Source organism: Catharus ustulatus, chromosome 13 (genome assembly GCF_009819885.2).
Source record: "Catharus ustulatus isolate bCatUst1 chromosome 13, bCatUst1.pri.v2, whole genome shotgun sequence".
NCBI lineage: Eukaryota > Metazoa > Chordata > Aves > Passeriformes > Turdidae > Catharus > Catharus ustulatus.
The window spans coordinates 14,669,404-14,944,627 of NC_046233.1; the positions used below are offsets into that span (position 1 = coordinate 14,669,404).

General features: G+C 50.2%; 19 protein-coding genes across 26 annotated transcripts in view; 10 read left to right on the forward strand and 9 right to left on the reverse strand.

Annotated features, from left to right (window-relative positions):
* The first annotated feature begins 359 nt into the window (after nt 1-359).
* On the forward strand, nt 360-22,334 carry TKT (transketolase). The gene is made up of 14 exons (XM_033072011.1): nt 360-613; nt 5,242-5,359; nt 6,702-6,815; nt 7,460-7,557; nt 9,185-9,376; nt 10,182-10,300; nt 11,159-11,352; nt 11,889-12,053; nt 12,663-12,819; nt 17,241-17,371; nt 18,392-18,475; nt 18,649-18,742; nt 20,316-20,438; nt 22,040-22,334. The coding sequence occupies exons 1-14, from the start codon at nt 507-509 to the stop codon at nt 22,225-22,227; spliced, it is 1,884 nt and encodes a 627-aa protein (XP_032927902.1). The 5' UTR covers nt 360-506; the 3' UTR covers nt 22,228-22,334.
* TMEM40 (transmembrane protein 40) lies at nt 19,894-41,740 on the reverse strand. Of its 2 annotated transcripts, none has more exons than XR_004419331.1 (14): nt 37,020-37,352; nt 33,632-33,691; nt 32,905-33,044; nt 32,196-32,349; nt 30,751-30,858; nt 29,337-29,390; nt 28,475-28,510; nt 27,398-27,430; nt 26,026-26,091; nt 25,672-25,743; nt 25,517-25,591; nt 24,811-24,873; nt 24,269-24,360; nt 19,894-20,087 (listed from the first exon to the last, which is right to left on the reverse strand). XR_004419331.1 is itself a non-coding variant. In XM_033072012.2 (14 exons), the coding sequence occupies exons 3-14, from the start codon at nt 33,678-33,680 to the stop codon at nt 24,341-24,343; spliced, it is 870 nt and encodes a 289-aa protein (XP_032927903.1). In that variant the 5' UTR covers nt 33,681-33,691; nt 37,020-37,069; nt 37,359-41,740; the 3' UTR covers nt 24,168-24,340. The 2 variants fall into 2 exon arrangements, 1 of the variants encoding a protein (XP_032927903.1); XM_033072012.2 differs by lacking the exon at nt 19,894-20,087 and adding an exon at nt 37,359-41,740 and having other exon boundaries at nt 24,168-24,360; nt 37,020-37,069.
* Nucleotides 41,741-41,827: 87 nt separating this feature from the next.
* Nucleotides 41,828-44,227, reverse strand: BRK1 (BRICK1 subunit of SCAR/WAVE actin nucleating complex). Its single transcript, XM_033072013.1, has 3 exons — nt 44,073-44,227; nt 43,897-43,979; nt 41,828-43,819 (listed from the first exon to the last, which is right to left on the reverse strand). The coding sequence occupies exons 1-3, from the start codon at nt 44,188-44,190 to the stop codon at nt 43,793-43,795; spliced, it is 228 nt and encodes a 75-aa protein (XP_032927904.1). The 5' UTR covers nt 44,191-44,227; the 3' UTR covers nt 41,828-43,792.
* Nucleotides 44,228-44,245: 18 nt separating this feature from the next.
* Nucleotides 44,246-80,213, reverse strand: FANCD2 (FA complementation group D2). Its single transcript, XM_033072014.1, has 44 exons — nt 80,100-80,213; nt 78,864-78,953; nt 78,571-78,705; nt 77,909-77,976; nt 77,089-77,192; nt 76,517-76,580; nt 75,681-75,733; nt 74,689-74,767; nt 73,891-74,015; nt 71,774-71,861; nt 70,720-70,824; nt 69,979-70,079; nt 69,407-69,515; nt 68,791-68,826; nt 68,266-68,409; nt 67,887-68,021; nt 67,448-67,579; nt 66,225-66,332; nt 64,281-64,390; nt 63,703-63,763; nt 62,957-63,082; nt 62,083-62,156; nt 61,841-61,981; nt 60,939-61,039; nt 60,578-60,693; nt 59,773-59,881; nt 59,148-59,246; nt 58,073-58,182; nt 57,726-57,872; nt 56,513-56,629; nt 55,557-55,685; nt 55,248-55,363; nt 53,901-54,014; nt 53,207-53,334; nt 51,804-51,903; nt 51,051-51,173; nt 49,797-49,890; nt 49,173-49,244; nt 48,276-48,314; nt 47,756-47,830; nt 47,483-47,557; nt 44,942-45,088; nt 44,411-44,494; nt 44,246-44,323 (listed from the first exon to the last, which is right to left on the reverse strand). Exons 2-44 carry the CDS (start codon nt 78,928-78,930, stop codon nt 44,246-44,248), a joined length of 4,338 nt encoding a protein of 1,445 aa, XP_032927905.1. The 5' UTR covers nt 78,931-78,953; nt 80,100-80,213.
* Nucleotides 80,214-80,288: 75 nt separating this feature from the next.
* EMC3 (ER membrane protein complex subunit 3) lies at nt 80,289-84,843 on the forward strand. Its single transcript, XM_033071986.2, has 8 exons — nt 80,289-80,530; nt 80,604-80,661; nt 81,433-81,526; nt 82,132-82,236; nt 82,935-83,016; nt 83,165-83,244; nt 83,841-83,923; nt 84,596-84,843. The coding sequence occupies exons 1-8, from the start codon at nt 80,376-80,378 to the stop codon at nt 84,722-84,724; spliced, it is 786 nt and encodes a 261-aa protein (XP_032927877.1). The 5' UTR covers nt 80,289-80,375; the 3' UTR covers nt 84,725-84,843.
* A 1,171-nt stretch (nt 84,844-86,014) lies between these two features.
* USP4 (ubiquitin specific peptidase 4) lies at nt 86,015-119,313 on the reverse strand. 2 transcript variants are annotated; one of them, XM_033071731.1, is made up of 22 exons: nt 119,198-119,313; nt 118,918-119,075; nt 118,544-118,674; nt 114,999-115,125; nt 113,047-113,192; nt 112,812-112,873; nt 107,872-108,015; nt 107,128-107,245; nt 105,925-106,098; nt 105,177-105,335; nt 104,180-104,404; nt 102,550-102,633; nt 102,099-102,193; nt 93,120-93,311; nt 92,506-92,594; nt 91,427-91,642; nt 91,283-91,353; nt 90,815-90,930; nt 90,188-90,337; nt 89,433-89,536; nt 88,483-88,571; nt 86,015-88,361 (listed from the first exon to the last, which is right to left on the reverse strand). In XM_033071731.1, the coding sequence occupies exons 1-22, from the start codon at nt 119,311-119,313 to the stop codon at nt 88,260-88,262; spliced, it is 2,868 nt and encodes a 955-aa protein (XP_032927622.1). In that variant the 3' UTR covers nt 86,015-88,259. The 2 variants fall into 2 exon arrangements, with proteins under 2 accessions (XP_032927622.1, XP_032927623.1); XM_033071732.1 differs by lacking the exon at nt 107,872-108,015 and having other exon boundaries at nt 119,198-119,279.
* Nucleotides 119,314-123,629: 4,316 nt separating this feature from the next.
* Nucleotides 123,630-124,609, reverse strand: GPX1 (glutathione peroxidase 1). The gene is made up of 2 exons (XM_033071733.2): nt 124,320-124,609; nt 123,630-124,221 (listed from the first exon to the last, which is right to left on the reverse strand). Exons 1-2 carry the CDS (start codon nt 124,557-124,559, stop codon nt 123,871-123,873), a joined length of 591 nt encoding a protein of 196 aa, XP_032927624.1. The 5' UTR covers nt 124,560-124,609; the 3' UTR covers nt 123,630-123,870.
* A 3,624-nt stretch (nt 124,610-128,233) lies between these two features.
* On the reverse strand, nt 128,234-150,872 carry RHOA (ras homolog family member A). 2 transcript variants are annotated; one of them, XM_033071735.1, is made up of 6 exons: nt 150,761-150,855; nt 143,777-143,906; nt 133,983-134,140; nt 131,524-131,644; nt 130,200-130,330; nt 128,234-129,498 (listed from the first exon to the last, which is right to left on the reverse strand). In XM_033071735.1, exons 3-6 carry the CDS (start codon nt 134,136-134,138, stop codon nt 129,325-129,327), a joined length of 582 nt encoding a protein of 193 aa, XP_032927626.1. In that variant the 5' UTR covers nt 134,139-134,140; nt 143,777-143,906; nt 150,761-150,855; the 3' UTR covers nt 128,234-129,324. The 2 variants fall into 2 exon arrangements, with proteins under 2 accessions (XP_032927626.1, XP_032927625.1); XM_033071734.1 differs by lacking the exon at nt 143,777-143,906 and having other exon boundaries at nt 150,761-150,872.
* Nucleotides 150,873-160,392: 9,520 nt separating this feature from the next.
* TEX264 (testis expressed 264, ER-phagy receptor) lies at nt 160,393-202,834 on the forward strand. Of its 2 annotated transcripts, none has more exons than XM_033072005.1 (6): nt 160,393-160,417; nt 164,693-164,760; nt 165,903-166,194; nt 171,415-171,636; nt 195,038-195,209; nt 201,991-202,834. In XM_033072005.1, the coding sequence occupies exons 3-6, from the start codon at nt 165,937-165,939 to the stop codon at nt 202,302-202,304; spliced, it is 966 nt and encodes a 321-aa protein (XP_032927896.1). In that variant the 5' UTR covers nt 160,393-160,417; nt 164,693-164,760; nt 165,903-165,936; the 3' UTR covers nt 202,305-202,834. The 2 variants fall into 2 exon arrangements, with proteins under 2 accessions (XP_032927896.1, XP_032927895.1); XM_033072004.1 differs by lacking the exon at nt 160,393-160,417 and adding an exon at nt 163,663-163,719.
* A 2,343-nt stretch (nt 202,835-205,177) lies between these two features.
* On the forward strand, nt 205,178-215,591 carry GRM2 (glutamate metabotropic receptor 2). The gene is made up of 6 exons (XM_033072003.2): nt 205,178-205,281; nt 208,027-208,647; nt 210,381-211,218; nt 211,917-212,980; nt 213,878-214,052; nt 214,496-215,591. The coding sequence occupies exons 2-6, from the start codon at nt 208,189-208,191 to the stop codon at nt 214,567-214,569; spliced, it is 2,610 nt and encodes an 869-aa protein (XP_032927894.1). The 5' UTR covers nt 205,178-205,281; nt 208,027-208,188; the 3' UTR covers nt 214,570-215,591.
* Nucleotides 215,592-215,692: 101 nt separating this feature from the next.
* On the reverse strand, nt 215,693-219,146 carry RRP9 (ribosomal RNA processing 9, U3 small nucleolar RNA binding protein). Its single transcript, XM_033071851.2, has 15 exons — nt 219,072-219,146; nt 218,850-218,932; nt 218,547-218,659; nt 218,394-218,467; nt 218,237-218,278; nt 217,922-218,048; nt 217,605-217,729; nt 217,293-217,385; nt 217,096-217,196; nt 216,849-216,983; nt 216,604-216,666; nt 216,381-216,526; nt 216,206-216,285; nt 216,008-216,081; nt 215,693-215,911 (listed from the first exon to the last, which is right to left on the reverse strand). Exons 1-15 carry the CDS (start codon nt 219,144-219,146, stop codon nt 215,806-215,808), a joined length of 1,437 nt encoding a protein of 478 aa, XP_032927742.1. The 3' UTR covers nt 215,693-215,805.
* Nucleotides 219,147-219,990: 844 nt separating this feature from the next.
* Nucleotides 219,991-223,010, forward strand: NAA80 (N-alpha-acetyltransferase 80, NatH catalytic subunit). The gene is given in 4 exon segments (XM_033071852.2): nt 219,991-220,500; nt 220,503-220,637; nt 220,640-220,732; nt 222,225-223,010. Coding segments are annotated over 4 exon segments (1,113 nt in total). The 5' UTR covers nt 219,991-220,361; the 3' UTR covers nt 222,971-223,010.
* Nucleotides 223,004-225,815, forward strand: HYAL3 (hyaluronidase 3). The gene is made up of 3 exons (XM_033071693.2): nt 223,004-225,050; nt 225,158-225,247; nt 225,379-225,815. Exons 1-3 carry the CDS (start codon nt 224,154-224,156, stop codon nt 225,730-225,732), a joined length of 1,341 nt encoding a protein of 446 aa, XP_032927584.1. The 5' UTR covers nt 223,004-224,153; the 3' UTR covers nt 225,733-225,815.
* Nucleotides 225,816-225,954: 139 nt separating this feature from the next.
* LSMEM2 (leucine rich single-pass membrane protein 2) lies at nt 225,955-228,221 on the forward strand. Its single transcript, XM_033071695.2, has 4 exons — nt 225,955-226,253; nt 227,426-227,566; nt 227,648-227,857; nt 227,946-228,221. The coding sequence occupies exons 1-4, from the start codon at nt 226,232-226,234 to the stop codon at nt 228,080-228,082; spliced, it is 510 nt and encodes a 169-aa protein (XP_032927586.1). The 5' UTR covers nt 225,955-226,231; the 3' UTR covers nt 228,083-228,221.
* Nucleotides 228,222-228,301: 80 nt separating this feature from the next.
* IFRD2 (interferon related developmental regulator 2) lies at nt 228,302-231,971 on the reverse strand. Its single transcript, XM_033071694.1, has 12 exons — nt 231,944-231,971; nt 231,721-231,837; nt 231,541-231,625; nt 231,285-231,409; nt 231,055-231,212; nt 230,772-230,822; nt 230,268-230,437; nt 230,049-230,154; nt 229,689-229,826; nt 229,420-229,548; nt 229,250-229,345; nt 228,302-229,104 (listed from the first exon to the last, which is right to left on the reverse strand). The coding sequence occupies exons 1-12, from the start codon at nt 231,969-231,971 to the stop codon at nt 229,024-229,026; spliced, it is 1,284 nt and encodes a 427-aa protein (XP_032927585.1). The 3' UTR covers nt 228,302-229,023.
* A 3,025-nt stretch (nt 231,972-234,996) lies between these two features.
* Nucleotides 234,997-237,266, forward strand: LOC117002474 (2'-5'-oligoadenylate synthase 1-like). The gene is made up of 6 exons (XM_033071633.2): nt 234,997-235,325; nt 235,495-235,789; nt 235,869-236,044; nt 236,125-236,366; nt 236,454-236,589; nt 236,673-237,266. The coding sequence occupies exons 1-6, from the start codon at nt 235,062-235,064 to the stop codon at nt 237,165-237,167; spliced, it is 1,608 nt and encodes a 535-aa protein (XP_032927524.1). The 5' UTR covers nt 234,997-235,061; the 3' UTR covers nt 237,168-237,266.
* A 1,187-nt stretch (nt 237,267-238,453) lies between these two features.
* On the reverse strand, nt 238,454-249,845 carry SEMA3B (semaphorin 3B). Of its 2 annotated transcripts, none has more exons than XM_033072020.2 (18): nt 249,399-249,845; nt 243,113-243,240; nt 242,108-242,265; nt 241,965-242,027; nt 241,757-241,876; nt 241,589-241,682; nt 241,381-241,500; nt 240,917-241,062; nt 240,710-240,824; nt 240,563-240,632; nt 240,333-240,477; nt 240,025-240,244; nt 239,844-239,935; nt 239,629-239,670; nt 239,372-239,529; nt 239,205-239,260; nt 238,988-239,127; nt 238,454-238,894 (listed from the first exon to the last, which is right to left on the reverse strand). In XM_033072020.2, exons 2-18 carry the CDS (start codon nt 243,210-243,212, stop codon nt 238,454-238,456), a joined length of 2,280 nt encoding a protein of 759 aa, XP_032927911.1. In that variant the 5' UTR covers nt 243,213-243,240; nt 249,399-249,845. The 2 variants fall into 2 exon arrangements, with proteins under 2 accessions (XP_032927911.1, XP_032927912.1); XM_033072021.1 differs by lacking the exon at nt 249,399-249,845 and adding an exon at nt 244,819-244,843.
* A 7,742-nt stretch (nt 249,846-257,587) lies between these two features.
* SLC38A3 (solute carrier family 38 member 3) lies at nt 257,588-271,558 on the forward strand. 3 transcript variants are annotated; one of them, XM_033071957.1, is made up of 16 exons: nt 257,588-257,747; nt 264,973-265,124; nt 265,249-265,333; nt 265,426-265,541; nt 265,992-266,065; nt 266,145-266,237; nt 266,330-266,411; nt 266,953-267,035; nt 267,192-267,250; nt 267,704-267,877; nt 268,015-268,094; nt 268,646-268,746; nt 268,838-268,962; nt 269,313-269,457; nt 269,960-270,063; nt 270,170-271,558. In XM_033071957.1, exons 2-16 carry the CDS (start codon nt 265,015-265,017, stop codon nt 270,272-270,274), a joined length of 1,536 nt encoding a protein of 511 aa, XP_032927848.1. In that variant the 5' UTR covers nt 257,588-257,747; nt 264,973-265,014; the 3' UTR covers nt 270,275-271,558. The 3 variants fall into 3 exon arrangements, with proteins under 3 accessions (XP_032927848.1, XP_032927849.1, XP_032927847.1); XM_033071958.1 differs by lacking the exon at nt 257,588-257,747 and adding an exon at nt 264,372-264,450; XM_033071956.1 differs by lacking the exon at nt 257,588-257,747 and adding an exon at nt 264,481-264,628.
* Nucleotides 271,559-273,383: 1,825 nt separating this feature from the next.
* The window catches only part of GNAI2 (G protein subunit alpha i2), a 14,888-nt gene continuing 13,047 nt past the window's right edge, over nt 273,384-275,224 (forward strand). Inside the window, exon 1 of the mRNA XM_033071269.1 lies at nt 273,384-273,553. Coding sequence (XP_032927160.1) covers nt 273,436-273,553 — 118 coding nt within the window. The 5' untranslated portion in view covers nt 273,384-273,435. The remainder of the gene's footprint in view (nt 273,554-275,224) is intronic.

Below are 275,224 nucleotides of genomic sequence, written 5' to 3' on the forward strand. Positions count from 1 at the left end.
GTGGCAGAGCCCTGGAGCAGGTGCCGAGGGAAGCGCGGAGCCTCGCTCCCTGCACACCCACCCGGACCCGTCGCTGTGTCACCGGCTCTGGGTGACCCTGGCTCGGCAGGGGCTGGACTGGGGGATCTCCAGAGCTCCCTTCCAAGCCCTACCACTGCTGAGATTCCCCGAGCAGAGCTGAGAGAGGAGCGCGGCTGCCTCGCCCTCAGCGCTGCCTCACGCGCGCCACAGCAATGGCGCCGGCGGGAGGAGCCAGGCCCGCCGCGCCCAGAGCGCCCGGCTCGGCCCGCCCGCGGGAGGGAGGATGCATGGAGGATGGATGCAGGGAGCTGGCCGCTCCTCTCTCCGCCTCCTCTCTCCACTCCCCTCCCCCGCGCTCCTCTCTCCGCCCCAGCGCTCGGCCCCGGTGAGCCGCGCCGCCGCAGCCCTCCGAAGCCCATCCTCAGAGCAGGTCCAGCCGCCGCCGCCCGAGACCCGCACCGCCGCGGCCCTCTCACGTCGCCCACATGGAGGATTACCACAAGCCCGACCAGCAGACGCTGCAGGCGCTGAAGGACACGGCCAACCGGCTCCGCATCAGTTCCATCAAGGCCACGACCGCGGCCGGCTCCGGGTGAGTGAGGGAGGCGGGCGTGCAGCGCCCCAGCCCCGGCCGCACACCGGAGCCACGCTCCCGCACCTCGGGGCTGCATGGTGCTGGAAGGGCTGTGCGCGGCTCCCGCTGCCCGGAGACTCTCGGGTGCGCCGGGAGCAGAGCCCCGGTGGCTCGGTCCGCTTCCCGGCCGGGAGCGCGGGGATGGGGAGCGGGCAGGGCGGGCCCGCCAGCCCCGGCACCCGCGGATGCGGAGCTGGCACATGGGGAAATGGCGGCCGGGGGCTCCGCGGGCACAGCCCGCCCCGGCCGGGCCACGGCGGTCGCGGTCCCGGCGGGTGTTGTGACTGGGAGAGAGGCCGGGAATGCTAAGTTGGTGCAGGACTGGAAACCAAAGAATTTGTGCCCGAGGCGCAAGCGGCTTCTTTTTCATTGCGTGCCCGTCAGTTGGAACTAATTCTGCACAGAATTTCAAGTGAGCCCAAGTGGGATTATCTGTGCAATGCCCGCGGTCTCCAATGGGCAGTTTATTCAGGCCTCTGGACAGGATTTAGTGTGGGCTCTGATGTGTGCAGATTCCAGGGTTATCCTTTCTTTGATCGTGCTTTACCTATGGAAAAAAATCTCTGCAAACAATCCGCTTTTAGCCATGTAAAATTAAAGCCATTTTTTTCTGCTTGAAAAATATATGAATGCTTTCATATTAAGTGCTTGGCTTTTTTTTTATATATATCCTGTCTTGTTGCAATTTCCTCCTTTGGGCCTCTTTGAAACTCGCTGCAGTGTTTAAAAAAATCTGAAGGAATCCCTCGGATGCTGAGGTTTGTGAGAAGGAGGGTGATGTGTAAAATATTATAAAGCTTCTTTGAATTGCCTTGCAGTCCCCGCCCTGTGCCTGGCATGAGCTGCCTCACATGGCTGTCGAAGCTGAACTTTACTCGTTCTGTTTGCAGGCAGCAAATGAAAGTGCTGCTGTGGTTCTTCCTGTGAAATGGGGTGTTGGACGCGGGAAACCTCTCAGCAAGTCAGAGCAGTGCCTTTTTACAAATCTGTGTTTTGTTGGGTCCAGTCTGGAGAGAGAAGTATGGGATAGCCAACAATTGCCCTTTTAGTTTTTCGTTTGTTTCAGAGCTGCAGTGTACAGTATTACACACAAGTCTGTGTAAAAGTGTAATTGAAAAATTGTGCTTTGTAGTGCTTGGGCTTCTTGTATTCAGCTTCCAGTATGCATTTTAAGTAGGCCAAAGGGATATATGTTATCAGTTGTCTTATTAATAGATAAAATTATTTCTCTGTTTTGTCTAATGTGCTGTTAGAGAATAAGGATCAGCCTCTGTTTCTCTTCTGCAGTCCATGAAATTCACAGTAAAACCATGCTCACCATACTGATGAAAAAACAGTAAAAGGAGTTTTACTCATGCTTTTTATTCCCTGGTTCATGTGTGCTACAATACTGAGTCCTTTTAGCACAAAGGCATTTCATTAATCCCTCTGGTTTATTCTGCCACTGGAGTTGTGCAGTCTGAAATTATTACACAACCTGATAACAAGCAGATTATGAAAGACGGGCTCTTGAGGGAAGATTCTGTTGACAAGTAATATATTTTCTTAATAAGATTTGGTTGCCAAGTTGATGGTGTAGTAATGTGCTCAAAAAACATACAGTCTGTTGTGGAGTTAGGCAAAGCATGTACATTTCCATAGAGGCTGTGCATTATAATAAATATATTTTCCAAAAACTGAGACAGTGTGCTTTGCTTAAATTGCTGGTGTGCACTGAGGATGGGAAAAGATGTCTGAATGCAAGTTAAGTTTACATAGAAACTTAGAGTTAATTAAAAATGTGAATTGTCATGATGGTTTTGAATTTATTAAGGAAATAGCTGCTTGTTAAAGGTGTAGTTTGTAAAAACTGAAGGAAATACTTGCAATAAAAGCACTTCAGAGAAAACAGGACCTGCCTACTACTTTCAAGGAAGTAATTTCTGTGAACTGTGGCAGGTATTGCAACACAAGTGGTAGTGTGGTAGATATGTCACACCAGTTCTTGCAGTCTATTTTTTTACCTTCTGCTGAAGAAAGTACGGCCTTTGCCTGGACAAGAGCTATGTCAGTCTGATCCTGAAGTTGCTCAAACACATCACTTTGAGTATTTCATCAGCTGGAGTGGAAAAATTCAGTGAACTGGAAAAAAAAATTCATGTTCAAAATTACTTATGTGGGGAAAAAAATTGATTAAGTTAGTTGTAAAGATTGAATATACTTGCTTTGGGGCGTGGAAGAGCTTTGTCTTTTAGATAAGTAGTGCACACATTTCTGTTGATATGGGTAGAGTCTCTGCTGTAGCTGATGATAAATTTCTGCAGTTTGGAAACAGCGTCTTGGCTTCCTAGAGCAGGATGGATACATTCTTAAAAGTGGAAGTTGCAAGAGTTTCTTAAGAGGCAGTTAAGTTTCATAATATGTAGTGTGATCACTTGTTGCAGATTATTTTTTCTTCAGTTTTTTTGGTTTTGACTCAGTGTTCCATTTCAGCTGTCTACCACTATCTTTTCTAGTTGAAATGTGTGGACACATGTAGATGAAACAAATATCAGCTGATGCACAGTAATAGAAAACCCCCACAAAACTGACTCGGGGCAATCATTTTACCCTTGTGTTGTGTGGATCCAGGATCTTGGTGTTCTAGTGCACTTTGGTTTGGTTTCCTACTGAAGGATTGTATTTCAAAGTTAAGGGATTTTTTGTTATTTCTGATAGTAGGAATTCATTTAATTAACCTGTAGTTTTAACAAGACTTTTTTTTTCCAATTTTCAGGTAATTTATTAAATTTTTCTACTCTTTTTATTTCCACATGCTACCATTTCAGGTGGTTTAAAACTTTTTTAATCAAGACCAGGAGTTCATAGAAGTATGGTTAAGTATAAAGTTAATAAAATTAAAGGAATGAAGGCTTTAAACAAGCATGTAAGGCTTATTGATTAACTCAAATACATAAATATTTACTAATATGTTTGAACCATGGTTTAAAGCTAATTCTCTTGGTTCCCTGTGTGTGAATACTTACTAAGGGATGGACACTAACCATAATTTGTATTTTGCTAGTGTTTTGCATGTTTTTATTCTCTCATTGCAGTTATGTTGGGCGGGAAGGTTTGTTACTATCAAAAGAAATATTCTGACTAAAGTTCTAGTGAAAGTGTTGTCTAATGCTAACATGCATGGTAAATGTGCATGTAGGAAACAGAAGTGACACTTTCATAGTCAGTTTGTCCTGTTTTACAAGTAGAATCAAATATTCAAAGAATAGCCTGCTAAAGATGAAAAGGAGATGTTGGTAGAAGAGGAAGTGAGATGAAACTGCATTTTCAACCTCCTTACTATTCATCATCCACTTTTCTGTACTTCAGTAGCAATGGTTGATGTCAAAAATGATGCTGTTTACACCAGTAAAATCTGAAAAATGCTATTTTCCACACTCAATAAAGGTTTTTAAAGAGCCTCCTTATGCCTTTTAAGCTTTATGGCAAGTGAGAAGGCAAGGCTGGTACTCCCAAGGGGTCAAGTAGTGCCACCCATTCCAGATGCATAGGAACTACAGTGATCATTACATAAATTACAGTAATGTAGATAAATAGAAGTAATTCTGTGTCCTTCTATTGCACTTTGAATGAAATATATACCTTGTCATAGAAAAACTCCATATTTGCTACTTGCATAACCTCTTCACATAACTTTATATTCACTTGTTGGTACTTTATGGCACAGTTGCCTGTGAAATGGGCCTGTGTATTCCTAAGGCAAGTTATAGTTGAAGTGTGAATTCATGCTGCTGTTATCCCAGACAGTTCAATGGGAGAGACTGTACCAGATACTTAAAAAATGTTTGATAAAACAACTCATATAATATTTCAAAGATGTAGATGTAGAAAGTGTTAGTTCCCCTCTTAACCAAAGATTAAGCAATTTAGTGTTTTACAATGTGCATCTGGGTGTTTACTGGAGACAGTAAATTTCCATATCCATTTTCAGTAGAAGATGCAAACAAGAATTGCATTATTTAATGTCCTCTTTAGAAATCAGAAATATTATTGTCAGCTCTAATGTGGTACGATGAAATGGTCCCTAAGTTATACAATTATAAATGTTCCAGAACTTTCTGCAGAAGTTAATCTTGCATTACCAATCCCTGCATGTGCATCAGAGCCTGAACAAGTCCTGATGCCATGCTTTTAATTTCTCCACTCAGCAAGTGGCTCCATTCTGTGGAAAGCTGTCCTTGTTTCCTCTGCGTTGGTGTGAATTTCTGAGACCAGCAATCAGTGGAGTGTGATTTCAGGCCCAGGCTGACTGTCCTGTGCTTCAGCCACCCCTTCAGGTGGTGGTCCTTGGCAAAGGGAAAAAGGGAGAGCTCTAAAAGACAAATCCTGGAGCTGTCAGCAGGGTCTAGATTGAACATCCACTGCAACCAGATCAGAGGCTCCCTTTGTCTCAAAGTACAACTGATTGGCCCTGGGGGAACAGCACAGGGGTGGATTATCAAACACTTCAGATTTGTGTATTTTAATGCTGAGGAGTTGGGGTCTGATAAAGTGATATTTTAGAGATAATAACGTAAGTGGTAATTTTGGGTCTTCTTGACTTGTAGACACCCTACATCATGTTGCAGTGCAGCAGAGATTATGTCTGTGCTGTTTTTCCATACCATGAGGTACAAAGTGCAAGACCCCAGAAACGCCAGCAATGACCGCTTTGTTCTTTCAAAGGTAAATAAATAATTACTAGTTTGCTGTTCTTTTGCAGTCTGCTAGAAAAGAGCTGTCTGTCTGTAGATTAAATTGACTTGTCTCTGAGTTGTGCTTACATACATTTACAGCTGCACAGAAGTCTGTTGGAAATATTTGAGAGCCTGGAATTTACTTCAGAAAGAAAGAAGCTGGCTGACTTAAGTTGCAGCATAATTTAAAAACAGTTAAAAAAGGAAAGGGTCTTTGTAATGTGTCTTGATAAGTCTTAGCTACATTATGTTAAGTTGTTTTAATGTTAAATAATAAGTATTATATTGTCTGTATATTCTATCAGGATGCAATAAGGTCTGTTTTATTTTTCTAACGAGGCAATTGCAGTTGGCTTTTGTGCTGTCTTGTTAAATGCAGCCCTGCTGTTCTGCCTGCAGCCACGTCACAGTGGGCACTAATTCCTGCCAGCTTCTCAGGGAGCATTACACAAAACAGGGCAGGTTAGTGAGTAGTTTGTAGTTTGCATTCCTACTGTGCCAGTATGGTAGTGCCAGTAAAGTCACTGTTACATCTGCAGCCACTGTGGGTCAGAAAACACCTAAACCCCAATCTGTGCTGGTTGTTAGTGTTTCTGTTCTCTTTTTCATTGTGCCCTTGCAAATCATGGGGATATATTGTTCATATGATGTAAAGGCAGGTGAGGGGCCTTCAGAAAACACAAAACATGGCAAATGATGTAAAACATGGCAGATGAAGTGCTCCAGGGATGCACATTCCATCTTGGAGTCAATGCCTCAAGTGGTGGCACACAGTAGTGCTCTGTAGCCCATGGTGAATGTCCTTGTGTTGGATGAAACTGTTGCCATTTCTGCTGGTCACTCTGAAAGAAGGAATTGAGTGAGAAGCAAGCAGTCGATGCTGAGGTGAAGCACTGAGAGAGTCACTTCCTCGGGTTTACTTTAGCTCTCTAATTAATCAGTGTTTCTGTCCAGAGTTGCTAAATGGCTTCAAACCTCTGTGTGCTCTTTTGACTCCTGATGACTCCAGGAGTGGAAGATGACTGCTCCACAAATGTCTGAGTGTACAAAGCTTAAAACTTTGCCTATTGTTACTCATTGCATTCAACCTTGAGTACATTCATGGTGAAGAAGTTGTAGTGAGATAACACTGCTCATCCTGCTGGGGTGGTGTAAGCATGGGCACGGGGAACTTGGAAACAAGTATCAGTGTGGATGTGTAAATTGTAAAACTGTTTAAAAACTCCTGATTAAGAACCTGATTTCAGGATTTGTCAGCTTTGTAGAGTTTTGTCCTGATAGTCGGGAATTGTGAAACTTGTGTTTTGTTTACAATGTCTGTTTCTCTCTAGGGTCATGCAGCACCAATTTTATATTCTGTTTGGGCAGAGGCTGGTTTTCTACAAGAAGCAGAATTATTGAACTTGAGGAAAATTGATTCTGTCCTAGAAGGACATCCAGTGCCAGTGAGTGCTCATAATCTTTGATACAGAAGTATGTTTTCTGTAAAACAACTGCATGTATTTCACAGGAATTTTGGTTGTCAGATACAGGAAAGAGAAAGACTTCTAGGAAGGATGATGGCATTTATGGGTTCACAACTGAATTTGAATTTGAACTGTGTTTGAATGAGCATGTAAAAATGACCTTTATTGTTGTAGTAAAGTTCCCCTACAGCCCTGCATGGCAGTATTTTCCATTTTATAAATGTTTAGGTAAAGTTCCATCCAGGCTTCACTTGTCCTTTAAGCAGCTTTGAGGTATTTCAAGAGTTTACACCCAGTTTGGCCACTCATTGGTCTTTCCATTCCCAGCCAGTTGTTTCAATTGATTCTTTTTCACACAAAATGATCAATTCTTAACTGTTGCAATCCAAAGCATAGCTGAGAAATTCCTTTCCCTCTCAGAGAGCCCAGTTAGCTTGTGACAGTAATCATGAAGGAAACCTGCACAGCAGGGAAATCAGGGCTTCAAGGCAAGATTTAGAGGGACTTGCACATTGTTATGGCTGAGAAGCTGCTTGCTGATGTATGTTGAACCATCTTCTAGCACTGGAAATTACTTCCTCTATTTAATAACTGTAAAATAATTGTTAACTTTTTATTCTCAGAGACAAGCCTTCACTGATGTGGCTACTGGATCCCTTGGGCAGGGTCTTGGTGCTGCTTGTGGAATGGCATACACTGGCAAATTCTTTGACAGAGCCAGGTAATTTCATTTTCATACTTCATGATTACAGGCATAATTACAGGCATTTAATGGGAAAATTTTGTTACAATAAATTAGATACATTAATTTTCCTTTATTCCATCCTCCATGCCCAGATCTGATTTCAAATTCAGGTTTTAAATGATAGATAATTACAAAGCTGTTGCCAGTGAAACTACCAAGGGCTTAAAGATTAGCAACAATTAGTGCATAAGTGTGTTTCTTTTGTAATCTGACAGCATTGCAAGCTGATGTTCCTGAACAGAGAAGACAGGGAGTTGTTGGAAGAGCCTCTAACTTCCAGAGAGTAATGATACCCATTTTGAGACTGGATGTGTCCCTTTAGAAGGAAAGTGCAAGCTAGAGATGTCTGTTCAAAGTCAGATGGCAAATAATGGAGAACGTTGGCTAAGGAACTATTATGGTAAATAATAGCATAATTGAATCATAAAGTAGGGCTCCAAAATGTTATCAGAAAGGCACTCAACTCCACAGAGAAAAAAAATGACTGCTCCTGCCATTTGTTTTGTGCACAAGAAAAGAAGATGTCTAAAGGCAAATCTGTATGAGGAGGAAAATAGCCTGATGTGGTTGATAAATTTTATTTGACAGTTCTAGTACATCTGAGCATAGGCTGCCCAGTTAATGTGTCCTACACTTCACTAGCTTGAAATCATTTCTGTGAAAGATGACTTGCTGATTTTAATTGAGTTTAGCAGATGCTACGTGTGGAAAAAATCTAACTAGTGCTTACATGACAAAAGGAAAAGGTGGTCTTGCGTGCAGCACTGGGGAGCAACCTAAGTGCAAGGAGTTCACATTTAGCTGAAGGCAGGTAGGAATCAGATCAAAAGTTTGTTATAGCTTCATTTTAAGTTAAAAAAAAACACTGACAGCCATCTCAATTATTTTGTTTTAAAGTTATATATTTGAAGGCTAATTTACTATTCTTTTTTTTTTTTAATTTTAGTCTGTAATAAATATTTACAAAAGTTTTGTCATCCAGAAGAAGAATGGTAGTAAAAGACAAATGCTGTGGCTGAATTTGGTAGAGATGAGGCAGTATTCCTGCTGAGTTTTACCTAAATAAAATGCTTCAGTGGTTGGAGAAATAGTCTAGAAAATCATATCATGTTGGTTATCTTTTTCCTGAACTCTGAATTTGTTATGCAGCATACTTTAATCCATAGCTGAGCTCATCCACAATTTAGAGTTTCCTGAAATTAATTTCTGTTGGTTGTTCTTCCAGAGGGTATATAGGAGGAAGCAGAGGTAACTGTCCCTGCATTGTTCAGGCTCTTGCTGAGTCACAGTGACAGTGTTCAATGGGCCTGTTCAGTCAAGCCTTGCAGTGGGAGGCTTAAGACTTGATTTTTTTGAGACAAAGGTTTGGAAAGGAGTACAGTATTTCTCATCTTATTTTTCTAACGTGTAACAGCTCAGAACTATTTTAATTTGATTTGTCTGAGGTTACGTAACTTTAGCTGAGGTGAATGCAATGAACAATGGGAATTGAGTTGGGGATAGAAAAATGAAATGAATTCTTACTATGAATTATAGGAGGAGTTTTGATTTAACAGTGCTTACACATCAAACCTAATTTATTTTCATTTTTAATTTCTTCTAGCTATCGAGTGTACTGTCTGCTTGGAGATGGAGAGTTATCTGAAGGCTCTGTTTGGGAGGCAATGGCCTTTGCTGGCTTTTACAAGCTTGATAATCTTGTTGCTATATTTGATATTAATCGTCTTGGACAAAGTGACCCTGCTCCTCTGCAGCATCACGTTGAAATCTACCAGAAACGCTGCGAGGCCTTTGGGTATGTGAGTGGGAGAAGCTCAGGATAATCTCTCATTTGAAAATGTGTGTTTTATTTGCTTCTCAGAATTGTTCAAATGAGCTTTCAGATCTAAAGGATTCCATCAGCAAGGAAAATCATCTTTCATGATGTCCAATATTGTCGATTTTATGGCTGCAGCAGGAGTATTAAAAGTGGCAGATTTGTTGGTTTTGAGGAAAAATAAGGACTAGTTGCACAGATAAATCTGTTAGGGGTCTTAAAACTGTTTTTAACACATTAAATTCAGATTTTATAACTGTGACTCCATGTCCAATCATAGCAAGTAGATCAAAAAAACCAGCATGGAAAGTGAGAGAGTTCTTTGTGTATTGGCTTTCATTTAGTTTCATATTTCTATGCAGATGCAAAGTGCATGCTAAAAAATTGGCAGATACAATAGAAACCAAATTATACCAGAGTGTTCTGGGTTTTTTAATCAACATCTATTGTCAGTGTTCATCTTATTTCTAGATGTTTGATTTGCTCTTGTGATTAAAAATGGCCATTATGTCTGAAGAAATGTAGGATAACTTAGTTATCTGTGAGCTGTGAATTTGCTCATAGCTGTTGAACCCCCTGTGACTCATTTTGCATTATAAAAAAGCAGCTGTACTATTTTTTATGGTCTCAAATAAATGCTAGTTCGTGTTTCTGGCATACTTTGGGTCTCTTAAAAAGACACTGCACTGGAATTAAGTTAGTATTTGTTATTGTTATTGCTGACTACCAGAGAGTGTCACATGCTAAAACCCTTTAGAAACAGTTGATCTGTTTGTGTTCTTAGCTGGCATGCCATCATCGTGGATGGACACAGTGTGGAGGAGCTTTGCAAAGCCTTTGGCCAGGCCAAACATCAGCCAACAGCCATCATTGCAAAGACTTTTAAAGGCAAAGGCATATCAGGTAATAAAACAATCATTTTTTTGCATACACAGGCGGATATGATGCGTACCTAGTGCTGCAGTAAAGGTAGCTGCACATCTGAGCAACAGCATGCAGAAGGTCTTTCACCCTCTGTACCTCCCAGCAACATTATTGCTGAGAAAATTGGTTTGGTCCTATCAAGTGAGACATGCTAGCTATGGAGTGTTCTGTTCATGGGATGGAGCAAATGCACACTCGGTGTGTCAAGGGTTGCCATGATTCCCTTTAGACACAGCTTTTAGCAGCACTCAGTGATCTTGCCTTTCTGACCAGATAAATATTAATAACAGCAGTGAATATCTTCATTCCTTTTCATTGAGTAAGCAAGCAAAGTTCATTATTTGCAGTGACTGAGGTGTATCAGCCAGAGAGGTGATTTGGCTGTTAGTTCCGGGTGCACAGATAAGAGTCATCAGAAACTATTGAAATAAAGCTGTAAAACATCAGATCTTGTTTGAATTGGACACCTTGGTTAACTGTTGTTTCAAACTTATCTGAGCTTGTTTACATAGAACTAACTGTTGAAATTTCATAGGAAATGTTCACATTGATTTACTGGTTGCTTCCTGCTGCACTTCAGTCTGTTAGGAGATGCTGGGATTTTGTCACAAGTTTGGAATGTATGTAATTTGATTATGTAAAATTCCTCCTATTTGTTTAAATATGTCTGTCTTAATGCAGTTGAATACTACTGTAATTGCTCAAGGAATTTCTTCCTTGGAAGACAATGCTGGACTGTCATACTCCACTGCACTTTTATCTGGGTAAAATCTGCAGCTAAAAACTTAAATTGTTTTTACACTTTTCTTACTTGTAATCTGATGTTTAAATATACAGGTGTTGAAGATAAGGAAAGCTGGCATGGAAAGCCCCTTCCAAAAAATATGGCTGAACAGGTCATTCAGGAAATAGATGACAGAATCCAAAACAAGAAAAAGCTTTCTCCAGCCCTTCCTGAAGAAGATGCACCTATAGTAAATATTAGAAACATTAAGATGCCATCTCCACCAACTTACAAAGTGGGAGAAAAGGTATTCCCTTCTTTTTCACTGATGGTCAGGTATTTCAGTGTGAGACTGTTTAACTGAATGGCAGGAGGTTTTGTGTTATCCTTTGCCACAATTGCAGCTACCCACCACTCCTCAGTAGGCAGACACCTATTTCTGTGGTGTGACACAGACAATCAACTTTTTGGGTATCAAAGGGATGAATAAATATATTAAAATATTGAGATTCAAATCACTCTTTTTCATTTAATGATCATTATCAATTTTTTAAACTACTTTATGTGCCTTTGAAATTGAAGGAACTCCTTGAGGTTCAGTGAAATTCCATGATTGGAAAGCAAGGTTTTAAACATTTCCTATCAGGATTGGTGGAGACTTGCCAATTTCAGCACAGATGCATTTTTTAATGCTTCACTGTGGGTTTGTTTACTCTTCTGTGTGTCACCGTTCTCATATGTACTTTTGATAGCGCTATCATTTGAAAGCAAAAAAACAGGAACAAAAAAAAACCTCTAGAAAGCAGCAAGTTACAGCAGCTCTGGTGTGTTTTCCTTTTGCAGTGGGCCACCCGCAAGGCTTACGGGGTTGCGCTTGCAAAACTGGGCCACGCCAACGATCGAGTGATTGCTCTGGATGGTGACACAAAGAACTCCACCTTCTCAGAGCTCTTCAAGAAGGAACATCCCAGTCGCTACATTGAGTGCTACATTGCTGAGCAGAACATGGTAACTGTTCCCTTGGGTTCACTTAATGTTCAGTGTGACCATTCAGTGTGAGTCACCTTAGAGCAGGGGTCTAATACCTGCTTTTCGAATAAATGTGAGGTAATTGCTGCAAAAACCAATTTAGGAACCTAGTTCTAATTTCCATTTTGCTAAAGAGGGGCCCTTTTAGTAAACAGCAGTCCAAATAACACAGGTAAATCCATTCCCTCTTACTGATGATGATTTTTGTCTGCTGGAGATAGCAAGACCATATTGGACTGAGAACATAAGCCTTAGATCCAGGAGGAGAAAGAGGGGCATAAGTCTTAAAAATCTTTGTATGGCTGCTTTAAGCAGATAAAGAAGAGAAGCTGCCAGTAAGAGTGAACAGTAACAGCTGGCAGTTGAAGCATAGAGCAGAGGAGATTCAGGAGAATAGATACTGTGAGGGTGAGTTGCCTCCTTTCCTTTCTGGAAACACCAGCAATTAGAAGCAGGACTAAACAGAGATTTTTAATCTGCGTTGAGAGCTTCTTGCTAATTTTTAGGGCAAGAAGTCTCACAGATAATGTTCTGGAAACCACTGATAAATGAGGAATTCACTGTTCTTGTCCAATGTCCCTCTTCCAGGTGAGCATTGCAGTTGGTTGTGCCACTCGTGACAGGACCATTGCTTTTGCCAGCACTTTTGCCACCTTCTTCACGCGGGCGTTTGACCAGATCCGCATGGCTGCCATCTCCGACAGCAACATCAACCTCTGCGGCTCCCACTGCGGGGTTTCCATCGGTAAGGGCACCCATGGCATCCTACAGCAGTCCCCATCCCTCAGGGATGGTGTCTGGCAGTCACATGGATCCTGCTCTGTGCAGCCAAGCTGGGGTGGTGTAACAGTGGCAGCGGTGATAGGAGGAAGTTGTATTTGCAAATCCACTTTTGTGTATTTAGAAAGAATGAGAAAAATTTTAAGCTGTCATCAGTTTGTTTTTCCTCCTTGGCCTGATGAAAATAGGACTTTTCCCTACAAGCTTTTCTACTGTACAAGTAAAGACTGACATAAAGGGATTGGACTGAAACAGAGGAGTTTAGGTTCCATTTCATCTTTGCAGTTTATGTCTTCTGTGCAGAGAATAGTCATGTGTTTACTGTATCATTGTTTCCCAGTCTCTTAAATGAGAAACTAATAATACTGGTCTTGCACAGGTGCTCTTGTCCATCAATCTCAAAAACACTTCAGAGATCACACATTTGAAATAACTACTTCAACTTATCCCAGTATTTTTTACTACTGAAACTGTTAATACGGTGCTTTAAAAAATCCAAAACCTCTTACATACTGATGAAACAGTATGTTACATAATTCAGAAAATTGAATCATAACAATTTTTGGGTTGGAAGGGATCTTAAAGATCATCTTCCAACATATCCCACTAGACCAGCTTGCTCAAAGCCAGGCAGGACTTACCCTTGGCTGTCTTGAATCACCTCCCTCTTGCCCTGGGCCTTAGTACAGCTTCTAGGAGGATCTGTTCCAGGATCTTCCCAGGCACAAAGTGGTAGTTGGTAGTTTCCAGGATTCTCTCTTCCCTTTTTTAAAAATGGGTGCAGTGTTTACCTTTTTCCAGTCACTGGCGACTCCACCTGGTACTGATGTGACTTTTCATGGGGAGTGTCTTGACAGCTACATCAGCCAATTCCCTTGGGACTCTGGGATGTTCCTGGTCAGCTCCCATGGACTCCTGTATGTTCAGATTCCTCAGGAGGGCATGAGCCTGATCTGTGTCTGATTCCTGTTGCTGGACACCAAGTACCACCCAGCCACTCACACACTCCCTGTCCTTACAGTGGCATTGGGAGGAGAATCAGAAAAAAACTTTTGAGTTAAGGACAGTTTAATAAATGAAACAAAGTAAAATATACTAATAATAATAATAATTGTAATTATAAAAATAAATCTGAAAAACAAACACAATACAATTTTTCATTACCCACTGACCAGTGCTCAGCCTGTCCCTGAGCTGTGATCAGCCCCTTCCAGCCAACTCCCCCCCAGTTTATATGCTGAGCATGGCATTCTGTGGTATGGAATGCCCCTGTGGCCAGCTTGGGTCAGCTGTCTGGGCCATGATCCCTCCCAGATTTTTGTCCATCTCCTCACTGGCAGAGCATGAGGACTGAAAAGTCCTTGATTTAGGATAACACCACACAGAACAACCAAAACATTGGTGTGTTATCAACAGCATTCTCATCCTAAATCCAGAACACACCACTGTACCAGCTAAGAAAAAAATGAACTATCCCAGCCAAACCCAGTATATCTTACAGCAGAAGGAACTTTGCTAGGCCAGGCCCTGCCCTGCAGTCCATCCACCTGAGAGGTGTGGGGAAAGGGTTAGCTAGTGGAGACCAAGGCAACAGAGCCAGCACATTTCAGACCAACTGGCTGAGGGCCCTCACCAGCAGAGCCTTCTCTGGTCTTGGCTTCCCACTGTAACTGTTTGAAACATGTCAGATCATATTGGGCTTGGCTTTGGTTTGAAGGAGGAAGAGAGTTGGTTTTTTTTTAAATCTGAAATGCATAGACATGACCCATGAAAACAGGAACAGACTTGCATACCAGGAAGAAAAATACAAGTAGACATTCATGCTTGAAAAACTAGTAGGTATTTCTAGGGAAAGCTAAAGAGAGGGAGAGCTGACAGGGGTAGTAAATTAAGGCTTTCTGCATACATCAGTTTTTCAGTTGATTTAATAGTTTTGGCTGGCAGTAGGGTTTGGAGGAGAGTTGGAAATTTTTTTAATATTTAAAACAAAATAGTTAATCTGATGTATAATATTGGTAGAGATATGAAAATGCTTCATAAACACATGTAACCTCATCCCAAACCTCTAACTTAACTTGTAGCAGTATAGTTCCCTGAACAAAGACTGTATGTAGTGTGTGTCAGATTATGGCTTCTGTATGTAGTTAAGGAAGAGATTCTATTACAAGCCTTTTACTAAAATCAGTCCTTTCACCTTCAGACTTTTAGCAAGTGGGGGTTGGTGGAAAAGCCAATTAGGTTTGGTCTTTGCTGATTTAAGAAGATAAAACCCCTTTGGGTTACCTGAATTGTCGCCTAGAACTGCACTTCCAAGTTTCAATTTTCAGCACATGAAATGTTCTGCTGGGAGCTGTGACTGTGAAGTGCAGACTTGGATTTATAAAGTTGTTTGAGGTATAAATCTCATTCAAGCCTCAACTTGATTTTCAAAAAAGAATTTCAACCCAAAGTTTTGCAACTTTTTATATAAAGAGTTATATAATGTTAATATAAGTTTTGCAAGTTATATGAAGAGTTACAAAGTTATTCAGAGAAATGCCTTAGCAGTTTAAAAATTCAATTTTAAATGAAAGGGTATGAATGAAATGTACTTCCTATTAGAACTTTGGGCCTGCATGGAATTCAGAATCCCATCCGGGTCTGTGGTGAAAATTGAAGTTTTATGTATGCAGTTCTAGGTAGACCTGGGCTTCTGCTGCACTGAAATTTGAACTCATTACATTTATGAGAAATAGCTATCACAATGATCTTCTGAACTTGTACTAAGTTCACTCCTAGACCAATAGTTGCTGATAAATAAGCTGCATTAAATAAGTTTTAAGGTCAGAAGAGAATAATGGAAAAATGCATGTTTTTCAAACTGAACATACAGGAAAAGAAATCATAGTGTACATGTGTCAGAAGTAGAAGTATCAATTGTTTAGACTGTTTCATATCCTGGACATATATTGATATTGTTAATATTAAACACTTCTTTTATTAAGCTAGAAATGTACGTTTTGCACATGTAATTGAGAATTATACTCTCATTTGATCTGTGGTATTCCAAAACCATATAAACTGGGACTTTGATACAGACTTGGGCCAGACTCAACTTGGTGCTAGTCTGTAAGTTCCTTTGAATTGAATTGAGAAGCTTAGAATGTTGGTGGTATTGGCACCACTGTAGCAAAAGCAGGACAAGTATAAGTAACTTCCTACCTTGAATAAGATTCAGATTCAGGATATTCAAATTATCACCTGATAATTTTGTTCTTCATAATTTCATTTTCCTTCTATGTCTTCATTGTGTGGGTGTATTTTAGGAAAGGAAAATGCCCACTGGATCCCTCTCATTCAGAGTACACACATTTAGAAACTGGGATGTTGAGAGAGTTTTTTGTCATGATTGAAAGCCGAGACACTTCCTGGTCTGTGCTTACTTCATTAGTAACGTGCAGTGGCAGAGTTCAATGATTGATCTCTTTAACGTGTTTAAAGTTCTTCACAATTCTGTGCTGCTCTTAGGAAAATATTCTCCTCCTTCCTGTGAACTCGTCCTTCTTGAATAACAGGTAGAGGGTGCATGTGGGAAGGCTCTTTGCCCTGCTGCTGCAGGCTGTGACATGAGTGGATTCAGAGCTCTGTGCATGGTTGGTTTGGGGCAGTGCCATTCCCAAAGCTCCGTTACATAAGGTCACAGGGGGCGGGGGGTGTTGTGGTGGTTGTTTCTTTAACCATGGGAAATCATGGCACCCAGCACATGTCCTGCCTAACGATTCTTCTTCATAGATCTGCAGTTTGTGCCATGAGGTGCTCGAGTTGTTCAATTAACACAGGTGCCCTATTGCTCCTTAAAAGACCTTTTTACAGTATTAAAAAATACATACATACCCTTCATTTAATTTTGAAATCAGCCTAAGAATTTGAGCGTAGTTGTACCAATTGCACTCTCCATTTCTGATGGGACACATACAATTCTCCTTTTACATTTCTAGCAGTTTAAATCTGGAGGAACTCTTATTGACAAGTATAAATTTTGCCTCAGTACATGTAAATCGAAGATGTTCAGATATCTTGTGACCCTCTTTCTGTATCTGTACCCTTCCTATTTGGTTGTATTCCTTTTGGTTCATTTTATTGTTGTACTTTGTTTCCTATTTTTTCTTTTTAATCCCAGTTCTCTTTCTTTTTAGTCTCTTTCTATCCTTATTTACTGTTTAGATGGTTCCAAGTTTAAGGAGAAGATGATTCTTTTCTCAAGCAGGTAGACTTGCATGTCGTGTGTGTGCCTGATTTTATCCTTTTCTCCTTTTTTGCCTGGTTTACATTGAACCTCAGTTCTGTATTGAGTGATTGTCAAAAATGTGCACTTGCTCTTTTGTAACCCTGCTTTAATTCTTTCAGGTGAGGATGGGCCATCTCAGATGGGACTGGAGGATCTGTGCATGTTCCGGGCTATTCCCAACTCCACTGTGTTCTACCCCAGTGATGCTGTAGCCACTGAAAAAGCCGTGGAAATAGCTGCCAACACCAAGGTTTGCATCACAGTATTTTGGAGCCAGAGAATACTTCTGTCTTTTGTACTGCTCTTGTTGCTGCTGGCATGTTTCTTGCATGTCTCTACCCACGTAAATTCTTCCCGAGGCTCCAGCAGGGCAGTGGGGTGTTTTCTTTTCAAGGAAAGGTTGCAGACATTCTGTCCAGGCTAGTGCAGAATGAACAGTCTGGAATGCTGTGGGCCAGATTTGGGGGGATGTAAATGATTACACAAGTACAGTTTGAATCTGTATCGAATTACAGTAAGTGTAACTCCCTTAGGTCTTTAACAAACCTAAAAGTGCTCTCCTAGTACCTTATCTCTGGGGCCAAACTTGAAGCAGGATATGGAAAGATAAATTTCTGTACTGAGGATTTTGATCATCTCCATGATCGGTATTTTCCTTGGCTGCCACAGAAGTTTTTCTTGAGACATGAGCAAATGATCTGAAAGAATTCAATTTTGCTACTACAGGTTTTCATTGAAGGAGTGTGGAAATGTGGTGTGTAACAAATGTGATGAGTGGTTTGTGGGGAAAAAAGATGGAAGATGGAGAAAAGAGTGGGAAGAAGAGATTAAAGTACAAGTTTGCTGCTTCTTCTCGAACTTTACCTGACAGAAAGCCTTTTTCCTTGCTTTCAACCTGCATTTTCTCTAATTTAAAATTGACAGAGTATAAATTGTACATGTATGGTAAAAGAGTTTAATTAATTCAATTGGGATCCTCCATTTCCACAAGTATTAAGTATCTTGGAATCAGAAAGGAAATTTTAAGTTATCAGTGTGCTTTAAGAGGAGGTGAAGTGTTTTGTACTGTTTGAAGCAACCAGCTGCCACAAAGGACTAATGGGAATTGGTGGGGCAGAGTTTACTTACAAGAACCAAAGGCAAAATAGGAAGGTGAATATCAGACAAATAGAAAAAGTCATTTTGCTGTATTTTTTTCATAGGATTTATCAACTACAATGTCAACACTTTTCTGTTTTCCTAACTTCTAACATTTTTACTTTGGAAACAGGGCATTTGTTTCATCAGAACCAGTCGTCCTGAAAACCCTGTCATTTACAACAACAATGAGGACTTCCATATTGGACAGGCAAAGGTAAATACTGCACAGATAAAGAGAATGAGAAAAAATATGCAGTGTACCTTTTGTAAAAGTCCTTTTTTCTCTAAAGTATTGCAAATAGTTGATCTTTTCATTAAAATCTCCAGAAATGTTAAAAAACTGAGTTAGATTAAGTGTTAAAAACACATGGGTGTGTTTTCTTGCAGGTGATTTTGAAGAGTAAGGATGACCAAGTGACTGTGATTGGAGCAGGAGTCACTCTGCATGAAGCACTGACTGCAGCAGAGCAGCTGAGAAAAGGTGAGGCTTCTTTCCTTTTTGTCATGTAACACAGAAAAAAAATCAATACCAGTCAGCCTAACTGCTCACCCTTTGTACTGGTAAATATAAATTGCACTGTTCAGACAGCTAGTCAGGCATCTGTTAGCTGAAACAGTACAACACAGCATGCACTGCCAGTCTTCCCTAGTGGAGGTTTTAGTTGGCTTAGCAGCACTAGTAGCCATGAAAATTGACAACAGACCACAGCCAAGTCTCCTTAGAATTGCTGATCTGTGATAGTGCCCTATGGGCAGAGGGACACTGGGTGAGAAGCAGGAGTGGCACCTGGAATGGCTGGGCTGGGTACTGCACAATTGGCTGCAAACAGACTGGGGGCAGGTCCCACAGCACAGCTTGTCACCTGTGTGTGCCCATGGGCACCTGGCCCTGGGCTGGGCTCACTGCTGACCTGGCTTCTTTTGAATGAAACAGCTCTGAACTAGTGTGGGAGGGGCACAAATCTGTGGCAGTGCTCAAGTCTATGACATCTCACAGCAATGGTAATCCTTCAATGAAATATGAGAAAGAAACCATCAAAAACCCATCTGTGAGTCAGAGGCCTCTGCCCAGGAAGAGATTACAAACAGCAGGAGATAATACAGTAATGCTGCTTGTGGCTTATGGGGAGCTTTGTGTGCAGCATCTGGGTGGACTGATACTTTGTCATGACCTTGAGTCACCAAGCTGAGGACATTTTGAAAGTTGTCTTTTCAGAACCATTGTTATTTTTCTACATTTACCATGCTTTGCAATGCTCTGCTGATCTTGAAGTCTGAGTAGTCACCTCTAGAGAGATAATCCTATAGTGCAGAGGCAGAGTCTATACCCAAAATATATTGGCCACTAAAGTGCCTTCAGTCACAAAACCGACAATAGGGCCTCTTCATGTGTAGGAGTCAGCCACTGTTCAGCCAGCCAGGATTAGAGACAACCTCCCATAATTGCTATTCTTTATAAACAATTGCCATTTGTGTGCAGCTTTAATGAGCCATTGGGGCCTGCCTTATGAGGGCAGGGCAGATCTGGGTTTGGTGCCAACCAACCTTAAGGGTGCCCTGATAGGGCTGGGCAGCACACCTGAGAGGTGGCAGCCTGAAGTGAAGAAAGAATTCAGAATGCCTACACACCAATCAAGTGTTGCACTTGGCTTGACAATAAAGGTAAAATAAAGGTCTGGGAAAAAATTACAATTTACAGTCTGAGTAGGGAGGATTTTCTGGTGACTGGATTCTCTCTTACCTGGGGAAAGCCAGTTAGATGACTGTTTTGCTGATGGGTGCTCCTGGTAACCTTGAGTCACTCATCCAAGCCTCCTCCATCATGTCTGTGAATAAATGGATATCACTGTTCCAATAGGTGCATGGAGAAAGAATATATATGAAATTATGCTTGGCTGGGTTCTGTGGTAGATGAGCCATAGGCACAGGTACCTGGGAGTTCATGTGGGCAATTCTCAAAATGGTCTAGGAGATCACAACCATTGCCTCTGCCACTGGCATTGTCTTGCATGTTGCAATTCATTGTTGTAAATCATTTTCATTTATTTATGCAGAAAAAATCTACATCCGTGTGATTGATCCCTTCACTATAAAGCCCCTGGATAAGAAGACAATACTTGAAAGTGCAAGAGCAACCAAGGGCAGAATCATCACTGTTGAGGACCACTACCATGAAGGTGAGCAGGGTCTGGGAGGTCACAGCCCTCAGAGGCTGGAAGCTTCTGACCTGACAGAGAAGTATGAGACCTGATGCTGTCATCCCATTAAAGCAGAAGAGAGATTTCAGCTTTTTTTTGGTGCTGCTAGGATTATAAAATGGCACTGAGGGTTGAAAGGTTCCTAAGATGTAAGGGGTAATCAGGGCTGCCTTTCTGATTAACTTGGCCTTGTGTGCCCTTTGTGTGCTTGGTCTGAGTGAAGTCTGGATTCATTTGTGCCCAGTGAAACTGTAAACTCCTGCTGTGCTGCAGGGGTTCTGCTCAGAGTGTTCTCTGAAAGGCTGTACAGCAGCTGCTCTGCAGGTGTGAAATTGCAAGAGAGACCGTTGCTGTGAAGGTTTAAGTATTCATGAGTCCAAAAGCTTGGCTCCAGGTTGTTTGAAATCAGATGGTTTGGGCAGTTTCCACAGATCTTCCACAGTTATTCTGGGATCAGTGCCTTCCTTTTTCTTCTCCATCATCATAGATACCTACTAACAGAAATTAATCTACTAACAGAGATTAGTAGGTATAGTTATGGGAATATTATCTTAATTTAAGGTGAGCATCACTCTTGCCAGGTACCTGAAGTGAGCTGGTTCTGCTGTAAGTGCTGGATACACTATGCTTTTGTCCCAGACTATGCATGGTGATAGATCACTGAACATCATCATTTTCTAGCTTAGTGCTCTACTCTAGACAAGTATTTTACTGCAGGTTTGCAAGACAGCAGTCTTAACTGTGAGGTGCTGAAGAGGGGCTTTGTGCAGGCAGTGCTCTGTGGTACAGGCAGGGCAAGTGTCTGTGGATCAGAACATTGCAGACCACATCACACTGATCTCACCTCTTACATCCACAGAGGTGCCTCTGGCTTCAGGCTCTGTTTAAATCCCACCATGCCTGGAGCTGTGGGCAGCCCTGTGGTCTTGGTTTCACTCTGGCTGAAGGGTAGCACTAAGGAGCCTCTTCTACCAGGTCTCTCAGCACATGCTTTTGACATAAATCCTGTTTTCTTCTTCCCTAGTACTTCTGCTTCCAGTGCCTCTCCTGCCTCCCTGCAGTTCCTGTTGTGTCCTTTGTCCCTGTGACAGATAGTGAGTCAGAGCTGAGCTCTGAGCAAAGGTTGTGAATACATTACATAACCCAGAGGTGCCCAGCAGCACGTACAGGCACTGTGAAAAGATGGAGCTCTGAAGTGCTGCTGAGATTGGTTAGAATTTCAGCACGTTAAGTACACTTGTAAATGCTCTTCAGTCAAAGTGTGTTTTTAAATCTGGTTCCTGGTGGCTGGTGCTGAGGTGGTGAGAGCTTGCTGACAGTCCTGTGCCCTTGAGGGGCAGGTGTATCCTGCTGCTGATGGCTGAGTACCTACGAAATGGCAGCCTGCTTGTCCTCAGAATGCCTTTGGTACAGGACAAGGTTTTCATTTTGCAGTTGGCCCACTCAGACATGTGATAGGTGCTTTCCTGAGGCTGGCAATGGAGGTTGGGACTTGCCAGCCCCTTTGCTCAGACACACACCCAGTGTGAATGTTCCTGCTGGGACACTCCATCAGTGCCATGTCTGCCCTCTCTCCACAGGTGGCATTGGAGAAGCCGTGTGTGCCGCTGTCGTGGGCGAGCCCGGTGTCACCGTCACTCGCCTGGCCGTGTCCCACGTGCCCCGCAGCGGGAAGCCAGCTGAGCTGCTGAGGATGTTTGGCATTGACAAGGATGCCATCATGCAGGCAGTGAGGGCAGCCGTGTCCAAATCCAGGAACGCCGAGTAGTGCGAAGCATTTCGTGCTGTGTAACGGAAGAGCTGCGTTTGGAGAGGTTAAGGCAGGCAAAGGTGCTTTATGTAGAGAGTTCTAATAAAAATACCAGCTTAAAAAACCTTCTGGGGTTTAATCTCTTCTTTTCTCTGGGGTTTGGTGTTGTGAGGCAATACCTGCATGTTCAGAGTCTCTCCTCTCTGCACTGCCCTCAGCCATTTAAAACCAAAGGCAAGGAGGAAGGACCCAGTGTGCTGGGTGGTCCTGAAGTGGAATGAGATGTTCCAGGTTCTGGGAACCAACGGGAAGGTGGAGCCCAGCAGAGCCCTGGGCAAAACATACTGAATGGTAGTGCAGACAGCACAAGTGAAGGAAGTTGAAACTTTTCATAAGAACTTGTAGTTTTCAGTGCTTGGCTGATGCTGCAGCAAGGGTGATGCTGAGAAGGACTAAAGGATCTGGAAGAAGAGCAGGAAATTCTCAGGTACTCAAGAGGATGCAGCTCAATGTGTAAGTTCTTCTCTTTATTTTTTGAGAACTGACTTTTCTCATGGGACCTGCTCTAAGTGGCTGAACTGTTCATCTTGCATGGTGGAATGCACTTGATGACATTTAAAATGTTTTGGTGTTTTTAAATGTTTTGCTTATTTTACCCTTAAGCAGTTTCTGTTAAAATTAAAAATTTATGTTTACTGCAGAGTACCAAATTTAAAACATTAAGTATTGAAACATGTTTCTCATCCTAACTGTTGCACAAATTGCCTTTCAGAAAGACATTAGACAGCAGAGGACACTAAAAAAGCCCTTTTCAGCACAGCAGTGTGCCTCTGCGTAGTTTTCAGTTCACCCAAAAGCCATCTGCCACCAGCATGGCTGCAGTGGTCTGAGTAAGACTTTATTTGCAGACTAACACAAAATATACAGTAGTTTGGGATGGTGGAATATTTCTACAGAGACATGTAAATGAGAATATAAATACTTTGAAATAACTTGTATTCATCCTTCCTGCACAATTTAGCCCTTGAGGCATTGGGTGGCAGCTGTGCTGTGTTGGTGCAGGCCTGACTGCATTTGTTGGTGTTCCTGGCAGTGCAGCTGGAACTGCAGGCAAGAGTGACTGACACTGGTGCTTCAAATTACATACAACAAAAAGTAACCTTTCTGTTCTTCTGAGCAAGGCTTGAAATTGTCCCTGTCAAACGCTGAGCTCTTTGGATTTACAGCTTTCAGATTTACATTTCCTTAAAAGTCCATGGTTAAGGCTTTTTCTGTTTAACTGGTTGCCTTCATCATTCTGTGGGTATGAAGGATCTTACATTTTTACTAAAAATTTAAAGATTTTTGTTGCAGTCTTACTATGATTGCAGTAGCCCTGTGTTCTTGCAATGTGAAACACATTCTATAAAATGAAAGGAACGTCAAAGTTCCGTGTTTATTTTACTCAAAGAAAGAAAAAGGTTGGAGATGAGTCAAATCAAGCACTTTGTTTTTTCCCCTGAGAAAAGATGAAATCTGCTGTTGTTAATAATCTCATTACTGCAGCACTCTGTCAGTGCCTGTAACATCTCCCCAGCTGTCCTCGGGTGAAACCAGTGCCCGCCCCCTGCTCCGAGTTCTGCCACAATCAATTCATCAGCCCCAGTGCCAGCACTGCCGGGGCTCGGCAGGGAGAGCAGCGCTGGCCTCTGCCTGCTCTGGGCAGCACCGGGGGGAGGAGGAAGCCAAAATTCCTACACAAACAGCCAGAGCCTAAGCCAGAACCAGCACAGGACATTGGTCTGTTGATTTTGGTACAGCACAGGCAGACTGGCGTGAGTTGTTAGGAATGAGAGATGCAGCACCACACGGCTGCCTGGGGGAGGGGAGGTGAATGTGTTTATATTTAAATGGAATTGAACACAAAGCTACAGCTCCATCGTCTTCCAAGCTCTGCTGAGCCCCAAACCGCTTGGGAATCCAGAGTGGGGCCCTGTACCACAGTTTCAGGTTTATTTTGGAGGGAAAGAAGTGATGTTTTTTAGAGGTTTCACATTGGCAATTTGGTTGTTAGATTCACCTCATAAAGCAGTTCCTTTAGTACTGGAAATTTGGACAGCCAGGTTTGGGGAATTCTCTTGAAATACTCCTCTTAGGCAGCTTTCCTCATGCCTGTGGGATGAAGAGAAAGACAGCTGTCAGGACTGCTGTGTTCAGATTGTGCTGTATCCATGCAGCTTTTCAGTATTATTCGTGTTTTCTGTCCATGAACATGAACATGGATAAACACGAACCAGGAGTCTGAAGACACAACAAGTGAAGCCTCCCTCTACCCCCTGAGTTTTTATTTAAGCTACAGAATTCTTAGGGAGATGCTGCCAGGAAATAGTACCCCATACAGGGTGGAGTATTGAAAATGCAAAAACATTCTGCCACAGGAAAAGAGTCAAGACTAATTAATTTTCAAACCCAAGCAGCTGTAATGAATTGTAGTAAAATATTCCTTTTTTTTTTTTTAAGGCAGTAAGATTGGAAATTGTCATTTAAATGAGTGTGTCTTAATTCTTGACCAAACCAAAGTCCAGGGAAGACAGATGCTGTCAGTAAAAAGAGCAGTGTTACCTCCTGGCCTGAATCTGTCAATCAGAGGAACAAAGCTATCAAGGACGCTCCGAATTCGGTACACTGGGTGTGAAAAGAAACGTATAAGATATGCAGCATAAAACATAGAAAAATGGCAAAACCCAAACACTGATACTTGTTTAAACAAGCATACCTGCAATATCATTAATAACAAAGATCAGGCTGAGTCATGAGAGAACCATCCACAACCTCCCACCATGTTAATGAGATTACAGAGGAGACAAGTTCTTGGTTGGGGATCTGTAACTTGCTGCTGGTGGCAGCTCTCCTATACCATCCCTAAGGATTGCCAAAATGCCCAGGTTTGAATATTTCCAGTAGCTGCTGCCATCCAAGTCCTGCCCTGAGCTCGTCCTCAGTCCCAGGGGAGTGCATGGCAGCCAGGATGCACAGCATCATATCCAGTGGATCTGGGGAGACAGGCCTTGCTGCTAAAATTACGCGTTGTCATGGCAACGCAGCATTCGGCCATTGCTGCAGAAAGAGGTGACTCAGGGTCTTGTGAGCACTGAGAAGGAAAAATGAGTCAACCTCTCCCTTCAGTAGCATTAAGGCTGCTTGTCTGCACATCCCTGTAATTGGGAGATGTTGGGAGTTACATGTTGAGTTACAGAATCTTGACCCCCGGTGGGTTTATGGGTTTGTGGCAACTGCGTAACCTTGTCCTTAGTGCAGGGACACTTACCTAGACCAAAGTATATCCCAGTGGTTTCCAGGGAAGCAAAGGTGATTAAACCAATCCCAAGAGAAATTGTCCAATCTAAGGCACAAAATAAATGTTAGTTTTGTTCATTTTTTCTACAGTGCAAGAATATATCCTTCTATTGAATCTTGCCTTACCTTTGTGGTAGTAGTAGCAAACTAGTAAAGCTCCAATTGCAAAGCAAAGAATGACAAAATGAAAGAATTCATCTGAAATTGAGAGGGAAGATAAGGTCACAACTGCAGCCATTTAATCCAAATTCACCTTTAGGTACAGAGTATCACTCACAGAATGAAATCAATTTCCCTGACATTTCTCAGGCACTTGGCTCAACGTTTATGAGAAGCCTTGATGATTTTCATCATGAAGCCTTGATGCACTTATACAAAGCAGTCATGTTGGAAAAATAAAGGTTTTTTTCAACCAGAAATCCTATTCTTGGACTAAGGTTCAACAGGTTTGCCATCAGTTTGATTTAATAAATCAATTACCATCCTTCCGTATGCCCATCCACCGCACTGTCCACTGAGGGGGGCGAGTGCTCTCCTTCTCATATGCTACAAAAAAGAGAAGTCTTTTATTGCCATGGAACTGTGAAATTAAGGAGTTTAAAGCTTATTTCCCATTTTGTATCTGACATAAACTGTCAGAGCAGAATATATGTAAAACTGTTTGCTGGTCTGCAAGCCTTTCAGAAAGATCAAATTAGCAATTTTAAAATCACTCCAAAGAGCATGGTTTTAAAAATGAATTTTAAACCAGATGGCTGCATTAACAATACTGAATTGTTTTAAAGCACTCTGGGTCTTCTCTGCCTCTTCTGGGACAAGCCACAGTCTCAGAATTACAGTGGGGGAGTAAAACCATAGTACAAGGGCGCTTCAGTCTGATTCCTGGGTGCTTTGCACAACCACACCTACAGCAGAAAGATCCCCTTCCTTACTGAGGGTGTGAGAACCATCCCTCTACTGACAACTGACATCAAGTACTACTGCACCTCCCAAAATAAGACCTGCTGCTGAAATGAATCTCCTGCAGCTACATTGGCATAGAGAAAAAAACAATGTAAGAACAAATGAGGTATTTCAGAGGTTTAAACACAGAGCAGTTTGCTCTTTGTCATGAGCAGACATGTCATGCCAAATTCTCTTTTTTCTCCAACTGTATTGCCAGAAAGATCTGAGTATTTTACAATCTCTCCAACAACAGGTTCAAAGAAGCAGTTTTTTTCCTTTTCTCTTTGTTGGTGGTTTGAGCAGCCCCTGAGGCAGCTGCTGCATGCAAGCCTTTGGGAGTTGATTCAGCACAAGTTTCAGATGCTGATTTCCCCTACACTGGGCAACCCCTGCCTGCCAGTGAATTTTCTCTAAGGATGTAACAGGTGACTACTGGAGCTGTAGACTTTTGCTGTGGTGCTTTTGAACCACAGAGCAACTAGACCTTGCCAAGGAATTCTGTTCTGGGTCATCTGATACAGGCATCACATTTTTGCCTCTTTCAGCAGTCTGGATTGATCGCATTCTGGTTTGGGGGAAAACTCAGTTATTTTCTTATTAACAACACAGTATGACATTATTCTGACTCACAGATACAGCTCTGTGCAGTTGTATGAATGATCTATAGATAAAGAATTTAGCAGAACATCAATTCACACTTGGCAAGTATCTGTCCTGTATTACTCTACTCCCTAAATGCAACAGTCCCACTGTAACTTGGCATCATGGAATGACTTGCACAGTATTCCTTCTGCCTGTTTTCAACCTTCTATGGCATAGAGGAGCTGGTATTGCCCTCACCACTAAGCAAAACTCAGTCCTCAAAGGCATTCACAAAATAAACTTCTGTTTGCATGTTTGTACTCACCATCTATATCTGAATCTTCTCTTCTGGCAATCTCTGAAAAGCAATATAGTTTTGTTACTTCTGATGGATAAATACAGATATGGAGCTTTCCACCAAACTCAGCACCAAAAAGCACAGTGAGTAATCACCTATGTTCAACAAAACTGGAGTGAGTGGTAGAGAGGCCAGACCAATGGAAAAGTACCATGACCCTTTCTGCACCTGGTAGTGTGGGGAGAACATGGCACTGCAATGAATCCCTCTGCTCTGGTGTTCCATGTGGCCCCTTGGGGAGAGGTAACTCAAAAACCTCCCCAAAGGATTATGCTGCAATTTCCCCACTGCACAGAACAGAAATGGAGCAGATCCTCTCCAAAGGCTGCTCCACTGGGCTGTTTGCCTCTCTTAACTCATCCTGTAGCCCTGGCCTGGGCACAGGAGGGATGAGCTCAGTAAGGCAATTAAGCCGTTGGCAATTTCCTGCTACTTACAGGACTTTTTGAAAACATTCTGGGGCTGTGCAGCAGTGTCTGGTGGGAGGAAGTCTGCTTTCAGATGCCTGTCTGTGCAAGCCTCTTGGCTGGCACTGTTGCTCTGTTGCCTGACATCTGGCTTTCACCTGGCACCTCCTGCTGGGAATGGTGTGAAGTAAGGCAGGAATGCATTTGGAGCCAAGCATCATTGCTTGCAGAAACCAGGTTCCAGGTCCCTCCAGCCTTCACCCCTGTTCAGCAGGAGATAGAGGGCTTCAGGGAATGCTAAAAACTGCTTCTAGCTTTTTTTGACTAAGACTGAACAGTTGCCCAACAGAACTGCTGGGTTTTCCCTTAAAGAATGACTGCTATGATCTGATCTTGTGAAAACCTGGCAGGCATACAAAAATGGGTTAATCTGCCAGAACACTTTGTACAAACCACTCACTGTCAGCCAGTCACAACCACAGCCTTGCAACAGAACGTCTGCACCATGCCCAGGTCCAACACCAGGCTAACTGGAAACCAAGGGATTTACAGCCAGAGAGTTATTTTTTAATGTCTCAGCAGCTCAGAGAGAAGTTATAGTTATTCCAGCAGGATGAGGGGACCTGGGAGTGCTTACCTGAATCTCTGTAGGGAACAACCTCTGCTGGTATTCCTAAAACATGACAGAGATGAGGTAGGTGAATACCTGCAGTGTCTGGTGCCAGTGCCAGCCCATCAGCTCCCTGAAGTCAGTGTGGGTGTGTAACAGACGCAAGGAAGAGACCAATTCTAACTCCTTAAAGAGGGTGGCTCTGCTGGAGATTATGCAGTCAAAGAGTGGGAAATTACTGAATTCTTAATAACCCCCCCTCAACACCCATATTCCATCTCTCCAAGTATCTGGAGTCAGGTAGAATCAGACTCCTGTGAAACACGTTAGATCTCTGTTTGGGTTGAGCTCAGTTTAAGACACCAATTAAAATATTAATGCTTTATATTTTTACATCCATAGTTCCATAAGTATTTCTGTGTATTGACATAGTATATTTTCTTCATCTGCATTGTACTTATTTCCCACTTTTCCTTTGGTAGGAAAGGAAAAGCCTCAGGAACAAGGTGCTGATATCTCCAGTCAGTGCTGTGGGCTGACTGCAGTCCCTGTAAGCAGTGGCTGTGACAGATGTTTTCAAAACCCTCCTGCTGCATTTCAGTGGCAGCTGTGCACTCAGGCAGCAGGAGTCCTCCCAAAACAGCAGATTTTGCTGCTTTTCTGGTTCAACTCTGAGCACAGGGCATGGCTGAGTGTCAGCATTAGCTGAGCTTCATCTTGTAGGAAATGTCTTTCCTACAGCCAAATTCTGACTTGTCTTTCTTTTATATTTATACATGTTAATATACCTTTGCTCAACAGACAAATCAAAGAATGCAAAAAATAATCCTTTTTTGATTTATACTGGTTACCTCCAGTAAAAGCCAATGCTGTTATCACTTTGTCCTACCTCCAAGTAACTGGCCTTCAGTCTTCTGTCTTCCTAAATCTTCCTCATCACTGTCTGGATAAAACAAAGTGATTCTTCATCAGAGTAAAGAAAAATGTGCTAGCACCATCAGAAACAAGAGCACTGTAGTTGTTTGCTCATAATATAACCATGTGAAGGTAAAAATCAAGGCTTTCAAATGCAAGGATCACTATGGCTGCTTTTGCCTTACAGCGCCCTGTTCATAGCTGGCTGAATAGGTGAAACTCAGCAGAACTTGAAGTTGGATTACAGTAATTTCACGAATACAAGCCGCAGCAATTTGACAAAAATTTTGGTGGAAACCCGGAAGTGCGGCTAATAGTCGGGGGCGGCTAATATGTGAATAATTTTCTGACATTTACAACCCCAGACGTGCCAGCCAGGGCGCCGAGCCAAGCACCTGCCAGTAAAAGCCGGCATTCCGCGATTGTTACAGTGTTACTGTGTTGCCCTGGCTCCCTGCAGGCAGCACGGGGGGTGGGGAGAGAGGCGGGAGAGCTCTCTTCTTCCCTCCTCTGCCGCAGCCCAGGGGAGGACGGGTGGGGGGGGCACCGCCATTGCCGCGGTTCGGGGAGAACGGGGTGGGGGGGGGGCTGCGCCGCCATTGCCGCGGCCCGGGGAGCCGACAGGGGCCCTGCATCACCATTGCTGTGGCCCGGGGAGGCGGGTGGAAGCGCACGCCGTCATTGCTGCGTCTCGAGGAGGAGGCGGGGTGCTTTGTCCGCGCCCGCCGCCGGCGCCACGGGCGCGGGAAAGCTCCGTCCCCGCCCGCCGCCACTGCCATAGGAGCGGGGGAAGTTCCGTCCCTGCCTGCCACCGCGGGGCAGCGCCGATCCGGGGTGACCGAGCCCAGGGGCAGCGGCGGCCGGCCCTGAGCGGCAGCACCGGGCTGGGCCACCTGGCCCCGTCAGCGGCCCCTAGCGGGCCAAGCCTGCACAGCCTTAGCTCAGCCAGTAAACCCCGCCCTGCCGCGGTTCTGTTACTAATTGCACGCGGGTCCTCGCTGCGAACGACAGAGCGGCTTATATTCGGGTGCGGCTTATCTATGGACAAAAACCGAAATATTTGCCAACACCCAGAGATGCGGCTTATACTCAGTGCGGCTTGTATTCGTGAATTTACTGTACTTTGTATAAAGGGCTGTAGAGAAAAGTTAGGATCTTTTATTTGGTGAAAGAATCTTGCAGCAGATTTCTGTGTTTCTGAAACTAACTTCCACAAGACTGAGTGGCAGCCACTATTTTGCTGATTATGAACTGATGATTTTCTATGTTCTCTCTTTTGCACAATTTCTTACTTTATTCAAAGCTCTACAGAATTGCCACATCTCCTATGTCAAACGTGCAGTCAGACTAAGCTACATATCAGGGAAAATAAAATAAATCTTCTTTACCTTGTGTATCTTCATCCAAGGACTCATGGGATGAGTTTTCAGACTTTTTGTCCTCTTCTGAATATACAAAATTCCTTTCCAATCTCTTCAGGAGTTTCAATTTTTCATCTTTTTTATAAAGAGAAAAAAACCACATTATCAGTGATTAAATTTTCTATTTTACAATTACAGATCTCACAAAGCTTTATTAAAAGTTGCCTGGCAGGAAATCAGACCCTTTTTTTAATTTCAGCTGTGATTTTTGCACACAAAGGGTAGTAAAAATGAAAGCATCATACACAATACAGTTTAGACTTTCTTAAATGGTTGTGGTAGACACCTAAAGTTTCATATTCTGGCATTTAATTATTCATAATGTTACCCCTGTGCAAATTCCCACTCCCTGAAGCAGCAGCAGCTGCAGATTAAGGATGCTTCAGCAGGAGAGGAGTGGCTCACCCTGCCCTGGGCTACTTCTGCCCGGGTTCCCTGTGTGGACGCTTGGGCTCCAGCTCCCTCTCGTGGCACAGCCCTCTCAGCCAGGCCACACCAGGATCCCAGCTGCTCCTGGCTCCTGTGGCCAGGGCTGACTCTGAACAGCTTCACATCCAGCTCAGTGCTCAGGGCTGGGGTTCTGAGCATCTCCTCATCAGGAGGCGCAGGATTTGGGCACAGACAGGGATGGGATTCCTTCTCCTCCAGCTCCTCGAGGCTGCTCACAGCCCAAGGGTCTTGTTACCAACGTTCCTGCTCTGAGACATGCCCAAAGCTGGGCTGTGCTCCCAGTTGGGAGGTCTCTCCCCTTCAGGAACATGTTTAATCAAGGCAGAAGCAGGAATAGTATGTCCTTGAGGGTCCCCAGTTAAATTTAGGGTCATCTTAAGTGAGTGATCCTCTGTCATCTATTAAAGACAATTAATGACTATGGACCCTGTGAAACTGCCCTTAGTTTCTTACTGCTCAACCAGGCAAATAAATACCTTTTATTTTGTTGCCAGGTTCAGCACCCTGTGTGCTATCCCCTGTCCATTCCTTCTAGTTTTACATGTGCTGCTAGGGACAGATTTGTAAAATTATTTTCACTGGCTCATCTCTGGTTTCTTACCACTGTGAGTGCTCAGAGGGGTCCTGGCTAGCTGGATAACAATCTGTGCAAAAAAGTCAGGGAAAACTTTCTCAAGTCAGAGACACTTCTTTGGAAGCATCATCCCAGGACATGCTCTCTCCCTAAACACAGTGGGTTTTCTTCCCCAGAAGCAGCCAAGTCTAACTGCAGTAAAATACTAATTTTGGCTGCCATTACCACCACACCTAACTGTCTTTCCTGAGCAGTACTTTCAGACAGTTCAGTTGTTCACTAATAATCACTTCCAAGCATATAACAGAGTGTTCAAGCTGCTGTCAAGTGCCACTGGTCCTGCAGTAATTTTAACAAAACAGGTGACAGGAAGACAGGTAGGACTCACCCTTTCCCTTGGAGCTGGGCAGCTGCCTGTACCCAGATGGGTTGGAAGTCTTCAGTAAAAGGTAAAGAAGAGCCATTGCCCTGACTCCTTTCTTCTCTATGGCCTTCAGGCAGGCAGCACAGCCTCCAGGGAGGACATCACAGCTGTTAAGGAGCTGGAAAGAAGGTAAGTAAATAGCAAGTGGTCCTTGCAATAAAACACAGCCTGTAGAAGCACACGCTGATGGGCAAATGAGTGTATTTCACTCTATGGGAAATGTAACCCCCTGATCCTACTATAAAAGGGGAAACTGGGGACAAAGAGTAATGCCAAAGATGGAAAGAATGTAAACTCCCCTCAGTGACTTCTTCAGGAGCACAGCCATCAACTGTGAAAAACAGCATGATGGGCAATAGTTAACTATTCAGAGAGCTGGAGAAATACAGCTATAGGGTCTGAAAATGGCCATGCAATTGCTGCAATATGTTACAGCAAAATGTCACTAACAATGGTCCTGTTTAGAACATAATGACCAGAAGTGATCCTGAAGAATTTATACAGAGCCAGTTATTTCTGCACGGACAGCAGTGAAGTAACCTCATTTATCTAAGTGCCCTGTTACACCTATTAATATATTTCAGCATATCAGATAGTGGGACGGTATGTTCTCTCTCCCCAGAGTATAGTAGAAGAGTAGAATAACAAAGATAAGTTTTCTTTGGTAACTTACATTGTTCTTTTCTTCAGTATTCAGGATAGGTGGGTCAGTAGCGGCCAGGCGTTTTACAAGTGATTCCCAGAAGGACTGGTTCATTTTCTCATGATTCTCCAAGTACTTGGCATCAGCAGCAAATACTTTCTGAAAAACGTCTGTAAGCAAAACAAACCTGTCACTGTGCAGGAGTAGAGGGGTGTTGCATGGCAGCTCAGTGCAGGTGTGGAGACAGACACCAGGCTCTAACACATTGCCCAATACCAGGAAATACACAGGAGAGTGGTGCTGTACTGTATAAAGCATCTCAGTCTGCCACAAAACAGTGGACAAATGTCAAGAGTCCATACAAATGGCTGATGTCTCTGTGATGCTATTGCCTCAGTTAGAGAAGCATGGCAAGTATTCCTGAGTATCCCTAGCTATTTAATGTGCTTATGCTGTTTTACAGACAGGCACAAAGACCCCAAGGACTGGATACCAAGGGACTGAGATTGCTCACCAGGCATTTAATGTACAGTAAAATCTCCTTCGTGTATTTAAATTCCCACTTGCATGTCCACAAAGCCTAACATGAGCCTTTGGAAAAGCTGGGAATTGAATGCTGGTGTCTCTTTTACAAGCAAGGAGATGGACAGGGTGTGTTTTCAGAGGAAACAGATTTCATTGACTCATGCCCACCCTGGTAAACACTGCTGTGCAGTGTGCATGAGCCAAAGCTCTGATCTTTGTGTGCTTCCCTCACCTTGCTGCTCCTCAGTAAGATCTGGGATTGGGACATCCAAATTCTCCATTATTGTGCCTGCTTGAAAGGAGAGAAAAAGCACATTTAGAATCAGGTCACTAACCTTCCTGGTTTTCTGTCTCTGATTTTCTGCAAACACAATGTGTCTCTCTGAGCCTTTCAGTTTTGAAATCACTTCTCTGTTTCACATCATGATTCACATCCCTCCTGGGACCCAATTCTTGACTCCTCCGAGTGAGCCCTACTGGGCTTTCGTTATTAGGAAAGAACAAAAGTCTGATCATCATGAGTAAAACAAAAAGAAGTCAGACTTGATTATTCACATTGTTGTTTTGTAAAGCCACCAAGATGTCTAATTAAATATTTACCACAGAAGTGAGTAACCTAATAGGCCAGGTTCCATCCTGAAACAGAACATTATCCTCTACCTTTGACATTCTAATACTTAAAATGTACTGGCCAGGAAAAATAGCACAAATAGTTCCTAGAAAAGCCCAACAAGACTCTGAATTCCTGTCTCACAGAAAACTTTGACACTTCAACATCTGTTCTTCCCAAGTTGTCATGAAAAGGAAATTTCCATTAACTTTAGTTTTATGAATTACAAATTTTTAAGTGTTGACCCCAGATTAATTACTGGTATTTACCACAGAAACAAATGTTCTGACATTCCCAAAATTCAGCTTTTCCTTTTGGTTAAGATAAACTTGCCACAGAAGTTTTGGGTTGAGGCTGGAATATTCTGATGGTGCACATTTTGTGGTGGCTGTGGCTCTGAACTGTTGCCTCTGCCTAGTGTGGCCTAGGCATTCTGCACTGATGCATCTCCCCTCATGCAACACTGCAACTAACCCATAGTTGTACTGAGAGATGCAAAAGGAGATTTCTGGGGAGCCTGAAGCACAGTTTCCACTACGCAGGATGCAATAGGAAAACAGTTTATATGTCCACACTTTTTCTTACAATATGACTTTTGGATCCATTCAACAAAACACTTTCAGTCAAGCAGTTTGAAAACTAAGTATATCCTTCAATTTTTTCTGAGGAAAACCTGTTTCTTTTCCTACTGGCACTTTCCATTCTCTAAAGACCATCATATCAGTCCAAAAAACATTCTAATACAAAATCCAAAACAGGTTAGTTAGTATCTTCAGAAGGACACTGTAACACATAAGCAAACACTCCAACAGAACAACTTTCTAGGGTATCAGTTCTTAGACAGAGGAAATTAGACACAAACAGACTTCAAAAGACTTCTGGGAAAATTACATAACCACTTTCAAAGAAAGTGCTCAGAAAACCTGGCTTACCTGCTTCCAAAGTATATTCTGAGAAAACATATTTTAACAACATTTTGAAATTATTTCCAGTGATGAATCTATGCCAAAGGCTTACAGATCTTCCCCTTTCCCTAACTTACATCCAGCCTTGGCTGCTGTAGCTGTGGCAGCAGCCCTGTGGGAGCTGTGAGCACTCGATAGGGAATGCAGGAAATGCATCTGTCCCCTCTGTGGGTAAGAACCAGCTGATGTAGAAGTGTAGGAACTCAGCACACCACACCCTGGACAGACTCGTTCTTGGCCACTCCATCAAGAATGTCAGTTCATAGGCACTTACATATCTTCAGCTATGGTTTTCTGCCTTTTGCAGTCTCTTTCTTGCCTTCCTATTTGCTCAACCTAGACCCTGCAACAGTTGCTTGTTTAAGCTAAATCCTTTAGGCCTCTCTCTGGACTGCACAGTCAAAATACAAGACCTAAAGGAACAAAAGTACTTTAAATATAAACATTTTACTCCAACTGATTGCAAAAAATAATTTATAAGTACCCTGATATTTTACTGTTGAGTGAAACTCAGGAGGTTTATCTTTGGGGTTCCTAATACCTAGTGAAGGCCACTTCCTGTGGCATTTTAAAGCAGGTTGCTGTTCCCCTGACAGGAACCTGTCACAGCAGCTGCCCTATCCCAGCTTTGCTTCATTCCAAAGACAAAGTGAGCAGGTGGGCACTACCTGACCTGTCCTGCCACGCACACAGAACAGATTCAACACTGAAGGCAGGGCAGACACTGTCAACATCATCTTCATCTGCTATCAGACTGATTTATTTCAAAACTGCTAATTTACTGGCCCAAAGGAGCAGACTGTTCAGCTGTTCCAGCAGCAGAAACACAGTTGCCTAATGCACTTCTGCATCCAGCTGTGGTAAGACCTGGATGCCACAAGAGGATCCAGGAGTAACCAGCATCTGCTCCCATCTCCCTTTCTGTGCCTCCAGCACAGCTCAGCCCAGTCAGTCACCAAGGTTTACATTAGCCAAGGAAGTTGGACACCTAATTTGCCTTAGACTATGCACAATTAATTCTCCTGTGGCTCTTCTGGAAAGAAAATCAGATCTAAACAAAGGATAAGTATAGGTGCTTAATTATTGTATGTTTTAAAAGCAACTTAGTTGATTATACCTCATAATGATGATATATAGGCATTTCAGCCTGGCCATGAGCTCACTGGGGAATGACATGAACAACAGACTTCACCTTGCTTTCCTCACAGTAAATCAGAATTTAATTGCAGTGAGGTCTTTTAATATGTTAGAATAAAATTTGTGTGCAGAGTCAGATTTAGAAAATGAGGTTAGCAACTTCCAAACACGAGGTTTTGCTTAGATGATAAAATATATTTGAGGGAAATTGCTCAATGGGATAACAAAAAAAAAGCCTATAAAATAAAATAAGGTTATTTTAACACCAAGATAAAAATCAGACAATCCCAAACCTTTTCCCTTCAAAATTACTTTTACTTTTCATTTTAAGTTATATGCTGATGCCTAAACTTGCTACATTTTATTTTTAAGTTCCTCAATACCCTTCTCTCAAACCAAATCAACTTCTTAAAGCACACCTGCAAGTATTAGGTTGGTCCTAGCAGCTGGTTCCACGGGAAGATGGCTGTGGTGTGGTGAAAGTTGTTTCTTCCTGTGAGACAACAAAAACTGATCCACACCAGCTCAGTTTGAAACCCTTCCTGTTCCAGTCTCCTCTGGCTGTGGTAATAATTCTGCTACCCTTCCTGTTGTCAAATGCAGCTGAAATGTGACACAGAAGTAACAAAACTCAGACTTTTCACTCTCCTTGAACATAGGCATGTAGAGACCCAGCAAGTGCATGTCACCTCAGCAAGGGCAGCTCCCAGTCACTCTGACCAGCCCCATAGGGGTGACCAAGGAGCAGGCACAGCACATCCACTCCTTGCAGCTCCAGCATTTCCTTCCTCCCCTGGTTTCACAGCAAGCCCAGACAAGGTGGCTGCACTGCTGCCAGCCCCACACCTGTAAGCCCTGCGGGGTTTGCTGCCTGTTTTCCAGCATTGACGTGCAACATTTGAAATTACCTGGTTTGTGTTTCTTTCACGCCGTGTGCCTCTGTGGTTGCTGCAAAGCTCTGAAGGAAGAGTATTAGTTCATCAGAAGCCAGAAATGTTAACGCTTGTAGTCTGAGTAAAATTATGGCAAACAAATCTTTCTGCACAGTGTTGGGCTTGCTATGAGGATCTTAGAGGAAAAAAAACTCTTTAAAAGATGGGGAAGTTGAGTCAAGATGAGAGGTTATAGGGAAGTCCAGTAACCCCCACAGCGCCAGAACCCTTTTCCTGTAGCAAGAAGCAGCAGGCAGCCCCCAGCCCCACTCAGGCTGGACCCGAGAAGCTGCAGAGCCCCTCCCCAGCACTCACCTGCACGGCTGTGCGGCGGCTCAGGATCCTGGGCCGGATGGCAGCCCAGCCCTGCCTTGTGCCAGTGACGGGTGGGAAGGCGTCAGGGCCGGGCCCTCACGTGGCCTGCCCTGACTCATGGGGCGAGCTCCGGCTCCTCTGGCTGCAGAGCTCACCCTCCAGCTGTGTGATCCCTGTCCCTGAGCTCTGGGGAAGGTGAGCAAGGACCAATCCTGCCTGATGGAGAGAGGAGCTGTGCAGCTCCCAGCCTGCCCCAGGCACTAAGGACCCTCAGTAGCCCTGAGCAGGCAGGACCCCTCACTCCTGCCCCTGGCTGCTCCAGCACAGCCCCTACTCGGGCTGGAGACCCAGGCCCGCTTGTCTGGCCTCCGTGCCCATCAGGGGATACAGAAACCACTCTATGGGGAGAGGTCCTGGGTTCTGCTAAAGCTAAGCAGGGTCACCATGATGAGGGTTGGAAACCCAGGCACGATGCTCAGGGCATCCCAGGGAGGCACAGGTGGAATGTCTGTGCAGCTGAGCCAGTGACAGTGAAGGGAAATATGCCCTCCACCCCACTTGTCCCCAACAGCCACAGACGGTGCTGACAACACAAAGCCTCTGGCTCTGCTCATCCTATGCCTGCTGTAAGGCCATTGGGGCTCCCCTCCAGCCCTTCTCACCACCTCTGACACCCATCTCTTCAGCACAAGTTATCTGGAGCCACCCCAGGGCTACTTGCTGCTCAGGGCAGCTACTGCTTTGTGAGCCAGCCAGCCTCCTCCACAGGGAAACCAGAGTAGGACAGGAGGGGAGATTCCTGCAGTGCACCACAGTTGAAGATGGCAGATGTTTACTCACCTGAAGATTGACAGCCACTGTCAAAGCAGATGCCTTGGGACAGTCCAATAGCACAGTGGCTATTGATTACACAAGGTGTGGTCATGCAAGTCATTTGTCAAATTCAGCTAATGGTTTGACCCTGGTGCAGCAGGTACCCCAGGAAGGATTGTACTCTCTCCCTCTGCTCTCCTCACTTCTTCATCTCCTGCTGCTTCTGGAGAGACTGAGACACAGGTAAATTAAGTTCTACTTCCTATAGTAGGTGTGCATTTCTTTTTCTTTTCCAGTTTGTTCAGCTGTTTGCTGTGGTTTTCTGGTTTTTTTTAGAGGGGCAAAAGATTGGGGTTTGTGTTTCTTTAAGCAATATATTCCACTGCTTTTCTACAGATGCCTATTCAAGTGCCTTGTCTCACCTCCTACGACATTTTTAAGCATCTGTACCATTGAACACTTAAAGCAGCTAATACCCTGCATCTACTGCTGGGAAGATTATCTAATGCATTAGAATGCTTTATCATGTAATATATGTGTTTACTTGGCCCTTATTTGGGAACCATCCTCTGAGAGATTTAGAAAGGTGATTTATTCTTTGTATGCTGGGAAAATTGCTTCCAGGAGGGGTTTAGAGAGGTGAGACACAGGCAGAACAGCTCTTATGCTTGACACTAATTGGGTGCAGTGTGTGTGCAGATTTGTCACAGAGGCAGGTTGCATGAGAAATGTAGAAATACTCCTAAGTGAGTGTAGGAGGGGCCCAGTGATGGTACACAGAGTAGTTACTGCTCGTTAAGTCATCACATTTCTGACAGATTTCAACATTCCCATGACTCCTCTTGCCCTACCCTGACTTTCATCCAATGGGTTGGTTAAATTACTCCCTCCTGTACATTTACTTAGTTTGCTACTTATTTTCCTTTAAATAAAGTCTCTTTCAACAATTGTTGTGAGCCTGTGAAGCACAGGTAAGTGCAGGGGGATTATGCCTCACTGCCAGCTGCACTTTGCAGGCTACAGATAGCTTACAGCTTCCTTTCTGCTTTTTAAACTATGAGACTTTGAGAGAGAAGAAAAAAGCAACAAGCAGTGAATACAACTTGCTTCCTAACCTTCCTTCCAGACCATCACTGAAAGAGTAACACCCTGTTCTGCTGAAACCATGTGAAAGATGTTTGCTTTTGGCTGGGACAAAGCCTGAGGTTTAGCCATGAAAGCTTTTGTGGAATCATATGAGTAGATCATGTAGTACCTTACTAGGATATTTTGGAAAATTTTTTCTCATTCTGTACCCTTCTGTGGAATTACTTGCCATAATAAATAATTCATTGTATTAGTATTTTAAATTAACACAGTAAATTTTTTGCTAAAGCCCATTAAATTTAAGAACTAGGCCTATTTGAGCAGGCTAAATCAAAGGCCAGGATGTATCACTCACTTCCTGGAGCATTACTGACCTCCTCAGGTGCTGCTATCAACAGCTCATGAGGCAGAAGAGTGAGAGATTCCAGTACTGACAAGCACAAGATCCTCCCCTTAGTGGCTACAGGTAATGATAGAAATCTTCCCTCATTGTGGGACCTCTCCTTTATGATGGTCAGCACATTACAGGCTCACAAATGGCCTCTGAGGGATGAGAGGGAGGGGATTGTCTGGCCCCTGGCCTGGCTGAGCTAAGTGCTGCAGCAAGCACAGGGATAAACCTGTGGTCTAAGGATACTCTCCCTATCCACTGCCCTCACTGGAGAACTGCTTCCATGAGCGACCTGCAAAAAAATCTTCTCCAGTATCTGCTCCTCTTCTCTCCCTTGCTCTCCCAGTTCACTGGGCTCCCTTTCCATCCCCAGTTTTCTGGTCTAGCAATAGGGCTGAAAGTGCCTCATGGAAGCATAGCCAAGGGCAGGGGAGCACAGATGCTCCCTGGGAAGCACCAGGAGCCCAAGGGACAATTTCCAGCTTCAGCTGATCCACCCTCTTGATAAAGCCCTTTTCCTCAGCACTTTTAAACACACAGGCAACGTCAAGGATTTTGATATTTAATCCTGATGTTTTGTGGAATGGGTTTAGTCCTGGAATCCATTATGTAACCCTGTCAGTAAGGCAGGCTGAGACCTGTCCCCCACCACTTTGTCAGCAATGTACCTGCCAGGAGATGGCAAGGCCAGGAAGCAAAACAGCCTACAAAGGTAAGGAGGCACAGGTTGGTTACCTGGTGGGGTTACCTGTTGGCACAGGGCAGCACAGAGCCAGGATGGGGCTGGGCCAGCAGCTCTGTGCAACACTGACCAAACTGGCTGGGGCATCCCCCAGCCAAGGTGAACCTCAGACCTCCCCCAGGGCCAAGTCTGAAGTCAGCAGGACTCAGAGTTTGATCTATCCATTATTTCCCCAGGATATTATTCTCAAACTTCTGCTTCAGGACATACCCAACAATAATCCTCTCCAAGAAGAGGATTGTGTCAACTACTGGCTTCACACTCCTGTGGTATAAACACACAGGCTGTCAGACTGCACAGGGAGAGAGGGATGGGGAAGGTGAGTGGAAAGGCGAGCTCATGGTACAGGCACCCTAAAGCTTTTAAACTCTAAGGCCAAGTTCCCAGGTCCCAGGACCTGCAGAGCTCAGAGCAGTACCGCTGGCAGTTTTTGGAAATTGGACACCAAGTCTCAGTGAATCTGGAGACCTCCCATACTCCTGCAACCTTCCCATCTCACTGACCTGGGGAGCAGCAGCAATCCCAGGCTGGCAGGGCCAATCTTCTCTTAGTAAGACAACTATTCCAGTGACATCCACTGCTGTCGGTGCCTTGGCACCAGGATGCAAGCAGCCATCATCTTCTGCAATCTTTAAAATTCAGCCTTGCAAAGCTCTTAGGATCAAAGTGCAGCTCTCCCTCAACAACTCAGCTGTGTCCTAAAACATTCCTTTCTTGAGATCACTTCAGCTCACTGAATTATGAGGTTCAATCACCTGCAACATAAAGGGGATGAAGGTACATTTGACTTTAAAACTGTTTCCTAAAATCAAGGGTCTGCTCACAGGAGGCACTGAGAGAACCCAAAGGGTATTTACTAAAAGCTGCAACTATTTAAGAAGTCTGGTCCAATTTATTTATCTTAAAAGATGTACTCTGGATTTGGGCAATGCAAAGCTTGAATCAAGCTCTAGATCCCTGTTCTGCTGACACCACACAAAGGGTGACGCCAATATACCTTGTCCTCCACCCAGATCAAAACACTGCAGCCTATTCCCAACCCTCAGAGCCTCTAATGAGGGCTGTTGGACTGCTCCAATTACTCCATGAGGCCTGGTTGCCTGTCCAGCAGGCAGTGAGCATCACAAGTCCACTCTCTGTCATTTGAGTGCAAACCTTTCTCATGCTGCAGATTGGCACAGGATCTCTAGGTCAATTCTGGTGCCTTCGTAACAGGTTTCAAACCAGCTTCTCTGCAGTTCAGGCTCTGGGAGGTCTCAGACCACCAACAGGTCTCTGCTGATCATAAGTAGAAAACCCAGCCCTCTCAGGAGATGAGGACAGCATGATGTGAGGACACAGAGGACACTGCCATCTCCTGCCACATTAATGTGTGGTGGGAAGAACAGCACCACTAACACGCCACATAAATCAGTCATCTAAATTAGAATACACAAATCCACTCCAGAAAAGTTTAATGTAGGTTCCTGGGGCATCATATTCTGGGGAAAAAAAAAAAACCGAACCCCCAAAAACCAAAATACAGTACAAAGAAAAAAGGCAAACAGAATTCCCCAGTATTTAAAATAATGAAATGTATCAAAGCTCCATCTATTACAAGGCTGCTGGAGGAAGCAGTATCAGCCTGAGGACCATGAGGCTTCACCTCCCAGAGATAGCCTGGAATAAGCAGCACCCAACCAGAAAACCTGGGTCCTTAGGGAGCTAGCAAGACTCCTTGAAAGGGTAGAACTCTCTGCTGCAGTGAGCTGCCCAACATCCCTGCTGGGAGATGAACCAGACAGGCTGATCCCACAGTGCTGAAGCCCTGAGTGCACATATCCTGGGAGTGGTGGTACCTTCCAGCAGATCCCACCATGTCGCAAAACCTACTCCTCTGAGAAATCCTGGTATCAGAGGAAAAAACTATTACAACAGCCAGTCAGGAGACCAGGAAGGGATCTGAGACACACCATGCTACTAGCTGGGAACAGAAACAAGCAATGGATCTTGAGTTAAGTGGTCACCCCAGTACAGACCCAGTCCCAGGGATGTGTGTGGTGCTGTGTGTGTCTCTCATTCAGTCTTTGGATTGAAGAATCTTAGCATAATTTAGACAAGAACCTCTGTTGGTCTCTGCCTCAACCCCATGCCACTCAAAGCTGAGCCAACTTCAACATCCAATTAGTTCAGGGCCTTCTCCAGATAAACACTGAGTTATGTCCAGTGATGGAGATCTCAGGACTCCAGCACATCCACAGTAAGCAACGCATGGGCCATGGCAGTACTTCTGATGTACTTGGGCTATGGAGCAGCCACCCTGGAGCCAAGAGAGCTGCTTTCCTTCCATCTAACAATCTTCACATGACAATAGTCTAATTTATTATAGTCCCTACACCTAAGTGCAGTGACCCATGGCTGTTTCACTCCACTGCAGGGCTGCTACAAAGCACTCATTTCCAGAGGTACTATGGTCAAAAAGCAGCCAAGCCTCTCTGATGTGCAGCCCAACCTGACAGTAACCATGAGAGCTGAGGGAAAAGCTGGAGGAGCACTTATTCAAACAATGGAAAACAGAGATTCCCATGGAGAACAAAACTGTGAGCTCAGAGGCAACAAGGAACCAGCTGATGTCAGACAGCCTCAAAAATATAACAGACATTAAGCAACCCAGGTGCTCAGTAAACACTGCAGGCATGAAAGTGCCATCATGAAAATTCTAAGATTACAGATGAAGAATATACCAAGACATATAAAGCCTGAAAAAAAAACCTTTGCTGACACAAATTCCATGGAGTCCCCAACAAATGCTAAATATGAGCAGTGAATCTGCAGATCTAGATGCCCACAGAAAAACTGAGATAAACAGAGGAGTGGTCTGAAGGGCTGAGAGACTTCCTTCTCCTTGCCACTTGCCTCGAAGAGAGGAGAAACACCTCTTCCCATGTGCTGGCAAAGGGCCCTCTCCTGTGGCATGTGCACCATGCCAGGTGAGCCTGCTGTCCCCAAACCGCCCTGACATGTGCACATGTGAAGGCTGAGACACCCTCCAGACCATAGGGATCACATTTTCTGCTGTGATCCCAGCAGGAGCACAAAGCACCCTAAAAGCCGGTCAGGTGCCTCCAGGAGCTGACAACAGCCTGGCCCGCGGCTCCTGCGGCACAGCCCCCACGCGTGGGGAGGAATGTGTGCCCAAACCCCGTGGGTCAGGTGGATGGAAGGGCAGGCTTTGGACATCCAGGAGGTGGCAGGGAGCCGGGCATCCCGCGGCCCGGCCCCAGGCAGGCACGCAGAGAGCAGGCAGGGCAGGAGCACAGCGGTTTATTGGCAACACGAGCAGAGGCGGCGGCGGTGGCGGCGTGCCCCGAGCGGGGTGCGGGGCGGCGGTGCTCCGGCGGCGGGGCCGGGGCCGCCCCGGGCCTATGTCAGCGTCTCCCCCTTGGTGACCTACGGGAAAAGGAAAAGCCTCAAGCAGGGCCGGCCCGGGCCCGGGCTGAACCCAGCCCCACAGCCCCGCTGCTCACCCGGGCCTCGATGTATTCAATCCTCCGCTCCAGCGCCGTCAGCTTCTCGTTCAGGGTGGCCAGTCGGGACCGGCACGACATGTCTGCGGGAAGGCGGCAGTGAGACACCGCGGGCCGCACGGCCCGGCCCGGCCCGGCCAGCCCGCCCGCCCGCAGCCCCCGCCCCGCGCCCTCACCGAAGGAGTTGAGGAAGTCCGCGATCTTCTTGATGGAGCTGGTGATCACCTCGATGTACTCCCGGTTGGCCCAGTCCTGGTGGATCTCCCGCTGCACCGGGTCCTCCTGCACCGACATGGCCGCCGCCGCCGCGCCTGCGCGGGAGCCGCGCCCCGCCCGCTCCTGGCCGCCCTCAGGGCCGCGCTGCCGAGGGGCCGGGCCCGGCCCCGCCGCGCTCCTCGCTGCCGTCCGTGTCGCTGCCGCACGGCTCCTGCGGGACGCGCCGCCGTCAGCGCCGGGGCTGCACCGCCCCCCTCCCCGGCCTTGGAGAGGCCCAGCCCGGCCGCCCCCGCAGTACCTCCTCAGCCGGGCTCTCTGCCGAGTCCTGCGAGTCCTCATCCGAGTCCTTCTCCTCAGAGGCCTGAGTCAAAATCTCTTCTCCCTAAGTTGAACACAAATCTGTACTGAGTATTATGTGAAGCGGCCAGTCTTCTTAAATAAAAAGCTTTAGAGTTAAAAAAAAAAATCAGGTTTTGTTCCCTTGTCCTGCTTCTACAGTGAAAGATGAAAAGCCAGAATGGCTTCTTTTAAAGCCACACACGAAAGTGTGCAAAGGTGTTCAAGTGATCTTTATCTCTTCCTTCTTGTGCATGTACAGCCAAAAAAAATCCCCTGTTCATTACAATCAAATCTGACCCCTCAGTTCAAGAGCCTAGAGATGCAGACTCTTAATCTTGAAATAAAATGCTTCATTCTCCTTCACTAGACATGACTGTACTACAGTCACGCTGAATTTGGTCTTTTAGCTGTACCCACACAAAGGGAGAGTTAGAGTTGTCTGGACAGCATGAGCATTGTCCTCTACCAGATTTTAATCCCAGATTCTCACCTGAAGATCCCGATTTTTGAGGATGCCAACCCAGAAGGCCTCCTGGCAGTGGTTGAATGCCAGCATTGCCTTCACTCTGTACACAAATTGTTCCAGGGACTTCTTCAGCAAAGGCACATGGTTGGTCAGTCCAATGTCTTGGTGAATCTACACAACAGTAAAATGTGATGAGGATTGATTCTTGCCTAAGTGTTCTGGCTGTTTAAAATCCATTGGTTATCAGGTGGGATGAACATGACCCTCACAAAGCTTGCCCAGATGACATCAATTTTTGGCCAAATTATAGCTATTATTAAAAAATAAAGCTCAGATCAGGATTTTGTCTAAACTGATCCCTTACAACAATCCAAATATCCACATTCACCTGGATTAAAATAAAAGAAATCTGGTTTTGTCAAACTGTGGAGAGAAGCTAGTAACACTTATGCTGGATTTCCAAGCTCAGAAAATAAAAAATGAGAAAGCTGTTAAATACACCACTTCTATCACAACCTTTTCCTGCTCAGTGCCTCATGCAATTCCTTTACATGGAATGTGTGTGCACTATAATCCCCAAAGACAGCTTCTCTGGAGCAAAGCAGCACTGGCTTTTGGAGAACTAGGACAGGAGGAACAGATGGAGTTGTGTGTGTAAAAACCACCAGAGGAAGGGCAGCTATGCCAGGTATCCTAAGAGATGTAGCTCTGGGAGCATCTCCTCCTGCTAGGCTTCAATCTGCAGTACAGAACAGTCATTGCTAAACCTGAAAGCCTGTCAACCTGGCAAAACCTGCACAATTATTTTGTACAGAAGTATCTTCCTCTTTCATGAGAATACTTTGTAATCTTCTGGGATTAAGACGCTCTCATTAGCTGTACTCTGAATTTAGGTCACCTGCATTTCTTGGAAGAGTTCAACATGCCTGGGCAGAGTGACACTGCTTTGCTTCAAGGGAATGGGTAACTGATTACCAACAGCAAGCTGTTTTCTAGTCTATGGAACAGGCAGGAGCTAGCAATCATCAGCTAATCAGAACCAAATCAGCAGAACCCTTGCTAATGACACAATCAACACTCACAGTGCTCCCTGGCCCTGGAACCTGCCCAACTGTGTACAGGCAGTTTGGAGACTCAACAAAGCACAGCATTGGCAAAAATCTGCCTCCACAAACTGTCCACCTGCCCAGGGTCAGATATGCAAACAGAAAAGAGGCTTGGTGTGAAAGAGGAAATGACAAATACTTAGGAAATGATAGGTGAAACTGATTGCCACTGCCTGCTGTGTAATGGTCTTTAAGGACACTTACTCAGGGAGAGTGACAAATCCTAGGTTACATTGCACCACGGATAGAGAGCATCCCTGAGGTTTGTACAAAAGCGAAATCAAGGTTGGTTTAACAAATGTTGGTGTCAACTCTTCTTCAAACAAGCATGGAGCATTCATTGCATACATTTACTTGCCCCAGATTCACTTTCTGCCTTCTCATTCTAGTAGAATGATTTGGCACACAGAGAAGTGATAGAACACAGATGCTCATTAATTGCAGCTCTGTGCTAACAGGGACCATGGAACACAGCACTTAAAAATGCTGGTCAAGTGCAAAGACGACCATAACATGGAATGCTGCAATGCTGTTATCCTGCTTACAAGGTGAATTGTGACTTTAAAGTAGGAATGAGGATTTCACTTTCAAACGTGAGAAGGACTTTTTAGCATTGTCAGGGTTTGTGCCAGCTTCCAGTTCTCACCCTGTGCTGAAAGCTGCAACAGCATGTTCTGATCTTCAGCTAAATATCTATGTGCCTGAAACCAGCTCTGGCCTAAATGGGTAGCAAATCTGGCTTGGGAGCCATGCTGGTAGTTGGCTTTCTTCCTTCAACTACTTTGGCAAAGCTCCCTTCTTGGACAAGTGTTCATGAACATTTCAGGAGTAGGAACAAAGCAGCATACATGAAGTTCTTTCTGTCTCCTCTTGTGTGTTTCTCTCTTGCAACAAAGACTGTCTCTCCATACTGTGAGCAAAGTTCTAATCCTCTCCTTCCTTCCTGCCCCAAGTCTCCAACAGAGACAGACAGACTGTTACCACCATCCTCCTTCTCCCTTTGCCCTCTCCAACATAACAGCCATCTCAAGAGGACTTTGAGCAGGGCTTTTCCCCATCCACTTCCTGTTGCTGATTCTTCTGACTCATAGGGCTGTTCATCTTTGGCAAAGCTCCTCTCCTCAATCTGGTATCTGTACTTTGTTCAAGGTCTCCAAGGTCCTAGCTTGTATCTTCAGAAACAACCCCTTACAGATGCCAACAACCAAAGATGTCCAGAACTTCAGTGCTAAAAAATATGCCAATCTGACCTAACATCCAAGTCAGCCACTTGCAGAATAAATGCTTCAACTTTTGGGCCATTAAACAAGACTGTTTCACCTTCTCTCAGAATTTTTGCTTGCACAGATACTGCTGGAAGAATGCAAGTAGAACCTGCCAATGCCGCGGAAAAGCAGTGGAAGGGAAATAACACCATCCTTAGGACAGGAGTTTGTGCTGCAATTGGAACTTATCTTACCTTGGAATGGCCACACATGTGATGAAGTTGTCTGGTGCTCAGCTGCAAGGTTTTCAGCAAACTCTGCACATCATCCTGCAATAAAAAAGCAGACCAGGAAAAAAAAAAATCTCAAAGGACTTTTCCATGGGGGAAACAAGAAGACTGAAACAGCCTTAGTCCCAGCAATCCTTTCAAAGGGTTATGGGATAGAGGTAAGATGCATGTATCAGTATCAGCAAGTATCAGTCTTAACTCCCAACTGGTTGCAGCCAGTTCTGTCCCCAGCATTACCGTGTGCTTTTTAAAGCTGTGGTCCAGGAGAGGCATGGCAAGCTTCAGAAACGCTTCTACAAAGAGGCGGCCATACTATAAAAGAGAGATAAATATATCAGAAAGCAAATTTAAACTCCTTCTCAAAGAACCATCACAAAGTCAGATGAGATAATGATACAATCTTCCAAGCCACCCCAGAGACTGTTCTTGCTTAGAAAAGGATTGCATTCATGTGAAGGCTGCACTGGAATATACAGGATCTGTAAAGGGTCCCACTTTGATCACTGCAAAGAGAGGCTAGAAGGACAAGGTCTCATCATTGTACACATCCACCAGGCATCTGGGAATAAAACTGAACTAAATGCAAAATATTAGAATCACTATACATATATATATAGCAAAGTGTAAGGAGCACAGAATCTGCTTCTTCCAGAGAATCCAGTACCACTCTACTGCACTAGAGGCAATGATTCAAGAAAGTTGGTACTTAAACTGCTACTTAAACTGCTGTCTTCAGTTATCTTGAACTTTTGCTTACCTTCAGGCAGATGTTGAGTACAGGCCTGCTGTCAAATACCTACATGGACAAGAGGAAAAAAAGAGTCAGATCAGTCCACACACTTAAAGAAAACCATGTAAGCACAGGACCCAATTAGAAACTACTCTTCATGTGTCTCACCCCTGTCAATGTGTGAACTATGCTCTAAGGTAACATCACTTCTCAAGTTTCAGCAGGACCACCACATAAGTAATGAACTGAAGTGGCTCTCAGGCGGAAGCCCTTGGCAGGATTGCTGTTCAGAGATCTAAGGTGCACCTTTTGCAGATGGCACAAAATTATGTCAATGAATCTAAAATTCTTAACAGTTTGGGACCCAAGAAACCTAAGCCCAGATGATGGGCAAATAATCACATAATAGACAAAGCACAACTGAGATGGGAAAAATAATGTGAAGGTAACCCTGGTGCTGCTATGGACTAAACTGAACTATGGACAAAACTGAACTAAGTGGTCCAGCTCTATCCTTTATGCTCTCCAGAGGCATCTGGAACTCAGGTAGGGCTCCAGTGAATGCTCCTGTATAGAAAAATATGGACTTGAAAAACCTGGGTTTGCCAATTACCACATCAGATATGTAAAAATAAACAGTAATGATCAATCTAAGTAAGGAGAAAAGTGGAGCTGTACCTATCACCTCCTAGCCCAAACAGCATCACACTCAGGGACACTGAGTGAACCAGCTCCAAAACTGACAGAAGGGGATATTTCATCCAGTGGGACTGGGCACAGATCATAACTGGCTTTAATTATCACCTCCAAGTTGTTCCACTGGTCAGTCACACTTCATGTTTTTCCCAAGTGCTCATGAGCCTGGGAACACCAGGCCTTACTGGGAATTTGGAGGTAAAGGCAGAAAAACAACCAGAACCTCACCTTGACCAAGTTAATGAGGATGTGAAAGTTCCGCACGGTGATGTTCCAGCGAAGCAGCTTCTCCAGTTGCACCTATGGGAGGCAAGGGGACAATAACCCAAGAGGATGCATTTCTTCTCACCTTGCTGGATGTGTTTTCAGCATTTGCTGAACCCAAAGCACTGTAGTTGTTGAAGGTAAAGGAACAAAGCTTCACCACAAGCATATTTATCACAGCAGAAACACTCCAAGAAAATTCCAGCCTGATCACTGGTTTTAAGTGCTAAGAGTTAACTCACTTCCTTGCTCTCAGAGCAGCTTTTGGTTGTAAAATAATGTTGTGGTCCCACACAGGTGTGCAGATCACCTGCACAGTTCAGTGCTTTGCTGATTAACGCCTATTTTCTGCTTGCAGCTTCTGCTGGATTTACTAGATTTTTGACATGGTGCAAATTAGGAAAAAAAGATGCTACTTATATGTTACATATCAATGTTGAGATACATTGATGAATGAAAGTGTCTGACTGCATTTCCTAGACAAAGTTCAGAAGTAAATTCCTTTCCAATTTATACATCTTTATTGTACTGTCCAGTTTAGCTTAAGTTTTCTTGCCCTAACTGAGTCCAGTGTATTCATTTTCCTACCTCACTTGAGTCTGACTGTTTTCCAGCTGGGATGCTTTTCGCTGAACTCTCCAGCTGAGCCATCATTACTCTGAAGAAAACTGGGAATGTCTGCCTATGGAGAAAATGAAAAAACTGAAAGTCAGCTCTGAGCATTTTGATAGGCTGTTTGTCACCAGAATGATGCGGAAAACTCAAAGGTTTCTCAGTAGGAGATCACAGGAGATTTGCCCTAGGACTCATAAACAGGTCTAGTCCAGCCCAGACAGATGGAGAACCCTGGGAAGTCACTAGCACTTCCCCAGTGTGAATGACACTTCCTTGTAGCTGTAGTGATGTCTGGAAAGGCTGACCTGGAGCAGAGACTAGAGAGAACAAAAGGAGTAAAATAGGTATTTACTGAGAGGATACTTGGGTAGTGCAAAAGCCTGGCTGTGGGCTAAACCCAAGTCAAATCTAAGATGGATGCCAGTCATGAGTCTACACTTTTGTAAGTTTTGCTTCATCTACATTGTGAATTGTAGACAAATGGGTCAATTATCTAACCACAGCCCCAGATTATAAAGTCTCAACCCTCTAGCTTGCCCCCTTTCCTTCCCTGCTGTTTGTGCTTTTTGGGTACCAGCTGTCCTTGATTCTCTAGCTGGGAAGGGATTGTTTTGTCCAACTACCCTGTGAAGAGAAATTACTAACACCTAATATGAAGTTTCAGAGTTACACACTAAGCAGCAGAGAATCTGAAAAATGTAAAAGCTAAAACCCAAGGCATCAGTAGGAGTGCACAGTGAAAGGCTTGCAGCTCTCAGCATAAGATGATTTTGGAAGTTTCGGAGTGCAGGAACTTTCTTCATCCCTGCTTCCAAATTCCTGTGCCAGGGCAGAAACACCCTGAGTGTGTTTGTGCACACTGCATAGCAGCCCAGATTGCCTACAGCCACCCCAGACCTATGAGGCTGACTTTTAGAGTGCTTTACACCACCACAGCAGAACACAGACAACACACCTGATGACAGACAGCAGTTCATTCTCCAGTTATATTGGCTCTCAGCAACCAACTCAACATCCTGTTAAGCACAGGGCATTCCACTTTGGCATAAAGCTACCACATGCTACCTGTTGCATAGTGCCAAAACAATGTTTTCAAGTGTCCAGAGCAGCCACTGCAGTACCAACATGAAATCACAATAGACCACAAAATAAGAAAACTAAATATTTAAAAGGAGAAATTGTTATTATGCATATCATACAATTCAAAGTTTCTATTGCTGTAATTACCTGTTTAAGGTAGGATAAGTAGAAGAACATCCATCTTTGGCAGAGTTCATCAGTTCAGGAACACCAACACTGGAGATTTCCTCTATGGCTTTCAGGATGTTATCTGTGTGCTCCATGTAGACACTAAATCCAAAACCAACATAGCTGATCAGTAGATACTATGCAGAATGACACAACAAGGCCTTGAACATTGCCTTAACTAAAACTGTCAAGCTCTTCCCTGACAAAGGCAATCACATGCAGGAAACCCAAAGCACTACTTAGAACTGCACAGTGATGTCATTAAAAGCTACCATGATCTGAAACATACATGGATTCAGTGTTCCTCATTCTGGTATTTAGGAAGGACAGGCTGGGAAGAGGATGAGATGGAATTTATGGGAGAGAACAAGCCAACAAAGACAGCCAGGAGAACCCCCATGTTGCAGGCCCTGGTGTTCATGGCAGACTAAGCACTGTGACACCTGCTGGAAGGACAGCCCAGCAAGGCATAAGCAATGCAGGAGTCCCCTGGAGGGCACTGATGAGAACTGCCTGACACAAGTGACAGGACCTGATGAGGAAAGGTGCTCAGCTGGACCTCACACTTCAAACCAAGAAAGAAACTGTGCTTTAGAAACAGTGTAGAAACAGGGGCTTAGGCCAAGCTGTGCAAGTGTGAGGGTTATGATTCAAAGGGGCCATTCCTCTGCAGCAACAGTAATCATTAAAAAAAGTGTCTTGGTGTTCCTACAGGCATGGCTTGAGCCTTACCAGAGCAGGGTGTGCAGGGCACTGTTGAACTGGCTGCCCTTCTCTCGGTCTCCACTGGGCTTCACCCAGGACTGGCAGAGGAACTGCTTTGCTAGAGAAGCTGGGAAACATAAGGGATAACTTAGTGAAAGAAAAATTAAAAAAAAAAAAGATTCCTTCTTCCATATAAAAGCAGTGTGTTCAAATGTTTTTTTGAAAGATCACAATATCACTACCCCTCATGTACCTCAACTTTCTAAGTCAGAATGCATTTTCCCTAAAAAGCTGCAAGGCACGAGGATGTATATCATGATAACACAGTATCTGCACATCCAGCATGTTCCTGGTGTGGAATATCAGAACCATGATCCACCTCTGGCCACTTCTGACAAATTTAAATTAAACCTTATTTGTTTGGTAGCTCCAACTGTGTGCCATCGATTTGCTTTTAATGAGGCCATAATGTTACCCTTAGGGTAGCCATTTCTAGAAATGGAATTACAATAACAAGTGACTTGGGCCACAGCACTGTAATAATAAATGTGAACAGACAAGTTTAAAGTCTATAGATTTCTGAAATCAAAACTGCTAACAAACCTCCTTGTCTCTTGAAGAAATGTTTAAAACCAGGAAATGATCAGTTAAAATATGTTATTGCCTGCCACATTCAGTTGTTCTCCCAGTGTGGGACTGTTTAAAATAGTAAAGTTGTCTTTAAGGAGTGAACTTACAATTCTGTGTGGCTGTGGGGATTGGAGAAGGATAAATTCTAGAGGTGTCTTAGTATGAAAAGGAATGGCTGAGAGAGGTAGCAGTCTGGAATCTTTATTTCAGTGTGTGCTGAAGTGGATATCAAGTAGTTCTTTTGTATATTCCCTGCAACCTGTCCTTTGTCTGCTGTTTATATTATTTATCTTAATGGATCCTAATCTGAGAGAAGCTTTCTTAACCGAAAACATTTTTTGCATAGGGTTAAGAATTTACAGGTTTTCCTCTCTCTGCCCTGGAGTAACAGCTGTATTGGCAGCTCAATTCCATAAATTTTGGAAGCTGTCACACACATCTGTACTTAGAGTAGGAAGTTACATCAGATCAAGTCTATGATCACTCACCTCCATAACCAGTGATTAAACTGGCACCAACACTGAACAGCAGGTTCATGCTTAGAACTCCTTAAAGTTGTGAAGCTCTGATTTTAAAAAACACCAACTGAAAGAGCTGGAACCTGCCTGTCTGCATGTGTGACTGAGGCACAGCAGGACAAATACCAAAGAGGGTCCAATATATTTACTGCTCTTCCCTTTATTACTGGCTGGGGTTGTTCTCCCAGTAAGATTACCAGGATGTGAAAGGAAGATCTCTCCCTTGAAAGGCAAAAGACCACACAAAAACTCATCTGAGATAAGTGACTCTTCACACATTACCCATTTTTTCCTTCTTCCAGCCAGACATGGGTTTCTCAGCAATGGCAATCAGGAGCTGAGTGAGGATATAAGCACAGTAGAAACTGGGAACACTCTGCTGGAAATTCAGGAGATACTGAAAACTCTCACTGGGGATGACAGGAAAGGGAAAAGGTAAAAACAAAGTGTAAAAAAAGGTGTAAAAAAAAGTGCAGACAGGGTAATATTCAGACACATCAATAAAAAGGAAGCATTAGACCATCTCAGATCCAAGGTCCCCATATCTCAGTGTTTTGTCTCTGGCAGTGTCCTTCTGAAGAAGGGATGATAAACCTCTAATACACAGGGATTCAGTCACTGAGAAAATTCTCTCAAGCCCCAGCCACTCTGGGGCTTTATATACTGTTTTTGCCTAGTGTACCTGTAAGCATTTTAATTCTCCAGAACAGTCATTCCTTCTCTGAATCCTACTAATTTCATTGGCTCAAATAGCATACAAAAAAATAAGATCCACATATTCATGCAGATTTTACATTTTTTACTCCTTTAATGAGGTTTGACTACACTGCCATTCAGTTAAATACAAAGCTCTGTTTGGAGTGAGTGTAGTCTCTGTGAGAGTTCCCAAACATACATTTACCCATAATGCCCACACAAAACAGAGAAAAATCCCTGAAATTTGTTCATTTCAAACATTGTGAAATATAGATTCTACCTTATCAGTTCCTCAAGAGGAAGAAACTCTGTCTCTCCTGGCTTTAGCCTGTCTGCAAGCACCTGGAGAGCTGACCTCAGCAAGTCAGTATTTTCATGCTGAGAAAAACCATTCCTGAGGGGAAAAAAAAAAACCAGTTCATCATCAGATTAGAAGAGGTATCAGATGCAAATGCATATCTAAGCCTATTTGGCAAGATGAAAAACACAGAAGTTGGATACTCAAGACAAGTCCTGCAATATCAAAGTTATAAAGGGACACAAAAAATTGAAAACTCAATGGTGATGGAAAGCATTGAGTACAAAAATATTAACTTTTCAGTTAGACTGCAGATCTAGCTTGGTGATGAGAGACCATTTCCCATAAGGAGAGGTCCATACACACTAAGCCAATGCTATGTAGACCTAAAACAAAGGATGTATAATGACACTTGCTGTGCAAATAAAATATCATGGGTGGTCACCTCCTGAACAACAAGTAGGAACCTAAGCAGGAACCTAACCTGGTAATGTAAGAGGCCTTGAATAAACAAATGTAAAGAGAGCTGTAATTTGGCTGTTGAATTTTAGTGCCTGGGCAGCTCACCTCAGTATATGGGGTTCTGACCTACAGCAGAACAGATTTTACACTGGACAGCACAACTGATCTTGAGTTGTCTGGTACAAACCTGACCAGGTTCTTTGATTTACAAGATAGGTGGACTCAGGAACAACCAACATTCACACTGGCTAAAGAGGAAATGACAAATCTGGGAATAGTCAGCAGTTGATCAGGGACCCTGAGGCTCCAGCAGAGGACAACACGAGGCAGATCTCAGACCTCCCTTTTTATGCAGTTACTACTGCTTATGAAGTACAACAAAGGTAAAATGCTTTCCACATACAAATCTAAATTAGGGTATAGAAAGAAACTTTTATGATACTGTCCTGGATTATATTAGCAGATGCAGAAGTCTGCAGGCAGCACAAGCATTTCTGAGTTGGACATTTATGAATCCAGCTTGAATGCATCTACAGCATTAGCTTTTTGCCAGTGAAATACACAATCATCCTTTCCCACTGGCAAAATAAATTCTTCCAATATTTAGGATTCAGGCAGTGACAATTTAGCAAAGGATGAAGGGAAAGAAATGGGAAAGGTTGGGTAAGAAATTCCAAGATCCCTAGGCAGGCTGGAAATTGCACAGGTAGGTGTGCCAGTACACCTCTTATGCTGACCTTGACCCAAAAGCCCATTGATTGAATTCTACTCAGCTGATAGGTCTTTGGCAGGGTGCAAACTCTTTAAAGAAAAGAAACAAGAAGCAGTAGCAATAAATACTTCTATGGACTTTTCTTTTAAACTCACCAAGCAAATAAAGAGCGCAAAGTCAGTAACAGCAGTTGGTAGCAAGAGGACATCAGCTGGTGCTCCTGGATGTTCACTCCTGGTTCATCTTCTACACCATGATTTTGTACAGCTGCCTTTAATACAGAACAAATAATTCATTAAACACTATTCCAAGCAAAGACAATGATACAAGAATCCATTTCCATAAACTCCATGTTTAGAAAACCTGAAGAAAACAATGACTTTTTCCCCTCAGACAAAATGAAAAGTATCTTTACAGTAGACAAAATTTGAGGGGTTTTTTGGTCAAAATTGCTGTCCACTGACCTGAAAGTAGTTATGCATGTTCTCCATGTGCTTACACAATGGCTTGAGTAGATCAACCACACACATAGCAACTTCCTTGGGAGATCTCTGACACAGATGGGAAAAGCCAATATCCTTGTTGCCTCTTTCCTGCGGCAAACCCAAAAGATTAAAGCTGCTTCATTAGTCTCTCTTGAAAATAACTTCAATTGCTACATCTTAGACTGCTGCCAAGCAGTGCAATTCCTGATTCCATATACAGGGTCAGGAAGGGTCACAGGGTAGGAAAGTTGGCTTCTGCTGAACAAACACCACCAATTTAGACAACTGGATAACATTTGACTAACATTTGATGTGACTCAGAGCTCTCTTATAGGATCATTTAGGTTGGAAAAAACCTTTAAGATGAGAGAATCCAACAACTTACTCAAATACAAAAACAGTCTCTGCATGTGGGAGTTAAAGATAGGTAGAAAGACAAGGAGAAATAACGAGTATGAGGAGTCCATCCAGTGCATTTCTCAGTTTAATACAGTGGGACATGCATTTACTTTCCTCCTGAAGGCATCAGCAAGGAGTCCCTGCACTCAGGGAGGTTTCTGATGTAGAAAAAGCAGAAACATGGATGCAGCAGCTCCTGCTGGCTGCTGCAGCCATCTGGCCTGGCTAACTTTGAACAGCACAGCCAGTCTCCCCAGGGAGGGCCAGGAAAAGGGTCACTTGAGTTTTGAGGCTACAAGACTCCCTCAGTTAAATACCCTCTCCTGAGACATGCAGAGAACCAGATACTGCAAACACTTCAGGAAGAGCAGGGTACACAAGTCTTTTGAAAGAGCAAGTGCTACTGTGGCACACAGCTGGGTGTCACACTTCCATTTAAATAACAAGTGAAAATAATTCTGAAAAACATTTCTCAGGAAAGGCCTGGAAAACCCCTGAAGTGCTCTGCCTCAGCCCAGGCCTGCTGCTGTTCTTGCCTTTGCAAAGGGCACCCTCCTTGTGGAACCTGAGGGCAGCACATGCTCCAGCTTCCAGCACAGGTCATCCAGAAGGAAGCAAAGCTCAGCAGGCCCCAGCTGCACAACTTCACGAGCCTGCAATTAAAAGAACAGTCAATCCCAGGACCCAGATGTAGCTGTAGTGCCTTGAAGCCCAAGTTTACCCTCTCTGTTTCCAGTTATGACTCCTGGACTAGCTAACCTCAGGAGAGACTTATTTGGTAGATGGTTTTATGGCTCCCCCATGGCAGGTATGGGTCATTGGTTCTGGTTACTCAAAGCATGCAGCCATCCTGATGCTCTAAACAGCTGAGGCAATGTCAGTACAACTTAACAACTGAGAAAGGACAGATTTATATACATTAACATTGAAAATAAGCTCCTAAAGATAAAAAGAGGTTTAAGCCCACAGAGTCACAAAAATTCACCAACTGAGTAACAGCCAAGAAGTATTTTGAAATAATGTCACATAGCCCAAGAGACTTGTCAAACAGCCTTCCAGTTGGCCTGTGACCTGCATGCCCAGAGACAGCTGTCTGCAAGGGCAGACCAGGCTGTGCTCCAGCCTGCCATGGCCTTTTTACATTTTTTGCATTTACTGTGGCCTGACAAATGAGACTCCAGATGGAGTCAGCCTGCCCACAAACAGGGTAACAAAATCAAGCACTTATATTTTCCACAGCTGTAGCAATGCAGTTTTCACAAGCTCTCAGACAATACACAGCACTCTGCTCACTGAGAGCACCTCCATGACCCCAGTCCCACATTTGTGCTTGTGTTTATGAACTCCTGATGCCTTGAGACACTTGAGATTTTGCTATAAAGGCCTTACTTTATGTCATAGTTTCTTTGACAGGCAATACTCAGTGTATTACCACCCTATATCTTACCTGTACTCAATATTAAGCTCTTTTCTTTCCATTAGGTCTATACAGTATCTGTCACCTTTTATACAATATTTGCATTACTTTGTTTTTAACATTACTGTATGACATGTCTCCTCAGCAAAGTCCTCTTTTTCTCAGTGCCTTGAATGCTCTCCTGGGACAAATATTCTCCTGGTCCCAGCTCACAGCCTGGACCAACACATCTCAACACCAACCTCTTGTGCACTTCAGTGGAACAGAAAGGGCCAGGGCCTCTGAGAGAGGCCATTACACCATCAGTGTGGGTTTCAGGCTGTTCCCCTCACCTCTGTGTGCATCTCTGTGTCCAGGACAGACTTTGTGAGCAGCCCACAGTGCAGCACAGTGAACACCTCGAGGTCCAGCTCTCGGAAGTACGGGCGATAGCTCTGCAGCTGTGCCAGAGGATTTCCTGCCTCTCTGTCAGCAGCAGTCTGAAAAGGAAATTGCAGAAGAGTGGTCTCTGCAGGGACAATTTACAAAATTCTGATGGGAGGCAGGTGCCAGGAAGCAGAACTGAACCACTGTGATTAACTTTGGAATGAACAACCTCTCTCTCAAAGCTTTTGTTTATGCTTCTATGGCATCTTCCCTGTTCTGCCTTCCTTGGTAGTCCCCAGGGCTGTACACCTACCTTGTCCAGCTCAGAGAGCTCAGTATCAGGCTGGTTTCCCTCAGAACTGTCATCTGCTTGAGAACGATCTGCAGAGCCAGCTTTGCTGCCATCAGCCTTCTTTTTCCTTCCTTAAACAGAAAAGCAACTTCAGAATCAAAGGCTACACCACTGTGCTCAGCACTAGAGGCAGCACTTGCAGCCAGCACAGGTTGGCCTTTAATCAGCACTAAGAAAACATGGAGCACAGGTCCACAGATGAAGTGCTCCTTCAAAATAGAGTGTCTAAAGTGATGGATCCTCCACTTTCTGCAGAACAGTCAAAACTTTCCTCCTGTCTCCAACACACTCCCACATGATGAGCCCAGCCCCTGCACAGTGGGTTTGGCACAGGAGGGAAAGACATTCTGATCTGTGGCCTCCTCCAGTTTTTCTCATTGAAGGGAATGTAAATTTTTGTCCACTTTGGCTTAAGACAGATATGTTCCCAGGAAATGCTAATGTAAACTAGAAATAAGTCTAAGCTAGAAACAGAACCAGAGACATGAAGAACAAAGCAAATCTGATTCAGCTTGAAAACTGAGAGGCAAGTTCTGTGTCTTCTCTATGGGAGCTAGCAATGGGAAAGGATGAAGGAAAGATTTCCTTGTGAAGCAGAGCCATGACAAGGTTCCTAGGACCTTGGTTAGCTACAACCTAAACCTCAGGGGTTTGCAACACAGCTCAAGCCATTTGATTCAAGCCAGATTCAGAACCAGATGCCACAAACCCATCAGACAGAACTTACTGATGCAGAAAGTACTTTGGCAGGTGAAAGCAACTGTTGAAAGCAACCAATGAAAGCCTTAGATCCTCACTGTTACATGCTATGCATCAGCTTTCCCAAGGAGACAGACTATCCAACACCTGTTTGGTGCAGGATATTCTCCCATCTCCACTTGAGTTGCAACAGGAGTTGATGAGGTAAAATTTCCCACTAGATAGACTTTGCCAAGAATTTAGTGCTTTAGGCACATACAAGTGCAAAGGCTGCAGTGTGATCTGCCAGTCAACCTCCACCACATCTGTTTGATTAAGCATTTTAAATTTTCCTTACCGCTCCTTTTTCTGGTTGGACCAGTAGCATTAATGGATGGTATGGCCTCCAGGGCCTCAGAGTCAAAAGTAGCTGGTGGTGGGACATAGCCAGGGGTTGCTGGAAGAGACAAAATGTAGAAATAGGGTCAATTCAGCTCCTGAATGACAACACACAGGCCAGATACATATCTAAAGGAAGTATCATAAATTTCACTGTGCTGGTGAAAGTGTGGAGTCCGTGAGATAAGTGTCAGAGGATGTGTATCTGCTGATGAGCAATGAGCTGGAATAGCAGTGAGCAGGGGAGCAATGGAGCAGATTAGAGTCTCTGGGATCTGGGCAAGCTACTGGGAGATGGACAAATGTGTGTGTAAATACTTGGGGGATCTGCAAAAGTTTGTGTGCTTGTGACTCTAGAGTGTGTAATTTGTGTGCTCCTCACTGAGGAAGTGATTAAGAAGAGCAGTTTGGATTTGGACAAATTGATAATTATAGCTGTCCACACATAAATTTTTAAAACTATAAAACTGCCACTGTAAAATTGCAGTGTGTTTTACCTTTTGCTTCTTCCATTGATATTTGAGGCAACAACTTTCACTTCACAGCTGGTACAGGCCCAGAATGTACAAATATTTCATACTCACCTGCCAAGCATTTTCCCAGCACATTCTGCAGCTCTGTGATGTTCTGTAATCTAGTTAAAACTTTCCCCTTCATCTCAGGATCCTGTTGCTGGCAGAAGGCATTTACAACCTAGAGATACAAACCAAGCTCACTGAATTAGAGACATTTGTACCCACTTTGCTACTTTTTCTTTTCTGAATAATATTCTCAAGAATAAATACACACACAGCACAAGGGGCTGGTGTGACCAGGTTCAGAGTGCATGAACAAAGGTCTTTAGAAGTCCACAAGAATATGGATACAACTGGTGCAATCTATAAAAAGCAATAGGACAACACCTATAGATAAAATATTAATTGAACAAGAGGACTTAGCTGACAGCACATTGTCAGGTTCTGTCCTACCTGTAGTTCTGAAGACCCCTTGCCCAGATCTGCCAGGAAAGAGGCAGTCCTGGGAGAAGAGTAGGAGGACTGAGAGGGAATGTGGAATTGCACCAAATCTGCCATTCTCATGTTATCAGAATAACCCCAGCAGGAAAAAAATCCCACTGACCATTGATGTTAGGCAATACATTTTCCAAATCTGCTTTTCTGTTAGCTCACAGAGGTATAGAACAGAGAGTACAGAGCATCCCCCAAGAAAGGAAATTCTACAGCCAATCTGAAAGTGGAGCACAATCTTTCCTGTTAGGTAACAAAGACTACAGTAAAAGACCACAGTATTTCATCCCCTCCAGCTTCCTCTCTCTTACTGACCAACCTCTACTCTCCTAGGCTTCCCTCATCCCTCCACTCCAGAACCTGCAGACAAAGCTCTACTCACTTCACGAAACCAGTTGAGAGCATAGAACAGGAGTGAGCACAGAAATTCACGCTCCTGCTTGGATAGAGAATCCAGCTTGCCTTCAACCTCCAGGTCAGTCAGGTACAGGGGACAACCTGGCACAGAGCAAGGAAAGTATAGGTTGGACTGTGTGCCACCTATGCTTTGGTCTTTGCATAGACCAAAAGCCTCAGTTCCAGTGGCTGTTTGGAGAAAGGCCCATCAGCCACTCCATCCCCACACAGAGCACCTCAGCCTCCTCACAAAATGCACAACTCCTCCTGCAGCTGGAGGAAATCTGGGCAGATCTGGCACAGGAGCAAGGCAGGAACAGGCTCTATAAAAAGTCCATTTCCCATACCTAGTAAGGCATCAATCTCCTCCAGGCTTCCACTGTTTTGCTCTGCAGTGTAGAGCCTCAGCAACCGGAAACAGGGGGACAGACACATGGGTGACACTGCCCTGGGGAAAAAAGAAATGGAGTAGCTCTTATGTTTTATATATCTCCAGAATGCCCATCACTTTTCCATTATGTCCTATGTCCTTCCCAGGCCACCTTGCCTATGCCTTCTATTTTGCCTCTTGTAAGTCTCAGCAACACAAAGCAGAAAAGCACCATGTGTGTTAGAAACAAACTCCCACAAATTAATAAATGGTAATTACCAGTTTTCTGGAAAAGCATGTAAGGGCAGAAAAAGGAACAAAAGGGTTGCAATGAACAAAAAATGGGGTCAAATTTACTTCTGATGGAAATCAAAGTTGAGTAATTCATAAGGTACTGCAAGAAATTGTGCACAACAGTTATAAGCAGTGAAGATACCTCCTTCAGTGTTTCACAGTGTGCCACTGCTCCAATTCTGAGTAATGAAAATTAACATTTTTCCACAGAGGCATGCAAAGTAGCTCTATCTTCTCTCATTTTAAAATGATCGTGTTGTTTTTAAAGAACAACTAAAATCTCAACAAAATCTCATGACAATAAATTACAAACAATGTGAAGGTGCAAATAAAAAAGAGAGCCTTTTATAACCTTAGCAAGTCTATGGCTCTTATGATTCTTTTAACTTTCGTGTCCTCCTTTTTACTTAGAGTTTTTTATATCTTACAGGCTTCCTGTTCTATTTGCCAAAGGCAATGCCCTGATTTTTCAGTTGAATTTCATTTTTGGGTGCATGTTTGTGGGTTTAGCACTGAATACCATCATGACTCACCCAAGATCACCTAAACAGATCACCTTTCCCTTTACAGCCATCCCACAAATACCTTTTACTTTGGTTACTCGCTCCAGTGGTGACACTGCCAAGCTCACTCTGTGACATCAGTGGCAAGAGGTTAATGGCAATTGCTTCCTGACTTTGATCTTCATCCAGATTGTACAAGGACTTCACTGGGAACAAGAATGAACTGCAAGGAAAGACAGACAAGGTCCTGTTGGCAATCTCAGTTCTCAGTGACAGAAACATCACCAATGCTTTATTTGTGATTAGCACTTTATTTGTGATTACCCATGCACTGTGGGGCTGAGATCCACCACGAAGTCACTGGGAAAATCCTCCACCAAACTCTTCCCAAACTCGTCCTATAAAGAGAAAAAAAACTTGTTCAGCAAAGGGGCTCAATGAAGAAAGCTCCAGCAGCAGCAGTGGAAGATGCAGAAGATAAGGCCAAGCAAAAGTATCCTGGAACTGTCATAGTAATGAAACCCCATGGCCTGCAAGGACAGTCAAGGGCTGCCTTTAGAGACACAGCCAGGAAACATTGCTAAGTGTGCACAACCAATTTCTTCCCTGCTCTTTGGATGTGGACTTGACTGTAAGTTCCAGAGATGCAGAGAGGCAGAGCAGGTCTCTGGAAGAGGAAAGCAGCTCACATGTAAAAGGAGTTCCCAGCAGGAAGAAAGAGCTGTCCAGCAGCCTTCACAAACCTCTTCCTATCACCATAAATACCATTTATTTATTTATTACCATTAATGACTGTGGCTCTTCCAAGATCTTAGGGATCAGATAGTCTTAACAGTCTGACCCAGAAACCAATTTCAATACCAAGTTTGAAGTTCTTTCAGATTCTACTTTTGTCTATGAATAGGAACAGCATGCTCTGAAATGTCACTTAATTTCCTTTAAAAGGTTTCACCATTGCCATGTAGAATTTCACAAAAAATTAAGTTGTTAAAGCACAATGAGGAATCTGCCACAATCAAAAAAAGCCAAGAGAGCTGAATGGGAATTTTGCACATAACCAATCTCTCACAGAACAAAACAAGTTCCCAGACTGGAGTGAAATCCTCAAATTGACTCTATCTTGCCAATGTTTGAAAAACATCATTTTTTTCAGAAGAATTCATGTAAGTGATTAAGTTCAAATTGCTCTGCAACATACCAGGAGGTGTAAGTCCAAATTGCCCTTCTGCTTCTCAATCAAACTGGCAAATTCATCGTAGTACAGAGCCAAGACCTCTGGTGTTTGCTCACAGCAAAAGCCCACAAGGTCCAGCAGGGTAGACAGCTGAAAGGAGAGAAAACATGGATCCAATTCAAGCTTTTACCTTCAGTCTTTTTTATATTAATTTATTGTGAGGCATATTCAAAGCTTCATCACTAGAGTAACAACCCATAGTGAATATTCTTGAAAGACACAGATTTAAGAAGGAACATGGGCCTTTTAGTGTCCTCTGCCATGAAATAACACACAATCACCCTTAAACAGAACGCCAGAGAAAAGTGCTCTTTAACAGAAACCAAGGAAAAAGGCTGCTAGGCCAATCCTGTGCAGCAGAAATATTTTCTCTGGATGGCCTGAAAGGCACAGCTGCCAAAGCTGAGAGAATGGCCATGGTCACCACTGGCTCACTGAAGGAGATTGTCCTGCTTCTTTCCTTTGTATTTCAATAACAACTGGACAGAAGACTTTCACTAAATGGCTGTAGTGCTGCTTGCTCTGATGTAGCAGAGGCAACACCAGCAGGCACCTTTGTTTCTCCAAAACCATTTTTTAATGAATCTCAGGCTCAGGAAATCTAACTCCCAGACTCACACAGTACTTCAGTTAAGACTGCATTTCCAGTCACCCCTCCTTGCTGACCATATCCTCCCTGTGTCCTGCACTGCCCCATTCTTGGTACTCACCTGCCCCTCACACTCACTGTTCAGCTCTGGTCTCTCCTGTGAAGCAGCATCTCCTTCATTCCTGGAAGCAATTGATAACCTTGCTGTTGCGGCACAAGACTGAAGAGACAGCAAAACCCAACACATACAAGGTTCTCTCTCCAGAAATCAGAGAATTACACATGAAAAAGATTTCTTTGGAACACATTAGGAAAAGACATGGTGCTGTTTGGGACTTCTCTTTTAGATTTCCCTGGATTCAAACACAGGGCACCTCAGGTTATTTAGCCTAGAGTCAGAAGCTATCTAATCAGTCCACCAGTGATCAATTTTTTTCCAAGCAACAGGTCATGTGGTGTGGTCAAGGGATCACAAACAGGTACTAACAAGGAATTTGGGATGCTTTTGAGACCAGTAGCAGGTGAGCAGCACTGCACTGGCTGGAATACTAAACACCACAGCATGCAGAAGAGAGTTTTAAGTTCCTGGATTTGCCCAAGATGTGCATGAACTCAAAGGCAGTGCCCTCCTGTCTTTGTTCCACTCCAGGCCTGAACAGAAAGCCATGTTAAATTCATCTTTGCTACGTTTTCTCTCACCTTTTTAATGCCACACTGCCTATCATGGAAACAGCACCAATAATCCCCATTTGTTTGTGGTTGGGAACCGTGCTGGAGAGCCATTTCCTGATCACCATGTGCATATCATCCTGAAAAGAGACACAGACCATGTCACCACAGAGGTACTTGTGTGCCCCACTCACAGCTCTATTGGCATCTTCACTTAATGTCATCTCCAAGGGCTACAGAGGGATGGTTTATTAGGATTAGAGCTTTGCTTTAGGAATTCTGATGTTTCATTTGTTATGAAAATACTGGTCCCAACTCCAAGTAAGATCGTAAACAGCCTTAAAAGTGATTTGGCTTGAATTTGCTCTAACTACTACACAGAACATGTGGTTGGTCCAGGTTTCAACTATAATTAATAGAAGAGTATGTTAAAAAATCAGCAGATGGTTTTGTAGCCTGTCACACCCAAACAGCAGCTGCAGAGCTGCACTTCAAAACATTGCCAACTTCAGGAGGCTGAGGGACAGAGCAGTTTGTGGTGAAGGTCCAAAGACAAACTGTGCAGTGCAAGGAAAAATGCCTGATCTACCTGCAGAGATCTTCATGCTTAGAGGCATCTGATTAGAAGAACACTTAGAGAAGGCAAAGAGGAAGCTGGCTCTCAGGATAGTGATTTCTTTGCTGACCTACTCTTGGAGTCTTTGGTATCAGTGAGGATAAAAGTCAAACTGCCAACCTTGGATCTCTACAGTTACAAACTCTCAGCTCAAAATAAATTTAGACACTCCTCCCCTTCTTTTCACAATTTCTGAGGGTGACAGGCAGAACATTCTGATGGAATGTCCTCCAGGGCTGCAAAGTCACATTGTGTGTTGCCAAGGCAATTTTCACAAGTCACATGCAAGACTCAGGGTGGGAGGTGGGGAAATCTCTGAGGAAACTAGTTCAGAAAGGAGCTAAGCCTGCCATACAACTGGGAATTTTGGCAGTGAAGAACTCCAATTTAACATGGTGAGTGGGAAGGACAAAATTACTATAGACATGCCACAGACCAATCAGGAGGAGAGGAAGAGCAGTTTTCCTTTATAGTCTCAAGTTAGCATGTGCAAACATATCTACAACTACAAACTACACAGGGACTCAAAGAAAGACATAGTCCTAATTTCTAAGAGCTGAACTTTAGGAATGGGAAAATTTTAAACCCTGACATCTCTGTTGTGAAATAAATATCTCTGAATTATTTCTTTATCTGCTCTGCTCAAGGATTCAGAAATCCAGACAAAGGTATCCAATGCCACTACTGTTATGCTGCAACTGAGTCACACAAAGTATCCTGTGCAAGACGAAGCTGGATTTACACAAATCAAGTTTGGCAGCTTCTCATGTTTTAACCAGAGGTACAAGAGGTATGAAGTCTACCACTTCACAGCAGAGTACTCTGCTCTGTTAAATTCAGTTCTTCTAATAAGAGATTCTTTCTTGTCTCTGATGTGCAGAATTTAAGTGGTTGAATCAATACAAATATCTCAGGGAAGAAGCTGAACTGTACTTTCTGAAGGCTTCCAAGTGATAGAGAAACAGAGCTGCTCAAGGAGGCTGCTGAATTTACACTTCTGCAAGCCTTCAAGGCTCAGCTCGACAAAGCAGCAATCAACATGACACCATGCTGGTGACAGTCCCACTTTGACTATCATCAGTACCCTTCCAACAACAAATAACAACTAACAGAGTCTAACAACTCTGCCTTTCTTAGATGTGCAGAAGGGGACCTTTCTGGGAAAAATGACAAGCACAATCACTGTGATAAACCCTTGATATCAGGATGGAAAGTCAGACCCACAAGCTGACACTTGGGGAGAAGAGAATTTTAAGTTCAAGGATATCCTGACATCAATAGATGATGCCAGTATTTAGTTAACCTAGCAGAATAACCAAGGCACAGCCTGAACAACTTTCTGTTGTGTCTCTGCTTACCTGAATGTAGCTCCCTTCTTGCTTCTGGCTGAATGCTAAAGTGCTGAGGATGTAGAAAAGCTTCCGGATCTGGCATGGATTCAGTTTCTGTGTAGAGTCCAAAATGGTCTGTAAGAGAAGCCACAAACTAGTTCAGAATACCAAGAATCCCTTTCCATATTCTCAAAAACACACTAATCATCAACCTCAGGGAAGATAATTAACTTTACCTTTTTTGCAAAAGCATGAAAAAACTACACTCAAATTAAACAAACACAAGTGCCAGACTATTGCTGTGCCCTCAATTATGGGAATTCATTTTATCAGAGGTTGAACAGGAAGAATAATTTTGCTACCATAAGCATTTTGGGAGTGCTCAGGACAAGTGACAGCTGTCTATTTTTTATCACAGGTTTGGTCACAGGATTCAAAGTATTTGACAAAGAAGTAATTAAGTAGGTAATTTTCATTTAACAATCAACAAACAAAACAGCAAAAAGTATACAGCTTTCCCACAATGTATAATTAAATCACAGGGAGCACCAAAATATCAGAGAGGTGCAGGAATACCCACATCCACCATCTTCAAGGGCTCTTAAATACAAGCTGTCCTTAAGCTACAAACCACCACAGATGAGGGGTGTTCAAGGCAAGGTACATGCCTATTACATGCTTGCCTTGCTGTTTAGCTCTTCCCTCAATCTCCACTTTTACTACTTTTGGAAACAGGCAACTGGGCAGGTCTGATCCTGCTTACTCTTAGAACTCAGTAGTCCATTTTTTAATCCCCACTGAGTACTTTCTTCTTTTAAATTTTAGGATATGTTCTTTTCTCATCTCAGCAAGCAATTTTGTATTACCATTCAAACACTGGCTAAAACTACTGTCAGCCTTTCAATAGACAGAATGTGCAAAGGGGCAGGTTTTTGCCAAGTTTTGAAATAGCTCATGTAAATAAAGACAGCATTTTCCTTCCATTGTAGGCACGATTCCATGCCTGCAATTTAAGCATTTTCCAGCCAAAGGGAATTGTCTATCTCAAGTTCCCCCATCAAAAAAACATACAGTCCTATCTTACAGCTCACACTTTGACAGCAGCCTGACCACTGCCTTTCTCCAGACAGAAAAGCTTTACAGGTACACATTTTTCCAATACCTCTATTTTGGAGAGGTACTGGCCTGTTCTTGACCTGAGGCAAAGTGGTGTAAGGGACCCAAAATCTCTACTATAAACCCATAAATACCTTCACAAAGGTGGCATAGCGCATCAGTTGGGATGTGTGCAGCACCACCAAATCCGTGAGCACGTCCAGAGAAATGTCCAGTTCTGAATCACTTCCACTGCACACATGAGTCACCAAAGCAGTCACAACCTCCTGAGGAAAAAGCCACCAAAAGAATCACAGTGAAATATCAACAGAAAAATGTCTGCCTCGCTCTGCTCATATGAACTATATTTATATTGATCAAGTACAGATAATCACAGCAGTCTTGGTGCTTGAAGTCATTTGCTACCAGTCTTGCTGTGATTGCTCTCCATCTTCTCCTTGGCTACTCTTTGGCACAGAACTCTCTCCAAAGGCTTCCAACTGCCTGAAATCATGTTCCCCTAAAGGATCACGATATACACTCCAGAACAAAGTGCAAACCCAAATAAAACAGCTGCCATCCATCACACCGTACCTGCTGGCAGTAGGAGTCGAAGGCTGCAAAAGCCTGTTTGTACATGCAGCAGCCAAAGGAGACCACAGCTGGGTGTGCTGAGTGCAGAAATGTCTGAGCAAGGGCTAGGATTGAAGGGAAGAAATCTTTGATAACCTGAAATACAGACACCATGAAAGAAATTACTGCTGCTTGTCTTCAACATATCCAATGCTGAGGAAAACTCAACTCCAAAAAACCAGTTCCAATAGAGGACATGTGTCTTGGGACACTGATCTGGACTAAAAAGCACATGAACATTACTGGAAAGGTATAAATAATGCAGCACAGGGCTAAATCATCATCTGACAAGATCTTTGAGAGATAAAAGAGAGGGTCCCAAAGCAGGATCAGCACTGACCGTTGAATGGTTTTGGAAGGCATTCTGCATCAGCTGTTCTGGCATGCAGCCCAATCGGATTTTGCTCCTCAAGACCTTCTCCGTTTGCTTCCTGTTCCTGGTGTTTGTAGAATGGATTAGGAGCAAAACTATCAGATCCAGAACCTTTCAGAGGAAATAATCATGACTCATTATGCTGAAATATTAAACAGTCCAGATAACTCCAAGTCAAAACTTGAAGTCTAAACTGAGAAGAAAAAAGGAATTCAAAAAGTCCCAGGAGTAACAAACTAAATAAAATCTTATGAGTCAAACAGGACAGAATTAAAGCAGGATAACTCTGTCCCTAAACATTAGGAAGGGATGAACCAAGAGTTACAAAGAAAATGGATGGTTGTTATACTTGGACAAGTTCAATACCAGAAAGAACCACCCATGAAACATCACTGGCAAGTTTCTACTCCAACTACAAAAATCTCTTAATCAACAACCATGAAGAAAGCCCTTGAGAAACCAGGAGAAGAACTTACAGAGCAGAACTATTACCTTATGGTCAGACACAGATGTGCTGTTCTCAATAGCCTGAGAGAAAAAGCCAAGCAAGCTGTTAGGCTACAGGACAATACTGTATTCCAAAATCAAATCAAAAAAGGTAGACATCAAAAGTCTGTGACACCCTGCTCACAGATTTCTCTCCTCTACAGCAGAATACCTATCACAGTCAGCAAACTGGATCTTGCCAACAACAGAGAATTCAGAAGGCATTAAAAAAAAAGCTGAAAACTGGATTTGAACAAGGACATTGTCAAACATCAGGCTTGAGAAAGGAACTGAGCTACTGAGTAATGAGGACAAGAAACAGCCTCATGTTTTACACTGCAAATTTAAAATTAGATTTAGCACTGCAGTTTAAAATTAGATTTAGCCTAATACCAGCTGATACTGATTTCTAGCAGCACATTTTCAAGCACCTTAAGGCTACACATAGCTCAGACCCAATATAAGGGTATAAATTTTGCCTCTCTTGCAGAATGAAATCTGTATCAGTAAAATGAAGGGCTAACATTTGCCTTTTATTACCACATTTGATTACAAGAAAGGCTTGGGCTCAACCAAGGAGCCCAGATAAGTGAGGAAACCAGGACTGAAGCATGTAGCTTACCTTAATCCATGCTTCAGAGACATCTTTCTGAAATCTCACAGCTAACTTGATCACATCAAAAAGTAGTTTCACACAATTCTGGCTGGTGGTTACTTGGCTCAGGGAAGAACTGCAAATCATGAGAAAGGAGGAGACTCAGTCCCTGCAAATACTGTCACAGAAGGAGCAAGGCAGTCCAGCACTCACAGCAGTTACTTAAAGCAGCCACTGTCCAGAGGGAATGCTCTGGAAAGGATAGGGAGTTTCACAAGAGGGTGGAAACAGAGGTTGCAGAATCAATGGAAAACATACTGGAGGGAACTTAAAACAGATAAACTGGTACCAACATTATTGTAAATGAAGTTGCTTATCCCCATGCAGACATGGAGACAGATGGCTCAAAAGGAACTACATCCATGGCAGAGGAAGCTGGTTCAGCAAGGAGTGACAAATGTACTGCATTAGTACCAAGCAGGAAGGAAGAAAGGTGTCCGTGCCTTTCCACAGCGTAGCCAACTGTGCCAGAGACCAGAAGAGGAACAGCTGAAGTTTTATTGTCTCATTCTACCCTTGGAGAATCAGGTAAACCATACCTGGCCTGGACTTGGCTTTTAATCTTCTTCTGGGAACTGTGAATCTGCAGGGGCAGAACACAAGATGACAGATCCAAGCTCTTACGAAGATCAGAAATCACCTGTAAAGTACAAATCCATGCACAAATCACTGTGACAAATGAGGGAAGAACAGAAAAAGCTGAGGAAAATAAAACTTCCCATAATAACCCTAACATTACAAATCAAAACTCATATTTGTAAAAATTCGCAAGCATTTAATCTTGTCCAAATTACATTTTTTTAACTTAGACTATGAACTAGCAAAACTTTTCACCTGTATGTCATTCAAAAGACCTACTCTCTGAAATTCTCACCTATATATTTACATTGCTGTGAACTGTTTTTATTCTGTTTAGCAGCTGAGCAAGATACATGACAGCCTCAGGAATTCTGGGACATGCAAGTTTACCAACCTGACTGCTGCTCAAATGCAGTGTACCAGCACAGACTGGCATCCATGTCATAGGCACACTTTTTTATAGGGGCCTCCCTGAAGGGTTTGGACAGATCACAAACCTCATTTGGCTTAGGCTGAGGCTTCCTCAACATATGAAACAAAGTGTGTTTGATAGTTCAGCAAGGCTGGCTTTGATCCCTGGCAATAATAAAATTTAACTTGAAAACATTGAAAACCTACAGCTCTGTGTGTGAAACAACTTCCCTCTGTTAGAACCCACACTAGTGGGGAAAACTCACACTTCATTATGAGAAATACTGTACCTCTACTGCATCTGCTGCCTTGACATTTTGGAGGATGAATTTTACTACTACAGGCAAATCTTCCAGTTTTACAGAAGGCACAATGGTCATGGCAGACTGTCGTACCTGAGGAGAGAGCAACACTCCATCAGAAGACAAAACTTCCCAGAAACATGGCTATGCTAGTGGGAAGGAGCCTTTGGAGACTTTCAGTCCAGCCTTCTGCTCAGAGCAGGAATATTGTCAGTACTAGATCAGATTCACTTGGTTCTGCTGAGTCTTGAAGGATGGAGAAAACCTCCAATCCCTGGCACCTCTTTGATAATTTATGTCACTGCTGCAGACCCTAGTTTGTTTTTCCAAATGTCCAACCCAAGCCTCCTGTTGTGGCCACTGCCCCTTATTACTCTACAACAAGAAGAGCTTGGGTCCATCATATTTTAATTGGTTTTCAAAAGGGAAAAGCATGGATGTATAAGGGATGTAGAGGCTGCTATGCAGCACCAGCCTTTTGGGACTATGCAAAACACTATTTATACACTCAAATGAACTGATTTTATTTTATTCATAAGAAGCACAACTCCAAAAAGTGCAGCAATGCAACATATCCAAAAGGCACAAGGCACATCATCATCTCTTCTCCTTTATCAGCACTCTTCAGAGAAAACCTATTTAATTATTTAATCACCAATCTGCCTTTCCTTAGAATATAACAGTCTAGTCTGGTCACTGTACTTAAAAATGAAATATTGACAATAAGAAGATTTAAGACAGGCAGTAAAAACATATTGCAGCAGGATAAAGTACTTCTGCATTTGCTGAAACAGCTGTAATTGAAATTCCAGGCTGTTACAGTATGCCTTCAGAAAACTTCTCCCTGCTCTTAGATGAACCCCTCACACGTTTCAAAATTCAGCTTTAGCTTCTGAACTCTTTCCAACTTCAGGAGCTCAGGACTTTTGAAGGCCTACAGGAGTCAGATTTAGCAAAATACTTAGCGTGAAGAAACAGTTCCAGCTCTCGTGTTGCTAAGCAGAGATTGGGGTCTGCTGAAGTGCTCAGTAAAAGCTCTCACCTCAGCCACAAGTTGTGCATCAAGATCCAGACGAGAAAGGGCATCCAGGATTGGCACTGTCAGCCGCCTGCCCTGCTTCAGCAAGCAGCTGATACACGGGGAAAAGAAAACAAATGGTCCTCTTAACAAAACCAAGAATGTATCTTTAGTGTATTGTATGATTCCAGGAGTTCTTGTGGCCAATGCAAAAAAAAAATCTCAAACTGACAACAACATATCCCACTGGCATTATGGAAAATTTGTTCCCTAAATAATTACTCCTCACGGTAACAGCCTCATGAACTTTCCCAAAATTCATGTAATCATTCTTGGCTGACATCTCAGTTTCTTACAGACTTTCTCTACAAAAAGATGTACAGTAATTTCACGACTATAAGGCGCACCCTTTTGACTAAAATTTTCCCTGGAACCCGGAAGTGCGCCTTATAGTCCGGTGCGCCTTATCTGATGGACAAAGTTCCAAAAAATTGCCTACCCGGAAGTGCGAGCTGCGAGCCACGGGGGGAGCCGGCAGGGCCATGGCTGCCAGGTGGAGGTGGGGCGGAGCAGGGGCGGGCACGCCCCGGCCCTGTGGAGGTGGAGCCGCCCCTCCAGAGGCACGCCCGGGCCCCGTGCAGGCGGAGCCACCCCTACACAGGCACGCCCCAGCCCCGTGCAGGCGGAGCCGTCCCTCCAGAGGCACACCCCGGCCCCGTGCAGGCAGCACGGAGGGGCGGCGGCCATAGCCCGGCCCCGGAGAGGCAGCACAGAGGGGTAGCGGCCATAGCCCAGCCCCGGAGAGGCAGCACGGAGGGGTGGCGGCCATAGCCCGGCCCCGCCGGATGCAGGCGGGCCTGGGGCCCCGCGGCACCGCCCCTGCCAGGTACAGGCGGGCCCGGGGGCCAATGGCTGCCGGGTTGAGGCGGGGCCTCGGCCAGCAACCGCGCGGAGGGAGCTGGGGGCGGAGCCTCGCTGCAAAAAAAAAGTGCGCCCTATAGTCCGGTGCGCCTTATCTGATCTACAAAGTTGCGAATTTTGCCAACTCCCGGCGGGTGCGCCTTATAGTCCGGTGCGCCTTATGGTCGTGAAATTACTGTACTTAAATTTTGTTAGTTGAAAAACACCTCATCTGCAGCACCCTGGTAACTGTGCTCCCTAATTCATTTGAAGTAATGAGTTGTTTCCTGCATCAGAAATGGGTAGAGGCTGTTGAGTATATGGAAATAAGCCTGCCTTGCTGATACTATTTGGATCTCAGCTTTCAGAATGCACAGAGATAAGAGAAGTCTGAGGAATCTGATAAGCATAGGAAAAATGTGGAGGTTTTTTTTAATCTAGAAGCTGAGGCAATAAACTGAGAATGAAAATAAAGTCACAGTTTGAAAGGGTACAAGGAACAGGATGCACTGCTTGCAGTAATAATCTGCAGGTTTGAAAAGGTAATTAACACCAGCATAAATGTAAGTGATCTGTGCAATAACAAGCATTACAAACATTTAGACTACTCAGATGATTGTGCAAAATGAATACATTATCAAAGAAGACAGATGTAAAGACTAGACTATGGTAGTGCTCCCTGGGAGGATAACTCTTGATATTAGGACCCCCAGTTGTTTTGATCAGCAAACATGCTTGAGAAAAGTATACAAAATAGCCAGACATTCTGTCTCATGCACACATTTACTGTGTTGTGGGTCTGGGTTTTTTTAATTAACAAAAACCATGTTAACCCTTACCACAGCAGAATCCAAGACAAGTCAGAAGCTGTCAGTAGTAATATCCCAGTGACTGATCATAGATTATCCAGCAGAAGCAATGAGTACTTAACTGGATGCTACCTGTGCTCTCTCCAGGCAGTCAAAAGTTTAATTCAGATAAAAGCAGTTTTGGAGCATTGTCTAAATGCAATGCTGTTTGCTGGATTGCCTGTGCTCTCTTTAAGAGCATAACAGTACAAAGGGAATGTCCTAAGACAGTGGTAGGGCTCCCCAAATGTTGCAGGTAACAGGAACACAGTACTGCCCTAATATTTCAGTCAGCCCCAGAACAACCTGAATTAATGCTTCTTGTCCTTTTCTGCTAAGGGCAAGGGGGGAAAAATAAAACAAAACAAACCCTGCCAACCAAATCATCCATACCTGAGCTCTCTGGCAACCTCACTTTGCTGGGAATCCTCCAGGATCTCAGGTAAACTGGTGATAATGTCATGCTGGATTGGTACTGGGGAGACACTAATCATGTGCATTAACTTCTTGACCAGATCCTGCAGACAAGAGGAGCACTGGTGAAATGCACAAATCTCTCAGCACAACAACAATATTATGCATCTAAGGTCCCCCAGTGCAACATCTGCCTGAGTTTATGCCAACTGTCCTTTAACTCATTGTCCTGCTGACATCATGAAGCAGAGCATAGACTTTTGTGGAACAACAGTATTTTACAGCTAGGATATAATGATCTTGGTGAGCAGAGGAAACTGGGAAACACAAGTTTCCCAGTGTTTAGTACTTCAGTAGAGAGTAACCCACAGAGACTCACTGACTTAGGGAAAAAGGAAAAGAACTACCAGAGCAGGAATTAATTCCCACACACTTGCAAGTATCCAGTACATTGTTAAAATTAAACAAGAGGGGATTGTAACTTCCTGCCAGCAACAGCTTTAAAATGGGGTCATCTGTCTGAATACATGTGCACAGATATAAATTTATGTAAAAGACAACTTAGAGCAAGGAAAGAAGAAAAATTGTAAAAGATGTTCAGAAGTCACTCAAGGCAACCATAACACAACAGAAAAAAACCAAATCTCTCCTTCAGCATGTGAATACAAAAACAACATCAGTTCTCATCAGCACAATAATTCAATCTAATCCCATCTGAGAGGCATTCCAGAAGCTGTTTGGAAAAAGCCTCCATGAGATTGCACCTCTGGTACCCACCTGGCTGTCAAGGAGCTTGTCAAGCCACTTAAACTGATTGACGATGAGCCGGGGGAAATTTGTTCCAAAGGTGCCCACACTAGAACAGCAGAACAGGACACACAATCACACCTACAGACTCAAAAGCTCTGCTGCTGGTCAGCAAGACCAACTAACCCCATTCTTAACTGGTCATTAATATATACAACGAACTTCACTCTTCTTACAGTTTAATAGGAGACAAGTGGAACAACATCCATTTTTACGAACGTCCAAAAGATTCACAGCACAATTCACAGCACAATTAACAGCTTATCACTTTACGTCTGAGATCCTTTAGAATTCTTGGGTGAGAACAGCTCAGACCTTTTGACTAAGTTAAACCCTCTCAAACAAGACTTCAGTCAGACAATTCCTTGAACTACACCCCTGTGGCAGCATTTGTATTCTGTACTTCAGCACTGGAACAAAAACTGCAGCAGGAACAGCCTCAGCTTCTTTCTGCCCCTTGGCCTGGCCCACTAACTCTGTAGTGGGCACCCAGGGCACAGGAAGAAGAGATGAAGTGGTCAAGTCTTGCCTGTGTTACATCTTGAGATCTTTCACTCCACTGTGGTGTTCTGTGTTCCAAAACCAAGATGCGCTTTCAATTTCCCTTGTTTGAACACAACTTGCAATTTTAAAAGGAGATCTGTTTGCATCTCCCAGCCTCCTAAAACTCTGCCAGCAGCCACTTCTATCTTTCACCTTCTAGAAATTTGTCTTCTGCTTTATGGACTCACAAATTCAAGGTCATGATAACTCACAGATTATTTTACACAGGTACAAAAAAAACCCCCAAAAAAACCAACCAAACAAAAAAAAAACCCAACCAAAAGAAACCACATCAGTGCAAATTGCCATTCAAGTAACTTTGAAGTAACAGTTAAAGTCAAACAACTTTAGTCAAACTATTTGGTGATTGTCCAAAAAAAATTTCATTTCAAGGCAGAGAGAAGCCAGTTTGTACTCACATGTCAAAAAAGAATTCGGGGATCTTTTCTAACAACAGTGTTATTACAGCAGGCTAAAAAAAAAGGAAAAAGACAGCGTTAGGGTGATTTACTGATTGTGCTGTGGTATTGCCACCTTTCAGAAAAGATGAAATATACACAGAGAATAAAATACTTGAAAGGCTGAATAAAAGTATTTCCTGTTTAAGAAATCTCTTGCCTAATGTCAGAAATGAGGCACACAGCCTAAGAAGTGAAAACCACTTTTCAGAGGGTGGCACAAACTACCCACATAACCCAACAGAATCAGAGCATATGGGCAGGATGTACAATTCCTCTGGGCCAATGAACCTTTCTCAGACCCTGAGCTGCTCTTCATCACACAGAAAACTAAAGCATCGTTTTTGGATAAGTTTGAAAACAGTGCCCAGCTCTAGCACTTGAAAAAACATTCTCCACAGTGGAAGTGGTTATATCTTACCAGAATTTCCCATGGGTGACCTGAGCCATCACCTCTCATTCTGCCCCTGTTCACCTTTGAGAAGAGTCTGGCTCTGTGCTCCCTACACCTTGCTACCAGGTATTTGAAGACCATGAAATTTCCCTTAATCTTTTAAAACTGAACAAACCCAGTTCCCTCTGTCTCTGCTTGTCTGCCATGTGTCTCAGGCCCTAAGCATCTCTGTGTCCCTACAATAACAAATTGGACACTATTTCAGATGCAGCCCCACTGCCTCTATTCTAGTTCTATTAATCTGCCTAGACTGCCTCTCTAGTTCTATTAATCCTTTACTTAAGTAAGCAAAATATTCCCTACAATCAAAACCATTGTAAAGAGCAAGCTAAGGTGCCCATACCTGTAAGATCTTAATCCCAAGAAGCAGTTTAATGAGGCTTTCACAATATGAGTGCACCAGATTCCTGCAAGATGAAAGATTCCACCAGAAGTTGTGTCAAAAACATGCTGGGAGAACAAGCTGTAGCTCTTCCTATGATTGTTTTTTTAAAAAACTACATACAGTGACTTAAGGTAACACAAGGTAATCACAGACACAACACAAAAAGATTTAAAACTGCACTTTAGCTCTGAACCAGCTTACTCTCTACAAGACTAGAAATGTGAAAGTATCTCCTGTAAAAAAAAAAAATCTCGAAAAGGAATTGACCTTCACCAGCTCTGGCAAATTTTTTTCACAGTATTTGGCTGATGCCATAAAATGCCGTGGAATCCAATGTGTGCCATGGGCAGACAGTAAATTCTGTGATTTAACACTCTAAACTCCCTGCTGTTAAACAGCAATGGACTACACCAGCCATCCTGCCTTGGTGTGCCCCAGTTGGAGCCTTTAGCTGCACTCTGGTCAATGTTCCAGAACATAACTAGAGACTGGCTCTGACTGAAAGGAAAGGCAAAATACATTTTCTCTACCTCGACCCCTCAGTCCGTACAGGAGCGCAAGGCAAGAGGCAGTTCTTGAACTGGTTCCTGTCCTTGATGTGAGATTCCAGGCCACTGATGAACTCCTTCACAACCTGCAAAGCAGAGAGAAGTTATCCACCCTGAAGGGACACCCCAGTCAACTGCTGTCCTTTAGGATGCATTTTGCAAGGATGATGAGAACCAGGAAGAGCTAACCAGGGAAGTGCAGACAGAAACTGTGATGGAAGGAATGCTGGATAATAAATAATGCTAATCTAGACCATTTCCAAAGGAAACACTGATTGTTCTGCAAAGTAACTCTAAAGCAAGTGTCTCACATTTTACTTTGGCTTTGCCTTTCTTCCTTTTCAGCTGAGATAGCAACATTTAATGTGATGAGGGCTGGACCCAAAAAACATTTGCAGTCAAATCACTGGCCTCAAGACTTTCACCTGGGCTTGCTGTCTGGGGAGGAGCACCACACTGTGATAGTGTTAATGCTGCCAGCTCCCACCCAACACAAAACCAAACCCAGCTTCCACCAGAAAGCCATGTAAATGATTTATCTGCTGTAAGAGTCTTTGTTATTGAATAGTATAATAATAATAATAATAATAATAATGCCAATGAAAATTACTTTGACGGTCAGAAAAACAGTGGGACTAAAAGGCTGGGATAGCAACACTGAGAGAACTGGAAAATCTGAACCATAGAAATCCAAGACAAGCTACTGTGTTGCACACTTTTGTATGGGACTAGCAGGGAGAGGCACCTGCATTTTTCCTACACAGCAACAGATTTAAAGGTGGCTCCTGCCAAAAATACTTACAGCTGGGTAAGTAGGGTGCTTCTCCAGGGCCAGGCAGAGCTTCTTCTGGAAAGTTATTTGATCAACAGCTAAGGACACAGTTTAGAAAGGAAATAAAGAATGAGACAGTCTGTCCATACAACATCACAACAGCTACACCAAGTACAAGCTCTCAAGCCCATTCACCAACATTTCTGCATTTGCTCTATTGAGAAGTCCAGCTGGCAAAAGCCTGACTGGAATCAGCACTTGTGCTTTCTCTAATCAGGGCTGAGAGTAGCACTGAAAACACTGAATATAGGAGTTCCTGAAGGCCTTGTCTGAAATGGAAGGCTACAATGCCACATTTGCTTTCCCATTTCAGAGCTCCTGCCTCTGCAATTCAGTACTGTAATCACAGATTCAGTCTTATATTTTTCTATATACCTCCAATAATCTTTCAGAAATCTTTAGACTTAGCAGGTATACACTCAAAGAGGTGGTAAAAAGTGTTTAGGTGATGCACTGAATTCAGCAGGAGCAAGAGGTATGCAACAAATAAAAGACAAATGAAGGTTTGCTTGAATTTTGAAACAAGCTAGCTCAAGAACTTTTGTGCTGCAACTAAAACACATCATTACTTTGTACTAGGTATCCTTGCAGGTTTTGATGTAAATCAGAAAGAGCAAATGTTAAACTCATACCTATTTCATTCTGTCCCTCCCCAGCCTTCAGCACAATTCCTGATGTCCTGAGGAGCTCTTCAAAGACTCCCTCATTCTCCAATCCACAGAAGGCAGAGGCATTTTCCTTATTAGAAATCCGTGACTTCTTAGTTTCTGAGAAAACAAGACATGTTGCATCAAATATATAAAAAATCAACAGTGTCATTAACAATCTGCACTATCAAAACTGCCATTTGGCCTTGTCCCTGCTTGGGAGCTGTTGCCTCTGTTAATGGGTCTCCAACCCACTAAGATGATACCCAAGCACCTACTTGGCAAGTCTGTGTTGCAGCTCTCTTCAGAAGCATCAACTTTCCATGATTTCCTTTTTGAAACCATGGTAACAAAACCTTTGTTGTTGCCTAAAAAATTCAGAAAAAAGACAAGTGTTTAATTCATCTCTTTTTTAAGCAGACCTAGAATGTACTAGTGAATAGTAAAAGGGAACGTGACAGAAATTGAGAGTGCTCAAACAAAGGCAGATTGCCTGGGTAACCAATATCACACATTTTTCTGCTGTGCAGGTTGAAATTTTAGAGCTTGTCATATTTAAATAGCACAATACATAACTTTTTCTGAAATTCAGTTCCTCTTAAAACAAGGCTTAGCTTTTCATTCTGACACCAGGCAAATTAAATGGCAAATTAAAGTGAGCAACTGTGAGGAGTCAGATTGCATCCACTGAGCTGAACTCCAGATCCTCGCCACATGCCTGGACAAAGCAACACAGGATTCACAGATGAGTATGAACCTCACATGAGCCCAACCACATTCATTCCCCTAACCACAAATCATAGCCAGTGAGCTCTGTCAGCACAGACCTCCATTTAACCCATCCTCTTTTTGGGGGGGTTGCAACGATTAGAAAGAAAAAAAACCCACTTGACTCACCTTTAAAACTTAAAGGTTATTACAAAAAAGATGTGTGTGGATCTCATGCTAAATTTCAACTCCTGAGCAGAGGCTAGAAAAATAAGTTACTTAAAATATCACCATAGAAGTGGAACAGTTAAAACACAAAAGTGCAATGAGCCTTTCACAGCTGTTTCAGGTGTATAAATATCCGAAAGACAGCTGCCAAGAGAAAGGTGCTGGACTCTCTTCAGTGGTGCCCAGTGACGGGATAAGGAGCAATGGCCAAAAGTAAAACACAAGAAGCTTCACTTCGACATGAGCAAAATCTGCTTCAGTGTGCGGGTGGCAGAGCCCTAGAGCAGGTGCCGAGGGAAGGCGCGGAGCCTCGCTCCCTGCACACCCAGCCGGAGCTGTGGCTGTCACCGGCTCGGGGTGACCCTGCCTCGGCAGGGGCTGCACTGGGGCATCTCCCGAGCTCCCTCCCAGCCCCACCGCTGCTGAGATTCTGTTCTGGGTGCGAGGTGCATCCCCACAGCCCAGCCAGGCGTCACGCTGGCACCTCTCCATCGCACCCACTGCCAAAGGCCGGGCGGTGCCTCAGGGGCCGTTTCACCTCAGCTCAGCTCTCACCACCTCACCCGAGCCCACCTCACCTGAGCTGAGCCGAGCTCACCTCCCGTCCTCTCCTGTTCCCTCCGGGCAGGACAGGGCAGGACCGGGGAGGGTAAGACAGGACACCTCACTGTCCCCTCGCTGTCCCCTCACGCCGCTCCCGCCACTGCCGCTCGAGTTTCCCGCCAGCGGCGCGCGCTGACGCCATTCCGGCGGCGGCGGAAGGGCCGGGCCCGGCAGCGGAAGCGGAAGCGGAAGCGGGCGTGCGGCGGCGGCCCGGTGTCGGCCGGAGCCGGGCCCGAGGCGGCACCGCCGCGATGAGCGAGCCCGAGCTGCTGCTGGACTCCAACATCCGGCTATGGGTGGTGCTGCCCATCGTCTTCATCACCTTCTTTGTGGGCATGATCCGGCACTACGTGTCCATCCTGCTCCAGAGCGACAAGCGCCTCACGCAGGAGCAGGTGTCCGACAGGTCAGGGCCCGCCCGCCCCCGCCCGCCCCGCTCCCCCCGCCCGGCCCGCTAACGCTGCGTGTCTCTCTTCCAGCCAAGTCCTGATCCGGAGCAGAGTCCTTCGGGAAAATGGAAAATACATTCCAAAGCAGGTACGGAGCTGCGCGGTCGGGCTTTCCAAAGGGAATGGCTGGGAAGGGAGCACAAAGCGCGGGGCTCTGTCCGGGCAGTGCCGCGGGAGGAGCAGCGCCCACAAGGGGCCCGCGGGGTCGGACAATGCCGGTTCACCCCTGGGCCAGGGCAGTGTCCGGGAGTGCACATTCGTAGGAATCTTGGACACAGCGGCGCTATATATGTCTTTTTCCTTGATATGTATGTTAGCTGTCACTGCTCGATGTTTTAACTGCATGCTGACATGAGATGTGCCTCCAAACTGTCGTGTTTAATATGTGCCAGCAAGCACACAGGGATGTAATGCAAGCATGGGATAACGAGGTGGTCATACAATGTCAGCTGAAATGTTTGCTAAACTAATAATGCATCGCTCATGTTGGCTCTGTTGGTACCAAATGTGTATTTTGTGAAATCCAGGGGTCAGTTGGGCAGGTGAAAATGTTCCATGTGTCAGTATTGCTGCTCCACCAGCAGAAAGAATTTGTACAAAACACCAAAAGGTTTTTAATTAACATGGGTTTCTCTTCAGAGAATTCTTATAATTACTTTAAGTATTAAAAAAAGCCAGAGATCTGCTGCTCTGGATGCAGAAAAGCATGAGGAGCTTTAGAACACATGGGCAGTGAGGCACCTATCCCAGGAAGGTATGTTGTGAAAGAACTCATGAGATGTCTGAATGTCTGAGCCAGAACTAATGCTTCTGTTCTTTTACTTCTTATAGTGTTGGCATTGTCTTTCTCTGTTTTCAGTCTTTCTTGTCCCGGAAATATTTTTTTAATAACCCCGAGGATGGATTTTTTAAGAAAACAAAAAGAAAGGTAGTGCCTCCTTCACCAATGACAGGTATGTTAAGGTACCCTAACTGCAGCCAGATGAAAAACCTGTCAGTGTCTGCTGAGGGTGGAAGGTGAATCAGCTTTGCAGGGAGCTCAGGCAGTGTGAGGGAGGGGGTGGGAGTGAAATCCCTCTCTTGGATCATAAAACATTAGATTGCTTCATGTTGCTCAACTTCAGCCTTGAGCTGCTTGCAGCATCTCAGGAGACCTGACCTCAGGGTAGCCAGGAGCGGGTCCTGCTCTTGTCTCCTTTTGCCAGTGTTTTGCTCCAGCTCCTGCAGGGTTTTCAGGGTTTTAATTCAACTATTGTATGCAGCAAAATAGGAGCTTGTTGTCGTCTTCTATCCAGGTCAGCTCACAGAGGTCAGGCAAGTTCAGAGATCAGGGGTGAGGGAGGGGTCATCCATGGCACAGAATACAACACCTCTGTGGCAGCAGCCACCACCACACTGGCTGCTCATCTCATTTAGCAAAGTCTTGTCAGCACTGGGAAATTATAGGTACTGGATAGGACTGTTGTCTCATGCAGTTTCTTAATTAAATTAGCTAACATGCAATGACCTCTCTTTATTGAGATATGCTGCTGCCTCACATCCCATCTATCATTTGCAGATCCTACCATGCTGACAGATATGATGAAAGGGAATGTAACCAATGTTCTGCCTATGATCCTCATTGGTGGTTGGATCAACATGACATTTTCAGGATTTGTCACAAGTAAGTGTCTAGAATAACATGGGGTTGGTTGTGTTCCTGAAGATGACCTTGAGGGTCTGAGCTGCATCAGAGATTTTCTCCTTGACCTGAAAGCAGTCAATTAGAAGCAGCACACATTTGGCTTGTGGCACTGATGCTTTTCACTCCATGACCTGCACTAATTTGCTTGTCCCATTGAAAAGGATTGAAATTGTTTTGTGATTATTAGTCATAGTCTTAAAGAAAATAAATCATGTACTTGGGAACAACTGTAGTGACAAAACCACTGTTTTATTAAAACTGCCTAAACTTCAGGCTGATACAGTGGATTTTCCTCTGAACCTGTCCAGAGAATTGGTTACTGTGTGGAGTGTACACATCAAAATACTTAAATTCATAATTCTGGGGTTTTTTTCTATACTGTTAAACGTGCTGTTTCTTTAACAAGGGATATTCCCTTTCACAGTCACTGAAGTAATATCTGTGAGGGTTTGGTCATCTGATTAAGTTTCAGAAAATCTTTTCATATTAAAATGAATACAGAACCGCAGCTTTTTCAAAAATCCCAGTTAACTTTTTATTGTGTATATTTGTATTGTGTATGTTGCACTACATCAGATGTAATAAAAGAACTACCAGCTCACTTTACCCTGTGCTTTGCAATTGTGCAGTGTCACTTTGTGAAACTGGGCTTTTTTTTTTCCCCCTTTATCCTACAGCAAAGGTCCCATTTCCTCTGACGCTGCGTTTTAAGCCAATGCTGCAGCAGGGAATTGAGCTGCTCACTTTAGATGCATCCTGGTAAGCCCCCATCCTCAAGCAAGGTCCAATTTCCACTTGGAAAATGTTGAATGTGTAAATAGCCCTTGGATGGTCTGTGTGTGCTGCTGGAATGAGGTCATGAGCCAGCTTTGAACTGACAACAACTGTGCTTGTTTTGATTTGCCAGGGTGAGCTCTGCTTCCTGGTACTTCTTGAATGTGTTTGGACTCAGAAGCATTTATACTCTCATCCTGGGCCAAGATAATGGTAAGGCACTTGTCATTTTTGGGAACTGGCTGCCCTTTCCATGGGATGTTGTCTGAGGGAGGCTGGGGAAAAGACTTCTAAGTTTCCAGCCAAAAAGCTCTTGAATTTCTCTCTCATTTTTGTGGTTACTTACTGTCCATGGGCCAGGTTTGACATCACCTGCAGCAAGTACCCAAATCTGCTGCACTAGCCACTGGCTCATAAACTTCTATAGTTGTTAGCCCAGGCTTTCTTTCCCATCAAATCAGTGTGCAAAAGTTTTGCGCTCAGATTTGTTTTATTTCTAGCAAGTATTGGTTTTAAGGAAAATTGCAAACATTTCTTAATGTTAGATGTGGGGCAGGACAGATGTGCATTAGGAACATGGAAAACTGTTTTCCTCAATTTTCCTGCATGTTTTATGTACATCTGGCTAAGATGGAGCAGGTGGGAGCAAGATGTCTTGAGAGGACTCCTTCTGACACAGCAGCATTGCACTCTGCCTGTTGCTGCAATCATCTATTCTCATCTATTGATAAAAACCTCCCCACTGGCACCATGCTCCAGGGAATGCTGTTCAGTAACACAGAAATCAACCTCTCATTTCTTATTTGTAGCTGCAGATCAGTCCAGGGTGATGCAAGAACAAATGACAGGGGCAGCAATGGCCATGCCAGCAGATACTAACAAAGCATTTAAGGTACAGTATGTGTTCCTGTTCGTGTGAGCTTGCACGAATCTCCCTCTCTGGAGTAAGGGAATTGCTCTGGATTCCTGTTCCTGAAATTAGAGCTGGCAGCTTATGAAGTCTGTGGGAGTTACTCTGGATCTGGCAAAGCCCAAATCCCTGAAGTAAACCTGACAGATCAGTCGTCGCTGGTACAAAAGCTGAATTTATGTCCCACCTTCTGCTTTTGCTAAGGAAAGTTGGGGTTTTTTCACCTTGAGGTGTAGCTACAAAGCAGAAACTGGCTCTGCAAAAGTTGTGTTAATAATGCAGCTGAGCATGAGTCCAGCAGGAACCTGTGGAACTTGGGTGAGAAAATCAAGTGAGCGAGTCAGTTCAGTGGAAAATCCATCAGGATTTTACTGTCTTGAAGTTCTCCTAAAGCACTTTCCATAGGCACTTGTTAGACTTGCCTCTGCCTTTCACAGCCCAGGTTTATACACAAAATTTCTGATTTTGTGTACTGTAGAAGAGATTTAGGCACACATAACCTGCTGCATGGGAAGTTGGGATGGTCTGCTCCTGCAGTTTTTAACAGAAATCAGCAGTTGTTGCAGTTTTAAAGCAAGCACTGCTTTGTGGAGTTCTTGTCTAACTAATCCTTTGTTGCTTTTCCCTCTCTATTTGTGTTCACTGTCAATGCAGACGGAATGGGAAGCCTTAGAATTGACAGATCATCAGTGGGCCTTAGAAGATGTAGAAGAAGAGCTCATGGCAAAAGACCTCCATTTTGAAGGCATGTTTAAGGAAGAACTTCAGACCTCCATCTTCTGAATTTGAGAGTATGCTTTTGTCTCTTCTTGTAAAAGTTATTTGAAAAGAATTCTGTTATCTAAAACTATATAATGTATTTTAGCAAGGCTGAGAATAAAAGAAAAACATCATGTTCAGAACTGCAGTGCCCTCACTTTGATTTGAGCCCAAGGACATGCATACACCCTATTTTCCAATTAATTTAATCCTTCCCAAATGCATTTGTAAGCACCTGAGTGCCCACACAGCCCCTCCCACCTGCAAGCAGGGTGTTGCCAGAGTGCTTGGCTGTTATTTACTGGGCCAGGTGAGGATAATCAATGCTGTAAGCTGCCCACCTTGCACTGTAGAGAACAGGGAGCAACTGTTCCTGGCTTATCCCTCTGTAGGAACTCAGACCTCTTCCCCAGGGAGAACAGTCCCAGCCTGGAGAAATGCTTTGTAAAAAGAAGCTCTTCCATACTCTGGCTGTTATTTTTTTTTCCCCCCTTCTTTATTCTGAGCACCTTTTTCTCAGGGTGAAACTGTAAATCCTTTTAAAAGCAGGAGCTGAGCCAGGACTGTGACACTGATTTTCTCACCAGATCATCTTCCCAGTGAACAGGGAAGCTGCCCCTTTGTTTTCCCTTCTTCCCATTATGGGTGTCACCATATTTTGGAGGTCAGCCCTTCACAGCAAAGCGCTCAGCAGCTGCTGTTCTATATTAAGGCTCATGAACCCTCAGGAGCTCCAGCTGAAATCAACCTCCTCTGCTCTTACACTGTAATTTTGGCATGAAGACTTCAAACTTTCTCACAAGGGTTTCACAGCCCACCTTGACCTGCAGGACTGAGACTCACACACATCCCATTGCACTTCCTCAGCTTTTTCCAGCCTGCTCTTACAAGTGCATACAGGTGGCCTTGAGGAGGAAATTAGAGACTGTAGGACCTCTACCTCAGTGGTACAGTCACAGGCAGCCCTGATACCCCTGGAGAAAATGGAAAGAATGAAGACTAGGACCTCTCAGGGATCTGCACAGGAAGAAGGATGAAACCATACCTGAGGCTGCCCAGTGCCACAGAAAGCAAGGACAGCTTTGCTAGAGCACCAGGTACCAGGAACCCAGCACTGCAGGGAGAAAAGGCAACCTTGGAGCAAAGTGAACCCTCAGCTCTGCAGAGCTGTGCTATCAACAGCTGATTTTCTCCCATGTCCCCACTGGCTCTGCAGGACTTGCCCTCCCCCAGCCCAAATTACTCCTAGAGCACCAGTCATCCCCACAACCAGCAGTTTTAGGTAATGAAAGCTGAAAATACAACAGAACCCAGTTTCAGTGCAAACCACTCTTTAATTTTCCTCTTTGTACAACAGAGCCAGCCACTTACAAAGTGCTAGTCTAAAAAAACAGTCTGGTATTACAGCACACACACACCAGCCAAAGCCCAGCACTCAGGCAGAGAAAGCAGAGCTGGGCCGCTTGTTCTGCAGTACAACAGTCTGTTCAGCATCTGAGATTGAGCTCCACAGATGGATTTCTCAGTGTCAGCACAGGTAGGGAGGCAAAGAGGAGAACAAAGGCTATTTCAGATTGATTTCTCTTTTAAAAACGTCTTTTATTGTCCTCCCTTTCCTCTATTCCCCATTTTGGAATGCCCACATGATTTACTTTCAGGGTAAAACAAACAAATGCTCATTAGAGTAATTTCAGTGCAGTGCTACAGCTTAAAAATTGCTTTTTGCATGCTCCCCTCAGTAATAAGGGAAAAAAATACAATATTGAGTTGCAAAAATAAAAATAAAATGGAACGGCAGAAGCAACTAAGCAATTGTAATCTCAAAATTCAAATTTTAATGCTTTAAAAGCAAAATACCACAAAGGAAAGTCACATCAGTAGCATTCTGGCTAGAGGCAATGCCCCCTCCTCCTCCCCACCACTTCCCAGTGCCCTGGCAAAGGGCTGTCTGGTGCTGCCCTCCCAGGGTGCACGGACAGGCACACTGCAATTTCCTACAGGGCCTGTTGCCCAGAGCTGCAGAAAGGTGGGGCTGAGCTGGCAAGTTTGGAGTTAAATGGACGAGCACTGCTGACCACCACAACAGAAGGTGATGGCCAGCACTGAAGCCATAGCAGCTGCAAGAACATATTCTAGGGGGAAAAAAAGCACACATATAGCCAGTCTCAGCCTTTCATTCTGCCAAAACACTTGGATCCAAGAAGGAAAAACCCTCCTGTTTGGTTCACTACCTTGAACTAGATGTTTCTCTAAAAAAATACAGGCTAAGGTTCTGGAATTTTTCCCATTTTTCACGTGGAAGACCAGTTCTCCACTGAGACTCACAGGGGTCTCTTCAAGAAAGCTGGACTTGAGTCTTAAAAAACAACAAACAGCAAAGGAGGCCAGAGGGAAGAACATTTGCCAGTTGTGACAAAATGGTGGAAAAGAACCATTGAACAGCAGAGGCAAACAGGACGTGGGATGGGACTGTCACACCTGCAGCCCCACAGGTCAGGTGAGGATATAAAAGGCAGCACTTAAGGGTGGAGGAGGGCTGAAAGAGAAGTCCAAAAAAACCAAAGTTGCAAGAGAAAAGGCTGAAAATTCATGCAGTCCATTGCATTGGGCTGTCACCTATACAGGTGACAGCTCTGGGAACAGTGCTGAGCTTGGCTGAAGACATAAATGAGCAAAAAAGGATAAAAATGCTGTCACTGCACAAACCATAGGAGAAATGCTGGCAGCAGAAAAGTGCTTACAGAACAGCCTGGAAGTCAGGGGTGTAGGAGATGGAAAAGAAATCAAAGTTATGGATGGTATTTTCTTTGCAGAAGAACTGGAGCCAGAGCAGCTGTATCCTGCATCTCCATGGGGATCAGCCTGCACATATGCCACACCACAGGCAGGTATGATTCACTTCTGGCCAAGATTCCTGCATCACTGGGTTCACTGTTCACATGAAAAATGCTGAGTCCAAACTGCCCAGGAGAGCCTCAAATGCATCAGTGAAAGGATGCAAGCAAAATAAACGTTTGTTGCTTTGCATGGGGACCTAGGTACAATGGCAGAGACTGCAACAGACCAGACGTACAAAGATCTGAACTGAGCTCCAGAAAAGGTGCAGGACGCCTCCCTGCCACAGGCAGGGCCCAACAGCAACACCAGAGAGGTGACAGGAAGCGCCAGTGCCGATTCATAGAATCGTACCCACCATTCTCCTCCATGGGCCCCTGCAAGGCTCAGCTGTGCCTGGCCTCCAGCTCAGGCTGTCCTCTCCCAACCCCAGCTACAGCCCTCAGCCCAAGAACCACAGCCCCAACCCCTGCCTCTAGCCACACAGCTCAGCCAGATTTTAAAAAGAACTTTATTGAAGCTCCAATATATATTATTTTTGGCCTCTAAATACCCAAGTGTCAGCACCTATTCCTGGCTCTTCAGTGCTATTTTGCAACCCCCAGCACTGAAACTTTCAGTGCTTCATTTTCTGCTTGACCTCTACAGAAGGAAGAAAAAGCGCCTCAGGCATTGTTTTACAAGAGCAACCACTGCCATGGTGGCTGAGTGCTGGAGGTGGTGCTCAGTTGGTGTCCATGCCATCACACTCTTCTTGGGGAGCAGAGGGGGCAGAATGTTCCTCGCTGTTTCGGCGCTGATAGAACAGCACATATGCAGCTTTTGTCTACCAAACAAAAAGAAAACCCATCTGAAACCATCTACACAGCTTGGCTGCAATGTCACACCCAAAGCAGGGAACCACACTCTCAGCACAGACCTGGAACAGCCTCAAGCCAAATACTCACCACTATTTGGTCTTCTGAAGCCACCGAGACGCTGCTGTCGTCGAAGTAGTACCACTTGTCATTCACCTTGTTCTTTGCGTAGGCAGTGTCTGTCAGGGTGAGAAACTGCAGCTCAGCACTCTGGGGAAGGCCAGCAGGGAACACACACCTGGGACACTGGGACTCCAACCATGTGTGCTTTGCTCACTGCCCTTTAGTTAGAGCCTTCCCAAACACACATAGTTTAAGACTCTGCATTTTCACTTGCAAGAAAAGTTTTCTGCTGCTAATGGATCTGATTTGGTTCTTACAATCCTCACTCACAAATGAAGTCAGAAGTCCCTCAATGTCTCTTCCAGCCAAGATTTCTGTGACTGTGATCATGCACCCCCTTCAGCTACAGGAGCTCATCATTCTCTCATGGTAAATTGCTTCTGGGTGGTTTTACAAGTGTCATCTACAGCATGGATCTGCATGGACACCTGATACAGGTAACTCACCTACAGACACTTTTCATCTATGCTGCAGCAACACCAGTGACAGAAAACACAGTCTCATCACGTACCAAACTTGTATATAAGTGGGTTTTTCTCCTGATGAAATTACATTTTCCTATGTCAGTCCTTATCAGTGCAAAGGTGGAGACATTCTACTGTCAGCCAGTGTCACAATTTCAGGTTCAGCATTGAAAAATTTTGACTCCACTCCTAAATTGGGGAACATCACACAAACTAATGACAACTAACTAGGGTTCCACAGGCATCAGTCAGGACTCAGGCCAAAGTGCTGCTACCTATCTGCCCTGCATATCCTAAGAGGATGCCAACATGATACTCTCCTGCACACAGACTCAGATAAGTTTTGGACCAGACACCTTAGGTGAGGGCTATTGCAGATGTCCCAGCAGAGCCCTCCCATGTCCCCTCTGCTCATGTTTCCTTGCACACAAAGGACAAACAGCAGTTACTCACAGTGGCCCACTCCCATGGCTCCATAGTGATTGGAAACTGCAATGAGATCATACACATATGAGCCTGCTCTTGGGTCGCAGACAAACTCGGACATGTTCAAACCTCTGGAAGGAAACACAAAACTATCAGTACACCAGTAGCCATCACTTTTTTAGGAACTGAAGCCAGCACCAGTGCTGCTCTGCTGCTCAGGGGCCAGGTGCTTTTAGTGTGAAGACCAGACCTGTTACCCCTCCCACACAAGGCAGGTCCTGACAAACACACTGCCAGAAGGTTTAGAGGGAGGTGTTGAATAAAACACAGTTTGGAGTGTCCCTGTGTAGGCACAGAGACAGGAATACTAAGGGATATGCTTCATCCCACAGCAGGATGCTAGCAAGCAGAAGCAGAGGGGAAAGGCAGGCTTTCATCTTGTAATTGTGCAATACTCAGCATTACAAGTGCAGCACCGCCCAAAAAAATTGCTACAGAAGTTCTCTTGGTTGAATCACATGCATGTAACTGAATTTCAGAAGAAGCAATACCTGCTAGTAACTAATGTTCTTTGACATGCATAAAGCTGAATAGCATTAATAAAAACCACCCCCCAAAAAACTAACTCTTTCAACTTATGTCTGCTGCCCAGCCATTCAAACCCAGAAAACACCTGCTCCAGTTACAGCCTTTACAACGAGCCCACCCAACAGAAACATCAGAAGTACATCTTTCTTGACAAAGTTCTTCAAGCTCTTCCTAGCTTGAGGGAAGAATCCTACCTGATGGGGAATTCCACAACAGTGTCAAGTTTATCCCTCCAGTATCTGCTGTACGAGAAGCGTTTTAAATGTACCACCAAAATCCTGGGCAAAGACCACAAGTCAAACTTCTTCGTGGCCTGTTGATGTTTCTTACAGTTAGGGCAGTACCTAAGGAAGGAGTAACAAACAAGGAAATTAATGACTGCATCAAAAGAAAAGCTTCTGGCCTTTCATTCAAGATGCCTCACCAGCACAAGTACAGTCCCTGCCTTACAGAAGGCATACTGCCTGTGGAATATGCAGGTGAACACACTATCTCAGAGAATTCCAAACTCCAACTTGCTTTCACTTTATGGTCCTATGGCAAGTATGTTAACTGCACATTGTACAAAAAATAACTTTTAAAAATAGCCTGGTTGTTGGAAGCTACATTCCCACTGACACTTTCTTTTCCTAAATACAGGCAGGAAACAAATACTTTTATTAACCCACATTCACAGCCTACTGAGTCAATGACTTAATACAGATCTGAGAGACTTCTCAAAGATGAGAACAAAAAGACAGACCTGGGAAATTATACAAGAATCACATGAAAAATCATATGAACTCAGTTATGGTATTCTACAGACAGGCAGAGGTTCTTACCACGGGTCATGTTCACCAAGGGTTTCCATAGTAGTGAAGAGCTCTATGCAGTCTCTGAGGGCTACTACAGCCTTCTTCTTCTGTGGTTGTAGCATGCTTCCATGTTTTTCAAATGCCTAGTGAAAGAGACGGGTGCATTATTCAATTTCATGTACTCTGTAATCCCTGACATCAAGAAATTACACGCTCACTTTCCCAACACTGCCTATTTCTGCACCTCCTTCCCCACCCAGACAATTATCTCCAGCTTTCAGACACTCCTTTCTTATGCAAAATAAATCCATAAGAGAAAATATACATCCTCACTTGGGTTTAAAGCTTTCATCCAGACAGTAAAAACTGTCTTACTCTGTTACAAAAATCCAGTTTATTCTGTTACAAAAGATAACCCAGCAGAACACTGTTTACTGTCACCTTTTAAATACCATGCAAATTTACAGATTACTTATGAAAAGAGCATATTACAACCTGTGCCTCCTGTTCATCATAAAGTAGCCTCCGTGTCTCAGAATCCCAGTCAATGGCAACTGCAGAAAAAGCTACAAGAAAGAAGAATTATTTATTGCACAGGTGGAAAAAGAAGGGGAAAAAATACAGCAAGAAAATAATTACCATTCAGTTTTAAAATTTTTCCTTCAACAATGGAGTTTATCTCCGAGGTCCCAGAGGAATTCACAAGGCTAAAAGTGAAATACTTTTTCTTGCAAGGCTGCAGGTCTCTTGCTGACTCCACTTGCATACAGCCCTCAGAGTGGCAGGGATCAACTTCTGTCAGTTTTTCCTTGCCTTCCTCTCCGTCATCCTGATGCTCCATCTCTTCAATGTCACCTGGAAAAAAATTTCAAACAAGGACAATATTATAGGGCTTCAGTGAAAGTTTAGCCTGACACCTCCCATGGACAGCTTTCTGCATCAGACTGTACAACACACCCATTAAGTGGAAAGCAATGTAAAAGCATACAAAGAAACCTCTGCTTGCTAACCACTCCATCCAAAGCTGTATTTTCTCTTTTAGCAGATGCCAGTTTAGGAGAGCGCTCAGTGTGCAGGTTAACAGTGACTCCTCCTGACAGCACACCCTAAGAAGCATCTCCAAGAGAGAATCAGCAAGGGTGTCTTCACAGAAAGGAGTATGTAAGTCACCAAGAAAGTTATTTCCATTCTTTAGAGAAAATGGGCAGGTTTTTTCCCCATTTAACTTATTCTAGCTGTTACCCTCAGGGCTACACTAGTGAATCAAACAGGGAAGGGAAACCTCATAAAAGCTGCCTACTGAGCATGAGACCTAGGAATGAGACTGTTGATTCTATGTCCTCCAACAGACAAATTTCTCCACAATCTTTGTCACCTAACAGGCCAGTTTTCACCATCAAAAGGCATATCAGGAAAGGTTGCTTCTGGAGGGAGGCATCTGGACACCTCAATTAAGCAAGGATTTCCCTAGCACTGGTCAGGATGAATGCACATCCACACCTTGTTCTCCAGCTGCTGCACATCTGATCTCCCCAGGAAGAAAATGGTCTACAAGATTCTCCCTATACCAAGCAGATGTCCAGCACAACAGCATGGTTTAATCATGGTGGAGAAAACAACCTGTAAGAGCTTAAGCCAGATACATACACTACCAAACAAATGCTGTTAGAAAGCTTAGAGTCCTGAAAAGCTTCCAGCAGATTTTGAAAGGGCTTTACCTTCAACCACACCATTGGAGCCATTGCAGGTTCCTCTGTCTGGGCAGGGTGGGGAGTATTCTTCTGCCAGAGGGAGTTTCACACAGCGGCTGAGGAGAAGGGATACATTTATTACCCAGCCATAGTGCTGTTGTGCACCAGAACAGCAGCACCCTCCTCTATCATCAGCTCCTGCTGCCCAATTCCCTCCAGCAAACCACAACCCACCCTGTACAGCACCATTTACATTTATATGACAGCACCAAGAGCCCTCAGAATGAGTTAAACAATTCCCTAAATCTCTGCTCTCACTGCTTGTTCCATGTTTCACTGGCTGTATATTGCAAGAGCAAAAGTAAGTTATGGTGGCCCCATCTGTGAGCCCTGAAAATATGCCAAGCTCTGCTCCCGACTCCTTTTGTGAGGCTGAGCCAGCAATATCTGTTACAAAGCCCAAAAAAACAGGACCTTGAAATGTCCCTGGGGCCTCCAGACACTAATGCAATGCAAATCCTGGTTTACACAACCCACACAAATCAAAGAAAATTCTCCCTGTTAACAAGGATTCAGTAATCCTATTACAATGTAATTGAATCGAGCTTGGCATAGGATTCAAAGGTACAGCCATGACTTACCTGATCTGCTCCAAAACCACACTGTACAGGTGATCCACAGTGAGCTTGTGTTTGGGCACAGATATTAACAGTGGCTGCCCAAAGAGCACAGTCCCTGTAGTATTGCTGGATTGCCTCATTGTCTTTTCCCGAAAATAAATGGAGAGAGTAACATACTCCGAGCCATCCTCACTTGGCTTGCACACTTCATACCTGTTTGAAAGACAGGTATTTCCATGGGTTATTTCCAATATGAACTCAGTTCAGCAAATCTCTCCAACAGTACAAGAGGGCTGTGCTGTCCTCATGCTACAGAGCAGTTTCCTGAATACTCCCCATGGCTCAGTGGAAGAGGACACACCTGCAAACAACTCAGGTGCCACCTTTCCTGTGTCTTTAATCCTAATTCATACCTCTATTACCAATCACCACCCAAGACACTAGCCTGACAACTCCAAAGTGCTTCAACCAGTGAAAAATACTAAATGTACTTTGAAATCACTCTGACAACGCTTGTTCCCCCTAGAGAAAGAAATCTTCTTGATACCTTGGGTCTTGCATTCTCCCAACCTCTCAATCAGTTTTATGGCCTGAGCTCACATCACTGAACAGCTAATGTTTCATAAAACCAAGAGTCTGGAAACATCTGCTTCATAGAAAAATCCAAGGACAGTAAACAAACAAGAAAAAATCTGGAAGACAACAAACAGCCTGGGAGAACAGTGAGGAGACTGTGACGCAGTTTGTGCCCTGGGTGAAACAGCAAATGAGGTATTTGCAGCTGTCAGAGCAAAGGCAAAAGTAACCACGTTGTCCAACACTATCACACTGTTTGCTTCAGGCCTATTCACTACAAAAGATTCATTTTCAGGAATGCCAAGTTGCACTGCTCTTTAATGAGTCACCTGTCCCAGATTTATCTTAAAACTGCAAGAAAGATTTAATGAAAGAGGTGATTACACAATGACTGAGACCACAATCACATATCTGAATGCCTCAAACTCCTAACAATTCTTTTACATTAGACAAGCCCCTTCCCCTTCTCTCAAGAGCTGAGAAACATTTTTTATTCCTGTGTTCAGGGCAGAGAGAACAAATTTCAGAGGTGTAATTCTGCTTCATTCTACTGACAAGAAAGTATCCCAGCTTGGGACTTGGACTGAGTCAGTAGACTACATGAAGGAAAACATCCTTCCAGGGAGTCCCAGCCCACCAAGAACACAAGAGCTCAGAGTCAGCATAAGAGTCCAATGCCAGCAGCTGTTGAGGTTTTCTAGGCTGTCAATGCTATTCCACTGAACACCAGCACTGCATACAGTCCACACCAAAAGTTGCCTGAGAAACAGCACCACAAAGAGGTGAATTATTTCGCTTAGTACTGTTTAAACCACAAAAGGCCATACTCAGTCCCAGAATATAATCTGGGATTAACACCAGGTCCTATGAGACCCTTAGCCTGGACTCTATAACACAGCTCAGTGCATGACACTCCTGTGACTCCTCTCACACAACTTACACTTGCTCTGCGAGCAGCAGTTAATGAAGCCCCATTTACACTCCACCCTCACCATCTGAATGAAGCCCAGCCCATGAGAAGGAACAGATGGGACAGAAATAAAAGACTATTCCCACAGGTAGAGGTCATCCATCACAAACAGCCAGCATGCAGCACACTACAGCACTCTGCAGAAAGCATCTCACACACTTTTCACCACAGCATAACAGATCTGGTTACTTAAGTGCCCTTTTCTTCCCATTCTATCTCAGAACATACTTTACATACTAGTATAAAAGCAGACATACCAGAATCAAGATCTGTCATTTTTATGAGCTCCTGAGCAACAGCTATCCCTTGAAAAAAAGAACCAAAACCAAAGTACTTTATGTACAGTGTAAGGAAGGCTGTAGAGCTGATACTGGGAATTGTTGGACAATACTCCATAATTCTGTATGTTACAACTTAATTGAAATAATAGAATATGAAGGTGATGCTACTCCAGACACAACATGGTTTCAGAAGTCAGAAACATTAGCTCAGCTACTACCACACTGCTAGATACTGGCTAATTGCCTCTACAACTCATGACAACTCAGGAAAGTGTCTGAAAACTGCTAAGCAATGGGGTAGGACTTGACCAGTCTTTACCAGCACTATGGAGGTTCAGGTCTGTGGTTTCAATTCACAAAGGAGGCAGTAAGCAATGAGGTAACTTTGTTCTGTTGCACAATTAAGGTAAGCAAGGGCACAAAAGGATGGAAAGCTATGAAGGAATAGAGGTACATGAAAGGACACCAGAAGCAAAAAATACTCTGAGCTAAACAGCACGCTAATATATAGGTTGTATGTTACTGAAACATTCCCTCACAGGTGCTGGGATCTATGATATTAATCCCAGCTGCAAAACACTATGTGGACCACAAGTCAATCTACAGCAATAACCAAGAAGTCTATTCTGAAAGACAATGGAGAGGGCAGGAAAAAATGCTGCTAGAGAAGCTGCCAAACAGATCTGCCTGAAGGGGGTTTCTACTGCACACCAATCCAGAGGTGCTGCTGAGAAGCCACAACAGGGTCAAAAACTAGAAGTAAGAATAAACACAGGACTGGAAAAAAATGGGAGAAAGTGCTGCACATATTCCGATCCCTTCTAGAAAGTGGAGACACTCCTAATCTGTTTACCTTCTTTTGTAATAGCAGAACACAAACAAACAAGTAAACAGAGATCAGAGACTGAAAATGCAACTTTCTTAGACAATGGACAGTTTGCCCTGCAGAACTTGGTCAAAGGATTTTGCCAGTCTTGCAGAGGAGCAAGATTAAAAACGATGAGGGAATTTCCCACTGGAGGTTTATACAAGGCTTAAATAAATACATTTTGGAAAGGACGCAAACCCTCATTTCAAACAAGAAAACCCAAATTCTAGCAAGTGTGAACAAACTTCACAGATCAGTCTGCTATAAGATCCCACACATCTCAAATGCTTCATATGAAACTACTGGACCTGCTGGTCTGCTGATCTCATTAACTCAGTTCAATAATTACTGTAGCCTCAGTCACACTAAGAAACCTGACATCTCTGCAGCCAGTAATGTTTGTTCAAGACCATGAACTCATCTAAATGTAATACACAGCATGTTGTAAGAGAAGGTAGAAAACATGGCATGTATGGCAAACTGAATAGATCCTATTCAAATATGCACACTTTTATAGGTTAAAGGTGACCTGCAAATCAATTTGTGAAACTTTTATCAACATAAACAATGCATGTTATGTAATATGCCCCATTAGCCAGGCTAAGAGAACAGGTGTATCTAGTTTATCCATCAGAACATTTTTCTTCTTAGTTCCTAAGAACTGAGAAGAAACACTAAGAGCAATACCCTTGAAATGGGCTGTGGAGTTTGTTTTATGTGGTGCTTACCTGAGCCCTTGTAGGCCGGCTCCAAGCTCCAGCAGGATCCCTGGTGATGGGACATCACCAGCATGGTGCATGTGTGGGGGTTACATTGGAGCGGGAGCCGGAGGTCCTAGTGGGGCTGGGCTTCCCAGAACCTGAGGAAAAGAAATAGCAAGTGTTTGGGTTGTGTGCTGAATGCTGTGCTCTGCTTAGCCTGGGCAATGAGAGCATTCAGCACAAACACTGACCTACTGGCATCAAATTGATTTGCAGACCACCTTTACAGGAGTGATTTCTGATCACTTGCCACAGACCTCCCTGTCCTTCCACAGAACAACATGCTTGGAGAGAACCATTTCCAACACTGTGAGAAGTGGGATACTCCCACCATTCCCTGGCTGCACTGCCCCCTGCACTGTCTGGGTCAGTGATCTTGTTTCAAAGCTTCTACCAACCCTCTCCATTTCTGCATCTCAGCTCTTCTCTGATAAATATTAACACAACTTGCTCCAGGACTACCTGAGAGTTCCAAGCCTGTCAAGATGATAGACATGAGTGCAAAGCCTTGTGAAAGAACAGGCTTGGAGAGTTTCCAAACTCTCCTTCCCTTTCAATAGACTTGGAGAAGAAAATGTACAGTTTTGTCCTCTTGTGTAAAAGGTGCCAGGTTTATTCTGGGATGCATTTCAAAAGTTACTTAAAGTCACCTAAGTATCAAGCAGTTCAGTGGTATTTGCATTTCTTCTTTCTGAGGTTTTACTATCAGCAACCTCAATAGGTAAGATAATATACCAGAAGAACTGATGAACCATAAACTGAGCAGTTCAGAGAGAAAATGTATCTTAGAAATCCAGGGCACATCTTTGTTTTCTACACTGCAATCCATTCAGCTTAAGTTCCAAATGGAGTTCAATTCTTGCCCCCTTCCTCACTCCCCCAGATTCAGCATTTCCCACCACTTAAGTGGCACATTCAAAGTCACAATACACATCTCAAGATGTCCAGGATGCCCTGCAAAAACCACAAGGCTGAATGTGTCCTCCCTCATAACTCTATGAAAACCCCTAGTTTTTCCCACCACTGAAATAACCCATAAAAGGTGGCAGTTCAATATTCCATACATCCCACACACCACACATTTCCCAATTTTTACCAACAGCACAGTCTGGAATACAGTATCTATGTCTGCAGACTATGTTCTCTGTCAAGCAAATGTTCAGAAAAGCCAAGACCCATTCCAGCTGCTCTATTCCTCCTGCAATGTGTCGTGAGAGTTCCTGCTCAGTGACATTTCCACCCCAAACATTTCAGGAAAATCCATGATCTGCTCAGTAACAAACCAACAGAGGCCTGAGACTGAACAGACATTGGTGTCAAAAGCAAGACACCAGTACAAAAGTACTGACTTTAATTTTTTGAAGTCACAGCCCTGCTGGAGCACAGATCTCCTGCAGTGTTAAGAGTTTTTGACTTTTGAATTGAGATGTGTATTCCCAGCTGGCCAGTGCACAACACAATAAAACCAGAGGCCTGGCAAACCACAAGGGTATTGTTGTCACAGGCAGGCCTTGGCTACTGCTCTCAGCAAAGCAAACATGCAGAAACACTGTAAGAGACAGACATTCATATTTAAATTTTTCAATCCTGAGACAACTTAATATGATGCTAAGAAACATACAGAAGGCAAGAGTTGCCACTTTAAGTTACAAGCAGATCCTACAGCTTCAGAATCACTGAAACAACTGATTTGTTACAGGAGACAGCCACAAAGGTGATCACAGGTGGAAAATCTGCTGGACTCTGAGCAATGTGTTTAGAGGGGGACAACAAGAGCAAGGAACAAAGGAACAATTGGATGGCAGCTGCTCACGAACTCAGAGCCCTGGGGCTTTGTACTGCCCTATCATTACCCTCTCATTCTTTGGATTCTTAAGAGTCCAGCAAATAACCACAGATGATTACTAAAACAACCTTGGTTTGCTTCTGCCAATGGAAGGGAGGAGTGCTTTTCAGGTGAGGAAACTGTTACACCTTGAAAAAGATTATTTAAACGGAAGGGTGTGGTCTTCAGTTTATCACAGCTTCTCTCAGAATTCACTCATTGTGGCTATCAGGAAGAACAAAAGAAAAGGCCTGTGAGCCCACCCCAATTCAAAAACTAGGCAACAAACTCCTTCAGAAAAAGACGTCAAAAATAGGACTCACTGAGCCATCTGTAATTTCAAAATGTAAGTTTGGGGAATGCACACAAGTTTTGAGGAAATACACATGAGAAGTATCTGTTTCTGAATATGCTGTACTGATTTAACTCTGTTTTGGATAGTTTTTCTCTTTGTTTTCTAACCAGTGAAAGAAACTTAGCATCTAACTGCAACTACTTAAACAAGGAGCAAGACATAGACATTACAGTTTTCCTACAGGGAAGTCTTGCTACTGGACATAACTGGGAAATAAGAGCACATGATGACTATATAAAAGGGACAGGATCAATAAAACATGAACTAATTAAGAGTTCAAGCACATGAGACAAGTACCACAAAGTATAATTTAAGTACAAGAAATACTTTTACTCTAGAAAACATCTTTTACTTGAATAAAAAAAAAATTAACTAATGGTACTCAATCATGTCCCAGGTTGCATTATATGCCAGGCTGAAGCACATCTATGTTAATATTTAGTACCTAAGAACATACCCTGCAAAAGGTACCAGGACTACCAGATAATCCCTCTCCAGTTTGTTTTTCCCACCTGAAAGCTGGCCTAGCTCTCACTTGGCTTTGCTCACTGAACCCAACACCCTGAAATCATGCAGCTCCTCATCTGATTTATAAACAAGTAATGCTATCTTAAAGAACCCATCTGTCCTGTAAATTCTATCTTCCTAGACTTGAAGCTGGTATGTTTTCATCTTATCACACAAGGCCATTAAGTGATTCAAACAAATCTTAGGAAAAATTTAAGTTTTCAAAACATGGTATGCAAGCAGCTTCCAGAAGGATTCTTCCTTTCTTAAAAAGCAACTGCTATCCTGTCAGCCCAACACTGTACAAAGTGTTCTTAAGAGATCCTTTTGTGGCAATATCCAGTAGAGATGTAGCACAAACAAATGTTTGATGTATTAGATGGTTTACTGAGTCTTTTTTAGGTTATTTCAATTGTGAATTTTGGGTGAAAATACTGTGACTGTAAATCCCTACACTGCTGTACTTTCTAATAAAAGACATCTGTTCCCTTTCATTAAGTGATACAAAAATAGTTTTCTTTCAAGGATAGTTTTCTTCAGGAGAGAGAGATGCATCACTCCATGGAACCAGTGATACACCCCACAGCTCCACCAGCAGTACAGGAGCACCTTTTCCAAGCTGAACATTTCATGGACTATACAGACATACAGAGCATCCCTCAGAAGCAGCAAGTCCTTTCCTTGTCGCTCCTCTAAAGAATTTGTCTTAATTTAAGAAGAACAAAAAATGCTTTTTAGTGAGAAACTCTTCTTCCCTGATTTTGGGGAAATAAAATGTTTCTCAACATTTTAAGTGGAAACAAGCTTGTTCTTTAAAGGTGGAAGGTTCTGAAAGACCTATTTTAATATTTTTTTTTTATTTCTCTTTTTAATAAACAGCTAAACACTAACCTGTAATCTAAGAAGTTAAGTTGCTGAGATATCAGAAACTCCTGAATTTATTGGCAGCAGCATTCTAAACAAACAACCACCACATACCACATTCCCCAGCCACACATTACACATCAGCTACAGGAGGACAGAAACCTGATCTGCCAAATCAATGAACATTACTTCTGGCAGAAACACAACAGCTTGAGCAGCACTTGGCAAGTTCCTCTAACTGTAAAATCATCCTTACTGGAAGAAGCAGAAGGCAGAGATGTACATCCATGACTACAAGTACATTTCCTAATGAAACACAGGCTTTGAAGCTGGCAGGACAAAAAAAATAATAGGTGGAAACAAAGAGGAATTCAAAAACCTTCACACTACTCTGAGCATTTATTGAATTATTTAATTAAATCTTAGAACACCTAACAGCAAACATTTTATAACCAGACAAGGCAAGTAGATTGTCTGCACTAGAAGTATGAATTATAAATTTGCCTTTAAAAAACTTTCCTCTTTATGAACAAGCGTTTCACTGCTGGATTTTTGAGACAAGACTTGCTTTCAATAAAAGAATGCTGGTTTTTAGCTGTAGTTAGAATATTACTTTACATCTTTTTCCTGGCAGCATTACCCATTAAAAGGGCTTCCTATGAACAGCTTTTTCCTAATTTTTGCCCTGGTGCCTGGCTGCTTGCTCTTGCCCTCAGTGCTGAAAAGATCTTGGAGGGTGTACATGGAAAAACAGGATTTGCAAAACTTCCTCCCGTCACCTCTCCTCTTCCCTGGAAGGCTATTTTTAACCCGGGTCAGTTCACTTACTGTGACTCACAGCAGCACCTCATTTACAGTTGCCCCGCACATAAAAGGAAATGGCAATTGCAAAGGAAAATACACTTGGAGTTGCAGGTCAGCCAGTGCTTGCCCCACAGCCCAGAGCAGGCCTGAATCAGAAATAGTTGTTTTCTGTGGAGGGATTTACAACATGTTATGCCTGTATGAAAGCAGGGCTTTTTTGCAATTACCACTGTAATATCATGCTTCTTGTTTTTAAAATGTTTTCCTTGCTGCAGAGACAGACAGACTTACAAACTAACACTAGAGATTTCACAGAAGCCAAACGTCCTTCCCAGGGATCCTAACTGGTCACACAGTTGAAGACAACTTTTACAAAACTCCATTACAACTCAGCAATAAGGTCACAACAGACAGCACGATCAAAGAGCACCAGTGTGCCACAGCATCCCACCCCATGAAAGGTTCACATGCCACCAGAGGATGTCAGCACATGTCTCCACACAGACCAAACAACTTAATAGCAGCAGCATTCTTGCACTGGAATGCTCTCACATTTCAGCTCCAATAGAGAAACACGACTTTTGCTCTCCTAACCTCACCAGATATCAGAGGTGACTGGAAATATCTCACTCACCACACACATGCAGAACAACAAGCACAACCAAATCCTCAGCTTTGCCCTCACAACCACAGTTTAGATACAAACAGTGTTAAGCACCATCAAGAGTCTATAAAGACCTCCCAGTCATGGTGTTCTAATAATTATGATGGATTTTGGAAAGGCAGAGTACAGCAGCTTAGACTTCATACTATCCTAGCAACAGCCCAAGACTTTTGGCTGATTTGGAAACATAAGAACAAGCTTGAGCAAAAACTAAAAACGTCACCAAGTGCATAACTGTAATTCAGACATAATTATTTAAAGAGGCTTGTAGGAAGTTCTAAACTGCATAACACAGACCAGACTAAAAGTTCATTATGACCCAAGGGCCATGACCTCCTGTGTTAGAAACATATCAGCTGAACACTGCACATGTTGACCTGTTGACAGGAGCAGTGCTGCATTACTGCAGAAGGTCTACAAGAAGGCTTAGGCATTGTGAGGGAACAGGAATCAGGTTTTAGAGCCTGAAACCAAAGTGAATGTTTTGCAGTATTCTTCACACGTGGCATTCTCCCAGTTACTCACACAAAGATGTCGTCTTTTGGCAAGATATGGTTCAAACCTTCATCCATTTGGAAGATTTTGTGGAATCGGTGATTATACACGTCTGTCACCACCATCTAGGACAGCAAGGGAGATGTGCAAAGTGACTATAGTCAAAGTTTACAGTGATTTAAGCAAACTACCTTTAAATTCAAGCAACAGTTTATTCCAATTCTCTATCACAAGTGTCAGCACACCAATATCAGTTGTACTTTACTTTTCTGTCCCTTCTCTTAAACATCTCTACTACAATGGAACAATCAGAATAAACAAAGACTGTTTCATACATCTTGTAATGAACAGCATTTTAACTTGTTACAATTTTGTCACTAGCCCATTAAATTCAGCTTATCACCCATAGAAAAGCCAGGCCACCAAAATGCTTCAAGAAGAACAAACATTTATCAAAATTACTGTCTGCATTTATCCTTACATTTTCTGCAGGAACACCAGAGAGTTTGGAAAGTGATTCACACAGATCCGAGATGGCCCCCATCATTGGCACCACAACCCGGTACTAGAAACAAAGATAATGTTATGCTTACACCAGGCAAAATAAACCCATGCAAGGCAGATAGACAGAAAATGGAAATAAAATCTTAAAACTCTTAAACCTTTAATTTACAGGAGTTCTGTTGAAGTTAAGGTCATAACCACACACTTCAAGGTCTTGTGGATCTCAGCTTTACCTTACAAAGCAGGGATTTGGAGGGAATGAAAGCCATGAACAGCTGGCCTTCTGCTGTGATCAGGCTCAGCAGCAGTAAAACCCAGGAAAAAAAATAATCACCAGACACAGCAGCTTGCTCAGAACATAAAACTGCTGTTTCTTTCTGTGTTAAAAAACATCCTAGAGCCGTTCTCTTCAATGCTGCTAAAGGTCAAGGCAAAAAATCTTGACAGACATGAAAATATTGCTAATCAGTTCCTCCAAAACTGCACCAGGACATCCAGTCACTCTGCTTGGGTGCCCCAGCTTGTGCTTCTGTGACATGTGGCAAGCACAAGACTACTTTAGGAACGTGTGTGTCCACTTGAAAATAAAGTGGGGGACAAATTTAAAACAAGTCTATTGAGGAGGCTGAAATAGCAAACGTCATTTTCCTTTTTTTTCCCCCCCAAGAGGAATTGTTTTTCAATTCTCTTTGAAATTCAGAGGCCTTACCCACTTAGAATCACACAACCATAGAATATGCTGAGTTGGAAGGGACCCACAAGGATCATCAAGCCCAACTCCTGGCCCTACACAGGACACCCCAAGATCCCACCATGCACCTGAGAGCGTTGTCCAAACATTCTTTGAACTCTGACAAGCTTGGTGCTGTGACCACACCCCTGGGGAGTGTGTTCCAGTGCTCAACCATCCTCTGGGTGAAAATTCCTTTCTGATATCCAACCTAAATCCCCCCCTGACTCAGCTTCAGGCCCTTCCTCAGGTCCTGTCACTGTCCACAAAAGTGAACAGGTCCGTACCTGCCCCTTCGCTTCCCTTTGGAAGGATGTTGAAGACCACAACGAGGTCTCTCCCCTCAGTCTCCTCTTCCCAGGCTGAACAAACCCACTGATATCATAAGGCTTCTCTTCCAGATCCCTCACCATCCTCAGGGCTCTCTTTGGACAGTCTGACAGATTCATGTCTTTTTTGTATTGTGAAGACCTAAACTACCCCCAGAACTTGAGGTGAAGCTGCCCCAGTGCAGAGCACAGTGGGACAGTCTCCTCCTTTGACAGGCTGGTGCTGCTGTGCACCCCAGGGCACAACACAAGTTGTATTTTTACAAAGGTAACACGAGGTAAACAGGTCAGTGCAAGCACATTGCAACAGATCACACAGGTCATCTCACCACAGGAAGCTACTTCCAGCTGACCATGACCTTAGTTTCATGAGCCAAGATTTTATGAAGTCACTTTGATTTCACATCCCAGATTTCTCATTAGAAAACCCATACTACCTCACTCAAAGGTGGACATCAATATCCTTTAGATTCCTTTAAGAGTCTCAACTTTAAAATCTAAAAGAACTCAGATGACTTAAATAAATTCGTGTTTTCAGCATGCCTCACCTGGACAGGTCTGCGCTGTGGGTCTGCATATACCAAGGTAACTTCCATGAGACGATCCCTCCTCAAGGGCAGTGGGAGAGTTAAGTAACAGAAGGGATCAAAGGTCACAGAAACTTTAGAGCATTTGGGACAAACAAGGGTAGACTTGAAAAGACCATGAAAAATATCCACAATGATGGAATCATTCCTCAGCCTATGATTCTCCCATGCCTCTTTTGCCACCTCCTATAAAAAAAATTTAAAAATATATTAGAAGCTATTTCTTGCAAAGATTTCTTACAGTGGGGTGAGCACCAGGACCAAAGAAAACTTGGAAAATTGATGCTGATAGGTCAATCTCATAGGGGAGGGGTTCTACCAGTATGTGTATTACCAGCATAACACACTGGGATTTCTTCTCAGTGAAATTAGGGCCTAGCATCAAGTCAAGTTTAATCTATCTCTTCTGGCTGAGTTTGATCAGGCGTTCCTTGGTACACACAATGCCAGAAGCATGAATGGAGCTAAGGGGACAGTGACAGGGTCACATGCTGCTCTTCTCCAGAAGGAATGGAGTGCTGCCTCTTGCTTTGGAAAGGCAACTGCAGTTACAGCTTTCAAGAATAAAGCAGTATTTTTTTCTTCTTTGAAAATTATGATCATGTTTCACAAAGACAGGCTAAAAGGAGAAAAAATTACAATTCCTTCAGAGGACAATGTATGAACTCCTTACCAAAGGCATTTGTCTATTCAGGCAATCAGAGGTTGCTCTTAGCATGAGACTTTTAGATTCAGGAAGAAAACTCAAAACAAGAAACTTACTAGGCAGCCTCTATCAGGTAAACCTCATAACATAATTACTTTTCTCTATTTATGTAGAGTGCCACAAGACATGACAAGGTTGTCTTGCCCTGTGCCAGGGATACTGCTCTGTAGGAAGGATGTTTGTGTGGCCTGTGAGCAGGAAGTGTCCCAGAACCCAACTACCTGCCCTATCCTTAAGTAAAGGGCACTGTACCGAATCAGGTCTGCCATTGGCATCCTTCAGCTCCAAGTAGGGCTTCTTCTTCACTCTGTTCAAATCCTCATGCAAGCCATCCAGTAGAAAAGCCAGGAGCTCCTGGGAATCCTGCTGCTGGTATCCTGAAAACTGAGGAGCAAATCGCCCAACCTGTGTCTGAAACACAAAGGCAAGAGTGAGGGGATATAAAACAGTCAGGTTGTGGCTTTTGCAGAGGTCAGCTCACTGCCACCTTCTATTGGATGCTAATGAAGGAAAAAATTCCAGAACACTTTCCCCAGCTACTTTCAGTATTTCAGTAGAAAGCAGCTCTTCACACTGAAGCAATGAGAATATCACATCAATAAATAAAGTTATAGACAAGGGGATGTGTTTTGATCTTCACTTTATAATTTAAATTTTTACATATATAACTTCCACAACTCTTCTCACTGACCAAAGTTCATGGCTAGCAACTCATACGACCTTGCCTAGTTTGGCAGCAAAGATCATTCTGATTCACCTGTAAACAGTTCTCAGGCTGGGAGGTCATTTACTAAATAACATTAAAGTGCAGTAACCAACTCTGAGGAATGACACTATTCATTGCAAGTACCTGTACCCCAAATAGCATTCACAAACTATGAAACACTGGAGCAGATCTGTCCTTAATGCCTCCACATCAAAATATGTGGGAGACATATTAGCTTTCACTGATTCTTCTGTCCCAGAGCTGTGCATGTCTACAGGAACATGACACACTTACTTTAAACATACGTGGGGCCACGTGAGACTGTCTCCCAGACCACATCTCTTTAATGAGATCTGCATAGGCTTCTGCGATTTCTCCCCTCATCCCCAGTGGGTTGTTCTGATTTATTTCAGCTTCATATTTATCTTCCAGGAAGTAGTCAGTCAGAGGAGGAGTATTGCTCAGGCACTGAAAAAGTATTAAGAAAATTAATTTACTGCACAGGACAACAGATACGTGTGACAATTAAACAACAAAAATAACTTTCACATCAGAACATACACCAACTTAACTGTGAGACTTGAGGACTTGATTAGTAAAACAAAAAAAGAGAAAAAATTAAGGCAGAAAGCTATATTTGAAAGACTGATATCTAGAAAATTAAAGCATAATGATAAATACAAGAAAGGAAGTAATTGGTCCTTAACATGACTAGTTTGCATGATGAATTAAGATTGAAGTATGTTTGAATTAAGTCACTGACAATAAAAAATTTTAAAGTTGTCTCTTAGCTAAGTCCAAGAAAACACAGTGTCTTAAGGTTACCATGACACAGCTGAAAATAAAGTCATGTTGAACAAAAAGCAGGGCAGCCCAAGTTTGTTCTGGTGTTCTGAATACCACATGCATAATGCACTACAGTTATTTTAAGACCTGTTCCAGATTTCAAAGCCATCACAGAGTGACTGAAGTAATTTCACAGTCATTTCACTCGAAGTTTGCCCATTCCTTAAATCAAAGTTCATACAATTTGTCTCATATTTTAACTTCTTAGCAAAAAACTACCCCTAGCAAGTTTTTGCATCCTTTAAAATGAACAAAATAATCCTAAGAAATTAAGTTTAAAAGTAAAGAAATAATTTCTAGCTTTGCATCAGTGTTTCAACCTTAACCTTGCACAATGAACAACCTTGACATTTTGCACATTTTTGGCAGGGCACAGCACTAAGACCTTATGTTACAGTTACCTGTTTAATACAAGTTCCCCTGGCCATTTCATATTTCAGACTCAGTCCTTAATAGTGTAATATGTTTTATAGTACTAATGAGCTAAACATAAGCCAAACTAAACATGATTCTTTGGTCTGGTTTTTTTTTTTTTGAGGTGTAGTCTCCTCATGGACTCACATTAAATATTATTTTAACAGATTTTAATCCATAATATGTAGGAGAATGATCTTTTATCTAATTCTAATGAGGGCTCTTTCTAATTCTTACCTGTAATGCAGAATTCATGAAGCAGGTGTTTCCAAGGTTACTGAGTCCACAGAGTCCAGGCTGTGACAGGGAAGCACTGTCCCTGCAGTTGTAAGAGTTACAGACAAATCCAGAACCTCTGGAAAAAAAATTCAATACAGTGAACTCCACAATGAGTTTGTTGAGTCTCAATATTACTTAAAAGTTACATCAAATACAAGTCAGAAAACAGTTCACTGAAATTTTTTAACCAAGCTACCTATTTTTGCTGCTTCACAGGGACTAATGCTGAATGCCAGGAACGTGAAATGTACGTGCTAACTTCAGAAATATTAATCCCCACAAAGTCTATTATTAATTTATGGTTCATAACACATTCATTTCCCCTGTCTGTAAGTACACAGCACACTACCCTAATGCAGCAAGAGTCTATACAGTACACTTTGGGAAATAATAAGAAAATTATGATCTATACCTGGAAAGGCTTCTACCACAATGGCAGACAGACTAAGGAATATAATCCCTTCCCTCATGCTCTGAGTCACCTCAACAAACAGGCAATGCTCTGGCAGTTAGTAAGCTCTGGAACATGCACTACTTTTGCAAGTGAGCAAGGAACAGCAGTGGTTTCAAAAAGCAAAGCAGGTACACAAGAGTAATAGAACTCCTCTAGGGCACCATCACACTTCTTTTCTGTACAGGCAAGGATGCATGGGATCACTCACATGAAGGGTGATGAAACAAAAAGAACATTCCTGCTCTTACCCCCTGCCCAGGTGGGAGCTGTTCAGTCCATAGGAGTTACTGCTATCACCATTAGTAATGACAGAAGTGGCAGACACTGAGGAATAAGAACTTGCTGATGATTTTGAAGAGGTAGTAAAGTTTCTGCTAGTTGCAGTGCTTGATCTGGGAGAAAGGAAAAAGAAGTAGAAACAGTGCTGCTACTTTTTTTATCCCCAGTCCCACCTCCCACAAAACTCCAAGGACTTGCTGAGCTAAAGTTAGTTACCCCACACAGAATTTACTGCTTTGATCATTTTGATCACATTTCCAAACAATTGTCTGGAACAGAAACATCAGGAAAAAAGTACCAGAAGTAGGAGCAACAATTATTGCTTAAAGGTCAATCTTGGTCCCAATCAGAAATAAGTAGCAAATCAGACAGTGTGAGCAAGGATTGCGTGAGAGGGAAGCAAGCCTTAATTTTAGGAGTAAACCACCTGGAAATATGCCAAGCAAAACCCACCAAATCTTAAGACCACTAAACACTCTACCTGCATTAAAAAGTGACCAGATCAGACCTTCCCTACCTGAAACTCAGACCATCTATTCAAACACATTCATCAGGAAGAAGACAACAGAAGACAACCAATAAGGCACTAAAACTTAACAGTGTCCTGTCACAGACAGTTCCATTAAAAAAAAAAAGCAAAACCACAAGATAGTACTAATTTTGACATTAATTAATTTCTCTATGGTAAGAGTTGACTGGGACTTGGTCTAATCTCTCCATCTCTGCCCAAATGAACACACAAAACCAAAAGCAAAAAGGTGCAGGACACTGACAGCCACACAACAGTGACTATACCCCCAAAGAGAGCTCAGAGCCAGCAGAGGACAGGGCTCTCAAGCTTCAGCTTGTCCATTTATTCTTTTCTACTGTGGCCCTCATTTTCAAATGATACAAACTAAGAATGTATAGTCATAGTTCAGATGGTACCAAAAAAACCGTGCTGGAAAACCTCTGTGGGGAAAATCTACACAACAATGAACAAGCCATAATGGCCATGACAATGCAGAACAGCTGGACAGCCTCAACAGTTTGGAAATATAATAGCAGTAAAATAAATGCAGAAGAAAACAAGCAACAAGAGAAGCTTCCAGATGAAATTAGAAAACCCCAAACACAGTCAAAACCTGAAGCTAAAAAACCTCACAAGCCAGCACAAAAAAGTATACTGGAAAGTATCCTAGAAAGAATGAGATCTACCAGAATAACTGAGAGAACCATTTCTGGGACAATAAACAACATTCTGTCATTACATGTTGAAGGTGAAACTTCAAGATTACCTGGACACCACAGTGGTATCAATGGGAAAACAGAAGGTCTAGACTATACAACAATCAGACTCATGCTCATATATGTGGGTTTCAAGGGTCAAGAATAAAACAGTTTAGGTAACAACAGCATGCCAATCCAGTAAGAATGCACTTTAAAATGAAGCAGTGAATTATCTAGAAGCAAAGGGGAGCAATCTAGAAAATGCTAGACTTGACAACTGAGCATCTGTGCTTGACATGTTTGATCTCCCAGAGAGAGAACAGAGAAACTCAGAAAATCATATGAAATAGGAAAAGGAGGACAACCTCCTAAGGGACTTCGAGATTTCCAAGAGAAGCATACAGACAATGTTTCATCAAGAGTCACATGGCAACTAAAGAGTTTCAACTACTTCAACAGCATCCTACACAAACAAATAAAAAGGAATTGCAAAAGAAGAGAAAAAACAGATCAGAAAGCAAAGCTAAGACACAAGTCACAGAGTGGGGAAAAGTCTACCCACAAAGTCATCCTGAATCCAGAGCAAATTCCAGCTAGAAAATTCGGATGGTTCATGTAAGTAGCAAAACAAGAGAGGTTAACAGCTTTCCATGTGGGAAGATAAAGAATTCTACATATTCCTACATTTTAAAAGTTACTAATCTATGTGTAACTACTGAAGAAAGTATTTCCTAAGGACAGCTGCTTCCCCTCATTTCACAAGATGTTCACAAAGGCAGCCATTGATTCCAGGTGAAGGGCACAGAGAACAGCTAAGAAAAACGTTTTTCTCTGAAAGCTGCCCAATTTAAACCTGGAAAGCAATTGTTAATGACCCCACAGTGCTGCAGGCTCCCAGGACTGCCTCATTCACACACAGGTGACAACAGAAGACCTGGATGCCAAATATTTATCCCCAATGCCACAAAAAGGGTTTCTGTGGAACATGCAGATTTTGACTGGTCAAAGGCATGTGCCCCCTCTATTGCCATCTCTCTCACAGTATGTGACCTCTGCTGCCTCAGAAATGGAAGCCCCAGGACCTTGCTCAGAAGTAAGAGAATAAAGTTATTTCATCTTTGAAATTTGTGACTTGGAACCTTCCAAAATGTTCTGGTCTACTCAGTGGGTTACCCCTGAAACACAACTTCATCTTCACAATACTGAAGCACATTGTCCCCATCTGCAGGTAAAGACAGCTGCTTTATGTCTTGCTACAAAACCTGTCAAAAACCCACACAAATGCAAATGAGAAGAACTCTGCAAGCCTAGCATCTGCTGCAAACTCAAGCACTTCAAAGCCATGGAATAAAGATCTGCACACGAAATATTTAGCCCAGTTGCTGAAGGGGTCCTCTGAAAACACAGTGTGTCAGCACACACTGCCATGAGTAAACAGAGAAGCTGGTAGAGGAAACAGCAGGAAAATTCTACCTCCAACCACAGAACCAAAAGGTATTTTACTGCTGCATATTGCAAAAGCAGATGCTAAATATGACTTCACTTCAGTTTTCAAATACAATACCTGATGGAAAAGGTGTTATTTTTAAAGAACTAGCATCACTTCTTGTTTGCTTTTGCTAAGAAAATTATATCCAGGATTTAAAAAAAAAAGTGTGCTAGGGCTGAAATGGAATTCTGCTAGTTCAGGAGTTTATTTTGGGAGTCTTGTAAGTAACAACTTAGGAATACTACATTCCACAGAGTCATTTATATAATCTCCCTTCAGAAACAAGTATGCCTCTAATTTTGAAATTCCTAAAGTAACTATAATCCATTCTTTTTTCTGAAACTTGGTTTAGAAGTAAAAGCAGTTTCAAACTATAGTAAGAAAGCATTTTGTTCTTTAGAGAGCAGCAAACTAAGAAACAGCAGTGGCCAAGCACAGGCTGAATATACCACCCAAAGACTGCTGTGGAGTTTAAGAGCATTTTTCCTGTAAAATGTCAGCCAGATTGATGGCTGGGGAAACACAAGGATGGCTGCCAAACCTGTGGAAAAGCTATTTCCTCTGGGAGGGAGCCAGTGCCTCTGACAAGCAGCAAATGGTGAGGGAAAATCTTGATGGCACAGAAGCACCCACCCCATGGTCACTTCGCACACACGCTCTGCAGGTAGGGAGGATATCAACTCCCAGCTCTCCAGAACCTCTTTTAACACTTGGGCAGTGATGCAGGTACTCACCATTTCTCTCAACAGCAGAGAGCTCTACATCCTGTTTGGTTTATGTCATCATAACTCTAAATTCAGGAAAAACTCCCTCATAAGCTTTCAGTAATAAACTGAATGCAGTCCAGAAAAAAAAACCAAAACAAACTCCAAATATTAAGTTCCCTATGTATTTTCTGGAGTTGAAGCAAAAGTTTGCCTGAGACAGGATGAAGCACAAGACAAAGTACAAAAAGAACATATAATCCTTGTATCACTTCATGCAATTCTTTCAGCCACCATTATCAGCATCAAGTCAATTTCATAGGTTTCATGCTATAATAAATATTTTTATGACATTAGAAAATACTAATCTATATACCAATAACCACTTTCATTTATCTATCACCAGAGGTTAAATCAAAGCCTTTACATATCAGACCAGTTGCTGGGCCTGAGAATGCTACACAGCTCCTTTTTAGCTTTGCTTCATGTGGAAACAAAAGGTTATGACCTGGTTTGGCACAGCTGCCTCTCCCATGCTGTCAACCAGGTACATGGTATGAATGTTTAGCTGCTTTTCACATGACACTCCCACAGAAAGTTCACTGCAATCTCATGGCCATTCCCTGATTCATTTACACAGGAAGACCCCTCAAAGTACTGGTTCAAAACAGGTTCCATTGACCCAGCTGAACAACTCTTCAAGTTTAACACTAGGGTATTGATTTCAAATGAAATCACTTGGCATCAGGTTCTGTAAGTTAACTGTATTGTACAGAAAAGCATTTTCTTTATCAATATCAAGTCTGATGGCCCCTGGGATGGAACCAAGTAGGCATCAGACAGGGAAAGTCATCAAATTCTATTTTCTGTAGGAGGACTTGATATAAGCAGTTCCTTATCATTGCAAGCAACTTCTATTCTACACCATTCACTCTATACACATAATATTTCATCAAGCCCTGCAATTACCCATCTCTTCACTAAATCAGACAGCACTGAGAGAATTTGTGTCACATTTACAGGTTTCTGTAACTGTCTCTTGGAGGGGGGATTGGTCAGCTATTTCTATACCCCTTTGAAGGGGGAACTACCAGAACTCCGAGCATTTGCTACTGGTAGTTTGGAAATACACTCCAAGATCCTTTCTGTTCTACAACAGCAAAGGACAGATTGTTTGTTTCACTGTGCAGAGGTGTTTTTTAAGCAGACTAGTTCAACATAAATAGCACTTGTGTCTCCTAAGCACTACAGAAACCCTAAGCTATTTAATCCTGATACAAACTGCTTGAAACAGGTTTTAAAAACACATCCTTGCTAAGAAAAGAAACCAGCAGCAGAATCACTGAAGAATATTGATATTTGAGATTTTGTCTCCTTCAAAATAACCAAAACAAAGCAAGCCACAATAGCCAATGATAACCAGGCTTTCACAGAGAACATGTGGTCACTAAAGCCCAGCAAACAAGCTGCACAAAATAACAGAAACCTTTAGAACATGCTTGCTTACTTTGCCAGGCAATGCTGTCCAGGCCACGTGCCATCTTCATTTTTCACTTCTATTAAAACAACCTGAAAGAGAGTGCAGGTAATAAAGGTAACTGCAAGTCTGTTATATATTTTGCAAAAGCATTAGCAAATCCCATTGCTAATGTTTGCTCAAAGTACATAAAAGCAAGTGAAAAAAATACACATCAGCAAAAGCACTACATAAAACAACAGAGAGAAAAAGTTATGCCCCTTACCTGACCCTGACAGAGCCCTACATCTTGCAGTGTGCTATCCAGCTTGCTGAGCTGCTCGTAAGTGTTACTCATATACCTGTTCCATAGCCTGGTTTCCTTCTCAGCTGGGATATTGAACAGTTTTCTCATTTCTTTCTCGATGGTAGCTGTTCAAGAGAAAGAAAACACACCAAAATTCCTAAAACATGAGTGCTTCTGAAAAAACACTAAGACATTCATTCAGCAAGGAGGTACATCACTTATCCTTCAAGATCCTTCAAGTAGAAAACATGTTATGGAAGTTATAATTGCTCATATAGTTTGTCTGATATTGAGCCTGAAAGAATGAAAAACTTCTGTTTTCAGTCATGTATTTGCCTGTCAAGCCCTCAAAGCACAATGAGAACTTTCTGCCCAAAGGCCAACTTCTCTTCATCTGAACACAAAGGTTCAAGTTTTCAGTTACTACTGTCAAGTTGCCCATAAAGATGTTGGGTTGGTTTTGCATGGCCCGGTCTTTGGTAGTGAGGGGGCCACAGAAGTGGGTCCTGTGGGAAGCTGCTGGAAGCTTCTACCACATCCAGCAGAGCCAATCCCTGATGGCTCTCAAGATGGACACGCTGCTGGCCAAGGCTGGGTCACTTAGAGAGGGTGGTAACACCTCTGTGATGACATATTTAAGAAGAAAATCAAAACAAACTGCTCACAGTTTATTTCTAGTCAGAGAAGAGGTGAGAACATGTGAGGGAAACATGGAGACACCAGGGTCAGCGGAGAAGAAGGGGCAGGAGGTGCTCCAGGCACCAGAGCTGAAATTCCTTTGCAGGCTGTGGTGAAGCAGCTGTGCCCCTGCAGCCCATGGGGATCTGTGGGGGGTGCAGAGATCCACCCACAGCCCATGGGGATCCATGGGGGATGCAGAGATCCACCCACAGCCTGTGGGGATCCATGGGGGGTGCAGAGATCCACCCACAGCCCATGGGGTCCATGGGGGGTGCAGAGATCCACCCACAGCCTGTGGGGATCCATGGGGGATGCAGAGATCCACCCACAGCCTGTGAGGATCCATGGGGATGTAGAGATCCACCCACAGCCTGTGGGGATCCATGGGGGGTGCAGAGATCCGCCCATGGGGGATGCAGAGATCCATGCACAGCCCCTGGAGGAGGTGCCCATGGCAGAACAGGTGGATGCCTGGAGGAGGCTGTGATCCAGTGAAGACCCAGTGGAGAGAGAGGGCCCTGCTCCCAGGCTGGGGCAGCCTGTCCTTGCAGGACTGCACCCTATGGAAGAGTGACCCATGCCACAGCAGTTTTGGGAGCACTGTGTGCCCATGGGAGGGGCTCACGTTGCAGCAGTTTTGGAAGGACTGCTGCTCACGAGATTGGAGCCACACTGGAGAAGTTCACAGAGAACTGTCCCATGGGAGGGACCCCAGGGTCTCACAGGGAAGGACTCTTCTGGAGCAGCAGGAGAAAATCTTGGTGATGAACTGACCAAAATCCCCTGTGCCCTGTCTCCCTGTGCTGTTGGTGGGAAGGAGGGAGGGGCAGGGGGAAGAAAAGGTGTTTTAAGGGCTTATTTTACTTTTCATTATCCTCCTCTGATTCTGTTAGTAATATATTTATTTTGTACCTCTAAGTTGAGCCTGTTTTGCCCTTGCAGTGCTTTCTCACAGTCCTTATCTCAACTCATGAACCCTTTGTTAATGTTTTTCTCTCCTCACAGCTGTGGCAGGGGAGGGTGAGTGAGCAGTTTTCATGGGTGCCTGGCATTGGGCCAGAGTCAAACCATGACAGATGCTTTCTTCAGGTTAGTGATGTAAATACAGGACAGCTGACATTCAGTATCTTTACACATGAAAAATATAGCAATGAGAGAGAAAAAAGTCAGATTTTCCTCCAATCTGGAGGGCAAAGATTATCTCTTTGACAACCTCAGAGCAGAGCCTCACCTATTAGAGAACTACTTACCAACAGTATCTGCCTTGCTGAAGTGGCAGCTGATGACATTGTCGGGATCACTGCTCTCGCACAGCTTCAGCTCCAGGAGATAAACCTCAACCTTATAGTTCTTCACAAAGAGCCCATACTCCACTACCTGCACACAGGGAGCAAAGCAACACAAAGCTGCAATACTGAGCAGTCCTCTAAAGCACACAGCTCTAAATACTGTGAGCCTTTTGGAGTATTGACAGTTAAGCCATAAACTGCACGCTGACTCGCTCCCATATTCAGTCACCAACTTGTTTGGGGGGTTTTGTTTGGTTTTTAAAATGGGAAATCCCAGTGCTTTCCTTCACAGTGCAAAGTTCCAGAGGTCCATCATCACAGTTGAACTGACAATGTCAGCTAACTACTAATGAAAAATATTTGATAACACAAAGCACTCTTTAAGAAAATGACCTTTTACCTCTAGTCTTTGGCTAAGTTTTATAAAAAGAAGGAAACCAGGCTGGAACACTGGAACAAAAACTATCAAAAGAGAGCAAACCAAAGCACTAACTATTTTTCTGCATGGTACACAGAATCTGCCTCATTACTCTCTCCTAGCAAGAACAGAAAAGTACCTCTGAAGTGATTTTGTTGACACTGCTTTATTTCAGAGTACTTTTCAAATCAATTTTGCATTTGAGAGAATATTCCAATAGGTACATTTACTCATGCCACTAACTTCCAGTTTATTTTTTAAAAAGCTTCTCTAAAACTGAAGACCATTCTTCACCTACAGATCATAAAACACACTATGCCAGAAAGAAAAGCACATTTCACAGGCCAGTTATGAGACAACTGCAACATAACAGGAGGAGTAAGAGAAAAAAGAAAACCCCAGACCTCAATTCTCTCCTGACTGCTTGGCATCTACAAAGCTTCTGAAACTGAGACCATATTTCATTGAAAAAGCTGAGGTAATTTTTAAGAGTAACAGTGAGAAGCATTTGGACAATGCCCTTAATTTGCTTTAACTTTCAGTCAGAACTGAATTGGTCAGGTAGCTGGACCAGATTATTAAGTCCCTTCCAAACGAAATATTCCACTCTATTCACGTGACACTAGACTTGGTATGATCTACATGTAACATTTTACAAAAAAAACTACCCAGCTTTGGAAACAAATAATTAAGACCTAGACTAATAGTGACAATTCCACTAAATTATGCTTTCATCTTCCGAGGATTGTTGCTTTTATAAGGTTGCATTAGATATGCAAGGTGCTTTAAAGGTAAATAATTAACAAACACATTTGGAAACATCTTCAGTACTTTAGTGTTACAACAGAAAATAAAGCTTCCTGTTTAAATAGCTTCTTGACAGGCAGAGCAGACTTTTTTTAAGAAAGAAAAGAAACCAAGTCAAAAGTTTTCCATTTATTTTTCAGAATAAATGTCACTAAACATGACTTCCTGTTCTCCAGTGTTCTGTAGTTAGAAACAAGTAAGAGCTATATGCAGAAATGAAAGTAACTCTTTCCAAGAAGTTCCTGATCAGATCATTGTGTCTATTAGGATGGAGGAATAGAGTCTCTAATCACCTGCACATGTCTCTTAAACTACATCTGAGCAGCTTCCTTGTTCTCTGCCAAACCACAGCTCAGGTCATGGCACTGGACAGCAATCTCAGCACAACTCAGCCACTGAGTAAGCACATTAACACACCTTCCAGTGGGACTCTACAGATGACTGCCCAAAAATATGGCTTGAGACTATCAAAAGAAACCTGAACCACAAATAAATCTAGACTAATCCTCCTGTACTTGACTCTGATCTTCAAACAGAGATGGAAAAAATATCTTTTAAAACCATAAAGATGCCTCAAAATCGCTTCCCAGATCCTACTTTTATGGATATTTTAATGTATAAATTACAGCTGATCCATCTTTAGGAAAAGTCTTAAAGCATTCAAGCACCACAAGTTTAAGTGCTTGACTTTTAATGCTGTCTGGGGAATACTGTAAGCAGATCCTGCCCACATTCTACTCAGATGCAGCAGTGCAGCTTCTGTGTCTCATTGACCCACTGGATTTTTGCAAGAGGCTGTTACATCCCACAAAAACCTACTATTTTGCTATATTTTAGCATCTTCTTGAATATAAGAATCCCCTTCAGTTACCAGATTAACAACAGACACTGACAGTTTCATAGCAATTTAAAAAAAATTTAAATTTACTCTTAACTAGACCCAGAATAACCTGGCATGTTAGGTCTGTAAACCAGCACAAGCTCCAAGCTCTATCCCTTTGGTTATTACACCACTGAAAGCAGCATCAGATACCACAACAAAAAAAGGCTCATGCAGTTAGGCCCAAGTGCTTCCCCAACAGCTCCCAAATCTCTTTCAAATTTTTCAGCAGTGTGCAATATCATGCCAGCATTTGTGAGAGTCATCAGCCAGCTCAGGAAGGAAAGCTCCCTCACTTGGAGAGCACTGATCAGTACCAGTTCTCCCTCTCAGTGCAGACTTGCAACTCCTCAAGATGTTACATGTTTCCCTAAAACCACATCTCCTTTACACGCTGTAATTATTTCCTCCCCTCCTATTTCTTGCTTCCATGGGAGTCCTGATTATTCAACTAAGTGAACCTGAGGTCACCTGAAGACATCAGAATTTCTTCCTACATGCAATTTCTAGCTCACATTGAATGATAACATTCCAGTACCACTAATCAGCACTTCCTGATCTTAATTCCGTTCTGGTGCCACACTTTCCGAGGTCTTGCACACCTTGGAGTAACCCTTACAACACAGTGCTGCTTACAGATAAGTGATGTTAATTCTGTGCATTATATCAACACTTGGTGTAGTCTTTTAATAAACCCCACAGACTGGCATTATTCAATTTAAGTCAGTACAACAGCCAAACACTAAAATAAAAATGAAAAACCTTTTACCTATATACATTTTTAAAACTAACAAACAAAACCCAAACAAAAAAAGCAAACAAAAAACCAGCAAAAAGCAGAACAAAAAAACCCAACACCTGCCAAGAAAAGGTTATATACTCAGAATGCATACATGACTTCATTTGTCAACCAAAATATGACTTACAGGACAAAATCATATATCCATCTCTATATTTATTAAGATTTTAGAATCACCCAGTTTTGGAAGAGAAAACAAGAATCACCTTAGACTCCAGAGGAAGTCCCTAATCCATCTGTACTAAAACACTCAATTCTGTCCTGGAAGATAAACAAGTTTGACTGACAACTTACACTTGTCCACAAAGTCCAAACTATTCCATACAATATAAAAACACTGCACCAGTCTAAAGAATTATAACCTGAACAAGGTTCAGGGTTCTTGCCCGAAATAAACCATCAACTCAGAACCCCGGAACATTCAGGTTTTTTGGCTGAAATACAGGCAAATTGTTCTTTCAGACAAGGCAAAAAGACATCATGCCCATCTATCTCCAAAGAGCTGATGTCTTAGCTGACATCTGGCAAAATAAACCGCTTAAGTTTGATGGAGATCAGAAGACGAAACCAGGAAGAGGAGAAGTTGACTCAGCCATACTTACTTTCCTCACAATAGGCTGCTGCCCGTCTATGCAGCCATACCACGCTACCAGCTTGTTCCAGGCTTCGGTGGGCACCAGCACGTAATCCAGCTCATCAATGAGGTGTTCCTTTAAACTCTGAGTTTCAGGATCTAAAAGGGAGACAGACGGCAGAGAGCAGAGCATCAAACAGCACCTTTTCTTCTCCACACGTACTGCCAGGACACCAACAACCACGAGCGCTCCCGAGGAGGCAGAGCCCGGCCGGTCCCCTCACACACGCATAGGGAGGTGCGGCCGCGCGCCCGCTCCAGCGCTCGCTTCGAAAGCGAAAGCGGCGCGGGGAAGTGGCCGGGCCGAGCCCGAGGCGCGGCCCCGCTGCCCGCAGCACTCACCGCCGAACAGGCCCGAGTTGTCGATGGGCCCGGGGAACAGGCCCGCGTTGTCGACGGGGCCCGGGAACAGGTTGGGATCGCCGGCGCCGAACATGTCCCAGCTGTCAAAGCCCACATACTTCTTCCACTGTTTGAACCACCGACTCTCCACCAGGTACCTGCAACACACGGCACCGCCCGGCGCGGCCCCTCAGCGGCGGCGCGGCCCGGCCCGGCCCGCAGGCCCCGCCGCCCGCAGGGGAGGGGGACGGGGAGGGAGGGGAGGCGCGGGTGTGCTCACCAGGACTCGCCGGGCCGGAGGGCCGTGGCCAGGAGCGGCCCCAGCTCCGCCCGCTGCTCCGCCGGGTCCGGCCGGGCCCGTTCCCCACCGGCCGCGGCGGCCGCCGCCATGTCCATGCGCGAGACCCGGCGCGGGCGGAGGTCGTTGCGCGCGCGAGAGCACGGGCGGGCACGCGCTGGGCGAGTGGGAGGGGCCGGCCCCGCCCACGCGCGCTCCGTGACGAGGTGGGCGGGGCCCCGCGCGCCGTGGCAGCGGCCGCCATTTTGCAAAGGGATCGTGAGGGCTCCTTCGGGTGGGGCTCGTGCCGCGCTGAGCGTCCTTACGGGGAGCAGCAGCGCTCATCCCCGCGGGCATGGACCTCGTCCCCGAGGGGATTTCGTGGGCGAGAGGGCTCCCGGGCCGGCCTCTTTAAGTCCTCAGATAAAAGCACTTCTGCGAACATTCTGCTCCCTTCCGCCTCTGCAGCAGCACCAGCCCAGCCTCCCCCAAACCTGCTCAGGGTGGCTGCTGCCAGCCCACTGCTCCGGGCTCCAGACACCGTGTACTTCACTTTCTCACCAAGATTCTCCTCCCTGACTTATGGCTCAGTGAAGATCGAACCCAAGTTGCAACCTTTAGTTCTACATAAAGATTTTATTTTTCTCAGGGCAGTCTCTGACAAAACAAGTGGCAGAACCATTTGGTTGGACTGTGGTTTCAGTTTCAAACGCTCCATTTTCTCGCGTGGACTCCAAATTGTTTCGGGAATAAACGGGAGAAGGGGTGAGTGTGACCGAACGGGAGGCACTCAGGAGTTTGGGCATCGTCTCAGGAGAGAACTGCTGAGGAGATTTAGGCATTGATCCCTCGAGTAGCATGTCCTGGGCTTTTCAGGGAGCTTGTCCTTCAGAAGTGGAGTTATTGGAAAGAATTTTAAAAATCTGCCTTAAACGGACACACCAAAGAAATCCCTTTACCTTATGTAAAAAAGGCAGGGCGATGTGAGGGTGCTGTGAGTGCCTGTGCTGCTGGCAGCGCCATGGGCAGGTGGGCTCTGCCAGCCTGGCACTGCTACAGCAACCAGGGGAACGTGATAAAAGCCTTTTATCTTCCTGACAGCAGGGCGAGTCCATTCAGTTTACACTGAAAGGACCATTTTCTCCTTCCAATAAGAGCTGAGTGTTGTTCAGTTTTTCTCAGAGGGCAGGGCCCCCTCGGGCTCTAACACTCCCTATTATGGCAAGGCTGGGTGTGTTTTTAAAATGAGTCAGCTATTCTGAGATAGTGCTTGTGTGGCTGACCTCACTCTGCTAATGAATTACTGACTCCTCATAGAAAGTGTGGTAAACAATTAAATGGTTTAATTCAGGCCTTTCTGATTCAGTGCAAGAAAATTACATTGTTCCAGTTTCACTGTAGACAGAGGTGTCTGTGTTCTCCTGTCTCCTCAAGCACTTCCCTTTCAGCCACTGACTTCAGCCCTGATCTCCAGCTCGTCCCAATAGGTGTGAAAATGTCACTGACAGCAGCAAAACCCTCTCAAGTACCACAGGACTGGAGGCAGGTGTTCAGCCTGCCTTATGGTGGCAATGATCAAGCACAGTGACTGAAAGGTGCCAAGGAGAAAGGGAATTTTAATAGCTGGAAATAACCTTTTACAGGCTGAGTAAGAAAGGTCTCAGACTCAGGCCGACGGCACTTCCATTGAGTAGACACTACTGAACACCACATCTCATCAGCCAGGATTTCAGCAGATGGCCCAGGGGTTGGTGGGCAGAACATCAGGGAATCTGGGAGAGGGAGAAAGGGCCAGGAAGGATAATTTTTCTTGGAACTAGTTAACACTCCTGACAGCTTCAAATATTTGAACTTGTTTTAAGGGTTTAAGAAGTTGGTGGCAACTATCGGGGGGGAAGAAATAAATCACTGGGAGAGGCGATAAGTAGGGGACAAACACTTTCTAGGAAGGAAAGAATATATGAAACTTTGATGTGCAGAAGAATGGAAAAACAGGAACATTAAGTGTTTGCAATTAAAGTGCAGTGTAGGAGTGTGTATGTGACAGACAGGAGATGTTGAAAGGACAACATCCTCAAGCCACAGAAGCAACCAATTGTGCTAAAGTAGTATTTATTTTAAGGTTTCTCTCTGAGTCAGTCTGTTTCTCTCTGGATTACAGAAATTACAGAAATAGAACTGGGATGGTTTATAATCCCTAAGGAATTGCCTGGGATTCTTCATGCCTCCCCTCAGCACAGAGCTGCTGCCTGTGGTGAAATGTTCACCTCCTTTCAGCACCAGCCAAGGCTTGGGTGTGAGATCCTGTGTGGGTACCATGCTCCACTGCCCCTGTCACTGCCAGAGCTCCTGCCTGTGCCCTCTGTGCTGCAGCCCAGAGCCAGCTGCTCCAGGGAATGCTGAAACAAGATCAGGAATAACAAGGCTGGGGCAGCTTTCAGCCATGCTGCAGAGTCCCTGCTTGTGTGCTTGCATTGGGATTGTTCATTTTCCTGCTGGCATGGTTCATTTTTGTCCTGGAATCACGTCACTGTACTGCTTCTGGCACGGCTGGAGCTGTTCTGGAGCTGTTGCTTTGTTTTTCTGCTAGTACAGCCCCAGTGGTCAGAAGGTAAATTAATCCCTTGGTGATAGGCACAGAATTATCACAGTGCAAGGTGCCTTTCTGACCAGCAGGCTCAGTGAGAGACCCTTTTTGACAGGATGGAGTTGCAGCAGGTGTTGGGGTCTGTTCCCTGTAGCTGTGGGCCTTGACCAGAGCCAGAGGCTGGTTAGGAACAGAGGAGGCCCCACAAAAACAGCTCGAGTTTGGTGAGTCAGGAATGAGGAAGTGCCACAGCTCACATTGAGAAAGATTTTTAGTGCCTTGAGTTTCTGCTGCTCCTGACCCCTGTACTGTTCACCTATTTCAAAATCCTGCACTAACAAGGGAAGAAGAACTAACTGAAAAAGTAATCCCCTACACCATGCATCATCTGCTGCAAAGCTTACATAGCTGCTGAAAACATCCTGTTTTTTTCTATGAAGCTGTTCTGGGATTTAAGAAATAGCCCGGTGAGGATTGTGCAATCTGAGTTCAAAGCTCAATGACTCAGGGGTAGCAGCAAGCAGGGTGGTGCTGGTTGGAGGATTTATCCAGTCTCTCCTCAACCTTGAGTGATTCTTGGATATAGGCACAGTAACAAAGCAACTGTAAATTTGTGAAGTGAAAAGCTACAAACAAGAAAAAAAAAAAAAAAACAAAAACCAAATCCTGGGTGTTTTTATCATGAAAACAGTGCACTAATGCTTGAAAGCATTACGCCTTCCCTTGGAGAGCCCAAGTTTCTAGTCTGGGTTAGGACTCCTCAGTCCCACACCAAGTTTATACTCAGTGCTACAAGGCCTTGTGAGGAGTGGCTTTTCATGAAAATGTGCTCACAGAGCAATTTAAGGAGTGAAAATTTTCCTGTAGGAATTGAACTAGGAGGCAGAAGGATGGCAGGTGAAATTTGGCACAGGCTCATGATTTTCCACAGGAAACCAATCATAATTCCAGCTATTGAGCAGCAGCCTGTAAAACCAGGATCACTGAGCAGGCATATGTCAGAATTATTACTGAATCATAGAATAGGTTGGGAAAGACCTCTAAGATCATTTGGTACAATTGTAGCAATCTCTCACGAAGTTAGCATGGTTAGCAGGAGCCAAAAAACTGTTAGGAAGAAGTGAAAAGAAAAAGGAAATGTTTCCTGGTACATCTGCACTTCTTATGCCCAAAGGGAATCAAGGACACTCTGAGGCAAGGCACACTTTCCACGGCCAAGTGGTTGAATGGGGTGGTATTCACTGGGAATGTGAACAAACTGGTTTGTCACACGATTCCCTGCATCGTGAGGTGCTGGGAATGCACAAAGGTGCTTCGGGTCTCATGGAGGACTGGGCCAGCATGTGAGGATCTCTGTTGGGCCACCACTGACGCAAAATGGGATAGAGCCAGGGAGGGGCAGTGGCTCGGGGACAAGGGGAGGGACAGTGGGTGCTGCTCCTGGTCTAGGTCCCCCCAGGCTGCAGGATCACTCATCTCCCTGCCCCAAAGGTTATTAGCCCGGCTACTAGCAATGGGCCACAACACACTGGGAATTCATCAGCCAGTGTAAAATCATCCCCTGGCCACGTGTGCCAGTGTGCTCCCTCTGCAGGGAAGCCTTAAGCGAGGTCCAGTGACCAGCAGGGCAAAGTCTGTTCCCTGCCACCCTCCTGCTCTGCCAGGCTTGTTACACGTGGGGCAGGACTCGGTACTGGTTCACAGCTCATGCCCTCGGTTTAGCTCAGCCCGACTGCACGGCCGTGCTCCAACTCTGCCCCTGTGAGCACCCACACAGGCTGATAAACAGGCAACAGACCCACCATGTTTTACCCAACTCACCCACATTTATCAAGCCACAGCCTCAAAGGAAGTACACATTTTTTTATTCAGAGAATTAAAGTAAACTGAGACTCACAGCTGCTTGCCCTGGCATACCTTCCCAAACATTCCCGTGCAACTTTTCAAAACATCAGGCACACTTCGAGGATTTGGAAGATGCACCATCATAAACAAAATTTGCACAAGACATTGGGATTTCTACCAAAGCAGCAACTCCCTGCAAGAAAAACAGGCAGGTGCACAGCAAGGGGAAAAGGCAGGGAACTTTTTAGGCAACCTTCTGCAGAAGTAACTCAATGTCATCCTGGATCTTGATGGTTTCGAAGCTCCGGCTGTAGCGTTTGAAGGGCACGCCGTCAGGACCAATGAGAAACTTCTCGAAGTTCCAGGCGATGTCGTTGCGGCAGACCGGAGACCAGATGATGTACTGCGGGTTGGTCATCAGCGAGGAGGGGTCGTCGTGCGGGAAGGGCAGCGCCTCTTTCAGGAACGTGAACAGAGGGTGAGCGTTCTTCCCGTTCACCTCGCACTTCTCGAACAGGAGGAAATTGGGCTTGAACCCGTTGCCAGGACGAACGTGCTCGAGCATGGGAAGGATCTCCTCATTGGTGCAGTTTTCCTAAAGAAACAAAGGTAAACCCGCCCCGAGCACGGCCCGTGAGAGCCCGGCCGGGACGGCGGCTCCTCCCCGCTCCCCGGGCCCGCCGCTCGCCCTACCTGGTGACCGAACTGGTTGCAGGGGAAGCCGAGGACCTGGAGTCCGCGGGGGCCGTAGCGCTGCTGCAGCTCATTGAGCTGCAGGAAATCGCGCGTGGTCGTGCCTCAGAGCGACGCCACATTGGCCACCAGCAGCACCTTGCCCTTCAGCGAACCCAGGGACAGCGGCTCCGCCGCGCCCAGGGGCCGCGCCGACAGCCCCACCAGCCCCGCCACACGCCCAGCTCCCGCTGCCGCCATGCTGCGCACTGCCCACAGAGCGGCCTCGCTCCCGCTCCTGTTCCCGCCGCCGCGCCCCGTCCCCCCCCGTCCCGCCCCGTTCCGCCCCGCCCCGAGCCGCCTCCGCCCCGCCCCGAGCCGCCTCCGCCCCGCCCCGAGCCGCTTCCACCCCGCCCCGAGCCGCCTCCGCCCCGCCCCGAGCCGCCTCCGCCCCGCCCCGAGCCGCCTCCGCCCCGCCCCGAGCCGCCGCCCGCCGCTCCCCAGCTCTATCTGCCCGGGCATCGCCTCCCAACGGCCCGCCCGCACCTCCCGGGCTTGGCGGGGCGCCGAGAGTCGGCCTGGCTCTGAAGGGCTCGGGGGACTTTGATCAGTAAAATGCGCAGAGCGGGGTGGTTTTATAACCCACGGCTAGCAGGGAAGTATCGCCGAGCCTTCGAAGCGCTGCGGTAAAGCAGTAAAACAGAGTGGTCCCAGCCTTCCTAGTGACACGGTCACTCGCGTCCAGGGGTGGCACAGGGTGGCACCAGGGCTGCAGCATTCTCCGAGGACACCGTGGCACCGAGCATACCATGGCTTTGGGGGGAGAAACACCTTCAGTTTGTGCATCAGGAAGAGGAACGGGAGGGGTATAAGAAAGAGGGGCAACAAATCCCCCTTCTTCAGACTCCTATAATCTTTCCACCTCTTTGAGGCTGGTGAAGTCTACACATAGGGTTACAGCCTGGTATATCCTTACTAGATAAAGAGAAGTAGGCTCCTTCTTCAACTTCAGGGGTTGCTTTTCCCCATCCTTGACTTTTCCATTTCTTGCCTAACTGCTTCAGTCTGTTTGCAAGAGTGTTACATCATACAGTATTGACTGCTCTGTTCCTCACAGCTTCAAGGCAGCCCTCAGTGAACTGGGCTGTTTCTGGTGCTCACACCAAGCAAGTGGCCCCGCTGTCCCTCCACAGGTCTTTGTGAACCACTGCCCTCCCGCAGAGCACCCTGTGAGGAGGCAGGTCGGGGTCAGCCTTGTGTCCATGTCCATGGGTTGCACCAACGTGACTGTGGAGCAGCACAGCCCAGCAAGAACAAAGAGGCAGGGCTTCAGCTCCAGTGCAGCTCCCAGGGGGAAGTAAGGAGCCCCTGCTGAGGCTCCTGCCAGCATCTGCGCCAAGTGAGCTTGGTTCACAACAGCCCAAGGTCAGACAGCTGCTTATCAGCCCTGGCCCGCAGCCAAGGCAGCCTGGGCCCCCGCCAGAGCGGGGGGATGCGCTCTGCCCCCCCTTGCTGTCTGCTCTCTTTCATGCTTGGGAGCAGGCACTTGTCACGAAATGCCAGCTGTCACTAACAGGCACCACATAATGCTGCCTCTCTGCTCTGGGTGCCCAGGTGACTGCAGGATCTGGGGGGTTGCTTTGAGCCACTCTTGGCACCTGCCCCAATGACTGGGAACTGGAATAGTTCCAGTTCCTGGCTGTTGCAAGTTTTGGGGACTTTCCTGATTATCTTGCATTTTTGGGGACCTGCAGTGTGTTGCAGCAGTGATGGCAGGAGCCATGTCAAGTGTGCTGAGAGAGTGGTGCTTGAAAACGGCTGATGAGCAGAGGAAACACGATCCATGTTTGCTCTTGCGTAAGTTGATGGTTACAGTCGACACAGACTCCTCCTCACCCACCCCTGGGCACAGTGAGCCACAGTTCCTGAAGAAGAGGAATTTCCCTTCAAGGGTGACCTTTAGGGCGGGGCCACTTCTCTGCTGCCACTTTTGACCTCAGACTGGCACCTTCACTCCTCTGTCTGGTCCCAGGGAATTACTCTGAAGTAGGGGAGTTTACTCCTGGGGCCCTGCCCTTTCCAGAGAAGCACAAGTTAGGGCTTTCCCTGCCTTGATGAACGAGTTTTAAGGGCACAGAATGAACTTCCTTGTTGGCCCAGAGCTATGACCTGTGCCTGGGCACATCCTGTGCAGCCGACTCAGCTGGGATCCAGAAGAGTGCCAGAAACTCCAGGGGGACCAGATGGGTTCAAGGGAACAGCCCCCTTTTGGGCTGTGTGACAAGTGACAATTGCCCTACAAGGTCAAAAAATTGCACCAATCAACAGTGGTGATTACTAACACAACAGCAGTGATTGCTATCACAAAGGCCACAAAACCACACCTGGCCTCCTGCTAACATCCTGTCCCCACTCCTTCCTGGTACTGAACTCCCTCTCCTGCCCAGGGGGCTGGCTCTTGCCTCCTCACTTTTCTCCTGCCTCTTTCACTCCTGCCTGGATCACTCTCCATTAGTGCTGAGCTTTAATTTCCCAGGCCAGGTCTGGCCATCTGTGTCCTCAACTCAGTTTTATCCAGAGCAAATGTGGCTTCCAGAGGTGAGAGATGTGGCAGGAACCCAGAGGGAGCCAGGCTGCCAGCCCTTGAAGGCAGGAAAGCTGACTGATAACTGAGAAGATGGTGTAGGTCAGCAAAAGCTTAGTGTCACACTGGGCTAACAGTCACTGCTGGGTTGAAGAGCAGCAGCACACAGCCACAGGCTTTGAGGAACGGGCAACCTGACTCCAAACCCTGTAAGAGCTGTGCTGTAACTGGCCACACCAGACTGCAACCCCACACATCCCTGCAAGACTGAAAACCCCCAGATTTGGCTCAATTGCAACACCCCCCCAAAAAAAAGGGAACTGCAAATGAGCAACCAAATTTGTCAACATGCCAGCAAATTAAATCCTCCCCAGTAGCCCCACAGCTGCAGTTGCGAACTTCCTGCTCTGTTCCACTCAGTCACCTTGCAGGGGGAGGACAAACACCCAGGAGAGGAAGGAGGGAAGGGTGGGGTGAGTGAGACCATTGGGCTTGGCAAATAATTCACTCTGCATGTCTGTGGCTGAAGAGGAAGGACCAGGACCAGAGAGGTACAGAGCACTCCTATGGCTGAGTCTGTTTCTCCTTTGCTGCAGAAAAAGCAATCAGGAATTGTCCCATAAAAGAAAGAAAGGTGACACAGGTATTTTGTATGCCACATGTGGGTGCTCAGACATGGACTGTCATCAGCAGCAGGACTCCCTCCTACCCGGCCCAGCAAGGAGGCTCTCAGCTCAGCAGCAGCAGCTGTAAATACCAGTGTGAGCATGGAGCTGCCCACTGCTGTTTCCTGTCCTTTCCTCCCTAGGAGCAGCACAATCCACTCTCCAGCATGGGTGCAGCACAGGGCCCACACCTTGAACCCAGCCCTTGCTGCAGGGATTGAAGTCATCCTTCATGCAATGCCATGGCAAACACCCTGCCACGTGCAGCCTCTGCTGCTGCTCCAGTGCAGCCTGGCTGCTGCAAGCCATCACATGCTCCCACAGCAACACTGCATCTGCTCCTCCCTTCCTCCTACACAGCCTCCTCCTGCTCCTCTAGTCCCATGCTCAGGACTGACAAATCCAACTCAAGTGATGTACTCTCATCTCGCTGAGTATCAAAAGCTCCTGGGAAGCTTTGCTGCTCACTGCAGGAGCAGGTGAGATGCTGCAGCTCGCTCTGCTGCAATGTTTGGAAACCACCACGAGCAGCAGATGGGTAGCCCTTGCTGGGAAATAAAAATAAGTATTAAAGCACTTGCAACTGCTCAGCAAATTCTCTCTCAGCTTTATGAAAAATGGTATTTCTAATTCAGGCTGTCAGATGCTGGGACAAAAACCCAGAGTGAGGAATACAGACACCAGGATACAGGGAGCTTAGAAAACTGCCTTTATTCTATTAGTTCTTGGAAAAATGAAAATACAGAAAGAGTTTAGTTGGCTGCAGAACAGCAAGAAGTTCACAGGTTAGGAGTCTGATCACTACATGGTAACCAAACTTACACAAAAAGTTTCTTTTTTTTTTTAAGTTTTGAAACTGGGTCCAGCAATGAATTTAAGGCAACTGAACAGTTCAGAAGCTTTGAGTGTGAGCAGGCTGTCTTTTCTCATCCCTACAGCATGTTACGGAAAAAACTCCTCCTGGGTGTGCAGACCACTCAAATCATTCAAATGGGTCAGACTCTTACAAATGAACAGGGGAAGAGGATCAGCTGCTTTCCACCGGACTTTATTTTCAAATACAGTTTCTTAAAAAACCCAGAACACCTTAACGCAGAGGTTACAAGTAACAGTATTAGGAAATCCAATTATACAAAAAATACTACATCTAAGCTGGGGTAAATAGATTTATTTTTGGTAACATACATTTAAACTGGCACTAATTACACAGTAACTAAAAGGTAACTAACATGAAACCACAGAACCCTCACTTTTCCTTAGCTGAATGGGACTTGGTCATTTCAGAGTGATCACATTTTCAAACTAATGTTTTACACCAAGCCATGAAAATCAGATCTTCCTAAATGTGATAGCACTGAAGCTACTCTTGATTCCATACAGCCATGTAACGGTTGTACTCAATTAGAATAGGACGTTAGTTATAAAGTAGTTACAGACCAATCCTCTGTGTTGACAGCTTTTTCTCTTTATATAGAGACAAGAAAGAAGATAGAGAATTGTCTTCAATTAGCGCCTGGCATATCCTGTGAGTGCAGAAAAGGTTTGTTAGAGGAATGTTGAGGTTAACCTTGGGTGCACAGATGAATTTGATGCAGATTGTTATAAAAATCATGGTTGGCTTCTAAATACTGGTAGCAAGATGACTCGATTTTTAAATCTCTTAAGTAAATTATAGATAATGAAAAAGGCCAGTAATCATACACTAAGATTAATAAACAGCACTTCAAAATTACTCAAGTGCAGGGTGCTGCTTTGGCCATCTTCCTCTGGCCATGCTTTATAAGAGAAGGCACCCGGACTTTTTCTTGCCACGCCGGGCTTGCAAAGCAGCTCTAGTGGCCATTTCAAACACCTCCCTCACACCGTCTTTGGTCTTTGCCGAACACTCCATGTACCCGAATGCACCAATGCGGTTTGCCATATCCCGGCCTTCCTCGGGTTTGACAGGCTCCTGGAACAGCACAAAAGCAGCAGTGAGAACAGCCCAGACCCACACTGCTCTCGCCCTTCCTAACCAGCTTCCCAACAAATGCAAAGGAACTTCTGGATTAAGCACATGTAATGAACGGGTTAGTTAAAAATCCAATGTCAGAGGGCATGATCAGTTTTCTGATATCTCTGAGCTTGAAAGCTGCAAGACTTTTTGAAACTTGAGCAAGTGACTGCCTACTTCTGATGAAACATTTATGCAATTCTTTGATGCCATTGCAAAAAAGCCTATGAACAAATCCCCAGATCAATGCCTCAGTCTTTGTATAAAATCTCCAAATATTATGCCAGAGGTGCAAAGATTCCTGGACAGAGCAGAGCATCTGCAGACCCATACCCAAGCTGGGGGTTTCAAGCTCAAACAGAAAATGAAACCTGGTGTTGCTCATTCCTGAGCAACAGCACCTGTGGTTATTACCCCAGAACACACACCAATAAAAGTGTTTGCTGTCGCATCCTGAACACACCAAACAAAAAACAGCTCCAGACTGCATGCAGAGTGCACTCAGTTAAAGACAACAGACACTCCTTGCTGTCTGCTATGGGTAGGTGTTGATCACACAGCCCACAAAAACCAGCAGCCAGCTGTAGGTGCCTGTTTATGCTCTGCTACAGCCACCACACACTTTTGCCATTTATTGTTAGACTCTGAAAGGAACCTGCCTGCTTCATTTTGGCCAGCTCTCGTCTTGTGTGCTCGTCATTCCTCAGGTCCTTCTTGTTTCCTACCAAGATGATAGGCACGTTGGGGCAGAAATGCTTCACCTCCGGGGTCCACTTCTCTGGGATGTTTTCTGAAAAAAATAAATAGAAGCATGACTACAAAACCCCACTTCTGGGGAGAGTTTTACTTTAAAGCTTTTACATGCTTCCTGAATTGTAGCTTGAAACCCACACAGATACTCTTTTTTCTACTCTTCATAAGGAAGCAAATAGAGCTGTTCTGGTGTTACCAAAAAAGACAAGCCTGCCTGTGGTAATTTGAAGGCTGAAGGACATGTAACATGTGGGCTTCTCTCAGCAGCTACCTGACAAGGGTTAGCACAAGGGACTGGAAAGTTATGGAATATTTTGCTTCAAGAGAAACATTTTATTTATCTCCAGAAGCTAGAGATAGGCACAACACCGAAGTCTAAGTTTTAACCTCACTTCTTTTCCTAAAGCAACAAAAAAAACCCCTCTCAGCTCTACCCATACTGTAGCAGAACTGTTCAACACACTAATTACAGATACACAGAAACAAAGGCTTGAGGTAAGTAATTTCCAATCTGCTATTTCTCCCTACATGCAGCAAATGAATTTGTTCTCATATACAAGCAACCTCCTCCTCACATCCCTACATGACTTATTTTTTTAGTGAAAGGAGGACTTGGGGGCTTTTGAAAGCAAAACCTTGACAAATTCTATATAGCAGGAAGTGCTGAACAGCCTAAAACATCTGGCTGTGCTTTCATAAGTTCTTAGACACTTGAGATTCACCAGTGCATGTACCTGCAGGCTGCATAACCACTTTTTATCTTCATGAAATTCCATTCAGCTTTTGAAGAGACATTCACTATTATGCATTATGGCATATTTTCTTGCTTGAAGGAACAACTTAGACAAGGATTTTGAAGCCAGTTTGCACTACAGCCAAAACATCAATTCTGCAGCTGCACCTGGAGTGTTCAAGTGTGCTGGCCTCTAGATGCTGCACACCTGAAAAGCTGCCTGGAGGTTCACTGCTCTCAAGGACCCTGGCACTCAGATACTGGTGAGCAGGAAGGGAGGAGAGGGAAGAGAATTTCTACAATCTGGGCAAACACAGAGTGCTGCTGCAGCTCTTGTGATTAGAGAATTCCCTAATGTCTGAAAACTACACACTCAAACCAGCACCAATTCTGAAACCTGGAAAGCTCTCAAGGGAAAGGACATTCTACAGTGCAATTTCCAAGGGGAATATATTGATATGGAGAAGTGGTTCTGATTCAGTTAGAGATCTACTTACCTAAACTATCAGGACTATCAATTGAAAAACACATAAGTATAACATCAGTATCTGGATAAGAAAGCGGTCTAAGTCGATCGTAGTCTTCCTGTCCTGCTGTATCCCACAAAGCCAACTCAACCTGCAGAATTAAGATAAGGGGTTAGTCAGATCCAGGAAAGTTCTGATTCAGAAGCCAGGAACTCAACAGGAATGAGTTCAATAGCAATCACAGTCAGTACCATTCCAAAAGGAGGAGACTACAAGTTCTCTTTTGACAGAAGAACTATTAGTAATTTTGCATTCTGTAACTCCAAAAATCAACTTATTGCTGTTTATGAGTCTTTTATTTATACCTATGACCTCTGTCATAGTCCTCTAAAAGGATGTAAAAGCTACCAGCAGAAAAGCAAGACAGAAGAATGAAGGGAATCAGCTCCAAAGGGCTGGGAGACTCTGACAAGTACCCCAGAAATACCAGCTTTCAGTGAAAATGGACTCAGTATATGCTTTTTAGGATTATGCATATTTTCAATGGGTTTACAGATGGAACCTGTAGTGACTAAAAAATGTCAAGATTGTACTTATTTGTGCACAAATTTAATAAAACTGATTTGTGTGTAAAGCTTTGTAGAAGCTTTTACGAAGAAGTAAAGCACTTAATGTTCTCAGTATTTCTACTTTTGCTGAATCCAATAGGATTGTTTAAAACTATATAAGGAATAGCCAAGATTTAAACCAAAGGACTTTAAAAAGTGTAATCAAGCTCTTTAGGTCTATATACTCTTGCTTAAGATTCTCTGATCAGTCTGCCTTTACAATGGATTGGGTGACTTCTTTAAACTCTTACATTTAAAAATTCCAGAAAAAAAGTCCACAGCAGCTCAGATAAAGACAGATGGGCAGAACTGGAACCCAAATGTGAGCCTGCTTTTGCAATGCGACTGGCTGTTTAAATTGTGAAGAGACAAAGCCTTAAGCTGCACACATATACAAAAATAATCTTCTGTATTTCAGTAAGAAATACTCCTCCTCTCAGAGTCACCTCTGCAGTTGCCAATGTGAATTCTGTGGCAAATGTTTGTATTTTTAAGAGATGTCCGTTGACGGTTCCTGCACATGAAACTAGAATCAGCTCCTAAAATCCATATCACCTACCATCACCTCTTTGTATTCATAGCACTTCTGGACATTTCTGGTAATGCTTTGCTAGGAAGACAGAGGTAAGTGGCTGTCAAACAGAAGAGGCTTAAGCACTGCTCTCCTACAAACTTTTGTAATCAAATTTTCTGAAGACCAAAAGCTTAGGTAAAATATATCCTCTAATTACAAAAAAAAAAAATCAGCTAATACTGCTCAAACTTCTCATGCTGTTTTCCTTTAGCTACTGGCTACATATTGCTGATAGGGCATGACTCCCTGTTCACTCATTCAGAGATGCAGAGATTCAGGCAGAAAGGAATGAGGAAGTTAGATTTGGTGATAAGAGAGAGAAATGGATATCATATATATTTCAAACAATAGGCCTGGGAGTGTAAGATACAATATAGAAACTGTAGAACCTGTCACTTGGGAAAAAAAAACAGGTCCTATTACTAGTCTAAAAGTACATTTTCTTTTACTGATTCACAACATGGGAGAAGAAAGCTCTAGACTCAAATAGCGTGAACTATCATGAGTAAATCCATAAATAACCCATCCCTGTAACACTAGGAAATTCAATTTAACATAAACTCCAAAGCTAGCTCAAAACCCTCTTTTTCTCCAGTCAGGATCGAGAGTGATTTCAATCCATCAGTCATTGCATCTGAACTAGAATGGACTGAAAAACAAAAGGACTCAAAAGGTCCCACTGATTAAAAATCTGACTTTCAAAATATTTAAAATTAAAATGAAATATTTTAATAATTAGTTTACTGAAGTACAAACTAAAGATGAAGCTCAGTGGGTGCCAAGAATTGTGTTCCTTCAGATAAGCAGGACAGATGATGCTGATGTACACTACAAAAACCAACCTGTCATCTGTTCTCAGAAGGATGCTGCATGCTGCCAGGACTTAGTACGAAAAAAAAAAACCTCTCCAGGAATTAATAATTATTAATTACAATACCAGGTCCTTATCAAAACAAGGACTCTGTTCCAAAGGCCAGTAGCCCCAATGCCCTCAGTATCTTTGCATTGCTCCATCCCCTCCCACCTGCTGCATTCTACTCTGAGCATTCTACTCAGACTGAGTGCATGGCTTTTAGAACCTCAGCTGTGTACAGTTAGAAGCACCCTGTTAAACAGACACTGGATATGAGCACATTCTAACAAGCTCAGTACTTTTTCCCACAGGAATATACTTACTATTTAAAAATATATTTACAATATAAGCACTAAGCACATGTGCTAACCACATATTAAGGAACTGTGGAGATGTTCATGCTATTCTGAACAAACACCAGTTCATTCTGGCTCTTGGAGAAGGGTTCACATACCTGCTTTCCATCCACTTCAATATCTGCTACGTAATTTTCAAAGACAGTGGGAACATACACTTCAGGGAACTGGTCTTTGCTAAATACAATCAGCAGACAGGTCTTTCCACAGGCACCATCTCCCACTATAACCAGCTTTTTTCGAATGGCTGCCATAGCTGAAAAACAAAACAATGACTTGTTAATTCAACTGCTACAGCTTTTAACTGAGATACTAATAATTAATAAACCTGAGTCTTCAATTAATAAGACCTTTTAAATTGATTATACATGTCCATTAGAGAGACAGACATATTTGGACTTGGGTTAAGTTCAGATTCCCATCCTTTTAAGAAAAAAACACTCCCCAGCCCTTATCAACATACGAGTGAGCCACTAGGCACAAGAATAATAAGAAGGAGAGCCTGGTGTAGCATTTATTGATCTGTTCTATCTGAGATAGCAGCACCCAGAGATAACAAGTGAGTGAGCAGCACTGTCCCAGGGCACCTTCTCAGAAGGGTATTCCAGGTAAACATATACAAGGTGCTTCATATTAAGGAGAGTAACATTTTCTTATCACACTGAGTTGTCTTAACTACAAAGTGCCAGTCAGCTGGACTGAGTCGCACCTGCTGCCACATCAGAACACCAACAGGAGGATCTCAAGGTACTCAGTTCCTCAGATTACAACCACCACTCTGCAAAGGATTTTGGCAGGACACATCTCACTCCTCAACCCGCTTTCCTGGGCATTGCTGCTCCCAGGTTTATAGAGCCTGCTGTCAGCTTGCAGTAAGTGAAGGGGTACTTAGAAGTGGAGACCCATTGCTGTGCAATTAATTGATCTGCATCAGGACCATACAAATCTTTGACCTGCTCATAAGCAGGCCTCTGGCCTCAAAAAGACAGTACAGAAGCTTGAAAAGGTCTAAGGAAAGCTTGGAGTCAGGGTGGGACCAAAGGAGATGGTAGTTTTGGATCTGGCAAAGCAAACAAAACCAGCACTATGTATGTGCCTAAGCACTATGTATGTGCCTGCTCTCTCTTCAGGTTTTTATTTATGACCAATGAAAGGACAAGCCAGAGATTTAGGGAGTGACTTGGCTACACAGGAGTGCAATGAGGACAGAACCATACAACTTTCCTCTCCATAACATAAAGGCACTCCGGGGGAAGCCGCTTAGTCATCCCATGAAGCTTCCTGGAAACGGAGCAAACAGCAATGCCACCACAATACCTATGACTGCATGACCAAAATACCACAGAGGGAGCACCCTGTGAGCTAACTTTTGCCATGACAAACCCAGAAAAAAGTTTTCTGAGGATGATCAGGGCTGCTGGGAAGGGGAGCAGGCCTCAAAGAAGCACAGGAGAGGTTTAAAGGACACAGCAACAACATTTTATCCTTTTCACCCCTTCTCTTGCCTCATGAAATTAAGTAAAAAGGTAAAACTACCATCTAAAAGCAAACCTTGGTAGTGCTAGGTGGTGAACAGGCAGTGGGTATTACACAGATTCTGTACTTCTGCTCCAGGTACCATTTCAACCCAGCAAGCAAGGGTCAAGGACAGCCTTGTCAGATACCAGTGCTCAAGTGATCCACATCCATGTCTAAAGTGAGTCTCATTCACCTTGCAAATATATATGTACACAAGTTAAAGTTATTTACCCTAGGGACTTGGGGTTATTTTTACATTTGTGGACAGTTTTAAATGATCCAAACCTTATAAAAGTTTTCTTTCCATCGTTTTAGATGGTTTGGAATACTTTCCAGCAATGGCAATATTTGAATTTTACAGAACTAGAAATTATCTGTCCTCTGTACTAACTCAAGGTTAACTACTTGTAACTTCTATTTAATGTCAGTTTTGGCTAATCTGCCCTTCAAGTCCTACAAAACTTCTGAAGTCATCTACTCATGTGCTCCACAATATTTACAGTGAGGAAAGAAGTCATCTACTCATGTGCTCCACAATATTTACAGTGAGGAAATTTCCCTCAAGGTGTACCCTCACCCTTCTTTGATGTAATATAAGCTCATTGCTGTTTATGCTGTTTTTTGTGGCCATAAAGAAATGGATTACTCCCTTTCCCCAGTGCAGTTGAGAATCCATGCCTTCATTTAGCCTTCTCTTCAGGCAAAACAATGTCAAGCCTTTTCTGTAAATCATATTTCCTAGGCTTTCCCATTGCTCCCTTCTGGGCAGAGTCCAACTGGCACAAATTCACCAAAGTGTGGAGCCCAAAAGCTGAATCCAGTATTTCTACTAGGGCTCTATGAAGAGTGCCCAGAGCTGAAGGATTAATTTCATTGATCTTCTGGGACACCCTGCTGCTTAAATACCAATCTGGAATTTTTCTTTCTTCTTCCCCTCCCCAGAAGACAACACTGTTGATAGTCAGCTTTTAAATCCTGATAAGCTCACAGACTTTTTTTCATTCAGATTCTATCCAGTGAGTAGTTCTCTCTTCACACAGCTGAATATATACAGCCAGACTTTTATTTATCCTTATAGTGACTGATGGTTTATTCTGCCTGCAGATTCTAGCTCTGCCCTGCAGTTTAATCAGAGTCTGTCAGATGCAAGTTTAATGGCAGTGATTCCCAGATAATTATCTAGGCCATTGATGAAACAGCCCTGGAGACACAGTGGGCAGCTGATGAAATGGGATAACCTGTCCTTCCTTGCTATCCTCCCTCCTTCTCCCTTCTGTGCTGGTGGCTGGGACTGGCCCCTGGTGCCTTGAGTTACCTGCAATATCACTCTGGGTAGGTGACCTTTTGGCATCACCTAAGGATAACTGTATTCTACAATGGATTATCAGATCAACTCTATCTTCCTCTAAATACTTCCGTCACCTGGATTATTTTTAAAGTGTTCCTTGCCAGTTGAATTTTATGCTTTAGCCTACTACATACCTATGCCTAAAGCCTACAAGGAAACTACAGTTGTGTAAAAAAAAACCCAAACCCATTATTTAATGCAGATCTTTCTACAAATCTTTCCCAAAAAAAAAGCTTGAAAAATTTATGGATAGACATATGTCAAAATTATTTCAGGAGCTTTATTTTATCTCCTTAGTGTATTTTTCCTCAGAAAAGCTATCATTAAACTCTCTGCCTGAACGCTTGCTAAGATGGCTGAGATCATTTGGACCCAAGATGCTCTTCAGCAGTGTGTGCTCAGCCTCTTCCTTCCCATTGCTCACGACCCACCCCATGAGGCTCTCCTGCTCACAGAGTTCTGTGTAGGACTGTCACCAGGACATATCAAACCTGCCCAACGGTCCCCTCCACCTAGTACATTCAAAATCTAGGGAATTAAAATTCAATCATCAGCAGCTTCTAGAGGATCCTTCTGGACCATCACAAAAAGCCTCAACCACATTATCATTTTTGGTGACCCATGGTATCCTTGTATTTTTTACTTTAATTTCACCTTTCACAGCATTACCACAAAACAATTCCTTCTAGAACAAGTGTGTTGTATAAAATTCAATCCAGGAGGGAAAGACCACCACTTATAATCTCCAATTTTCAGAAGCAGCCCAGTTTATAAATGCTGGGTAGATATAAATGCCTCAGGATGTCAGCTCTGATCATTAGACACCTCCATTTACCTTGGAAGGAAGCCACCAAAAATCACAAGCACTTCTTTCTACTTGTCATTACCAATGAACCATAGAATGGTTTGGCTTGGAAGGGACCTTCAAGATCATATAATTCCAATCCCACGACATGGGCAGGGACACCTTTCACTAGACCAGGTTGCTCAAAGCCTCATCCAACTTTGAACACTTCCTAATTTAGGAATTCCTTGAATTTCCTTATTTAGAGGATACAGTTTACAGATCAGCACCTTTCAGCCAGTAATTTTTAGCTAAAATAAATACATTCCAGTGGGCAGCTGTAAGGGGTTGTCAGGTCTGGCAAAGACTCAGAAAAACATCATCTTGGTAGCACAATAGAGAAAAAAGTGGATTGTTAGAATGGAGCTGTATCTTAGTGGTGCGTGTCGCAAGGACAACACTAACAGCATTCACAGCAGCTGGGTCTTTCTGCTGCGATCTGACGTGCTCTGGGTTTCTTCATCAAGTATTCTGAAACATGGAAATACATCAAATTTGTACCAGCAGTATGAGGGATTCAAAGCACTTTGCTGGCCTAAAGAGTTTCATTTAAGATGCACATTACACACAATTTACTATTTGCTGCAGCACAGCTTTTCACCAGTGAGCACAGACCTACATCAAGAGCTAAAACACCTCTATGAACTACCTGAGAGGGTGTAACACACAGACCAAATCCATGCTACTGCTACCTCACTGCAACTGAACTACCCATTCATGCTCTTACACAACACATAGAGCTGGGACAGTCCAATAAACCCAGAAAGCTGCTGGGAGTGCATCACTGGTGATGCACACAGAACATTGAGCAAGCAATATTTTATCCCAATTAGTGTAGCAGAGTGGCTGCAGTCATCTTCTAGGAGAATCTGTGCTGTCTTCTGCAGCAAGGCAAGAGATCTGCAATTTTTCCTACTCTTATATGAACCACTCCTCCCACCTCTGAATTTATAGGATTCTCATAACCAGCTAGTCTGCTAGATTCAAAGTGGAAACTCTCACAACATGACTCAAGTGACTCATCTGAATGGAAGAGATTCAATTATGACATTTCCCCAGCCCCAGCCACTGTCTTTCATAGGTATTACAGGAGCTTTAGACATCATTTACTCAATCCCACTAACATCACAGGAGGTTACAACACAAGGAGCTCCTGTTTGCAGAGCTGCCAGACTAATATCCTTGTTACAGGAGGCTGCTGTTTCTAAGTGCAGTGACGCTCCAAGACTCCTGCAGCATAAAGCCCTGCTTGTTAAATGAATCCACCAAGGACTGCAGAAGAATTAAAAATGGGGAAAATAATTTTTTCCCCATGTTCTAAACATACTCCCCCTCAAGTATTACCCTTTACAGCAAGGGAATTTGCCTCTTCAGCATGCTATTTATTTTTCCTAGGAACAACTTTTCTAGAGCCTCCTCTCCTGCAGGTCCCAAGGCCACACATCATGAGTGAGGATTGTGGACACACTGTTGACATCCTGAAGTTGGATAGGCTAGCAACAAATATGCCAGGTTTGTCTGTCTCACTCTGGATCTCATGCTGGAGAAAGTAACTGATGGAAGAAATAGCCCTTTACCATCACATAAGTATCACAACTATATTTAGTTTCAATTATCAACTAACTACTAGTAACTTTATGTTGCCTGCTATGTTATAAAGGCAGATCATTCAGATAATGCAGACTTTTGTAAAAAAAGAAATTAAAAAAAAAAAATTCTGGATTATTGCATGTGAGCAAGAACTCAGCACAAGCAGTTCAGCATGCAGAAAGGATGCTCCCAGGAATGGGGGAGAACATCCTTCAAATTCTTTCCCTCCTAATCTTGCTGAGGTCCTTAAAACCAAAATGTTGGAAGGTAAAGGTTTTGAAATCTGCAAAGACTGCCTTGCTGCTGACTCCTCAATACAGCACTGAAGCAGTTTGCTGCTGAGTGAATTACAGCCTGGCACTTTTCTCACTTGCTTTATTTCCCTTCATTCAGTCAGCCCTGCCCTGGGCAGCAGAAGGCTGAGGAGCAGAAGAAACCCTGCTCAAGTGTCTCCTACCCTGACCAGTGAGGCCCTGTGCTCTACCTACCACAGGGGAAAACTGACTCTGTGCCAGCTCCTCAACTGCCTCTGCCTCAGTACCTGCATTTACTGTTAAAATACATGCACTTTTGTTCAAGTCTGAGGTGGAGGAAGAAAGAGTTTTCCCAAAGACTCCAGGGATCAAGAGGAGATGGGTAGGCTTTTCTCACAGTTTTCTTTTGGCCACTTAGCAAGTTTGGGCATCAACATCGAAAACTAGCAAAGCAGTTTGGAGTCTGAAGTTGATCAGCCCAGAAGCAAACAGGACTGATTTTAGGACAGCTGTGTACTGTCAGTGAAGAAAGAGACTGAACACAGACATGTGAGTGGGTGAAGTGACCCAAAGAATATGACCAGGGAAGGGGTCAGGCAAACAGGCAAGGAGGAGAATGGCAGAAGGATGTAACCACTCCACTAGAACAGAATCCAGCATTCTCACATCTCCCAACAGCAGGCAAGCATCTCAACCCTCTCCTCCACTAAAGTCCCAATGGAAAATGTCAGCAACTATGCATTCTGTAATCCTTTTTTTGCTTCTCACTTCTCATTAGTGAAAGCACATCTAAACAAATACCAGAAATACTGCAGCTTGCTGCTGAAATGCTAATCCTGCTCCCTTAAATCAGCTTCCTTCAGCAAATGTAAGCCTATGTGTGCTATCATGCCATTTTTCCCCACAAAATCAATACAGGATGGCCCTGCTTTTATATAGCAATAGTTGTAAAGAAAAAGAAACCGTGACCCCAATTCACCTCTTAGAGAAGCTGCAAACTGGAAAGTCAACAGCCTTGGGACTGAAATAAAAGTAGGAAAAAAAATATAGAAAAACATGACTCAATCACATAAAGGAGTCAGATACAACGTATGTTTCTGGTACAGAGTTCATAAAAGATCCTGGAAGATGTACATACCCCAAAACATGCAGCAAGCAACCACTTATTTATTGTCTGAACTGATGTGTACAGCCACAGTGACAGTAAAGCCAGAACACATGGAGCTCAGAGCGATCTGCTCTTTTGACACCATGAACAACCTGAAATCAAGCATTACTGGGATGCAAACTCAGTTCAATTCCAAGCCACCAGAATCAAAACACTAAAAGTGTGAATGTGGTCACCTCCATCAAGAGGACAGTCAACACATTTCATTGTAATGACTGAGATTTTCTTAATTCTGTGCAAGTTTGCCTGTGGACACTTGCACTCATAAACCAAAAAGCCACATTATTTAAAGTGCTGCTAACAAGGCCTTTGAGAAATAGCTATATTTATATTCCTTACTGCAGCCAGTACATAAAGCAGTTTGACATTACTGCAAAATAGACCTATTTCTAACTACAGCACTATGTGGGAGCAGTTGGCGAGAAAAAGCTATCTGCTGGGGCTTTTTGGGAGGGTTACATATGAAATCTAACACTTGAAAAAAGTTCCAAAGGTGGCAAAGCATAGGGCAGGCTACTGATGTTGCACATTAAATTTAATCCACAGAGAAATGGATTTTTTCTCTTGTAAGACTGAAGTACAATTGAAAAACCAACAAAGAAAGTCAGCATAGTATCCAATGGGATCAAAGACTGAACACAGGTCCTTTGGGAAGGTCTTTGTACAGGACAAGCTGAGTGTTCATCTTTCTGGTAACAGTTCATTCAGCCTGTGTCAACCAGGCTCAAGTTTGGCATGTTTTACTAGCTTGGAAAAAGTGCCTTGCAAACAGAGCTGTACAATTCCAGAGCCAGCTTTAAACCAGGAGCAGCATAGCTGTGTTCACCTTCAGCTGATAAACCTCCCAGGTCTCAGCTAACTCCACAAATAACCAGCTCAAGCCTCTTTGTACTACATCACCAGAACTGGGAACAGGGTCAGCTTAACTGCATTAGGTCTTAGCAACACTGGTTGCTAGCCCCAGTGAACCCTTAATGACTGATCAATTTTATACAATCAGTAAGAATTATCCAAAAGTTTAATAGGCATGGGCATACGGTGCATCTTCGTTAAGGACACAGAATGTTGTTCATGCTGCCTCTGCAATGGCTGTGATGGGGCATGAGATTCCTCATGCAGCACAAAGGCTGCCAGTGCAATGTTTTGGAGGAAACCTGAATCAGCCGTCAGCACTAGATCCGTGTTGTCATGTGGACACAGTGTCTAATCTGAGATATCATGTGAAGTCTCAAAGTAGGATTCATCCTATCAAATTACAGCCTTTGCCCTTGCCTTCCTCTTCAGGAAAAATCCTGTGACACAACACACAGTTCATCTTCCTCTAAGAGAAGAAAATAGTTTTGGATTCTAATAAATTTGCTTGATTTTAAAGCACCACAGGAAAGAGCAAAACATATTGCTTTGCTCTCCTTCCCTGTACAGAGCACCGGCCCATGCTTTACAGGAATGATGCCTCAGCACTGCCAAGTGCTCCCAGAACACACAAACTATCTTTTTTAAAACACCCAAATCATGACCTGTGCAATCCTCTACACCCAGCACTGTGTCCCACAAGCAGCTCCAACATGGACACTGACCACTGGACCAACTTGTTTCTCACAAACTATCTGTACTACAGGTTTACACACATGGAAATAGGGACATTGAATTAGGACTTGGGTCTCTCCATCTCAGTGCCTGGCATAAGCTGAGGAGTGGATTCTTGTGCTAAAGGAGAAGAGGAAAAATGAATAAGAAGATTCTCCCTGTATGCTTGCCAGCCTTCAGCTCAGGAGCTTCTTGGGTCAGATGTAGTTCTCATGAATTTGGTAACCTCAAATAGATTTCTCCTCCATGAGCTTGTCCAGACTCCCTTTGAACCCATGTAAACTTCCAGCACACACAACATCCTGCGGAGGGAGTTCCCACAACTTAATTACACATTGTGTAAAGCCACTTCCTTCAAATTCAAGATTGTCCCTATTAGTTTCTTTTACAGCCTCCTAATTCCGAAATGGAAAGGGAGTGAACAATTTGCCTCCGCTCACTCTCTTCCTGCTGCTCACATAACAGCCTTTCCAGACTGAAGCACCCTAACACAGGGCCTTAAATTACCTTTACACCTTTGGCAGTAGTGACTGTCTATTCCTGGCATAAGGAGTAACAGAGTGGTGGAGGTGTCACGGTGAAGTGCTCCAGGCAGGAGAGCCCTGGAGACCCCAGCAGCAGAGGTGCACCGTGTACCTTCCCATCCCACATTGTCCACCACAGCTCCAAATGCCCCAGGGCTGCTGCAGCACAGCTCCAGGAGCAGGAGCCTTAAATCCATTCACTCAGTATCAGAGAACCACACCCTGAGATGCGTTTCAGGTGCCAACAAGCCACTGCTTGGTCATTCTCCAGTACATTTCACCCCGTGCATTAACTCAAGTGCAGATCATCTTAACTTTAAAATAGCAGTAACAGAGAATCCCATAAGATGCTCCTCACTCCAGCAATTACATTTTCTGCATTATGATGAGGTTTTTCTTATCACTTCCTCACTTCTTTGGCCCATGCACATTTCCCGTTACTGGAATTTTGCCTTTCTTCCAGGTGACCACTAAAAAACAGCCCCAGAGTCCAACTCCTTTTATGCTCTCACTACAAACAGATTCACTTGAGTTTCACAGCTGCCCTCTTTCTACTAAATTTAATATGAACCATATTGATTTTGTTCTGGCTTAGTTTCTGACTGAAAAATGACATGCAATTACTGTCACATACTAACTGAAGGCTAAGATGAGCACTTACACTTAAGATCAAACTAAAACAATTAACACCTCTTGTTTCTACTTCCCCCCAGTCCAGGCTGAGTGACATTGCCTTAATTCTTTCCTGAACACTTTGTTACTTATTCCATTATTGTACCTGGGATTGATGTCTTAGTCTGATGGGATTACAATAATTAAGATTGTCCCACTTCTCTTTATTATTACTGCATATTAGCATTCTTTCAAACTCAAACTGCTGCAGTATATAAAGAGCTTTCTGGGGAAAAAAATTACATAAAGCCCCTCCATCTTCATGTCAGAGATCTTCAGAGCTGAAATATATATCAAAACAGAGGTGTCAATTACAAGCTCTGGTCAGATTAGGTGTGCAATATCATTCAACCTTTTATTTTTAACTTAATGAGATAATCAGAATACCTGATTACACGGAAGTTCTCTGTGTATAGATAAATAACTGCCAAAAGATAGGAAACCAGGCAGAAGGAAATGCTCAGCACTCTCAGAAAAACACCCGTGGAACCTGCACAGCTCAACGTTCATAAATGACCTGAAAAAGCAAAGAAAAATAGCTATACAACAAAATTTACTGGTGATGTCAAGATGTAGAAGTAATAAAGGCAAGGGCTAACTTGATGGATTTCAGAACTCTAACAGGCTCTGTGCCTTGGCAGTAAAATTTGAAAGAGAAAAATGTGAAGTTACATGCAATGTAAAAACCAGATAAAATTTCCTATACAAAATGATGGACTGGGAGCTGATGACTGCTACTCAAGGACAATATTCAAAGGTTATATAGCTAATTCCTTTAAAATACAAGCTCTATACTCCAAAGTACCACAATTTTAAAGATTCCAGTATTAAGAACTAGGAGAAGAGGAACAAACCAGAAACCATTAAGATGATGTTGGAATCCATCGCATGACTGCATCTTCTGATGTGAGCAGCTGTGATCCTCCCAGGTCAAAAGGCTATAAATGAACTGGAAATGACTCAGAGCAGGGGCACATGGATGATTAAACTACACAACAGTGACCATAAGAGGAACAACTACAGCAGAACTGGAAAAAGGACAGTCTGGAAGAGATGCAACCACAGAAGAAAACAAGTGGATGCTTCTCTCAAATCCTAAGGAGCAGTGAGCAAAGCTGGGGCCTGAAACAAGGACAAGAGCACATGGGATAAGCCAGCTTGAAAGCAAAGGCAGGCAGGCCTCCCAGCAGGACACATGGCAAGGCCTCACCACATTTCAACTTTTTAGATCCATAATTTCATAGTTATTTGAGCTCCCTTTTCCTCCCAGTTCCTTTCCACAATTTTGAGCTTCTGTTTTCTATTTTCTGTGTTCAGTTACTACTGTTCTCTTATTTCATCTGTAGAGCTTTCTTGCACTTTCTTGTTTTTTAAGCGTGAACAAAACAGATGCCTTCATTTCCTTTCCAAGCCAGGTTATTTAATTCACATTCAACACTTGGTAGGAGAAAAATACTGCAAAAGAAGGCTCCTGAAAGATCTTTTTTAAGCATGTTTAAGTCAATTTTTAAAAAAAACTTAAACCAGGAATATGTGCAAGAAAAACTCTGTCTTAACACTGTCAGTGTGCATCCTGTTAACACCAAACTTAGCAGGGTGCTCCTGATCAACTACCTGAAAAGTTCACCCCTACACTGTGCACCTCCCTACTGCTACATAATTAGTAAATTAGCACAATTTCAGAACCCAGGGAAGAAGACTAATTAGAAGATTTCTCCCTTATCCTCCTCTACCATGACAAGTCCCTCTCCAAGGCTGAAGGCAAAGTTTGGGGCAGAAAGCAGGATTCTGCAGTTGCTGTCCTTGCCCCCCATGGAACACTCTTGCTCATTTGCCCCCACTCACGGCATCTTTGCTATCTGTTGGCACAATGATTATGAGAGCACTTCTCTTACGCAATACCGAGTCCCAAGATTACTTTGCACAAAATGAGATTAGGGCTTAATATTGAGGTAATTATAGTAGATCTGTGGATTTCCATGTGTGTGTAATCTGCAAAACGCTTTGCATTTGGGCCAGTTTTTTCTTGGTGTCCTCTTCCCAGACACCTCCTGCATGTCAGATGGATGTGGGGCACATCACACCGAGCAAGGCAGGCTTCTGCTTGGGTGTGGTGGCTCTGTCTTCAGGTGCTGGCAGTAAAGCACACATGGACAAGAAAAACTAACACTAACTTTTCCAGACAACCATCTTCTTGCACCCACAACTGACACTCAGCTGTGTTGCTCCCTCCTAAATTGTTGTCATTCAAAGCACTCTGTGGCGCTGCATTCTGCGGTCCCAGTGCAGACTGAGGGAGAGGCACCATCGGTTTTGATCTAGACCAGATTGTGCTTGGTCATGTCTTTGCCAAGCTGAGGAGTTCAAATCTTTTTAAGCATCCCTTGTATGGAATCCATTCCTTATCTCTGATGACTCTTTTCAGCCTCATCTTTGCCTTTCCAGTTGCAATGTATCTCAAAGCACATCTTTCTTTGTGCCAACCCACTGTAATCAGTGTGTTAAGGACTGAGAGACATGATGCTATCCCTCTGTTTTCCTGTTTTCATTCCTTTCCCAAAGCCCCTCATACAAACTCATATGATCTCTGTTGAACACTAAACTTCCATTTTCACAGAATTGTGGCATCTTCCTTCTAAGTGGTAATAATTAACTTTTACCCCATCAGTGCATAAATAAATTAAGACTACCTGCCTGTTTTGTATTTATCTGGAATAAATTTCATTTGGCATTTTGCTGCCTGTAATTCAATCAGAAGGACAAACTGCAATTCTTCCTAACCAGCTCTGGTCTTCCCTTCTTCCTCAACACCGTTCTCAAAAGGTCATTTATGGATATGCTGAGCACTAGAGATGTAACACAGATCCAACCTCTCTTGTCCCAACCTTCCCTTCTCTGTGCTTCTCAAGTTATCCAAAACCTCCAGTAGATATGAGCTGCACCATTTCCTTTGCAAAAGCCACACTGGCTTTCTGCTACTCTAAGTTGTTGGTCCATCTGGTTAGCGCTTTTTTTTCCTTTTTCTTTTTAAAAAGGCACTGAACTGTGATATCCTGCTGAACTATCTTTAAGAACTGCTACCACACAAATCATCTTCTACTTCTGTGGCTTCAAGGAATTGAGAAGTTACACAGAGTGATTAGTAATTCGGTCATTTCAGGCCCGAGTTTCCTTTGGAACCCTTGGGCAAGCACCATCTGCTCTTGGCATCTCCTAACTGTATTTATCACTTTGCTCTATAAATTACTTTGCTGACAATTCAAACAGAGACAGATCTTCCAATGAGTCCTGTTCTCCATAAAGAGAATATCTGGCATGGAACCTCTCTGGACTCCTGGACTCCTCCACAGGAAACAGGAAGGCACATAAGTCATCTTTCTACCCATGGCTTCATCATCAAATACTTCTTTCACTTCTCCATCTATTGGTCCTCCAGAATCCTGCATCTTTCTTGTTTCTGATGAACTTGAGTTTTTTTTTTTTTGCTATTATTATGATGTTTCTCAAGAGTCTCTCTGGCAGGTCCTTGTATTTTTCATTTGACTCGCCACAGTTCATGTCCTTATTTACTTTTCTGGTCAACTTCATGACTTTAAACTTTCTGAAGGCTGTATTCTTATTTCTAACACTTTCTTTATCCCAAACTGCATGCTCATTCTCATCTGTCAACATTCCACAGTATAATTTAAAATCTTCCCAACAACATTTTCAATTTCAAGCGCAGAAGCCTCGTTCTGCTGCGGTTTACATGGAACCCAGCCTTTCCAAACAGCTCTTGGACTGAGGTTCAAAAAATGAGCCAATTCACTTGGTCAGCACCCAGTCAAGATCCCACTGTGAGACAGCCTTCTCACTTCACACAACTGCAACAGAGCAGACAGGAGGTGAAGAATAAAGAACCTCCAGGTGTAAAATAGAAAAATGAAATGCTGGCAAAGAATGTCAACAGAGATAGCTGCTAGTTCTTTCAAACCACTGACACAGGCAAAGACCATTTTCCTTAAAACTGTGAAGATGAGGAGAAGGAATCCCTTTGTGCACGTCCACACCAGGAACCTGCTCCAAATGGACAGTTCAGGCCAGGTGAGACAGAACTATTTACGGTTGCAAAGCACTGCTAATTAACTGAGCAAAGAGACTGAATTGAGCTCTGTTTCTGATTAAAAAACAGTAATAAAAAAGCAAGCAGAAAACCCACAACTGTCAGAGCCTGAGGAAAGCAAAACCTCGTATTTGGTGTACTGCCCAATTTTACTGGGTATACTTGTGACTCTCCATCTGTTCGTTTTACAAGGGACCTTGGTCATGAAAGGTGGTCAGAGAAAGACAGCAAACCTCCTTCTGATTAGTTTAATTAGATGATTCACTTAGGAAGGACTGGAAGTTAGTTGTGTGGATGGCAAATACCTTAATTAAAAGGTGGTCTAGAGGTATTTTAATTCAACTTTTATAGTCTCAAGTGTCCTTCCCAAATGAAAAAATGGTGATAGAAAAAGGACAGAAGAGAGGATGGATAGGGGAGTGTCCCTCCACCAACTTCAATTAGCTTTTGGACCTTAATCACATTTCAGAATGAGTGGCAACAGAGATCCCACCAAGACCAGAAGGCACCCAGACATCGAATGGGAGTGTAAAAGTAGCAGTAGCTTAACCAGTGTACCACACACAGTATTTTGGGATATTTTTGCATATTTTTGAGATTTACCAAAAAGTAATAAGCAACTACCTCTTCCTATTTAGCTACCCACTATTTATAGCAGGAGAGGCATTATACCAAAAGGCAAGGAGCAGAGGATTTTCATCATGCATTCAGGTGTGGACAGGTGCATAGCTGTACCCTGAGAATGGAATGAAGGTCAGCTGTCATTTGGTGCATTTACTTTGCATTGCACTGTTCTGTATTACAGTTTCATCCTCATTATGTGTTTTACTAGGACAAGCTCATCGTGGATTAATTTAAGATTTCAAGGGCACACTTGCTGTACTTTATCAACATGCTAACTTCCTCAAACTCACCCAATTAGACTTCTCCTCCATATTAGCTCAAACTGCACTTAAAGACACATTGTAAGGCAACAGAGCAGAACATGAGAGAAATGAGATTTAGTATTAAAGGTAAAAGATGGTGTGGAGACTTGGAAAGAACCTGATGATGCCACAGAAGCAGATTATAAAATGCTAGAGAAACTGAGAAGGTACACTTGGCTAATGGAAAGGTAGCCAAGGTCATAAATATCTAGTGCAGAGCAGACCACAGACATGGTGTGAAGAAGAGTCCACAGGGTTCTGTGCAACTCAAATACATTGAGAGAAAAAGACTGGGAGTAAAAAAAGGAAAAAACAAGAGTTACTGTCAGAAAAATGAGGAAAGATGATGATACTTCCAAGACCCGTCCAAAACATTTTAATTTGGAATTTACTTATCTGAAGAGCCATCACCAGTCCCACATCCTGGTGGCAGTTAAGATCATTTAGGATGTTTTTACTGTCAATTCCTGGCTCAGAGAACTCCCCGCCTCTGGCGCTCGGCTGCTGTGGCACTCGGCCAGAGCGTGAGCTTGGTGAACGAGCAGGGATAACATGAGAGCTGCTCAGCTGAGCTCTGCTGTGACTGAATTTATTTTGCCCCTTGTGTGAAGGTGCATTCATGTCTTGAAAAATTATTTTTAAAAAACCCACATATTCTAGTGTTAAATGATACAAATCACCCATTCAAACTAATTTATGTCAAACATTTATGCTGAATATGCTGCTAAACATTCCAGTGAACTAATTAAAGTGAAATAAGTCTAATGCTTTTCTTTCTTTAGACATGCAGCCTTGGTCCAAATCAGTGCCAGAATTAGACTCCGTATATTTGAAAGAGAAATGCCAGTGCTGTGTGGCTGGAGTCCTGGATAAGACCAGATCAGGGCAGGAGGAAAGCACACATGTATCAGAAGAGCTTCCAACAGTAAGCAAATATTTTCACAAACAATCTTTTCAGGGAGGGAAAGACTTAACATTTCCATACTGCAAAAAATATCCTGAAATAAAGCCATCAGAGAGCTAATATGAGTCACAAATAACATTTAGGGCACATAAAATTAACTTCTGAGATTTTTGAGATAAAAAGAAGATTCACAGAAGTCTGTTTCTGGAAGAAGTTCACCATTTCAAAGCCACACAGATGGCAGAATTGACACTTAGGCTAAGCTCAGGAGGGAAAAAAAAAAAGCAACAACAAACTTAACATTACCTAGGGAGGTCTTAAGGTTTAATTTTCTCCATATACTGTATCACACAGAGAAAGGGTGGGTGGGAACCGCTGCTCCTGAAGGGTTCCCCTGCAACAAACAGGTGAACTGTACCAGGAGAGAAACAAAAGCTGGATATGAGGCAGCAACTAAAAACAAACCAACCCCCGTTCCAGACACCTCTTAAAGGGATATCAAAGTCGTGGTATCATTTGACTGAGAACAATACTTCATCCTGAGTATCTGTCATAACTAACTCTCCAGACCTCTGGGAAAAGTTTTTTAGTCTCACTTTTAACACCCAAACAGCAGTCTCGAGGTTCCTCTTGCCCTGGAAGGAAGCGGTTTCCTGGCAGAAAAGCCTCACGCAGGGTGCAGTTTAACACCGGGCACTTCTCAGCCCAGGGAAGGCTGTCGGGGCACAGGATTCCGGTCGTGTCAAACCACCCCCGGCGTTTTCCCGGCCTGCTGCAGCCGCCCCACGAACAAAACACCGTCCAAACTTTCCAGTTTCGCTCCAAAGGCCGATTCCTCCCCAAGATAAAAGTTCAACGGCGCACAAATCCCTGGTAAGCCCTCCGCAGGCGGCCCGGCCCGGCCCCGAGTGCGGCGGAGGGCCCGGGTGCGACCCCCGGGTGCGACCCCCGGTGCGGGCGGGGCGCGGCCCCGGCGCTGGTGACGTCACACAACAAGCTGCCACTCACCGGGGCACCCCCGGTGCCGCCCGTGTCACCCCGCGGGGCGGGGGGCAGCGCCGCCTCCGCCTCCCTCCGCACCGCCCACGACCGGACGGCGGTACCGGGTCCCGGGCGGGGCGGAGGCGCCTCCCGCGAGGGAGCCCCGGGGCCGCGCCCCTTCTTCCCCTCCCCTCCCCCGCTCCCGCTCCCGCGGCCCGGAAAAGGCCCCGTTACCGGCCCCGGGAACTCGCGGAGGGGCCTGCCCCGCTTGCCCTTCCCTTTTGTGCGCGGCGGTGGCGGGGAGAGGCCCGGCCGGGCCCGGCCACCCCCGCCCGCAGGCCGCGGGCTCTCGGAGAGGGCGGGCGGGCCCCACCCGGCGGCGGGAAGGGGGAAGAGGAGAAGAGAAGCCGGCGATCCGCCCTCCCGTGCCTCCCGGTCGGCAGAGAGCCCCCCGGTACCTGCGGCCTGCGCTGGTCCGGCTCCCGCCGCCTCCTGCTCCACAGGCCCGAGCGCGAGCGGCGGCGGCGGAAACGGGCGGGGCGGGCCGTGCGCGCTCCCGGCTCCGCGCGGGGCGCGCTCCCGAAGCGCCCCGCCCGGCCGCGCGCGCGCCCGCCCGCCCCACAGCCAATCGGCGCGGCCGCGCGCGGGGGCTGCTGGGAAGGGGCGCTATAAAAACGGCGGTGCTATTTACGCCGCGCGGGTTGGGGAGCGGCAGCGCTGGCTGTGGGGTTGTTTGTGCAGGGCCTGCCCTGTCCTTGCGGTCTCATCGGTGCTTACCCTGTGAGGAGCGATCGATGCGGGCACGGCCCCTCCGCGCCTACTGGAGGAAAGGCAGCTGTGCTGGGGGCTTGAATCGCGATGCCCAGTTTGCCTATGGGTGGTTCGTTTCCCCCCTTTCTTCTCGTGGAGTCACACCTCTGGTTCTGGGCCTCTCGATTCAGGAGATGCATTGAGGTGCTGGGGCATGGCCAGAGAAGGGCAGTGAAGCAAATGAGGGGTCTGGAGCCCAAGTCCTGTGAGGGGCAGCTGGGGGTGTTTAGCTGAAGAAAAGGAGGCTCAGGGATGACTTTGCTACTGTTTAACTCCTGACAGAAAGTTGTAGCCAGGTGGGAATTGGCCTCTTCTGCCTGGTAACTAGTGATGGGGTGAGAGGATGTAGCCTTCAACTGCACTGTGTTGGACATCAGGAGGAATTTCTTCACGCGGGGGTGGTCAGGCATTGGAACAGGCTGCCCAGGCGGTGTGCAGTGCCATGGTCTGGGTGACAGCAGGGAGTTTGGTCGTAGGTTGGATTTGATCTCATGTCTTTTACAACTTAATTGATTCCCTTAAAGGTGGGTGGGGGCAGTGGTGTCAAAGTGCTCGTTTATTCCAGTGAAGCAGATGTGCTCTGTTCCCAGCAGGCACTAAGCTGTGCTGTTGGGGCTGGAGGAGGCCGAGGGGCTCGCAGGCAGCACAAGGCAGGGGCTGGAAGGGTTGGACTCACTGACAGCAGCTCCTGAGCATGTCTGTGGTGAGCTTAAGGCAAGGATTGCCCGCATCCCAGGATGCAGAACCCTGTGGTTGGTGCACTGGAGGAAGTATACTGCTTCATCATTGTTTATTTCTTTGCCCACCTGAGAAAGTTCAACATTAGAATCTGCCCTCAGAGGACTTGGGAGGGGCATAACTGCAGAGGAAATGTGTGTGTGGAGAGGATTGATAACAGTCTCTGCTGTCTCTCAGGGTTTCCTTGAGAACAGGCCCAGCAACCTTTAGCTGGCACTTGGGGATGACCTGCTTTAACTGGGCACTGTAAGAGAAATGGTGCTGTGCTGTTTCTGATGCGTGATCGTCAGTGTTTCTCTCCATCCTCATTCCCTCATTTGACAGCACTTGCATTGCCAGCTAACTTTAACCCAACCTTTTTATGGACCACTGTGGTGCCTGTAGAGGAAAAGTACTGCTCAGTAAGCAGGTCCCTGGGACTAGCTTGTTCTGCAAAGCATTGTAAGGAAGGTGACTTTCTTACCAAGCAGACATTTGATTCTACCTGGTAAATTGTTTTTACAGCTTGGTACCAATTCTTGGTGATTGACAGTGTGCACAGTCAGAGGCCCATGATAGTTTATGCTGTGGCTGACCAGCACACCTCCACCTCTGACACAGACAGAAGTTCATTTGTCTGAAGTCCATAGGGAAATTACCTGTGGTTTGGATACTGGGTTGGTGGGGCTTGAACCCCAAATCAGTTAATTCTAGGCCATAAGTTCTTTTCATAATTGTTTTTTGTTACTGTTTGATAGGGATCCTTGTGGCCTACTATTTTTTTTTCTAATCCATTGGGAAATTTGGTCTTTGTTTACAAAACACTGTCAGGTGTTTTGATCACAGTGTGTGTGCTTCCTTTTCCTAGCAGTAGTTCCTTGCCCAAGGGAGAGCACTCATTGAATTTGGATGGGTCTGTGGCCCCAGGTCCTACTGTCTCAGGTGAGCACTGTTTGGGCATGATGTTAATGGAAGTATTTCAGGAGCTGACTTTTCCCAATTTGGTGAATATATAGCTTTTAATGGATTCAAAACTGATCTGAAGTGCAGCTCTTATCACATGATATGTGGGGACTTTGTTTGAGTTAAAGCAATGTATTCTGAAAATACTAGTTTGGTCATAAACATAAGCCCCTCCCTCTCTCCTCCTCCCTTCAATTTATTTTTTGCCAAGATAAGGGCCCATACAGGGGAGAAAATGGTTTGTTAGCTGAATGCCATGAATGGCCAAAACAACCCTGAATGTATTTTGCAGATATTTTTATTGCAGAGGTACCTTTTGCAGTCAGACAGTCTTTCAAGTGCGTTTACAGCTATCAGAAAAAAAACCAACAAGGACTGAGAAGAAATAATAGGAAGCAGTAGCTGATAAGTTTCTTTTCCCCTAGGGAATATACCATGGGTTATATTTTTGGTCAAGATATACACTTGACTGAAGAGTAAATGTAGTTTCTGTGCCAGGAAACTGAGAGCTTCCTTCAAACACCATCATTGATGTGATTTACTAAGAGTCCTTCCATAACTTGCCCATTAATTAATTGCATTATCATTTGCTTTTAAAAGTCTTGTCAAAACTGAGAATAGTATCTAGAAGTGTTTGCCAACCAAACATGATGGTGTGTCAATGTTGTCTTTGTTCAAGCTATAAGCTGAGCAGTGTAAATAATCTGTCTACCACAATAAAAAGTGGATTTGTCTGCTGTTAAAAAAAAAAGAAACAAAAAACCAAAACTGACCCAAAAATCCCCAACAACTTAGTCTTCCCAGCTGATTTGGATATCCAGCTCCTAATGTCAAGAACTTTTATCTGAACCCAGGCAGCTCAGGATCATAATGAAAATTAGCAGGTCAAGCCAAACATGCCAAGTGTCTTTCTTGTTTCCTCGTATGTGGCCTAATTAAGCAAATGGGAACTCTCCCAATGGTGCCAATATGAAAAAAAAAAAAAAGTAAAACCAGCAGTCCAAACCAAAAGGAGATCTATTTCTTCCATGTAGGACATCAGTCTTCCTCTCAACCTAGTCTGCACTGCATTTAGGCCAAGTGCAGGCCTTGATGAATTGGGTTTTTGATCTGCCTCATAGATAAAGAATCCTGAATGGCAAGTCACCTGTCTGAAGTCCTAAAGGAAGTGGCCACCTTAAAAGCCAGTCCTTTAGCCTCCTCCTTCCCTCTTGCTGTAGCAATTAACTCACCTGTGTTTGTCCATGGGTGGTAGTTTGTAGCTGGGCCATGGTTGCTTTGATGTGTTGCTGTTGTGACAGCCCTGGTGAAAGGGAGAATTCCTGTGCTCTGGATAGGATTTTTCACAGAAGAGAGAATGGCCTGTTCACACAGATAGGGAATTCCAAAGCCTTTGATATGCAGAGGGGGAGCAGAAGCTCCAAAAAGTTACTGGCCTTTAGCTGGGGTGGCAGAAAGGATCCCCACGAGCCCCCAGATCCGTGCAGCTGAAGTGTCTGACACAGGTTTGTGTGGGGCACAGGCACCTCCAAGGTGGCATTGTCAGGCTTCCCTGTAGCAGGGGAAAGCAGCTCTGTCTTCCTACTGAGAGAGTCCCTGCTTGGAAGCCTTGAGGCTCAGGGGGACACTGGTCTTCTAAGAACTGTGGTTCTTCAAGCTTATCCTCTGCCTCCATGGGTGCTGCAAGCACTCTTTAAAATTCTACAGCAAAGCCATCAGAACACTGTGGTCTGTGTTTCCTGTCCAAGTGTGGGTTCTTCCTGCTCTCTTCATGTGATTTACTGCCTGAACTGAAAGTTTATTTTGCATCCTTACCTGGGAATGTGTATCCATACGCACTGCACCTCTCAGAGACTCTGGCTGGCTCCTGGGGACAACAGCTCCAGACTGCAGTGACTTGCACAAGCTCATCCCTTAATCCTACTGTGACCCACCTTCCTGTCCTCCACAAATAGGGCACAAGCAGCTCCTCCTGCAGTTCTGAAAACCTTTCTTATATTTCACTATTATCTTATTGTAATTTATTTTACTACACAATTCTTTCAGCTTGTGTCTCAGTTGAAAGCTGAATTCTTTGGTTTATTTCACACCAACACAGCAACTTTACTTTAAACCTGTACATAGCATTTTGATGACTTTAAGTGAGCAGTAGCTGCTGTGCTGTGGCAAGAAAATGCAATGGCAATAAGTTCACTTTGTGGTATGTTCAGAGAAAATTAAATTAAAAACCCTACAGAAAAATGTAGTTTGACTAAAAGGCAGCAAGCAAAACCAGTGAAGTTCAGTTTATGTTCAAACCCAAAATTATTCCAGAACTCTGAGTTTGTAAACGGAGCAGAACAGAGAAAATTCAGAGATGTTTAGTAGAATCCAACAATCCTGTGTTAGACAAATATTAATGTTTTGTAAAACAATAGAATATAAAATAGAAAGAGAATAGAATATTTCAATTGTACAGCAAGGCATTTAATATTAAAGCTTTCTGTGCATTTTGAGATAATTTGTTTTCTTCCTCTTTTCTGAATTTAGAAATACTTGGAAGAGCTCTAGTGAAGAGTGCTAGAAATAAAAGTGAAATAAAACCTATTTCCTCTTTAGTGTTAGTGGATAAACAGGAAAATGTCATGATGCAACTTGATCCTGAAATAGTTAAATTTCTCCGACATTTTACAATGTCAAAACTGTTTTTTCTGTGAAGTTCTCATGCTCCTCTTTTCCAGTTTCGTTTCAAGAACCAGCAAAAACCCCTTGGCCTTAAGTGTGGAGCCCAAACATTCAGCACATGCAATACTTGACTTAATCCTAGGCTGGCCTGTTAGCAGAGGGAACACATCAGGGATAACAGCTACATTTTCATAGGTGATTTCATCCTGCCATTAAATGCTCAGTAAATCAAATATTTTCCTCACAGTCAGAAGTGAGGGAGCAGTGGGTACCCTCTGGTTTGAAACAGAGTGGGAAGGACAGACAGACCTGACAGTGCCCCACAGGAGCCTGAGCAGGACAGAGCCTGTGCTCTGCTGCCTTCCTGCTGCCTCCTGCTGCATCCTGGAGAAGCCAAAGCACAGAAGGAGCACAGTGGGACACTTGGCATGTGCTGGCACAGCTGGAAGTCCTGGCCATGCCCTGCTGCTGTGTAAGGTTCCCCCTGATCAGCTGCAACAAGGCAGGATGAGAGCTGAAGTTTTAATAGCGCTGGTTGTGTTTGGCTGGGGAGTCCTGTGCCACTGGGAAGCTATTCTGGAAACTTCCCTTCCCTGCATTCAAAAAATGAGATAAAATGCATAATATACTCGGTTATTCAAGTCCCCTGCTCCAAGGGATACTCGGACAGACTTCTAGGCCGTTTTTATTACTTTCTGACAGAGGAGGGAGCTGTCAGCTCAGCATTGAGCTTTTCAGCAGGCAGAGGTGCCCACCTGGGAGCTGACTAAGCTGTCTGGGCAGCCCACTGAAGGGATATGTTCAGCTTGATACGCAGGAGATGTAGCTAATTTGGACGTGCTTAAATCTTCTGCTTTAAGTGCATGTATGGAGTGTTTGTGTACAGTGAAAACCAGTCAGTCTGCAGGGACAGTGGGAGCAGGGGGCCTGAGAAGCTGCTCAGAGGGTGGAACATTTGGCAGTGGGAGCTTGCAGTTTTTGTTGCTGTAGCAGTGTGCCCCTCTGTTGTACCAAGAGTCTCAGAAACCTGGACAACACCTCCCTGCCAGTGTCGAGAGCCAGAGCACCCTCCTCTGTGCCACAGCCATGAAAGCAGCCCTTTTATCTGGGAGACCTGCCAGGCAGCAGAAACAGGCAAGGAAATAGCTATGTTCAACTGGTGTGAGGTTGACTCAAGCCAACATGGACTGGTCTGAAGTGGAATAACAACCTGAGTCTATCTCCTGTTTCTCTGGTACAACCCACCAGCATCCTTCCTGCCTCAGCCAGTGGCAGTGTTGTGAGGTATGGCTTAGTTAAAACCCTGAAATAAAAATAATTTCTGCATTAGATACTGCTTACAACTGCATCAGTCATCTGTCCAACTGCTGGTGGCAGAGCTCCAAGTGGGCTGAATGGGGCTGGTTTGGCAGGTATGTGCAGCAGTGTGGTTGGAGTGTGCAGCTGGGCAGAACATGGCTGAGTCAGAAGCTCCCAGTGACGTTGCTAAATTCAGTTTGCCACAAAGATCTTTTTCTCCTTCGTGCTGGGGCTGTCTTTATGCAGTTTTTCTGCCTTCAGAAATGTGGTTCAGCCCCAGTTTCTGCGAGTCACACGCGTTCATTTGTTTGCGTTGAAAACGGGAGTGAGAAGATGTGGTGTCTGTGTTACATGTTTGGGGACTGGCTTCCACCTCTGCCAGCAGTTAAGTGACAAAGATTGAAAGCATTATTGTCCTTTATTTCTCAAGCCACAGAGATAATCCCTGTCAGATGACTCCATTTTAAATTGTAGTGAGACCCTGAACTGATGATTTAGGAGCAAGCACTCTCTTTGTTGTGGTTCTGGGTTTGGTGTGTTGCTTTGTGCCCAAGAAAGATGGATTGTTACTCAGCCAAGGCTAAATGTGGAGGTAATACCAAACGCTGTGTGAAATGGAATCTCTTCCCAGTCCTCCAATCCCAAATTCTTCTTTCCTCTGGGAACTGGTGCTAGACACCAGCAGCCTTTCCTCTGCCTCAGTGAACACAGCAGCATCAGCTTAATGTTAATGTTCTGATCTGGTCTGAATTAATGGCAAGCCTTGTGTGTCATGTACAGCAGAGACTGACTCACGTCAGCTCACTTGATCCCTTATTCCAGGAAAAATAACACTCAAATTTGCCAGAGAACTGTCCCTGACACTCTGAAATATTTGTGAATTCAAAGCTTTTGCAACTCAGATTGGCAATTTCTTCTAAAATTATTCATACTGAAATGTGGGGATTATACAGAGAATCTTGATAGACTCTTCAATTTGAGAAAAGTTTAAAATTGATCACTTGTACCAATAAGAGCCTTTGTTCCAGGTAACTCAGCGCAGACTAACATAGAGTTGCACAAAAACCTCCCAAGGAAAAACCGAGGCATAAACTTGGGATTTAATCTCTCAATTTAATTGAGAGGTTTTTTTAAACAATATTTTAGCCTCAGTAACCCAGGAAAGGGCTGTATCTATCTGGAAAATACGGTTTTTCTCAGTGACAGACTTGATGGGGTCCTTTCACATTGGGGTTTTTTTTTTTTTCTTTTTTTTTTTTTTTGGACAAGAGGCAAAAGCTGCAGGAGGAAACTGCACAGGTATAAAACTTCCCCTCTTGTATGGAAGGAGCAGAGGTTTCATAATTAAATGGAAACAAAGGCTTGCTTTTGGGCTTTTGAGTTTTGGCACAAGCTCCTGTGGGATCTGTGTGACTGGCCCTCCCCAGCCTCTGCACAGTGTTGCATTTCTTTACAAAAATAGGGCCTTTGCTGGTACTGGAGTAAACAGAGGAAAGTATAGGGGAAATCACTGGGTAAGGGAGAGCAAACTGGGTGTGACATGTGGTGGATGGCCCTGAGTTAACTGCAACAGCTGAGTACCTCCTTTTAATTTATTTAGTAAGGCCACATCCCAAGGCTGGAGACCCTCCTGTGCTCTCAAAGTGAGACTGATCCTTGACTGGCAGCCAGACCAGAACCACCTCATAAATGTCTAAAATCTTGGGAAATTGATTTACCTGCAAAATATAAAAAGCTGAGCCTTTAGTTGTGACATTTGGAGGAGATAAAGAAGGTCCCATTGAGGTGGAATAATGTCAGAAATCACCTGTGTTTAATGGCTTTTATTATGAATAGTGTGTCCACTACAAGATGAAATAGTAGGAAAAGAAAGGGAAATGTGAGAGTATAAATAATCAGAGTTTCTGAAAGTCCTTTTGGAAGCCTTTGCCCTCCTCACATTTACAGCAGCTCCTCACAGATGTTCTGTAGTTAGAAGAATCTCATGAAGTATTTTTGCAAGACAGGTTTTTTGGTTTTTTTGCCAGAAAGGAGATGAAAATCTTATACCAAAAATGTCTTTTGACTTTAAATTTAGAGTTGTTGTCGCAGTGTAATTCTTTAGAGAGCTGCCAGAGAGGTTTTAAAAAGCGCTATTTATATATGTGCATTCAAAACAGAAGTACAACATGGCTATAAGAAATTAATTTTCTGGTTTTGAAGCTGGCAATTAAGATTGGAACAAATGTTCCTGCTTGTTGTTCCTGCTGCAGTCACTCTTGTAAAACTAAAGGAGAACCATTGACATGAAAGCCCTGTTGGTGTCATTACCGCTGGGCTGCTTTGCTTTGTGGAGCGTCAGACTGGTTAGAATGACATTGTGTAAGGCTCTTAAAATCCTGCTGAGATCCCTGAAGCCTGTTAGGGGATCCCTCATTAAAAATTCTGGAAGACAGTCTAAATTGTCACTTGCTGTAGAGAATGAGCTTGTTGACAAGTCCACATTAAACCCAGCACTTTTTGTGAGCACAGTTTGCAAACCCAGAGAGACAAAGCGTGGTGTGCTCCTGATTCCCTTCTTGGTTCTGTCTGGGTGGAAAATGGAAAAACACTCTGGGTAAACTGTCTCATGTTTTCAGTAAGAAAAACACCCTAAACTTAATCTAGACTTCATGTACAAGAGAGGAGGTTAAAAAAAAGACAGGAAGGCCTGGTTTGTTGATGTGTATTCTTCTGTAGCTCAAAGACAATGGAAGATAATCCTCAGGGTAAAGAAGGAAGTACACAGCTGCTGCTAAGGCAATGCAAGTTGAAGGCGTGCCACAGGAGGAGAAATAAGAGAATATTTCAATGCAAATGTCCCTATAAAATACATTTTTCACCAGGAAAAGGTGTGGATAGCCCTGTGCTCTGTGTATGTGTGACACACTGAGTAGGAGGTACCAATATTCACAGCATGGGCAAAACCAGATACTGTTCTCTGGATCAAACATGGGTGTCTGTGAGAAGCATTGCTACCAATGTAGGAACAGATCCTTCTGAGCACTGGCCCCTGCCTGGCACCTTAGGAGGAATTTGGCCAGACCTGTTTGGTCGTGAGTCAAAGTTGCACACGCAAGTTCCAAGTGACTGGAGATATAAACAGCTTAAAATTATTTTCAGGGGAGTTAAGAGATGAATAATGCATCTCTCCAGGCTTGTAAGTGATCTTTTATTCACAGAAAATCAAAGCAATGCACAAATGTAGTTGCTGGCCTTGGGGACCAGAGTCTGAATGACTCCTTGTCATTCACAGTAGCTACCAGAGGTGGTGTGACATCTGAAAGGAAGAGATGAAAGCTCCATTGCAATTTCTTAAATTAAAAACCACCTCAGTATCTTGCTAAATAGCTGGTAATCAGAGATGCAGAATTCCAATCTGCTGTTTAGGGCTTTGATAGCCAAAAGAGGATACAACCTACCGAAGTTTTTCTTCCACAACTTTTTGAAAGTTTGCTTATAGTATCCATGGAAATTCCCCATGACAGCATTAACTTGTCCTGCCACTCGGTGTCTTGGCATTACTGAGTGTTTTGCCTGTCACTGCCATCCACTCTGTTTTGTTTGGTGACTAGTTTTGTTTTAGCTACTGGATTATACAACACCCAGGTTTGTGTGGTTCAGGACTGGGATCTGAACACAAGGTGAGGATCTAAACTTGACCCTTCTGTTTTCCAAAGGCAGGAGGTAGGAAAGGTTATGTGTCTGTCTGAAAAGTTCCTCCATAACTTAAAAACTGCATTAATTATGAGACCTTTTGTGCTAATAGATCCTGGGGGGAAATAGTTTGCTGGTTAGCATTTGTGACCTAAATAGACAGTTAACCATAAGAATAATTTGTGTATCTCTTAACACTTTTTGTCTGAAAAGATGTGCTTTCCTTTTCTTACTCTGTAAAACACTGAAATTTTTATTCCTGTCTTGAGAAAGAAACATTCCTTTCAACGGGAAATGAATGTAAATCTGAGGGCAAACCAATAGATCAATATTTAATCCTTCAGTGCATCTCATCTTTTGTGTTAGCAGAGGCATCAAAAGGTCAAGGGCTGAAGTGCTGCCGAGCTCTTCACGCTGTTTGCCTTTCACAGGCCTGGCCCTCCTGGGATGACAGGTTGTATGTGAGCCCTTCCTTGGTCTCACCTTGAGGTTTTCCCATCGACAGCAGCTGCATTTCAGCAAATGAATAATCTTTTAGAAAATGTGTCAGTTGTACCAGAAGCTCCGCATTGGTAAATATTAGAGGTTTATGTGTCAGTACTGGGTGCTTAGAAGTGGAATCCATTATGCAGAGGGGTAAAGTCGTGCTGTCTTGTGTAGCCTCTGTGAACAATTCCCAGAGACCTTCCTGCTCACTTGACCTTGTGCTTAGGGAGGCCAGTGACCAAAATCTTACTGACTTCAATGAGCCACGCCGTGGTCCTGGCTCGCTGGACCAAGGAGCACCCAAACAGCCCTTTGTTCCCTCATTCTGTCACACAGCCCAGTCCTGCCCTCCATCAGCACAGTCCCTGCCCTCTACAGTGTCCTTCCTCTGGAGAGCACCTACCAGGTGAGCATTTCCATGTGCCTGTGCTGCCTTCCTTAGTTTTCCCCACAACTGACGATCTCCTTTGGTTGCTTGGTTGCAAGGAGCAGAGTGCCAGTCTTTGTTCATCAACAGTAATGCAGAGTTGCTGTTATCGGCATCCAGGAAGGACTTGGGAGTAGAGCCTGTCTGTGTCTGTGCTGATGGGAATTCCCCAGGGCTGTGTGAGCTGTTTTGGCCTCTTGCCTGCCCCTCTAGGGAGGGTATTTCCGTGCAGAGTTTGTCAGAGCCGTTTGTGTTTTGCCATGCTCCCAAGGTGACCAGTATTCTTATCACATCTCTTTGCTTACTGAACACCTGAAGTGACCTTTGCAACACTCAGCTCACATTTTCCAGCAGGTAAAGGCAACTGAGAGAGAGGAAGGACAACAAAGTGTCTTGTCCTGGAACAGAGGATAGGGGGTCCAGCAGGTGTGAGCAGAACTGGAAAGCCAAGGACTGGGCCAAGGCTGAGCTGAATAGCCCAGCACAGGTACCCTGCTGAGACGATGTGGAGTATTGCAGGAGTGAGATAAGGTGACTGCCCCATTGAGCATTCCTGCCTGCTAATCCTGGGATGAACCTGGAGTCCCTCCATAGAGAGACTAAAGTAGAGGAGAAATGTTGGCTGAGGTTGAGAGGTGGGGTAACTCACCCACATCTGCTTCTGCTCACAACCCACCTCCATTTCTGACTGCCACTTAGAGAGAATTCAAATGAAAATGGGCTGATCTGCATCCCTTGTTAGGGATGTGAGGGGCCCAGGACCCAAACAAATCTGCTGAGACCAAGTGCCTGCCATACCCTGACACAGGGCCCTGCTGGAGAGCACATTTCACATCCTTCTGCCTCACCTCTCCCCAGTGTACTGGTTCAGAGTGAGGGCATGAAGCTGTTAAATGAGACCCAAATTTTAGTGTTTGCTGTTGTAATGGACAAACATATGCATTATGTGCTTAATGTGTGTACATTTAAAGAACATTAAGGCTGGAGGAAGGAGAAGTGTCTGATGGCCAGAGCTGGCAGCTACAGGGCTTTTGAGTTCTGTTCCTCTTCTTGCCAGTGATTCACTGCATAGCTTCAGGCAAGACACGTAACCAAGCTGGAATATTTTCTTCCAGCTGCAAAAGAGTTATAATGCCAAATACAAGGAGGGCCTCTGAGGTTTAACCAATTTCAGTTTATGGAAAGCCTCGAGATCTTTACTAGGAAGATACTAGAGAAAGGCAAGTATTGAAGTATTGCAGTATTTCACATTGGTGTTTATAAATGACCGCATTAGTGAAAAGGAGTGGCTGGGCTCCCTCTGCAAACAAAAAAGAAAATCCAGCCCCAGTGAAGAGGGTTGGGATGTAGAGAAATGGATGTGAAACCACAGCAGGAGAGGCCCCAGCGAACTCCACTGCTCCTTGTTGCTGCATCTGGAGGTGGCTCATGGACCAACGTAGAGAAAAGTTTCCTTGCTAAGAGGGTAGAAGAGGCTGAAGAGAGTTCAGAGACGTGTGAAGGTTGCTGCTTAGCTCTCCATTTGTTGGGCAGTGCTGTCTGAGATGTCTGGCTGGTTTTCCTTCCAGCTGGGCAGTGGCAAAGCCCAAGCACAGGCAGGAGCCAGGATGTTTCTGCCAGGTTGCACCAGCCCCAGGGGTGGAACCTGTGAGCAGCTGTTCGGAGCCCTCTCTGGGTTTGTAGGGAAGCGCTTGGGCGCTGCAGAGCGCGGTCTCCGGGTGGCAATCGCTGTGCCCGCTGCCCCGACCGGCCAGGCCAGGCCGTGTGGCCGCTGCAGGGTGGCACCTGCATGTCCAGCGCCCGCGGGAAGGGCCGCGTTCACCGGTCGGGCTGCTGGGGAGCCTGAGCTCGGGCCAGCCGGCAGGGATGTGCGCCGGGATGCCGCAGCCCCCGCGGGCTGTAGGACACAGCGCTGGGCAGCAGTGCCCTGGGAGGGGAGAGGAGAGGAGAGGAGACCCCCGCCTTGCTGCAGGGCTCTGGCAGCCCTGCATCCACAGCCCTTCTGCTCGGCGCAGGGAGGGGCTCCGGGCTGCAGGGCTGGGTAACGGGGGAGGCGCTAAGAAAGGTCGGGAAGGAGCCGGGAGCTGTGTGGAACTCCGTGCAGCCCCGGGGGGGACTCGAACCCGTGCCCACCCTGAGGCCGGGCCGAACCTCCGCCCGTCCGCCAGGGGGCGCTCTCCCCGCGGGGCGCAGGGATGGGCAAACCCTCGGGGGGCCCCGCCCCAGCCGGAAGCCCCGCCCATCCCGCCGTGGTACCGCGACCCCGCCCCCGCCCGTCCTGCCGGCCCCGCCCCCAGGCCCCGCGCGCAGCCGCCCCCTGGCGGCGGGGCGGGGCGGCGCCGGGATCGGTCCGGGCCGGCCGCACCGGGAGCCCCGGTGAGAGCGCGGGGGGTACCCGGGGACCCCACCCGGCAATGCGGCGGGGGCGGCTCTGCGGGGATCCGCGGGGCCCGGCAGGCAGCGCCGCGCCGATCCGGTCCCCTCAGGCCGCGGCCTGCTTGGAGCCGGAGGGCGCCGGCCGGGTCCCGCAGCGCTCCGGCGGTGGGCACGCCGGTGGCGGGGGCTGCACCGGTGCCGGTGTGAAGAGCGCTGCCTGCGGGCAGGCGAGGCCCAGGGCTGCGGCTCCCGGCAGGCGGGCAGGCCGGGTTGCGGGGCCGCTCGGGGCAGACCCCCACCCTCCGCCGGGCACGGGCACCGCGAGGGTCGACATCCCGGCCGGAAAGGGGAGGTGACATCCCCGCTCCGTGAGGAGGGCTGGGGGGAACCGGCAGTGCCTGGCTGTGCCGCCGGGGAACGAGCCACGGGAACCGGGAAGAACAGCCAAAAATACCCTGCTCGCCTCTGGGGCGGCTGCCATCGGGGCCCTGGGGCTGGGCGTGGGGCTGGCAGCTCGGGGAGATCACCGGGGCCGTGATTGGAAATGCCAGGTCTGTGTTGGCTGCGGGGAGGAGCTGAGGCTGCGGGAGCGGCTGTATCCCTCCGGGAGCGGCTGTATCCCTCCGGGAGCTCGGCTGCCAGGACACCCGGCGCTGCTCCGGGTGCGGCTCAGGTGTCCCCGGAGACGGCCGGGCTGGGACACACCGGCAGAGGCAGGACACCGACCTCTTTCACCGTTCCTTTCCCATTTCCATGTTTCTTGGTGCCCGTGCATTCAGCCGGAGAGTTTTGGGAAGAAATCTCGGCTTGCGTGGTCCTGCAGGAGGAGGCTCTCCTCGGGACACCCTGCCTTTGGGGAGCAGCTCTGAGGTCACCAGACCTGGTGGCCCTTTGGCTGCTCTGCCACAGCTGTTTTGCTTTTGGTCCCGTGAGTTTCAGAGGAAGCAATGATACTTATTTTTTCCTGCTGCAGCACCACAGATCCCGCACCCCTGTGAATCAGATGTCTTGAAGCATTTCTGGGCTGAGCTGGTTTTTCAGGTGAGTGGGGTCACGGTGTGCAATGGTGCCTGGCCCAGGAGTGTGGTCCCATTTTGGGCCCAGCAGGGTTTGGTTTTGTCATTTTGCCGGGCTCAAGCAGAGTGGAGCCGCCTGTGCTTCCTACCAGGATGTGGCTTTTCTCTTGTAAAGCTGGGTGAGCAAGCAGCAGCCTCGGTGAACGACGCTTTGTGGGCAAAAGTGTGTTTGTAACACAGAGGTAAAGGTGGATTGTTTACTTCAACGCTCACTTCCAAACCTGCCTTCTGTCAAGGTCCCAGGGGAGGATTGCAACCATTCCCTGTGTGACCAGAGCTGTGTTTCAAGGGAGTATAAAACACAAACAACTCTTCTGAAAGGGTTTGGGTTGCAACTCCCCATAGTGGTTGCAGTTGGTGGGTGAAAACAAGCAAGAGGCATTCACCAGGCTGCTCTGTCCCACAGTCAGAGCAAGAGAAAAGATGCCAAACAAAACAGGAAGCCTTTGTTGAAGTTATGAAAACTCTTTTAGTTTAAAAAAAGCCATCTAAAAGGAATACCAGTAATTCATTGTACCTGAGTATGTTGGGAATGCTTTTTCTAGCTGGGTCTTCAGCTTCCTCTGAGCCTCTCTAGGTGCTTGAATCTGGGTCTGAACTGGTGTGATCCTCATTTGGGTCACTGCAGGAAGGTCTGGGCTTCTAGATGTATTGACAAAGGGGCTGCCCTGGTTAGAGTGGGCCTGATAGTTATAAATGATAATTTTTTTTTTTATGGTTCACTGGTCCTTAGCCCAGTGCTGTGTATCTGTTATCTGTTTCATTATGCAGTCTCCCAGGGTGGTTTTTGGGTTCCCCTGGATGCAAAACTGGATTTTAACAATTTTGAGGAGATGGAGATAATGCCTCTCTATCTCCCTTCAAAACCACCTCATTCCCAAGTGGCGCTGAAGCAATATAATTTGTACCTGGTGACCAATTGGAGCAGGCTGATGCAATGTGGCACTAATATACAAGAGGCTTCTTGGGGGTTTCCACTCTGTTAAGCTTCACGCATAAGACTTGGAAGAGACTGCATTTTGCTGCAAATAAATCACTTTAGAAAGCAATTCTTCGCCCAAGTGGTAGCTTGACTGCCCTTCTTTTTCTTCTCTGCTCTGCTGCCAGTGCCTCAGGAGCTGTGGCGCACCAGGTGTCCATCATGACTGACTGGGTGCTGCTGGGGCTGATCGCGGCGCTGGTCGTGCTGCTGCTGCTCACCGTCTTTGGTTTCGTCGTCTACTCGGGGCTCTTCACCGAGGTGGTTGTGAGTGCTGGCTCCCCCCCTGTCGGCAACATGACGCTGGCCTACAAGTTCAGGGTGGGCCCGTATGGAGAATCCGGGCAGCTCTTCACGGATGGCTGCAGCATCTCCTCGAAGCTCTGCTCCATCGGCGTGTACTATGACAACCCTCACACGGTAAGGTGTGCTCGGCGAGGCCAGCACGCTCTCGTGGTTCCCAGCTCGGGATGCTCCCTCGTTGTGTTTCAGGCACATGCAGCTCATCCTCTGTAGGTGAGCACTGGGGTCCACAAGGTCTCCCAGATCTACAGAGGACCCAGTGTGGGGAAAAGCATCTAAAAGCAGATGGGGTTTTGCATAATCTGGACTGAAAGGCATTGGGCAAACAAAGCTTGGTATTGTCTGATAGCTTCTGCTGAACAGGGTATCAGCAGAATAACAGAGCTAGTTATGGAACAGAAACCAGTGTTTATGACCCCAAGGTGAGGCATTCCTTGGCATGTTCACTGGGAGTGCAGCTAAGGCTCCTTCTGGACTTGCAGCTCTGTTGTTGAAAGCAGATGGTCTCTTCTCGAAAGCTCGATCTGTTCTCATGCATACTCCTTCTCTTGTTTCTAGTGCTGTCATGTGTTTCTGAGCTTCCCTGTAGGTCTTCCATCCCCTGAGAGTTCTTACTGAAACCTCAGGTGCTGCGTGCTGAGGGCTCCTGTCTGATGAAACAGTTGCTCCATGATGCTCCTTGGGCTGAGAGGTGAGCAGAAAGCACGCTGCCTGATGGCTGCTAGCCAGAGCCCAGCACTCCATGGGAACAGTTAAAGGCAGGGAACAAACAAAAGTGCATCAGAACTTGCTAGGGGGGTGGAACCTGGCTGCTGATGCCGAATGACTCGGATTTCCAAATAATGGCATGTGGGCATTTGTCTGGGGCAGACAGCCTGGCTCCCCAGTAATTCTGCTGTAGCTAGTGTGACCGTGGAGGAATCTGTGGGGAGGAGGGACAAAAGAGTGGCCAGCAGCTGTGCATGTGTGCTTGGGCTTGTTTGTTGGGGGCTGGTGCAGGGCACAGTGCTTGGGCTGATAGCTCTCACCCAGTGTTTCTGCTCTGGGGGTGTTTGGTCCTGTTTTAGAAACCTTGTTTTGTTGCTTGCAAGATGGTTCTCCTGAGGGTTAGACCTGCTTTCAGGGAAGAACTTGTCCATGAAAACATAGTGCTGAGTGAGCTGTGACAGGAAGATATTGGAGATGAGAAAGCACTGGGCTTAGCTGTGCTCAGAGGAGCCTGATGTGTTCAGCTACCTTGTGTCCTTGTATCCTGTGATGCCCTGACTTATCTTTACCTACTTGGATCCTGGGAGGCAGAGGAGACACTGTGGTGCCTCTTCTTGGCCTGGGAAGGATGATGGCAGAGGTGACTTCTCTCCTTAGGATGAGCTGGGCAGAGGCAGGGTTTGACTAGACATGCTTGAGACACCTTTTGTCTGGAGGAAGTGTCATGTTTGGAGCAGGAGCCATGGTGCCCGTTTCACTGCTGCTAATTTGTATCCTTGTGTTGAGGGCCTCACCTGGAGCTGAGAATCCTGATGCTGCTGCTTGTTCTGCAGTGATCTCCAGGCACAGAGCAGGCAGTCAATGCTGTGAGAAGGACTCGGTGTCTATTGCCAGTGCTGTCCTGCACCAGGGATGTGATGTGCGCATGCTTGTGGTTGCCCCGTAGCCTTTCAACTAACATTGTATCAAGGGTGTTCGTTCTGCCTTGGCTCTTTGTTTGCCAAAGCCTGTTCTGCTGAGGTCCACAAATACTGATAAGGGTATTTGTGGTAACTCCTGCTCTGGCTGGCACAGGGAATACTTTCCCTGGTAGCACCAGTTGAGGCTAGAAATGAGTGACTTTGACCTGACCCTAAAAATCTGGGCTGTCAAACTGCCTCCCCTTTCAGGTCTTGTCTTATTTTTTTTTTTTCCTCATTCTACTGCATTTCTGCCTTTACCCTGTGGCTGGAGAAGGCAGTGGGGCTGCAGGCCTTTTCTCTGGTGGGCTTTTGCAGGTTTTTGGAGGCCAAGTGTTCCTTTTTGTGGCAAGAGTCTAACCTGCTGTCCAAGGCTTGGCAGGCAGCCGCATGGCCCTTGCCCTTCTCTGGAACAGTTGCCTTTGCTCATGACATTGATCAGGTGACATTGGCCTAAACCTTCCGTCTCTGTAGCCACTGTGGTGGCTGGGGCACAGGGGGCTGTCCAGGACATAGCTGCAGTGCCTGCAGCTCTGCATAGTGACAGGAACCTCCCTCACCTGCCATCCATGAGCACAATGTGCTGGAGTGCTGGTGGGACCTTCCATGGGCTGCTCTGTGGCTCCTGAAGGGGTCCCCACAGAGATCCACATCTCACCAAGAGGCAGGTCAGACTAGGCTGGGTGCTGGGAGTGAGAATGTGTTTGGGCAGGTGGTTCTCTTGCCTCTGGGCAGGGGAAGAAAGGGCCAGCTGTGGCTTGGTCTCTTGGCTCTTGGAGACTACCGTGCTCATACCTTACGTGCTGGCTCAAGTGCAGAGCACCTCAGTGTCCCTTGGGGCTCCTTGTGTGCTTGTATCCACTGAGCCATGATGGCATGGGAGATGGTGTGCACTGCTGGCTCCTCGTTCCTGGAGGTTCCACAGGGTGGGACTGGTCACCCAGGCTGCCTTTCCCCTGAGAGGAAGAGATTATTTCCTGCTCTTCCTCCTCATTCTCAGAGCTCTCCTGACCTCGGTGGAGCACCCTTTGGCAGAGCTGGCCCGCCCAGAGCTGGCCACTTGCCACGGATGTTGACTTGTCTCCAAAAATAGACCTTTTGTCATCAGGCAGCAGAAGGTGCTGGTTACATCCTGCTGTGTTGTGGGTGGAACACTGGAGAGCTCTGGCCAGACAGCCACCCGCAGCCATGGCTCCTGGGGGTTTGGTGCCCCTGACACTGGGACAGGAAGGGGCTGGTGGCCAGCAAGTGCCATGTGGCAATTACTGTGCTGATGGACTCATGGTCAAATGAAGCTCTGGCTGGGAGAAAGGATGGGAATGCTGAGCTGGAGAGCAGCAGCTGTATGCTGCTCTTGGCTGGGAGTGGCCTTGGAGCATGTGGGCTGCCTCGGGGTTATGCCAGGCCTCAGGGTAGCCACTGCCACCAGCATCTCTGGGCTCCCTGCTGGCTCCTGGCTCTCCCAGCATTCACACAAGGATGCTCCCTGAGTGCTGCCAAAACCCTGCCAACAATGTTTTATGTGTTTTAATGGACAAGATTAATATTAATTTCAACTTCTTTTTTTTTTTTCCTTTTTATTTAATATTTAGCAGCCCAGAGGACTTCTCCCTCCTTTTCTCACCTCTGGCAGGAACAAAAGCTCCAAAAGTCCTCAGCAAGGACTGGATGTAGTGGGTGGGTTTGTGCTTAGCTCCAGCCAAGCTCCTGCTCACATATAGCTGTGGGCACATGCCAGGGCCTTTTGCCTGCAGTCTAGTCCATGTGCACAGCCACAAGCCTGTGCTCAAGTGTTGAGTGGATAAGACCAAAATGCTCTGTGAATGCAGAATTGGATTTTGTTCCAATTGGCAAAGCTAATGGATAGGTTAAGTAATAATTTCCAGAACTTCTTTGTCAGGATGCTTGGGGGACCAGAGGCTTTGATCAGCACCTGCCTACTGAAAAAGACAAATCTTTAGGGAAAAGCTGGTTTTGAGTGGGATCTTCATTTTCCCTTCCTTTCCCTCTTCCATCTGCCTTGTTGCAACCCTTGGAAAGATGTCTATGGGGCTACATGCTGTGAAAAGGAAAGATGAAAGGAGAAGGGAGGAAGCGAACATGCCTGGCCTAGCATTGTTGCCCACTCCAGCTGCTCTGCTTTTTTCAACACTTACTCTGGGGCTGGGATTGAACTGTCTTTGCTCAGGACATAAATAGAGATTGAATGTTTAAAGGAAGTTAATCTAGATTTCTGTATCTCCTTGTTTCATCTGGCTCTTTTCCCAGGGATGCCATTTACGGCTGCCTCTTGCTGTCTTTGGGGTGGATCTGCTTCTCCTTTCCTGCCCGGAGCGGTGATGGATGCTGGGCACAGCCCTGTCTGCAGCTCCCTCTTGCAGCACAGGAGGGCAAGAGCGAGCCACGAGATGTGTCCCAGCCTGATGGATGCTGCTCCACAGGCTGCTTTCTTTTTTCCATTCACATCTGCTTGTGTTCCCCTTCTGGAATGGTCCTGCTGTGCGACATCAAAAGGTGTTTAAGGGAAAGGCAGGGCAAGGAGTGTGGAGAGAGTGGTTGCACTGCAGGAGAAAGCTTTGCTGAGCTTTAGTACAGCAAAGTTAGGGATGAGATCAGGGAGCACAATTCCCCTTGTGGTGTGGCATGGGGATGGGAACCAGTAAAACACTGGCCTTGCTGCATCCTCTCTGTGCTTCACATCGTCCATATGAGAGTTTTGGGACACCTTTGTGCCCTTATGTTATATCAGGGAAAGTGACTGGGTTGTCCAGCCCCCTCCCATGTTCCTGCCCAGGGCTGAGGGTAAACTTGAACTCCAGTGGTGGGATTCTGTTGTAAACTAGAAATGAAAGTTGTGGCCTTGGTCAGATTTGGTATGGGGATGGCTGGAGTCCTGTGGGCCATCACTGTGCTGGTGGCAGGGCTTTGAACACCCCCCTTGTTGGGCTGAGAGCCCTGCACCCCCTGTCTTAGTGGGAGGCATCCTAAAATTTGTAAAGAGATCATGTTTTAGGTTTTGTATGTTGTTGGGGTTCAGGATAGAAGTGAATTTTTTCTCTTTGTGTTACTATAAACAGCTGGGTGACTGCATGAAGGTCTTACCTGCCTCAGTTTCCCCACCCCAAAACTGCCATACTGAGTGTGCCTACTTTGGAAGGACCTGGCAGCCTCTGAATTTCTCTCCAGCTTAGTGCCAGTGGCCCATGGTGGTTGGTGGCATGTGCACATGGCTGTCAGGGAACTTCCTCAGGGGTGGGGTGGAGGCAAACTGGGCAAGCTGTGATCACATCTCTAAGTCCCCTTCCTGAGCTGCAGGGGTGTCCTGCAGAACGGGATGGTGGTGACCAGTTGTTGACAGAAATGTGTCTAATGCAGGATCAGGAGAGACACTTCCTGCAGCGACCTGTGACAGGGGTTTAGCTCTCCTCTGCTGCAAGTCCCTCTACCCTGCAAGGAGAGGACCAGCACCTTCCCCACGGGGCTGTGCATTTAGGCTAGGAGGAGCGTAGATGATTTAGACCTGGGCACCTGCTTTGGTGTGCCTGGTCATGCTGTGCCGTTGATTTTACTGGTTTATGGTCATCTCCTGCCTCCAAGCTCAGCAAGCTGAGATTTTGACCATTTCCAAGCCTCTCTCTTCTGACGCTGTCTGTCTGTCCCCTTCAATCAGGTGTCTCCAGAGAAGTGCCGCTTCGCCATAGGCCGCATCCTGAGTGAGGGAGATGAGAAGCCGTCAGAAGAGCAGATCAAACGGTTCCAGAAGTATGGCTTTAAGATCTTCAGCTTCCCTGCTCCCAGCCACGTGGTTATGGCGACCTTCCCGTTCACTACACCGTTGTCCATCCATCTGGCAGTCAACCGTGTCCACCCAGCCCTCGACACTTACATCAAGGTAAGCAAGTGTGGCGTGAGGAGCGTTGCATGTCTTCTGTGGGCTGTCAGAGGCTTCTCTTCCTGACAGCTGATGGGGCTGCTCTGACATGTCGTGTCTTGATGTTTTCCCTTGGGCACTACCATCAAGATCTCCTCCTTTTGCAATCTGGCAGGTAGTTCCCCAGCAGGGATGTCCTCCCGTTCGCTTGGTAGGCACAGGGATGTCTGTTCTGCTGTTTTGTGTTTACAAGAAACAAGTTCTCATCTAATAACTTGCTGCTTTTCTCCTTAACACGGAGATAAAAGCTGATTTTCCCCTTGAGTCTCTTTCTTGTTGTTAGGATCTGGCAGGTATGTGCCCTTCGGTGTAATGCTTTGTGCCATGGAACTTCTGTTTTGAGTGCCAGCCTCACTGGTGGGGCAGCTGTCTTCTTCAGAGACAGGAGAAGAAGTTAGAAACTTTCTGGCTTGTGGGCTTATGAAAACTTTCTTTCAAGCAATACGTTGGAATATGTGGGTCTTGGCCCTGACTGGGCAGCCAGCTGCTGTGGGCTGTGTTTGCCCTTGCCCTGAGCGGCCATTTCTGCTGCTTGTGGTCTTTTTTGAAGCCAGCTCTGCTGCCTTACTCTGGCTGTCAGAGCAGCTGTGGCAGGGGTGTTCCCAAGCAGCACATGTGACACAGACACCTCCAGATGCAGGCTTTCCAGAGGGCAAGGAAGGTCCTGGCCAGCTGGATGATGGAGGGAAGGGACTGTCCTTCCCAGTGGGGGAGGATGCTGTGGAGGGGCCGGCGCTCAGCCCTTGGCTTATCTGACTGTCGAGTTCTGACGCTTTCGTTTGTTCGTGTTGAAACACACTATTTATAAACTTGCTTTTCCTGGCGAAACTCCCAGCCTTGTGGGGGAACCGTGTGAATCCCTCCAGCCTGCACTGTGCTGCAGGATGGCTGCCTGGCTGCCAATCCTGGAACTTCAGCTGGGGGCTCTTTGCCAACCCTCTTGTCCACCCCCGCCGCAGGGAGCTGCCCACTGCTACTGGTGGAAGATGTGTTAGTGCTGGCAGCAGGTGACACCACCACTGCTCCTTCCCCCCCATTCTGGAGAGCAGAGCCAGTCCCCTGTTCTCATCCTCTCGCTCCATCCTCTGAGTCTCCTCCTGGAGCTGTGCCAGTTCTGTTGTGGGGGCATCAGGCACTGCTGCCAGCCCCGTGGCGGGCGCATGGAGGGGGCTGGCGTAGGCAGGAGTGTCAGGTTGGCCACGGGAGTGCTCGGAGACACCGGGCTGACGCTGCCTGAGCTGGGGAAAGGTCCCAGCAGCGCATCTGTTGTATGAGAGATGGAACTGTTAGAGCTAAAAAGGGAACCACGGGTTGTTCTGGGTGCACCTGGCAGTGTTTAATGGAAGCGGTCGATTTCGATTTACAATAACTGAAATCATAGGGAAACAGAGCACCCAGAGCCACGTGCCCAGGGAGGGAATGCATTTTCATCTCTGCCCCAGTCCCAGCAGCACATGGCTTGGGGTGCCTGTGTCTGTCCAAATGTCCTGCAGCAGAGCAGGGCCCTCATGCCCATCTGGCACTGACCGTGGGGCACAGGCAGGAAGAGGGTGGGTTTGCTGTGCTGGATGGGGCAGAGGGGAATGGATGCTGCTGCTGCCTGCACACTGCACTGTGGGGATGCCCTGCCTTTCTCCAGGGGGCAGGAGGGACTCAGGAGGCCGTTTGCAACTGTGCCAGCAGCATCCCTGCCTCTTCTGTGTCATTGCCACTTCTCCCTCGCCTTGGACTGTCTGCACCCCTGGGGCTGTTCTGGCACTTCCTGGGATGGAGGGTTTGGGAAGGAAGGGGGAAACTTTCATGGAAACAGGTGACCTGTGCCCATTCGGTGGTGGGAATTGGGGTTACCATGGAGACAGCTTCTCTAAATAGCATCCTTCATCCCACCCCCAGAGCCCAACTCCCTTAAGCAACCCAAGAGAGCAGCGAGACAGATTTGCTTTATTTATTTATTTATTTATTTATTTCCTGTGTGCCTGCTTTGGGAAGGGTGCTGTTAATGGGAGCTGGGGTTCAGCCTGCCAAGAGCAGGTCCCCCACAGATCTCCCCTCTCAGGAGGTCAGAAGGCAAAAGCCATGAGGTGTGAAAGGGGACTCAGTGGCAGGGATGAAATACTGGCTCCCATGGAGAGGGAATCTGCTGAAGCGGAGGGAGGATGACATGGCTGCCTAGTCCTGGAGAGCTGTGGGAGAGCTGGGGATGGGGAGAGAGCTGAAGGAGGCAGGAAGGGGGTTGCAAGGTGGGGAGGGCGGGTGGAGAAAACTTTGGAGATGCTGAAAAATAGAGAAAAGGAATGGGAGGAGAAGGGGACTGGAGGGGGGCATGTAGGGCAAAGGAGCTGAGAGTTTTGGGTCCAGCTGAGGGAACAGGACAGCAAGAGGTGGGGGGGGAAGTCTGGGCCAGAGTTGAAAGAAGCTTTACCACAGCTGGCACTGCAGCGGCCTTCCCACGGCATCCCCTGAGGTTAACTTGGGGACATCTAGTCCCAAAGGTCAGTGCATGTGGATGTGGCTCCCTCTGGGCTTGCTGGTGCTGTGCAAAAGTTACCAGGAATGCTTGTGGCTCTTGTTTCCCAAGCAGTGAGGATGCAGTGGTGCTGGCTTTCAGCAGTTTGGACTTCATGTTTCCCAGTCTGCTGTTGCTTTGGAGGAACAGGAAAAGTTAAAAACAAATTCATAACAAGAATTAAAAAAGAGTGGTAGGATGACAGTCTCATTAAGGGTGGAAGGGAGATGAGCTGACATGGAGCAGGAGGTCTCATGTCCAGGCTGTCCCTGCAGCATACATCTTTGCCCCCCTGGCTCTTGTGAGCTCAGGAGCTGGCGTTTCTGTGAGACTTTTGGTGCAGGCCTGGCTTTTGGGAGCTGTGGGGAAATGGACATCCCTGCATGTGGATGTAAGAGGACATCCTTTCCCTGGGATGGCAGGCTGGCAGTGCCCTACTGCTAGAATCACCTTCTGAGGAGCCCAGGAGAGGCTGCTGGCTCATTACTCTGAACATGGGTTATTTAAGGCATAGGCTGGGGTTATTTAGTGTCCCTTAAAAGCATTTTCTCCCTAATAACCTCTGATGTTGCTTCTCCCTGCCTCCAGGCAGGTATGCCCTGCTTTCCTGGGATGTGCACGCCTGGCTCACAACACAGCTGCCTGTCAGACCTGGCACTCCCAGCTCCTGGGAGCAAAGGAGAAAGCTTGTCTCTGGTGGGAGCCCTTTTTGACAGCTCTGGGAGCAGGTTATTCCCCTGTATCCTCCTGCCGTTTCAAGGAGTGTTTCTTCTGGTTTAGGTATAGTGAGCTCTCTGTGGTGGGCTGTGTGTCCCTGAATCTCTGCATCCATTCTGGCATCTAGTGGGCGCTGCCAGGTGGGTGGGTGGGCTTGGACCTTCTGGCTGTTGGTCTCCTCTGGTAGCTGGAGAGGTGGCTGATTGCATCTAAGGCAGAGCTGGAACCTATCTCCTACTGCAGCCCTAGAAGTGCCTGCTTAAACATGGCCTCTTTTTGTGGGTTTTTTTTGGTCAGTTTTATGTTCTTTTCAGCCAAGGAGGATGTGGAAGTGGATGCCAGTATCATCCTGACTGCCTTGCACCCTCCAGAGCACCTGCTGACTGACCTCAAACTCTGCCTCACTTGGAAAACTGGGGTTTTATCTCTTTAGATGGTCTTACAAATGTATCCTCCAAATTCAGCTAAACTCCCAGCTTTTTTCCTTCCCCTGGGCTCTGTAATCACAAGTTTCCCACTTCCATGGGCTTGTGAATAACTCCTTTACAGTGCAGATGTCGGGCAAGAGACTGGCATGGACTCTTGATCCTAGGAAAAGTCTGGGAGACAATCAGGTTGGCTCCTGCCTGACAAGGCTGTCATGTTCCTCCACACCTCAGCTCCCCATAAAAGGAACTTCACAAGGTGCTAAAAGATGTGGCTTGTTTCTGTTTACAGCCAGGGAAATGTGTTATTCCTTGGACCATTAGCTTGGAGCAAGCTTTGCTCCCCTTGTCAGCTATGGCAGTTTAGGATACAGTCACCTCTTGCCTCTCTTTTTGCTGAGCTAATTACACAAAGCTTTTAGAGTTCCCTTATTTTCCACTGTTTTCCATATTTTCTGACCTTAATTTCTGCTTTCTTTTTTGGACCTATTTTCAGCTTAGTAAGTTCTGCTCAAACAGATGCTTTATTTCAGCAATGGTCATATTGCTGTAGTACATAAATCTCTGGTGGAGATCTTGTCCTCTGCCACAGACCCCCCAGTCCTGGGTTTTATCTGAGCCAGCTAATAGCCACTTCAAACACGTGCCTCTGTCCTTTGATGGAGTTGTAGTTTCTGGATTAAAGATGGGAAACAGTGCCAAGTTCTGCATCTTCTCTGAGCTTGATTGAATGACACGAGTGCTGGTTTATCAGTCAAACCCATGCTCCCCACAAAAATAAATCCTGTTTGCCAACAGGATCTGACAGCTGTAAACAAGTGTTGGTTGGCATTAATTATGCCAATCTCCTTTGCTTCCTGGTGATCTGGCCCAGTTGCAGTCATCTGTATATTTCTTGACTGTCTTTGCCTGGCCAGTCTGTACTTGTTCAAGTCAGTTATTTACCCATTGAATGTTGGCAGGTACAGGCTACTGTCTCTCCTGGGACTTTTTAGCATCTCCAGCTGGCCAGAGATCACCCTTTGACATGTGGACAGCTTGTCAACGTGGACTTCAGCATGTTAAAATGTGTGTTATCTGGCCCTGTGAGCCGTGTGTTTCATCTTGTCATGGAAGAACAAACATTTCACCCGCATGCTCTGTCCATGTCGTCTGACTTTGTCCTAAATTCAGTGCAGAAATACTCAGTGAACACTCCTCCCTTCTCACTGGTGCTGCTGAGGTTTCCCCTGACTGAATCTGTGCCATCCTTCAGACTCTTCTCCCCTACCCAGTGCCCCAAACAGCCCCATAATGTGGATGCCTCTCTGTCTGGGGGTAGCTGACAGCTTAAGTGGACCTTTATGGCAGCTGAGCCTCAGCATCCTTGTGAGGCTGCACCTCATCTTTCCCTGGCATTCCTGACCATGCTGCTGAGCCTGCTGCCTTTGCTCAGATCTGTTGAAAATCCTTTTCTCCCAGCTGTTATAAATGAATGTCTGTGGAGCTGTGTTCCCATCCCAGGTGGTTTATGTTTTAAAGGCTATCCTTCTGCCTGGCTGTGTTGGGAGGCTGGGGTTGGGGGTTGGGAGCTGATAAAACATTTGCAAAAAAGGGCTCAATTATTCGGATGTTTTTCCACTTAAATTCTTTCTCCTGGATGATTTAGTTTATTTATTTCGGGCTCTGTGCATGAAGCATTTTTAAATGCCAGCTTGTCGTGTGTGAGCAGCTCAGGCTTCAGTCTGCACGTGCGTGAGAGCTGATCACAGTGGCAGCTTCAGCCAATCAACTGCTACCTGAATTTTCCTCCAGAGGTCTAGGAATTACTAACAGATGCTCAGTCCTGTGTTCTCAGCCACAGCTTCATTTGCCCTCATGAACTGCTTTGCTCCCCTGCAAGCCCTGGAGACCAGAGGCTGAAGACCACTGCCCAAGCTGGAACTCTTGCTGAGCCAGGGCCACTCAAAGCCATATATCCATCTCTCTGCAGAGAAGGAGGAGCAGGATGCCTTTATCCAGAATTTTATCACCACTAACCTGGCACTTTACTGCCCTTGGTGTCTCATCATATGAGTCTGGCAAAATTCATCCAGTTGATGTTCTTCCTCTTTGCATCACTGGGTTACCCTGCAGAATATGCCAGTGGTTTTCTGGGAAATGGAGCTCTCAGTCGTTCTCCTGCCTTTTCCCCATGCCCCAGTGTCACTGTGGGAATTAATTTGCTTGAAGAGGGTGCTGAGGTTAGGGGTGGTGGCTCAGCTGCCTGGCTGAGTGGGATGACCTTCACTTTAAGCTCATGTGCTCTTGGGTATAGGTCTGTAGGGTTCCCAGGAAGGTAGGAGGTTACCTGACACTGCTGGGAAGTGGTCCTCACACATCAAATAATAACAGGGGAAAAAATCCTAGAGAGTCATAGAGGATTTGATGTGCCCATCTTGTATTGATGGCAAGGATGAGACCAGAGTTGACAGTGTGACAGGCTGCTTGGCTGTGTGCTGTCAGATGTTTGGAGTAAGGATACAGGCTCCAGGGAAAGTGTTCTGGGAGCCCTTGCATGGTCCCAAGCTGGGCTGTAGGTCATGTCACATGACGCTCGTGCACTATTCATGGACCATTCCTGGTTATCCACCAACCTGTTTGATGTTGAGGACAAGCACCAGACTGGCTTGGTCAGCAGTGCTGAAGAACATCCTTGGCTGGTGTGTGCTCTCTGCCAGGAGCCAGTGAAGCTCTGGGTCTCAGGCTGGGCAGGAGGAGAAGGTGAGGGGTGGGCACTGTGATGCTCCAGCTTGAGCCTGTGCGAAAGGTGACATGGAACTGCAGGAAGCAGAGAGGGACCCCGAGGTGTCTGTGCCTGTGCGGGCATGTTCATCTCTCACTGACCTGCACTGACAGCTGGTTTTCAGTGGGCTCTCTGCAGTGAGGCCTCCTGCTCACTGCTGGTTGGCACCCCCCAGCTGGATGTCACATCGCATCAGTTCGTGCGTTCGCAGCGAGTTTTACTTATTAAATATTTTTAGCGACAAAACCATCCAAAGATGTTTCAGTCCTGCAAGCGTGAGTGACCTCGCCTTCAGCATGGAGCGGGCAGGGGAGGGCAGGATGCTCACGAGGCCAGGCTGGGGGCTGAGCCAGGTGGAAGGGGGTTTGGTGGGCAATGTCATTTAGCACCCTGGGGACTTTGGAGCGGAACAGGTCTGTTTAACCTGTGTCTGCAGGGAGCGCGCTCCTCCTGCGTGGCTAATGGAACATATGGGGATCCAGGGCTCTGCGTCATGTCTCCTGCCACTCGCAGCAGGCATCCCCACCTTCCTGCTTCCCCAGAGGAATGTGGCAGCCCTAGGCACTACTCATCTGTTGTCACTTTCTCCCTGGTCCTTGTGGGCAGGCAGTTTATTAACACTGACCATGCTTCATGTTCATTGCTGCCTGTGCCAGGCACGTTGGTGTGCACCACTCATTGTGTGTTGGTTTCCCAGCCGATGCTGGTGCCATTTCTCCTGCTCTGCTGCCTGTGCCTGCATATACCTTTCCTCTTGCAAGCAAACTGTGCAGCTTCTGTTTCGGGTCTGCTGTTCAGCTCTTGCATGGGGGCAGATGTGAAACTGCAGCTCTGACAGCATTGCTGCTTTGAGCAGGAAAGGTTTGCTGACCAGCTTTGAGTTTTAGTAGTTACAAAGACTTCTTCCCTGCCTCTGCAGCTTGTGGCATGTGTGAAATCACCCAGGTTTTTGTTGACTCTGTGCAAGTGTCTGTCTTAGCAGCAGGCAGGGGAGTCCTGGTTCTAGGGAAGCAGCTGCAGATGCAGGCTCCTGCCACTGTGGCCTCCCAGTTCTAATTGATCACAAAATGGGAACAGGCCAGGTTGGAAGGGGCATGCAAAGAGAGTCTGGTACAACCTTTAAAGGGAAAGGGATCGTGATTACTTAGCACACAAATGCGTCTTGAAAGCCTCTGTCTATGGAGCCTCCACCACATTCATGTGGAGACTGTTCCAGCTGGCAGATCAGCCCCAGATCTCTGCCACAATGGGTGATTTCCTGTGACACCCAGCATTTTGAGACTATTGCTATCCCAGCTCATTTTTCAGGAGCATTTCCAAAGGCAACTCCTGGAAGAAGAGTGAACTTCAAGTGCCTACCCTCCCAAACTGTGTGGGCCTCCCTGATGGCCTGATAGCCAAAAGCCTGGACCAGTGTTGGCTGTCAGTCAGTGGTCCTGTTTGGGGGCATTTTCATCCCAGGAGGGAGTAGGAAACCGTCTCACCTTGCCAAGCTGCTGCTTTGGAAAGTTGTGAGAGCAGCCTTGTAATGACTTGCAAAATTGTCACAGAGATGAATCTTCTTGGACAAAAGATTTGCTTGCCCCTCTTCTTTGCAGCGAGGATTAATGATCGTGGGAGAAGCCAGGGATATTTCATACGACTGTCCAAGGAAGAGAAAGAACTGAAATGGTTTGCCCTGGGCAAGGAGGGAGAGTAAAATACTACAGTGCTTTCCTGTCAGCTCTCTTTATCGACTTGATCTGTACATATGCTCTCCCCAGATGTATTTATAGAGAATCCCAGAGGATGCAATCAGTTCAAAAGGTTTTCTTTGTCAGGCGTTGGAGATGTGTCCAGCTCTTTCCAGCAGCGACGGTGTCCTGAACCTTGGGGTCTTCCCTTCTTGACAGCTAGTCAATTAATTCAAGGATGAGATTGATCTGCCTCTCTGCAATTATTTTAGCTGAGTCTTAATGAGTTTTGTCTGGACAGGTTCTTCCCCATAGCCCTCTGAGCCAGACCTTGCCAGCTGTGCCAGGCTTAAGAAACAGCAAAATGAACCCAATCAAATGCGAAACAGCTTCATAGAAATATTGCTCTTTTCCGACAAATGCTGTTGGCCCAGTTTCCCTGGCTGTGAAGCTCTCACTTTGAAACCTGTGGAGCAGGCAGATAATACACTTAAAAGCGATGGCATTTTTACTTCCAGAAAAGGGACCATTGTGCTATGACTAACTTGCACTTTTTCAATTCTAGTTAGATATAAAATGGTAGGAAAGGCCCCGCTTTGGGGAGAGCAGGGGAGTGAAAACATTTTTCTTCTGCAGCGACTCAAAATATGGATGGATGAGTCGCGAGGTTGGGTGGTGATTGGATCACAGGCATGAAAGAACAAAATCAGTTCTTGCTCCTCCTCATGCCTAGAGCATGTGTGCTGTAGGCAAGGCACAGCTTTGGGGCTGCAGCGGTGGCTGGGGTACCAGTGAGGTGGTCAAGCCCAGCTGTTTGCTCTGAAGGAAAGGGTCACACTGGAAGTCCCTCTAGGTATCTTTGTTTGACAGGGGGATATACACACACACAGAGCTCTGTCAGCTCTGCCTCCCTGCAGCAGCTGCTGCCCTGTGGATGATGTTTGAATTGATGCTGCTGTGTGCTGGTGGCCCTGGGCAGAGGCAGCGGGCTGGAGGTGTCCAGAGTGGCCAGTCCTCATGGCTGTGGCAGGTGGAGGTCTGTGGAGCTTCTCACATCTTGGGGAGGCTTTAATGGGCTCAGCATGTGCTTTTCCTCTCCCTATGCTGTTGCCTGGTGGCCGTCACTCCACCCAGACCTGCAGGGACTCACAGCCTTTGGGGAGTGGCTGCAGGGTATGGAGAGGTGCAGTGGTTCAGTGCAGGCCTACGCACAGCCAGTACATCCCATCCTGCTCTGAGGAGCAAACACTCACTGCCTGTTTATTGTCAGGACAACTTGGATTGTCCTGCCAGATAGGATAGGCTGCCAAATCCTGGCCTTCTGAACTCCTCTGAGTTTGCCAGGACTGGGTTCATCTTCATGGTATCCAGCTGCCTCAGCTGTTGCAGGGCTCTAGAGCAGCTTGCAGACTGGTCTGTGAGCTCCTTGGAAGAGGAAGGTTGAGCTATGCTTAATTATTGGCTTGCAGGCTTTTGGAGAGTGCCTGTAAACCCTCAGCTCCAGGACTCCTTTTGTGTCTTTTCCAGTATGTGGCAACTTATTCCAGCCTGTGCTTCGGCCATACCAGGGAAAATCAGAGCCTGTAATAGAAATGTTGGCAGTTTCTAATTCCACCACTCAGGCCTAGGGCTGGAAGGAATTACTCCAGATTGGAAGTGCCCTGAGGCAGCTGATAGAGGTCTGCAGCATGGCAAGATGTGCTGCTTCCCCTGCTCCATCCTGGGCGAGCAACAAGTCATGGCAAGTCTCTTCACCTTCACCTTTGTGGGCATTGTGCTCCGTGGGTCACCTGGCACCTCTCTGATTGCATGGCAACAAGGAAAGGTATTTGTTTTCCTGCTGTCAGACCACAGTGGGCAGAGGGGCCAGTCTCCCTGGGGAGCACAAGCCAGTGCTTGTCCTCTGTCACCCTCGAGCTGATTTCTCTCAGGATCTAGTGCAGTGCCTGCTGTTGGTAAGCGATGGAAGGTACCTGTTACCCTCAAGGGTGCATCAGCACCTGATGGTGCCATTCCTTTGTCCCCAACCTTCCCAACATTCACCTTTCATGGGCTCCTCAATAGTGTGGTGTGTGTGAGGAGGCAGAGGCTCACACCTGTCTTGAGCAAATGCATTTCTGCTGTGTTGGAGATCAGCTCTCCCTTTTTGGTAGGATGCCTCTGCCCTGCCAGGTTTTCTCAGCTGTGTCCATAGTCCAAAAAAAGAATGTGCTTCCAGTATGCAGGAGAGGAATAAACCTTCCTAAGAGGGGAGATGATGATCGGGTCACCTCTCCTGGGTACCAGAGAGAAACTAGTACTGATTTGGAGCAAAGGCTCAATACAGATTTTGGGACAGTATCAACCTCCTCTGGCACTGGGATGGAAAAAGAGAGATGCTAGGGCCATGAAGTGAAATTACCAGTGAGTCTTGGGGTCTGCTTGTCTTCCAGGCCACTGACATCTGAATTTTGCACATGTATGTTTTGCATGGCTGCTTCCTCCTAAAGCTTAGCGAGGCTCTGCTGATCTGAGGCTGAGTTCCAAATTAAATGACACCAAACAGCGCAGCTTTACATTTCAAAGGCTCAGAGCAGAAGGATGCCTGGGACTTTCTGTCGCTATGGAGTAATTGGAATGATTTTTTCTATTTTGGCAGCTTGTACAATGACCACCGGGTGATCGCTCCACAGACAGATGGTTTTACCTGCATCTTCTGCTAATGTGAGGAATTAAAACAGCCCTGCAGGGATGAAGAGGGGTGACAGAGCTGAGTACAGTGGGGAGAGCAAGTTAGTAACTGCTTTGCATTCCTGGCTCTGGCTGCTTGTCACAGTGGTTACTTGTGGATGGGCACATTTGCATCACAGAACCCCTGGAAATTTCTGCTTCTGTTCCCCCATTCCACACACCACCAACCAGAAAATCTCCAGGTCCATTTAAAGTTGCTACTGTGTCTCTTTCCCTTATCTTCAGGGATGGTCGCTAAGGCAGAGGTGCTGGGAGAGTGATTGGTCTGGGAGCCCCACTCCCAGCATGGCACTGGGGGCTATTGCCTTTCCAATGAAACCTGAAGGGGTGTCCTGGCCCTGGAGGATGAAGAGAATGTGCCGTGGCCCTGTCTGCAGCTGCCTGTTGGCTTCATGCATTTGCTGACAGGCTCTGTTCCCACTTGGTAAGATTGTAAGGCACTCTGGGAAGACTGCAGGGAGGGAAACAATGGCCTCATTCCCATTGTGGACACCTGCATTTTTTCCCCTGCTATTGGATGGCCGGTTACTCTCATTTACTTGGATTTATTTCTGCCTGGAGCTGATGGCAGGTCCTTGACATGCAGGAAGGTAGATATCTATCATCTGTTGGGGCCAGCTGCTCTGCTCTTCATGCTGTGCAGATTCACAGCTTGGGGTAAGGTCCTCCCAGTGATTCAGTAACCAGACCGTGAGTTGGCAAAAGCTTATCAAGAGGTCAGTGTGGAGAAAGACTTGCTCGGGTACTTCTGCCAAACAGTACAGGAATGAGCAAAGCAGAAGTGGCTGCTGTGGCTGCAGGAGCTGCCAGATGTGGGCTCACAGTGGAGCAGCACAACCATCGACTCCTCTCTATTCTTGCATCTTCCTCCTCCTCCCCCACATGCATCTCTAGGTGCCAAGTTCACTTGTCCTGTCCAGGTCCTGCCACCCCAAGAAGCCATTGCCTTCATCTCCCAGCAGTTCCCCTGCAAAACTGTGTCTGCTGGTGGGAGCTGCTTTGGGACCCATAGCATTGGCTCAGCTCTGGCTTTCTGCTGTGCCCTGGGGCACAGGTCCAATGTCCAAATGCCTCCCCTGTTGCTATCTGAGACCTAGCAGCCTTTCTGGGACAGAGCTGCAGCAGGCAGAGTACACTTCCTGGCCATGGCAAGCTGGGGCTCTTGAGGAAGGGCAGATGGGGACAGAGGTGTAAATATTCTTCTCCAAAGTTTTCCCCATCCTCCAGATACCCAGAGTTTGAGGGACATCAGCACTGGGAAGAGGAGGGATGTCCTCTGGGTCTTGGGGCACTAATGAGGATCTGGGGCAGCTCTGGTGGCTGCAGTTATGGCTGATGTGCTGCTGTCAGTGGTGTTACACAGGGCTGTGTATGGTTTGGGGTACCTGGGAGGGCAGAGCAGTGGTACAGATGGGGAGTTGACTCCCCAGAAAGAAAGGGTCTGGAAAGCTGAGTGGCCTGATGCATCTCCAGAGCATTCCCAGCTCATGGAGCACATCTGGGAACATATGGGTTCCTTGTGGAAGGGTGAGTCAGACTGGGCTCTGTCCTTGCCTAACTGCTTTGATTTCTCCTCCTGATTGATCTGCACAGTCAAACTCATGATCCTGTGCTGGCAGAGGAGCAGTTGCCAGACTGCAAAGGTCGCTGAAAGCAGCTGCTCCCCTCCCCTGCTGCCTCTGTTGCCAGCAGAAGAGCCTGGATTTGGAGGCACTCAGCTTGTGTCCCTGCTGGCAGCGCCAGCCACTGGCTCCCCGCACAACCGGCACACCGCAGTGGCTGCTCAGCGGGTGCTCTGCTCTCCAGACAAGGTAATGAACCCCCTGGGACCTGTGTTGGGTCCCTGGTGGGCTGGAGAGGAGGAGGTGAGAGCTGCAGAGGAAAGGCAGCCTCACCTCATCTTGCCATGCCCGCTTGCAGCAGGGCCAATGGAGACGTTGGCCAGCACGTGTGGCCACTGAAATGGCATGTCCCAGCTCGAGGACACCTGAAACTCTCCCTGATGAATCTGCCTGGTGCTGCTGTTTCACCTCCCTTTCCCCCTGCTCACCTCACTTGTGTTCCCAGCCCCTCCTGCATTGCAGGCAGCCTGCCTGGCTGTGCTGTTTGCTCTGTGCTGTTTGAGTGCGCTGGGGATTTCCTTGGGCGAATCGTTGCCGCCGGCGGCTGCAGTGGCTGCAGGCTCTGGGGGCTTCATTAGCTGAGCTCACTGGGAGAAATTGTCATCACGCAGGAGCCTGCCAGAGTTTCTTTGCCCTTTGCTAGGTGTTTGGGGAAGAGCAAACTCTTGGATGTGGGGGTTTGAAGGTGGCTTTGCTGGAAGCCTGTGGGGAAATGCCTCTTGTTCATTTATGAGCATTCAGGAAGGAACTTGTCCCGGGCCATGGTTTGCTTTTAAAACATGGGGAACATCTGTCCCTGGGGCGAGGGAAGGAGAAGCAGGAGGGGCAGTGAACCAGACACCAGTGTCCCATGGGTGTCTGCCCTACAGAGAGCCTGGTTGGGATCCCTGTCACCCAAGCAAGCCTGTGAATGCAGGGTTTCCCTGAGTGGGAGCTCAGACAATCTTTCTCCACTGTTGGCTGCACTTAGCTGATAGCTTTGAAGATCCTCCTGTCCTGGAAACTTACTTTCTGACATCTGATTTGCCAATGTGTTGTACTTGAGATGTGCTTATGGATGTCGTGATCAGCTTGCCTATTCCTCCTCAGCAAACCAGGCTGAAACCCACTTGATCCCTTCCTCTGGATCTTCCTTGTCTTCCAAATGAGGTCAGTAAGCCTGACAGTAAGTCCCCGTGGGTGGGGAGGGAGAACTATTTTGTCTGGGGATCAGGCGGTTGCATCGTGGCTTTGCCCTGGGCTGCTGGTGGCTTTATCTGTGCAAGTTCAGCGAGGTTAAGTTCTTCAGCTTCCCTTTTTGGCTTTCTCAGCTGTGAAGGGATGGTGTGAGGCTGAGCTTAGCTCATCGTGAAATATATTCCATGAAGCCTGGGAACTGGGGGCGTTGCAGAAAGACAAGGTTGTTCAAGGAGGTAGGAATGGATGGGGAGGGTATTTATTCCACTCCTCCATTTTCCTCCTGGGGCCAGTGATGTGACACCTGAGTTTGTCCTGGTGATTTACAGGCTGCAGAAGAACAACTAGAGATGTTTGCAATCCAAAGAGCGAGAGCAGAGGGTTGAGATTTGGAAGGGGCAGCTCAGACCTTGTCCGAGGAGACTGACAGCCCCCATGTGATGTGATCACCAGACAGTGCTGCTCCTACTCCATTTCTGTTGCTTTGGCTTTGCTGCCAGAGGATTTCATGGCAGGACTCGTTGGAGGTGAGGACATGTGTGAGAAGGCTGCAAACCACAAGCCTTCAGCTTGTCTGGACATTCTTGTTGCGGAAGGGCAAGTACGTAAATGAATGGTGGCCCAGCAGAGAAAGCCATCAAGGTGTGTTGGGAATGTCCACCAGGAGGAGGAGCTCTCCAAGTTACCTATGGAAGAAGATCTGTCTCCACAAGAGTCTCGTGGCAGGGTGAAGCAGGTCACTCTAGGTTAGGACTTACTCTCCCTGTGAGCAGCATGACAAAGACACAAGTTTCAAAGAGGCTCTTTCTACCTGTGTGGTGTCCCATGCAGGGTGGGAGGCTGCAGTGCAGTGGGCTATCTGGCTGAGGCAGAACAACAGGACATGATCATGGATGCTGATCCCTTTCCTGAAAGGCCCTGCCTTGACAGGAGACAGAGAAATTGCCACAGCTGCTGCTCCTGGCAGCTTTGCAAGGCAACAGAGCAGGCAAAGCGATTTAGCATTGCTCCAGTCATCCGTGATGGCAGAGATCATTGCATCAACCCCTTCAGCATTGTGATTAATGCTGAAGAAGCATCCTATGAGGGCTGGGAGGAGTGTGTTGGTCCCTGGAGATCTGCTCTCTGAAACAGAGGCAGCCCACTCCAGCTGTGGTCCTCCTCTCCCACAGTCTCATCAACATCCTTTCGTGTGCAGCTGTTGACCCGTGTGTTCCCATAGTGATGGAGTTCCTAGGAACTGGGACAGGAACCCAAGACTGGTTCCTCAGGAGAGGAGAGATTATGTGGATTTACACAGATTGCTTGTCTTATGATGAAGATCTGGTGTTTGAGCTTTCAGAATAGTTAAAACCAAAGTCCCCTTCAGAGAGCTCGTGTGTGGCTGTGATGGGGAAGGAGGAGAAGAAAATGGGATATGGTGGGGTCGGGTAGGAGGAACAGTGTGAGAACATATTATGGAGCTCTGGGAAGCTGGTGAGTACCATCTCCCCAGCTGGCATTTATCCGTGGTGGGTACAGGAGAACTTGGGAAAGTGGAAAACACTGAGTCTTTAGGAAAATTAATCTTTTTTAATGCAAAAGTTTCCTTTACTTCTGCAACTCTCTGCTCCAGGACTAATTACTACCAAATAACCATAACACCAGGGGGGACCCAAGCCCCATGAATTGCGTTTGTTTGCACCATCTGCTCTTTATTCTGCAGGTGACATTCCCATGGTTGAGGGCAGTAGGATACATCCCTGGAAGCACTTGGACTAATGTACCTGAACGAACATTAGTACCTGAATGTACATTCTGGGCTGGCAGTTTTGTCCAAGGCTTGTCCTGCCCTCTCACTGAGGGCTCTGGCTGCCCATGGCTATTTTCTGAGAGGTTTTATCTCACTGGAACTTGCTACCTGGCTTGTCTCTGAAGATGATACATCCTCCTTTGTGTGCTGCACAATTTCTCTTGTAGCTCAAGTGGGTGCTGGAAAGAGGAAAAGGTCCGGAGTGTGTTAGGGTCTCTAGTGAGGCAGGGCTGGAGCTTATTCCCTTTCACTGGAGAACAGGATGGAATCTCCATCCCAAGGAGGAGAAAAGTGCTCATGACTCTGACAGTAGCTGCCAGCCATGACCTCGGAGCCTGTGCCTGGTGCCTGCCAGCCCTCTCAGGGTGCTGGGATCTCCTGAGCCCACCAACTCCCCCGGCCTCATTCCTTTACCTCTCAGTTTGTCCGTGGCTGGCAGCTGCCACTCTGCAGCTCCTGCTCTGGAGGAGCCATGGGAGCAGCTGGGTGATTCGGCCCGGGAAGCGCAGGCGGGCAAGGTGTAAATTGCATGGCGGGCTGCCTTCACTGAGGTGAAAATGAAAAACTCTCCCAAGCTATCAAGCCCGGTGTTTCACAGCTCCCACGGTCCAAACAGACTCCCACTCCTCTCCCTGCTGCACAGAGGATCTCGGGGGCTGGTTTTCTCCTGCCTGTCCTGGAGCCATGGCACTGCCACGTCAGCAGGGCGGTGTGTCCTGGTTGCAGGCAGGACGGAGGCCTGCCATGGGAAGAGGGAAGTGTGCTGAGGGCAGGCAAGGATGCTGATGGCGTGGGAGGTGCTAATTGCCAGGCTCTGTATTCTGCTACCTGGAGGATTTGTTATCCTTTGGCAAGACTGTTTTCCGCTGCTGTATTACTGGTGGTGCCGCTCGTTTTTCCTGGTGGCTGATGGAAACGGCCTTTTCCTGATTGCAATAATGTCACCTTCTGTTTCTGAAACACCTCACAGCCCAGAGGATTTGAAAGTAAAGTGCACGTGCGTGGGAGCAGTCTCAGCACCTCTGAAATGTGAGTTTCTCCGGGCTGGGAGGCAGCAGCTGTTCCACAGCCCTTGGCAGCCTGGTGCTGGCGGCTGTGCTGTGTGCTGGAGCTGGAGGCAGGGCCTGCCCGGCTCTGTGTGCACCCTGCTGGAGCTGCAAGCTGAGATGTTGGGGTTTCCTTGATGCTTGAGGTATTACTGGTGTAAAGCATATCTGCCTGCCTCTCCCTCCAGCAATTTGTCTTCCCTTCTGCCTGGCCATCTCTTGGGCCGATGGCTCTTCCCCAGGCTCTGACTGACTTCTACCCCTCATTGAACAGCCCCGGCCATCCAGGCTTCATCCCTGTCTCCCATGGTTAGGCCATGGCTCAGCAGAGAGGACCAGAATCAGAGTTGGGTTTGGAAGGGATGTTTAAATGTCATCCAGTCCAGCCCCCCTGCTGTGGCTGGGGACATCTTTCACTAGAGTAGGTGGCTTAAAGCCTCATCCTGCCTGGCCTTGAACACCTGGACACCTGACTATGTCCAGGAATGGGACATCCACAGCTTCTCTGGAAAATCTGTTCCAGTACCTAATGACCTTCAGCACAAGGCATTTTATGTCTGGTCTAACCTGCTAGCTTTTGCATTAAAACCACTGTCCCTTGCCCTGTCACTACAGGCCCTGGTAAAAAATCTCCATCTCTTACAAGCACGGTTTGGTGTGCTCCTCTCCGTAGCTGAACAACCTCCAGTCTGAACAACCATAACACTCTCAGCCTATCTCCATAGCAGAGTTGTTCCAGCCCTTGGACTGTTTCTGTGGCCTCTGGACCTGCCCTGGCATGTCCATGACTGACTCGTGCTGGGGACCCCAGAACTGGAGGCAATATTCCAGGTGAGGTCTTATAAGAGCAGAACTGAGGGGAAACATCCAGGCTGCTGTCCACACCACTTGTAGTGCAGCCCAGGAGATGTTTGGCCCCAGGAGGAAGGCCTCTATTTTTTGTTTTCATCAGTTCAGACAGGTGACTTGAAGCAGTATCTAGCCTCAAGCTGCTGTCTGAGCAAAGAAGAATGGAAACAGGGACATTCCCAGTCTAGGCCTGGGACAGAGGGATGGCCCAGCAAGGACTCTGTCTCCTGTCTGAACTGGGAGAACGCCAAAGGGCGCTGAGTGCTGTGCAAATTGCAAATTTTGCAAAGCCTCCCAGGACTACCTAGCACCCGTGTTCTAAGATAAGCAGGGATGACACACCGAGCATGGAACGTGTGAGGAAGCGAGGAGGATGTGGCACACAGCACACTCCCCCCAGTCCTAGCTGGTGGCTCAGTTTCAGCTTTTAATTTTAGCAACTGATTTAGGGCCATTCAGCTCCACGCAGTTTTGTTGTTCCTGTAAAATCCCTGGGACTGAAGCGTCCGACCCCATCATTGGGAGATGGAGAGGATGGGTGCCTCCAGCTGGAAGGAAGGTGTGGGGGAGTTGTGTTGTCTGGGCAGGCAGGAGTTGCTGGCATGTGAGGACAGGGCTGGTAGGTTACCTGGGGGTCTCCCCACACTCTCTCAGCTACCAGCCAACTTGCTGGCACTACCCAGAGCAGCACAGGCAAGTGAGGCTGTGGTGGTGCCCTGGCTGGCTGGGGGATGCTGGTGAGTCCCTCCAACAGGCAGCAATCCCCAACGATGGTCACAAGCCCCCTGTGTGTTCACACCCTTCCTCTTCAGGTGTGGCAGCATAATAAATGGAAGGGACTGACCCCAGCTGCCTATGGAAAATCTCTTCATATTGGTGTTGGATTGGTGTTGTCACAGCAGGATGTGGATGGAACCAGCTCCATGTTCCCTTCTGCTTCTCTGCAATGGCAGCAGCACATCCTGTCACAGTAAGAGCAAGGGAGAGCAGCAGTTCCAGGCACGCTGTGCCAAACTGATGTTGAGACAATCCCTGTTAACAACCCACAGCTACTTCTTGAGTCTGGGCCCTCCATGAGACCAGACTTGGGCCTCATGTCCATTGGCCCTTCTGGGAAGTTGTTCTCTCAATTGGCACTGTGCAGAGACCCATTGATGCTTAGGCTGAACCCTGCACTGTTGGCTTTCCCAGTGGGCAGGCTCCAGTTTGTCCCAGCTTTTCAGCAGTGCCCAGTGGCAGATGCCTGGAGGGTTAATCCCTGGCTGGTGACCAGGAGGGCAACTCAGAACTGCCTGGTTCCCCTAAGGGAGAAGAGGGTTTGCATCTGCTGGTGACCAGTTGCTTGCTGCCATGGTTTTTCCAGTCCTGGCTGGTGTTTAGCAGGCACGTTTTTCATGTGTTGCAGGCAGAAGGTGCTCTGGCAAGGGTGGGTGACAGGCACAAGCAATGGCTGTGTTCCTATGGCACACAGGTGGCTGGAGCACAAAGTGGACATCTCTGCAGTGGAGCTAGGAGCTGCTGGGCAGCATGAGCATCTCAGCCTCCAGCTCTGCTCCAACGGGAAGTTGGCGGTGGCATGAAAAACCTCTTCTCAACTGCTCCTACAGCATCAGTCCTGAAATAGGGACTCAGTGGGCTGGTGTGACTTAACCATCACCTTCTAAGCCATTCCAGGAGGTGACAGTAAGGAATCAAGGGTGATAGGGAGCTTGTGGGGTGAAGTGGGGTGAGGACAGCTGCTGCCTCTCCACTGCCAGTGGAGCCTGACTGCCAGCATGCCCGTGCATGGCGAGGATCCAGAGAGCATCCACAAGGCTCGTTTGTGGTCTCCTAACAATATGAGTTCTTGCAGCAGTGGGAGATGAAGCAGATCCAGTTGGTGACATTTGAATTCCTGAGCAGATGAACCTGACTGAGTGACAAAGACAGTCCCTGCAGTGCCCCAGCTCAATCTTCTGCTTCCCAACAGGTGCTGAGGGCCATGGTGTGACATGAGCACCCTGCCACCTCCTTCTGCCTTTGCACAATTCCGTTTAATGACTGCAGATCATGTCCCAGACTTTGTCATGTCCTCTGTAGCTCTGGGACTATTCTTGTGCTCACCCAGGAAAGTGGGGGCATTGTCCTTCTGGGAGGCTGTGCACAAGCCATATCACAGGCAGATGCTGTGATCTTATGGACAAGCAGGGGAAGGAAGATTTGTGCTGATGAATAGCTGACACCTCCTGCTGCTGGGGAAGGTGTCCCAAAATGCTGATCATTGCATAACCCTGTTGTCCTTTCTGATGCATAAGGCTAGGGGATGCTCCATTCCTAGCAGGATGAGAGTGACCTGGAGGAAATCCTACAGTCAATGCATGGTGGTAGGTGATATGGAACCCAAGGTTAAAGATTGGGCAAGGTGCTGTTCCATCTGGGAAAGAGGAGTGCAAGAGTCTTCCATTACATAATGCCTTGCTCTTGAGAAGGTCGTGAGAAGCACCCCCGCCATGTTCCTCAGATTGACTGAGAGGGACTTGGCTTCAAGGGAAGCAGTGGGTCTGACATGGCAGGAGTATACTGGAGCTGCTATTCCTGTCAGAACTGAACTTGTGGACTCTGGATTCATTTGTGTGCGTAGATGGGCTGTATGGATTATGTACACTTTGTTTCAGGAGGCCTGGAGGTGCCTGGATAGAAATCAGCCCTGCACACTGTGCTGCTGCCTCTACCTTTGCTGGCCACAGGAAGGGAGAGCTCCTGATGGAGGCTGAGGAGGCAGGTTGGCACTGCATGACCTTGCAAAGGGGCAAGTCCCTTTCCCTGCCCCACTTACTGGTCCTGTTGTCACAGCCAGCAGCCTGGCACTGACAGTGTCCCACTGTTCACCTCTCACTGAGCTCCTCCACCCATGTGAGACTGCATTGGATTTGACTGGAGGGCTCTGCCTTGCAAACTCCACATTCCCCTTGCTGCTCCATCTGTTGGCTTGGCGGCACAGCCAACCAGGGGCTCCCTCCTCAGTGGCAGTGCAACGCTGCCTGTTGAGCCTTTCTGTTGTTTTGCCATGTTGTTGAGCCTTTGCTAATTTGCTTTCTTCCCACACCTTTGCCTTTGGGCTCTGCTCTCTGGTCTCTCTGGGTTGTTTCTTTTCATTGCAGTTTCTCTCCACGGGGATAATCCCAAACTCACTGTGTCACCAGCCTCTTGTGCACTTTGCTGCACTATTCTTGTCCAGCCTCTGCCTGCTTCCTAATCTCCTTTGGTATGATCACAAGGCTGATCTCTCACCCCCTTAGATGATCCCCTTATCCATTTCCATTGTCGTCGTGGCTCCCCACATCATTGTCTCTGCCCATTTCTCAAGTCTTTATGCAGCTTCATCCCTTTATCCCAGGCTGCACAGGATAGCATTCCCAGCCACAACCTTCCTGCTCCTTCTTGGGGACATTGTCCTCTCCTGAGCCCACCTACCAGTGCTGAGCTCTGCAGCAGCCCTGCCAGAGGCTGGGTTTCTCTGGGAAGAAGTGCAGAAACACAGGCCAGCTCACTAGCCTGGCTTCCAGCTTTATTTGTATAGACACAAATTAGCACCCTCAAGCTCTGGTTTCCCTCTATTTCATTTTGGGAAAAACCCCAGATGAATTGAGAAGAAATCAATTATTGCAGCTGTCCCTAATGAGGCAGGCATGGGTATTGACAGTGAGTGTCCAGCCACTTCACCGTGGTCCCACTGACCTAGTCCCCATCCATGGGCTTTGGCTGCTGGACACCTGGGCTCTTCTGGCTTCAGGGACACAGAGCTGCTCCTGGCAGGGTGGAACATCCTTGTCGCTCTTATAGGATAACCTTGAGTATGAAGCAACATTTGGCTCAAGAGCCAGTTCTGCTCTTCATTCAGATGTGCATTTTTATTCCTTGAAAAGCCAAGATTGCCACATTTTTTATAGGGAGAGGGGGTGTTGTTTGTGTTTTGGGGGTGCCACTTCTATGTCTCTGTAATTGGAAGTTGTAGCAACCTAGAGTAGATTGTAGGGAGAGGGTATGTCCCAGATGCACTCTTTTGGAACTTTAGGAGGGTCTTTGGAAAGTCAGTTTAGTCTTGAAAGCCACACAAGAGTCCTGAGGATTTAGACTGTTTGGAGACCTCACATGAAGTTAAGGAAGGTCTCTTTGCTCTAAGGTCCTTTGAGTTGTCCTTGTCTGCATGAAGTGGTGGAGGGCCAGCTGGATTTATCCAAAAAGCCCTGCAAATCCTGGAGATACCCGTCTCTGGTGTGTTGCAGTAACCGAAAATAAGGAGCTGAGCGGGAGGTTGGCGGATGGGCTTGTGGTTGGTGGAGCAAGGGGCAGAGCGGCGAGGAGGGCTCTTGTCTGTGTTGTTGCTGAAAAAGCAGGAGTGAGATGAGCCGCCTCTGCTCTGCTGCTAAAAACAACCCAGCTTGTTTTTATTTAATACAGTTTTGATCTGCAGGCCTCAATGTTTCACCTGCCTGCGAGTGGGAACTCCAAACTCCAAGTACCTTGGAAGCCCGTCTGCGTCCCTGTGTATCCCTGCAGCACTGGGGCAGGAAATGTGGTTCCTCCTCAGCTGGAGGAGGGACTGCTGGAATTCAGGCTGGAAGGCATTGGGATGGGACAGGTGAAGCTTCTGCTGGGGTCATGTTTCTGCCACTGTGGTGCTTCTGAGTAACTGGACCTCTGCATTGCCAGATCTTGCAGGCTTACTCAGGAAAATGGACTCAAAAACTGCTCATGTGGGATTTCTGCCTGTATTTCTTGTGCAGCATCCTGGCAGCATGGAGGTGGCTCTCCAGGTGATCCAACTGCCAGCACTGGGGAGAGGGTCAGTGTTGGCTCATGTGTGTTGTGGATCCTGCCTGTTGCCAGCATTAGTCTGGGAAATAAATGATTCTTAAATCACATTGGTCCATCCCCAGGGCTGAAGGGAGTCAGGCTTTTGTAAGGTCATGATTGATGTGTCCATAGAGCTCACTCTTGGTGTGGGGCCAGCTCTGGCTACAGAGAGCGCCAGAGGGATGCAGACCCTGCTGGAGGATGTGCAAACAAGACACATCAGCAGGCCATGACACAGGAGAATAGTTGAGGCAGAGAGGAAAAGCACTGGGTCAGGGAAGAAGAAGAGGATAATCAGGACAAGAAGGAGGAAGAAAATAGCTGGGGCAGGGAGGAGGAGGAGCAGGAGGAGGAGGATAATCAAGGTGGTTGCAGGGTTAAATAAAAGCTGTCAGTGATTTGAAAAGGGGAAAGAAAGAAAAAGAAAACCCGCTGAAGAGACACTCTCCTTTCTCACCCGGCTTGTAATCAGCCGCCCCCTCTGCCAGCGAGCAGCTGGCGGGCGGGCGGGTGAGGAGGGGGTGGCAAAGGGGTCCAGCTGCTCCTCCACCCGGCCTCTGCACCCCAAGAGCCCCCACAGCCCCAGCTCAGCAGGGGCTGCACAGCCCAGGGCACGTGCCCCTCTCATGGGTCCCTGACAGGCTGGGGATCTGGGGTCTTGAAGGGCACTGCCAAGGGGAGGTGGGGTGAGGAAAAGGAGATGCCTGTCTGAAATGCCAGGGGTTCATCTCCCACTCCCCCTGCCCTCGCCGTTCTGAAAGGAGCTGCTTGAGCTGTCTGCTCTGGATTATATTAATTAGCAGAGAAGTGCTACGCCTGCTCGTGGGGCCGTGCTGCTCATGGGGCTGTGCTGTTTGTGGGGCTGTGCTGCTGGGAGGAGCTGGAGATCTGGCAGGTCTGTGTGAAGCAGCTGCCTGGCTCCCCAAAACCCCTCGCTCCAGCCCAAAATAAGCACATCAAAACCAAGCTGAGCTGAGGATCTTCAGCATCTCCTCCTGGAGCCCAGCTGGCTGCTTCCCTCCAGGGTCAAACCTGCTTACTCTGTTACATGGAGCTGGTGTGGTAGGGAAAGCAACGCCGTGATTTTGGGGTGGCACCCTCTACCCCTCACTGTGGGCAAGGAGGACCAGTCTGACCTGGCCAGTCTGGCAGGTCAGTGTGGTGGGGGACTGCTGGGGTGGGGGGTGAGAGCACATCCCTGCCCATGGCTACTTTGTGTCTTCCAGGAGAGGAAGCTGTGTGCCCACCCCCGGATCGAGATCTACAAGCAGGACCGCATCTACTTCGTGTGTCCCCTTGCCCGCCAAGGGGACTTCTATGTGCCTGAAATGAAAGAACTGGAGAGGAAGAGCAGGGCTGCTGCAGCTGTGTCTGAGGACGCCCAGACAGACATCACAGGTATCCATGGCTCAGGCTCCATCTTTGGTTGGCATCAGCCCTCACAGAGGTGGGGTCCTGGTATCCCCAGTCCTGCTGCCCGAGCAGACAGAGAGAGACTGACCTGTGCCCACCTGGTACCCAACCACCGAGTCTCAGCACACCTCCTCCCCTCACTCTGCCCTGATCCCCGAGGATCTGAGATGACATCCCCTGAGGTGTCATGCCATGCCGCGGGGAGCACCCAGGAGCCCTTGCAGTTTTGGGTTAAGCCACTGGCCCACTGTTGTCAGTGCAGAGCTGGATCTCACAGCTTTTAGTTGCAGCTGGGCTTGTTTTTCTCTTTGTCATATACATCTTCCTTGATCTCATCTTCATCTGTTACATATTGGGATTGCTAAGAGCTTAAATACCAGGTTGCTGTAGCTGGTGGTGGAGTTGCCTGAGAGCATCTGCTCAGCAAGATTTGTTGCAGCCTGGATGTATTCATACAGGAAGGGACCACAATGGCTGTAGGCGCAGAACAGCAGTGCTATAGTAACCCAAAATGCTAGTTGCCTTCAGCAGCCCACATGCTCCTCTGCCTGTGAGATGTAGCAGCCAGCTATCCAAGCATTCCCAGGCACTGGACAGCACATCTGAGCTGGCTGCTGGCAGGAGCAACCTCCTCCCCCTGCCCCACAGGTCGCTCACGCTTGTGTAATGGGCATGAAAAAACCATGAGGGCTGTGCTCGCCTCCCGGGCGGTTGGGTCATTTGCTTTAACGCGTCTTCAGGTTTGGGTCGCTTTAATTCTTAATCACATAAAAGCAAGCCTGGGAATTGCTTTCTGGGAGCTCTGTCCATTTAGCGTTGCAATGAGGAGTTTAATTGGAGCTGTTTGCCAGCACTTGCAGGTCCCGTGTTTGCACGGTGCTCACTCAGCTCTTCTCCTCTTTGTCTGCCTTGTGTTGGGGCAGCTGTGGGGGGCACCAGCTCAGCTTACCCAGAGGAGCCCCAAAGCCTGGCTCTGACGTCTTCCTACAGTCACCCCTTGGTTTTGGAGAGGGATGGCAGGATCCATGGGAGCAAAAGCAGCTTGAGGGTGGTGCCTTCATGGCTGTGCCTGCTCTGTTCTGCCCTGCTCAGGGGGTGCATGGTCCCACAGCCCAACCAGGGATGCTTGGAGCAGCCACTGCCCTGGGCCTTGGCTGTCTCACTGCTTTCCCTGGGATGCCACTACCAGCATGCCCACAGTGGGAGAGTCCCCTGCCCTGCTGGAAGAAGGGCTAGGAAGATCTTCCCAGTTTTAGAAGGCAAATTGTGTTGGGCTTTCTCACTCCAGGCCGGGCTCCCCAGCAGCAGCTCTGGGCCGACTCCTCCACCACCCCTCCCCTTCCAGGCACATAGATGAGCTTTTGTCAGTGCAATCTGATGCAGTGCCATCTGCTGAGTCTGCACAAAACCAACTTAAAATAATAATAACTGTGAGGTTGGCCCTGCCTGCGAGACTAAAGAATTGGGCTTGGGTGTTGCACTGTGGTTGTCACTGCTGGGCACAGTGGCAGAACCACATCTAATGGAGTGTCACATCCTTGCTCTGGCTGAGGATGTGGCAATCCTATGGGTGGCTTGTGCAGCTCCTGCCTGAGGACTTTGGTGGTCCCATGCAGATTACACCTTATGGAATGAGACTGGTCCCCCCTTCCTGGTGATTTTATGTGCTGGGATCTGTGCAACCACCTCTGAGTTGGAGAAAGAGAAACCTCTTTTCTCATCCTTTTTGTCCTTCTTTCCTGGGCAGTCCCTCTAGAAGCAAGCTCCAGTTAGTCACAACCCCTTTAACAGGCACGGTGGACGTGAGATCTTGATGACCCAGCAGATCCCAGGATGTCTATGACAGTTTTTAAGCTTTCCTCTGCCAACTGGAGGGTGGGCACAGCAATGTCCCCATCTGACTGTCAGCATGATCTCTGCTCAACCCCAGTTACTTTTATTTGGGTTATTTCTTGATCCTTCTTAGCTTTGAGTGGATGTGAGTGGACGCCCTTGGGAGGCTCAGACAGTGCTCCTGGGACAGTGGGGGCAGGTGGTGGTCCCTGATAGTGACTGTTAGCTGCTCTGGCTGTGCCTGAGCTGCACAAACCCAGGTGTAGGGCTTTGATACCCAGTTGCCTCAATGGATGAGTGGAGACTGGGAAGGTGCTGAGCCCCATTTCTGCTCCCAAAGGCAGCTGAGGATGCTCTATGCACAGAAGCTTTGGCCTGTCTGTCCTGATGTGGCAGCAGAAGCCCCTTATTTCCCTCTCCCAAAATACTGAGATAATGTTCTGTGTGAACACGCCACTGGTCAGTCACAGCTCATTAAACTCCCCACCAGCTGGATTATGCTTTCTTTGAATTAAAGACTTGAGAAGTTCCAAGTGGAAGGTGTTGCCATATCTCCTCACCTGTCATTGTGGCTGGTGCCAGACAGTACCAAGCGACTTGAAAGTGTAAGAAAAGCTTGGATTTGTTTTCTCCAGCCTCCTGACCTTGGAGCACATCTCTCCATTTAAGCTGTCATCTGCTGTCCTTGCTCCTGAGCTCACCCTGTAAGGTGCTGGGTGCCTGTGGCTGTGAGCTAAGCCATTTGCCACAAAGGCTGTGGGGCATGGTCCAGGGTCTCTGCTTTCTGCTGCTGCTCTGCACAGAGCAGGCTGCTGGCAGCTCTGCTGAGGACGGACACACTCAACACACAAGGAAGGGGCCAGGGGCTGTGACTGCCTCTGCGCCAATTCCGTCCCTTCTTCGCCATTGTCAGGGTCATCAGAAAGACAGGAAGCATTTTAGGAAGGCGGCTGATGGGTCTCCAGGGGGCAGTGTCAATCGCGATTAGTTGTTTTGTATTTAATTGTTTTCTGGGGCTTTGGCAGCAGTGCAGCGCTCAGTGGGTCCTCGCTCCCGGCTCCCTCCCAGCAGCGCTCTGCAGTGTGACCCCGCTGCTGCGCATGGAAGGTGAAAGCAAACAAAAGCAGCCTCTCCACACAGGCTTGCTGCTATGAACACAGATGGTTCTTGAGCATGTGGCTCTGCCCAGAATCTCAGGTGCTCATTTTGCTAGAGCAGAGTCTGTCCCACAGCATTCAGGTACAACTGATGGCATCACACGCTGAGCTCCAGTGCCACAGAGGAGCAACTTTCCTGGTGTCTTCTGCCTCATCCTTGCTTACTTCCATCCTCCAAAGAGCCCTGCCTGTTCCTGCCTGCCTCTATATCCTGGGACAGATCCCAGCCCCTCTCCTCATGGCTTGTGTGTGAGCTTCAGCAATCACAGAGGAGCTGTACCCCCTGGCAGCACACTGTATTTAGAGGTGATGGATATTTGATGGAATGAGGGGAAGGAAAGGGCCCAGGAGCACCAGGAGTGGAGCACTGCTCAGGCATCAGTGTGGCACAAGGGCAGTCCTGGAGGAGAGCCTGCCCTTGTTCTGGATATGGGAATGCCAGTACCTGGTATGGCACAAGGCTGAAATGTCTGGGGAGCCAGCTCCCCACCAGGCTCATTGGCAGTGTGGGGGGAGTGGTTCCCATTGCACCCATCCCTGGCTGCTCTCTTGGAGTTGGATGCTTGATATCCCTTCTTCCTAGGTGGCTGTGGCTTTTGGGGGACTCCTCAACACCTATCATGGCTTCACCCCAGGCTGTGCTTCTGTTTCCCAAATGAAAACCTCTGAGTTCCATGTTCCTACTGAGTGAGAGTGCAGGGGGCTGGCTGTGCCATCCATGAGGAAGTAAGGTCAAGGGTGAGCTTCAACAGGATGGCTGCTACCTCGCAGTGTGCTGAGGGAAAAGCTGTGCTGGATCAGGGTGTTGGACTGGTTCCTTGGGAAGGTGGATGCAAGGAATGGGCAGTAGTTTATGGGAGGACCAAACAAGGTATGTGGGGAAGGATGGACAAGCGGGTATAACAGCTGTTGGAAGCCTGTGCCTCTGAGATGAAGCTGAATCCCTGCTTGCCCTCCTATGGGGCTTTGGTTACCTCTCAGAGCCCCTTGCACTGCCTTCCTGCCTCCCTGTTGGGACAGCTGGGTGTTCCTGCCACATTCCCCTGTCAGAGCTGACCCCACATGGTCCCAGGCAGCAGCAGCTCTGGTGCCCTGCCCACCCCAGATATTTATCCTGGCCAGGCTGAGTGGCCATGTCAGACCCAGCCTTTTCCTGTGTGGAGGAGAGCAAGGCTGCTGAAATGGGCAAATTTGCCAGCTGAGGCTGCTCGAACATGATCAGAAGTGACAGAGCAGTGACAAAGTGCCTGGCTGAAGGGAAACAGGACTCGATTTATTGTTGCCCTTGGAGCAAGGGAGAGGAAGGTGGCTATGAGAGTAAGGACAGCAGTGCTTTCCCACAGTGGTGGCTTGGAGCAGTGTGTAGGTCAGCTTCATCCCCTTCATCCCCGTTTTGTTCTTCCTGAGCTGCTGCTCCTCTCCTCAGGAGCTTCTTTGCTTTCTGTCATGGAGTTACATGACAGCTTCTGAGCCAAAACATTCCCTGGGGTGCCAGGGGAGAGGTGCTGAGCAGGAAGGGCACTGCTTGGGGGGTTGGTGTCACTCCTGTCCCCTCAGGTCTTAGAGGGTCACAAGATCACCACACACAACATGAGCTGTCATGAAGCCATGGTGGGAATGTGTCCATGTCACCTCAGGCCACCAGTTTGGCCAGATCAGATTATTTCTTCTTTTCAGATCACCACTAAAAACCTTGCAGACCGTAATTTGTCTTCAAGGCTCAGACACATTCCCCTTCATCCCCCACAGCTCTCGATCTTCCTGGAAGCTCCCTGCTGACCCACTGCCCCGCCAAGGTCCTGTCAGGTGGGACAGCATCTCCCACCTTTCTACTGCCCACTCAGTGGCTGCTGTCCCCTTCAGCGAGCGCCTCACTGCAGCCAGCAGAACATCCTTTTTAACTTAGAGTAAATGTAGTTTCCATGTCGAGGTGCTCCCTGATGCTGCAACAAAGGCAGTGCGTGTTAGTGGGCAGTGGTTCTTTCCTTCTTTTCATGGGAAGGGTCACCTGGCATTGCCTGGGGAGGGGCTAAGGGCTCAGTTTGTGGCAGCTCCCAAAAGGGCTGCCAAGGTGAGAGGGTGGAGGCTCAGGTTCCTTTCCAGGATGAAGTGAATATGCCAACCAGGTAGGATGAAGCAGTGGGTGCACTGTGGATCTTTTCTGGCCACCCCTCATCCTGCTACCACTGCTCGGTCCTCGCGGAGCAGCCATCATTCAGGCGGCAGGACTGTGGGATGGTGCTGCTCAGGAGGCAGAGCACTGCCATTTACAAGCAGCTCTGCTGGCAGCTGCCCAGGCCGGGAAGAAAAACAGCGCAGAAAAAGGATTTAAGGATGTTTGGAAGGAAAGTTCCCTCCTTGGTGAGTCTCCTTCAGGAGATCAGTGGCTGCCACACAGCTGGAGGAGAGCAAGCAACCCAGCCTTGGGCACCCTGGCTGCAGGAGGTGTAGGAGGCTGGAAATGCCTGTGAAAGCCCAGCAGGGGACAGTGTGGAAAAGAGGGCTCTCCTCTCCCACTTAGGATGGTGATGACTGCAGAGAGGCTCCCATTTGCCGCTTCCCATCCTTGTTGGTGGCAAGCCCCAGTCCTCCATGAGTGCTGTTGCTGAGTGGGGCTCCTCCTGGTTTCCCTCCTGGTGCAGGGCATGATCCTCAGCAGGGGTATTTAGCCCAGCAGGGGTGGAGGTGCTCATAAATGACAGAGCCCAGTATTCACTTGACACTGATACAAGGCAGACAGGGAGGAGATGGAGAGGGAGGACCATGATGAAAGAGCCTGCCCAGTGTTTGCTGACGTATCGTAATTAACAGTGTGGATCTGTGATGTCATAATTAACCACATGGGTCTGTGATGTCATAATTAACAATGATTAATGTTTAACAGGAGGGGTTTGTCTCCTGGCTGGTTGCTCTGGCAACAGCACCGAGCTGCTGGTCTCAATCTGACATGTTCCTCTCCTTGTCGGCTCCTTAATTGTATTGTCGATTGAGCTAATGAGGCAGGGATCTGGGGAGGGGGAGGTGGGCCAAGGGGTTCACCTGGGCAGGCAGGGGCAGCACCTGGGGGCCTGGTCATGAGATGGGATGTGGCTGGTCATGTGGAGAAGCACAGAATGATCTGGGAAGGCTCCCCCTATCCTCTGGCACCTTGAGACCCACCTGCTGCTCCCCTGCTTATTTTCACACTGCTGCCAGAGCTGCAGGCTCTGGGGGAGCCATGGAGGGAGTGGGAGCAGGCTGTCAGGTGCTGAAGGCACCAGGATGCCCTGGCATGAGGCTGGACATACATACCTGCTTCTCACTGCAGAACACCTGAGGATTTGCACTTGTGCCATCATCCCCTTGGGTGCTTAAACAATGCTGCAGCTCCAGATCACCCTCACTGCACAGTGTCCTTCCTGCCCTTTGTCTCATTCCTGGTGCCATGCCAGAGACAAGCACACATTCTCTCTGAGGAGGGGTTTGGCAGGTCCTTGGTGTGTGCATGGGAAGCAGCTGTGGGACCAGAGTGTGGCCAGGAGGTCAGGGTATAGCTGGAATCTGGTGGTTGGTTGTGCTGACTTGGGGGTTCCTGATTTCAGGGAGCACTTTGAGCTCAGCCCGTTCTTGACCTGGTCACATCTCAAAGGCAAAGGAGGTGATGAGAGGTAGAAGCTGGTCTCCACTGTGGCCTGAGATATCTCAGAGACTTCTGGTGGCTTTGAAGGCTGTGGTACCCCATCCCCACTGCCTTCTTCCCACAGCATTCACTCTTTCCCATTCTCTCTCCATCCCAGGGGTCGACACCATGAGTGAGACAAGCTCCATCAGCATGGAGGCCACAACTGACAGCAGAGACACCTCGGTGGCCACCTCCATCCTGCTGCCCTTCCCAGCCAGCCGTGGGCGGGAGGAGGCGGACAACCGCAGCGAGCACAGCTACAGCGAGTCGGGAGCCAGCGGCTCCTCCTTCGAGGAGCTGGACCTGGAGGTTGCAGGGGACGGGGAGGGAGCCCCGGGCCTGCTGCCTGATGCAGGCTATGTGGGCAGCCAGGAGGTCACAGACAAGTGGACCAAGGAGCCCATCGCTGCTGAGAGAGGAGAGGAGTGAAGAGAGACCTGGCTGCCTCGCCTCCCACTGGGGTCTGAGTTACTGGGAACCAGTTGCCTTTCCCACCTCCTTCCTCTCCAGCCAAGAGATTTTGGTTGCTGATTCCCCCCAGGACCTGCTCTCCCTCTTTGCAGAAAGGGTGTTTGATGGTTTTTGGGGGTGCTGGGAGGTGGGGAGGGGGGCTTTTCTGTGGTGCTTGGTGGCGCAGGGTTAGGTTCAGGCTGGGGGGACAGCGAAATGCGTTTGCTGTTCGTGTGTGTCCAGGCACGTCGCAGAGTCCCTGCAGGTGTCTGGGGGATGGTGGTGGATGTCAGAGATGTCCCTCCTCATCTCTGCTGGTGCCCCTCTCACCCACAGCTTCTCTCTGCTGCACATTTTCCAGCACCAAAGAGCCGTGAGTTGTGTCAGTTGGGTTTGTTCCCCTCTTCTCTTCCCCTTGCTGAACAATGGAAACATCCTGTGTAAATGTGGTCCTCCTGGCACTGCCACTGGCGCTTTGGGGTCTGTAATAAAGTGGATGCTTTTCCTCACTGGTGGCTGGTGCATTGCTGACTTGTCCTTTGGCTGATTGTGCCATCCTGCCCCATGGTGGGGTTGTGGATGGGAGCTGCCCCTCCAGCCCTCACTGAGCCAGAGAGCTGCCCAGGGGCTGTGCATCTCTGCTGCTCAGGCTTTCTCCCTGCCTGGGCAGCCCAGCAAGGCACGGAGTCTGTCCCCAGCTTGTGGAAGCTGCGGGGGAAGTGGGGAAGGAAGGGTCCCAGCTGCTGTGCTGAGCTGGGCAGAACTGGAGGGAGGTGGCATCCCCACTCCTCCTGGAAACCTGTGAAGAGTAAAACTGGTATAAAGCTGCTTCTGGGCCTCCTCGTGTGGCAGGGGACACCAGACTGCCTGCACCGTGCTTTCCTGACATCCCATCTGTCTGCCCTGCTGCTGTGGAATGCAGGCAGGGAGGGCTGCCTGTGCTGCTCCCAGTTCCCTGTCTCAGCTTGGGACAAGGGAGCAGCTTGGACATAATGGCCATGGAGCCACAGTGCAATGCCAGGTGCCACAGCACCTGCTGGGTGCCCTTGGTGCCTCCAGCAGCCCAGGGTTTGTTTCCTGGTGGTCAAACTTGGCAGCTCAAAACTGGGACTTGGGGTGGAGGTGCTGGGGGCAGGGGAGGTCTGACTGTTTCTCCATGGTGGCAATGTGTCCTCCCTGGCTTGGAAAGGTCATGATTAGTCCTCAGCCAGTGATTGACATGAGATTATTCATAAATATTTTGTGCTCTGAGTGATAAAATATTAAACTCCTCCAGCCCACATGGAAAAATATTGCTCTTCCTGGTGTTTATCTTTGTTGCTGGTTATTACAAAACTGCCAAGCCCCCTGAAATATTTATGCTTGGCTGAGGCTCCCAGGGTGTTGGAGCCAGACAGAGGATACTGACGGTGCTTGTCCCCTAACCCCACTGAAGCTGGACACCAGGGGGGCTTTGCCATCATCCTCCTGCTGTAGACAGCACTGGAGCAGCAGCCGGGACGAGGTGTGTGCGAGGCCGGAGCCAGGACCCATCTGCTGGGGGAAAGTGGGACCACAGCAGTGCCAGCATCCCTTGGCACAGCACACCTCCAGTCCTCCTCAGCTCTGTCCAGCCCGGCCCACGGTGGTGAGGTCCCCAAGCCAGGCACACCCCCAGTGTCCCACTCTGTGCTAACAATCTTGAAAGGAGAGGGGCTGGTAGGGGCTGGAGTCCTGCTGCTGTGGGACTCCAGGAGGGACCTTACCACGGACATTTCGAGTTATCCCTCCCCAAACCAGAACTGCCGGAGCGAAGGGAATCCAGCAGCATGTGTCTGACTCACTGCAGTGCCCTTAACCTGCAGCCTGCAAGTGCAGCAGCTGGCAGAGGGGAGACTGAGGCACACGGTGTGAGGTGGTTTCTCAGGGCAGTGCCCCAGAAGTACCCCTGTCCCCTGTGTCATCCCCTGTCCTGTTCTTGTCTCTGAGTGATGGAGCTCTGGGGATGCAACACCGCAGGATCCTGGGCAGCCGAATGGCTCTAGGAAGAGTTGGGGCAATTGGTGGAGATCTGGAACACAACAACCCTGCCAGTGCCTCCGTTTCTGTGTGGTCCAAAGCCTTCCAGGATTGGTGCTTGGGCTGCCGGTGAGTGCTGGGGCTGCGTGGGATGCACGTGGGCAGTAGAGTAATGCTAGGTACCTGAACTCCTCCCAAGCACTTGGGGAGTAGGGGGCAAGCCAGCCCAGTGGGGAACAAACCCTGGGGCACCAGTTTATGGCTGTGGAGCTTGATCTGGGGCTGGGACCCCTCTCACTGGGCCAGGAATGAGCTGGGGGCTCTGGAGCCGGGGTAGCAGGTGCTGAGCCATGCCAGGTCTGCCAGGGTGCAGAGCAGATCCTGCCTGCTCCGGCTGTGTCCTGCCTGCTCCGGCTGTGTCCTGCCTCTGCCCAGCCTGTATCTGCCCATTACTTGCTTACATCTAGCCATGCCTTCCCTGTGTCCTGCCTGGCCTTCCCTGTGTCCTGCCTCCTCTGGCCATGTCCTGCTTGCATCCTGCTGGTGCTCTGGCTGAGTCTGGCCATCCCTTGCCTGGATCTTGCTGCGTCCTGCCTGTGATCCACCTTTTCTGTCCATGTCCTGCTCGCTCCTGCCTTTCCCTGCCGATATCCTGCCCATGTCCTGCCTGGTCCTGTCCATCTGCTCCCGTTTTGCCCCAGCCCCGGCAATGCCATGCCCGGCTCAGCCGGTGCCGGAGCGAGCGGGGGGCAGTCGGGGCGGCCCTGGGGCTGCCGCTGCCCACCGGGCCGGGCCGGACCGGGGCGGGGGCCGGGGCCGGGCCGGGCGGGGGGCGGAGCGGCTCCGCTCTGCTGGGACTGGCGGAGTGTCAGAGGCGGCGGCGAGAGGCGGTGGCAGCCGCATCTCCGAGACAGCCGCGGCACCGGCACCGGCTCCCGGCACAGTCCGCCGGGCCCAGGTAAGGGCTGCGCTCCCAACCCGGCGCTCCCATCACCGTGACCTAGGTTCGCGCCGTGCCCCGGCGGCGCGGCGCCGTCTCCAGAGCCCCGGTGCCGGTGGTGGAGCGGCACGGACACCGGCGATCCCCCGCAGCCGTCGGGGCCGCGCCACGGCGGGGCTCGGAGACCGGTGCGCGGTGCCGGAGCTTCCGGAGCTGCGGGACGAGAGCAGAGCACGGGCACGGGCAGCGGCACAGGAGGGGCCGGGGTGCGGGCGGTCAGGGTGGCACCGGGGCTGCTCCCGCCGCTCCTTGCCCGGCTCAAGGCGCGGGGCTCTGGGAGAGCGGCTTGGGGCGTTCTCGGCTCCCGGTGATCCGGCAGCCCCGAGTCCTGCAGTGGCACTCAGCGGGGCTGCCGCCGGCGCCGGGCGGGGACGCGGGGTCATTGCCCGGCCCGGCGGGGACAGACCCGCGCCTCTGCTGTTCCCCCGGCTCTCCCGTCCGGCTGTCCGGGCCGGGGGGAGCCGGGGCTGTGAGGGGCTGTGTGTGTGCCGGGGCAGCCGGATCTCGGGGCACGTTCGGGACGGGATATGGGGTGGCCGCGGGGGCTCCGGGGGAGCGCCCCGGGGAGGCGCCTCGGCCCCGCGGGGCACCGGGGCTGGCAGCCCTTGTGCAGGGAGAGCTGGGGCTCCTGGCAGAGCTCGGTGGCCGTGGGACCCCTGGGACCTCTGCGGGAGGTGACGCTGTCCCTGCACCCCCGCAGCACTGCCGCTCTCGCACACGCCCCAGGTGTCACACACCCCCGGGGATGCTGGTGTCGGAGGGCTCAGGGCTCCTGGCAGGGGATGGGAAGCGCTCCGGGCACGGAGGAGTCACGGCCCCTTCTCACCCACCCCACTCGCGATGTGTGCGGGAGGAGAGGCTGCCCGCAGCTGGCAGGAGCTCCCTGCCGTACCATGGCCGTCGGGCTGGACTGGGCTTTGCCCTACCCGGTGCTTCACTTCCGCAGATGTTCTGCAGAGGTTCCCGCGGGCTGTCATCCCCCCAGCACTAAACCAGCCGAGCTGAGCAGCTGCGGGAGTGGCGGCAGCCCTGCTCGCTGTCCGTCGTGGTTCGCTGCCGGGTGAATGATGATTTGCCCTTCAGAGGAGCGTGGCCTGAAGGTGCCTTTCGTCTGGTGTGTCCTGTCAGCTGCCCCAAAAGACCTGGACCACAGGGACCCGGGTTCCCAGTGCCACCGGCCCCCTGTGCGCGCCGCTGATGGGCTCCATCAATAATCCATGTGCCTGTGGCCTCTTTCCTGAGGAAATCCTGGGTCCCTTAGAAGCTTTTATCCCTGAAATCAGGCAGGGACCCTCCTTCTCTCATCTCTAAAGTCCTTCACATTGGGAGGTCAGGTAAGAGATACCCTGAGACAGATGGGGACTCAGCAGCAGCAGGCAGCACCTGAGAACAGGCACTTAGGGGCATGGAGGAGGAGGTCTGCATGTGTCACCCCACCTCACCCCGTTACTCTGTGCCACGCTGCTGCCCACATCCCCCTGGGCACTACTGCCAGCGCTGTCATCACCTGTCTGGGAGCAGCATGGGGGCACCCTCCTCCTGCTCAAGGAGAGTAGCCTCAGTACAGGCTGCAGGGAACTGCAGTGTGACCAGCACTCTCTGGCATCCCCCTCCCACCCTCTGTGCCCCCACAAGCTCTACTGGGCTGTGGAAGAGGCTGTGGTCCTGCCACAGCATCAGCAGTTTCCTGTTTCAGAGCAGCCTGAGGCTTCTGGACTGCCAAAGGGTCTCCTTCTCCCATGGCCCCTGAAATGCCAGCCTGTGGGATTTCAGCAGTCAGCTTCAAATGGGAAACAAATCTCTCCTGTGATTTGGGAAAAGACAACCAGTCTTGTAGGGGACTGCATCTTCTGCCAAAACAAGGCCTGCCTGCTGCAAAAGCCTTTGATTCCCCTGCGCCTCCGTGCTTTCTGCAGAGGGAGTCAGCAAACCTGGCTCTTACTTTTACTGAAATCTCTGAATTTAGTATACAGGGAAGGAAGGGGCGGTGGTGAGAGAACAGACTCTGAAGCACCGTGACTGCCAGAACCCTGTGTATTACTGCATGAGGGTGAAGCCAGTGGAGAGTCCCTGCTCCAACCCCGGTGCCACGGACAGCCCTGGGGGCAGCAGCAGCGGGGGTGGGCTCCATGGCTATGGGATGGAAATTAAAATACTGTGAGCACTGGGTGCTGTGGGCACGGTGTGCTCATGGCTGGCTGCTTCTGGTAGTGTGTTTGGCTGGAGGTTGGGATCTGTCAACACCCCTGATGCTGCTGCGTGGGTCGGGGACTCAGCTTGGAGCCGGCCTTGGCTCTATCTGCCCAGCCCAACGTCTCTGTGCCAGGTGACATCCCTGGCTCTTTCCTCCTCCATGATATTTTAGGACTGTCAAGCTGTCCCCCATGCTGTCAGAGGGGCCAGCTCTGTGCCCACCCCTATGCCGGTGTGTCCCTGGGAGGGCTGTGGGGGGACTGGTCCCTGTGCCCCTCCTCGTGCCCTGGGATCTGTGTCACTTGTGTGTATCCTGGGGGTTCTGGGTCACTGTGGGAGCTATTGCATCTGTCCAACTCGCCTTTCTGCAGGGGACTTCTTCCTAAGGGCATCCTGAGTGGGGGCACAGTCAGGCTCACTGCCTGTCTCTCCCGTGCAGCACTGCCTGCCCCTGTCCCTGTCATGCCTTGCATCCCGCAGACCCAGCAGCTTTTCCCTTTGCTTTTCCAGGTGCCGAGGGCTCTGCCGGGGTGGCACGACCTCTCTCCCACCGACACCACGCCGTGCCACCCCCCAGCACCCAATGCCTGGGGACTGCCTGCCCTCACCTTGACGGGTGGCAGCGGGTGACGCGGGGTGGGGTGGATCCCCCAGCCGGCACCAGCACACCCCATGGCGGTCCCCTTGGCCGCCTGGCTGGGGCTGATGCACCTGGCAACCTGTCTGGCTGCTGGGCACGGCATGGCTGGCAAGAAGGAGATCAGCATGGATGGGGACCTGGTGATTGGGGGCCTCTTCCCCGTCCATGAGAAAGGAGTGGGGAGTGAAGACTGCGGCAAGATCAATGAACATCGGGGCATCCAGCGCCTGGAGGCCATGCTCTTCGCCCTGGACGAGATCAACAAGGACGGGAGCATCCTGCCAGGGGTCAAGCTGGGTGCTCACATCCTCGACACCTGCTCCAAGGATACCTATGCCCTCGAGCAGTCCCTTGACTTCGTCCGTGCCTCCCTTACCAGGGTGGATGGTTCCGAGCACATCTGCCCTGATGGCTCCTACGCCGTCCATGACGATGTTCCCACTGCCATCACCGGTGTCATTGGGGGTTCCTACAGTGACGTTTCCATCCAGGTACCGCCCAGGCAAGAGGGGTCAGGTGGGGCCAGGGGTTTGGCTGAAGTGGGGGAGGGGGATAAAACTGGCAGCAGTGCAGGGATGCCACTGCCAGTGTGGTAGAGGGAAGTCACTCATCCCTCATGGTGATGCTCTGCCCCTTTCTCCAGTGGGGAGGGAGTGCTAGGTGGGCACTGAAGGAGCCATCTCTCTAAGACTGTGGGGGGTGTGCCCAGGATGCCCTTGGGATTTGCATGACTCCCCCAACACTCCCTTAGCCGTAGGAGCAAAGCCTCAAGTGGGGACAGGTGTTTATTCCTCTCCTGGGTTCAAGGTGGCAAGTGCAGCTCCTCAGTCCAACTCATGTCTGGACTGTGCCAGGCAGACCAGATCAGTGTGAGGGGACCCTGTCCCCCTTGTCCCACAAACAGCAGCCTGTGAGGTTCTGTAAGGGACATGCACCTTGGACAGGCTCAGCCATAGGGCTGCCTGGCTGGGGCAGGGTGGGATCAGAGGAAAAGTGCCCCTGTGTTCTCAGTGATCCCACAGGAACAGGCAGGCACCTCACACTTCAGATCTGGCTGTGACCCTGGGTGGGGTGCATCTCAGTCCCCAAAACCACAGCTCTGTGGACTCAGAGGCTGGTTTCAGCAGGGAGAAGAGCATCCCCTCAGCATGCAGGCAGCCAGCAGGACCAGCTGAGTCACAGGGGTGGGCCACATGCTCGCTGAGATTTAATGAGTCCCCAGTGTGTGTTTGACTGTGTGTTCTGGGCCCCAAGATCCCTGCATCCCCCAGCTATGGGGTGGAAGAAGCTGGGACTGCATGAAGGAGGCAGCATCCCAGCCCGCCTGGGCACTTGTCCCTTCCCTTGCTGGGAACCACATCCCAACTCTGGGCAGGCAGGTGTCAGCAGGGGCAGAATGTGGGCTGGCTGGAGAGCTCAAGGGGCACTGGGGGGACATGGCAGGCTGGCAGCTCCTATGCATGGTGAGGACAGGCAGCAGCATCACTGCACTCGGGGACATTCTTGCCATTAGGGGACTTAGTCGTCAAGATCATTTGTCCACGTTAATTAAGCCATGTCTCCTGCCTGGGGAGCAGTGAGATATGGGCAGGCTTGGCAGCCCCGCTGGCACACCCAAGGCCCCCTTGCTGCCCCTAGAGCCTGCGTTTTAACAGGCTCATTAGTGGGGCTTTTTTCCCCTTTGAAGTTAACGAGGGATTCTGCTGAGTGGCTGGAAGGTGCCGGTCCCGCTGAGCTCCTGATGCAGGATGCGCAGGCGCTGGTCCCCTGACCCAGGTCTGCAGCATCCCCCAGCCTGGTGGGGGCACTCTGCCCTGGCTCCCAGCCCCTAGAATGCTTTCGTCCTGTGCTGTAGGGCTGCCAGGCATCCTGATTTTCTCCTTGCTGTCAAGCATCTCCTACAGGTCACCTATGGCAGACTTTCTGCTTTTGTCCCCTCTCCAGCCCCAAATTTCAGAGTGGAGTGCTTGAAACACTAAAAAAAAAAATAAAAAATAAAGATAATTGAGCATGTCTGAAGGCTCAGTCACTCTGTGAATGAGCCATCCATTCTTCTCCAGTCCCTCCACAGATCAGGGTGCTCTGGGTTGGGGTGGTTGCTCATCAGCCCAATGGTTGTGCTTGGGAGCACTGTGCAACACTGGGTGTGGGGCAGGGATCCCCCCATAGGAATGTCCCTTGCTGGCCACCTCTTCAGGCATTCACCTCCTCCTCTTCCATGCAGGTGGCCAACCTGCTGCGGCTCTTCCAGATCCCGCAGATCAGCTACGCCTCCACCAGTGCCAAGCTCAGTGACAAGTCCCGCTACGACTACTTCGCCCGCACCGTCCCGCCAGACTTCTACCAAGCCAAAGCCATGGCAGAGATCCTCCGCTTCTTCAACTGGACCTACGTCTCCACGGTGGCTTCGGAGGGCGACTATGGGGAGACGGGGATTGAGGCCTTCGAGCAAGAAGCCCGCATGCGCAACATCTGCATCGCCACCTCGGAGAAGGTGGGGCGCTCCATGAACAAGAAGACCTACGATGGGGTGGTGCGGGCTCTGATGCAGAAGCCCAACGCCAGAGTGGTCGTGCTGTTCACCCGAAGTGAAGATGCTCGGGAGCTGCTGGCAGCTGCCCAGAGAGTCAACGTGTCCTTCATGTGGGTGGCCAGTGACGGGTGGGGAGCCCTGGAGAGCGTGGTGGCTGGGAGTGAAGCAGTGGCGGAGGGAGCCATCACCATCGAACTGGCAGCCTACCCCATTAAGGAGTTTGCTTCCTACTTCCGTAACCTCCATCCCTACAATAACAGCCGAAATCCCTGGTTTCGGGAGTTTTGGGAGCAGAAGTTCAGGTGCAGCTTCCACACGCCGGACTGTAGCCGGTACTCTCTCAAGACAGGAAAGTTTGAGCCCGAGTCCAAGATCACGTTCGTGGTCAATGCAGTCTATGCCATGGCTCACTCTCTTCACAACATGCACCGGACATTGTGCCCCAACTCCACCAAGCTCTGCGATGCCATGAAGCCTGTCAATGGCAAGAGGTTTTACAAGGACTTTATACTCAATGTTAATTTTGATGGTGAGTCCAAAATGGAGATGTGGTTTGTCTGCCAGACTGGAAAGGGATGGGTGGAGGACAGGAAAGAAGGAGGCCCATATTTGACCCAAGACCTTCCAATTTCTCCAACCTGTCCATACCCAGGACTGCAGTTGTCCTGAGGTGCCAACAGCCCGTCATCATCCTTGGGAGGCAATTCAGGCCTCTGTCCCCAGTGGAAATGTGTGGAGAAGCTGGCCACCAACCCCATCCTGCTACTGCTGGGTGGGACCAGACCCATAAGGGACCCTCAAGAACGTGGGTCCTTGCAAGCACAATGATTTATTCACATTTCAGGGATTAAACTGGAGGGATACCCTTGATCAGGGACCCATGTATTTTGGGGTGGATTAGAAGCATGTCCTCTGTGACTGGGCTGAGGGTACCTTGGCTAACAGGAGTCACCGAGAGCCATGGAGACTGCACACCCCCCTCTGCCTTGCAGAGCTGGCTGGGGTTGATGGGTTCTCAGCCAGGTGGGCAGGTAGTTCTCCACTGTTGCTTTCCTGCTCCTAACATGTGCATAGGCAGCAAGGATGGGAGTTAAGGCAGGAAAGAGTTTGGACATTTACCTGTGGCCATGGTGGGATGTGACCCTTTGGATGAGCCCTGCCTCGAGGCCTGGAGTGAATGTTCTCCTGCCCTGAGAGAGTGACTGTCTCCCCTTCTCCTCCCTGCAGCTCCATTCAGGCCAGCAGATACCGAGAGCGTTGTTCGATTTGACCGCTACGGCGATGGGATCGGGCGCTACAACATCTTTAACTACCACTACATGGACGGGCGCTATCGGTACCAGAAGGTGGGCTACTGGGCAGAGGGGCTCATCCTCGACACCAGCCTCATCCCCTGGGCTGAGACCTCCATTCCCGTGTCCCAGTGCAGCGACCCCTGCAAAAAGAATGAGATCAAGAGCATGCAGCCCGGAGACATTTGCTGCTGGATCTGCATCCCCTGCCAGCCCTATGAGTACCTGCTGGATGAGTTCACCTGCATGGACTGTGGTCTTGGTTACTGGCCCAACGAGACCCTGAATGGCTGCTACGAGCTGCCCCAAGAGTACATCCGCTGGAAAGATGTCTGGGCCATTGGTCCCGTCACTATCTCTTGCCTGGGTTTTATCTCCACCCTCTTCGTTATCGGAGTCTTCGTGAAGAACAATGACACTCCCATCGTGAAGGCCTCTGGACGAGAGCTGTGCTACATTCTGCTGACTGGGGTCCTCATGTGCTACAGCATGACCTTCATCTTCATTGCAAAGCCCTCCACCGGGGTGTGCACGCTCCGGCGCCTGGGGCTGGGCACGTCCTTCGCCGTCTGCTACTCGGCCCTCTTGACCAAGACGAATCGCATCGCCAGGATCTTCAGCGGCGTGAAGGAGGGGGTCCAGCGCCCCCGCTTCATAAGCCCAACGTCACAGGTGGTCATCTGCATGGCCCTCATCTCTTGCCAGCTGATCATCGTCATCATCTGGCTGCTGGTGGAGACCCCTGGCACAGGCAAGGAGACTGAGCCCGACAAGAGGTACATTGTCACCCTCAAGTGCAACAACCGTGACTCCAACATGCTCATTTCGCTCACCTATAATGTCCTCTTGATTGTCCTCTGCACGGTCTATGCCTTCAAGACACGGAAATGTCCTGAAAACTTCAACGAGGCCAAGTTCATCGGGTTCACCATGTACACGACCTGCATCATCTGGCTGGCCTTCCTGCCCATCTTCTACGTGACCTCCAGCGACTACCGTGTAAGAGCTGGAGCTCCCAGGGGGCTCTGACAGGGATTGATCTAAGTGGTCCTGGAGATCTGGGCCGTGCAGGGTTCATGAATAGGAGATGTGTGGGCCTGGGGAAGGGTCTTCATCCACACATCTGGTGATGGTCACCTCTGCACTGGGTAATTCAGGACCAGGTGAAAGGTCCTGAAGGAATGTGGCTGATGGGGCAATGAGTTCTGGAGAGAGGAGCTGCCCTCCTCCCTTCTTTGCTAGGATGAGGATGGGAAATGGCCCTAAGACCTCCAGAGATTCCCCCATAGCCAGGCCATGGAGGAATGATAGTCGTCCTTCAGCCTGGTGATGCAAAAGCAGGAGACAGCCACCGGCTCGTCCAGACACTACATCCCAGGGCATGAATGCCAGCCCCAGGGCCAGCCTGGTCCTTGGGCTGCTGAGCAGTGCCAGGAATTGGGTAGCATGGAGTGCATCCTGAGCACCTCAAGACCCCTGGCATGGACAACCAAATACATTCTTGATGAGTCTTGAGGAATTGGTGGGGGCAGCTGCAGTCAGGGGCTTCCAGAGAGGACCTGCACTCCCAGAGACAGTGGGCACTGGAATGGGAGAGTGCAGGCTCTGGCCCCAGGCAGTGCCACAAAGCAGCATGTTGGCAGGGCTGGGGTTGCTGCTCAGGGTGTACCTGCTTTGCAGGGGCAACTTGTCCCCATCAGGGCAGTGTCCATACTCTCCCCATGGGTCTCCTGCAGGACTACCCTGACAGAGGGATGTGGTGTGGGGTGGGATGTCCCTGCGGGGTGCAGCCTGTGCCCAGAGGGGCTGACCAGTGCCACAGCATGGGCTTCATCCTGCCCTGCTAGGGGCAGAGGGCTGATGGGTGGAGCACCTGATGCCCACCCCTGTCTCCAGGTCCAGACCACCACCATGTGCATCTCGGTGAGCCTCAGCGGCACCGTGGTCCTCGGCTGCCTCTTCACCCCCAAGCTGCACATCATACTCTTCCAGCCGCAGAAGAACGTGGCCAGTCACCGCGTGGGCACCGCTCGCTTCAGCGTGGCAGCAGCCAGCTCCAGCCAGTCCCATGGTGAGCACGCTGGGGCTGGGGGACAGCACCCTTTCCTGGTGGGGGGTCTGTGTGGGCACCCCAACATGGGTTCTTGAAGAAAAGTGGGGTGTGGGGTAGGGCAAAGTGGGAAATGGGAGGGAATGGAGGATGTGTCCCCAGTGGCTCTTCCCTGTCCTGTGTCCCAATGCCAGAGGATACTGCTCCTGGGGGGGAGGGGGGTGATCATTGCTGAGGAGACAGGGCCACTCTCCACCCCAACAGAGGGGATTCAGCTGCCCCCAGGCTCCTGTCACTACCTGAGGCACTCTCTGCTTTAGCTCCAGGGACTATGACACCCCTGGGGGGAATATGGCCATCCTGGGCACCCTCCCCTCCAGCTCCCTGGGTACCACTGCCATGGGATGCTGGGGGGCACTGCTGCCAGACCCCAACCCAGCCCTGACTGCTGCCTTCCTGTCCAGGCTCAGCCTCGCCATACGTGCCCACGGTGTGCAATGGCCGTGAGGTGGTGGATTCCACGACGTCATCCTTGTGAAGGAGGGGGCCAGGCTGTGGTGCTGCCACACAGCACCCCCACTGCTCCCCCAGGGAGAGCAGTGCCCGCAGCACGGCCCAACGAGGTGCCAGGTGCAGCCAGGAGGCTCAGCCCCTGCCCCAGCACGAGCTACACATCCCACATATCGGGTCATGATGTGTCACCCTTCCCTTGCACTGAGCCACGTTACAGGAACCCTGTGCTCCACACCCTGCACTGAGCCATGGTGAACATCCCCACTCCCTGAGCCAAGCCACGGCAACGTCCCCAGCCCTCACACTGAGCCATGGCACATGTCCCTCTGTGTCACCTGCACTGAGCCATTGTGCACCCACACCCCCCTGCACCAAGCCATGATGAATGTTCCCCCATCCCTCGCACTGAGCCGTAGTGCACATCGCACGGACCTTGCACTGAGCTGTGGCACAAATACCCTCCCCTTGTCCCTTGCACTGAGCCCTGGGGCACAGCCCCTGCCCCTTGTCCCCAGCCCCAGCTGGGGCACAACTCGACTCTCTCCTGCCAAGCCCGGTTCAACCTCCTGCTTTTTGCTTGTGCCAATCCACGCTGCACCTCCCACTCTGCCACACACTGCCCTCACCCCATCGCCCACCCCACCTTCCCTGTGCCATGCCTTTCCCATCATCTCTTGTTCCAAGCCCTGGACCACATCACCCTTCCCCTAGTGCTTTGCATTTTCATGTTTTCCTCCTGGTTTTGGCCTTAGGAGAGCCACTGAGCGTGGCTCAAGCCCCCTCCATCGCTTCCCTCACTGTGTGTGGCACTTCTCATCCCTTTGTGGGAGACAGGGCAGGAGCGAGGGCAGATAAATGCCCGCTGACCCCAGCCCCTGCAGAGCCCAGGGGGGCACTGGAGGCTCAGGGCAAGCAACAAGACCCAGGTCTTTGAGCCCAACCAAGTTTTTAAGAGTAGATTTTTTCTGTGAACGAAAGTGTGATTTTTTTTTTTTTTTTGTAATTTATGTAAATAAAGTGGTTTTGGTGTTGTTTTTTTTTACAAAATGGATTGTTCCAGAGCTCAGGTACAGCCAAACCTGAGAGGACAGACCCTCGCAGAGGGCACAGCCACATCAGGACATGGGGGCTAGCAGAATCAGGGACAATGTGACAACCCCCACTCACATCCTGCCGATCTCAGAGTGGTGGCTGCACCAAGGATGGAGGGCACAGCTACAGCGACAGAATGATCCACTCCAGTGGCTCCAGGGACAGGGGGCTAGGAGCTGCCAGGAGATTCAGGGCTAAGGGCTGTGGTCTTCTGCTTCAGGGGGATGATGCAGATACTGTTTTTGGCTTCTTTGATTCTCCACCACCGTCCAAGCCTGTGGATGAGAGAGATGAGGGGGATCACCCTCCAACAAGACCCAGAGGAGGGGGAAGCTGCATCCCCAGGCAGCACCAGGGAGGGGGGACAGTACCGATGCTCCTGCCCAATGCCAGCCACCAGGAAGTCACCAGCTGCTGAGAACTTGAGGCTGTTGACAAAACCCACCTGGAGGGGACAGGGCAGAGTTAGGGGCTCCCACAGGCTTTTCCTGCTGCCCAAGAAGGGGAGCCCCTGCTGAGGCACCCTCCAGCCCAGCTCCAGAATTCCCAACCTGCCCATCCATCCATACCAAGGGGATGTCCAAGAGGTGCTCCAGCTTCCGAAATCCTTCACCACACTTCCAGAGCTTCACACTGCCGCTGTGGGACCCTGGGGCATAGAGAGGACACTGTCACACACCTCAGCCTAGGGATGGGAGCAGGACACGTTTCCCCCACAGGCTGCCAAGAACAGTTGCCACACACCTGTGGCCAGGAGGTCACTGTTGCGCAGGGCAGCCACAGCTGAGATCCAGTATGGCTGCTGCAGGCCCTGGCTGTCCTGCTCACCGTGCGCCTGCCGAGCCAGCGCCAGCGGCTTCTTCTTCGTCAGCCCCCACAGGGCTAAAGACCTGTAGGGGACGTGAGGGATGAGGGGGCTGAGGGGGCACCCTGCCCACCCCAGACATCATCCTGGCCCCGTGCTCACCCATCATCAGCACCAGACACCATGTGCTCCTCGTTGATGAGCTGGATACAGTCGATGGAGCCCCTGTGAAGAGAAGAGGCAACTGCCAGCAGTTACAAGTGTGCTTTGGGATCCTGTTTAGGGGACAAGGGCTCACCATGGTATCAGCATCCCCAGGGTGCTCCTGCTGATGCCCACAGCCCCCACACACCACTGCCCCAGGTGGACACACCTGCCCACAGCCCCCTCTTCCACCCCAGACCTACTGGTGCCCAGAAAACACGAGCTGTGACTCCTCAGGGATCTTCCAGAGCCGCACGGTGCCATCCCGTCCCCCCGCTGTCACACAGCACTCCCGGCTCAGGCTGTCCAACCCTGTGATGACATCTTGGTGTCCAAACCTGAAAAGGAGATGACAAAGAGCTATGGCAAGCTTGGCCCTCTGCCCCCTCACCTCCTCAGGGCTGCTGGTGCACCCCTTGGAAGGGTCAGTGGGATTTCCCCAGGTCTTACAGGGTCTCCACGTATGCATTCTCTGCCACATCCCAGACCTTGACGCAGCGGTCGTGGGAAGCACTGTACAGCTGGTGTGTGCCCTTTCGGAAGGACAGGCCCTGGGGACAGATGGACAGACACAGCACAGCTGTGATGGATGCTGAGGACACAGCTGCCTGGTCCCACAGGCACCATGCCCAATGCCCCCAACTCACTGAAACGGCGTCACGGTGCCCGGTAAAGATGTGCAGGCGCTTGCAGGTGGCTGCATCCCAGATCATGATCAGCTTGTTCCTGTCTCCTGTAGCCTGGCAGACAGCAGGGGATGCCTGAGACTTTCACCTTGGAGACACACAGCCCACCCCTGTCTGCTCCACGGGCTTTGGGTGTCCCAGGGACCCATTCTTGACTCAGCAGGGGATAGGGGCTGCTTTAACCCAGCAAGGCAGATCTGGGCATGAGATTCTACCCCCAGAACCCTATGAGAACCCTCCCCATGGCCACCTCTCCACTCCCTGTCCCCATACCAGGTACTTGCCGTCCGATGAAATGGCCATGCAAAGGACCTGGGACGCGTGCCCCATGTGCCGCTCCTCCGTGCCCTTCTTCCCCCCGGGCACCACGCACAGTCTCTTCCCACTGTCCACCTCCCCTACAGGAAAGTCATCACAGTCACCCTCTGGGAGCCTTCACCACTCCCAAAAGTGTCAATGAGCCTTCCACAGAGCCTGGAATTATGCACAATCCATGAATTGCCAAGGACCAAGCCATTTCAGTGGGCAGCTGGGTCCCTGCAGGGTTTGGGCTTAGGAACAGCCAGTCACAGCCCCCAGTGAATACTTGCATTTGATGAGGGAGCCATCCTTGGAAGAAGAAAAAATGAATCTGTCATCAGGAGAGATGACGAGGCAGGTAACAGGCAGCTGGTGTCCCCGCAGCACACGGATCCTGGCTGGATCTGGAGGCTGTACCTGCAGGAAGAGCAGGATGTGAGCTGGGCTGCCCAGGACCCTTCCCCAGGCACAGGAGTACCCCAGCACAGCACCCTGACTTCTCCAGGGTGTCAGCAGCAGGCAGAAAGGCTGTAGTGTGCTGGCCGTGCCTTAGTGTCCCCTAAGCCGACACATGCAGTCTGGCACCCCCAGTACCGGGCACTTACATCTTTGGCGACCAGGCGCTGTAGCCGGCCTTTCTGCTCCAACTGGGGAAGAAGGGAGAGGGTTCAGCAGAGGTGGCCTCAGTCCCGGTCCCGTAGAAAGGGGACAGAGCCCGCTGCTGTCAATGGGACCGAGAGGCCGTACGGGCCCCCTGCTCACCACGTCCTCCTTCAGCCGGTCGCCGATGAGATCCGCCGGCTCGAGTTCCTCCTCCTCCTCGGCCCGCTCCTCCTCTGCGGGGGGACAGTGCATGAGGGTCGGGCTCAGCGCCCGGGCCCGCCCCGCGGGGCACTGGCGCCGGCCGGGACTCACCGAGCTGCCGCAGCTCCTCCAGGTACTGCTTGGCCAAGCGCAGCTTCTTCTCCTGCGGCGTCTCCTCCACCTCTTCCTCCGCCGCCTCTCGCCGCCGCCGCCCCAACAACGGGCTGCAGGGACACGTGTGCGTGAGCATCGGTACCGGCACCCCTCAGGTCCAACATCCCCTCCGGCACAGGCATCCCCGGTCCGGTATCTCTCCGGCACAGGCATGCCCCTGTCCGGCATCTCTCCGGTATAAGCATCTCCCGGTATCGGCGCCCCGCTACGGTACCGGCACTGCCCAGGCGCAGCCCTTACCTCTCTGTCTCGGAGTCACTGGACACTTCCTCGTCGCCGGGCCGACCTGCTGTCGTCCGCGGTCTCCCATCGGCGCCCGGTGCCTGCGGAACAAATTGGGCGATCGACGGGACGAGATGGGACGGGTATGGGGACAGGCGCAGCGAAAGCGCCACGACAGAGACCCCACTGAGTTAGCCCTTCCTCGCTCGCCTCCCTCCCTCCCTCCGGCCCGGCCCTTACTGCCGACCGCGGCCGCCGCCGTGCCGCCGCCCCGCGCGGGGCCTTGGCCCTCCTGCCGCCCGCCGCCGCCGCCATGCTGCCGCCGCACGTGGGCGCCCCCGGCCGCCAGCCGGGCTTGGGCCCCGCCCCTCACAGCGCCCATTGGCTGTGGGCGGGAGGATCCCGCCTCCTATTGGCCCTACGGCACCGCCTCCCCGCCACGGAAGCGCGCCCTGCCCCGCCCTCGTCCGGCGGACGCGCTGTCACTCAGTGTGACGTCACATCACCACTCCGCCCCTGGACCGTGACCACGCCCCATATTTTGGCCACGCCCCCTGGTGCTGCCATCGCCCCTCCGGTCCCGGTGCCGGGGGTCCCTGCCGCAGGGACCGGCCGCTCTTGCTGGGGACCCGCAGCTCGGGACCGGTTTTCAGAGCCCCAGGGCCCCCAGCGCTGCCTCCTCTGCGCCCCATGGTCCTTCGGGCCCAGTCCTGCAGCTGGCAGCCCCCCGTAGTGACAGTGATAGTGGGTTCCAATATGATCAACTCGTTCTGCTTCTCAGGGACCCTTAACCAGGCTCCACTGTCGGGCATGGCCTCTGGTCCCTTCCCATGTCCTTCCTGGAGTTCCAGGGACCCGTCCTTGGTCATCCTGGGGTAGTGTCTGTCTGGGACAGGTGATGCTCTAAAGAGCTAAAAACTGCAGAAATTTTATTATGTGCAATCTCTTTTCTCTTTGGCACAGGGGGAGTCAGGGAAGGACAGTAAGAATGCCCTGCACTGGTCCCTGCAAGGCAACAGGTTTAGGGAGAGCCTGTCCCAGTCTGTGCAAGTGGATGCATCAGCTGGGGAGTGAGGCTGCCTTGAGGCTCAGCACCCCAGAGCATGACAAGGGCAGCAACCATCTCTGGCTGGAAGCCTGGCGAGGCTACGAAGTTTTGCTCTTGGTGGCCCCAGGCTGCTGTGGAAGTGTTGCTCAGTCTCTGAGGCTGCAGGAACCTGTGCCTCGGGCAGTGCAGATGGAGCTGGGTGGACAAGGACCCCACCTCCCCATCCATGCAGGTAGCAGGAGCAGAAAGGCAGCTGTGGTCAGGGAGAGGAGCTCTACCTAGGAGCTGAGCAAGCTAGAACTCATGAGGACACATCTGGAGAGTCCAAACTGCACTGCCCAAAAGGCCGGCCAGGTTGGGAATCCCACCTTGCCCTCATCCGTGCCCTGGTCATGCAGGTGAAAGAGCTGTCCTGCACCTCCTGCTTCATCATCTTCTTTGTGGTGCCTTCTGTAAATCCCATCATGACTTGAAAGAGACGGATGGAGAGCTCCCACACAGTGTCTCACTCCTTGGGGTGGAAGGGAGAGTGTGAAGATGGACATCCCCAAAACAGCCTTGGGCAGCCCTGCTCCAGAAGGGAGCGGAGCTGCAGCAGTGCAGGTCTGCCCAGTGGGGCTGGCGTCCCTGGGGCTGGAGGCCCTGCGGAGGGCTGGGCAGCTCAGGGTAGGGTGTTCCGCCGTCCTGCCACGGCCAAGGGTGGGTGGGTCCGTGCGGGAATTTGGGAGCAGCCCAGAGCCGAGGGGGCAGCGCGGGGCTCCGGGGCGCGCACGGGGCGTCCTCCGGCCGGCAGAGGGCGCGGGTGCGGCGGGACGGGCGGAGGAAGTGACGGCGGCGGCGGGGCCGGAGAGCGGTACGGGCGGGACCGGCTGGGGCTGGGGAGCGCCGAGGGGAAAAGGGCGGGGAGAGGGGCTCGGGGTGGCCGGTGCTGGGTCAGTGGTGGGTTCAATGATAGGATCAATGATAGAATCAATGATGGGTCAGTGCTGGGGTCACTGGCAGGGTCAATGGTGAGTTGGTGGGAGGAGGTCAGTGAAGGGCCGGTGAGAGGGTCAGTGATGGGTCAGTAGTGGGGTCTGTGGTAGGGTCAGAGATGGGGCCAATGGCAGGTCAAACGACAGATCAGTGATGAGCTGAGCGTTGGGTCAGTCCTGGTCAGTGAGGGTCAGTGGTAGGGTGAGGACCTGTGTTCAGTAGGTGCAGCCATGAGGTGGGAGCAGCAGTCAGCTGGGTGATGCCGTTTCCGTATCTGTGTGTGAGCGCTGTGTGGTTTGGAGCAATCTGGGTGTGGGCAGGGTGAGTGTCCTGTGTGGGGGTGCTGCGTGGGAAGCAGGGGGTGGTATGTGGGGCCCTGGACAGACGTGTCATTCACACCGGGGAAGCAGAACCAGGCCCTGTGATTGGTCATGAGCCTGGGCTGCTTCCTGCTGCGCTGGCACCCAGGCCAAAGGAGCCAGCAGCAGCGGACAGGGTGAGTGTGAGAAGGGTGGACATGAGCAGGGTACAGGTGTGAGCAGGGTGGGTGTGAGCAGGGTGAGTGCAGACAGGGTTGGTAGCAGCAGAGTGAGCATGGGGAGGCTGGGTGAAGGCAGGGTGAGTGGCAGACAGATGCTGTTTGGGTGTTGGTGTGGGTTTGCTGGGCAGATGGAAGGAAACTCACCGACTCAGGAGTCCTGGTGGAGACTGGCATCTGAAGGGGAGAGTGCAGGCTGGGCTTTGAGTGAGGAGTCTTGGAACCAGGGGGGTTACCCCACCATGCTCTTGGAGGCACCTAGGGTGTGGGAGGGCAGGCTCAGGCCCTCCCCAGCCCCCAGAGGGGAAGTGAGGCAGTTTGCTCAATCCTAGTTAATCAACTGATGTGGTGGTTCCTCCTGCCTTCTGCCTGCCACTTCTCCTTCGCAAGGGGAACTGCCAGGCTGAGAGAACAGTTGGCATGCTGTAGGATACGGGGTTTTCTCAGAGGCTCTGTGGGCTCCTCAGAACCCTGACTCCGAGTACATGTGTGATGAGCTAGCCTGTCTGATGGGTGTCGAGGTGGCGGGAGCTATGGCAGGGGCTGGGGAAGAGGCAAGGCCAGCACTCTGCCTCCTGCCCCTCCAGCTGTCTTGACAGTGCAAAACCATTCTGCAGGTCTCATGGCATGATTTCCTGGAGCTGGCACCATGTGCCACTTCCCTGCCATGAATCTGTTGTTTGGCCTTGGACCCGCCAAACCTCTGTGGACTCATGTGGCTGTGCCACTGGGGAGCCGCGCCTGTACTGGGGCCAGTGGTGGGCTGGGGGGAACAGACACATTGTCTGTGCCTTACTGCCTCTAAGCTGTGACCTGCTTGGTTTCCTGTCAGTGAGAAGAATGGGTTCCGTGTCAGAGGAGCTCAGCTTGGTCCCCTTGCACCAGAGGCCGGAGCTGCTGGAAGCCTGTGCCAAGCTGCTGGGCGAGGAGTGGGGGAAGAGCCGGGCATCGCGGCTCCACACACTGCAGCGCTCCTCGGATGCCTTTCCCACCTGCCTGCTGCTGATCCGGAGCCGGGGCCCCAGCCAGACCCCTGCTGCCCGGGAGGGGCCCTGCGAGCTCGTGGGCCATGTCCGACTGTCCCGCGTGGTTGGCCGCCCCCATGACCTCTTTGTGGAGAGCGTAGTGGTGGCCCGGGCGCTGCGGGGCCAGGGCTATGGGCGGCGGCTGATGGAGGCCACCGAGCAGTGGGCCCGGGCCCGGGGCTTTCGCTGCCTGCACCTCACCACCCACGACAAGCAGCATTTCTATGCCCACCTGGGCTTTGTCCTGGGGGAGCCTGTGCAGAGTGTGGCCTTTCTCAGCCCAGCTATATCTTCTGAGGTGCTGCGGCTTTTCTCTGCCCCCTCCGGGGCTGCCACCACCACCAGGCCATGGGTACCCACTGCCCCCCCGCCTCCCCGCCCGCCCCTCACTGTCCCCCCACCGCCTCCCCCACCGACTGTCATCTGGGCGAGGGGTGTCCTGGCTGAGAGCAGCGAGCAGAGCCTCCTGGAATCCCCACACCGTGATGCCAAAGGGCTCCCCATCTTCTGGATGAAGAAGGACATCCGAGGGGCTGGGGCCCCAAGCCAGTGATTAAAAGCAGTGTGGGCAGGAGCTGCCCGCTGCAGCACTGCCTGACTGCCTGCCATTCTTGAGGTCTGGCACCAGCTCCCCCAGTCTCATGGTGCACTCTGGTCCCATTGCTGGGAGCAGGGGGTGCTGGCAGGGAGGTGGTTCCCTTGCCCTGCCCTACCTGGGCATGCTGCCTCTGCTCCCGCCTGGCCCCCAGCTTGCCTGGCTGGGGCTCTGGGACCACCAGCATGGTGGGGAGCCAGGCCCACCCGCAGCTGTGGGGTTCGCACTGGTCCCCAGGAGCACTGCCCAGACCCACTAGTGTCTTCTCCACTCAGGATGTGCTGTGGGACAGCTGGGGCCGATGGCATGTGGTGGCCTCCAGCATGGCCATAGCTGTATGGCCATAGCCTGGGGAAAGTGAGGTACAGGGTGGCTGGGAAGGCACTGTGGGAGGAGGGCACGGTGGTGGCACTGCAGAATCGGGTCCCCTGCATTGCATGGTGAGGGAGGCAGGTGGCCAAACCTCCCTAAGGCAGCCGGCGTCAGTGAGGGCCAGAGGCATGGGAACAGGAAGGTCAGAGAGTGTCCGGCCTCGCAACCAAGGATTAGCACTGTCCTCGCTGTATCACGCGGCCCTGAGCCCATTCCCCGCCTAATCCCCTCATTCTGGGCAGCTAGCCAGCGCTGGGCAGGGGCACCAGACCCCTCTGTCCCTGCCTGGGCTGTGACGGACAGAGCTGCCCCTTCAGTCCTTCAGCAGATCACCCAGCCTGGCTCAGCACTGTGCTGAAATGCGGACCAGGGAGTCTTGGTGCCTCCATTACAGGCAGGACTGGGAGCTGCAGGGAAATTGGGGCACCAGGGTCAGTGGCTTGCAGTGCCACTCCAGAACCGTGCCATGTAGTGCTGCTGCTGTAGTGCAAGCAGGATCTCAGCACCAGGGAGCAGCAGGCAGAGGTAACACTGTCAGTGCTGAGGCAGGAGGGGTCTCAAACCCCCAAGTATACCCAGTCTTGTCAGGTTTTGGGGTGGGCAGCATGTACTTGCAGGACAGCCTAGCCCCTGTGGTCCATCCTAGCCTACCATGTGCCAGGGTGGCAGTGCCTGCATTGCTGGAATGCCCACTGCATCCCACAGCCTCATCCCCATGGCTCTCCTTTCCTCGCAGGCTGCCGGCCCCACAAGCAGCTGCTGAGGCGGGATGGTGCTGGTGCTGGCACTGTGGGCCTGCCTGGCACTGGGCACAGCCAGTGAGGAGAGCCCGGCACCCGAGCCCCTGGCAGGCGGCCAGCCCTTTGCCGTGGTGTGGAACGTCCCCACCAGCCGCTGCCAGCACCGCTTTGGCGTGGGGCTGCCCCTCAGCGACTACGGCATTGTGGAGAACCAGGGTGGCCACTTTGCTGGCCAGAACATCACCATCTTCTACAAGAACAAGTTTGGGCTGTACCCCTACCTGTCACAGCAGGGTGTGCCCCATAATGGGGGCATCCCCCAGCGAGTCTCCCTCAAAGCCCACATCAACAGGGTGACTGAGGACATCCGCCTCCTCCTGAAACCTGCTTTCCATGGCTTGGCCGTGGTGGACTGGGAGGAGTGGAGGCCCCTGTGGGCCCAAAACTGGGGGCCCAAAAAGATTTACCGGACAGCCTCAGAGCAGTGGGTGCAGGACCAGCACGGCATCCTGCCGGCACGGCAGCAGCTCCGACTGGCCCAGTTGGAGTTCGAGCAGGCAGCACAGGCTCTAATGGAGGAGACACTTCTGGTGGGCCGGGCCCTGCGCCCTGAGGGGCTCTGGGGTTTCTACCGTTTTCCTGACTGCCTCAACAGCAACTGGGCCAAGGAGCCAAACTACACGGGGCAGTGCCAGCCGGCGGAGGTGCAGCGTAACAACCATCTGGGCTGGCTCTGGGCCGCCTCTTCTGCCCTCTATCCCAGCATCTACCTGCCGCTGGCACTGCCGCCCGCCCTGCGCCAGCGCTACGTGCACCACCGGCTGCGCGAGGCCCTGCGCGTGGCCGCCTTCGGGGCTGATGGCCTCCTGCCCGTGATCGCCTACTCCCGCCTCTCCTTCCGCCGCTCATCCCGGTTCCTGCAGCTGGTAAGCACTGTGGGGCCGGAGCTGGCCTCGGGTGTGATGTGGGATTGTGGTTGGCACAGGGATGGAGGCTGTGTCCCCCAAACTGGTCACATCTCTGTTCCTGGCAGGCTGACCTTGTGCACACCATTGGGGAGAGTGCGGCACTGGGAGCGGCTGGACTCGTGCTCTGGGGTGACATGTTGTACTCCCGCTCGGCTGTGAGTATGGCCCCCCGCGGCACGGGAGATGGCGTGGGATGTATGGGATGGCCACATCCCCTGTACGCACCAGGGAGGGCTGGCCAGGACTCTCTTGCTGTGGTGAGTTCTCACTGATGCTTCCTCCCCAGGAAAGCTGTGCCAGCCTGCGCCACTACCTCGTCTCCACCCTGGGTCCCTACGTGGCCAACATCACGGCAGCAGCCCGAGAATGCAGCTATGGGCAGTGCCATGGACACGGGCGCTGTGTGCGCCGGCAGCCCCACGACCTGGACAGCCTCCTGCACCTTGGCCCCAGTGCAGGTCCGTGGGCTGCATTCCGCTGCCACTGCTACCGTGGCTGGGCAGGTGAGGGCTGTGCCCAGCGGGTACGGCTCAGGCCTGCCACCTCCTGCCAGGTGCCCACCCACGCTCACAGCCTCTATGGGCACAAGGATCTTACATCCTCTGACACCTGTCTGCCACAGGGCAAGTGGGGCTGGTGACAAAGGCTGGGGACCATCACGGTCCCCTACCACAGCAGTGCTGCTGCTGGCACTTCATTAACCTAAATAAATTCTCCTGGCACAGCTGGCATGGTCTTTGTGGGCAAAGCTGGGGGACTCTGTGGTGTGCCCAGGCTGGGCATAATTGCCATTGCTGCTGAGGGGCAGCACAGTTTGGTTCTTGATGGGTCCAACAGTGCCTCAGTTTTCCTGCATGGCCTCTGCTGTGATCCCATGAGCTGGCAGCCCCTTTACCCTGGGAAAGGGGGCACAGGACACTGCCACAACCTACTATCCCTTTGCAGTGGCACTGTGCTGCCAGCAGCCCTGACTGCGCCACCAGGCCCCCCTCCCCATAGCTATTTTTATCGCCCCCCAACCGTGTTTCTCACTGTCCTATTTTAAGCGGCGCAGTTGGCGCACCGGGAACCCAGTGCCCAGCTCGTGGGGGCCCTGCACCAGCTCACTGTCTGCTCACACTGCCCGGGCACAGGGAGCCATGCCCAGGGAGGCTGCAGAAGGTACTCTGGGGAGTGGGCTTGGGGCTGGTGGGGGCTCTAGCACGGCTCTAGCACCTCAGGGGAGAATGGGTGATGCAAGGCTGTGGGGTTGGGATGGAAGCAGTGGACAGATGATGCCCTCTGCCATGGGGGCTGTGGGCACAGATGCCTGCCCAGGGAAAAGGGGGTCCTGGAGGGCTGCAGGTGTAGGGCAGCAGGGTTTGGGGAGGGTGCAGGCAGCTGGGGGGCACAGCCCCCTACACCAAACCTACGTGACCAGCTGTGCCCCCCCACCAGGGGCAAGTGGGTGCAGGGGTGATGTGGGTACGTGTGGAGCAGTCAAGGGTAGGGCTGTGGGGAGGGTCTGAGGGGACCCTGGGTACCAGCTGAGGCCCCCCAACCCTGGTGCCTGCCAGCCCTGTGGGTGACACACAGTCTGGACAGCAGCAGTACGGCGCCATGCTGCCCTGCGACACGCCACTGACCCTGGGAGGGATTGGGAGTGGGCACAGTGCCAGCCTGCCCTGCTCTGCCAAGGGCACAGTGTGTGGGCCCTGCCCACTGCTCAAAAAAACACAAACACCAGGAAAATAATCTTCTCCCTCTACCCCAATGCAGGCATGGTTGCTTCCCAAAACAGTGCTGGAGCAATGCCTACTTCCAATGCCTACTTCCAGTCCTATTTGATGTGCTCATTAGGGCAATGGGCACCAGGGTCCCCTGGCACAGCATACACCCCACATATCCATCTCTGCACCCCTAAGCAGCACAGTACCTGTGAGGCAAGCCAGGCCATGCTGCAGACTGCCCTGCACCTGCCCACCAGCTTCCAGCTGGCCCTTGGAGCCCCAGCCAGTCCCACAGTGCCTGGGCCATCCTGGCTGGGGGCTGGCACATTCCTGCCCCCAAGCCAGGGCCAGATTCCAGCCCCACTAACAAGGCTCCGGGATCCTGGCCACCAGGCACCCGCTAACTGCTCTGATGACAGCGGTGTGGCCAGGGGGACACAGATAGTGCTTGCCCACTGTGGCTGCAGGGCTGTGCCAAAGGAACACCAGCCCTGGCTGCCTGCCCTGGTGCAGCACCAGGCTGCCAAGGCTGAGAGCCCCCCGGCTCTGGTCCCACAGGGGTACCCGGGGCAAGTGGGGGCTGTGGGCAGAGCACAGACTGACCCTTTTCCTCTGCTCCAGCAGACAGCATGGGAAGGGCCGAGGGTGCTGTGCCAGCAGAGCCTGGGGACCCCGACAGCAGCGAGTCTGGAGCCATCAGCTTGCGCCCCGTGGAGTCCATCAGTGACTTGTACTGGGCCTCGGGCGGGCACAAGGGCACAGAGGGTGAGAGCACTGTGGGGGGGCTGTGTTAGCCCTGGCTGTGCCTGTGACCAGGCTCTGACCCTTTCTCTCCCCTGCCTGCAGGCAATGGCCCAGCTTCCTCCAGCAGCCTGCACCGGCCCCCACCTCGGCCCATGTCCCCTGTGCCCCCGCCGCTCCTGCCCACCCTGCGCCCTGTACCCCCAGCCAGCCCCTGCCCCTGCCTCGGCCCTGGCCACCCCCTGCTGCTGGCCCTGCTGGCACTCCTGGCACTGTCGAGCCTGGTCCTGGCCACACTGGCCATCTACCTGAGTGGTACGTGGCACTGGGCAGGGTGGGGAGAAGGGGAACTGTGGGGGGCTAAACTGCCCACCCTGAGCACGTCCCCATCCTCTCCCCGCAGTCCTGCAGAGCCAGTCGGTGCGGGCACTGGCCCAGTGGCTGGAGAGCCAGGAGGACGCCGTGCACCAGCTACGGGCAGCCAGCAGGCAGCTCTGGGCTCGCCTCAACACCAGTGCCCAGCCTGGTGGGCACCGCTGAGCTGCCCCTGGCCCCACCATGGGCTCTGGGCTGCCACAGGAAGGGGCACTGAAGGGCAGGAGGGGGGCGGCGGGGCAGCCTTACCCGCTGAGACCATGCAGTGTTGCCCCTTGGGGCACAGGGGAAATCCCGGCCCCTGCCCCAGAGAGAAAGAAACTGGGCTGTAAGGACTTGCATCCGCCCCAGTGACAGCCCTTCCTCTTAAAAAGGCAGAAGGCATACTTCAATTAGCCTTTTAATTTCCTCTTACAATCAAAGTCTTAGAAAATCACCATGATAGATACATTCCCAGGGTGGCAGGCACTGCCAACTGGCATGGCTCCATGCCCGCCTGGGCAGTGCACCCCCCTGTAATTAATTTCCAACAAGATTACTATTTCATATAAAACATTTGGCTGGAAAAGGGCTGAGTGGGCAGCTGGCAGGGCTGGGCAGAGCTTATCACACCACTCTGCCACCAACACTGATGCCAGGCTGGTTGGGGAGGCAGGGGCTGTACCCAGCATGGCAGGGTGAGAACACTCCTGCCACAGACACCAGGACCAGCTGCTCTGTAGCCCTGCACAGCTCTGCCCTCCTACCCACCCTTCAGGCTGTGCCAGGCCACCCTGGTGCCCGTGCAGGACTGGGGTGGGTGTACATGAGCCTGGCACTGAAAGGGGCTGCAGCAGCCTGGGTGAGACCCCCTCCGACTGTGCCACATGGATCCTCAGCCACAGAGCAGGCACATGGCAGCATGCCACCACCTCCCCCTGCTCTTCTTTTATCCTTCCTATTTTTTGGTTAAAAAAATAAAAGAGGGGGCAGCCCCTCCTTGGGGCAGCTCCAGGCATTAAATACTCTGCTGTATGTGAATAAAAGCCTGAGGGCTGGGGGCACCTGCCCCTCACAGTGCTGGGTCTGCAGTCCAGGTGGGCTGGGGGCTCTGCCCCCTCTGCCCATCACAGCACATCCGCCCGCTTGTCCCGCACACGGCTCCGGGCTTTGGTACGGGCTTTGAAGGCAGCCGAGTTGTAGAGGTGCTGGAAGGAGAGGGAAGGAGAGATAGGTTAGGGATGCCCCTCTGCCCATCTCCCCAGCAGCACCCTCCACACTCAGGCATTCATTCAGCTGGAGCCCACGGTGGCAGAGGGGACTGTGGGCACAAATGTGGGAGCTGGCAACCACCTTCTCGAAGCGGGAGACCTTGCTGGCTTTCAGAGCAGCCGCATCCAGCACCAAGGGGGGCCCGAGGCCGAAGATCTCCCGTAGCAGCTCATTGTTCTGTGAAAGCAGGGATCTGTCAACACCCACCAGCACCAGTCCAGCACTTCCCGGTGCATCTGCCCAGCCCCTACCTGGAGGTGGTGGTGGATGCCAGAGCCCAGCACCTCCTTAAAGGCTTGGTAGGTGCGCTGGCGTGCCCAGCTGTCCAGGTACATGCACTCCAGGCCAAATCGGATGGTCTCCTCCTGGTACTCCCCGCTCTGAGCAGAGAGGGGCATCAGCAATAACCTGGGCACCAGCCCTATGTGTCCCCTGGCCCTCCACAGAGAGGAATCATCAGGCAGCTGGGAAGCAGCCACACAGTGGCAGGGCAGGGCAGGGCAGCACCAGGCTCCGGTACCTCGATGAATCGCAGGATGTCTCGAAAGATGGAACGCTGCCTCCGTCGGTCTGTCTTGGCTCGGTACTTGTTGCTCTCAGTAGCCAGGACCTTGAGCTGGGTACACAGGAACTCTGTATCTTGGTGGCACAAGTCCTCCTGCCAAAAAGCATGGGATTTAGAGGGATGAGGCATTGCCCACTGCCGTGACCAGGATAGGGCTGGGGCATTACTGGGGCCAGCCCCTCTGCCTGGGCACCTGCTGGTGATGCTGGTCAATGCCAGCTCAGCCAGGGCATGGGCAGGGTGTCACAGCAGCTCCCTCCCTGCTGCCTGGTTAGTGCCCACCCACTGCTCCCATTGCCACAGCCCATGCCTTACCTCCAGGTCCTGGGCCAGCTCGAAGAGCAGTGCAATTGTTTCCCCAGCCAGGATGCGCAGGGCAACGCTGCTGCTGGTCAGCAGTGGGGGCAGCTGCAGCCAGCGACTGCGACAGGGAGGCAAGAGGGCAGTTGGGGAGGGCAAGCAGTGCCCCAGGGGTGCCATGCTCCACAGCTGGCTGCCCCACACCAGCCTCCACTCACTCCATACCCCACTCACTTGTCCAAAATGCTCCTGAGGTGGGAGGGGGGGCAGATGGTGAGGAGCAGGGACCACGACTGGAGTGCACTGCAGTGCAGAGGCCCATGCTGGGCAGGTGCTGAGCCCACTTCGCCTGTGCTGGGGGGACTGAAGATGCCCTCCAAGCAGGACAGGCATGAAACCAGGTCCTGGAGGAGAGAAACTTGCCAGTAAAACCACAGCTGCCATAAAGATGCCACAGTGAGCTGTGCACTGGGGACCAAAGGGGACCAAGTCCAAGGGGTGCCAGAAGCCCCTTGGGGTAGGAAAGACTACTCCACCCACACCACCCCATCTCTGCAACACAGGCCTCCCCCCAGCTCAGCTCCAGGCGGCCCAGGGAAGGGGCCGGTCACTGATGTCCCCGTACCCCTACTCCAGCTCAGCTCCAGGCTGCCCTGGCGCTGTGGGCTGAGGGCAGGTGGCATGGCAGCCCCTGGGTGCCCTCTTGCAGGGGTACAGATGACACCCAGGCGCAGTTACCTCGAGGTCAGCAGCAGCAATGTAGCAGCACATACCCAGGGCCGTGGCACACTGGCAAGAGAAGTGAGGGAAACACAGTCAGATTAGGCCTGGTTGGATCATGCTGGGTCTGATCCAGCACCCAGCCAAGGAGCAGCTGGGTTGGGGTGCCCCTGCTTTGCCCCACCACGCTCCATAGCGCCCAGTCCTGTCACCCTCCCAGGACTACAGGGGCTCCCAAATGCATCGCCTGGGCTCTCCCCACCACGGAGGTGTCCCCAGGAGGAAAGGGGCCAGGCCTTACGCTCTGCCGGGCACTGGGGCTGGCTGTGCTGTCTGTCAGGACACTGATGAGCAGGGGCTTCAGGCTGCGGAACACCTCTTCTCCCTCCGGGCCAGAGCCCATCTGGAGGCAGAGGAGGGTGAGGACGGTGCCCGCCAGCGCCTGTTCCTCCCCTTTACCTGTGGGAAGCACGAGAGCTCTCTCAGACACGGCTCAGCGGCCCCGCCGCCCCCCGCCGCCCGCACCCTGACCTTTCTTGAGGCACTTCTCCAGGGAGTCGGTGAGCGTGAGGCGGCGCTCCAGCAGGAACTCGGACAGCGTTCTGGAGGACAGGGCCAGGCGCAGGCTCTGCAGTGCCGCCTGTCGCGCTTTGGCGCTGCGAGACACCGTGGGACGTCACGGGCTGGGGCATCCCGGGACGGGGCACGTCCCTGCCCGGGGCTGGCGGCGCTGGCAGGGACGGGCAGCGTGCCCGGAGCGCCCGCGGGGGCGACAGCCGCTCCTCACCTCTTGTCCAGGAGGTTGTCCATGTGCTCTTTCAGCCTGTCCTCTACCTCCTCCTCCTGGCCTTGCTCACTCGCCGCCTCGCTCCCTGCCCGGGCAGCAGCACCACGTGAAGCCGGGGAGCCCGAGGCCGGGGGACACCGCGACCCACGTGGGGGTCACCGTGGGGTCCGCGTGGCTCACCTGGTCCCTCGTCTGCGGGGCAGGCGCTCTCGCTGGCACTGCTGCAGTGGCTCAGCACCTCGCTGCCGGCCTCCTCCTCGCTGCCGGGTGAGCTCGCCCGGGCGCTGCCGGTGCCGCCTGCGAGGGTGGGGAGCAGACTCGTGTGAGCCCGGCGCTGTCAGCCCGGCCATGCCAACTCGGCCCCGCTCCCTCGCTCCCCTCGCCCGGGCCCCCCCGCACTCACGGCGCGCGGCGCGGCGGGAGCGCGGCATGGCCGGCGCGCGCGGGCCCCGCGCCCCGCCCCCGGCAGGAGGGCCCGGCCCCGCCCCCGGGTAAGCTCAGCCTCCGGCAGGAGGGCCCGGCCCCGCCCCCGGCCCAGGCCCCGCCCCGACAGGAGTGTCCGGTCCCGCCCCCGGCCCAGGCCCCGCCCCTGGGAGCGCCCACACTATCTGCGCGTGCGCCGCGGGGTCTGCCCCTATCACTGTCCCCGTTCTCTCCCTTCTCCCTACCCCAGTCCCGTGTCCCTGTCGCTGTCCCCGTTCTCTCCCTTCTCCCTACCCCAGTCCCGTGTCCCTGTCGCTGTCCGTGTTCTCGCCGATCTCCCTGCCGCAGTCCCGTGTCCCTGTCGCCGTCCCTGTTCTTGCCTGTCTCCCTGCCCGTTTCTCTGGCTCTCTCTCTGCCCTTCTCCCTGTTCAAGCGCTATGTTCATCCCTGCTCCCTCAGTATCCCTGCCCGTATGCCTGCCCCTCTCCCTGTCCTGACGCTATCTTCAGCCGTGGTCCCTGATAGGAAAGATGTGTACTAAAGTCTTTACAAACAATTCCATGGGTGAGGGTCTTTAGGAGAAATGGGTGTTTCTGTCTTTGGAATGGGTCTTAATGTCTCTACTAACCTCAAGCCACACAGGTTTGGTACAGAACCCAGACAGTTCAATTATAGTGTGAATTCCTGAACTTTAATTCCTGAACTTCAGGGGAAATGAAAAATGGGTCCACACCAAGTCTATTGCAGAACTCAGCCTGAACTTCAGGAAAAATTACATGTTCAAGGGAGAAACGTGGTAGGCGGTTCAGAAAGGCTGTACCTTCCTAGTTCCTCAGCCAGTGGGGAAAGGAAGAGGGCAACATGCAGCTGGGAGTTAGGATAAAAGGAAGCAGCATCATCCGAATGTTGGGAGAGAAACCCCATGGGGGCATGGCCCAGTGGAGTCTCTCCCTTTATTCGAATAAATTTACAGCACTCCTCTGTCTCCCTTATGGACACTGGCTTTTCCTAATGTGATTTTCTGCACATCCCTGCCCCTGTCTCTGTCCTGGCTCCATCTTCATAGCTGGCCACTCACTGTCCCTGCTTGTATCCCTTCTTTTTTCCCTGCCGCTGCCTGCATCTCATCAGGAAAATCCCATTCCCTAAGTAAAGTACCAATTAATCTTTCTAGTATGAAATGATTTGGCCTTTACTAAGATCTATACACCCCCTGTTACGCTGTACACTGAGGCTGGGAAGGCAGGCAGATAAGGCCCGCAGCCTGTGCCCTCCAGCACCTCCCTGGGACCTTCCAGTCATCCGGCCTCACAGATAAACACCCCTTGAGGTAGTGATACTGACTCCAGAACGAGGAAAGAAAGATACCAAAGCCATAGAATTGCACTTGCTTTATTTACAAATCCATGGGGACAGCAGGGAATTGGTGGAACCTTGCTGTACCCCAACAGTTGAGGGGTGTGAAAGCCACATGTGAACCACATTTGGGGTGCCTTGATTTGGCTGGGACAACCCCTGGGTGTGAATAAAGAATGTTTCTTGTCATGCTCTTCTTGGAGTCCTCATTTTGCTCCTCAGGCTGCACCAGCCAGGTGTGAAATGTTCTTGACACCCCTCCCTGCCCACAGCTCCGCCCGTCCCTGTAACCCTGCCCGCAGTGCTGGTCCTCTCCCTGTCTCCCCTCCTAACATCCCTGCCCTTGACTGTATTCCTGCCTTGTTGTCACTCAACTAAGGGGACACCTATCCCTGCTCCTGCCTGCACCTCTGACCTGGCCATTTGCTGCTGCTGCCAACCACAGAATCACTGGGTTGGAAAAGATCATTGAGTCCAACCCATGCCCTAATACCTGAGTGCCACATCCAGTCTTTTAAACACATTCAGGGACGGTGACTCCACCACCTCTCTGGGCAGGCAATTCCAGTACTTTATCACCCTTTCCATAAAAAAATTTTTACTAATATCCAGTATCTCTACTTCTGTCCTTGTCCCTGTTCCTGACTATATCCCTGCCCCTGTCCATCTCTTCTCTGCCCTATCTGTACAACAACCCTGTCCCTGACCCCAAATGGACCCCATCTCCCTCTTACTTATACCCCTGCCCCTGCTGCTGACCTTTCCCTGCCCCATTCTTGTCCCTATCCCTGCCCCTCTCCCCATCCTCTGCCTGTCTCCTGCCCATGTCCTGACTCCCTGCCCCTTTTTGCTCCTGCCCCTATTCCCTGTCCTGCCCCTGTTCCCATTCTCGCCAGGCCCCGCTCGCAGGAGCACACTCCCCCTCTACCTACAGCCCCCGCCCATCCTCCTGGTCCTGTCTGGCCCTGTGCCGAATTCCCAGGGCTGAGTTTCTATTGTTTGGCTCTTCCCGGTTTATTTGGCCCAAGAGGGCAGTCGCGGGTTCCTCTGCACTTTCGTTTCCAGCTTGGCAGAGCCAGAAACTGAAATTGCGTCAGGAACAGAAATTGAAACTCCCGATTTCCCAGCTTAAGGTAGCACGGGCCACAACATCCAACACGTACTAGCTGCTGCCTGCTACTCCCGGGATCAAGGGGCACCGGAGGCTCTGGTGATGCTGGCACCGGCTGCACCCCGCTGCAAGGGAGGGCACCAGCCTCCCTGGTGATGCTGGCATCAGCCGTGTCCCCCTGATGGTGTTGACACTAGGAGCCTCGGTGAAACTGGCTATGACTGCATCTCATTGCTTACAGTGATGCCAGGGCATCTGCTGACACTGGTGACAGCCTCATTCCATTGCCCATGGTGGCACTGGCCACATCCTATTGCCCCTACTGACACCATGGCACAGCATGAGCCATGTCCCAGCACTGGCTGTGCCCCAGTCTGGACACTCGAGCCCTCAGCATGGCACTGGTACCTGCGGTGGGGCTCTGCCTTTGCCCAGCTGGACACCCGGGGAAACCCTGGGTCATCGAAGGCACCGGGGCTACGAGGTGACTCCTGCCCCCTCCCAGCCCCCGCGGTGATGCGTGGGAACGACTTGGGGCCACCTTAATTTCCCAGCGGTGACGCGTCGGGGCGGTGGCCCGGGAAGGTTTAAAAGCTGCTGCAGACTGGCGCAAGCTGTGGGGCGAAGTCGGATGCCAGTGGGAGTAGAAGGAAGAGGCAGCAAGACAGAAGAGAGCAAAGGGAGAGACGCACCTGTCAGCATGGATGTGTACCAGGTGGCACTCACGGATGGACTGAGAACAGTAACCACCAAGAGACTGGATGGCTGGATTGCGGACACCCTGCAGCCCAGCCAAGATTTCACTGCACAGGTGAAGGAGACAGTGTGGCAAATCTGTGAATTCCTGAAGAGGGACTGCTTTGAGGATAACATCCACGTCCTAAAGACTGTCAAGGTGAGTGCTGCCTGGCTTGGGAGCCAGCTGACACCCCTGCTGCCACCCTTCCCACTGTCCCATGCTCCAGCTCCTGCCCTGCCTCAGTTTCCCTTGGCAGCTCCAGGAGTGGTGGCAGCCGGTCCTGGTGCTGGCAGTGGTGCTGAGCAGGCAGGGTCTCTCTCTGCAGGGCGGATCAGCAGGGAAGGGCACAGCTCTGAAGAACAACTCTGATGCTGATGTGGTGCTCTTCCTCAGCTGCTTACGCAGCTACGAGGAGCAGAAGAGGAACAGAAGGGATGTCCTGGATTTGATAATGATAAGGCTGAAGGCTTGCAGGGAGACCTTGCGGTTCAATGTGTACATCAGTGAGCCCAAGTACAAGGGTCCTGACAACACACCGCGCTCCCTCAGCCTTACTCTGTCCTCCAAGGTGACAGGAGAGTCCATTGATATGGACATCCTGCCTGCCTATGATGCTTTGGGTAAGTACTGCAGGCTGGCACAGGGACAGGCAATGGTGCTAGTGCTGGGACAGCTCTCACCCTCCTTCTCACCCCACAGGGCAGGTGACCCAGGATGCCCCACCAAATGCAGAAGTGTACGTGAGGCTCCTGCATGCCTGCAGCCACCCCGGGGAGTTTTCCCCCTGCTTCACTGAGCTGCAGAAGATGTTTGTGAAGCGTTACCCTGCCAAGCTGAAGAACCTCCTGCGCCTGGTCAAGTACTGGTACAAGGAGGTAGGAGCTGCCCAGCTCTCCCAGTTCTCAATAGACATCCACCCAGCCATCTCTCACCTCCATCTCTGTCTTCTCCCCAGATGCTGAGTCCAAAGTACCCCAATGCACACCTGCCCCCTAAGTATGCCCTGGAGCTGCTGACCATCTATGCCTGGGAGGAGGCCACAAAGTCCTCCGACTCCTTTGAGATGGCTCAGGGCTTTCGCACAGTGCTGGAACTGCTGCGCCTGCACCGGCAGATCTGCATCTACTGGGAGAAGTACTATTCACTCCAGCACGGAGAGATTGGTGCCCATGTCAAGATGTTACTGCGCAGTCCCCGGTGAGGACTATACCCAGTAGGATTGTGCCTGCCGGCCCCATGATACTGACCAGGGCTGACAGCAATGCCCACTCTCTGTGTTTGCAGCCCTGTCATCCTGGACCCTGCTGACCCCACGGGAATCCTGGGACAAGACAAGAACTGGGACTTGATGGCAGAGGAAGCTGCCAAATACTGCAGTTCACTGCCCTTCCTTCAAAATGTGCAGCCCTGGAATGTGCAGGTAAGGCTGCCTGACCTGTGAGTGTCACAGTCCCCCACCCCTGTCCCTGCTGTCTTTGCCCACCCGCTCTCCTGTCCCTGCAGCCAGCCCGGCCCGTGACCATTGAGGTGGTGCAGCTGTCAGGCGCCAGATTGACAAGGAGTGTCAGCCCCTACACCACCATTTGGAATCTGAAGGAGATGATCCAGCAGGAGTGGGGCATCTCGCCATATGCACAGCGCTTGGCAGAGCAGGCGTCAGGCAGAATCCTAGAGAGCTCTGATACCCTGGCCACGTACGGCATCTTCTACAACACCACGCTACACCTGCTGCAGACCAAGCCCCAGGAAATGCAGATCTTGGTCAAGGATGATAAGAATCGGACCACTACCTACACAGTGCTGCCCACTGCCACTGTCCGACAGCTGAAGGAGCAGATCCAGGCTCGGCAAGGGCCTCCTGCCAGTGAGCAGCGCCTGACCTATGGCTCCAAGGAGCTGGAGGACCAGCGCACGCTGGCTCACTACAACGTCAAGCCCATGAGCACAATCTTCATGCTCCTGCGGCTCCGGGGGGGTGCAGGCTCCCAGCTCCCCTAGTTCCCTGCCTGTTTTCCCTCCTGACCATTGCCCTCAGCACCAGCCCATGCCCCTGTGTACCTTCCTGTCATGCTGGAAATAAATACTTAGTAGATCCTTGAGCTGCCTGGTCTGTTGGGAACAGTGACAGGTGTCACAAGGGGTGGTCAGAGGGGCTGGGGTCACCAGTCCTTTGGGGTGGGGACCTCAATGCTGCAAGCTGCTGGGATGGCACAGGGACACACAGATGCAATACAGCAGTGCTCCCTGAGCACAGGGTGTGTGGTGGGGTCAAGGCATGCCAGCCTGCTGACAGCTGGACCTCAGCAGAAAAAAACAGCTCCTTTCTCTGCCTGCTCCTGCCTGCATTTAACTGTCCAGGCTGGGGTGCAGCCAGTGCTGGGACATGGCTTGTACTTGTAGCATGGTGTCACCAGCGGCTGTGGGATGTAGCCAGCGCCACCAGGTGTCCTAGTGCCAGTGCAGACAGCAGGCGGCAGCAGACTCCGAGGTCACCTTTGATCACTGCCCGTTGGCACTGGGAAAGTTTGGTTTTCATCTCCCAGAAATCCAAGTGGAGCTGAAAGCATGGAGAACAGGAAGTCTGGGGGAAACCCATGAACTTTGGCAATGTCCCAGCAGGTCCAGTCTCCCCTCAGCCCTCCAGTGTTACCAAACATCTCACCCCTCTAGCCTTGGGGTGCCAGAGTGGGTCCACGTTGTAGCCTGCCCCGAGTGCTTCCTGGGGCTTTGGGTCAGACGCGGAACCCTGGGCGGCTGAATCTGCTTTATTGTGCTCAGTTAGTACAAGGTCCCCTGTGCCACTGGTTTCCACCCAGGGCAGTGGGTGCCACCTTTATACCCCTCCACATCTCCCCTTTGTGCCCCCCTCCTCCTGCTGGGCCCCTGTGTCCCACCAGTGCCTGTCCTGCCCCTCCGTCTCCCACTCGTGCCTGTAGCCCTTTTGGGACCCGAGCGTGACCCAGCTGTGCCGTCCTCCCGCAGTACCGTGCTGGGGGGGCACTGCCTGGCCCTGCAGGTTTACATTCATCGTAACAGTCGTTAATAAATATTTCGGTGACTCTGCGATGCCGGCAGCCGGCTGGGTCCCCACCGGTGCTGGAGCCGGTGGCAAGGGCAGTTGGCAGCCCCTCGGGGGGCTCCTCAGCCCGGCTGCCCTCCTGCGGCCCCGGAGCTGCAGCCCCCCACCAGTGCCCGCGCAGTGCTGCCGGCGGGGCGGCCGAGGCCGTGCCCCACCTGCGGCCCTGCTCCTAGGCAGAGCCCGGCGCCCGGGGCCGACCCCCGGGTCACCAGGGGGATGCGCTGCGGGGGCCCCGCTCGGCCCGCGGCCCCTCGTGGGTGCGCCGGCGGCGGGCTCTGCGCGGCTCCTCGCCCTGCCCGCGCCCGGGGGCACCGGCGGGACTGCGGGGCGGCGGCGGGGGTCTTCCCCGGCTCCAGAGCCTCTGGCAGACCTTGTCCGTGGCTCCCAGCGGTGGGCGCTCCACCAGCTGGAGGAAGTCCCGGTACCAGACCTTGCGGCCGGGGATGCCGGCGGCGAGCTGAGGCTCTCCGGCAGATGCCACGCCCGTGGCCTGCCAGGCGCCGATCACGTCCAGGGAGAGCCGCAGCAGGGGCTGGGTGAAGCCGTGCTCGGTGGCGTGGCAGAGGTAGAGGCCGGCGTCGGTGCGCTGCACGCTGCGCAGCAGGACGCCCCGCTCCGTCCGCACCACCCGCTCGTCCATCTGCACCTGCAGCCCCCGTGGGGATGGGCGGTCAGCTCGGCTCGGCTCGGCACGGCACGGCACAGTCCCACCGGCAGTACCCGGCCAGAAATAGCCTACCTCTCGCTGGGGATCATTCATGGTGCGCTGGTATGTCCAGACGATGTCTGCTTGCAGGGATTTGGGGATGCATTCCAGAAAGACGGTGCTTCCCTCCACCCCGTAGAGTTGCTTCTGGGGCACAGTGTCCCGCCTGGGATCTGCAGGGACATAGCCTGGCTGTCAGCTCCCCACCATGGCAGGGCTGGCCCCCAGACTCTGGCTGGTCCCAGCTCACCTTCAGAGCAAAGCACATTGGGGTCACCATTGCGGACGTCCTGCCGGCGGAAACGCCTGCGGGAAGGTGATGGAGGAGCAGGGGCTGCAGCAGCGTGACCTGTGCTCCTCACCATGACCTCGGGGCAGGCTGGCTGCCCCACCACTGCACCCTGGCATGTCACCTACCTCTTGGTGTTGGGCACGTAGCGCGTGCAGGTGTTGCCATCCCAGGCGCAGTATGGGTCCCGGGCCAGGCAGCACTCAGCACAGGCTTTGCCATAGGCACCACAGCGGTGCAGGGGCAGCTGGGCCAGCGCTGTGGCTGAGCCAGCATAGAGCTGATGCTGGAGGAAGAGCAGAGCTGAGCACCCCCATGCTGTGGCATAGGGCTAGGCAGAGCCATGGTGGACAGACACGGGAATGCCCAGGGGTCCCCCCCTTACCCGCTTGGAGGAGAGCTGCAGGCTGGTGATGGGGGAGGCATCCTGTGGGCAGAGCATGGGCAGGAGTTAAGGGTGCAGGGGGGAACCTGGGCATGCAGCCTCCTGCCTCCCACATCCTGGCAGCTGGAGTGCCCTGGCACAACCCAGAGCATGGACAGCACATGAGGGTGCTGTGGGGAAGTGTGACTGGTGGGATGTGGAACCCTGACCCTCACCTGGAAGACCTGCAGCTCCTCCAGCAGCAGAGGCTCCATGCGGTGCCAGCTCTCCTTGGGTACTGAGACCACCTTCAGCACTGTGCCCACATCTGCAGGCAGGGAGGGGTGAGGCCACAGGTCCCAGCCCCAGCATTCCCCTACTCTCCCTCACTGCCCCATCCCTTGGGTCACTACATGCCTGTGCCAATGAAGAGGACATCATAGTGGCCATCAGCAGCGGTGACACGGTCCACAGCGATGCGGGTGAAAGTGTAGGGGGTGGCAGCTTGCAGGAAGAGGGGGCGCTGGCCATGGGGCAAGACAGGGTTGTACATCAGTGGGTGGTGACGGGCAAACTGGATCACCTCATCTGGGAAGTCCTTGGTCGAGCCGAAGGTGCCAAAGGTTTTGCTAGGGCACTGCAGGGAGACAGCACTGGCTAAGCAGAGTCCCACACCCCACTGCCCCCACCCCACATAGTGGCATCCCACTGGTGGCACCACGTACCATGCCTGGGCGGGGGTATGGCACACGCCCCTGGTATGACACCCACTGGTAGTTGGGACCTTCCTTGTGTGCAAAGGGACCCAGGAAAGCCCGGCGGATGTCAGCCATGGTGTAGACACAGACAGCTGAGCCTTGGAAAACAGAGCTGGTGGGAGATAGAGGGGAAAGATGTGAGTGGGACAGGAGGGGCATCACTGGGTATGTGCAGGGTACTGGGGAGGGGGTTTGACCTGGAGGTGGAGAAGATGGCATAGACCAGAGGGTTGCGCTTGTCTCTTGTCTGCAAGAGGAAAACATCCCCTGCAAGCAGAGAAGGCATTAGTGCTGTCAGTGTTGCCCACAGCTACACTGGTGGGGTCACATCCCCGTTTACTCACGGAGCTCATCAAAGTGAGTGTCTGCCCCATCAGGTCCTGGCACGGCACAGACTAGCCGAGCCTTCAGGAATGTCGTCCACTTGTTCACCAGGCTGCGCTGCCCGCCCATGTCATTCTGCCAGGGAAAGGAGGACACAGGTGTCAGCAGCAGCAGCAGCACTCCTGGGCACCCCAGCCCCCAGCCCACGTGCCTGTGGATGCTCTCACCCGGCAGAGTTGGCCGATGCGGGCGACGCTGGTCTTGCCCAGCCCTTGCTGCCATTCAACCGCTGTCTCACGGAAGAAGAAGTAGATCTTGTCATCGTCGGGGTCCTCACTCTCTGGCACCCAAAAAACGGCCACGAACTTGGGCTCTGGGGACAGAGGGGTGGTGTTTCCAATGCCTCTACTAATTCTGCTCCCCAGGGACCCTAGACCACCTATTGGGGTCCCAGGGGAGGGTGCAGAACCAACCCTGCCCAGCTGCAAAGCAGAGGCAGAGTGAGGCTGGGACTCCACCAGACATTGGGAGTCTGGAGGGGACACAGGAACCCCTGAAATCACCCTCTGGAGGCAGAGAAGTACAGTGTACATCTGAGCCTGAAGGAGTCATTGCCCTGATGCTTCCAGGCAGCAGCACTGCAGTGCCAGTGGCCCCCTCGCTCCCCACCCTCCCAGTGCCCAGCACTGACCGTTGAGCCAGCGAGAGTCATGCTGCTCCGTGCGGATGGAGGGACGCCGGCCCAGGCTGCGGAAGATGGTAAAGTCACGGCCCATCAGATCGGTGGCCACCCCAGAGTAGAGCTCCTCGCCTGGCAGGCACCGAGGGAAGCGTTATAGGGGACCCCCTGGCACCCCTGTGCCACGCTGCACCCCGTACCAGGCTCAGAATGCCCTTACCCACAAGGACAGAGGCGGCTTTATGCTGGGGGTCATACGGGCTCTTCCCCTTGCCATCCTCAGTGTGGTGGGGATCCAGCTTGAAAACAGGCTCCTGGAGAGGGGTAAGGATGGGAGGTGGGCAGGTGGCAGCAGCTGGGGGCTGCAGTGGTGACAGGGGAAGCTCACTTCTGCATGCTGGCCAGCCTCGATGAAGGCACAGACTGGGTGGAAGGCACCAGTGCCACAGGCATACAGGTGGGTTCGGTTGTAGGGGTGCAGGATCTTCACAAAATTCATGCACTCAGCCTGGGGATGGAGGGAATGAAGGGTGAGATAGTGCTGGGGCAGATCGCTGGCACAGTCCTGGCATCCCACAACATTCCCCATCACTCACGGTGATGTCCTTGCCAGCCCAGTTGCATTCCTCCCTCCACTCCACGGGAGCTGGCCAGTAGATCTGCGGGTGGAAAAGAGGATGATCACAGCACCTGGTGCACCTGGCACTGACCCACCAGCCTGTCCCCCCCGCCCCGTTACCTTCCTGTCCCGCTGGCTGATGTCATCCAGAGCCAAAGAGAGGAGGTGGTTCTGGGCGCCCACGAAGAGACGGCCGCGCTCTTCGTCAAGCAGCAGGGCCTCGTAGCAGCAGGAGTGCTCCAGCGAGAAGAGGCGCAGCCCATGGCGAGCCCGCAGCTCTGCCGAGACCCACAGTCACTGCTCAGCCCAGCCCCATCACTGCCTGTCCATCTTCACTGCCCCGGACATGCTCCGAGGCAGCCTGGGTCAGGCTACGGCCCCCTGCCATGCCATCCCCTCCCCCAAACCTGTCCCACTGGCTTGACTAGGTTCACTAAGCCCTTGCCTGCCCAGCATTCATCCCCATGCCAGCCCCACACCCATCCCTGTGTCCCCCAAGACTCATCTCCAAATCACTCAGCAATGATTCCCATGCCCCTCGGCACCCATCTCTGCACCGCTCACCCGGCAGCCGGGGAGAAGGGGCCATTCCCTGCCCTGCAGAGCTAATCCCACCGTGGCGGGAACAAACAGTCCTTTGTCAGGCTGGGAGGAGAGCCCTCGCTGAGACCTGCCGCTGGACAAAGCCCCCTGCGCCGTGCTGGAGCCCATGGAGTGGCCAGTCGGGACACGGCTCCAGCTAGCATGACATTCCCAACGAGTATGGCACAGCTGTGGCTAGGGAGTGCCACCCTGGGGCACGCAGGGATAGAGGCACCTGAGCCTGCACATGCTGGGGGCTGGAAGTGAGGTCCCAAGCACAGGCATGGCCCCAAGGACAGGCAGGTGGCCCTGGGGGGGCTGGCATCAGGTAAGAACATGGCAGCCAGTACCAACACCTGACAGCCCGCGGGGAAGGCGGCAGCAGTGCTGGAGACGTGCCAGGGCCGGGGTTTTGCACCCCTCCCACCATGCTGCCCCCCAGGATACTCCCATCCCTCGGGATGATGCTGGGTGCTGCTGACACGTAACCAGCACCCACACCTGACCCCACACCCCCCCTCCCTGCCCGTGTCTCGTGCTCACCGGGGAAGGACAGCTTGAGGCGGGGGGTGGCAGCGGGCGGGGGGCGGCCAGCGGCGAGGCCGCGCAGCAGAAACAGGAGCAGGAGCAGCGTGCGGCTCATGGCTGGGGTCTGGCTGGTGGCGCCGCGGCTGGGGCAGAGAAACAAGAACTCAGCTCGGGTTACAGCCCCCTCCCCACAGCCCCCAGACCACGATCCCTCCCCGATACTGCGACCATGTCTGGAGAGCCCTGAGCATCAACACAGGGCAACTCCAGGCATGGCATGAGGGAATCCCCCACTGGACTCGATCTGGCAGTTGGAGAGGATGTGAGCCAGCCACATCCCTCCCTATTTTTAAGCCCCCATTAATCCTACCCCAAACATAATGGGCTTCAGAAACACCCCTTCTGCTCCTGCCTGTGGGGAAACAGAGGCAGCCCAGCCAAGCAGCATCCAGCCCTGCCCACGCCTGGCTGAGCCCATCAGCAGGAGTGTGCTGGGCTCTGCCCATTCCTGCCTGCAAGCACAGAGCTGTCCTATAGGAATGGGGACAAGGACAGAGCAAGCACCAAAGTGGTGACAACCAGATAGGGCACCCTGGGCAGTCAGTGGGCTCCTGAGCACTGGGCAAGCTGTCCACGATGGTAGTCATGGGGTCCCATGCCTCAGTTTCCCCCACTGCTACAGCCCCACCATTAGCCCCTGCCTTTCTTCTACCACTGTGCAAATGGGAGCAGGATTTGGGAGGCTCTGGCTAAGCAGGTGCCCACAACACCCAGAGGGGCCCATGCTGGAGTGTCCGCCACTCTGATGGGTGCCCACCACGAGGTAGGGAAGTCCTCCTCTGGCTCTGGCAGCAGCACGCTCTCCCCTGGGGAGTGGGAGGTGATGGTTATCAGGGCACTGTGCCAGAACACTGATCCCACCTTTCCCCCCAGCCATGCTGCAGTGCCTTGTGCAAGGCACAAACTGAGCCATGCTGGTCATCAGCCCCTGTGGGTTTCACCGGTGGCACAGCCGCTGGGGCCTCACCAGGACACCGGTGACAACCAAAGCCCCACCGCAGCCCCGGGACTCGGTGCAATCACCCCAGGCTCTGCTACCCTGCCTGAGCTGGGAACTGGTGGATGCTGGCCTGGAGAGTCACACATACATGGCATGGATGGGGCTCCTGCGGGCAGAGCAGCCCCCTCCGGGCTGGCCAGTGGAGGTGAGCCCGGGGCAGGCAGCGGGCAGGGCCCGGCTGGGCGCAGTGCCGGGTATGGCTGCCCGGTGTCCCGGCACGAAGGCGGTCAGCGCTAATGGCATTTACAGAGGCGCCGGGATGAGGCGCGGGACCCGCCGGGCTCTGGCAGCCCCGACGGCTGCCGCCAGCCGGGCCGTGCCGGGGCACGGGGGCGTCCCGCTTGCCCTCACTTGCCGAGCGGCTGGGGCAGACCCCCGGGCACGCACCCGCGCGGCTCTGACTCGGCTGGCACGGGGGGCCGGGCGGGGGGCGGGCAGCAGCGGCAGCACCGCAGACCCTCGGTGCCAACCCTGGCAGATCCAGCCCGCGAAACTCCCCGTGCCTACACCCAGCCGGTCAGTGCCGGAGGGCACACGAACCCCGCCGTGAGCCCCCCTCTACCAGCACGGGCAGGCCCCCGACGGCAGCGCAGAGACCCCATCCCGGGACACTCTCCGGCCACCCCCGTACCCTGCTGGCCCCCCGGACCCCGGCACCCACCTGTGTACCGGCTCGGCTCGGTCCGGCCCGGCCCCGCCCGCCGCGTCCGCCGGGAGGGAGCAGGGCGGCCCCGCGGGGCGGGGCGGGGCGGGGCCGGGGGCGCGCACAGGGACACGCACACGTGTGTGCGAACGCACACTCGCCAGCAGACCCGCGGGCACCCTCACACAAACACACACGCACACAGGAGAGCGCCCATTCACACTCACACACACCACCCCTGCCTGTGCTGCCACCCCTGTGGCTCGGGGTGACACTCACGGGGATACCCAGGGTGACAGCTGCTGCCCCCGGGGCAGAGCTGAGGATGCCGAGCTCAGCACACGTGTGGCTCAGCACACGAGTGGTGGCGGGGCTACCCCCTCGTCGGGACAGGCACTTGCCTGCCCGGGTCTGGGGGGCCGTACCGAGGGGTGCCGGGGCCGTACCGGGGGTACTGGGGACCGGTCCTGCGCCCCGCTCAGCTGCAGCCCAGATGTCTGGCCCGAGCCCAGCTCGGAGCAAACAAAATTCCTCCGCTGCCTCCCATTTTCCAGCTGCCGCTGCCAAGAATAGCAAGTGCCGAGTGGTGCCGGCAGCGGGGCCACGCGTGCCTCGGCGGGCAGGGCTCGGGGCGGGGGGAAACACGAGCTGCCTTGGGGACCACACCTGCCTGCTTCTCCCGTCCCTGACCGTCCCTGCCTGCGGGTGCAGGAGTCCAGGAGGGCAGGTCCAGAGCGCGTGGGGAGGCAGAGCTGCAGGCAGGCAGGGGTGCAGGCAGGTGCAGGGTGAGTGGGGAGGCAGAAGAGGTGAGGGCAGGTGCAGGCAGTGGGTGCCAGCAGACATCGAGCGCAGGTGGGCTGTCAGTGAGTGTAAGCAGGCCAGCAGCGGGTGCAGGCAGGTCAGGTGCAGGTAGGCAGCTGGCACAGGCAGGCTGTGAGTTCATCAGGAAGGAAGCCAGAGCAGTGCAGGCAGGCCAGCAATAGGCAGAAAGTGTGCCAGGCAGGGTGCCCGGGAAATGCCCTTTTATCCCACTAGTAGTAACCCTCGCGCTGCCAGCCCTGGTACTCTGGCATGCTGGCAGGCTCTGTTCCAGCGCCACCACTTGTACTCCTGACTGTGCCCCAGTGCTGAGTAGCGCCCAGCCCAGCCCAGCTTTGTGGGCAGCAAGGAGGGCAGAGACAGCGAGGGCACGGGTGGGGTAGCAGAGGAGCTGGCACCGGTACAGTAGGGGTTACTCTGCTGTAGGACTTTGTCCAGGCACCATCAGCACTTTGGGCTGGGTGACCTCGACATGGGCATGCCGTCCCTGTGCCTACTCTTCCTGATGGCACTGAGATGGTGGGGACAGGGTTATCGTGCCCAGCCCTACACAGTGAGCACCTTCCTGTTTTTCCAGCAGTGCCTCAGTTTCCCTTCACCCAGTTGGGATTTTTCCAACTATCGCCACTCCCGGCAAGCGTGGCGAGGTGACCAGGTGACGTCACCACCACCCCAGCCCTGGAGCCTTGAGGGGACCTTGCTGGCAGCGGCTCCGCCTGGAGAAACCATCAAGCGTCAGAAGGGCCGGGCTTCCATCCCGGAAAAAAACGGCGCGGGAGGGATGCGCCACGTCGGCCGCCGGCCACCCCTTCCCGCCCCACGGGGTGTTCCTGGCAAGCACCGGAGCCACCAGGCGCTGGCATGATGACGGTCCCCATCTGGAATGGGCATCGCCACTAGGATCCCGCTCTCAGCCCTGCACTCCGTGCCAGCCCGCGGAAGGTTTCACAGCCAGGTGCCGGTGGCCTGGCTCCCCGCCAGTGCGGGGGTGTCACTGCCGACGGCACCAGCAGGTGCTGGCGCTTTCGCTCTTTGATCCCGTCCCTGCCGCTGGCAGATCCGCACCCAGGGATCGCTGCCTCGGCCAAATCTCTCCCGGCGGTTCCGGCTCCGGCAAGCATCTGTAGCTCCGCCGGCAGCGCCCAAGCCCCCAGCGGTGTCAGCGGTAGGAAACAGTTCCTCTCCACCTCCGCAGGGCTCCGGGGGCGGCACGGCAGGGAAACGGCCAACGCTCCTGCATCTCCTGTGCGGGGTGAGCCAACACGGCATCATGGGATGGATCCATGCCATCAAATGCGTGACCAGGACCACCGGCCGCGGGATACCCTGCATGTAGGGAGAACGGCCGGGACTGGCATCCACGAGCCCTCAGGATGTGCACAAATCCTGCATCCCAAACAGGAACGGTACCTCACCAGAAGAACCCTCGTGATTCTGGGGGTGACTCCCCCAGGGGTGCTACAGGGTGGTCCCCCGTGTTCCTGGGGTCTAGAGAGCTTCCCTCTGCCTGGTGGAGCCATCCTGGCTGAGGACATGGAAAACCCAAGGGTCAAGGTGAGCTGTGTCAGGACAGCTGGTGCCATAAGCATCCCTGTGACTCATGGGCTTGGCACGGCACTGTGCCCCAGCCAAGAGATGGGTTTGTGCAGCAGGGTGGTCTTTGCCAGCACTACCAGTGACACTGCCAACTTGTCAACAGGGAGAAGTGTGCCATCCTCATCCCAGCCTACACCCACGACCTGGGCGCTGGGATACGCTGCTTCAACTAGCATCCCTGTGTCTGGACATACCAAAAAGCTGCTGGTGGTTTGTGGTGGCACTAAATCTGTGGCTTCAGGATTTCTTTGAAAGTCCATCTGTAGCAGTCCACATCCATAATGTTGGGCTGTGGGATGGCACATGTTGGGCCTTGTGTGGCTGCCACGTTCCTGCTACAGGGGAAGGATGTGCCAGGTAGGGGACAGAGCCTATGGCATCCCAAGTGTGCCAGTGTGAGGGCTTGGCTGGCAGCAAGCAAACATGCTTGAGATAGCTTCATCCTTGTAGAACACTATGGTGGCAATGTCCCAGGGGTACACCAGCTCTAGGTTCACACCCTGTCTGTGGATACACCCATGCTGACCCTGCGTCCATCCCCCATCACAGTATGCTGGTGAGACCCCAGCATCAGGGACCCCTATGGCCCCAGTGCATTCCTGCTGGGATTAGGTACCGGCTCCCGGCAGTGCCATGCTGGTGTAGCCCAGTTAATCCCTTTTTAATTGTCCCAGCCCTGTGCTGGACTGATCTGGGCTGCAGGGGATGGGGGTGTTGTGCGTACCCAGTGCCTGAGCACCTGTGGGGTGCTCCCATTGTTTGTCCCTTCTGTGGGACCAAGCCATGGGGTACATGGTGAACCTTTGGGGCAGTGATGAAGGGGATGTCCATCCTCCAGGTGCAGGACAGTGGCTTTTTGGAAAGGGAGGGATCCTGGTCTTATAGGATGCTATAAGATCCTGACCCAAATTGACAATTTGCCCTTGCCAGGCTGTGGGACAGGCCATGTACTGAACTGAAAACCACCAAAGCGCCTCAAAACCATACATGGGGCAGAAGCAGGACACTCAGGCTTTCTGCCACCACCCAAGCACTCTCCCCACCCCAGGAAGAGGGCAGTGAGAGATGCTGGCTGAGCCCCCTGCCTGCTGTCCTGGCCTTGCCTTGAGCCACACCAACCAGTGGCATCCAGCTCCTTAGACTTTAAAAATAGGCTGGTGTCCCCGCCATGGGGTCAGTAATTTTAGCCAGGGTGTGTCTTGTTGGGAAGCACGCGGATCCATTCATTTTCTCCTGCTGGCCCGGCTGTATCCACACCCAGGGCTGATGTCAGGCCCTCGCTGCCCACTTGCTTGTGCCTGCCCGGGGGCAAAGCAGCAAAGCTGTGGCCACCTTGGGCACAGGCAATGTCTGGTGGGATGAGGGTGGGGAAGTGAGGACAGTGGCGTCCAGCTGGCCCCCCGAGCCTGCCTGCTTCCTATCTTGGGCATCTTGCCCCCAAATCTGGTGGCACCAGGGAGCACAGCGCTCCAAGGCACCCAGCAGCACCCAGACAGGCAGTGGTGGAGCAGTCCCGGCACCCTGCCCTCTTCTCTCACCCTTCTCCTGTCACCCTGGCCCCCCAACACAACAGCCACTTCAGCTTGCCTCCCACGGTGCTCCCCCGGGGGGCTGTGCCGGCTGGGAAGGCTGCGGGGGCCGCTGCCGAGCATAATGGGGCTATTGATGGCCGAGCCAGCGGGCCCGGCACGGCACAATGGGGCCTTGTCTGCTGGCCCGGCTCCCGCTCTGCCCAGCCCCGTGCCCAGCCTCAGGATACCCCCTTTCCCAATTGCCTCGGGGCTCACCCAGGTGCCAGCCAGGGCAAACCCCGCCTTGACCGAGTCAGTGAGTACTGGGAAGGAGCAGTAGGTGGGAGGCCACCAGGTGAGCCCCCCCTTCCCATAAACAAGTGCTCAGGGAAGGAGCATTGCTTGGGAAACTTCTCAGCGTGGAGATGCTCACCCACCCCTGCCACCCCTGCTTAGGGGTTCCTGCTCAGCTGTGGGGTGAAAAGGAGGTGCTGCATGCCCACTGATGCCTTCACTTCCCTCTCAGGACCACGCCCGAGCCTGCCGGCACCCGGTGCCCACTGTGGGGAGGCAGGGACCTCACTGCTTCCCAGGCAGCTCCATTGTCCCAGTCCCCCAATGCCCTGGCCCCCCTCAATTGGCCAGCCCGGTGCCCCAAATCCACCATCTCACCTGCTGTGGTGCGTGGGCTCTGCCGGAGCTCTCCTGCCTCCTCGCCCGGTGGGTAAGCTGGGGCTGTGGCTGCCGCCTGCTCTTTAAACCCCAAATCCCCGGTGCTGGGCGCCAGTCCCGCCAGCGGCGGGGGTGGAGGGAGGGGATGCACAGCCCTGGTCCCTGCTCCCGGGGCCGGCACCAACAAAAGGCAACTGTGTCGTGTGTCCTCCCTCTGCACCCAGCGACCTGGTTGGCCGCTTGGGAACAGCCCCTCGGGACCCCGGGGCTTTCTGGGGTGCTGCCACCCTCTCTGCCTGCACTGGAAAGGGACGAGAGGTGCGAGCAAGCCTAGGAATCCCGATCACAGCTGCGGTACATCCCGATGTCCCCAGGCGCCCGTTCCTGCCTGCTCGGTCCTGTTGCTGCCTTGGAGTGCCAGTGTGAAGGCACTCATCACCCTCCCAGTGCCTCATCTGCTCCTGCAAAGCCCAGCCCAGCGGGGCTGGAGGGGGAGGAGAGGGATGTGGCTGCTGCCATGGTGCCCATTCTGGGGGGACTCGCACCGTGGTACCCCCACAGCTGCCGTGGGGCCGAGCTGCGGCTGAAGCATCCCCGCGGTCCGAAGGCCGAGCAGCCAGTGAAGCTCATTAATGTGGGGTACATGTGTAACAAGTTCTCGGCTGGGCTGGGGCGGTTTGAGCCGCCCGACTTTTCCGGCCCTCCAGGCTTCCTGGGAACTGGGGATTTAGTGGCTCTATCGCAGTAAGAGCCGCTCAGCCAGCGCAGGAGGGAGAAGCAAAGTCCGTCTTGTGGCTGGACACGCTGGGGTGCCCAGTGCTGGCTGGACGGAGCAGAGTGGGCAGCGTGCTAGGCTGGGCTGGGCACAAGCCCATGGCTGCAGGGAGAGGATGATCTCAGCCCTCCAAGAGGGCATGAGGTGAGAGAGCCAAGGGAGCAAGGCTCTGTTCAGCAGTGTCTGCCAGCATGGGAGGCAATAGGCACCGTTTTAATAAAAAAACAAAACAGGAAATTCCATCTGGAGGCAAGGGAATGTGTTTTTCTTCTGTGACCGTGGCCAGGTGCTGACACGGCTGCGCCAGAGGCTGCAGAGCATCCAGCCACGAGGATCGGTGCCCAAGCAGCCAGAACCAGCTGAGCCACTCCTGCCATGGGGTGGGCTCAGAGCAGTCAGGGACTCAGCCAATACTGAGAGGCACCAGCCTCTCTCCTGGCATGCAGGTGGAGAGGGACTGGAACACATGATCCTGGGGTGTTAGTGCCACCACAGAGCTGGGCTCTTCGCATGTTGTCCCAGAACTGACAGCAGATCTCTGTGCTGTGCCGTGTGGTGCCAGGGTACCTCACTTTTTTGAGCTCCATGGAAAGCACTGGGGGGGCCAGAGGCCTCAGGAAACATGGACACCCACTGGAGAGGTGCCAGGCAGGACAGCCACCACTTCGCATGGGATAGATTGAGGGACTGGGGCTGTTCCACAGAGGGGCAGGCAGAGTTCTGGGATGCAGGTGGGAGGAGAGGGCTTGTTGGGACAGATTTGGGGGGATGTAGGCTGGAGTCATACGGGTGTGACAAGGCAGTGGGTGCTGGGGAAGCCTCAGAGGGGCCAGGCTGGATGCAGGCACGGGGCAAGCAGGTTTGGGCAGTGCGGAGAGGGGACAAGCAGGGGGTGGGAGGGGACGGGCAGTGGGCAGGCGGGTGTGACATGGCAGGGGGCGGGCAGGGGGCGGGCAGTGGGCAGGATGTGAGCAGTGGGCGGGCAGGGGGCGAGCAGGGGGCGGGCAGGGGGAGGGCAGTGGGCAGAGTGTGGGCAGTGGGCAGTGAGCAGTGGGCAGAGAGCAGGGTGTGGGCAGTGAGTAGAGTGTGGGCAGTGGGCACTGAGCATTGAGCAGTGAGCAGTGGGCAGAGAGCAGGGTGTGGGCAGTGGGCAGTGGACAGAGTGTGGGCAGTGGTCAGCGGTCAGTGGACGGGCAGGGGGCGGGCAGCAGGTGGGCGCTGCTGTGCCGCCGGCTGCCGCCAGAGGGCGGTGCGGCCCCGGTGCCGGCCGTGCCGCTCCGCCCCCCGCGCTCGGTGCCGCTCGGTGCCGCTCGGTGCCGCTCGGTGCCGCTGCACCGGCGCTCCTCGGTGCCCCCCGGGGACAAAGTCACGGGACGGTGATGTCCCGCGTGGGTGGTGAGGGGTCACCAACGCCGTGCCCGTCCCTCCAGCCGGTGGGAACCGGGAGCGGCTGGCCGGCGGCGGGGGTGGCGGGGGCTGGTGCTGACCTTGCCGGCGGCAGAGCGGGAGCGGGCAGCGCTCTAGGCAGAACCGGCGGAGCTGGAGCAGCCGCCCCTTGCCTGGCACCCACGGCCTGACCTTCCCAGGGACAGCCGTAGTGCCGGGAGGGCAGCTGGGGGCCTGTATCCCCATCCCCACCCTGGTATGCTGTCACCGTTGTGTCGTCGTTGTGCCACGGTGGCCACTCCTGCTGGTGATGCCATTCCTCATACCCATCCCAGCCCTCATCTGTGATTCCTGCAGCCCACCGAGGGCTGGCCTCTGGTATCCCCCTGGCATCTGGTGGGACTGGGGTGGCTCTCCAACGGGGGAGCTCTGGGAAGGGTACCGGGGGGATTTCTGTGAAGCACCAATCTCTACTGGTGGGAAAAGGTTTCAGGGAATTGGGCTGTGGGGAAAACATGTGAGGTGACTAGGCAAGGCCACGGCATGTGCCCTAGGCTTGTACTGGCCTCCTGCCACCAACCAGCTGGCCCCAGCCAGCCTGCAGCCCCAGGGACTGGCCCAGCCCCATGGCAAACAGAATTTTGGGCGAGCTGACCCTTGGACTGGGCAAGGAGGGATGACCCCACACACAGGGCCAGTGGTCTCAGTGCCACCCTGGCTGTGCCTCACTCCCATTGCAGACAGCCCCTCTGCCAGCACGGTGAGTGCTTGTCCTGGTTTCTGTTTCCTCCTCCCGGCTCAGCCCCTGGGCTCACTCCTGGCTGTGAGGCAGGTGGGTCAGTACCATTAGTCGCCTGGCGGCACCAGGCAGAACGGTGCTGCCAGCTCTGCTGTGTGGCAGAGGTCCCAGGGCCAGGAGCTGGGGTGCCGGGGGCAGGCTGCATGCCGGCAGTGGCAGGAGCCGGCTGGGGCTGTTTTCCTCTCTGTTTGCTCGGCCCTGGGGACGGCCAGCGATGCGGATCAAGGCCGGCGTCCTTTGGGCAGCCAATTGTTGTCCAGCTCAAAGGGGAGGGAGAGGGGCAGCTGCCCCAGGGCTTTCCCAACCCAGGAGAGGGCCACCATGCCAGCACTACCCAGCCTGAAACAGCACCAGGTTTAGACCACCCAAACGCAAGGCTGGGTGGTGCCAGCAGGGACCTAGGGGTGCTTGCCAAGACCCAGCACCCAGAACCCCCCAGCTGCCCCCTGGCCGAGGCAGGCACCTCACATCCCACCACTGGGGCAGCTCAGGAACCCTGGTGCTGCGGGATACGGCAGCCTCAGTCCTGAGTGCCAGCATGTCCTTTTGTGCTTCTCTCGCTGAATCCTTTTCCCTGATGGGCCATGAAAGGGCCTTTATCCCCTCTCCTCCTCATGGCTGGATCACACCCGACTGCAGCCTGTGGTGGACTGTCTGGCCCTGGGACTGACAGTCACTCCAGCCAATGAGGGGGTTCAGGACAGCCCCATGAGTGCCTGTGTAGGAAGCTGGAGCACACTGCCCTTTAACTGGGACTGCAGGGACCATACCTGCTCCTTGGTCAGCTCTGGACTGACCACAGCACCCTGGGGAGAGGAGGGACACGGCTGTGGCTACGTATCCATTTTTGGCCCAGTTATAAATAACTCTAAACAAGGATGCTACAGTTGTCTGGGCTGAAAGGTGTCCCTGGTCCTCCCCTGCTCCCTGGTCCCCAGCTCCCCAGCCATCTGCCACCCTGCTACCCAGGCCCTGGGCAGTATGCCTGGCATCCCCTGGAGGCCTCCCAGCCGGCTTCACTCTCCCTGACAGCTTGCAGGAAGCTCGGAGATGAACAGGAGAGCCCCTGCCCAGGGACTGGAGACCCCCAAACACTGACCCACATTTCCTTCCAGTGCCCCATGCTGCACTGCTGGCATTGGCTTGTGCCTCCTCGAGGTTCTGGCTGCTGCCTGAGCTCCCTCCCTGTCCTCAGGAAGCCTGGGTGGTTGCAGTGTGGAATGCAAGACTCAAGCCCTGCACACATGGGAGTGCTGCCCTGGGAGCAGGGATCTCCCTGCAGAGTGGAGCCACATCCCCATCCTGAGGGATAATAATGATGCCAGATCATCCCTCCAACAGCTGATGGCACCCAACATCACTTTGCCCACCCAAGAGAAAATACTGCTGACCCCATGTCTGGCTTTCCAGTGGTATGTGGGAAGCAGCAGAGCCCAGCAACTGGGGACACTGGGGAAACAAGCCAAGACTCAGAGGGGCTGGGCATTGGGTGCTGGATGTTTCTGAAGCATCATGGCTGCTTGGGTTTGTTTGGCTTGAAAGGCATTTGAGTTGCATTTAAAGGCATTAAAGTCCCTGCTAAGTCCTTGCTTAATTACCTTAACAGCATTTAAGCCTTTGTTGCAGGATGGTCAGCCCACAGAAACGAAGCCTCTGGCCCTGGTGGGGCTGTGCTGCCAGTGGGGATGGTGGGGACATGGCTGTCCTGCGTGGGTGGCAGAGATGAGCAGGCTGCCAGCAGGTGCCAGCACCTCTGGAGAGACCTGAAGGACAGTCTTCCTATTCCAACAGGAACAATTTATTCTCATATCTTATGGCTCAGGGCATCCTCCTGTCCTCAAGTGCTCCCAAGCAGCCATGGTTCTTGATGGATTGGAGCTGGGCAAGCCTGTGTAGGTCCCTCCAAACCCCTCAGTGGTGCAGGGAGAAGCATCGGGGTTACCCTGGGGCTTGTCCTCCAGTCCTTGGTCCCCAGATTGTGGCTTGGCAGGGAGGTGATTGAGCACAGAGATAACTCACCCTTCAGGTCTGCTGAGCAGCGCTTTGCTTCTGGCTTCTGTAAAGTTAATTGGTTTCGAGGTTCCAGGAACAAACGAAGGAGAAAAACCCACTCTCCAATGTGCGGGATCATTGAATGCTCTCTGGTGAGTTATAATTGCAAATCATGTTTTGAAATCACATTAACCAATTAGCCCGTGTTGTTGTTGTGCCCTGCCACATGACAGCATGTGCCGCGAGGGAGGCGGCGGTCAAGGGCGAGGGAGGGGGCCACCAGCTGCTCCCCACCGCCCTGTGTCCAGGCACAGGCTGCCAGCACCAGGGTGCTTCTGTGGAGGGAGAGCTGGGGTGAGGAAGGCTCCAGCCCTGGCCATGGCTTTGGGCAGGTGTCACTCTGGAGCCCACCCAGCCCATGCTGCTGGCCACAGGCATCCCTCTCTCTTATAATCAGCAATCCTTTCGTGCCTCATTCGCTTCATGGTTATGGGGTCAAGAGGACAGTGGGGGTCTTGGAGCCCCTGTGTGTGCTGGAGCTGTGTCTGGGGCATGCCCAGCGATGGGGACCAGAGGCACCCACTGGAATGTTCCTGGAAAGGGCAATCTCTGGGAGACTTCTTGCTTGAGAGGTCAGGGTGGTAGAGGGCGGAACACTGCTTGGGCTGCAAATCTCACCATTATCTCTGCCGTATCTTCCTGCCATCTGGGCTCTGGGAACCGTGGGCAGTGGCAGGCAGCAGCAGCAGGCAGCAGGCTCAGGAAGCCGAGCGTGACAAGGAGAGCGTGTCCTGGCCATACATAGCACCCAGTGCTTCGAGCCTGGGTCCTGGGCTGGCCTGGACACGTTTGAGGCCGAGAGGTTTTATGGCCTTGTCCATGCTGTGGCTTCTGAGGCTGAGGGGTTTCACTTTAATCTTTGGACTTGAAGCACAGCTGAAGGATAAGAAATAGGGCAGTTTTTGGCTGGGGCAAATGGTGAGAAGGCAAACTCCACAGAGGTGTGCTGAGGGCAAGGGCTCTGGCGCAGCACTCGGCTTCCTGCTATTGGTGAGGCAGGATGCTGCTGGAGAGATGAGCCGTGCTGTGCTGTGCTCCCCTGAAGGCTCCTCATATACGGGAATCCAGCGTCAAACTTTCCAGCCAGCTGGAGAAAACCACACGACTGCAATTTTGCAATCCACTGGAGCCCTGACACCACCAGAGCCATTGATGAGACTGGCCAGAGCTGCACTGGGGAAGCACTGTTGACCAGAGGGCTCAGGGAGCTGAGAACAGGGTCTTAGCCTACCCCTCTCATGGATCATCTCTGTTGCCAGCCTGGCTGCATGAGCCTGCAGCTACTGTGTGCCAGCTGTGGGACTCTGGGACAGGCTTTGGGGGGTTTTGAGGACATCTTCGCTCTCTTTTCCTCCTCTCCTCACTGCTTTGATTTTCTGCAAAGCTTCAGCTTGACATGGTGGAGCCCATGTCCTCTGCCCACCTGGAAAATGGAAACACCGGAGACAAGTGTCACATGCTGGACAAGAAAGGGGACAGTAAGAAGGAGACATGGCTGCATTTGTGCCAATAGCAGGGGAAGGGCACTTGGAGGCTGGGAAGGAGCAGACAGCCTCCAAGTCACTTCCCATGGGTCCTCCAGCATGCTACCCCACGGCAGTGGCTGCACCCTGTGCCATGGGCCACACTGGCTTGTCCCCGTGCCCAGCACCTGTGCTGTGTTTGCTTACAGGGCGGGAGCTCTTGGCCGCCTTTTACAGCCCCAGTGAGTTGTGCGGCCGCCCATCCCAGGATGTTTCTCCACAGGTGCCACGTGGCTGCACCCGCCGTCACCGGAGCAGGGAAAGGGTTAAGCTGATGGCTTGAGGCCAGCCGTGCCCATCCTCTGGGTGCCTCTGGCTCCCCCTTCACACTGCCAAACCTGGCTGCGTCCAGTCCCCCCGGCGTGCCAGCCAGCGCTGGTTCAGCACTTACGCATGCTGCTGTTATTAGAAATTAGTTAATGGATGTATGTCTCCAGCCAAAGGAGAGCGGCAGTAACAGGAGCCGTGGGATTGCCGGGAGCGTGAGGGCAGAGCTGCCACTGAATATTTAACATCCCTCGATGTCCAGGCGATAGGGTGCCTCTTCTCCTGATGGCGACGCTCACTGCTGGCTGGCAAAGCCGTTTCCATCCCAGGCTGCCCGAGGCTTCACAAGGATTTATGAAAGATATGCATAACACAAATAAAACCTTCCAGCAGCAAGCAGAGCCATTCTGTCAATGCACAGCAGCTGGGCAGGGTTTGCAGCTCAGCATGGGAGATGGGTGGACTCACAAGCGTGGACCCCCAAAATTTTCCTCTGAAGTAAAAACTGGGTAGGACAGAGGAGCAGGAGATAGTTTATGGGTGGCAGACTTTGTAAAGGGACAGGGAATCTTTGGGGACACAGCTGGTGACTCACCAGAGCTCATGGCTCTCCCTAAAGCATGTGGGATGCACTTGGGAGAAATGTCCTCTTCGGGGAACTTTTATGGGGATTTGTGTCTTCATGAAAATAGACATCTTTCAGCTCAAGTGGAGCGGTTTTATGGAGACTGCGGGGGGGGGTGGTTGGCCTGTCCCTGTTACTCTGGGTCTTTTGGGGATGATTCCACATGGATTGTTTACTCCCAGTGTGCTGAAATGCTGGGGCAAGAACTGAGGCACTATGAGCCTCCCAGGTCAGAGTGCTGCTGGGTGACCCGTCCCTGTCTAAGACGGGGGAAAACGCTGTGCACACACTCAGCACACACTGGATTTAGCCCTTCAGGTGGATTAGAGCGAATGCCCCTGCCGTGCTTCTTTGGAAGCAGCCACTGGCCTCCGGCAGGAGCCTCAGCTGCTGTAGGTAGGGATGCCCGGTGGGGTATCAACACTGGCAGGATAAGGATGCCCAGTATAGTGATCATGCCTAGAGGGGCGCAGATATTGGTGCGGTCGCCATGAGCGGTGCGTTGGGGATGCTTGGTGACGTACCTATTCCAGGTAGGGCAGCGCTGCCGGGACACTGATGCCCGGCGGGGGACGATGCCCCGCTGTGGGGGTGACTCACTGGCGGCAGGTGATGCCCCCGGCGGGGCGGCGATGCCACTTTGGCGTCAGCGCCCCAGGAGCGGTGGTCCCGGAGGGAGGGGCCGGGCGGGGCGGGGCAGGGGTCGGTCGATGCAGAGCGGTCGCTCCACCCGCTCCCCAGCGCTCCTCCTGTGCCCCAGCGGAGAGGAGATTGGGAGCTTCGAGCTGGGGGCGGGATCCACTCCGGTTTAATCTCCGGCTCCGCCGGGATTACGGTCGCAGGATAGCCTCTAATCCGCGGCACCGGCCACCGGGGGCTGCTTGCCCCAGCCCGCAGCAGAGGCACCGCGGACAGGGGGCAGGTAGGTCTCTCCGATCTCCCCTGCTGCTCGCACTCCCAGGCTCGCTGCCTTCTCCTCCGTGAAGCTCCGTGGTTGGAGGCTGCCGGGCGCTAGGACCCCTCACCTCCCCTAATTCTCCTCCGCACCCCATCCAGTCCTTTCCGACCCGTCTTTCGCCGGCCTGGCTTTCCTCTCACAGCCCGGTTCTCTCCCCTCCTTCCTTTTTTCCCTCCTCCTCCGGGCTCTGGGCAGCACCGGTAAGACTTCGGGGCCCGGCAGCTCTGGCAGGTGGCAGCGCCCCGGGGCTGTTTGCTTTGCTGTACTCCTGCCACTTCCCAGCGGCTGGCACCTTCCCACGGGTGGGCGACAGATCCCGCGAGTGTAGGGGGAGGCAGAGCCCTGCCTGGTACCCCAGCGCCCTGACTCTGCCCCTGCCCGGATCGCGGTGCTGGGGGCTTGGCGTGCATCGTTCCGCTGATACTCGTAGTGACACCAACCCCCAAACTCCCTTTACTTTCCCTTTTTTCTGCTTTAATTTTTAATCGCCCGTGGGAATGACATATGTTTCTGAAGGCTGGAAGCGGCTGTGGCCAGGATCGGGTGTCAGGGTGCCGGGGTGCCGGAGTGGGGGCACGAGCAGGGAGACTGATGCCAGCCGTCATGGGCGCTGGGGCTGGCTGGGACCTGCGTGCGGTGATTCCATAGGCTGTGGTATTTATAGAGCCTGGCTGTCCAGGACAGCAGCGTGGAAAGCCAGGCAGCACATTGCGTTCCTGTTGGCCACGCGTGTCCTGTGGCAGCTGGCACGGTGGCCCTCTCTGCTGTGTGAGCTCTGAAAGTCCCACTGGAGAGAAATCTTCCCCAAGGGAAACTGAACCACAGCAGGTGTTGCTGAACTTGGGGTCCCCAAGCTGAGCTCGCTCTGCAGTGGCACGAGTGAGACTGGGGACCTGGTAAGTCCCCAACAGGTGGGATGGCAGGGAAGCAGAGCCCTGGCATGGCTGTGCTGAGCTGACGCGGAGGAGATGGGGAATTTTCCACTGGTGTTTGGACCAGGCCCAAGATGAGGTGTTAGACCTGCCTGGTCCCTGTGGCTTCAAGGGGGTACCCCGGAGAAAGCCGTCTGTGCTTCACAGCACTACCCTGTCTCCCAGAACAGAGTGCTGGTGTGCTTTGGCTCTGGTGGCCAGGGATGCTAAGGGACAGTGGGACACTCCATTCCACTCGGGGGTGGCACGGGGGTGCTGGCACTGCGGGGGACCCTGGCTGAGGCGCAAAGGGCCCCGCAGCACCCGGCCGTGCTGCAGCTGTAATCACACACCGGGGCCCCGGCCACGGCAAACAAACAAGCACCGGCAGAGCCTATTTTCCTTGGCACATGGGGATGGGGGGAAGGAGCGGAATCCCACGGGCTCCTTTGGAAGTGCAATCCTTGAGAAAATAGAGGCGGGTCGGGGACAGGACGGACCCTCGTGCCCCCGGCTCTCCTCGCCGCGTGGGTCTCAGCCGCCGCGTGCCTCCCCAGCTGCTGACGCAAGTCTGGGACTGGCTGGGTCCCCCATGCCAGCGGGGGACAGCCAGCCCAGTCCTGCTGGCCCCTTGGAGCAAATGTCAGGCTGGTCCGATGGTGAGAGTGGCATGGCCAGGCACGGTGTGGTGGTGCCATGGGGCTTGGGCGAATCATAGCTCCTGATTGGTACAGGGGGCTGTGCTGCGGGTGCCGGAGGCACATGGGGCTGTGGCTGAGGCCAGTCCCTCCTGATGTCCCCACCATTGCCAGCAGCAAATGGCACCTTGGAGTTTTTGCTATTGATCCCTCCATGTCATCCTACTGAGGCCAGTTGTGTTTTGGGGAGTGTGAACTCCTGGAAAGCATCTTGCTTCTAAGGCAAAACAAAACTCCAGAAGTGTGGTAGAAAACCGTACATGTACTTTTCCAGGCATTGTCTGTCCATCAGTCTCTGCAGTGCTGCTACCTGTGCCACCAACTTCCCTGGGTGGCCCCGTGTTCCCAGAGGGCATGTTTGAAGTTTAAAGCAAAATCTATCATACAGCCTAGCACTGCCTGAGATGTTTGGGCTCAAGCTGGTGTCTCGCCCAGCCTCCCCAAGAACCACACTGAATGCCATTGACCTCGTGCTGTGTCTGCCCTGTCCCCATCCCCATGCTGCCGCCTGACCTTGTACCACATGGACTCAAGCTGGCAGGTGACAGCAACAGCCTGGGCTGTCCCAGTGCTGGACATGACTCCCCTCGCTGACCTCAGCTTCCTCACTGCTCTTCCCAGCTTTCCTCGGTACTGGTACGTGGATGTTGGAGGATGTGGCAGGATAGTGATGGCTGATACCTGTAGCCTGGGCCCATCCTGAGTTGTGTGCCTGGCAGGTGATGTCGTGGCTCTAGCACTGGAATTTCTCTCCATGGCCCCACCATGATGTTCCCTGGACTGCCTTTCCTCTCCCTGGTATGTCCCAGACCCTAGGACATCCATTGCTGCAGGACGATGGCCATGGGCCAGCTCAGCTGTTGGCATATTCTGCTTGTAGGCACATTCCCAGCCTCAGGCTGAGCTGTCCCCCAAGACATGGGTGCCACTTGTGCTCTCAGAGTGGAGACCCTGGATGGACACCACTGTCCCCACTGTGCAACAGAGATGGCCAGAAGTGCCCAGGCAGGTGCTGGTGCTGGCACAGCCCTGCTAGCCAGGACAGCGGTTTCCAGAGCCACTCGTTTACTTGTTACTGCCAACCCTGCCCTGGCTGGAGCACCAGGGGGATTGTCTGACCCGAGGCTGAGCCATGGTGTGGTATTTGGGGCTGAAAGAGGTGAGGTGAGCCCAGGAGCAGTGCCTACTCTACCCAGCTTGTGCTGGGGGCATGAGTGGGGCTGGCTGGCATGCCAGCTGTTATCTTCAGAGGATCTCAGGTGGAGCTATCTCAGGAGAATCTCCGGCAGATCTGTCTGGGGAAGGTCTACAGCAGGACTACCCAGAGAGGTTCTCCAGCCATGCACCAGGCAGGTTGCTTCCAGCTGTCCTTTCCCACAGCTGCTGGGGTTCCCATGCCCATGCTGGTGCTCCCCAGAACTTTTGGCCTAATGGTGAGGTGCCTGGCCATCCCTTGAATGGCTGGATTTGTCCCTCTGGGTGCCCATTTCCTCTGGAGGAGGTGGCACCCCGACACAATCTTAGTTTAGCTGGAAGGTGGGGGGTTGGAACACCATGGGTTAAAACCGGGTTTGGGTTGCTAATTTTAGGAAGGCAGGCTGGGGGGAAAGCTATGGCTTTGTGTGCTTCAGGGGAAGGGCAGACCCTACTCCCAGGGCAGCCATGGAGGAGGGTTCTCTGTGGAGGGCAAGGAGAGGAGGGTTTCTCTGCTTTGTGCCCTGGTGGGGTCAGTTTCCCTGGGGAGGGGTTGCCCAGGGACCACTCAGGTTTGGGCTGTTGCTCAGCTGTGCCAGTGTGCCCACACACCCCTGTGCCCACAGCAGTGCCAGAGGCTGACCAGGGACCCCAGGCTGGTGTCACCCTGGCCCCAGCAGCAGGCTGGAGCTGATGGCAGTGGGGGGAACATAACTGGCATCCCTGCCCACCTGCCCACGCTACCCGTCTCTCTGGCAGGGCTGGGTCATCAGCACAGCCTCAGGGAATATGAGACCTGCGTGCCCAGCTCTGCTGAAACCCGAACAACCACCTGGGCACGGCGGGGGGGGCTGCCATGCCCCTGGCACACACCGGCAGCAGCGGGATACCTGGCTGCCAGCACGCAGGCTGGCAGCTGCGGCAGGCTTGGTGCTAAAGCCGGATTACCACCCGGAATAGTCCCACGGCCCCAGCTGGGCCGGATTATCGAGGATTCATCCCCAAGGGAGACAAGATGAGGAGGGAGTCTCTATCCTGTGAGGGTCCCCAGCCTCGGGGATCGCTCACCTGCTGCCAGGGAGACCCTGCGCCTTTGCTGCCCACAGGTGGGAGCGGTGGGTGCTCACAGATGTGTGTTATGGGACACGGTGGGCATGGGCCCCTGGGCTGGCGCTGCCTGGCACAGGCACGGCTGGTAGGCACTGGCTACCTGTCTCTGGGTGTGCCGCACTCTCACCGGCACTGCGTGTGCCGGGGGACTGTGCCGGGCCGGGGCTTGACCGAGGGAACTGGCCCAGCGCAGGAGCCAGGCTTGCCCAGGGTAATACACGTCGTCCTGGCCGCGCTGCCAGCTGCAATGGACCTCCCATCCAGCACATCTGCTGGCATTGCCAACAGAGCTCCCCTGCCCAGGCCCCTGCTCCCGCCTGCGCCTTGCTTCTGCTGGGATCTTCCACCTTTTAAATGAAGTCTATGTGGAAGTGAGATGTGAGGCAGAGAGAAGGATGCTGTCCCTTCCAGGACTGACACCCTCACCATGGTGCCCTGGTCCCCCAGGAAGGCTGGCAGGGGGCTGGGGTGAGCCCGGCACTGCCCATCAGCCAGAGCAGGGCAGGGATTTGGGAACCCTGCCGCCCCACACACGTGTCCCCATCCCAGAGAAGGCGGGCAGGCGTCTGTGCTGGCCGGGACGCAGTGTGCGAGACCAAACGCAGCCTCCCCTGGAGCGCAGACGTGGCCGGCGGGACGGTACGTGCCGTCCCACGCATTCTGCTCCGCGTTCCATCCGCAGGGACTGCGGGACAGCACCAGGGCCCAGCTCAGGCTGCCTGGCCACACCGCAGTGCTGGTGGGCTGTCATGGAGCGCTGGGGCAGCCGGGGAGGTCTGGCTGCAGCGGGGCTGTCGCTGTCCTTGTGTCCCAGAGCCAGCAGGCAGCGGAGAGGCGCATGCCGGGAAATCGATGCAGCTTGCTCAGCGCCCCCAGGAACGTGGCCCTGGGTGCCACAGCGGGGGGGTTCTGTGCCCACGCATGTGGCCAGGTCCATGCCATCAGGCTGGGCGAATGGGCGCTGGGGCTGGTGGTCAGGAGCGGGATGATGCCAGGTAGTATGTGGGCTACCCAGCATGGCAGTGAAGATGGCAGCATCCCATCTGTCTGGTGGCACCCTTTGGGAAGAGTTCCCTGAGGAAACGCTCTTAGCCCAGAGCAGAGGGTTCCCAGCTAAGGTGGGCACACAGTGAGACAGTGAACCCACCAACCCCAGCCTGGAGGGGAACCAAGCCACCCCTTCAGGGCCACCCGTCACTCTGTATTTGTTGTTCTACCTTATCACAAGGCAAACAGCAGCAGGCAGGGCTCACACTGCCCGATCGAATAGTCTCATGTTCCCTCCTCTTTCATCTCCCCCCTTGCCCTGTCCGCTGCCACCAGGAGACCCTGGCTGAGGGGCAAAGGCCAGGGCCAGCTGGGGAAGTGGCAGTGAGTGATGCTGGGCCTGTGCCAAGGCTGTGCCAGGGCTGCCCGGCGGGAGGAAGCGTCTGGGTGGCAGCACGAAGCCCAGTGCATGCTGAATGAGCTCGGCTGTGCCGCTTGCTATTCCGAGAGACGCTTGGGGGAAGAAGTTGGTATTTCCTGAGCTGTCCAGAGAGGTGTAATTATAACCTGGGAGAAGAAAGGGGCTGCAGACGAGAGTGCCCAGCCTTCCTGGCGCCCGTGGGGGAGTGGGCAGGGGAGTGAGCACCTCCTGCCTGCCACCAGCAGGATGCGGTGACGTCCTGCCCACAGGCAGCCCCGTGGCACTGAGGGGCTTAGGGGGGTGATGGAACATCACGGGTCTGGTGCCCTCCCTCGATCCCATACTGGGTGAGTGGTTTGTTCAGTGATGCCTGCCTGTGGTGGTGGGAAGGCGCAGAGTTAACGGTGGCTTTTGGATGTGCTGGCAGCCTTGTTCATGCCTGGATCCATCCCAAGCAGAGGCCTAGGGAAGGGGATAAATCATCACCCAGAGCCCGCCCTGCGCTTCCCTCTCATCCCCTGCGTGGTTGAACCTTCTTATTCTGGTCCCTTCTGGCCTGTGTCCTGCCTCAGTGTCCCCACCTGGCTGGGTGCTGCAGGCAGGGTGGCCCAAATATGTGCCCACCACCCTGGGCCAATCTTAGGGGCTCGGCCCCCCCGACAGTGCCAGCAGCCAGTATGTGGCCTGGGATGACCCTGCCTGGTCGTCTTTGTAGCCTGGATGGGCAGGGACAAGCAGGGCAGCAGCTCAGGAGACCGGAGGTGCTGGCACCCACACCCTGCCGTGTCATCCTTCCCTTGCGTGCCAGCAGGACTGCTGGACCTGACTGTGCTGTGTGAAGGCTCCTCCGATCTCTAGGGACACCAATCCCCTGGGAGCATAAAGATGGGCATTTCCCCTGCTCACCCCATGGCGACCCCAGGCAACAGGGTGGTGGGGCAGCAGCATCCTCCCGGGATTGGGGACCACACTGCATCCCAGCCAGGCCTAACCTCCAGCCGGGTGGCACAGGCCCTTGGCTGGACATAGCCCCAGTGTGGAGCCCCCTGGCCAGCCGGACAAGACCCCAGCCCTTTGGGGCAGTGGGGGGTGGCGGGACCCTGCCCCGGCTGCCAGCCTGCCCCAGAAAGCCACCCTGTGCCGTTTCCCAGCGGGGCGGGGAGGGCCGGGGCTCGCACAGAGGCGGCTTTGTGCGGCGTGCCAAGGCGTCCTGCGCTCGGCAGCCCGGCCGCCTTCCCCTGCCAAGGAGCTGTCTCCCTGCCCCGCGCTCTTTCCTGCTCCGTTTGTGCAGCCCTGACGTGCCCCCGAGCCCCCCGCCTTGGCACCCCGGCAGCGGCGGGACGTGGGTGAGCCCTTCGCGCCGGGCAGCACCACGGGCTTTACATAACGGTGGCTGGGGGGGTCCCTGAGCTCCCTACCCCGTCCTCAGCCGCCCTCCCAAACGCTCCCACTCGTCTGCTGGCACCCGACTCTCGGAGGGGAAACTGAGTCATGGAGCTGAGAGCTGCGGGCAGGGGAGTGGAGGTGGGCAGGCAGGGTGGATAGGGACTCTGGGGCTGGGAAGTGCTGTGCTATGAGCAAGGGAGTGGGGTGGGCTGTGGGATGTCCGGCTGGGCGAGGGGACAATCCCGTATTTGGACTCTGGTGGGGTACTGGAGCTCATTTTCATGGGACATTGTGCATTGAGCAGGCAGAAGGGAGAAGCACAGCCACCACGGTGATGCCTGGGTGCCTGTCCCTGCTATGCCACCAGCGCTGGTGCTGAGCCCAACTCCAGTGTCCCTGTGGAGGCAGGACTTGTGAGACTCCAGGCCAGCCCCTCTGGTGCTCCTGCCCAGAGCTAGATCTCTGTTGCCTCCCTCTTGCAGAGCCTGAATAGAGCCCATAGCAAGCACAGCTGTCTCCCAGCCATGGATACCACGGACGTGCCCCTCCAGGCCGAGATGGTGGAGCTGGTGCCCAATGGGAAGCACACGGCTGCACTCACTGCCTCCACTGTCCCCTCACTGGCAGGTGACAGGTAGGCAAGCGATGGTGTCAGGGACTTAGGGGGTCCTCCAAGCTGCTCCCTGCCCTTGAGATACCAGCCAGCGCGGATGGCCCCCGTCTTTGCTTTGGCTTCACTCCTCTCCCTCTATGGACAGATTTGAGGAGAACCAGGCTGGCGTGGCAGAGATGGAGGAGTTCCTGCCCCATGGTGCTGAGAAGAAGCAGACACACTTCACTGATGTGAGTAACAGCATGGGCACAGTGGTGGGGTGGGATGGGGCAAGCTCCCAGTGTGACCGGTGCATCCCCTCCCTGTTGTGTCCTGTGAACAGTTTGAAGGGAAGACGTCTTTTGGGATGTCCGTCTTCAATCTGAGCAATGCCATCATGGGCAGCGGCATCCTGGGGCTGGCCTATGCCATGGCCAACACTGGCATCATCCTCTTCCTGTGAGTGCCATGTGGGTATGGGGAGGGTGTCCAGGTGTGGGAGGCTCCTCCAAGGGAATTGGTGGGTGCAGGCAAGAAAGAAGTGTCTGACTTGGGGTGATGCAGGGAACAGTGTCCTGCTGGCTGAGCAATGCCCATTTCTGGCATGTCTGCCTGCTCTGCTGGTGCTGTGCCCCACTTGGTGGGGGAGGAGGAGGGTGAAGGTTTGCCTTCCTTGCTACAAAGTCAGATTTTCAAAAGTGGCTTGAAGGACATGAATGATGGCTCATTTTGGGTGTGGAGACATGGACTGAATCTGCCCTGTGAACATCTAACTGGTGCTGAGGCAAGGGGGTGATATCCTGCCAGGACAGCTGCCCACAGGCAAAGCACATCTGCATGGGGTTTGCCCCACAGCCATGTCTGAGCTCTGTGCTGTGACCCACTGGTAACTGTGCTCTCCTCCTGCAGTTTCCTCCTCACAGCGGTGGCCCTGCTCTCCAGCTACTCCATCCACCTGCTGCTGAAGTCCTCGGGCATTGTGGGTGAGTGCCAAGTCCTCAGCAGGGCCGTGCCAGGGGGTCCCATCCTGACTCTCACCCTCCACCGCTCCCCGTCCCACAGGCATTCGCGCCTACGAGCAGCTGGGCTACCGAGCCTTCGGCACGCCGGGGAAGCTGGCTGCAGCCATCGCCATCACGCTGCAGAACATTGGAGGTGAGGATGGTGCTGGGGGAACCTGCTGGGGCAGGGGACAGGGGATGGGACCAGAGAACACCAGTGCAGTGAGACCACATTCTGCCCTCCAGCCATGTCCAGCTACCTATACATCGTCAAATCTGAAGTGCCTCTGGTCATCCAGACCTTCCTGAACCTGGAGGAGAAGACCACGTGAGTGCCTCCTGCCCAGGCTGCCTGCGTGCCTTCTCCGGGCAGGCGCCGGGGCTCTGGCTCCAGCTGTGCAGCCCATGGCAGGGATTTACTATCATTAAGCCACTACTATTTTTGATAACTGTCAGTGCTGAATAAGCCCCTGGATGAGATTAAACCGAGCTGAACTTCCAATCCCTGCTCCTCACATCCCCTTGGGATCAGGCTTTCCTCCTTGAGCAGAACCTGGGGCTGCAGGGTGGGGGACTGGTTGGGTGTAGGTCCCCCCATCCCGTGCCCACATCCCCACTAGCAACTCTAGCCCTTGTGGATGGACCACTGTGGGGGTAGGCAGAACCCTGGCTCAAGGGCCCCCAGGGATGCTGGCCTCAGGGGTCCCCAAGGATGTTAGCAGATCAGAAATGCCAGCCTCTGGGGACACCAGTGCCCCTGGGATTTGCCAGATTAAGGGTCTTTAGGAATGGCAGACAGCCCCTCCAGTGGCTGCCTCTGCTCCTGTGCCCCAGCAGAGTGGGGTGGTGAGCAGGCCTTCTGCTTCCAGGGACTGGTACATGAATGGGAACTACCTGGTGATCCTGGTTTCTGTCACCATTATCCTGCCCCTGGCCCTCATGAAGCAGCTGGGTAAGTCAGGGAGATGCTACCCATGGCACTGGGGTCTGGCACCCTGGGTCTCCCACGGGGTGATGGTGCCAGCCTGGATGTGCTGGGCAAGGAGGGGACACTTAGCCAGTGCAAGGGTCCCGCCCGCACCCACCGGCCACTCTCCTCCCTCCCCAGGCTACCTTGGCTACGCCAGCGGCTTCTCCCTCAGCTGTATGGTCTTCTTCCTCATCTCGGTGAGCGCCCGCTGGCACGTCTGGTGCCTTGGGGTGCCAAGCATCCCTCCTGCTGGGGTGTGAGGCTGGGCTGGTTGCTGTGGGGACAGCAGAGGCAGCAGGGACAGCGGACGCTCGGGGCTGCAGAGACGCCGCTGTGGCAGAACTGTCAAGCTGCTGGGTTATTTTTGGCTGAAGGAACCGAATGTTGTGGAAGGGGAGAGGGGGAAGGTGCTGGGGGGGATCTGCACATGTGGCCCCTCCACGTGCTGCTGCCTCACTCTGTCCTGCTGCCCACCCCTGCAGGGACAGGCTGGGGGAGCAGCATTACCACAGGGCAGCACTAGCAAAGGGTGTCCCTTAGAGCAGTCCCAGCAGGGTCACTCTCCTGCTGGGCATGGTGCTGGTGTGGACAGTGTATGCTGGGACTTGGGGGCACCAAGAGCTGACTGGCCCCATGCCCCCTCACCCCAGGTCATCTACAAGAAGTTCCAGATCCCCTGCCCACTTCCAGAGCAGGAGGGGAACATCACGGGCATCCTCAATGCCACCACTGTCAGCACTAGTGACTACCAGAATGGCTACACAGTCCTCCAGGCCCCTGAGCAGGTCACTTGCACACCCAGCTTTTTCACCCTGAACTCACAGGTAAGGATGCACCTGGGATGCACTCCGGAGGCTCTGGGTGAGCCCCTACCCCGTGCACCCCATGAAGATGGGTGGTCCTGGTGCTGGCAGCACCTGCCACTGGGCCCCCAGCAGTCAGTCATCCTCCTCTTGCACAGACAGCGTACACCATCCCCATCATGGCCTTCGCCTTTGTCTGCCACCCCGAGGTCCTGCCCATCTACACCGAGCTGAAGGAGTGAGTGCTGGGTGGGGACATCCACGGGGAGGGGTGGGCTTCATCCTGTGCCCACCCAAAGGCAGTGCCAACCGTGTGTGGGACCTGCACCGGGGCATCGTGGGGAGGTGGGTGATATAACCCTGGGTGGGTGGACGGTGGCTGATAGGACCTGGGATGGGTGATATCAGTCTCAGGAGGTGGGTGGGCAGGTGGGTGGTAGGCAATATCACCACTGGGAGATTGGAGACGGGAGCACCCAGGATGGGTGCTATCACCCCTGGGAGATGTATGATGGGACTCAGAATGGGTGGAGGGGTGGTATGAGCCCTGGGAGGTGGGTTCCATGATCCAGGGGTGGTGATGTGACCCCTCTGATGTGGGTGCTGTGACCCAAAAAGGGTGGGTAGTGGGTGATTTGACACACTGCCCTGCCCAGGAAGGGGTACACAGCCTCTCTCTGCACATCCCTCACACACCCCAGAGGGTTTTGGCATCACCCCTCCTCACTGGGCAGGTGCTTGGTGTCAGTGGGTGCCATGGGGCTGTGCTGAACCCACTGTGTCCTGCAGCCCCTCCAAGAAGAAGATGCAGTGTATCTCCAACATCTCCATCATGGTCATGTACCTCATGTACTTCTTGGCTGCCCTCTTTGGTTACCTCACGTTTTACGGTGAGCCCTTGGGGAGGGGCAGGAGCTGGCTGTGCCAGGGGCGAGTGATGGTGCTGGGGCTCACCCAGGGGCTCCTTGGTGGTATTCACAGACTTTGTGGAACCAGAGCTGCTGCACACGTATAGCAAGGTGGACCCCTTTGATGTGCTCATCCTGTGTGTGCGTGTGGCTGTGCTGACGGCTGTCACCCTCACCGTCCCCATCGTCCTCTTCCCGGTGAGTGGCCCCACGGGAATGCCAGGTGGCTTCAGCACCAGGATCTGAGAAGGGAAACTGAGGCAGTGAAGAAGAAAGGCACTGGGGAACAAGACATTCTGGGTGCCAGGGACAGGGCTAGGGCAGAGGCAGGGGTGATGGGGCAGAAGTAGGGCCACAGGGACAAGGCTGTGAAAGCGTGACAGGGACCAGTGGGGCATCAGGGTCAGAGCTTGGGAAGGGAAAGGGGTGATGGTGACCTGCAGGGCCATAGGGATAGGGCTGGAGTAGGGGTGATGGGGACCAGCAGGACTGCAGTGAGAGGGTACAGATCCTGGCTTCAAGGATGGCATGTGATACCCTGTCTCCAGGTGCGTCGGGCCATCCAGCAGATGCTGTTCCAAGGGAAAGACTTCAGCTGGATCCGCCACATTGCCATTGCCGTGATCCTGCTGACCTTCATCAACCTCCTCGTGATCTTTGCCCCCTCCATTCTCGGCATCTTTGGCTTGATTGGTGGGTGGCAGCGCCCTGCTCCTGTCCCTCCTTGATCATTGGGTGTTGCAGCAGCATGCCAGCCCCTGTCCTGACTGATGCTCAACATGACCCTCTCATGCCTCAGTTTCCCCATCCCATCCCATCCCATCCCATCCCATCCCATCCCATCCCATCCCATCCCATCCCATCCCATCCCATCCCATCCCATCCCTGTCCTGGCAGGCTGATTGTCACAGTGCAGTGCTGGCACTTGCTCTTCCCCTGCGTGTTTCCCTTGATCCCCCCAGCCAGGCTCCCCCCCGCTCAGCACTCAGCTGATGCCAGGGCCCGGGCTGCGGGAGGGGTGTGGGGACAGTGCCAGCACACCGTGTCCCTGGGTTCCTGGAAGGCTTTGCCAGGACTGCGGGCGGGGGGGGACAAGGAGGAGGTGGCGGTGGACACAACCTGTCCTGGCAGTGGGCTGGCAGGGCTGAGCTGCAGTGTGGGAGGCCCCTGCCCACTCTGTCCCTGTCTGCTCCAGGTGCCACCTCGGCTCCCTGCCTCATCTTCATCTTCCCTGCCATCTTCTACATCCGCATCATGCCCAAGGACAAGGAGCCGCTGCGCTCCGCCCCCAAAATATTGGTAAGCATGGGCAGGGGTACAAGGATGGGGACAGGCATGGGGTTCTGAGGCTGGCTGGGAACCCTGTGGCTCTGGCCATCCCTGAGTCCCTTCCTTGTCTCCACAGGCTGCCTGCTTTGCCCTCCTCGGTGTGGCTTTCATGATCATGAGCTTGAGCTTCATCATCATCGACTGGGCCACGGGTGGGGGGAAGAGCGGCGGCAGCCACTAGCCACTACCGGGTGCCCACGCCAACCTCCCCCCCACCCACCCGGTGCCCCAGGGAGAGCCGACCCCGGGCTCAGCCCCCATGCTGCAGCCCCACCAGGATACCCTGGGGACTTCTGCTGTTGCTGCCCATCACCTGTGGTGATGGTGAGAGGGCATGAGCCATGGCAGGCATGGAGACTCCTCAACCTGTGTTTGGGATGGGGCAGTGAGCCTGGGGTAGGTCCTGTGCCCCCCAGCCACTCCAGCGGGCACCCTCCCTGCTCTGCGTCTCAGTTTCCCCGTCTGTAAAATGGGGAGAATAATACTGCCCTACCTCACCCGGAGCTGGCTGTCAGGTGGAGCTCTTCTGCACCCCAAGAGCTGCCAGCAGCAGGCACTGCCAGGGGCGCAGGGCACTGCCAGGGGCGCAGGGCGCACTGCCTGCTGTGGGGACCCAGGACCAGGCACTTTCCTGGCCCCCCAGATAGCATCAAGAGCCTGATGAACAGTGTCCGTGGGGGCTGGAATCCAGCGGGGCGGTCGGACCTGTGACAGCACCTGTGCCCAAGCCACCCGCCCTCTCCCCTGCCATTCCCCATCCCCAAAGAGATGCCACCCACTGCCCTGGCATCACAGGGGAACCCCGGTCCCTGTGGACAAGTGTGGTCCTCATGTTGTGGCATCCCCAGCCTGCTGCTCCTGAGCCTGCCAGGGGAACTGTTGGCTCCTGGTGCCTGCCGATGGGACCCTGCTGACCCCTAGGCCATGTATGGGGACCAGCTGCATTGCTCCAGGGAGGTGGCATGCACGCCATGGGTTTTGCATCCCTGGAATCCTGCCCATGCTGCGGCTCAGCTGCTGGGGGCCTAATGCACCCAAGGGGCATGAGAGGGATTTGGGAGGAGCTGGGGGCAGCACTCACTGGGGGCAAGCTCAGGGCTCTGGAGGAACCCCTTGTCTGCATGCCCAGATGCCAGGGTCATGGGCACCCCAGCAACCCAAGCTATCCCTGCTCACCTTGCACCCTGGGCCAGTAGTCGGACCCCCACAGCCCTCACCCATCCCTCCACCCATCCATCTACCCATCCATGCCGCTGGGATGCCCCAAACCATGCCAAAACCTGGAAAGTGGCTCTCCCACCCCCCGCCTCCCCTCCCAGTACGGAGGGCAGCCCGGCAGGGTGGGTAGCACGGGGTAGGGGGGTCTGTCATGCGGCAAAGTACATAAGAGACGTATTTTTTTATGAGGTGGTGGAGGCTGGGATGCTTTTTATAAATACTGTACATAAGAGTAGATATTTTTTAATGTGTTGTGTTGCTCTGGGTAGCTCTGTATAATGTACATATCATATGGGGGCACTGCTGCAGACTCTCACCATTGCCCTGGGTTTGCTGGCTGCAGCATGGCCCTGCTGTTCCTGTCACCAGCCTGGCTGCCCCAGGGAGCACCCTTGACACTTGTGAATTATTGGTGGGGGTGATGCTGGTGGTGTCAGGAGGCCAGAGGTGAGAATAAAGATGTGAATGTGCCCAGACCTCGGGCATCACTGGGGCGGGTGAGGTGTTGGCACGCAGGCTGGCACCTGACACAGCACCCTGAGGCGACACAGAGAGACAGATACGTGCCACATGGGTGCACAGACGTGCATGAGGACAGCAGGGATATACGGACACGGACATGCAGGGTTAGTGCACATGGATGAACAGCAGGACAGACAGCATGGACATACAGCAGGACAGCACAGACACACGGATATGGATGCGCAGGGTCCCCCATGGCAGCAGGGCCCCTGTGGGAGTGGGATCCCTGGGGGACCAGGACACCTGTGAGAGCAAGATCCCCAGGACAATGGGACACAAGTGGGAGCAAGGCCCTGTGGAGCGGGACTCCTGAGGAGTGGGCTATGTGGGAGCAGGAACCCCAGTACTGCCATGGCAGTAGCACCCCCTGGAGCAGGGCTGCTCTAGGAAGGGGGCTCCAGGGAAGTGGCACTGGGCCATTTGTGCCTGGTGCCAGGGCAGTGGGTCCCCCAGTGCCCCCATGACCAGCCCCCCAGCCCTCGCACATGGCACAGTGTGGAGTGGGGGTGAGCCCCCCCAGCCCTGGCCCCTCGCTCTCCTCTGCCGGCCCCAGGTCCGGGCTCAGTGCCAGCTCATTAGCGAAGCCTTATTAGCACGGCAGCCCGCTCCCACGGGAACAGCCCTGCTCCCGCCACACCAGGCCCACGGGCACAGGCCTGCACACTCCACGGGGGATGCTGTATCCCTTCCCCTGGCATTCTGAGTTAAAAGCATCCCTGGTTGCCCTCATCCTGCTCAGTTGGCACCAGTGGGGTGTGTGGAGGGGCTGCAGGGCCTGGGCAGGCATGAGGCACTGCTGTGGGGCTAGCATGGAGTGAGGGGGCCTACCTGGGCATGGGCCAGCCCCGTGGGTCAGTGGGCACACCTGGCCCCCCTCCTCAGGTACTGTGGGGGGCTCTAGTTCCGAAGGGAGCATCCCTGGGAGCTGGTGGATAGGGCAAGTGCCTGAGGGATCCCATGTCCTGGGAGAGACCTGGAGATGCCCTATCCTGCCCCGCCCCATCCTGACCCATCCCTTGCCACAGGCAAGGCAGCCCTGGCACCTGCCATGGAGCTTCCTCCTCCAGTGATAGGGAACATGGGACCCTGAGGAGTGAGAGACGCCCAAGCTCTGAGGCACCACCCTTTGACACCGTTTCCCCACAGAGGGTAGCCCTGAAAAACAGCCATCACTCAAACCACTGCTCCCAGGGCTGCTCCCACTGCTCTGCACCCAAAGGACCCCAAAATGCAACGCCCAGACTCCATCTCCCTCCCCATGCGTGTCCCGGCCGGTGTCCGCCTGTCCCGGGATAGACTGTGTCCCACGCACATTTCTATCCCGGGTCACAGCGTGTCATTCCTCCTTGCCGTCCCTCACACCCGTGTCCCCCCGCCCCTCCCTCGCCATTACCCGCCGCCGCCGCCTGAGGGCCCGCGCGCCGCCAGACAGCGGCCCCACCCCTGAGGCCCCGCCCACCAGCCCCGCCCCGGCAGCGCCCCGCCCAGCCGGCCCCGCCCGTCAGCCCCGCCCCCGGGGCGCGCGGGGCGGGGCCTGTCGGGGCGGGCCGGGCCGGGCCGGCAGAGCCGCGGGCGCGCGCAGCAGCCGCCGCTGCCGCCGCCATGGGCTGCACCGTGAGCGCCGAGGACAAGGCGGCCGCCGAGCGCTCTCGCATGATCGACAAGAACCTGCGGGAGGACGGCGAGAAGGCGGCGCGGGAGGTGAAGCTGCTGTTGCTGGGTAAGACCCCCGGGCCCCACCCCCGGGCCCCCCCATCCTGGCTTCTTCGCCCGGCTCGGCCCGACCCTACCGGAACCGGGCGGCCTCGCCGCCTCCGGCCCCCCGCGGCCCCGGGGCTGTCCTGGGCACGAGCGCCGGGAGCGCCCTGCCCCGCCCCGCCCCGGGGATCCCCCGTGAGTGAGATGCTGGCCCCAGCCCAGCCTTCGGGCTCTCCCCACGGTGAGCTGTCGGCTCCATCTCGGGCTCCGGGGATGTCCCCGAGAACGGGGGGCCTGCCCCGCCCCAGCCTTCCGGTTCTTCCCCATGAATGGGGCAGCAGGCCTTGGGATTTCCCCCAGGAGTCGTGTTGACCCCATCTCAGGGATTCTCCCCAGGAGTGAGAAGTTGATCCAATCTGGGATTCTAGGGATTCCCTCCTTGAGGGGGTTATTGATCTCATCCCAGCTCCCACGGATCGCCCCCATCTAGGAATGGGATGTTGACCCCATCCCAGCTCCCGGTGTCTCTTCCCCCAGGACTGGGATGTTGACCCCATCGGAGGTTCCAAGGATTCCCCTGAAGAGTGGGGTGTTGACCCCATCCCAGCTCCCCGGGTTTCCCCCCAGCAGTGGAACCCTGTACCCACAGCGGACCCTGGGGATCCCCTCCACAGTGGGGCTCTTTCCCCACCCCTCTGTGAGCAGGATGCCAGCTCCATTCCAGGCTTTGAGGATCTCACTGGCAGTGGGGTGCTGGCCCTAGAGCAAACCTTGGGTGCCCCTCAGGAGCAGGTGCCACCCTGTCCTGGGCTGTGGGGTTCCCCCCAGAAGTAGCTGGCACCTCACTATGGTAGTGTCACCCCAACTTGTCAGTGTCCAGTCTGGACATATCCCTTTGGGACAACGGTGTGGGCATCCCCACTTTGCTATTGGATGACCCCCCTCAGCAAAGGTCCTGCAACCCTGTCCCACCTGCCCAGGATCCCTGGACTCCTCCATGGGCTCCTCTTACCCTGGCCTCTGGCTGTGGGGGAGGTAACAGAGCTGACAGACACCCACTGCCTCGTTCCTTCCCCACTGGAGCACTGGGGCCAGCCCGAGCCTCTCCATGCCCCAGCCCTCTCTGTGGGGGTTTGTGGGGTTTGGGCCACTGTCTGCCGTGGGCAGGGTCCCCCACAGCCCACGGGCTCTCTGCCTCACGGACACTGGATTTTGGTACTGATAACGGGCCGCTTGCTCTCTTCAAAGCACCCTGGTGATGCTTCCATGGGCGTTCACAGCCCTGCCCTGTGCCTGCGGGCAAGGCAGCACTGTGTTATTTTAATTTATTATTTCTCTTAATGACTCCCAGTTGGGCTTTTTATTCCCTGTACACAATTCCCAGGGAGGGCCTCGCTCCAGGTGCGAGGCGGGAGCGTGCAAGGCTCCCACGGCGCCGTGGGGCAGCGGGACAGAGGGATCCCTGACAGAAAATGTCTTTGGGCTCATCTGCTGTCTGCAGAGGAAGCTGCCAGCAGCAGGAAGTCACGCTGAAATCCGGCAGGCCTTTATTTGCTCAACCCCTGCCTGCCTTGAGAAATACGTAATTAATGCCTCAAAACGCTCCTTTATCAGAGTGCGTCTTTTTTTCATTTTATTTTATTTTGGGTTTTTTTTGCCTTGGCATGAGCAATGCTGGCAGCAGAACCCATCT

Bases quoted from the DNA above. Each gene is read 5' to 3' on its own strand.
- TKT (XM_033072011.1), top strand. From the start codon at position 507: ATGGAGGATTACCACAAGCCCGACCAGCAGACGCTGCAGGCGCTGAAG. The intron at 7,558-9,184 runs GTAATTTCATTT...AATTTCTTCTAG, and splicing joins AAATTCTTTGACAGAGCCAG to CTATCGAGTGTACTGTCTGC. The intron at 18,743-20,315 runs GTGAGGCTTCTT...TTATTTATGCAG, and splicing joins AGCAGAGCAGCTGAGAAAAG to AAAAAATCTACATCCGTGTG.
- TMEM40 (XM_033072012.2), bottom strand. From the start codon at position 33,680: ATGGAGAATTTGGATGTCCCAATCCCAGATCTTACTGAGGAGCAGCAA. The intron at 29,391-30,750 runs GTAAAGAAGATT...TGTTTTATCCAG, and splicing joins CTTGGATGAAGATACACAAG to ACAGTGATGAGGAAGATTTA. The intron at 28,511-29,336 runs GTAGGACAAAGT...GTCATGTTTTAG, and splicing joins TGAAGGCCAGTTACTTGGAG to GAATACCAGCAGAGGTTGTT.
- BRK1 (XM_033072013.1), bottom strand. From the start codon at position 44,190: ATGTCGGTGCAGGAGGACCCGGTGCAGCGGGAGATCCACCAGGACTGG. The intron at 43,980-44,072 runs GTGAGGGCGCGG...GCCTTCCCGCAG, and splicing joins GGACTTCCTCAACTCCTTCG to ACATGTCGTGCCGGTCCCGA. The intron at 43,820-43,896 runs GTGAGCAGCGGG...CTTTTCCCGTAG, and splicing joins TTGAATACATCGAGGCCCGG to GTCACCAAGGGGGAGACGCT.
- FANCD2 (XM_033072014.1), bottom strand. From the start codon at position 78,930: ATGGTTTCAAAAAGGAAATCATGGAAAGTTGATGCTTCTGAAGAGAGC. The intron at 62,157-62,956 runs GTATGTTGCAGA...TTCTCTTTATAG, and splicing joins ATTTGGACTTACACCTCCTG to GACGAGTTTGGGAAGAGTTT. The intron at 44,495-44,941 runs GTGAGAATCTGG...TGTTCAACTTAG, and splicing joins TCAAAAATCGGGATCTTCAG to GGAGAAGAGATTTTGACTCA.
- EMC3 (XM_033071986.2), top strand. From the start codon at position 80,376: ATGAGCGAGCCCGAGCTGCTGCTGGACTCCAACATCCGGCTATGGGTG. The intron at 80,531-80,603 runs GTCAGGGCCCGC...TCTCTCTTCCAG, and splicing joins CAGGAGCAGGTGTCCGACAG to CCAAGTCCTGATCCGGAGCA. The intron at 83,924-84,595 runs GTACAGTATGTG...CTGTCAATGCAG, and splicing joins ATACTAACAAAGCATTTAAG to ACGGAATGGGAAGCCTTAGA.
- USP4 (XM_033071731.1), bottom strand. From the start codon at position 119,313: ATGGACATGGCGGCGGCCGCCGCGGCCGGTGGGGAACGGGCCCGGCCG. The intron at 106,099-107,127 runs GTAAGAATTAGA...ATACTTTTTCAG, and splicing joins TCATGAATTCTGCATTACAG to TGCCTGAGCAATACTCCTCC. The intron at 91,354-91,426 runs GTAATTATTTTC...TCTTTCTTGTAG, and splicing joins AAAAATTTTAAAACTGAATG to CTTTTTCTGCAGTTGCCATT.
- RHOA (XM_033071734.1), bottom strand. From the start codon at position 134,138: ATGGCAGCCATTCGAAAAAAGCTGGTTATAGTGGGAGATGGTGCCTGT. The intron at 130,331-131,523 runs GTAAGTAGATCT...TATTTTTTTCAG, and splicing joins TGATAGTCCTGATAGTTTAG to AAAACATCCCAGAGAAGTGG. The intron at 129,499-130,199 runs GCAGGTTCCTTT...GTGCTGTTCCAG, and splicing joins AGCTGGCCAAAATGAAGCAG to GAGCCTGTCAAACCCGAGGA.
- TEX264 (XM_033072005.1), top strand. From the start codon at position 165,937: ATGACTGACTGGGTGCTGCTGGGGCTGATCGCGGCGCTGGTCGTGCTG. The intron at 171,637-195,037 runs GTAAGCAAGTGT...TGTGTCTTCCAG, and splicing joins CCCTCGACACTTACATCAAG to GAGAGGAAGCTGTGTGCCCA. The intron at 195,210-201,990 runs GTATCCATGGCT...TCTCCATCCCAG, and splicing joins CGCCCAGACAGACATCACAG to GGGTCGACACCATGAGTGAG.
- GRM2 (XM_033072003.2), top strand. From the start codon at position 208,189: ATGGCGGTCCCCTTGGCCGCCTGGCTGGGGCTGATGCACCTGGCAACC. The intron at 208,648-210,380 runs GTACCGCCCAGG...TCTTCCATGCAG, and splicing joins ACAGTGACGTTTCCATCCAG to GTGGCCAACCTGCTGCGGCT. The intron at 211,219-211,916 runs GTGAGTCCAAAA...TCCTCCCTGCAG, and splicing joins ACTCAATGTTAATTTTGATG to CTCCATTCAGGCCAGCAGAT.
- RRP9 (XM_033071851.2), bottom strand. From the start codon at position 219,146: ATGGCGGCGGCGGCGGGCGGCAGGAGGGCCAAGGCCCCGCGCGGGGCG. The intron at 218,933-219,071 runs GTAAGGGCCGGG...TTTGTTCCGCAG, and splicing joins GGCGGCGGCCGCGGTCGGCA to GCACCGGGCGCCGATGGGAG. The intron at 215,912-216,007 runs GTACTGTCCCCC...TCTCATCCACAG, and splicing joins GGCATTGGGCAGGAGCATCG to GCTTGGACGGTGGTGGAGAA.
- HYAL3 (XM_033071693.2), top strand. From the start codon at position 224,154: ATGGTGCTGGTGCTGGCACTGTGGGCCTGCCTGGCACTGGGCACAGCC. The intron at 225,051-225,157 runs GTAAGCACTGTG...TGTTCCTGGCAG, and splicing joins CATCCCGGTTCCTGCAGCTG to GCTGACCTTGTGCACACCAT. The intron at 225,248-225,378 runs GTGAGTATGGCC...CTTCCTCCCCAG, and splicing joins TGTTGTACTCCCGCTCGGCT to GAAAGCTGTGCCAGCCTGCG.
- LSMEM2 (XM_033071695.2), top strand. From the start codon at position 226,232: ATGCCCAGGGAGGCTGCAGAAG. The intron at 227,567-227,647 runs GTGAGAGCACTG...CCCTGCCTGCAG, and splicing joins CGGGCACAAGGGCACAGAGG to GCAATGGCCCAGCTTCCTCC. The intron at 227,858-227,945 runs GTACGTGGCACT...CTCTCCCCGCAG, and splicing joins ACTGGCCATCTACCTGAGTG to TCCTGCAGAGCCAGTCGGTG.
- IFRD2 (XM_033071694.1), bottom strand. From the start codon at position 231,971: ATGCCGCGCTCCCGCCGCGCCGCGCGCC. The intron at 230,823-231,054 runs GTAAGGCCTGGC...TTCTCTTGCCAG, and splicing joins GCCCCAGTGCCCGGCAGAGC to TGTGCCACGGCCCTGGGTAT. The intron at 229,105-229,249 runs GTGGTTGCCAGC...CTCTCCTTCCAG, and splicing joins AGGTCTCCCGCTTCGAGAAG to CACCTCTACAACTCGGCTGC.
- LOC117002474 (XM_033071633.2), top strand. From the start codon at position 235,062: ATGCCAGTGGGAGTAGAAGGAAGAGGCAGCAAGACAGAAGAGAGCAAA. The intron at 236,045-236,124 runs GTAGGAGCTGCC...TCTTCTCCCCAG, and splicing joins TCAAGTACTGGTACAAGGAG to ATGCTGAGTCCAAAGTACCC. The intron at 236,590-236,672 runs GTAAGGCTGCCT...CTGTCCCTGCAG, and splicing joins TGCAGCCCTGGAATGTGCAG to CCAGCCCGGCCCGTGACCAT.
- SEMA3B (XM_033072020.2), bottom strand. From the start codon at position 243,212: ATGAGCCGCACGCTGCTCCTGCTCCTGTTTCTGCTGCGCGGCCTCGCC. The intron at 241,063-241,380 runs GTCAGTGCTGGG...CTCTGTCCCCAG, and splicing joins TGACTCTCGCTGGCTCAACG to AGCCCAAGTTCGTGGCCGTT. The intron at 239,671-239,843 runs GTGAGGGTCAGG...CTCTGCCCACAG, and splicing joins AGGAGCTGCAGGTCTTCCAG to GATGCCTCCCCCATCACCAG.
- SLC38A3 (XM_033071956.1), top strand. From the start codon at position 264,596: ATGGAGCTGAGAGCTGCGGGCAGGGGAGTGGAG. The intron at 268,747-268,837 runs GTGAGCCCTTGG...TGGTATTCACAG, and splicing joins TGGTTACCTCACGTTTTACG to ACTTTGTGGAACCAGAGCTG. The intron at 268,963-269,312 runs GTGAGTGGCCCC...CCCTGTCTCCAG, and splicing joins TCCCCATCGTCCTCTTCCCG to GTGCGTCGGGCCATCCAGCA.